Here is a 251,729-nt window from a genome sequence, read left to right as displayed (position 1 = left end):
TTCTGATTCCACTTGCAACAGAGATGATGCGACTTCCAGGAGTAGTTGCCAAACCTCTCTATGCATGTAAACCACCTGTGCAGCTTTGACACCGGGCCTCCGGTCAGCTTCATAAAGCAGAGGCTCTGGGGGAAGGATCCCCCTGACTCCCAAGGGAAAGAGGCGGGGGTAGTGACGGGGAGGTGGCACTTGGGGAACATCAGAAAGGCTGGTGGACGATATTCTGTTTCCTGAATTGAGGACTATCTGGTTTGTTCACTTTGTGAAAATTCATCAAACTACACACACATGTGCACTTCTCTGTACATTTATTACACTTCATTTTAAAAGGAAAAAAAAAAAAAGCTCACAGATCAATCCTGCTCCCCTACCAGGTTTCAGACCTGAGCTGGAGGTTCAGGATGAAGGGTTTAGGTTACACAAAAGAGAGAAGCTAGGGGGGGACTTCCTTTGTGGTCCAGTGGTTAAGAAGCCACCTTCCAATGCAGGGGATGTGGGTTCAATCCCTGGTTGGGGAACTAAGATCCCTCATGCCTCAGGGTAACTAGAAACTCACACACTGCAACTACTGAGCCCTTGCACTCTAGAGTCCGTGCTCTGCAACAAGAGAAAAAAAAGAGAGAGAGAGAGGCTGGATGCTTTCGAGTGTTGGCTGGAGTAGGTACAGGATCTGCCTCCCTTCTTAAGCAAGTCTGTGACCCTCAGCAGAGAAAAGCTACACAGAGGGCAGTTAAGAGGAGCTTTCCAGGTGGTACTAGTGGTGAACAACCCGCCTGCCAAGGCCGGAAACATAAGAGAGGCAGGTTCAATCCCTGGGTCGGCAAGATCCCCTGGAGGAGGAAATGGCAACCCGCTCTAGTATTCTAGCCTGCAGAATTCCATGGACAGAGGAGCTGGTGGGCTACAGTCCATAGAATCACAAAGAGCTGGATACGACTGAAGCAACTTAACACACAGCACATTCTTTCCTGTGACTTTGGTTTTCCCTCCCTGGTTAAAGAGGCTGCGCAGGCTACCAGTTTCTTGCCACCCTCCCAGGTCGCTTACCTGCGACTCCTACAGGATCTGGGGGACTCCAGCACATGCAATTTAACAACGTCCAGCACCAGTCACTCTTCTAAGTGCTGAGCACAGAGCAGTGAACAAGTCAATCTCCAATGCCCTTTGGATTACATTTGTTAACAATAAAACAGCCAAGTTATAGACTTGGACACGACTAAAGTGACTTAGCATTCATGCATGCGTTGGATGGAGAAGGAAATGGCAACCCACTCCAGTATTCTTGCCTGGAGAATCCCAGGGATGGGGGAGCCTGATGGGCTGCTGTCTATGGGGGTCACACAGAGTCAGACACGACTGAAGCGACTTGGCAGCAGCAGCACCAACCAAGTTATTTTTACCAGCAAAATGGATTAATCCAGGAGCAGCAAAAATCACACTTTGGGATGTGCAACCGTTGCAGGAGAATGGGAGACAGAGAATGGTCTCATTCCAGGTCTCAGGAAAGTCCCTGGGACCAGCCCCACGTGAGGGTCTTTGGCTTTGCATAGGAGAGAATTCAAGAGTTAGCCATAATAAAATGAGAGCAGGTTTATTTAGAGAGATACACATTCCATCGGAGAAGGCAATGGCACCCCACTCCAGTACTCTTGCCTGGAAAATCCCATGGACGGAGGAGCCTGGAAGGCTGCAGTCCATGGGATCGCTGAGGGTCGCACACAACTGAGCGCCTTCACTTTCACTTTTCACTTTCATGCACTGGAGAAGGAAATGGCAACCCACTCCAGTGTTCTTGCCTGGTGAATCCCAGGGACGGGGGAGCCCCGTGGGCTGCCGTCTATGGGGTCGCACAGAGTCGGACACGACTGAAGCGACTTAGCAGTAGCAGTACACATTCCATAGACAGGAAGTGAAGTGTCTCAAAAGGCACAGTTTTTTAAGAATAAGACAATGATGTAGGCTGCCGGCTCTTCCTTTCATGAACGATTTCTCTGTAGTATGCAATCCTATTTGATAGCACTCTTCCCACAGTGGAACATCTTTCAGAACTGGAGTCAATTCTCTCAAGCTCTCCCACTGCTTTCTCAACTAAATTTATATAATATCCTAAATCATTTATTGTCTGGTCAACAATCTTCATAGCACCTTTATCAAGAGCAGGTTCCCATCTCAAGAAACTATGTTTTTGGCTCATCCAGAAAAAGTACTTTTTTGTGCATTAAAGTTTTATATTGAGGTTGCAGCAACTCAGTCACATCTTCAGGCTCCACTTCTAATTCTAGTTCTCTTGCTCTTTCCACCACACCTGCGGCTACTTCCTCCACTGAAGTCTTGAACCCCTCAAACTTATCCATGAGGGTTGGAATCAATCAACAGTTTCCTCTAAACTGTTAATGTTGATATTTTAACCTCTTCCCTTGAACCACAAATATTCTTAATGGCATCTAGAATGTGAATTCTTTCCAGAGATTTTCAATTTCCCTTGCCCAGATCCATCAGAGGAATCACTATCTATGGCTGTTCTGGCTGTATTTCTTAAATCATAAGACTTGAAAGTCGAAATTACTCCTTGGCATGAAAACAATACATCAGTCTCATTGTCCATCTCCATCAGCACTCTTGGGTGACTTGGTGCAGTGTCAATAAGCAGTAATATTTAGAAGTGAATCCTTTTTTTCTGAGCAGTAGGTCTCAACAGTGGGCTTAAGATATTCAATATTGGTAAACATATGTGCTGTTATTCCAGGTTTTATGGTTTCATTTACTGAGCATAGGCAGAATAGATTTAGCATAATTCTCAAGGGCCCTAGGATTTTCAGAATGGTAAATGAGCATTGGCTTCAACTTCAAGTCACCAGCTGTGTTAACTCCTTAAAAGAGCAGATTTGAAGCCAGGCATTGACTTCTCCTCTCTAGCTATGAAAATCTCAGATAGTGTCTTCTTCCCTGAGAAGGCTGTTTTGTCTACATTGAAAAATCTCTTGTTCAGTGTACCAGCTTCATCAATTATCTCTGGTAGATCTGGATAACTTGCTGCTGCTTCTGCATCAGCCCTTACCCTTTACCTTGCACTTTTATGTTATGGAGCTGGCTTGTTTTTTAAGACTGCATGAGCCAACCTCATCAAAAGAGCCTCTTGATGAAAGTGAAAGAGGAGAGTGAAAAAGTTGGTTTAAAGCTCAACATTCAGAAAACTAAGATCATGGCACCTGGTCCCATCACTTCATGGCAAATAGATGGGGAAACAATGGAAACAGTGACAGACTTTTTCTTTCTGGGCTCCAAAATCACTACAGATGGGGACTGCAGCCATGAAATTAAGAGACACTTGCTGCTTGGAAGAAAAGTTATGACCAACTTAGACAGCATATTAAAAACCAGAGACATTACTTTGCCAACAAATGTCCATCTAGTAAAAAACTATGGTTTTTCCAGTAGTGGTGTATGCATGTTAGAGTTGGACTATAAAGAAAGCTGAGCGCCGAAGAATTGCTGCTTTTGAACTGTGGTGTTGGAGAAGACTCTTAAGAGTCCCTTGAACTGCAAGGAGATCCAACCAGTCCGTCCTAAAGGAAATCAGTCCTGAATATTCACTGGAAGGACTAATGTTGAAGCTGAAACTCCAATACTTTGGCCACCTGATGAGAAGAACTGACTCATTGGAAAAGACCCTAATGCTGGGAGAGATTGAAGGTGGGAGAAGGGGAAGACAGAGGATGAGATGGTTGGATGGCATCACCGACTTGATGGACATGAGTTTGAGTAAACTCCGGGAGTTGGTGATAGACAAAGAAGCCTGGAGTGCTGTAGTCCATGGGGTCGCAAAGAGTCGGATACCACTGAGTAATTGAACTGAACTGAACTGATCCAACCTCTGCTAGCTTCAAATTTTTCTTCTGCAGCTTCCTCACCTCTCAGCCTTGACAGAACTGAAGAGAGTTAGGGTCTTGCTCTGTGTTAGACTTTGGCTTAAGGCAATGTTGTGGTTGATGTGATTTTCTAACCAGACTAGTGAAACTTCTTCCATATCAGCAGTAAGGCTGTTTTGCTTCCTCATCATTTATGTATTCACTGGAGTAGCAATTTTTTCTTAATTTATTTAACTGAAGGATAACTACAATATTGTGTTGGTTTCTGCCATACATCAACATGAATCAGCCATAGGTATATATATATGTCCCCTCCCTCTTGAACCTCCCTCCCAACTCCTACCTCATCCTACCACCCTAGGGTATCATTGAGCATCCGATTTGAGCTCCATGCATCATACAGCAAATTCCCACTGGCTATCTGTTTTACATACAGTAATGTATATGTTTCAATGCTTGGAGAAGCAATTTTTAAAAATACTAATTTATTTGGCTGTGCCGGATCTTAGTTGTAACACACAGGACCTTTAAGTTGCGGGATGCAAACTCTCAGTCGCAGCAAATGGCATCTAGTTCCCTGAACAGGAATCGAGTCTGGGCCCCTGCATTGGGAGTGTGACATCTTAGCCACTAGACTACCAGGAAAGTCCCTGGAGTAGCCACTCTAATTTACTTCAAGAATTTTCCCTTTACGCTAACAACTTGGCTGTTTGGCTCAGAAGGCTTAGCTTGTAGCCTATCTCGGCTTTCAAAATGACTTCCTAAGTTTAATCATTTCTAGCTTTTTTTTTTCATTTCTAGCTTTTGATGTAAAGTGAGGGACATGTCCGTCTTCCTTTCACTTGAACACTAAAAGACCATGGCAGCGTTATCAGTTGGCCTAATTTCATTATTGCTGTGTCTCAGGGAGTAGGGAGTCCTGAGGAGAGGGAGAGAGATGGGGGAATGGCTGGTTGGTGGAGTAGTTAGAACACACACATTTATTAAGTACACCATGATACATGGGTGTGGTTTCTGGTGCCCAAAATGATTACAACAGTCATATCAAAGATATCAAAGATCACAGATTGCCATAAAAAACATAATAATGAGAAAGTTTGAAATATTTTAAAAATGAGCAACATGTGGCACAGAGACACAGAGTGAGCAAATGCCATTGGAGAAATGGCACCAGTAGACTTGCTCTTGCAGGATGGCCATGCCGTGCCACCTAAGTTGCTTCAGTCGTGTCCAGCTGTTTGTGATCCTATGGACTGTAGCCCACCAGGCTTCTCTGTCCATGGGATTCTCCGAGCAAGAACACTGGAGTGGGTTGCTATGGCCACCAGCCTTCAATTTGTAAAAAGCACAGTATCTGTGAAGTACAATAAAGCAAAGCACAAAAAACAGGGTATGCCTGTAATCTGTCTTCAGTTTTATTCTCAGGCTGCAGCCACTGAACCTAAGAGGAGCAGAAGACAAGCGTTGTTTTGCCTACCTGACTTCACAAGGCACTCAAGGTGAAGAAGGCTTGCTCATGGGACTTCCCTGGTGGTCCAGTGGTTAAGAATTCACCTTCCAATGCATGGGGCAGGGGTTTGCACCCTGGTAGGGGAAATAAGATGTTCCATGTGGAGGGGCAACTGAGCCCACACGACAAAACTACTGAGCCCACGCACCTCAATTAGAGAGAAGCCCTCATGCCACAACTAAAAACCAGCATGGCCAAAAACTAATTAATTAAAAAAAAAGACTTGCTTACCACTCAACGTGCCCTTGTCTCCACCCGGCTCCTGTGCTCATGCATAGCCTTCTACATGCGTGGTACTCCTCCACCCAGCCAGTGAAAAATCAGTGCAGCTCCACCAGGACCATCCTCACATTGCTCTGAAATGCCAACTCCGCTCGGAAGGGTCTCACCTCTGTGACTCTTGTGACCTCTGCCCTACTTTACACCTTTCTTAAGGCCCTTCTCCTGTTCCACTTCATATTCTTGTTCGTTATCTATTTGTCTAGTTCTCCCCTATCAGATAGGAAGCTGCTTAGCTGGCAGATGAACTTTTCCCTGAAACACCCAACACTGTTTCTGGGCCCTTAAGAGGCCTTAGAATGTTTGTTGGGATGGATTAAATGGAATGATGGGATGTTATCTCCCTGGAGAATAAATAGTTCACTTTGTTCTACATCTCTGTGATTCACAGACAAAAAATTTTTTTTTCTCTTTTTTAATTGGAGAATAATTGCTTTACAGTGTTGTGGTCTCCACTGTACATCAACGTGAATCAGTCATAATTATATATATTCCCCTCCCTGAAATTCTTTAAACTAGAAAAAATTGGTGAGAACAGTACAATCAACTTCAGTATACATATCCTTACCAAGTGTCTGTTGAGTCATCATTTTGCTAACATATGTTACATTTGCTTTAATCTCTCTCTCTAGCTAGCTAACTATAATTGTCACTATTTTTAGTTATTGAACCATTTGAGAATAAATTAGACATTGTGTCTTGCATCCCTTTACACCTATATACTTCACTGGTACCACTGAAAAGCAAGAACGTTTTCTTCTTATACAATGATCCAATGAAAGAAATTCAACATTGATAGGATACTATTATCCCCATGCTTAGTCGCTTCAGTTGTGTCCGACTCTTTGCAACTCCATGGACTGTAGCCTGCCAGGCTCCTCGGTCCATGGGATTCTCCAGGCAAGAACACTGGGGTTGGTTGCCATTTCCTACTCCATAATTATCTCCATGTACAGTACCTATTCAAATTTCCCCAGTTGTCCTAATTATGATCTCTAAGCTATTTTTTTTTTCATTCTCATTGTCTACTGAACAAAAATGTATAACCTAAAAGTTGAGAATTATGTTTTATTCCGAGGACTTTCTGAACACTCAAGCCCAGAAGGCAGCCTCTCAGATAGCTCCAAGGGACTGCTCTGAAGAGGGAAGCGCCAGGTTATATAGGAGTTTAGCAACAAAAACCAGGTAGTAATCAAAAGATTACTGTTGGCAGACCCTGTCTTGGTCTTGCCAGAAGCCCCCATGCAGTGTACTTAATACATTATCTCACTTTCTAACTTCAAAAAAAGATTACTGTTAATTAAAGCAGACATCTCAATTAATCTAGTGCTTGTGTATATATGGGAACAAGCAAGAGTCTGGGCTCACTGAATCCATCCTTTATCCGCACCTTAGCTGTCTAGGGCCAATATCCAGTTCTTTCCCATCCTGAATTCCCTCAGGGCTCGCCCTCAGGGGTAGCTGTAACGTGAAGGTTGCAGCCTCCTTTGTGACTGATATGGCAGGTGATGTTTTTCATTCACATCATCTATGCATTGCATTTAGTTATTGTATCATTTCATCTCATAATGTAGAACAGTTTCTCTCGCTTTCATTCTTGAGGCATACTAGTTATTTGTAAAATAGCCTTCGACTTGACTTTGTCTGCTGTCCCAGGTTATGCCTTTGGGGGACTGGAAGGCTCTGGGAATGAGGTTGTGCCTTTCTCGGAATATGGCAGCAGGAACCCACATGAGGTCAGTTTCTCCCCTCATCAGTCATGTTAATTTTTTGTGGGGGGCTGCAAGGCTTGCCTGTGCCCTGTGTCTCCACGCTCAGTCGTGTTCAACTCTTTGCAACTGCATGGACTGCAGACTCGTCTGTCCATGGGATTTTCCAGGCAAGAATATTGGAGTGAGTTGCCATTTCCTCTAGGGGATCTTCTCAGGTCAGGGATTGAACCCACGTCTCCTGAATCTCCTGTACTGGCAGATGGATTATCTACCCCTGCGCCACCTGGGAAGCCCAGCTGCAAGGCATGTGGTCTCTTAATTCCCCAACCAGGAATTGAAGATGGGCCCTCAGCAGTAGAAGTGCAAAGTCTTAACCACTGGTCCACCTGGGAAGTCTGGGTCAGGTTAACTTTGATGATCTGGTTAAGGTGGTAACTGCCAGGTTCCTCCACTGAGCACTTACAGTTTTTCCTTTTGTGCTTGTAAGAAATCTGTGGAGATGACCTGGTATTTTAGAGACTGTGGAAATACTCTGTTCCCAGTCTGATGATGATTCCTGCCTGATGTGCCTGCCAGTCATTCAAGGAAAGTGGAGTTGGCCGGCGGCCTGGAGCTGGGGCTCTGGAGCTCACAGAGCCGGGATGCGCAGAGAAGGAAGCACAGCAGGGACAAGAAAGTGCAGAGAGCAGGGCAGGCAGTCTGAGGGCTACACTGGGAGCAGATGCAGCTCACTGCGGTATAGGTGGTGGGCATCTCAGGGCAGTCCCGAGGGTACAGGCCCTTCACCAGAATCAGGATCGGGAGAGGGACCAGTTTGCTAGAAGCAGAAAGACCATTCCATTTGTCCTTATTCCCTGGTGGCCCCTGGTGCTCGGTGCAGGAAATGCCTCAGAGGCATTGTTTCCAGAATATTTCCAGGGGCTCCCAGTGAATGTGAAGGGATACAGACCTCTGGGCCTGGCCTGGCCCTTGCAGCCAGGCTCCCCCACACCCCTCCCCCGCCCCTACCTGTTTGCTCCACTCCTGACAAATATTTGCTCTGCTGGGTACACAGCCCTGGGCTGGCAGTCACGGTGGAATGCAGGCAGTGCATACCCACAGGACACACACAGCCCCAGACCAAGTGGCCCCGAGCTCCTGTGTGCTGGACAGTTCCTTTCCTGTGGCTGCTGTAACAAATGACCACAAATGCGGCAGCTTGACACAACAGGAATTTATTCTCTTCCAGTTCCGGAGGTCAGAAGTCTGAAATGGAGGGGTCAGCAGGGCTGGGCTGTTCCTGCAGACGGTAGGAGAGAATCTCTCGTTGCCTCTTCCAGCTTCTGGCAGGCCTTCGCTTCCTGGCTGCAAACTCCAGTTTCTGCCTCTGCGGTCACTCTGCCTCCTCTTCCTCTCTCTTCTAAGGAAACTTTTCTTGGTTTTGGGCGGGATCCTAGGGACCCCCAGATAATCCAGGATGATCTCCTAGTGAGACCCTTAACTTATTTACATCTGCAAAGATCCTTTTTCCACACAAGCTCCCACTCACGGGTTCTGGGAGTTAGTGCACATCTTTGGGGGGCCACCAGTCACCTCGCTATGAAAGGAATTCATGTCTGCTCTTCCACTCTGCACAAATATTAGTTTTCCATATGTTTCTCCAACAAATTCTGTACTTTGCTGATGGTCAGGCGTCATTAAAGTAGTCTCCAATGGCTGTTTCGGGCTTACCCAAATACTTTTGTCCTCCCCCCACCACATCCAAACACACACACACAAAATAACATATCTGCACACAGATGGTTACACACTGTCCCCAGGTCCTTGTACAGAAATGTGCGTGTGTGCCGCAGTCCTTCACTTGACACGTATTTGTTGAGTGCTCACCATGTGCTAGGCCCTGTGGAGGCACTGGAAACGCTGCAGTGAACGAGGCAGCAAGCCCACGCCTTGTTTACATTCTGCTGAAATATTTACACGCACACACGATGATGTATGTAGATGCAGAGCCCGCAAGGTTTTTCCATGCCTGGGGCTCCCAGAAGGACTGAAGTCAGCAATTCCAGGCCACAGGCAGCAAGGGGATGTGAAGGCCTTTAATGCAAATAAACCAAGTCACCAGGAAAGTCATTTTTAAAACAACAAATCCTTGATTAAGTGAAACCCTTGTGGGCAAGGGTGAACTCCCCACCCGTTTCTGAAAGCGCAAAGCACTGTTATGGAAGCGCTCGGAGTTCTTGGGTGAGAGAGGAGTCTGAGCAAAGGGACCAGCTGGGCCTTGAACAGCCAGCACATGCTGGATTTGAGGTCAGCCCCAAGGACAAGGCGTGCTGGGCCGCCTGGAGGGGAGACAGCGTGACCACAAGAGACAGCCAGGGCTCAGCCGTCAGCTATGATCTGCAGGGTAAGGTGAGACTAATGACTATATCCTGGCAGTATCTATCCAAACCGGCACACACGCTAGTGCAGTGGATGCGTGATGTGGCAAGTTGGCTAGGCGGTCTACAGACTCCCAAGTTCCCTTTCCAGCGGGACTCCGGTTAGGGCGGGCTACCAGCGAGACTCTCTCATGAGAGTCAGAGGACAGAAGGAAGACAGGAGCCATGGTGTAGCTCACACACAGTTCTTACCTGTAATTCACTCAACTCTCTTTTCCCCCGGATCTTCCTTCCTGAGTGCCTGTGCACAAGCTTGTACCCGGGGGGCTCTAGACTGCTTGTGACCTTCCCTTCCTTTATTGAGTGAAAACTGTGGGTAGTATTCTGCAGGGTTTTCTTTATTTCTGACATTTTTTAAAAGTCACATCTTCAGTGAATAAGAAGAGGGTCATTTCATACCCCAGAGCTTCCAGAACTGGCTGCTATCTTGACCCTTCTTGGCCCTTTATATTTTCATATAAATTTAGAATTAGCTTGTCAAGTTCTATTAAAAAAACATGTTGAGAGACAGACTTACAGACACAGAAAACAAACCAAAGGGTTTGTTACCAAAGGGGAAATGGAGAGGGAGAGGGATAAATTCGGACTTTGGGATTAACAGATACATACTATTATATATAAAATAGATAACCAAGGGGGACCTACTATATAGCACAGGGAGCTATATTCAATATCTTATAATAACCTATTTTTGAAAAGAATTGGAAAGATATATATACAGGCTTCCCAGGGGACGGTAAAGTGGTAAAGAACCTGCCCTGCCAAAACAGGAGACTTAAGAGATGCTAGTATGATCCCTGGGTCAGGAAGATCCTCTGGAGGAAGGCATGGAAACCCACTCCAGTATTCTTGCCTGGAGAATCCCCATGGACAGAGGAGCCTGGCAGGCCACAGTCCATGGGGTCGTAAAAATCAGACATGACTGAGCGACCATGTGCATGCATACACACACATACAAACACACATTTATAACAATCACTTTGCTATACACCTGAAACCAACACAACATTGTAAATCAAATACATTTCAATAAAAAGTTGTTTGTTTTGGGGAAAAAGAGAAATCAAAAACGGAAGAATATAATCATTAATAATTATAAATAAATAACCTTTACAAAATAAATAAAAATCAAAATATAAAAACAAAACAAATACCAAAAAAAAAAAGTTGAGATTTTGATAAGGATATATATAACCTAGAAATCAATCTGGGGAGGATAAATCCATGAGTTTTTCAATCCATGAACATGCTGTATTTCTCCAGACTCATACATAGATTTAATGAATACAAAAGAATACATCAAAATGGCGGGATAGCTGGCTCAGTGGATACCCCCACGGGAATGAATGGCTGGCACTATCCACTCTTGCTTCCTGCTTCCAGGCTGCCAGGTTTTCATGTGACCTTGTCCTCTGCCCACAGCTAATTGACTCAAGGGAGGGGAAGGCACCTGCCCCAAGCTGATCCAGTGAGTGCTTTCTCCCAGAATTTTTGGACCAAAGACTGAAAGAAAGTTGAAACAGACTGTTTTTGGTGTCTGAGGCTGTGAAAACATAAAACTTAGGTGCTGTCTACAATCATGTTTCAGATCACGTGAACTGGAGGATTGATTAGAGGCAGCTGCATTGCTGAGAAAAAAGAGTGACGCTCAGAGAGGCACAGAAACAAGACAGAGAGGCTGGTGGTGTTTGAATCTGTGATTTCATGTAGTTTCTGCATCCCAGTTGCAGTCTTGTTCTTGGGTTCCAATAGACCCATGTTCCGAGAGAGCCATTGATTCCAAGGGTCCATTGTTCCTTAAATCCATCTTCAGGTGTAAGCTATTTTGAGTTTCTACTGCTCACAACCAAGGTACCTACCTACTGCAGTTGAGTAGACTGAAAATGGGTGATCTCAAATAGATTCCAGATGAGCAAGCCTCAGCACCTGGACTTAACAGGCTCACATTTTGGACTGTAGTCTGGTGCCCCTTTCGAGCACAGGCCAGCATTCTTTATTCCCTTCTTCCGCAAGAATTTTGCTGCCTCTCTTGGGATAATTAATCAGAGGCGAATGCTCTCATCGTCTTTTTTTATGCAGGATTTATCTATTCTAAATACTTGTCTTATTTTTATATGTGGATGCCAAACTTTGGTTAGAATTAATTACCATATTTATTCACTAAGATCACCAGGATGATCACTCTTGGGCTGTTTTGGCCCGACTGGCAAGTGTTGCATAAGTCAAGATGTCAAGAGGAGCCCCCCCCCCAAATAAGAAGCAAGCACCAGATGGAACTTTAAAAGAAATACTAAATACCTTCACCACTTCTGCCTTTCTAGGTAAAGACTCTATTCACCACAAGGCAGGGGTTGTTATAATGACAGGAGAATAAGGTTCTGAGTTTTCAGGAGATTGAAGGGAAGAATTTTGAAGATACTGTGCTACAGGGAGAGAGTATGTCATATATATATATATATATCTGTCTGTCTATATAGACAGTCCACAATTTTGCTAATTTCAAGTGTTTAGTCTACACTTTTGTATGTTTCATATACTATATTCTGACAGACTGAATGCAACTTTCAAAGACTGAATTTGCACTTGTATCTCTCAGCTGACTCTGGATGATTTCAGGCTAAGTCCTGGGGTTGCTATATAGCTGCCAAGAGTTCCATTTCAGCATCACCAGTTGTCTTCAGTCTCAGAATAGCAACTGATGTCATTATTTAAATATTTAATTGAATAGAAAATACAATACAAATGACATTGTTGATCAGTGATAAGAAACAAAGATCTCATGAACTTGAGACAAAAGTGGGGATGATTAGCTAGCTAAAATTAGTGACTCTTTAGCTTCAAGTCAGGGGTTTATCACATTGAAACTAGTCAATTGCATGTTTATTTGTGAAGGAAAATAACAAACTTTTGTAGGACGATTTTTCCAGTTGACTAGGAAAAGTGTATTCTTTTGGACAGGGCCTGAAGTGTGGTATGGTCCACTTCTACGGCTCTGAGAAGCATAACAAAGATAGTTGAGGGACTTCCCTGGTGGCCCAGTGGTTAAGACTCTGTGTTTCCAATGCAGGCAGCACGGGTTCAATTCCTGGTGGGGAACTAGGATCCTATATCCTGCAACATGTAGGAAAATGCAACATGTAGGAAGTGCAACATGGCCAAAAAATTCAAAAAATAAAATGAGCCTTTAAAAAGAAAAAAGATAGTCAAGTTTTCTTATGTTCTAAAAGGCAGCCTATTCTTGGCCTTTTCAATGTAACTTTGACAGCTCCAAGAAGGTTCTGGCCACTACACTTTAATAAGTTTTTAAAAACTGTATCATGTTCCAAACTTTCTAAATCAAGATTATATTACTTTTGCTAAAAACAAGACAAGACAACAGATCCAAAATGAAGTCACTTAGGCTAAGCCCCATGTCACCTCATTGAGACTTAATTCTAGTTTTGGCCTCTCCTGGAAATGGAGTCTTAAATCAGTCAACGAGGAATTACCTGGTCAGCAGTAGTGAAGACTCTTACTCTCCCCTAAAGAAAGATGACCTCGCCACAACCAATCCACTCTTTGCTAGTTTAACTTCCCTACCCTGTTCCTTCTGCCGGGAAGTCTTCTATTTTATACAGCTCCTGGGAGCTCCTTTCTATCTACCAGGTGGGATGCTGCCCAATTCATGAATCATTAAATAAAGCCAATAAGATCTTTAACATTTCCTCAGTTGAATTTTTTTTACCACTTTGTAATATAAAAATCTCTACAACTATCGATCTATATCTAGATGATGATAAGAGATATATAGATAGATAGGTGATAGATAGGGAGATATTTAATCAGTCAGTCTTAAAGTAAATCAACCCTGAATATTCATTGGAAGGACTGAAGCTCCAATACCTTGGCCTCCTGATGCTAAGAGCTGACTCATTGGAAAAGACCCTGATGCTGGGAAAGACTGAAGGCCAAAGGAGAAGGGGGCAGCAGAGGATGAGATGGTTAGATAGCATCACCAACTCCACGGACACGAATTTGAGCAAACTCTGCAAGATAGTGAAGAACAAGGGAGCCTGGAGTGCTGCAGTCCATGGTGGTGCAAAGAGCTGGACGCAACTTAGTGACCAAACAACACGAAGGGAGATATTCTCTGAGACTAATCGAACCCTTTAGTCAATGATGTCTCGGCCTGATTCTCTAGGAGAAAAAGGATCCAGGACTGAAGACGGGGACTCTATTCTGAACCGATGAGTTAAAATAGCTTAGGAATGTGCTGTCTGTTGGGAAATAGCCACACAAGGACACATTTTACTCATTAATGCTGATGCAGGCCAGACTGCTTTCCAAGAAAGCCTGCCCTGTCACTTTTTCCAGCCATTCTTGTCTGAGGACACAGAAGAAATTGAGAAAGCCTGGGTATTCTTGGAAGGGACGCTGTGCCTCAGTTTGGTGGCCAGAGTTTCCTCACGGGTATGTGCAATGCAGGGTGTGATGACAGAACAAGCAGCTCCCTGGGTCCTCTGGGAAGGAGAAGGGGATTCAGCAACTGGCCACTTCCAGAGACCACACTCCCCAGGTCTGGAGGCCTGAGAAGAATCCACTCCAGAATCCAAGCATGATCCTATTTCCCCTCTGCTTCTGAAACGTGGCCAGGGCTCACTTGGCAGCCAATTATTCTATCTCAAGAGATTTTTTTTTGGCCATGCCGCACTGCACGTAGGATCTTAGTTCCTGGACCAGGGATCAAACCCACGCCCCTGCACTGGAAGCACAAGTCTTAACCATTGGACCACTAAGGAAGTCCCTATCTCAAAAGATTGCAGACAACTTGAATAACTGATTTGGAAGGAAGGAACTCAGCACCCAGTAAAGGTAGCCCAGGGGATCTTAACTGACAGCACGTCACCTGGAGAGGCGTTCCAAAATTCCTAGACCCTGGATGGCCGATCTGAACCCACAGAATCAGAAAATCTGGGGCTTGGGCCCATGCAGCTTGAGAAAGGTTGTGGAGATTCTAACACAAGCCACAAGTGAAGGACTACTGCAAGAGAACATGGTGCCAGGAAGGCCAGCCCATGGCCTTGGTACCTTTGTCTTTTTCAGGACTTCCCTGGTGGTCCAGTAGTTAGGACTCTGTGCTTCCACTGCAGTGGGTATGGGTTCAATCCCTCGTGGGGGAAGAAAGATCCCACATACCGCAGTGTACTAAACCGGGCTTCTCATTTTAATGAGTACACAAATCACACATCTTGTTCAAGTGTAGAGTCTGATTCAGCATGTCTAGGGTGGAACCTGTTAATTTACATTTCTAGCAAGTTCTCAGATGATGCTTATGCTAATGGTCCATGGTCCACACTTTGAGTGGCAAGGGGGCGGGGCCAGTGGTTCTTAACCTGGAGCGATTTTGCCATCAACACCCCCAGGGGACGTGTGGAAGTGAAAAATGTCCGGAGATGTTTTGGCTTGCCAACTGGGGAAGGGGAGGGTGTTAACCACCAAGCCAGTGCCAAGGATGCTGCTAAACATCATGCAGAGGGTAAGACAGAATCCACAGTGAAGAATCATCCAACCAAACTGTTTGTGATTCTGAGGTTGAAAAACCCTGGATTAGACCAAATGCAGAATTTATCAGGTCTCTGAAAAATAATCAGTCTTAACTCCTTGCCCCATCAAAGGTAGAAAAATGTTGGCAATTGGATTTAAGGAGGAAATTTTTTACAGAGAATTTTCTGGGAGAGGTGTGTTTGCTCCACACCTAGTGATTGAGAAAAAGGATGCCTCAGAGAACTCATTCAAGTACCCAAAGCTTCAAAGAAGGGACTTTAAACATCCAACAAATCCAAAACCTACGCACAGCAGAAATGTTCAAGTAAGAACTTGCCCATTTCCGTTTTCTCTCTTCCCAATGTTGGGAAGCACTCAGAAGTTAGCCACTTGGAGCTGCTCCCCCATTCCGGGCTTCCCACCTGGGTCTTTGACAGACATTTGGGTTGTTTCCACCTCTTGGCTGTTGTGGCTAGTGCTACTGTGACCATTTGTGTGCAAGTTTTTGTGTAGACATATGTTTTCGTTTCTCTTGGGGATGAACTTGGGTGTGGAACTGCTGGGTCATATGGTGACTCAGTGCTTAGTCATGTCAGGACCTGCCAGGCTGTTTTTGCTGTGGCTGCACCATTTCACACCGCCACCCACACCCTGAGGTTCCCACTTTCTCCACATCCTCAACGCTCACGGATATGAAGTGGTATCTATCTCACTATGCTTTCGATTTACAAATCTTTGATGGTTAGTGATGGTGAACATCTTTCCATGTGCCCTTTGACCATTTGTATTTCTTTCTTGGAGAAGTCTGTTCAGATCCTTTGTCTATTTTTTAATTGGATGACCATTTGTATTTCTTCCTTGGAGAAGTCTGTTCAGATCCTTTGCCTATTTTTTAATTGGATCGTTTGCTTTTACTAGGATTCCATGGCAAGAGTTCTTTACGTGTTCTGCAGACAAGTCACTTATCAGACATTCTGTGGGTTAGCCTTTCACTTTCTTGAGAGGGAGCAAAAACAGCCCATAGAGGAATCTTAGATTTGGCAAAAATACCCAGGCCTTAGTATCCCTGTCATACATGTCATGGTCTGGGGCTGCCCAGTCCGACACTGGACCCAGTGTGAAGGCTGAGGCAAATCATGAGATGCAAAGAGCTGAAGGCTGCCAGCTACCTGTACCCCTGGCAGCTAAAAGACGCACTTCTTTTTTTAATATTTATTTGACTGTACCAGTTCTTAGCTACAACACACAGGATCTTCGATTTCTGTTGCAACATGTGGAATCCTTAGTGTGGCACCTGGGGTCTAATTCCCTGGTCAGGGATCCAACCGGGGCCCCCTGCATTGGAAGCACATCTTAGCCACTGGACCACCAGGGAAGTCTCTAAGGGCACGTTCCTTCTTGAGGGAGATCCAACTGTCACATCACGGCTCTGTGTCTTTTGTTTCCAAAAGGATAATCCCATAAAATATATTTCCTTTTTCTTTTTTTCAGAAGCAAGATGAGGAGAGGCAGTGTTTCATCTTCAGCCTGGGTCGTGCAAGCCAAGGGTGTCTGTAATGTCCCTTGGTGGTGGTTCCAGGATGAAACAGCACACCCAAGAGAGTACCTTCAAGTGGAGGCCAGATGCAAGACAGACCTGCAGTCCCAAACATACCAAAGGCTCTTGAGCACAGGTGCCTCAGAACAGAACATTTAAGAAAACTGCAGGCCTGGACTGTGGGTGAAGACAGCAGAGAACAGAACTAATCCCCCCTAAACAAGACACTGTTTCCTGCCTTCTTTCCCACTGCTTCTTCTAGTAGCTTCTTATCCCATTGTTGCCAAACTTGATATGTGCATGCTAAGTAGCTTCATTTATGTCCAACTATTTGTGACCCCATGGACTGTAGTCCACCAGGCTCCTCTGTCCATGGGACTCTCCAGGCAAGAATACTGGAGTTGGTTACCACGCCCTTCTCCAGGGTATCCTCCTGACCCAGGGATCGAATCCATGTCTCTTATGTCTCCTGCAGGTTGACAGGTGGGTTCTTTACGACTAGCACTCTCTGGGAAGCCTGCCCAGCTCCATATCAACACACTATTCTGTAAATTCATGGTGGACGCTGGGATCCCCACAAGGAAATGAAGATCCCCATTCAGGAACGAAGCACATGTTACCTCAGAGTGACCCTCACTGAGGGTGAGGTAAGTGACCCTCACTTACCCTCACTGAGGGTAAGCCTCAGCCACACTGAGGATAAGCCTCAGCCACAGTCAAGAAGAGCCTCACTGAGGACAGCCACCCCGAGCAAGGTCACATCCTCACATCAGGCAGCCCACGTCTAAGGACTGATTGTCATAGGAGGATAAAGGGCAAGCCCTCTCACTCCCCCTCCCACTTCAAACCAGCTCTGGAGTTTGGTCCCAGCTGCAGCCAGAGGCAGCTCAAGGCTTCCACGGAAACATCAGCAGATCCTGCTACCCTTTCTCATTCCATCCTGCTCCACATCAAAGGACTCTCCCATCAGCATAATTCTCCAGTCTCAGAACTGGGATTGGAATAATCCATCCGAAGCTCTGGGTGAAGCCAAAACTGCAACACAGAAGCTTAGAGCAGAAGTCAGTTCAAGGGGATACCGAACACAAGAACTGGCCTGGATGCTGCTTGTGGAGCTCTGCAGATCCAAGAGCCCAGGAGGGGGTGAGGAGGAAGAGAGAGAGACGCCACTCAGAGTGTATTGCGCTGCTCAGACTGCTCTTCTGGAAAATTTAGCCCTACGAAAGCCACCAGCTTTGCAGCTGTAAATCAATTTCAGTTATTCCTCTCTTCCCTGCCTCAATTCCTCTCTCCTCCTCTCTCTCTTCTTCCCTCCCTCCCTTCTCACCTTTCTTATCTTTCTTCCCATTCTTCTAACTTAATTTTTTCCAATGATTAAAAAAGAAAACCTATTTATTATAAGCATTTTAGAATGCAAAGTATTAATATGGAAAGAAAACTATCACTCAGAGATAATCACTAGTAAGTAACATTCTTTAAAAAATTTTTTTTCACAGAGACCGTTTTTAAAACCTTTATTGAATTTGTCACAATGTTGCTTCTGTTCTATGATTTGTTTTTTTGGCCTCGAGGCATGTGGGATCTTAGCTCCGCGACCAGGGATTGAACCTATATCCCCTGCATTGGAAGACAAAGCCTTAACCACTAGGCTGTCGGGAAATTCCCATCACTAGTGACATTCTGATAGTTCCTTTTGGCCTTACTAATGTACAATTTTTAAAAATCATAGATGAGAACATACTTGAGGTAGACTCTTGCAGTGAAGACCTTCCATTGGTGCATGCTTCCTTCTATCCAAGCCCTTGACTGATGCCCTCCCAGGCTGACTTTGAGCTTGGTCATCCTGACTAGCTTTGGCTAACATTGATGTAAAGGCCTGGATCTAAGTCCTTTCCCCCAGTACACACACACACACACACACACACGTATGTAAATATGACAAGTATACCCCAAATATTTATCTATTCTCATTCTGATATCACACATTATCACAGTTTCACAGTGTATTTTCTACATCAGAGAGAATGTCTCTAGTATTACTCTTATTTTTTATAGATTTCTCAGCACTTACAATGTTGATTCTTTCAAGTAACCGTGTGTTGGACACTTGCCATGTTTTGGAGCTGCTTCTTTAGAGCATCTTTGCTTTACAAACTCTGCTTTTTCCTCATCTCCCAAGAGAGAAGCCAGGAAATGTGATTTCCCTGCCTCCCTTGCAGCTAAGGAATAGATATGTGACCAAGGCTCCAGCAATCCCACCCAATCGAATGAAATTTTAGAAATAAAACAACATGAGAAAGTGTGCTCTGTGTAGAATCTGTTTGTTTGAGAGGGTGACTACTGACATCTAGCTTTGACAGCCAATAGCAGCTGTGAGGCTGAGTTTCAGGCATCAGTGTGGCATTAGTGCTGGTGGCAGTACTAGTCACAACTGGTATGCATGCCTGGCATCAATGCTGATGGGCTCAGCGCCCAGCAGTGGGAAGGCTGGTTCCCTCATGAGGTCAGTTCTGCAACATGTCTGGGCACTGTTCCTGGGAGCTCAGTGCCAAGGGGTTCTGAGAGTTCCCCAATGCTGATTCATAAATACCCTTTCCATGCAGACAAGCTAGAGGGTGTTTTGATATTTGTAACTGAGAATCTTGACTGACACGCTTGGTAGAACTAAATTAGGGGGGAAAGGCACTATATCCGGAATGAACTGCAGGTGTTTTCTGAAGTCTAGACTAACCCTTGACATTTAACATGCGACCCATGTGGACTAGCAGCACCTGGAAATTTCTTAGAAATGCTAACTCTTACCTGTACTTCAGTTTAACTGAATCCAAACTTGCTTTATAACAAGATCTCCAGGGAAACTGTAAACACAGAATGAGAAGCACTGGTCTAGCAATTCCCAACACTGGTTACACTTTAATAAAATCACTTATTTTTTATATAAGGAGGAGGGCTTCCATGGTGGTTCACTCGTAAAGAATACCCCTGCCAGTGCAGGAGACAGGGGTTCGATCCCTGATCTAAGAGGAGCCCACATACTTCAGAACAACTAAGCCTGTGCACCACCAGTATTGAGCCTGTGCTGTAGAGCCCAGGAACTGCAACTCATGAAGCTCGCGTGCGCAAAAGCCTGTGTTCTCAACAAGAGAAGCCACCACAATGAGAAGCCCGCATATCACAGCTAGAGAGTAATCCCTGCTCACTGCAATTAGAGAAAAGCCCACCTAGCAACAAAGACCCAGTACAGCCAAAAACAAGTAAATAAATAAAATTATAAAATTGCTCAGGGACTGTTTTAAACACTGATGTCCGTTTACATTCTACATGATCACAATTGATTCAGAAAAGAATCATCAGTGGATCCAAAACCACAGGGCAAAAGCTTGTTGGTTTTTCTGCACAGATCAAAGAATTTCCCCACAGATTACTTATTAATTATAAAGTGGGGGAAATGACCTTTACAGCAGAGAAACCTGGCAGACACTATGTCAACAAGTGATAAAACATCCCAAATAGTCAAAATGACAGCATGAGCCTAATAAGAACATGACATCACCTATCCACAATTTCTGCCAAAAATGATTAACCTGAATCCCATACTGCAGTTGCAAAAACCAGACAAATCCAAATGGACAATCTGCAGAACAGCTGTCCAGGCTCCTCACAAAAAGTTTCATGAGAGTCTAAAAAGACTGGGAACTACTCTAAATTAAAGGCAACTGAAGAGAAATGATAAGTAAATGCACTGTATAATCTTTAATTACAAACTGAATTGGGGGGGCAGACTAAGAAGGACATTTTCAGGACAATTTTGGGGAAATGTGGATATTAGTAGAATTAGATCAATGTTAAATACTCTAGGTGTGATCATTATAATGTGATTTGTGTAATTAATTCTTAAAAACTCAGCTCCCAGACCCACTACATTTCACTACCCATCACCTCTCGCAAGGAGGGTCAAGAGCAACATGCCAGAGCCACACCCAGGAAAAGTGTAGTTCCAGCTTACAGCTTAACTGGCTGAGCTCAAGGCAGATTTTAAGGCTCAGACCACAAACTGGCTGCCTGCGAGCCAAATGTAGCCTGAGGATTCATTTGTTTGGCTTGTGTGGCATAATTAAGTTCTGAATTAGGTACTAATGTCTTAAAAGAAGAGGTTTCACATAAAAACATGTATGTCTGACTTAAAAAAAACCTAGCCTATCTGGCTAGGGGGTCTCCAACTGACCATCTTTTATAAAAAAAAAATGGTGTATCTCAAAACCTTTATTGAGGTATGGTATACATACCCAGGTGGTGCTAGTGGTAAAGAACCCATCTGCCAATGCAGGAGACATAAGATCCCTGGGTTGGGAAGATCCCCTGAAGGAGGGCACGACAACCCACTCCAGTATTCTTGCCTGGAGAATCCCAAGAACAGAGGAGGCTGGCAGGCTATAGTCCATAGGGTTACAAAGAGTCGGACACAACCGAAGTGACTTAGCACATACATACAATAAACTGCATATATTTTAAGTGTATATAGTTCAGTGTGACTTGATGAATGTACGCGTAGTCACTCAGTTGTGTCCGACTCATATGACAAATGTATATACCTGTAGAACCTCCACTACCATGAAGATAGAGAACATTCCTATCATTCCCCAAACTTCCTTGTGCCCGCCTCCCACTACTGGCCCAGGGAACCACTGATCTACTTTCTCAGTATAGTTTTGTCTTTTCCAGAATGTTATATGAATAGAATCACAAAACATGTACACTTTTGTGCTTAACTTCTGCTCAACATGTTTTTATCCATAATGTTGTGTGTACTGGTAGTCCATTTTATGGCTGTACAATATTCGATTGTATGGACATATTACAATTTGTTTATCCAAATTCCTGTTGATAGACTTGGCTTATTTTTATTTTTGTCTATTTATGCATAAAGCTGTTATGAATTTATAATAAAGCCTTTTTGTTAAAAAAAAAAAAAGGCAACAACAAACTCCTCTAAATTGAAACTGGGACAGGCCTGTAGGGTGAGCTATCATGACCACGATGCATCATCAGTTACACCAGACAGGAAGAGACCTCACCTAAATCTCTGACAGGAAGGTGCCTCTACATTACTATCCATCAGGGGGAGGAAAACATCTTTCCACTCCATGATGGCCCAGCTAATCAGACTGTAGAAGCCCAACCAATGAGAAGCCACCATACTTTGGATTCCCAGCTTCTTCCAATGGACTCTGGTTCACAGCGCCTCTCAACTCCCTCCTTTTCCCCATAAAAGCAAGTTCCTTTTCCTTGTGCTCTGGATTTGCCTATGGTGTGTTGTCATTCACTTTTACCAAATTGGAATTCCTCTGCTATCAGTAAATAAACTCACTTTTGCTGCTAAAGTAGCTGGCTATTATATTACTAAAGCTGACATACTTGGTGTCAGAAGTGGGATCCAAAGGAGGTGGATGCCAGAGATGATGGCTCCCAGAACTGAATGAGGTACCTGCAAAGTCCATTATGCTCATTGGTTCTGTGGTCAGCATCTGCTTTCAGTCTGGAGTCTCATTTTGGGTTCCAAGCTCCACTCTTTTTGCCCTTTGAGCTCCTGGACTTCATCTGGGATTTGGAAAGGTTTTGTTCTTTCTGGATCAAGGCTTCTTCATTATTGAGTATTAAGTTGTTTTCTGGAGCATGGTAGTGAGGTTCTCTTTTGAAGGCCAAGCTAAGTGGGATCTAAGAGTTTGTTTTATTCCTTTTGGAATCTGGGCCAGGACTGCAGCAACTTTCTTAGAATTCTAGGCTAACTTAAGAAAATAAGACCCTGGCCATCTAAATGTCCTGAGGGCAGCCCTCCTTTGGGGATTCCAGTTGGTTCCATGTTAAAAACTACAGGCTCCCCACATGTGCATTTTTAACAAAGTGGGCTGAAAAATCTAAAGGTTACTCAGAATTACCATGGCCATTATGAGGAATTTTCAATCTTCCTAAACTCATTTTTAAGATTACATTGGAGGACTCTGATTTTAAAATTAAAACAAATGGTATATTTATTTTTGTTAGTACCGATAAGCTTTCAAATACATTCAATACTCTAAAATTGCTTCTCGGCAAGGTACTGTTTCTAAATTGGCAGACACAACCAAAAAACTAGATTAAAAAAAAGAACAAAATGACTTCTGAAACCTCCTACTTCTTATGTTCCCCTCCCTCTAAATTCTTTGTCTTAGGGCCATCTTGTGTATCTTCTTTGGCTCTTCTGTCTCTGGACTCCACCTTGTACTCTGGCCCCACCCCCAATGCCATCTTCCATCTTTCTTCTGTGAAAACCAGCCCCTTTAAAACTGAACTATCATCTGAGGATCCAAATGTTAAACCCCTAGTTACTGTTTCTAAGTTAACTGGAGCAAATAAACAAGAAGGAAAGATTTAAATAGCAATTGCCTTAGATTTTTGGTATTTCTGTCTGTTGAAGGGTTTTGGGAATTCATCCATCCTGTTCAAAAGGGGGAATCTTTGTTTTAAAAAAGTTCACCTTAAGGAGCACTCCTAAAAGAGAGGAGTCCAAATCCTTAGGGATCCAATGTAATGCATTTTTTGATTTGCAGGAGCTTGTAAAAGGCAAATTGACTTCATAAAGAGCTCTAAAAGCATCTTTACAGTATGCCAGAAACACAATTTGGATCTAACTATTCTTTTGAGTTTGATCTGAGACACGGCTGAAATTTAAAACAAACCAATGGGTCCCTGTTTCCTTCTGTCTGTATTTTCATGTGTCTGTATGTGTGTGTGTGTATACATGTGTTATAGATGTGTTTTTTTCATTTCCTACCTGCTGATGGTATTGCTAAAATTGATCTGGAGAAGAGCTCTATTTAATTGGCTTAAAAACAAACAAGCAATGGGACTTCCCTGGTGGTCAACGGTTAAGACTTCAAGCTTTCACTGTGAGGGGTAGGGGTGGGCGGATGGGAGTTGATCCCTGGTCTGGGAACTAAGATCTCACATGTCACAAATCACAGCCAACAAAACAAAACAAAACCAAAACAACCCAAAGCATTTATACCAGTTGAAATATAACAGACTGGATCCAGCACTTTTCAGGTTTATATGATCTGAGATTAATTTTGGCATATTAAAGCAAGTTTGGAGTTTTTAAGTAAAACAAGCATATCTTTAGAGCTATCAACACTGAAAATAATGCAGGCATACAACTTTTATTCTCCTTGAGTTTACTGGTCAGGTAAGTTCATGTTATCTTTGTTACAAAACTTGTCGGCAAGAAAAGTAACTTGGTATGATAAAATTTTTGTGAGTGATCTAAACAAGTAAATTGGATGTGAATGAGATAGAGGTTAACAGGCATTGCTTTTAGGTAGCTTCCTCCAATCTTTTTGGGGAATGTTCTTATGTACTTTTTTTCCTACTTTTTTTTTCTTTTCAGTCCCTATAAGAAAAGAGAAGAATTTTCAGTAATGCTTTTCAAACTACAACTGGTAAATCAATGAATCATGAGATTAATTGAGTGGAGGCACAATATGCTATCTGTTTAAAAGGAACAGACTAGAAAATTATGAGACAACATTGCACATAATAAAGATAAAAATTGCACCATAAAACTTTTTTCCAGTTACATATATATGTCCATATGCTGTTATAAACTGTAGCTTTCACTGTTTTAGTAAAAAAAAAAAAAATTTAAGCTTTGACCCAGAGGACAGGATAGACTGAGGGACTGACTGCTCCCCATTCCCATTTGGACTCAAGAATGCTGACACCAATGATGAAGGGAAACTTGTTATACTGGGTTGATCAAAAAGTTCCTTTAGTTTTTAAGTAAAAATAAGATACATTTTTCACTTTCACCAAGAACTTTATTGAATAACATATTCACTGTTTTGTTCCATAACCTACTGCCATTTTCCAGGCAACTTCATAATTCCACCTTTCCCAAACTTATTATCTTTTTTAGCAAAGAACTGTTACAGGTGCCTTTTACTCTAGGAAGCTGAAATTTTTTTGCCATTAAGATAATTTTGAAAAGACTAAAATAAATGGAAATTCAAAGGTGCAATGTCTGGTGAACACTGCAGATGAATCAGAACTTCCTAGCCAACCTGATCAGTTTTTGCCTAGTCATCAAAGAAACACGTTTTACATTACCTTGATGCAAGATTGTGGGCTTTCTGTTGACTAATTTTGAACACTTTTTGTTGATTGCTGCTTTCAGTGGGTCTAATTGGGAGCAGTACTTGGTGGAAATAATTGTTTGGTTTTACAAAAGAAGTTCATAATAGAGGACTCCTTTCCAATCCCACCATCTTCCAATATCACTTCTTTGGATGAAGACTGGCCTCTGGTGAGGTTGGTGGTGGTTCATTTTGCTTGCCCATGATCTCTTCTGTTCCATGTTATTGTACGGTGTCTACTTTTCATTGCCCATCACAATTTATTTTAAAAATAGAAAGTTTTTGCTATGTTTCAGTAGAACCACATGTGGAAATATGGTCAAGGTTTTTTCCACTTCACTTATGTAGAACCCAAATTTATCAAAGCGATTAACACAAACAAGCTGGTGAAAGTGATTCTCAATGCTTGATTTGAGTATTTTGAGCATGTCAGCTATCTCTCAAGTGGTATAATGCTGACTGTTCTATTAATGTCTTGACTTGATCAGTATCAACTTCAACTGCTCTACCCAACTGTGGAGCATCACCCAGTGAGAGATCTCCAGCCTGAAACTTCACAAACCACTTTTGACACATTTGATCACTCATACCACCTTCTCCATATACTGCACAAATTTTTTTGTGTGTTTCAGCTGTGTTTTTCTCTCTTGAAATAATAAAGCACAATATGCTGAAAATCTTGCCTTTTTCTTCCACCTTCAATATTAAAACAGCTATACAAAAATTTACTACTTTTGATAAATTTTTAATGCATGCAAGTATGACAGGTGTAGTAATATAACCTAACAAAATTGTTTCAAATGAAGTTAAAAACAACTGTTACTAGAGCCATCATACAGAAAAAAAAATCAAAGGAACCTTTCAGCCAACTCACAGAATCTGATCACCAAAGCATGACAAGCATGACTGAATGGCGGGCTGTCCCACCGTCTTTCCTGTGCCCCATCTTCCATCTAGGCTGCAGAGTCAAGACATCCTAAAAACTCCATTTCCCTGACCCCACTGCAGCAGAGCACCAGATGGGAGTCAGCATCCACTCTTCAGGTGCTGTGGTAGACTCAAGATGGCTTGCATCCCTAACCCTAACTCTACTCCTCCCACTGAGAAAGTGAAAGTCGCTTATTCGTGTCCAACTCTTTGTGACCCCATGGACTATATGCTTCATGGAATTCTCCAGACCAGAATACTGGAGTGGGTAGCCTTTCCCTTCGCCAGGGGATCTTCCCAATCCAGGGATGGAACCCAGGTCTCCCTCATTGCAGGCGGATTCTTTACCAGCTGAGCTATCAGGGAAGACTCCCACTGAGCGGTGGAATCTAATTCCTCTTCCCTGGAATCTGATCTGGCCTTGGGTATTTGTTCAGCCAAAAGAATGCAGCAGCTATGACCTTCTCAAACTCTGAGTATAGTTCATAAGAGGCCTTGCAGCTTCCATCTAGGCCACCCTCTTGGAATGCTTGTTCTAGGGCCTTTGTCATGTGAGAAATCTGACTGCACTGGGACAACCATGCTGTCTGTGACCCAAACATTGTGAAGACCCTGGAGGATGAGAAAGTATGTGGAAGTGCTCATTACAGGCATGAAGAAGCTGTCCTGGAAAGAAATCTTTCAGCTGTAGCTGCTTCCAGCACAGATCCGAACCACCTAACCAAGCCCTCTCCTGACTCACAAAATTATGATCAAAATAAAAGTTATTTAGGCCACAAAGTTTTAGGGTACTTTGTTACATAACAACATTAACAGAAGAGATTTTTCTTCTCAAAACTTGCATTTAGAACTGGGTTAAGCAGAGAGACAGTGGCATGCTTTGCTCTTAGGGTGTCTTGAAGTAGATCTCTGATAAACAGGGTACTTTATTTCAGGCCTCCACCCTCACAGGTGTCAGAGTAGGGCAAGTTTTAGGACAGGACACAGGAATCAAGAGCCATCGCGCTGAGAGAATCCAAAGGCTAACACTAAGGACCACAGGAGAGCCAGGAAGAGCTTGGGGTACAAAGTCAGAAATGAAGCAAGACAGATAAACTCAGACAGCTAACATTTGCTGGACAGTGACTATGTCAGGAACGCATTAGCACTCTGTGAACATGATTTCATTTGATAGCTGCCCCCCCCCCCCCCACTATCCCAGGTTACTCTGATTACTCACATTTCATAAATGAAGAAATCAAGGCACAAGGAAGTTAAGTAATTTCACAAAGTCCTACAACGGGTAAATGGCAGAGCCTGGATTCATCTGGCCCAAAGCTGGTACTCCTGCTAGCCACTCACCAGCATGGCTCCCAAGAGCCAGGGCCAGGTCACTCAAAGGAGGGCAAAAACCAGTTCTTAAAGAATTCAGTTATAAGAGAGGGTCGGTAATCCTCCAGACGAGGAACTAGGCAAGGTGACCCCAGCTGACAGGACAAAGGGTGAATTCCCGGTGACGGAGGTGAGTATGGGCCTGTTGGAGACGCCCAGTTATAGCTGGAGAGGTGAATGTCCATCACGAAGCCTGAGCCAGGAGGGCACCCGGGTCTGAGGCACACACCTGCCTCATGCATCCCTGCGATCATCTACCAGGCTTAGGCCACTGTCAGCCCTGGACAGTCAGCCTCCCATGGTGGTGACCTGCAGACACAGGTTCAGTGCCTCCTCTACCAACCTCATGTGATCCTAACCCAGCAGAGCTTGTTCGTGGCTCCATTTCTGACCGAAATCCCTCCTGTGGACTCGCCTGCTTCTGGTGATTTCTCCCTCCTTCTGGCACTCAAACCATGGCTTCCCTCCAGGTTTTCTGGCTAAGCATGCCTTGTCCTGGCCCTGACTCCATGGTCTTCCCATGACTCAGGGCTCTGGCTCCCTGCCCAGGACCCCACCCTCCTTATGTTCTGCTCCTCCCAGCTAAGGCCCCAGGGGAGGAAAGAATAGGAATGTTTACCTCAGAGCTGCTGGCTTACTAAGACCCTCCACCCTTACCACTGAATCAACAACTTGGGCCTTCTGGTTCTGTGAACACAGCTACTGACCCAACCACACCTGCAGAACACTGAGGATACACAGTGACCCACGAAGCTGTAAGCAGGGGATCAGCCTGAGTGGCTGGTACTCCATCAGGGAACTGGCTCCTCACTACAGAACACACCCAGCGGCCCACAGCCCACAGCCCTGAAGTCTGCCTGTCCTACCCTGTCTCGAGGTTGCGGGTGTTCAAGCAAAAGGAAGGAACATCAGAAACAGGCTTGCTCAACAGACCTGATGCCTGGAGTCCCAAGTCTTTAGCTAACACTTGCTTCCCAAACTCCAGCACATGAGCTTTAGTTCAGTCCAGAGTCTGCTCCCATTTCTACTCTCACTAGGAACCCTTCCAGCGTTGTTTCGGCTCTTCAGCTTTAGTCCCCTCGTCTGTGACAAAGGGAATAATGCATGGTAAGCACCTAGGGCAGTATCAGGAGCACAGCTGATGAACAAAAACAGCGGCCATTGATTCAAGAAAGAATCATCAACAGATGCTTAAGTTAATGAGTTAAAGTTTGATGAAGAACAAGATAGCTATATAATCTTAAAGATGTCGCTGTTCTTGTTCAGTCAACTAAACCATGTCTGAATCTTTTACGACTCTGTGGACTGGAGCCCACCAGGTTCCTCTGTCCATGGAACTCTCCAGGCAAGAATACTGGAGTGGGTTGCCATTTCCTTCTCCAGGGGATCTTCCTGATTCAGGGATCAAACTCGCGTCTCCTACACTGGCAGACAGATTCTTTACCAGCGAGCCACTTAAGCTCAACTTTAAAGTAGCTCTACACAAATTACTTATAAAAGGGAAAATAATCAAAGGACACTATCAAGAGAGTAAAAAACCCACAAATGAGAGTAAATATTTGCAAAGCATACATACGACAAGGAGTTAATATTCAGAATACAGAACTAAACTTCTACAATTCAACAACAACAAATGTAATTCAAAGGACTCAAATAGATATATCTCCAAAGAAGAAATACAAGTGTTCAATAAGCTCATGAGAAGATACTCAACATCACTAATCACCAGGGAAATGCAAATCAGAACTATAATGAGATACCACTTAAAACCTATTAGGAGAGCTATCGTTAAAACAAAAGCAAAACAGAAAAACACATATGTTGGCCAAGGATGTGGAGAAACTGGAATCCAAGTGCACAGCTAGTGGGAATATAAAACGGTGCTGCCACTGTGGAAAGATGGAAAAGCCATTGTGACAGCTCTTCATAAAGTTAAAAACTGAACTGCCACATAAATCCAGCAAATCTACTCCTGCATTTATACTCAAAAGACTTGAAAGCAGGGATTCAGATACTTGTACACCAATGTTCAGAGGCAGAAACAACTGAAGTTGTCCACTAATAAATAAAATGGATCAACAAAATATGATGTATACATACAATGGAATCTTAGCCATAAAAGGAGATTCTGATACCTGCTACAGCATGGATGTAGTAAACACTATACTTGGTGGAAAAAAGCAGACACTGAAAGAAATATTTTATGATTCCACTTGCACTAAGTACTCAGAACAGGCAATTTCATAGAGACAGAAAGTAGAATAGAGGTCACCAGGGGCTGCAGAAAGAAGGGTAGTGGGCTGTATTGTTCAATGGTGAGTTTTAGTCTGAGGTAATAAAAAGTGTTCTCAAACTAAATGGTGATGATGGCTGCACAACACTGTGAATATACTGGGTTGTTAAACTTAAAATGATAAACTTTATATGTATATTTTACCATCATTTTTTAAACATAAAGGGTGCTGCAGTCGTGTCTGACTCTGTGCGACCCCATAGACGGCAGCCCACCAGGCTCCCCTGTCCCTGAGATTCTCCAGGCAAGAACACTGGAGTGGGTTGCCATTTCCTTCTCCAATGCATGAAAGTGAAAAGTGAAAGTGAAGTTGCTCAGTCGTGTCCGACTTTTCGCGATCCCATGGACCGCAGCCCACCAGGCTCCTCCGTCCATGGGATTTTCCAGGCAAGAGTACTGGAGTGGGGTGCCATGGCCTTCTCCAAACATACAGGGTACTCAGGTCTGAAGCAGTATGAAGTCCCTTTGAACTCTCTAAACTGACTGGTGAGGGCTTGCTTGACACTGGCCCACACTGAGAAGACACATGTGGGATAAAGTTAAAATTGAGCAGAACAGGAACAACAGACAATGAAAGAAGAGGTTTAAATCAGGGTCTTTCAGGGCTTGGCAGTAACATTTGGGGCTTGCAGGCTATGGGGTCCATGGTGCAACTTCTCAATTTTGCAGGTTTGGCCTGAGAGTAGCCATAAACATACATAAATGAATGAGAAGGGCTGTGTTTTAATGAAACCTTATTTATAAAAAATAGGAGGCTTCTGCCAATCCTTGGTCTAAATAAAAGTGTGGGAGGGGAAGAGGGTCAGCAAGGCATCGTATTTTTTAATATTATATGAACACAACAAAAGAGGGAGCCCTGTGAGATTAGGAAAACCATCCTGAACCACACAACTCCTTCTAAAAATTCCAGGAAACTAATTTCATATAAAAATAAACAGCAGAAAATTACTAAGGTCAAATCTCAAAGTTATTATTTAAAAAAAGACAGAAGTATAACATTTCTGTAAGATGAGACCACACCAGAAATACATGCATACAAAATAGCTCTAATTACAACCATTTTAAAACTAGCTAAATATTAATAAGAAAATTATATATGACACGAAAGAACCACAGTGAATGGAATTAGAAAAATTCGTTAAGAGTTTTACTTTACTCAAAGTAACACTTAGAAGTAAAAGGGGAAAAGATTAAGACTAAATTAGAAGAAACACAAGACCAAATAAATGCAATTTTAAAATGCCTTTGGGAAAACAGGAGGAAAATTTTTCAAGAAATCACAGAAGACAGTAAAATGATTTGAATGAAAATGACAATATGGCAGATAAGTGAACAAAATATTAAAAAATCAAGAAAATACACATTAAAAAATTAAGGTATACATGTCCTGGTATAAAATCAAGAAAATCTGTAAACACTTCCAGGAATGTTCTCAAATTGAGGAAAAAATATCTAAAACTACATATACACCATGTATCCATGTATTTAAGAATACTTAAACAACCAATACCAAGACATTCCAGTAAATTCACCAGACTTTCGGGAGAGAAAAAATCCTTTATGCATCTATGGGGGCAGAAAAAAAGCCAGTGGCTTATATGAGAAACAAAAGGAGGATATTGTCAGGCTTTTTAACACCAATGCTTGATGCCAGAAGAAAATAATAGAGTAACTGAGTATCTTAAATCCAAGGCAAATAAAATGTGACTCAAAAGACTTTGTATCCAGCAAAACTGACTTTCATATATAAAAAAGCACATACTATTATCAACATGCAAGAGCTCAGGAAGGGCCTTCTGGAAAATAGCAGATATAAGCCCAAATCTTGAGTTAGAATTTGGGTAGTGGAAGAAGGGGTATAGTATAAGCAGATGGCATAGTATAAACAAAAGCACAGAGATGGGGAAACAAAGAATATTTTCAAGGATTGTTATTTTTTTCACTAACTTATTCATCTTTCCGGAGAAGGCAATGGCAACCCACTCCAGTACTCTTGCCTGGAAAATCCCATGGACGGAGGAGCCTGGTGGGCTGCAGTCCATGGGGTCGCTAGGAGTCGGACACGACTGAGCAACTTCACTTTCACTTTTCACTTTCATGCATTGGAGAAGGAAATGGCAACCCACTCCAGTGTTCTTGCCTGGAGAATCCCAGGGACGGGGGAGCCTGGTGGGCTGCCGTCTATGGGGTCACATAGAGTCGGACACGACTGAAGAAACTTAGCAGCAGCAGCAGCAGCATTCATCCTTCAAATCTAAACATTACTTTCTCAGAGAACCTTCCCTGATCCTACCAGACTAGGTCAGGTTCTCTGTTACGTGCTCTCTTAGCTCATTCTTGTCTCTAATTTGAACCACTGTTGTTATAACAAAATAATGAATTGTGAAACTGGTCATTTACCATCTCCTCCCCTAGAACATAAAGCTTTCTGAAGCCAGGGACTCAGGATGACAGAGTCACATCATAATCCCACTGCCCAGCCCGAAGCCTTGCATCACAGTCACTCAAAAATGTGCTGAGTTAATGAATGGGTGGATCCACTTAGCTGGAATGGAGGGTTGTACACAAGACTACAAAAATTGGGAATTTTACTGGGAATCAGACTGTGAATGACCTAGAACGCTAGGGTTAAATGCTTAGATTTTTATTCTTCTTGCTTTTTAAATTTAAAAACAGTGATGATTTAGCAAAGAATATACTGGAGGATTAAGTCTCTCATCTCTCACTAGGGTATAAACTCTTGAGAGCTGGTGTGCTCACACAATGACTGATTAGGAAAACAATACCCATTATTTTATAAACGAGCCTTGAATAAATGTCAAGTTCTCTGAGGTGGTAGTGGGTACCTTTTAAGCAAAAAGAGGCAGGGCCAAAAAGTTCGTTCCATAATGTCTTATGGTAAACCCTGAATGAACTTTTTGGCCAAGCCAATATTTGGCTAAACACTCTGTGAATCAACTTCATCTTTCAAGGGCTCAGTAGCACTTTCTTAAAAGATCAACTTCCCTCAGTGCTGTGTCTCCCAGAGTGACTGGATTGGGTGTCAGTCTCTATGTTTTGGGACATAATTTAATTATGGACTATACCTTTAATAACTTTCAGAGGCCAAGGACAAAATGCAAATAAGCACAAACTTTTTTTCTTTTTAAAGAATAAAACAGCCACCCAGTCAAAAACTGAAGCACACAGAAGGATATAAAGTGAAAAGCAAGTCTCACAGACTCCCAGCTCTCCTTCCCAGATGATCCTGGTTAAGTTTCTTGTGTAAATTTTTATTTCTAAAATGTTGTTATTAATGCAACAGGAAAACTACACAGTCCATATTTCTTATGAAGGTTCAATCTTCTAGATCCTGTTTGACCTAATCAGAGGCTAAATTCAGGTCCCAAATAAAGAAACTTAAAATTTTCTTGAAATCCAACACAAAACTTAGATCTAAATAGACTCAAGGAAAAAAACAAAATTAATACGTATGTATTAGTTTTTAAGTCAGATTTCATTTTATTTCTTACTACCCATGGTAAAATAAACTCTTCTAAGATTTTTTAAAATAGTGTAAGTTGGTAGTCATCTGGAAACCATTTATTAACTAATTAAACCCTAAATCCATGCAGAAAAAGTATCAAATGCACTCAAGGTCAAAATGAAACAAGGACATAAGCACCTATATGCCTTGACAAAGCAACAGCTCCTGGTAAAATTCCTGATATTCAAGAGAGATTTAAAAATAAATGTCCTGTTAATTTCAATGTTGCCTGTAAGCAGATCTCAACTGATCCTTAGATGATGAGGTTAAGGTAAACATAACTGCCTACTGGGGGGGCTGAAATAACCTGGGACTTGTAAGAGGTGGGAAGTAATCCAATTAACAGAAGCATTGAAAATATGTGATCTTACAACAAAATGAGTACCAATTTGAAAAATGTCTATGGGCATGTTCTTCTCCAAATAGAGAGCAGAGTGAATACAGGGAATTAATTTTAAACAATACTCCTAGGATCTAAGGCAACCGTATGTCTGGGGCTACTAAACTCTCCAAAGCCTGAATATTAACAAGTTCCTTGCATGGTAATTATTCTAATTTTTCAATTAAAAAATCTAATGTAACAAACAGTCAACAAATTCAAACTCTTATTAAAATCAGCCTCTAGTTCTTCATACTCCATCCACAAAAAGAGCTACATAATTGTGCCCTCTTTATTTAGGGTTTCTTTTGTTTGGGGAAGGGGGTGGTGCCACAGCTTGCAGCACATGGGATCTTAGTCCTTACTACGGATGAAACCGACACCCCCTGCAATGAAAGCACTGAGTCTTAACCACTGGACCGCCAGAGAACTGCCCTTTCTCAAAGATGCAAACCATCTGCCCCCTGTGCAAATGAGGCTCACCTGGCTGCATCAGGCTGCACCTGTCACAAGGCAGAAACCTGAAGGTGTTCAGAAAGGCAGGTGACACGTGGTCATTCAGTCTGCTGCTGCTGCTGCTGCTGCTGCTGCGTCGCTTCAGTCGTGTCCGACTCTGTGCGACCCCATAGACAGCAGCCCACCAGGCTCCTCTGTCCCTGGGATTCTCCAGGCAAGAACACTGGAGTGCCTCTTTTCAACTGCAGTGAGCTGGTGTCCTAACATTGAAGACTAACTAGTGAAACTGCTAAACAAAGCCCATGCCAGTAGAGGAAAGGGGCCTTTAGACCTGATGAAGAGCTGTCCAGCCCGTTCTTTTAGTTAGTTATTTTTAAAATATTTATTTGGACACGGTATCTTCGATCTTCATTGTAGCATGCAGGAATCTTTTTTTTTTTTTTTTTTCTGAGTTGCAGCATGTGGGATCTAGTTCCCTGACCAGGGATGGAACCTGGGTCCCATACATTGGGAATGTGGAGTCTTAAGCCACTGGACCGCCAAGTTCCTAGGCCAGTCTTTTCTTATGTCTATTGTTATTAAGGAAAAGATTCCTCTAAGGTGAGCCAAGCTCAGTGGCTCACTTTAACTTAGAGCAACTATTTGCTGCTTCACGAGTTTCCAGCCATCTAACAGGATTCTCCTAAGTCAGCTCTCACTCCAGCAATGCTCTGCATCCCTGCTTGGGAAGGTCCGAGGGAAGCAGATGAAATTAATTAGGATACAGCCCATCAAAGCCAAGGCAAGTATTTTACCAGCTGTGTACAAAGACCTTCCCACAACCATGGCAAAGGCCGCAGAAGAAATATTTTTACCACTGAGAGTTCCACAGTCACTGTCCTTTTTGACTCGCTCCTCCTCTCTTCAGCTCTCTGCCCTGACAATCTCAGCCAGTCCACCATGTTTGTTCTCACAGAGGCACAAGGATTTCTTTTAAGATTATTTTTGTGGTTTACCCAACTAACCGGGAAATCAGGCCTGTTGGGATAGACGGTAAAATCAAATAAACAATCCTCTGAATGTCTGGGAAACGGCTGCTGGGCCTTCAACTTCAGGAGACACTCGGGCCAGCTGTGCTCTTCTACGCGGGGTCCTCCTCGTCCATCGCCACGTCGTCACTGGCATTCTGCTGCTGCTCGGCCTCTGGCCCCGCGGGGAGGATGCTTGTGACGGTGTGGAGCAGAGCTTCGATTTGCTCCTCTGTCAGCCGTTCCTCACTCTCCTCCACCATCTGCAGAAGGAAAGAAAACCCCCCAGGACTTATAAGGAGCCTCACAGACTGGGCCCACCCCCGCCCTCCCCTCCCCATGTTGTTCCTGGTCTCGGCCCAGCCCCTCAGCACAGAGCTCAGGGTCTGGCTCCTGAGCTGCCCTGGGTCTCCAGGCCCTTTCCGCTGTAACTCCCCAGGAGGCAGAAGCCTGCTCAAATTCCAGGGTAAGCCGATGTGGCTGCTCCACACGAGTCAGTGAAAAAAGCAAGCTGCAGGTTAGCATTTTTTCTTAAAGAAAAAGCAAACCCTAACAGTTCCCTACCCATCCACCTACACACAAAAATACACTACATAGACAGAGAAAACTCACCCGGGTAAAATGGCATTTTATATACACTTTGGTGCATCACAACCAGCACATCTGCTAACTTATGTCCTGTAGCAGCAGCTCAGTTGATGACTGCCCACTATGTGCCAAATGGTTTGTTTACTTTTTCTAATCCTTACTACTATCCCTACTGACAACAGCTCCTGGGCCTGGCACTGCGTCTTGCGCTTCACACCCATTTTTCCTTTTAAACCTCATGACAAGCTCAGCAAAGGGCAGATCTAGAATCCCAAGCCAGACCTGTCCATCTCTGACTCCTACAATCTAACACACACCATGGGCCATTGTCATCTCCTGGGGACGCAGGATGCCTGAGGAATGACGGCTGGGAAACAATCTCCCACCGCCCCATCAAAGATCCATTTATAGCCCAGTTTCTGAAATGGTCCTGGACATCTGAACGCACAGATGAGATCCACACTTGCAAGCCTAACCTCTAATCCTCAATGTTAATAAACACAAACACAATGTCATCAACCATCTTGTGAAAGCGTCACGCAAGCAGTCCAGTTATTTCACCACGCTCACGTGCAGGCACTAGCCATCTGTCAAAACAGCTTTCTCAACAAAGGTGTTCAGGGTCTGTCCTATGGCATTTCCCAGGAACAGTCTCTGGAATCTGGCAACTACAACCAAAAGGAGTTCCAGAAAGAAATCCTGGCAGATTTAAGTACAGCATGATGACAAGCGAGGCTTACAATCCTCAAAAGGACTTCAGTCTGACTGCCTGGCTGCACAAACAACAGTGCAGAAGTTAAAGAAGCCAGGTGACAGGCCCAAGATCAAAGTTCTGGCAAACCGCCAGCCTCTTCATTCACCTCAGTCCAAAAATGTTTCCACAACTAGAGAGTAACACTGGGTGTTCTAGAATAAAGATTCAGAGTGAGAAAAAAAAAAAAGATCCAGAGTGAACCAATGGAGCTACTTCCCATTATGCTGCAAAGTAAAACAACCACACGATAAAGATTCAAAGGCTCCATGTAACTTTTCTACTGAAAAAGAAAAAATCCTCAAAAGCCCACTTTTATTTATTTTTAATTTTATTTTTAAATTTTTTTATATTATAGTCTTTATTTTTTTCTATTTTAAGAATAATTTTTATTTTTTATTTATTTTTTTTACTTTACAATATTGTATTGGTTTTGCCATACATCAACATGCATCCGCCATGGGTGTACACGTGTTCCCCATCCTGAACCCCCCTCCCTCCTCCCTCCCCCCTCCCCATACCATCCCTCTGGGTCATCCCAGTGCACCAGCCCCAAGCTTCCTGTATCCTGCATCGAACCTGGACTGGCGATTCGTTTCTTATATGGTATTATAAAAGCCCACTTTTAAAATCAGCCATGTAAAATTACAGCCTGTAAAAGGAAATATTCTACCACACACTGCCTCCAAAGAATGAAGGGGGAGAAAGGAGAGATATACCTGATTTGATAATTTAATCTTGAGGGAAAAATGATCTCTATTCAGGAGAACAATGTCTCCCAGCTTATGAATAACCGGCACACACAGTTGCTGATGAACCGTCTCCTGCCGCAGGTGAAGAATGTGAAAGAGAGTGTTGTGAGACCAGTGACAACCTCCCATCATTATCAGCGCTCCTTCTCACAATCACTGCACCAGAGCTTCTCAAGGCCACTGTATGTAAAGCGAGGACAAGCAACAGACTAGTACAAGGAGGCTCAGCACTACAGGAAAACTGATCTGATCTCACAACAAACAGGGCAAGGTCTCTTGAGACTTCGAATCCAGCTCCTCCTAGAACTCCATGGCCTCCAGTAGGAGGTTTCTAACAGCTCCTCTCTTGGAGACACTGGATGGCACACCAGAGTCCACTGATTTCAAACAGTTTGGTTATATGAGCTCTGAGGGGTCTTCTTAGAAAACCAAACAGGGAGGATTTCCACAGGCCACCTTCCTGCATCCAGTCTCTGGGTCTGACAGATCTGGTTTCAGTTAGGTGTGTTCTTGGCAATAGGGCTGACAAGCTTTACTAACTTTTGGCCAAAGGTGCCAACAGCAGATGCTTTTATTAGCAAACAACCCTCAGGAACAATTATAGTCAGGAAAATTTCTTTCCCAGTCACAGAAGAAAATATGAACTGTATTAAGCAAGATGAAATATACACAAAAAAGAAACTTGCAGAAACAAAAACTTACCAACCCCTCTTGGATCGCTAGAGTCAAAAATAATAACACTACTCTTCAACTTTTCTCTCCAACACAGAAGTAACAGAGCTCAAATAAAGAAATGCAGAGTGGTGTCTCAACATTCCAAAATATCAAAGGGTTCAAGTTGTTCAGAATATAAGGGCAAATGAAACATAAAAAAAAAGTATTTGAGGGGAGTCAACATAAACGATAAATTTTTTATCATACGTGAAGATTATATTAGTTACCAGGGTCTGTCAGACTGGGCTGCTATACTCCAAAAATGTTTCTCACTTAGTTGAAGTTGCCAAGCCTAACCTCCTGCTCTGCTCAAAACAACTAAAAATCTAATAACAGGCACTTCTAGCTATTTGACCCAGAACAGTTCACTTTACCTCTATAAATTTCAATTTTCTCTAAAGTAAAATTAAAGTAATGCCTTTAATAAGGACCAAAAAGGACACACATTTCAGTGTTTTATAAAGCAGGAAACTATATGATTCCAGCCTTTTTATAATCACTAAATTACAACAGGCACTGATGGTAGCGCCTATTAGGACCGTGGCCTGTGAGGCCCGGGAGTTCACATTCTGTTGTCAGGCCAGAGGTCCCAAATGGTCCCAAATGAAGACACAAAAGGGCACGGCAGAAGTCTCAGAGCTGGTGGCCTCCCCACCTCCTCACATACAGCAGGCAGTCAGCTGTGGATCTGAGGATCACAACAAACCATGGCTGAAGGATTAACCAGGACAATCGAAAAAGAGAAGTTTTTCGGCCTCCAACACTGAATCCTGACAGATGCTGGATGTTGGGATTACTTCTGGACCTAGGGAGAACACACGGCTGTAAAGCTAACATGGGGAAATTCTCAAGTTCTCTGCACCTTCCTACCTAGGGAAAACCTCATTTCTTATCCCTTTCTGGTGAGAAGAGACCTTGCTACACACCTTGGTAAATGACTTGCTACCCTTTATGGCCAGATCCCTGGCTGGGAAAAATCTGGCCAAAAAATGCTGGGAAACAACACAGACAGCTTTTAACAAGGTCTATCTACCTGCGGAAAGGAGGAGAAGAGGATAAACACAGTCTGAGGAGACGTCAGAGAACTTTCTCCTCACCATGCAGCAGCTCAGGGCTTAGAGGAAGAACAGGGCTTCTGAATCACACAGACCACTCAGGCACTCACTAGCTGAGACTACGGTGAGGGCATTAAAGGTGATACACACAGTTTCTGGCCCTGAGTCTGGCATAGAGCAGGCCATCTTAATAGCAGCTAATCCTACCAAGTCCTGAGAGCCTTCCGCAGGCTCCAGGATGAGGTCACGCTAATCCTCCTCATCTCTTCTCTCCATCTGTCATTAAGCCATGAATAACATATGTTGCTGATTAAAGTTGGAGGAGACATGACATGTGATCTTTAACCCAGAGGGATGGGGATTATTTTCTTGCTGTTTTGTTTTTTTTTTCTTTTCTAAGCTGAATTTCCAATATAGTCAAAAGCATCAGAATAATTGACGGTATTAGAAAAAAAAAGTTTATTTAGCCTGAAGACCAGTTCCCCCTAAAAGACACCCTTTATGGAAGGAATTCTTCTAATTTAATTTTGGGTGCATTTTAAAGGGTAGAAACAAAATGCTGAGAGGACAATAAAACTTTTAGTCAAAAAGTAAATATCCCAGGACTCTCTTAAAAAGGGTTTGGTTTTGTTTTTTTTTTAAGCAACTCTTAAACATCAGAGGTATTTTCTGCCATTTTCTTCCACATTTTTCTAAAGGAAATTTGATAAAGAGCTAAATACTTCTAAAAGTGATTTTGAAAACTGCTTTATTTTCATTTTATTAATTCTCCAGCCAAAGTTTTTTACTCGCAATTGAATGGCCTGCCTAATATTTAAGAGCTTAACAGTGGTCTCCACCCGGGACACGGAAGGAAAGCGCACCACACAGAAGGGCCACAACCGCTCAGTCTGCAATCCGAGGCCACTTCACAGTCTCCTCACATCTCCTCTGCCGTCTGCCCTGGCACGCGCGCGCACGCGTACGCGTGTGTATGTGTGTGTGCGCATGCGCGTCCTCAGTCGCTCAGTGGCGTCTGATTCTTTGAGACCCCATGGACTGTAGCCCACCAGGATCCTCTTTCCATGGGATTTTTCAGGCAAGAATACTGGAGTGGGTTGCCATTTCCTCCTTCGGGGTATCTTCCCAACCCAGGGATCGAACCCACATCTCTTGTCTCCTGCACTGGCAGGCAGCTTTTTATCACTGAGCCACCTGGGAAGCCCTACTCTGGCTTTCCCAATCCTAAAACTTAATGCTGTGCTTGCAGTTTAGACTCTGTAAGTATTGAGTTTCCACTGAATGGTTACATGCAAAGGGAAACTAGATGATCAAATGTGTGGTTTGAGAAAGCAAACTATGATTGTGGTACGGAAGATGGGCAGGCAGGGGCTGGACTGGAGGTAGGAAAACAGTGAGAAGATGACTGTAAGAGCTGAGCAGAGAAATAACAACAGGAATTACTGCAGTGCAGCAAGGGGAGAAGAAAGAGCAAGAGGTAGGAGAAGGAAGAGAAGCCGCAACTGACCGACTAGGAGCTAAAGGGAAACGAATGACTTCCAGGAGTCTAGCCTGGGACACTGGGCCAGGAGGGTGACAGCGTGAGCCTGCGGCAAAGTGCACATATGCTCCATTCATCGAGAGAAGAAATACAAGAGGAGGTCAAAAGTGTGTGTGGGGCGGGGGCAGCGAGGGGGGAGGATAAACTCCACCAGAGCCATGCTGAATCTAACCCTACAGAGAAGCAGTGGCTAGAAGGGTGTAGGACATGGAGGAGACAAAGAGCTGCCAAGTCAGATCCCCAAATCCTACAGAAGGAGTGACATTTCTCCAGTCTTTCCTTTTCCCTAAGTCCATAGTAACTAGGATCAAATTGTTGAGGTTTCCTTTCACTTATAAAATGGATGGTCTAGCAGTCTTTTCAAATAATGACAGTTTCTGGCTTGTCTGAGGTCAGCCTTTAGAACCCATTTTACATCTCAGACCCAGAAACTAACCCATCCAAGTTCAACCCTCCTTCACTCACCAGCTGGATCTCAACAGCAGTCACAGGCCTGTGATTCAGCAGCTGAAGCTTTTCAGCTCTGTCAAAAGAAAAGTACAGAGCCTTCAAAACTCTTATACTCCTAAGGATTTGAGTCTTCACCAAGCAGTTTAGAGAACACTTTGTCAGATAACACATGGAAGAACAACTTGGAACATGGCCCTCAGTTTCTTCAACTGTAAAATGAAAGAATGAGAATAGGAGAGTCCTCGATCAGTGACTCTTACTCAAGGGCACAACCATGGATTAGAATCCTGAAGAGTCCAGAGGCTTGGGTTATAAGAAATGTAACAGACAGTACAGCTGCAGTTTTAATAAACTGTATTTGGGAAATCTTAATTCAAATTATAGAAAGTAAAGATTTACAAAATCATCTTGGTTGTTCATCACTTCCAAATGGTTGAAAATTCCTTTTTGAGGTTAAGACTAAATGTCACTCAGACTTGACCTGTTAGTAAACAAAACCAAAGACTCCAAGGAGGCAGGAGGTAATGCATGGCAGTATAAGACAGAGTTTTCTGCCCTCAAAGAGCTCAGAATCCAGTTGGGAAAAGAAGGCTAATAAAAGCGAATTTTAACAAAAGATTCACAATGAAGACACCAGTTATCTGCCACCAGACAAAATATAGCTCATGGCTGCAGGGGTGGTTGAAATGCACGTGCTCTCAAAGATGACAGAACTTGTGGGACGTAGGCTCAAGAGGGAGGGAGACGTGTATACCTATGGCTGATCCACGCTGATGCACTGCAGAAACCAACACAACACTGTAATTATCTGTTAACTAAAAACAGTTTTTTTTAAAAAAGGTAGGACTTGAAAAAAGTGGCTTCAATGTTTGCCACCCCTGTGCAGGTGACAATTTCTACATTTCTCTCTCTGACCCTGGAGCTCTACAGCTTCCTCTTTTGAATTCAATTCAATAAACATATTCTGGAATAAAGTGATGAATAAGCCACAATTCCCAGAGCCAGGTGTCTGGGGAAGCAGTAGTTACCCAGTTCTCCCTAAGCCTTGGTTTCATCACCTGTCAAACAGGAATGACTACAGTACTTACCTGTCTCATGAGAAGGTTACAAGGGACAAAAATTTTACCATTTAGAGCAAGAGTGGCAACCACTTATTGCTTACTTTCCATATGGCAAGCACATTTAACCCTCAGACTTGATGCTGAGACGGTAAAGAAATAATTTGTCCATGGCTACACAGCTAGTAAATGGCAGAGCTGAGACTCTGCTATCCAAGCTTATGTCCTGAACCATCTGCTTCTAAAAGTATTCAGTGTTCATAAAGACGACTCACACAGTCATTGCCCCATAAACGGCAGTCAGGATTAAGGCAGTGCAGTCAAGTTCTACCCCTCATAAGCCCCCAAACATGCACTCTAGCCTTGAAGGAGGGCATGGCAGCCCACTCCAGTATTCTTGTCCAGAGAATCCCATGGACAGAGGATCCTGGTGGGCTACAGTCCCTGGGATTGCAAGAGTCGAACATGACAATGCTCTTTCTTTCTTTTTCAGAGAGGAGAAGACTCTTGCACTGGGCCCTTAAGGATTTTCTAGGCGAAAAGGATGAGAGGAACGGGCAGTCAGGGCAGGAACAGCACATGTAAACATCCAGAAGAACGAACATTCACGGAGTTTTAGGAAATGGCTGCAAGAGAGGCTGTGGGACTCGAGGCTGAGAGTCAACTGGGACAAGACCACAAAGGCCTGCACTACCAAGGAGTTACTCTAGAGGCACTGGGGAGCAAGCGGGGACAGGAGGGGCTGGCTGGGTCTGGAGAGCCCGGGAAAATGGAGGCAGAGACGCTGTGTAACACTCCCGGGTGAGAGAAAGCAAAGCTGTGTACTTAGGTGGCGGCAGCGGCAACGAGAGTCCTGATCTGCTCCTGGTCGCCCTCAGGTACAGTCAACAGGCCCTGACGACCGCCGAGGCTGGGGGTGTGGGGGGCGAAAGACGGGGAGAGCTGAGGCTTGCTGTCGGGTATTTAGCCTATTTGGAAATACTGTATGAACTGAAATCTGAATTTGAGTTTGTGGTACTTTTGCAGCCACAATGAAGAACTCACCCAACAGCTTCTCTGGTCTTAGTTCGAGTTTGGTCTAGAACTAGAGAAAAAGATTAGAGCCGGCTTTATTATGAAGGAGTATGCAAAACCAGGATAGTGGATATCACAGTCCAGAGGCCAGCTGCAGAGGAAATGAAGACCCACGGCAGCCACCGTCAAGCACCTCTACTCACGGGGCTGGGGGAAGGCCGCAAAGGAGAAAGGAAAAGTCCAGGACAGAGGGTATCACCAATAGTGTCAAATGCTGAAGAGAGGACAGTAGGTTGACAGTAGAGAAGTCACTGGATTTGCCAAAAAGGAGGGCACTGTTGGCCTGGTCAGGCAGTTCAGCGGAATGATGGTGAAGGCGACAACTGGACTGTGAGGACTGGGGAGTAACTGGAGGAAGTTCCTTTTCCTTTGTAAAGCAATTCTCATCCCTTTATTCAAATCTTCCAGATAGTCTTTGGTCTACACTTTAGTATAAACCCCACAAGATGCGCACCACAGCACAGCTGGAGACATACGACACAAGCTCCACGACAGTCAAACGTAACATGCGGACAGCACAAAACTCAGGTGCGCTGGAGCTAGAAGGTAAAGCGAAATCCAATTTCGGAAAACAAAAATTAAGAGATTAAGGATCCCAAAATATTCTTAGCCCTAATGAGCTTTCACTGGACTCAAGTCATTTTGGAGGGAGGCATTCACAATATGACCCCATTAACCCAGCTTAGGAATTCTTGGGAGCCATGAGCGGCCGCACCAGGCACTCCGACAATAAATGGTAACCAGTTTGTGATTTGAAAATTCTAAAATTTTGGCTCTAAATTAATTTCGCTCTAAAGTCACCAGGCTTTTGAAAGGCACCTTCTGTGTCGCCCTCATATTTTAAACTGTTTTCAGTATGGTTTATGTTGATATGCTTTGATATCAGACAAAGCTCCATTTTTCTGGCACCAAAGCAAATCTGGGTTTGGTTCATGTATATGGAGAGTCTCTGAAGAGGGTCCAAAGGCACTCTCCACGTCTGTCTAAGGAGATCCAAAGTAGAAGTAGTGGAGTAGGTGCTAAGGGCACAGAGCGGGTCTCAGAGGATCCTTGTGAAAGACTAGGTAAAAGATGACAAAGGGAACTTCCCTAGCAGTCCAGTGGTTAAAAACCTGCCCAGTCAATGAGGGGTACACAGGTTCGAGCCCTGGTCAAGAAACATTCCACATGACGCAGGGCAACTAAGCCCATGCTCTGCAAAATGAGAAGCCCAAGCACCTAGAGAGGAGCCCCCACTCACCACAACCAGAGACAGCCCGTGTGCAGCAACGCAGACCCAGTGCAGCCAGAAATATATAAGTTTTAAGAAATGACCAGTAGGAGAAGTGCAAGGAGAGAAGGAAATGGGTCTGACTGCTTTCTGTCCTGCACCACAGAGTCAATGGAGACTGCTCGGAGGGAACATTAGACTCGGGTGAAGGGTGGGATTAGAGCAAAGGGTGGAAAGGAAAAGGCAGGCAACCAGTATGTTTCATTCATAACAAGCAACATAAATAAAAATAAATCAAAGACTTACAGGAGATTAAAGATAAATCAGAATAATCTGGCGACTTTAATTAGAAGATTGAAGTCCTCTGCAAACCTAATGTCATGTGTTATGACTAAAAGCAAACACCAGTATGGTACAGTATTACTCCAGAGGAACTAAAGGCAGATCCTGAGGGCTGCTTCAGCCACATTCATTTTATGAACAAGTACCTCCTTCACATCAACCTTCAGGGAGGTACTGCCACCACAACGCACACGGTTCCTTATTAAGTTTGAAAAGTGACTTAAAGTTTGGGCACCAGAAAGATATCGCATCAACACGTGTCTAAACCACAACTGCAGGTTAACACGACTAAAGAAGTTATATTATAAGAAGCTATGTGATGTCTTTGCTGGCACAGAGGTGGCCTTGGTTCCTCACCAGATGGTGGAACCACCCTCTGAGCCACCCATGGAGAAACTTCCCTTCTACTGAATTACAAGAACCCAGGCTCCCTTCAGGACTGCAAGCTGAGCAGCACGGGGCGGATGCCCTGGCAGTGGAGGAGGAACGTTGCCAGCAGTAGCCTCAGTATCGAATCTGGCACCTGAATGATACCCTCCTCTCACCGGCACTAAGCCATGGGACTCTGGAACCTAAAGGGCCAACAGTCACAGACTAGGCCACAGGCAGATACCATGAGGTGCCAGGAAAAGCAGCGGACACAGCAGGGACTGTGGCAGCCCCTGGTGTCCTGACCTGCTGCGAGGTCAGAGGACAGACCTCACAGCAGGCAGGTCAGGCAGTCAAACCCACCAAGCAAGTTCTCTGCTCTGCACCCCAGGAGCTGAGCCCAGCTGAAGTTAAGTCACAGGACCACATGTACTGCAGGACCATTTTGGGGGATGGAGGGTCCAAACATTCCCCCTGACTTCAGAGGCTCATTTTTATCGTCTACTTTCTCTCCTTCATTTAATTCACTGCACTTTAGCTCCTGCCCCAAATGATCACCAAAACTGTTCTCATTTAGGGGCCCAGAGTGCCCCACACTGATCACTCTAGAGGGCTTCTCTGCCCTGCCCTGTCTCTGGAACACTGCTGGTCACTCCCTCCTTAAAACGACCTGCCCTTGCAGCCTCCGCAGACCATTCTTCCCTGATTCACCTAGCTTTCTATTCCCTCATCTCTTTACAGGTTTCCTCTTCCGCTTGCCTCCGTGGCATTCCTGTGGTGCCATCTTTCATCCCTACAGAGTTCTTCATCCAAACCTCACAATCTCATCTGCCGTTACAGGTTAGAACTAAGAAATTCATGTCTTCATGTAGTGAGAGCCGATCTCCAGACCTCTGTAACCAACTGCCACCTAAACACCCCAGACACACCTCAAACTCAACCTATCCCAAAGCAATCTGACTACCTTTCCCATCAAATCAGTTCCTCTCTCCATACTTCTCATCTTGGTGAAGAGCCAAATACACAGGCCAGAATCATCCTCGACTCTTCCCTCTCACCCACTGCCCATATTAAGACACTAAGAATTAATTCTATTTCTTTCGAGGTATCTGTCCGCAGCCCCGCCCTCACCATTTCTACAAGCCACTTCAATTCTTCTTGGCTAAAGGGCAAAGGCCTGTCCTCAAGCGTCTGCCACTTTTTCAGTCTACCTTCATTCTTACAAATAAAGTACCTTTTAAAAGATGAAAATCTGGTCATCTCATTATCCTGCTTCTAATCTTCCCACTGTCCGCACAGTTTATAAACTTTCTTCGTTCAACCTTCAGAACCCACGGACATCTGCTGTTTGTCAGTCTCTCTAGGTTCAAATGCCTTCATGTCCCCCAAGCACTCATATTCCAATTAAATGACACTGCAAACATTACACAGGAACTACTTCCTGATTCCAGGCTCTAGCATATCATGTTCCCTCTGCTTAGAAAGCATGTGCTCACTTATATCTAGCTGACTATTACCTTATATGAAAACCCAGTGTCACCTCCCACAGGCAAAATGATACACTCAAATTCTGACACTTCAGTGTCTCTCTGCTATGTCCCCACTGCCCTAGCACTTACACTGTAGCTATTCATCTTTGTATCCCTACTAAGACAAACCTAGCATGAGATAAACATGAGTTGAAAAACAAAGAGCTAGAGTAGCAATGACTTGCAGGAGACGTTCCAGAGACAACTGTTCGCACAGTGGGGAAACAAGGGGCGAGACTCCAGGCTCTCTAAGCAGAGTAACCACATTCCAGATGTTAGTGAAACCTGCACCCATCTATCTACTCTGAGCTGTGCTGCCTCCAGATTACTCTTGGACTTTGACACCCAAAGTCAAATAAAACATGGTTCCTATCAAACCCTCAAGAACTTTAGCAGTGGAGGTTTTTAAGCAAATTAATGGAGCTCCAGTTTGTATTACTAGAACCGGGTCACTGAGGGGCTATTATCTTGAATCTCCTCTTCCTGAGAAAAGGATGAGAAAAACTCTAGCAGGGGATATTCAGAAAAAAGAATTAAAGAGCATTTCAGCAGTTTCTGTCACACACTTGATTCCTGTCTTAAAATGCACTGGCTAGCACAAGTGATCCAGGTCTTGATAGTACGTGGCAAGCAGCCCCCTGAGTCATAAGGCACTGAGGCCAGATGAATTCCAATGGGCTGCAAATAAAGTTTGCCTGCTTCCAGAGGAGCCAGACCCAGCTACAGTGAAAGGCCCTGCAGCCCCCTCTACTGGTTGTTTTCAGAACAACACTGCCTGGAGCAAGGCAGATACCTGCAAGGGTATCTGTTAGAGCCCTGGCATGTTCATGCGTCTCGGGAAACAACCTTTAATGAAAAGTAGGCACATATGTGGGGAAAATCAGAGACAGACTGTGCATGCCTAGGGAAAGAGGTACACTCAGAAAAGGTACACTGAGAAGACCTTGAGTTTATACCTCAAGCTGATTCTCAGCACAGAAACAGCCCACTATAATACAAAAATAGTAAACAATAAACAAAAGTCAGAAAGCCTAAGGAAAAGGAAGAAAATCTGATTTTGAGCTATGATTTTATTAGATCAAACATCCAGTTTTCAACAAAGAACTCACAAGGTAAACAAAGAAACAAGTATAGCCCATGCAAATACATAAACAAATTAACTGTCTCTGAAAAAAATTAATGGTCTCTGAAAAAAACCCGATAGAAAGTCTACTAGACAAAGGCTTTAAAACAACCATCTCAAAAATAAGTAAAACATTAAAGATGCTCCAAGAATTAAAAGATGTGGAGAAAGTCAAGAAAACAATGCATGAACAAAATGGAAATATCAATAAAGAGACAGAAAGAAACAAAAATAAATTCTGGAGCTGCAAAGCACATTGACTAACATGAAAATGACTAGAGGGATTCAAAGGCAGATCTGAACAGGCCAAACAAAGAATCAGTAAACTTGAACAGAAAAAAGGATTAAAGAGAAGTGAATAAAGCCTAAGGGGTTGGTGGAACACCATGTGATGAACCAACATATACATTTTGAGAGTCCCAAAAGGGACTACGTGACCATCAAGAGACGAATGGTTAAAGAAGATATGGCGTGTATACTGCTACTGCTAAGTCACTTCAGTCGTGTCAGACTCTGTGTGACCCCATAGACGGCAGCCCACCAGGATCCCCCATCCCTGGGATTCTCCAGGCAAGAACACTGGAGTGGGTTGCCATTTCCTTCTCCAATGCATGAAAGTGAAAAGTGAAAGTGAAGTCGCTCAGTCGTGTCTGACCCTCAGCGACCCTGTGGATTGCAGCCTACCAGGCTCCTCCATCCATGGGATTTTCCAGGCAGGAGTACTAGAGTGGGGTGCCATGGCGTGTATACACACACACAAACACACATATACAATATGGAATATTACTCAGCCATAAAAAAGAACACATACCATTTGCAACAACATGGATGGACCTACAGATTATCACACTGAGAGAGTCAGTTCCTAGGCAGGTTGATAGGGAGTCTAGGGGTCCCCAAGGAGAGAGGGGTCTGGAATTCTCAAGGAGGAAGAAAGGACAAACTTTTTTTCTTTCTCCACATTCCTTAGGATTATATAACAATAATGTATCCTGCCTAAGGACAGTCTTTGGATTCAACCTTCTGTTATCTTAAAATGTTAATTATGGGAGTAGACCTGGTCTTTACAAGGATGTATCCTGCCTGAGGACAGTGTTATCTTAAAATGTAAATTATGGGAGTAGGTCTGATGAGGTCTTTACAACCTCCAGACATTCTTTGGATTATATAACCTCATTGTTAACACTAGCAAGCAGGTATTCTTTCTGCCCCCTCTGATGCCTATGTCAGAAGCTTTCTCTATCTCCTTTATACTTTAATAAAACTTTATTACACAAAAGCTCTGAGCGATCAAGCCTCGTCTCTGGCCCCGGATTGAATTTTTCTCCTCCGGGAGCCAAGAATCCTGGTGCCTTCGCGTGATTCAACAACCCTTCAACACTAAGTGAAGTAAGTCAAAGACAAATGTATTATATCACATGTGGAATCTTAAAAAAAAAGGCCCCAAATAAACTTATTTACAAAACAGAAAAAGACTCAGACACAGAAGACAAACTTATAATTACCAAAGGAAGGGAAGGGTAAATTAGGAATTTGGGATTAAGAGATACACATTCACTATATATAAAACAAATAAACAACAAGGACCTCTAACACAGCACAGGGATCTATATTCAGTATCTTGCAATAACCTATAATGAAAAAGAATTAAAAAATATATATATATATGGATAACTCGATCAATATGCCATACGCCTGAAAGTAACACAACACTGTACATCAACCCTGCTGCTGCTGCTGAGTCGCTTCAGTCGTGTCCCACTCTGTGCGACCCCACAGACGCCAGAACACAAGGCTCCCCCGCCCCTGGGATTCTCCAGGCAAGAACACTGGAGTGGGTTGCCATTTCCTTCTCCAATGCATGAAAGTGAAAAGTGAAAGTGAAGTTGCTCAGTCGTGTCCGACTTTTCACAACCCCATGGACTGCAGCCCACCAGGCTCCTCCGTCCATGGGATTTTCTAGGCAAGAGTACTGGAGTGGGGTGCTATTGCCTTCTCCGCTACATCAACCATACTTCGGTGTAAAACTTACTTTGTCTTTAAAAAACAACAACAATAAAAACAAAGCCTTAGGAATATGCAGAAAAATTATCAGAGTTCTAACAGTTGCGTCTTTGGAGTTCTGGAATGAAAGGAGGAAGAGACTTGGGGCAGAAAAAAATGTTTAAAGAAATAGTGGTCCAAAACTTCACAAACTGGGGTAAGAAATACAAATTTACATAACCAAGAAGTTCAGCAGATAAACTTTAAAAAAAATCATAATCAAATCCTTCAAAGACCAAATATAAAGAAAAGTATTAAAAGCAGTCACAGGACTTCTTTTTTAAACTAACATCTTTCAAGAGCTGAAAGAAAAGATCACTCAACCCCTTGAAACTATCCTTTCAAAATGAAAGAATATATATAACACTCCCATTTGAACCAAAACTAAGAAAATTGTAGCCAGCAGGCCTGTTCTAAAAGAAGTGCTAGTAGAAGCTCTTTAGGCTGAAGTAAATGCTAAAAAGTAAACATGAACAGGAATGAATGATGAAAAGAAATAGTAAAATTCTAAGTAAACACGAAAGACTATTTTTGTCCTCTTAACATTCTTTAAAATATGTATTGGGTTGGCCAAAAAGTTCGCTCAGGGTCTCCCATAACATCTTACGAAAAACTGGAACTAACCTTCTGGCCTACCCAATAGTGTTGATGAGGATGTGAAGAAATAAGAACCCTGTGCATTGCCTGTGGGAATGTAAAATGGAGCAGCCACTAGGGAAAACAGTATGGTAGTTTCTCAAAAAACGAAAAATACAGTTATCCTAAGATCTAGCAATTTGGCTTCTGGGTATATACTCAAAATAACTGAATGCTGAATCTCCAAGAGGTATTTATACACTTGTGTTCACAGCAGTACCATTATGCATAACAGCCAAAAGGCAGACATCACCCAAATATATACACTAATGGATAAATGAATAAACAAAATGTCACACACACATAAGATGGGACAGTATGCAGCCTCCAAAAGGACACCCTGACACACTCTACAGCATTAATGAGCCCTGAAGACGTTATAAATGAAATAACCAGAAAGACGTTATAAATGAAATAACCAGAAGACGTTATAAATGAAATAACCAGAAAGAACAAATAACGTAGCCAAAGTCAGAGATACAAAGCAGACTGGTGGTTACCAGAGGGAGAAGGGAGGATGGGGACTCATTGTTTAATGGGTATATGGTTTTAGTTTGGCATGATGAAAACCTATCCTTTGGATGGATGGCAGAGATGATTGTACAACTGACTCTATCTAATGCCACTAAACTGCACACTTATAAATGGTTAGAAATAGGGCTTCCCTGGTGGTCCAGTGGTTAAGAATCCACCTGCCGATGCAGAGGACATGGGTTTGATCCATGGAGCAGAAAGATCCCACATGTCTCAGGGCAACTAAGCACGGGTGCCACGATTACTGAGCCGAGCCCATGAACCTAGAGCAACAAGAGAAGCCGCCGCGATGAGAAGCCCACACCCAACTAGAAAGCAGGCCCTGCTCACCGCAGCTCAAAAAAGCCCGTGCACAGCAACAAAGACCCCGCACAGCCAAAAACAAACAAATGTTTTTTAAAAATGGCTAAAATAAAAATACCACAATATTAAAAAATATTCAGATTTTGTAAAAAGACATATACTGTACGATTCTATTTATACGAGGTATTAAGTGTAGTCAAATTCATACAAACAGAACGGTGGTGTCAGGGGCTAGGTTAAGTAGGAAATGGGGAGTTGTTTAATTGGTATAGTTTGTTTTACAAGATTAAACAGTTCTGGATGTTGACTGCACAACAGTGTGAATACTATAAATGAACTTTAGACTTAAAAGTGGTTGAAATGGTACATTTTATGTTATGTTTATCACAAAAGTAAAACTATAAATAAACATACATAAACACATACAGGCACACATTTGAAAAGATTTGTCTTCATAGAGAAGAGAAGCAAGGGAGAAGGGCACTAGTTTACTGACAATGCACCAGCCGTGTGCCTGAAACAATGCCAAATGTTGCCTCCAAAAGAAGATTTCTGATTATTCTGAATGAATGACAAATGCCTTTTTTGGATTTATCAGCTGTGTTATTAATTCTAAAAGACCAGGGTTAGTTTTTTCTCATGGAAACTCTTGCTCTAATTCTTAATGACGCTTTTAATTTCTACAAACTTAACTTGAGGTTAAAGCGTCTGCCTGGAATTCAGGAGACCCAGGTTCAATCCCTGGGTCGGGAAGATCCCCTGGAGAAGGAAATGGCAACCCACTCCAGTACTCTTGCCTGGAGAATCCCATGGAGGGAGGAGCCTGGTAGGCTACAGTCCATGGGGTCGCAGAGAGTTGGACACGACTGAGCGACTTCACTCACTCACTCACTCAAACTGAACTTATTCAGGAAAGTCATCAAGAAAGTAACTGGGCACAAGAAGAGCAAACAGAGTATTATCAAGCCATTTTTGCCCCACAAATGTCAAATGACTTAATTCACCAACTTGATCAAAAGCTCGTAATTTATAAATCCTATTTTTCAACCAATTTAGTCTGAATGTTGAGAAGAGGTTAAGGGACAGATTTGGGGGAGATTTTTTGAGATTAAAAAGCCCACTGTGTTCTATTTCTGGCCCTAGAAGGATCCCAGGGTGGAAGTCTCAGTTGTCTCATATACAATCCTAGGATCCTACTGTAAAAGAGCACTGCGTATTGATTAAAACCCAACTAAATATAAACACACAGTTGCAAACGATGACTTTTGCAAGCTATCATTTTCATTGTGTGTCAGTCTTTCCCCACTTAAGATTATTTTTACTTACTTGGTCAACTTGTGGCTTTTCATTGCTGTCAGAAATTCTCTCACAATCTCAGGACTCTGGTGTTTACATGGTGTTTTTGATATGTATTTTAATGTCTACGGAAAAAAAAGAAAAAGCAAGCGTTAGACAAATAGCTCTGAATGAACTATAGACATTAAAGAGATGAACTATATAAAGTAAAAGAACATGACTGATAAATGATTCTAGGATTCTAAACACATAATTAAATGAACAAAATCAGATAGGAAGGAATGATGACAAAAGTGTTAAATCCCTTATTTTCCTTAAAAGAGATTATGATGATTTAAGGCAAGTTTTTTAATGTCTTTGAAAAGATAAATTAGAAGACAATTAAATCCAAATCTTTATAAAACAAAAAGAAAACTGAAAGCAAATAAATAACAAGAAAAAATAAATTAAAATGACAGATACAAAATCAAACATATAACAGCTTAAATGCTCTTTTTTAAGAACAAAGCATAAGAATGGGAGAGAATGCAACAAACTATCAATTAGATATTAAGATTATAAATTACTTTTAATACTTTCTTTATACATTTTGGTACTTTCTAAGTTTTCTACCATAAAAAAGTATCACTTCCGCTGTAATAAAGAATTTGTTTTTGCCAAAATAGATGATCTGGCCTTTGCCCTCTGCTTCCAGGCGGTAGTCTTCATACGCTTGGAACATTACACCTAATAGGAGTGTGTTTGTCTGGGAGCATGACGTCCTACTGGATAGTCTTAACAGTAAGACTGAGAGTAGGGGCTTTGGGTCATGCCATATCAACTGACCTGGAGGCTGACATGAACTACACAGGCAATCAATCAATCAATCATGCCTAGGTAACGGAGTCCCAGTAAAAACTGGACACCAAAACTTGGTGGAGCTTCCTTGGTTGAAAATGTTCTGAGTGTATTAACACACACTGACTTCGAGAGAAGCATGTTCTAACTCCACATTAGAGAACAAAGGAAGCTCTGCCTATGATATTTCTCCTGGCACCTGCCCCAACTGCTTCGTCCCTAGGCCAATTTTAATCTTTATCTTTTCCTTGTGATAACCTGTAACTGTGAATATAATAGCTTTTAGCAAGATCTATGAGTACTTTCAGTGAATTATTGAACCTGAGGGTTCTCTTGGGGCGCTCTGACTTGCAATTGGTATTAGAAGTGAGGGAAGGTTTTTTATTATTCCCTCCTGTAAACTTTGCAGTTGGCCAACACTTGCAATTGCCCAAACTCTTTCCACTTCTATAAACAGAATAAAAACGGAGTTACAGTAAAACTTCTCAAATCAGATAATGGATAGTCAAGATTCGGTGGCCAGTCAGCAGCAAGATACACCAAGCCCCTTTAACAGTAGTTTGGATAGACCCTCTGGAAACCTAGACTTACTTCATATGTGATAGTATTCAAGTTCTGTTGCCCAGAACTGTGTTTATTCTTTCCACTTTCTTTACGCTGCTCTTTCAAGTCAGTTAGTAACTGGAACACCTAGGAAGAGATATACAAAAAATTTTCATAGATAAGTTTGAGAAATGTATCTATTCCAAGGTCAATGATCTTGAAGGATAAATAGAACATCTCTTTCTTCTCATAAACCCTCCTCCAAACTCTTGCATTAGAGCAAATGAATCCAAAAAGCATTTGACTTTTTAAAGATGTTATTTTATCTAAGTCAAACAGTATAAATTCATTTGTTTACATAAGCTATTTCAAGTGTTTCCTATCAATATAAACCATAAAACTCTAAACAAAGTGGGTATAGTGCAAACGTACCTCAACACAGTAAAGGCCATACATGATAAGCCCAGAGCCAACACTGCACACAACAGTGCAAAGCAAAAAGCTTCTCCTCTTAAGATCAGGAATAAGACAAGGATGCCCACTCTTGCCTCTTTTATTCAACTTAGTACTGGAAGACCTAGACAGGGCAATCAGTCAAGATAAGAAATAAAAGGCATCCAAAGGGATGTAAAGAAAAATTAAAACTGTCACTATTTGCACATTACATGGTATTATTTACAGAAACTCCTAAAGACTCCACCAAAAAACTGTTAGAACTAAGAAATGAACTCAGTAAAGTTGCAAGATACAAGGCCAACATACAGAAATCTGCTGTGTTTCTATACACTAATTAAAAAAAAAAAAAAAAAATTCCAATCATTATAATTGTAACAAAAAAGACAAAACACCTTGGAAAAAATTTAACCAATGAGGCAAAAGACCTGTCCAGTGGAACCTATAAGACACTGATAAAAGAAAAAGTCAAGACACAAATAAATGCTCGTGGATTGGAAGAATATTGTTAAAGTGTTTGTACTACCCAAAGCAAACCAGATTCAGTATAATTCCTATCAAAATTCCAATTGCACATTTCACAGAAAAAGAACAACCCTAAAATTTGTATGGACCACTAAAGACCCAGAATAGAGCCATCTTGAAAAAGAACAACAAAGCTACAGGCATCACACTCCCCAATTTCAAACTATATTACAAAGCTATAGTAATCAAAACAGCACAGTACTGGCCTAAAAGAGATGCAGAGATTAATGGGACAGAATAGAGTCCAGATATAAACCCACACATACACAGCTAACAACTGATGAAAAAAGAGCCAAGAATATACAATGGGGAAAGGATAGTCTCAATAAACGGTGTTGGGAAAACTGGACAGCCATATGGAAAAGAATGGAACTAGATCACTACATAAACCATACACAAAAATTAACTCAAAATGGATTAAAGACTTGATGGAAGATCTGAAACCATAAAACTCCCAGAAAAAAACACAGGCAGCAAGCGCCTTGACACTGGTCTTGGCAATGAATTTTCGGATTCAACACCAAAAGCTAAGGCAACAAAGGCAACAATCAACGAGTGGGACGACATCAAACTAAAAAGCTGCTGCGCAGCAGAGGAGATCATCAACAGAGTGCAGCCTACTGAACGGGAGGAAATGTCTGCAAATTATTAGCTGATAAGGGGTTAATATCCAAAATATGTAAATTCCTACAACTCAAAAGCAAAAAACCAAATAATCCAATTTTAAAATGGGCATTTTCTCAAAGAATACATACAGATGGCCAACAGGTCCACAAAAAGATGTTCAACATCACTAATCATGAGGGAAATGCAAATCAAAACCACAATGAGATTATCACCTCACACCTGTTACAACGGCTATTATCAAAAAGTCAAGAAATAAGTACTGGTGAGGATATAAAGAAAAGGAAGCCATTGCATACGATGGCTGGGAATGTTAACTGGTGCATCCGCTACGGAAAACAGGGAAGGATTATCAAACAATTAAAAACAGAACTACCGTATGAGTCAGTAATTCCACTTCTGGATAATTATCCAAAGAAAACAAAAACACTAATTTGAAAGGATATATGAAGCATTATTTATAATACCCAAGGTAAGGAAATAACCTAAAGTGCCCATTTACAGATGAATGGATAAAGAAAATGTGGCATATGCGTGTGTGTGCACATGTGTATGTATATATATATACATATATATATATTTATACACACACATATACACACATACATGCACACAGAGGAATATTATTCAGTCATAAAAAATGGAATCTTGCCAACTGCAACATGAATGGAATTTGAGGGCATTATGCTCAGTAAAATAAAGCAGAGAAAGATAAATACTCTATGATCTTACTTACATGTGGAATCTTAAAAACAACACAAAACCAAAATCCAAGCTCACAGACATAAAGAATAGATGCATGCGAGAGACAGCAGGGAGGGTGACAGAACGGATGAAAGTGTTCAGATGTCACAAACTTCCAATTATAAAAGAAAACCATGGGGATATAACGTACAGCATGGCAACTCTAGTTAATACTGTACTGCATATCTGAAAGTTGCTAAGACAGTAAATCTTAAAAAGTTCTCATCACAAGAAAAAAAAAATTATGTGACTATGATGTTAATTAATTACTTATTGTGGAAATCATCTTGCAGTATACACAAATATCAAATCATTATGTCATACGCCTGAAACTAATATAACATATTTGATTATACCTGAATTAAAAAAATTTTTCCGACAACAAATTAAAAAAAAAAAAAAGATGTTGCTTCTTCTCCAATATGAAAATCTATTTTATTTCTGGAAAAGAAAAATTATGAGGCAAGTGATAAAAGTGGTTTACCAAAAAAAGGGGGGAGGAGGGACAGAAATGCTATAGAACTTTAGAAGTAAACTTTTCCCACAAGGAAGAAACATGTCTATTAGTGCTAAGAAGGGTCAGGAGGAAATCTCTCTCCTATTTTGGAGATTATACCAGAAAATTGTGAGAAGCACAGTATCACGACATAGTAACGACTAGATACAATGCAACCGTCCCCTGCCTGTCGGTCCTTTCAGATATAGTGGCTTGAGACCCCATTAATGCAACATTCACAAATGGATAAAACGCTAAACACCTTGTCCAGAGGCCTAACAGACAAGGAGATTTCTAAAAGCCAATGGCTTGACCATCTCCTTCCTGTTATGACTAGAACCCATTTAAGATGAACCTTTAGGAAGGAAAGAATACGGCCCACTGTGTTAATTCTACTACCTTCTACATATATCACACAATGAAGACTTAAATCTCCTCTAAGTCTTCCTGAGTTTAGACCCTGACCTAAGAAAAATTGACGAATATATGAATTGTTCTTGCTATACCCAGAATTAACCTATCAGATGGTTTTGCTATTACCAAACAACACCCAGGTATAATAGAAAGTAAGCAGAAATAATGGTCTATCTCCGCTCTCACCAACCTTTTTCCTTCCTTCCTTTCTTTCCCCAGCAACCCAACCCTCAAGCCCCCAAATTCCAAATCTGTTGCTGCTGCTAAGTTGCTTCAGTCTGGTGAGTCAACTAAACTCTCACTTCCAAAATGAAGGTGTTAATACCTATGAGACCATTATGAGGATCAAAATAATAACTTACAAAAGCATTTTACAGCTAAAGAGTGTTAATTTGGAAAAGGCACACATTTTTTAATAGAAAATTTTTACAAACAGAAACAGTTCCAAAATAGATACTTCCATCCTATGAAGGCATCCCAAATGAAGATCTAAAATCTCTAGCATTTGGAGATGGTTGCCTACATGAGCTAGAGCCTTCTCAGCTTTCCTGAATTACTGTGTGTGATTTACCAAGCTAAGAGCATTCCAAAGTCCACCAGATGGTGCCATCTCTCTTATTTTAAATGGGAAATCCAAATGAATTCAGTCATTTCTAACCAAAACTAATTCAGCAGCCTTCAGAAGCAGAGGGCAAACAATCAGAGAGGAAAACACAACAGTGCAAAGCAATTTACCTCATAGTTACTGAGCAGTGCAGCATTGGCATCCTTCCTGCAAAACAAAGCGAACTGTCATTAGTCTGGGTTCCTATCCCTCTGTGGGAACAAAATATATAAAATAATCCCTCTGTTAAGATTCAATAGTCCAGTTCAGAAACTTGGGGACTACAACCCCCAAATTGAGAAATGTCCTAAATCTCACTGGTTTAGCTGGCGATGCAAATTCAGAGCAAATTCTCCTCTTTAAAACTGAGGTATATCACAAACCCATTATCAGGTAGGTTACTAAGATACTCTACTTATCCATGGTCCAAGTAGGCAGAAGTTAAAGAGAAGTCAGACATCAAGAGGAAGTTAGCAGTAGGAAGAACCCGTGGGCCAAACCACAGGAGTAGGGGGATGGCAATAAACAGAGGGTGCTAGAATTAGCTGGAGAAACAGAGTGCCGCCTCATCCCACAGCTATGCCCCTCTCCAGCACCTCTGCCTTCCACCAGCTGTCGACATTTTGGGCAGCTAAGTTTTCCTGCTGGATCACCAGAAATGAGACCCTTAACACTAACATCACTCCTGGAAATCCCAGCAATGTCAGGAATCCTGCCAGATTGGCACAAAACTCCCAAGGTGTTTATCTTCACTGTCAACTCAACAGGCAGAGTTCACGTGTAGAGCAGTGGTCAAAACCCTGACCCCTGTGCAACAGTCAAGGCAAAATGTCACTTTCACATATGAATGAGCGCAGCAGTGTAACTTGCATTAAATGACCACTGATCCATTCTACAGTATCGCATCAAAAAGTACATACTGTTCTTAACGGTCTATAGTAAGAATGCAAATTAGTAACAATTAAGAATTCAGTTTTGACCTACTGTATAGCACAGGGAACTATATTCAATATCTTATAATAATCTATAATGGAAAAGAATCTGAAAAAGAATATATATGTATGTATCGCTGAATCACTTTGCTGTATACCTGAAACACTGTAAATCAACTCTACTTCAATTTCCAAAAAACACAGTTTTGAAATCAGACAAATCTGGGTTCATGTTCCAGCTCTGCCACTTACCTGAGTTTTAATGAGTTAATTACCACCCCCTAAGCATCCCCATATAAAACAAAAAGTGAAGATAAACTAGTACTCAGAAGTGTAGCCTGGATTCTAAATCCAGCTCCATCCTCCATTAGATATGTGAATTTGGGCAAGTTATCGAACCCTTCTGTGCTTACATTTCCTCATCTATAACATGGCAATTATAGTACCAACCTCCTAAGATTTTTATAGGATTGAGCTGAAACACGTGAAGTACCTGGAACACAGTAAGGACTCAATAAACACCATCTATTACCACTTCTGCCTGTGCTACCACCACCTCTTCCTACTTCAAAAAGCTGTTCTGAGGATGAAAGGAAAACACAAATTTTAAAAGTGTAACAGCCGGTCGTTTCCTAGGATCGCCCTAAAGGAAAGCTGTAAGACATCATTTCACTTTAATTCTCACTAAGAAGCCTGTGATGTACGAGCTATTATGATTCTTCCTCATAGATGATGAAACAGGTGCAAAGATTAAAAACTGTGCTCAAGGGCACACAGTAAAAAGAAAAAACTGAAGTGGACAATAACTATGGGATTGTAAAAAATAAAACTGGATGGATATCAGTAACACAGAATCAACTCACCGAGGAGTTTGTATTTGACATAATGTGCAACAGAAATTACTGTCTGTTCTTAAACTAGGAGAGGGGCTGTAAGGTGAAAACCAGGACACAAAGTTTCAAAAACATGGGCGGTTTCCCCAGTCAATAAATAAAGCAAAACAAGCAAGAAGTTGACACAGCATTCAGCCGAGACCTTAGGTCATCACACAGTGCTGTCAGCACCGTAATCAAAAAAGCACAAGGCTTACCAAAGGTTACCAGTCATTCAACAGAGAGCCAGGATTTCATCAAGTGAGGCTTTGCGCAAATGACAATGGCATTTAGGTCACAGAGAATATATTTAAAAGGAACCTGACACAGGAAGGATAATGCATAATTAGGGGCCATGACAAGGTTCATTTAAAACTGGAAATGACAAATCAAGCCACATGTCATCCTTGACTACTTAATCAGGAAGTCAGCTCAAGAGCCCTCTTATGATCTCTGCTTGAAATTGAATTACAATTCCCTGGGTGCCATAACATTCAGGGGTACCAAAACAGCCCTTCCTGGAACAGGGTGGTGAGGAATTACAAATGCTGTTCTTTCTCAAGGCCAGTGGATGCATCCCAGGTACCACTGTGACAAGTTCATCTCCAAGTCCCAGCCCCTCCTCAGTCATGCAGACTATTCTAGGCCCTGGGAAATCTGTCCTGGCTGTTCAAGTACTGCCCCACTGCCCAACCATGCTGTTAACTGAGAGAATCCTGGGAACGTCTCCTGCCTTTTCTAGAGTCAATATACAAAGGATAGGCGCTCCCTTCCAGGTATATTGTCATGAACCTGTGTTTTGGGGCCAGGAGAACAATGGATCTTACTGCATCTTGCACTCTGGTGGGCACAGCTAATTTATCCACTGATATTTTATTAGGAAGATATTAATATATATATATTTTTTTACCCAGCTAAATACTAATGGAGTAAATGCAAAAAATTCTAGGCATTCCTTCATTCAATAAAATATAGGGCTTCCCTGGTGGTCCATGGTTAAAATTCTGCAATTTCACTGCAGGAGGCACAAGTCTGATCCCTGGTCAGGGAAGTTTCACATGCTGATTGGTGTGGAAACACAACAACAAAAAAATCAATGAATACAGTGTGTTTTTACTAAGTCCTAAATTAGTAGTGTGTATTGCGGAAATTTTTTTTAATGCAGCTTTTATCCTGAAGAAGTTACTGTAACCACCACCAACTGGCAGGCTGCTGAGAACAGGATATGGTGAGATTTGAGAAACATCTTAATCGAGTTATCTAACTCAACAGCACCAATAATGATGATGTGATGCACTGAGAAGGAAACATGCCTTATAGCAATCCAGTCCAAAAATGGCTCATTTAAACCTAGTTAAGAGGATATAATCAGACAAACGCAACCTGAGGAACCTTCTTCAAATCCATTGGCCCAGATTCTTCAAATATCACTATCATTTGTCCTGATACCAATGTCACAAAAAGAGGCTAGGAAACTGTCTTAGAGTGAAGGAGGTTAAAGAACCCTGGCAACAAAGGCAATGTGTGATTCTTGACTGGATCCTAATACAGTGTTTCCTAAATCTAGCTAAAACATTATTAAGACAACTGATGAAATTTTAATATAGATTGCATTTTAATAATAGTGGTTATATAAGCACTAGGGATCCCTGATGGCCCAGACGGTAAAGCGTCTGCCTACAATGCTGGAGACCCAGGTTCGATCCCTGGGTTGGGAAGATCCCCTGGAGGAGGAAAGGGCAACCCACTCCAGTATTCTTGCCTGGGAAATCCCATGGACGGAGGAGCCTGGTTGGCTACTGTCCATGGGGTCACAAAGAGTCGGACACAACTGAGCGACTTCACTATCACTATATAAGCACTAAATTCCCCAAGTATGATGATGGTATTACAGATACATAGGAAAATGCCTTTTTAAGACTGATAACATGACACAGCTATAATTCTCAAATAGTTCAGTAGAGAGTGAGAGAGTGTGAGAGTGAGAAGTGTGTGTGTGTGTGTAGAGAAAATGCATGCATGCCTACATGGTGACTCTAGGTAAAGGACATACAGGTACTTGTGATGCTCTTTTTGCAACTGCTACATGGGTTTAACATTTCTCAAGGTAAAAACTTGAGAAAAATGGAGATGTAAAACTAAACAATTCCAGGTTTTTTAAAAAAGACATCAGTATAACTTGTAATTAAGGACCCTCTCTTCCAATTTTTTTTTCCTTCATACTCTCTTGTAGGACCTAGAATAGTACTGATATTACTTATATTTAAAGTAAATATTCCAAGTGAATTTTAAAGACTGTGTGAATCTATACTTACAAGAGGGCAGTCGTTTAAGCTCCTTAGCTGACTTGCTATTTGAAATTTAACCTGTAAAATCTGCTTAACTTGCTGAATCAATTTAATGGACACAAACAACTACTGGAAAACCAAATTCTGAATAAACAGGACAAAACGATCTACTGACAGACTTTCCTTCGAGGCACACATGCACAAAGAAGTCCAAGCAAACAGTGCCTAGTTATTGTCATGCAGTCAACTCTTACGAACACAATGACGAACGGAATTGCTCAAATCTATGTTACTGATTGAAGTCCTGTTGGGAAAAGCTAAACTCTGCTCCAAGAAAACTGAGCAACCTTCAAAGTCAATGAACAAGTTAAAGTGTAGCATGCACTTGGGAGCCAGCAAACAAAGTATCCTCTTTCCAGCCCTGTTCCTGACCTGCTGTAGGACCTCTTAGCTAATGTCTCTAAACATCAGTATTTCCAGTTGAAAGATGAAGGAAATTCTGACACTCTTTCAAAAAGATGATACAGAAGAAAGTCCATTTTTCCTAACTCTGTATCTTAACTTCAAGAATAACAGGATGAACACAAAGTCTTCCAGGCATATAAATAACCCAGAGGCATTAGACAAAGTCAGTCAAACAACAAATATCTCATGCATACAAATACTTAATCTTGCTATGAATATTTGGTATCCTTTCATCTGACGTGATGGTGAAAACGTTTTCATTTTTCAACTCTCCCTTTCAACCAAATAAAGCATAAATATTCCTTAACCTTAAAAAACTTCTAGTGTATATTATACGTATCATTCACATACACTAGGTAGTTAGGAAAAAAAGTAAAAACTCACGGGACTCTTCCATCCGTGCCTCCTCACTGCAGGTCCTAGGGCTGCCTGGCAGAGGTACAACACATTTGCCCTCTCAGAAACCCAGGGGTCTCCTGAAGATCCTGAGGACCACACTGTCCGAGATCACACCTCATGCTGGAGACCAGCCAAGATATGAAGTTAGGCGTCCAGACCATCCCATTCCAGGGGCCCTGCCATCCCCAAACCACACGCCTACCTCAGAAAACCTCATTTTCCCAAAACCGCTAGCCACAGAATTCTTGATTGATCAATGACTTCTTGGAAGAAGTGGGCAGGTTACTACCGGAGAAAAACTTCTTGACTGAAATCATTTCACTTTGGAAAATCAGAAAATTGATATGCTAAGCAATCAAGAAACTAGCTCATTAATTTATATTAATTTAACTTCTTAAACTACTAAAGTACTATTTATATTACTTCACTCAACAAGTACAGTTAGCCCTCTGTATCTGTGGATGTGAAACCCACAGACACAAAACTAGTAAATACAGAAGGCTGACTATATTTGTCAAGGCCTACTGTATGCCAGGTGCAGTGCTAAGCGCTAGGTGAACACACACTGGTCCCTGCCTTCATGGTACCTACACTGTCACGAGGAAGACAAAGCACCAGACAAACATACATCTATTATTGTAACTTGTAATTATTTAAGGGGAAAATAAACCAAGGTTCTATGAGAACCAAAAGCAGGACTGACTTCAGATTTACCAAAGAGGAAAAACACTGAAAAAGGATACTCAACCTGAGATGTCAAAGAGGTAAGAAAAGGGCAGAACAGGAGCAAAAGTATACCAGGAAGAAGGAACAGCAGTGCAAAGCCCTGGAAGTAGCAAAGGGCTTGGAGGGTTACCCTAATTACTTGCCTACCAGTGGAAAGTGTGTGTGTGCAGGGGAGGGTATATGACAAGAGACCACGCTGGTGAGTGCGTGAGGTTAAACAGGGTCTTGTGGTCCTACTAAGAAATGCAGATATCCTCTAAGCACAACAGAAAAGCAAGGAAGGATTTTTACACAGAGAGTGATTTGATCTAATATTTTAATTCACTTTGGCTGCTGTGTGGAAACAGAATGGAGGGGGCAGGGCAAGCGTGAAAACCAAAGGCTATTGTTTAATCCGAACCAGAGAAGACTGACAACAAAATTAGCAGCGGGGACAGTGAAAAGTTACTGCGATCAAAATTCATTCTTAAGTTGGAGATGACCGGAGTGGCTGATGGACTAGATTTAGCGGTGAGGAAACAGGGCTCAATTTCTGGTCAAGGCAAGTATATGGCAAAGAGAGAAGGGCTAGAAATACATTCTAGGGAATCATTTTCATATAGATGGGTAAAATGACCAGGGGAGACAGTATGGCGAGTAAGGGTCCCAGGACTGAGCCCTAAAATGCTTCAACATTTAGAAGCCAAGCAAGGAAGGGGGTTCCAGGAAAGCAGACAGAGAAGTAGTCCTTGAGGCAGGAAGAAATCCAGAAGAGCATGTCACAAAGCCAAGAGTTTCTGTATCAATTACTGCCAAGGGATGGAGAGAAAGCTGAGGTCAGAAAATCAACTTCTGGGCTTGACAAGATAGGTAAATCTACATAAGACCCATTTCTGCAGACCAGTGAGGACGGAAACTCAAAGAATGACGGAAAGAAATAAAGAGTAAATGACACTTCTAAGAAGTTTTCTGGTGAAAGGAAGCAGAAAAGGAGCCACAGGTAGACAGGATGTGGGGACGGACAAGGAATTTTTTTCTACTCAGCAATTTTTACCTTTATTCATATGCATACCAAGTGTTAAGTTGGAAAACTCAGTGGCCACAGGACTGGAAAAGGTCAGTTTTCATTCCAATCCCAAAGAAGGGCAATGCCAAAGAATGTTCAAACTACTGCACAATTACACTCATTTTACATGCTAGCAAAGTAATGCTCAAAATTCTCCAAGCTAGGCTTCAATAGTACATGAACCCAAAACTCCCAGATGTTCAAGCTCGATTTAGAAAAGATCAAATTGCCAACATCCGCTGGATCATAGAAAAAGCAAGAGAATTTAAAAAAAAATCTACTTCTGCTTCACTGACTATGCTAAAGCCTTTGTGTGGATCATAAACTGTGGAAAATTCTTTAAGAGGTGGGAATACCAGACCACCTTACCTGCCTCCTGAGAAACCTGTATGCAGGTCAAGAAGCAACCATTAGAACTGGGCATGGAACAACAGACTGGTTCAAACTTGGGAAAGGAGCACATCAAGGTTGTATATTGTCACCCTGCTTATTTAACTTATATGCAGAGTACATCCTGAGAAATGCCAGACTGGATGAAGCACAAGCTGGAATCAAGATTGCTAGGAGAAACATCAATAAACTCAGATATGCAGACACCACCCTTATGGCAGAAAGCAAACAAGAACTGAAGAGCCTCTTCATCTGGTCCCACCACTCCATGGCCATTTTTATGGCTCTTGATACAGGCGAGTCTTCAAAAGAACTGAATCAAGTTATATTATCATCAGTAGTGTGTGAGAATTACTACCCCCGCCCCCTGGTCTGGCCATACTTTTAGTATTTTTAAAAAAGTGTATGTGTGAAATGAAGTCTCAGTGTCGCTCACTCATAAATTACTCCAGGTCACCATCTAGCCCTTTTCACCTGTCGATGCCTGCCTTGGCTTCCCAACTGAGTCACAGCGAGGGGACCAGGACTGCCTCCATCCATTGGCAGAGTTTAGTAAGACAAGGGATCTTTTTTTAAGACAGATAAATTAAAACAGGTTTGTATGCTGACAGGAAATGCTTAGTGAAGAGGGAAAAACTGATAATGGGTTGGACTAGAGTAATATATGTCCATGTTTTTTCAAGTTTCATATGAAACCCCATTAGTGGATTGCACGGAGAAGGCAATGGCACCCCACTCCAGTACTCTTGCCTGGAAAATCCCATGGATGGAGGAGTCTGATAGGCTGCAATCCATGGGGTCGCTAAGAGTTGGACATGACTGACAGACTTCACTTTCACTTTTCATTTTTCACTTTCATGCATTGGAGAAGGAAATGGCAACCCACTCCAGTGTTCTTGCCTGGAGAATCCCAGGGACGGGGGAGCCTGGTGGGCTGCCGTCTATGGGATCACACAGAGTCGGACACGACTGAAGCGACTTAGCAGCAGCAGCAGTGGATTGCAAAATCAATTTAGTGGGTTAACATTCTATTTTAATAAAAGAGAAGAGAGTATCAGAGTGTATGGTATCGTCTTAGGAAACTTTCATTTACATATAGCTACTGTGCTTTTTTTTAAGCCTGAAAAACACTAGTACATGTAGACATTAAACACGAGGCACAAAAACATAAAGGAAAATATAAGTATTAATCAGTGCCAAAGAAAACACAATATGCGGATGACTATAAGTTAACGTAAAGGAAATCAACCCTGAATACTCATTGGAAGGACTGATGCTGAAGCTAACGCTCCAATACTTCGGCCACCTGATGTGAAGAACCGACTCTTTCAAAAAGACCTGGATACTGAAAAAGACTGAAGGCAGGAGAAGGGGACACAGAGGACGAAGTGGTAGGATAGCATCACCGACTCAATGGACATGAGTTTGAGCAAACGCCGGGAGATGGTGATGGGCAGGGAAACCTGGCGTGCTGCAGTCCACTGCGTTGCAAAGAGTCGGATACGACCGAGCGACTAAACAACAAAGTAAGTTGTCAACCATGGAAAAATTCATTACACAATAGGCGCAAAAACTTCCATTTGCACGAGGAACAATGAGCAGACACGGAAAAGGCTATGCGGAGTTAAAATTGTTAGAATGGCTTTTACCCTCGACACACACACACACGGCTAAATACACAAACTTCCCATCAAACTCGGAGAGCACTTCTTCTGACTAAGGCCTCCCCAGGAGCCCACGGCCCCTAAACAAAGCTCCACCCCAGGATTTACCCATCTTTCCTTCTGGTACCTCTAGGCTGGACCCAGGGCTTTCTACCTCAGTCCCGGTTCCGACACTGAGCCTAGCTCCCCACGGTGACCCCTGCAACAGGAGTGAGTGGATGAGGGAGGGAACAGGCACTTAAAGGCAGCTGGGCCAACTTGCACGCCGCCCCGCGACCTGGGCACGCGGTGGGAGTGGGCGCGAAGGTCAGCGGGCCAGAGCGGGAGCCCCTTCCTTCCAGCGCGCCGCGACGAGAGGTCGCCCCAGGCCCCCGTCTGCCGGCTCCCAGGGCCGAGACGTCCCGAGCTGTGAGCGTCGGCCCAAAGCCCGCTGCACGCCCGCGAACCACTTACACTTCCATGTCTTCTCCGCCTCTTCTCCTCGGGTCACCAGCACACGCCGAGCTCCAGGCCGAGAAGCTGCGGCTCCCGGCTCCGCGCCGCACGCCCCAGAGCCGGCTCCGCGCGCCGCGATGCACGCCGGGATCGCCGCGATGCACGCCGGGAGCCTGGAGGACGCCCGCGGGGCCGCGAGCGGGACGGGCCCCTCTGGCCATTTGAACGCCTATGCTCTTCGCCTGTCTCGGAATCAGAATGTTAAGCGTTTGCGAGAACATTAAGCTCACGTTTTCGTTGTCTAGGTTGTATAGAAGTAGTATTAACTTACATTAGTAAGTTTCCAAAGACATAATCGGATTAGCAGGTCTTTGCGGCGTTAAAGACCCCTCAGATATTAGCGATGGCTAGTGGCGAGGCGGCCCGGAGCTGTATTTCTGGACCTGGGTGCTGGGTACGCGGTGTGTTCCGTTCCGTTTCTGAAAATCCATTGAGCTCCATGCATAGGTGCACTTTTCTGTATGTGTGTTATACTTGAATAACACGTTCTAAAAGGTGGGGGGAAAAAAAAACAAAAAACCTCAGCCTCCTTCCATTTCCCATTCATCGGCGTTACTTAGTAGGGAAGTGTAAAGAACCTTAATGAGAAGCACAGTCTCTGACCTTTCGGCCTTTCTAGAAAGTTGCCCAAAGGGAATTATCAGATACTTGAAGAAAGATCGCTGTGTAATGATAATGTTGCTGAGATAGAGCGTAAATGCTCAGCAATGAGGAATTGATCAATCTTGTTTCATCCATACAGTATAATATATGTAACATGAGAAATCATGTAGCATAATTTATATGCTGGGGAAATGCTCAAGATAGGATTTTTAAAAGATGGAAAATGATGTGGTATGACTAGTAATTTAAGGAAAAATAAGCATGGGGAAAAAATATCTAAGAGTATTGGCGCTGCTGCTGCTGCTGCTAAGTCACGTCAGTCGTGTCCGACTCTGTGCGACCCCATAGACGGCAGCCCACCAGGCTCCCCTGTCCCTGGGATTCTCCAGGCAAGAACACTGGAGTGGGTTGCCATTTCCTTCTCCAGTGCAGCGAAGTGAAAAGTGAAAGTGAAGTCGCTCAGTCGTGTCCGACTTTTAGCGACCCCATGGACTGCAGCCTACCAGGCTCCTTCATCCATGGGATTTTCCAGGCAAGAGTACTGGAGTGGGGTGCCATTGCCTTCTCCGGTATTGGCGCTAGAACCACCTAATCTACTAAGTTTTGTGTTCTTACAAAAAGACATCAACAGAACCGTCAGTGTCTTATCTTCTGGATTTTTGGTATGTTTGAAATATTCCTTTAAGACTGGAAGGAAATATGCCAAAAATGAGAATGACAGGTGTCTTTTGTTTTTTTAAGATGCTATCTTTTAAAATTTTTATTTATTCATTCATTTGGCTTCTCTGGGTGTTTGTTGTGACATGCGGGATCTAGTTTCCAAACTAGGGATGGAACAAGAGCCCTCTGCACCGGGAACATGGAGTTTTAGCCACTGGACCACCAGGGAAGTTTGCGGTTGGTGTCTTTAGACAATGAGTCAATTGCTAATTTTTTCCCACTTTTTTTATAGCTATAGCAGTTATCATTTACTAAACATTCTCTTTGCAAGGTTCTTGATAAGTGCTTTACTATTCCATGATTTTAACAGTTAACAGTGCAGGCTTTGCAGGCAGCCTGTGATTCTATTTACCTCCATCACTTTCTTAGGGGCCATTTAACCTTGGGAGTTTACTTAACTTCTCCTAACCTTAATTCCCTAATGTATAAATTATGGATCTGTTAGATATCTAAAGTGCCTAGCACATACTAAGTGCTCAACAAATAATAATTACTGACAGTACAGTCATGACACTCTATTCGGTAGTTTCCTTTGTTATCCAAATTTTACTACTGAGGAAACTTGAGCCAAGCTTGGTGAGATTATAATTTACCCAGAGTCACTCATCTAGGCCTGTAGGGATTTAAACCCAGGCAAATCTGAACAAATACATGAAGTGTATTAAATTGTTAATAGTGATTAATGACTGGATAAATGCAACATGCAGTATTAATACAATGGAATACTATTTAGCAATAAAAAGGAATGGAGTACTTATACATGCTACAACATGGAAGACCCTCAAATACATGCTAAGTGAAAGAAGCCAGACACAAAAGACAGCATATTATATGATTCCATTTATACGATATGTCCAAGAATAGGCAAAAAGAAAAAAAAAACAACCTTTAGAGAGGAAGTGGATTAGTAGTTGCTGCTTAGGGTTGGGAGCGGGTAGAGGTGGTGATGGGAAGCTGATGGGTACTGAGTTACTTTGGAGAGATACAAAAATGTCCTAAAATTAGATTGTGATAATGGTTGCACATTCCTGTGAATTTACCAAAAAAACAATGAAGTGTACACCTTAAATAGGTGAATTGTAAGATATTTGGATTATATATCAATAAAGTTATTAAAATGGTTTTTACCGGTATTTGCCTGTGACACCTGCATTGGAAGGGAAGTGAGGGGAATTTTTAACATTTAACTTTACACATTTGCAATTTTTTAAATGTTTTTCAATATACATGTTATTTTATTTTATTTTTTTACATGTTATTTTAAAACTACAAAATAGAAAAAAAAAATTTTTGGCCAAGCCACATGGCTTGCAGAATCTTAGTTCCCTGACTGAAGGTTGAACCCAGGGCCACAGCAGTGAAAGCACCAAGTCCTAACCACTGGACCACCAGGGAACTCCCTACAAAAGTATTTTTAAAACAATTAATTTACTTTAAAAATCAACAAGTAAATCAACAAGTAAATAAAATGCCAACCCAAACCCAGATGGCCTAATTCATGTGGAGATTCCCCGTTGTGTTATTCACTCAACAAACATGTACTGATGGCTCACTGGGTGGTGATGATACATATATGAAGAATACACACCTCCTGCCCTGGCCGGCTGCCAGCCTAGTTGTGAACGAGCTCTGGACATCAATAACTACAATCCCCTGTGTTTAGACGCTATGGAACAGAGGAGGGGATGACTAATGAGGTGGAGAGGCGTCCCAAAGCCAGGGGTGTTTGAACTGGGCGCAGGGAAGAACACACAAGGCCAAGGCTTCAAGGATGGGCTGCCACAGAAGAGGTGAGTACTTCTGAGGGCCCCATGATAAGATGGCTACACTTGTTTCTCTGACAGATGCTCCCCTAAGACTTTTCAGGCCATATGCAGCCACCCAATCTATCCCATGGGGACAGCCAAGTAGTCAGGAGACAGGCCCAACCCCAAGGGAAGGCTGCCCGCAAGGAGCCTGCATAAAAAGGTAACCCAGGCCACATAGCTGAAATTCCTGCCTGGCCTGTCCCCACTCAGAGCCCCCCTGCAACTTTCCTAACTTGAGGCTGCCTGTGGAGTCTCTGTTGTTCCCCTCCAAAGCACATTATCCTAGAAAATAGTTTTGTTTTTTTTTTCTTAACAGCTAATTTTTTAGGCAGAGGTATTAAGTACTGGATATACAAAGGGCTAGAACAAGAGCAAAGATTCATGTATGTCCTCCAAGGAGAAATATCCTGTTGAACATTAAAGCATTCAGGTTTAGAGCTCAGAAAAAAATCACAGAGCTTTTGAAGGTTTAAGTAGAAATTGAAGCCTTTAAAGTGAAGTCACCCAGGGAGAGTCTAGAATACTAAGATTTGCTTGGTGCTTACAAGCTGCCAGAGAGCTGATCTGAGCCTTTCACAATTGTACACTCATCGAATCCTCACCAAATCTCCTTCAGGATATGTACCAGGCATGGTGTTAGCATGGTCTCATTCACTTCTCTCAGGAGTTCTCAGAATTAAGCACTATGATCAGCCCGAGTCACAGAGAGGACAGTGAAGCTCACAGAGTGGTCAAGAAGTGTCCAAGCCAGGGTTCTCACTCTTATCTGGTCAACTCCAACCTCGCCTGTCTTCTGCCAACATTAAGGATTTCTCCCTGTTCTACACTAAATTCTTCCTAGACCCTTTTGCTGTACCAATGTGGACATTTCAGGGGACAGAGACCAGACAAAGTTTCCAGTCTCCCAAGGAAGGTAAATTCCATACAGCACTCAGGTCTCAGCTGAAAATGGGTATGATTCATTGTCTGAACAGTCCTGGACCGCCAAGCTGGCAAAGAAAATGAACACAGATTTGCTTGGAGTCAAGGCTCCCCAGATGGATGTTCTTGCTGCCTGCACAGAACACTGGCTTTGTGGTCATACTCCTGAAGGTCATTCTCAGCTCTGCTACTTCCTAGCTGGGTGTTTTGGGACTCCCAGCCTCAGTATTCTCATCAGCAGAATGGGAATAATTATAGCATTGACCACAGAGGGTGGTTGTGAGGATATAAGTACATAATCGCTATATAATATGTTCAGCATAGATAGAGCCTGGCACACAATTAGAAGTCAAGAAGTATTAGTTATCATTGTCATTTTGTTTGTTGTTCTATTTATATACTGGAAATGCCTCCGGCTACCTCCAAATTTCTTCCTTAACCTTTTCTTCCCTCAGGCAGGAGCCAGAGCTTTGGATTTCTGAAGATGCTCAGGAGATGTGATGATGTAAGAATGTTTCCTTTCCCTCCCAGTCTCCCTCTTTTCCTGGGAGCATACAGGAGCCCAGAGCTAGACATCTGCATCAGTGGGGAGTCTTTCCAACACTGGCTCCAATATTGATGGATGAAAGGGAGTAGCAAGACAGGGAGGGAACGGTTTCCCAGGCATAGGGAAGAGCATTTAGGAAACCTTGCAACAGCTTTATGAATTCTAGGAACTCCAAGTAATCCCACACTTGAGTGAGGGCTAAAAATATTCAACCCCCGAGGTATTCCAGCTATTGGTCCAAACCTTCTCAGTTGACTTTCAAGGCCGTTTTACAAACTTGTCCCAACCTACTTCCTACTTCTCCTCCCCACCGCCATCCTCAAGCCCCTGACCCTTTGTTATAGCCACTCTAATGGTTTCCTATTCTCCAAGCAGGTCTTTCACTTTCCCGCCTCTGGCCTCCCGAACCTTGCCCAGGCTGCCCATCCCCTAAAGGGAATGTTCTAACCCCTCCCCTTTTCGCTGAGCTAACGACTCAAAGAACAGGAATTTGAGCAAACTCCGGAGATAGTGGAGGCAGAGGAGTGTTGCAGTCCATGGGGTCCCAAAGAGTCGGACTTGGCGACTGAACAACAAACCCTCATCTTCCAAGACCCAACTCAGGGGACATCTCCCCCAGAATGTAGAATTTCCAGAGCAGAAGTTCGAGACTCCTTAATCCCTAGAACCCGGGCTATCATTTCTGCTGAATAATTAATCATGTCAAGAAAATCTTTCCTGAATACTCCAAGATAAACGCCCCACTCTGCGCTGTCCTCTGTGTCCCGCTGCACACCTTGTCTATGCTTTGTTATGAACTTCTTGAGGCAAGCATCATTTCTTTTTCTTCAGTGTCTAATAAACTGTACCTATCACATAGGCGGTATCGAGTACGAGTTTGTTGAATGAATGAAGAATCGGGCGTGGCTTTTCACCTTTCATGTCCTGTGAGCCCGCCAGGTGCGGCCCAGAGTCTTTACCTCTACCCCTTTCCCGGGTCTCCAGGGCCCGGAACAGTCTGCAGCCTTGAGCACTGTCGCCCAGGCACCACCCTTCCAGTCCCTTACCCTCTCACTGGGGCCGCTCAAGCTCAAATCCGCTCCGGAGACGGCTCCGCCACAACCAGGATTGGAGGGGGGAGGCAACGCCCACCTGGAGAGGCCGCCTGGGATTGGTGTGTCCACCGACTGGAGGCGGGGACAGCGCCGAGCCGCTGCTGACGATTTCCCAGCCAGAAAAGCCCAGCCCAGCGGCTGGGCAAGAGACTCGCGGCGCGGTCAGGCGGCGTAAGTGTTCGGCTGCCGGACTGGCAGGACGGGCGGGAGCGGAGGACGCAGACGACCCGGGAGAGCGCGCTGGGCGCTGCCCACGTCCGCCTCCTCCACCGACTGCCCTCCGACAGGCGCGGTGCCCCAACCCGGTGTCGGACCCGCCCGGGGGACCCCGCCCGGTGGCCTAGGAGGTCGTCAGTCCCGCCTTGTTTTTTAGACCCGGAGGACCTAGGCTCCCGGAGGACAAGGAACCGCCCAACATGGCATCGGAGGTGAGAGGGACCTCGGGGACGCTCGTCCTCCAAGCCTCCAAATGGGGACGAGGGGCGCCCTGGGAGCCAGCCGGGGCGTGACCTGCGCCTGTCGCCCTGGGGTACTGTCCTCTTTGGCTCCAGGCAGGCTCCCTGGCGCACCTGCCAGAGCCCGGAAGATAATTTTGTCCCTTCTTTCCTGTGTCCCCACCACCATCTGCTCTCCCGCGTCCCTCACCCCTCCCCAGCCTGTGTGGCAAACCCACCAACCCGCACTCCTGGGAAAAGCAGCTCTGACCTCACCTGACCTGACAGCGCTCTCGGCCTGGCGGGGAAAGGTGCCTCCCACTCACTCAGCCTCCCAACCTGTTCATTCCTTTCTTCCCTCCCACTCACCCCCTACCCCCACCCCACCCCTCCCCATCCTGTGCCCCTCCCCTGCCTTAGCAGTTGTCCCTGTGATTCTTGTGTTTGTTAAGAGCCAGGAGGCAGGGAATCGTGCCTTGTGGCTCCAGGACCTGGTGGCTTCCTGTCCCACTGGCCCCTCCCCCTCAGAGCCAGAGGACTCCTGGGTTCTCTCCCTGACCGAGTGGCAGGAGTCTGAGGCACAGATCCCTTTTCTTGGGCCTCGATTTACCTGGCTGATGGGGAGAATATTAGCTGTCTGCCTCCTCTGTGAGGTACCGGATGGTGAGGTCATTGCTTTGAAACTTTCAGGTAAAAGGGCTGTTTGCTTGATGCCGAGAAGGGAACCCTGGGCCTGGGAATCACAAGGTGTGGGTTCCAGACCCCTCTGGCACCCATTAGCTGGCAAGTCACTTCCTCTTGGGCCTCAGTTTGTTTACTGAATAAATGGGTTAAGACTGTCTGCTCTGCTAGCTTCTGGGTCATGGCAGAGGGCCTGTGGCAGGGCCTGGGCTTTGCAGCCAAACAGACTTGGTTTCTGAAGCAGTCATTCTACCTCCCTGAGCATATTTCCTCATTTGTAAAATAGGGGTAACCTCATAGAGGGTATAACGGCATCTGGAAATGCCTAGCACAGGGCCAAGCAATAGTAGGTGTTAATAAATCATGGCTAATGACATTAAGAGGGATAACACTGGTGTTTCCTGTGTGTGTTCTAAATTGACTATTGCTGGGAAATCCCTAGCGGTCCAGTGGTTAGGACTCCTGGCTTTCACCACTGAGGGCTAGGGTTCAATCCCTGGTTGAGGGAAATAAGATCCCACTACCTGCATGCATGGCAAAATTAAAAAAAAAAAAAAAAAAGCTATTGCTCTTTTCTCTCAGCCAATCAATGTCCCTCTCCCCTCACCCCTCACATCTTTCTGGCCCAGTTATGCCCTGGTTCATAGCCGTGCCCTCTGCTGTCACCTCGCCCCTCCCTTGGTGTACATGTGGTAGCATCTCACTCTGACATCCCCCTGGAGTCCTTTTAAGCCTGCCAGCGGCGTAGGAGCTTGGACCCAAGCTCCACTGCAGAATGGACTGCCTTCAGGAGTCCAGGGCTCTGGGTGATCTCTGCTTGCCCCAGGCTGTCCTGTGGGTTGGCACTAATTGGTCTGGCTGCAGCCCCAGTTGTTAAATAGCTGTTATTACTAACAACCCATGAAGGGAGTCCAGGGGCCTGCTGGGGGAGGGGATGCCAGGTGACGCCTTGCTGAAGGCCTGGCTCTGCATCCTGACTAGCTGGCTGAGGCCCTCGGGCCCCAGTGGTCAGGACCAGGGCCCCACGTGGTGCTTTGCTGGAGATCTGGGCTTGGCGGGGCAGCATGAGGGCGAGGGGCGGGTCCAGCTCACAGGGAGGGCAGAGACTGCATCTGCAGGGCAGAGTCCACTGGCAGCTGAGGTTGCTGGGCACTGAAGTGTCAGCTCCCAGCCTGGGGTGGTGGTGGAGAGCCCAGGGGGACATGCAGAAAACAGGAGTGGAGCTAATGCACACCCTGACCCCTGGTAGTCCTCAGCCCCTCCCTGAATAATATCTAGAATTTACTGAGTACCAGGCACTGTGCTGTATACGCAATTAGCTTAATCTAACTGAATACTCACAACAACCCCACCAGATAAATACTATTCTTATTCCTTTTGTATAGAGGGGCAACCCTGAGATTAGAGAGGTTATATAAAGGCCTATGGTTAGGTGGCTAACAGAAGTCTGGGACATTGCAGGGGGACAGAGGAGAACTTATGTCCTCAGTGCCCCATGATGGGAAAGAACCCTAACTTCAGTGTCCAGTCAGGTTCCCACATTCACTCCCTGACCGACTCTGGGAAAGCTCCTGACCCTCTCTAAGCCTCAGTTTCCTTATCTGTCCAGTGAGAATAACCCTACCCACTGGCTCCCACTGCCATCAGACTGGGTAACTCTCCTGAGGGCTCTTTGTGGGAGGCATTGTTCTCAAGGGGGGAGGAGATTAATCGCTTCTGCCCTTCTGGCCAGAGCGGGAAGCTATGGGGTGGCCGGTTTGTGGGCACAGTGGACCCCATCATGGAAAAGTTCAACTCGTCCATCACGTACGACCGGCACCTCTGGGAGGCGGACGTGCAGGGCAGCAAAGCCTACAGCCGGGGCCTGGAGAAGGCGGGGCTCCTCACCAAAGCCGAGATGGACCAGATACTCCATGGCCTGGACAAGGTACTCTCCACACCCCCAGGCCCACCCCAGAGCATGCCCCTCACCCCTTGCTGTGGACGCAGGCTTTCACCAAATCCCCAAGTACAGGCTGCAGTAACATCCCCAGATGACAGGCTTGGGATCTCCCCTCGTAGTGATCAGATGCCTAGCGAGGTGCCCTTCAACCACGTGCAGCGCTGACCATCTCTCTTCATCCCTCAATGCCCCTGTGATCCTGTGGCTCCTGAGAAAGGTGCTCTGGACCTGAGATGCTCGCAAGGGCGGAATGCTGCCAGGACTCAGCTGCCAATGCCTGCCCTCCTGACCCCCTGTGTTGCTGCCATCTCTGCAGGTAGCTGAGGAGTGGGCTCAGGGCACCTTCAAACTAAACCCCAATGATGAGGACATCCATACGGCCAATGAGCGGCGTCTGAAGGTGTGACACCCACTGCCTCATCCCCTACCCCTCCCCTCTCTGCCTTGCCTGGGGCCACTTGAGCATAAGCACCACCATTCTGTTCACTTCATCACTGGGACTTCAGAGCAGGAGGCAGCAGCAGAGATGGCAGAGATTAGGCAGATCCAGGGGACCCCAGGGCAGGGAGGGAGAGTCACAGGCCAGGGAGGAAGTGGAACTGCCTGAGCTGACCCCACAGGGCTGTGAGCAGGCAGACCCCAACTGCATGCCTCTCTCCACCCCCAGGAGCTCATTGGTGAAACCGCGGGGAAGCTGCACACGGGACGAAGTCGGAACGACCAGGTGCCGCCACCTCCCTGCCCCGCACTGGGGGCCTTCCTAACCTTGGGGGGTCCAGGGAGCAGAGTTAGGGCTGAGTCCCTGAGTGCCAGCTCCTCCTCCCCCCAGGTGGTCACTGACCTCAGGCTGTGGATGCGGCAGAATTGCTCCATGCTCTCAGCCCTCCTCTGCGAACTCATCAGAACCATGGTGGATCGGGCAGAGGCGTGAGTCCCGGGGTCACCAGGTGGCAGAGAGGGCCAGGAGGGCAGCCAAGGTCTCTGCTCCCCTGAGACAGGTAGCCTGAATGCCAGACCTAAGTGGCAGGGTGAAGAGGGCAGGGGGGCCAGGCTCTGGGGTACTGGGAGCCCCAGAACTCCTGGGCCGAGTGAGGCAGAGCAGCCAGCAGTGGGCCATTTCTTTCAGCATCGCCTACCCACAGCTGGCCCAGCTTGACACGCAGGGGAGCTCACCCTTTGTGGATTCACAGGCTGGAGGCTAAGGCACCAGGCAGGTGCCCTGAAGCCTGAGGAAGGGGCTGGTTTGCTGGGGCTGCCAGAGAGTCCTTTCTCAGCTGCCTGCATCTCAGGTCGCCCATCGCTGCCCAGCACCACAGGCAAAGGAGAGAGCTGAGGGCTGCCTCCCACTGACCTCAGCCCAAAGCTCTGTGACATGACTGCTGAGAAGAGTCTACTTGTGTCAGAGACGGGGTTGAGCCTTCCTTGTCCCAACTCCCAGTAACCCCAGTTTCACTGACTTCACAACTAGGGGAAAACAAGGGCCCAGAAATGTCATCCTGTGGGAGACAGGTGTTGGGAGAATAGGGAGTGAGTGAGTGCTAATGAGTAAGGGTTTCTCTCTTGGGGTGATGGTACACTTTAAATGGGTGATTGGTATATTAATTATATATCAATAAAGTCATTAATATTAACAAACCAGAACCATCACCCACAGCATCTCTGCTACTGTGTAGCCTACGCTAAAATGTTCCCAGCTTTTCTGGGCTCCTCCAGGGCTCCTCTCATGCTCACAAACTCAGCCTCTCAGTGCCAGTGGTACCGGCCGTGCACCTTCCTCCCTGCCCTGGCTCCTGCCCAGATCTGCTGCCAAGGTGCAGAGGCGGGAGCTGAAGGTGTGATCTACATCAGGTCCTACACTCATCCCCTGAAGGCCCCACAGCCACGGCCCAGCACACTGCCTGCTTCCCAACCTTCGCTGACACCATGTATTGTCTTCAGGAGGTCACTTGGTCCCTCAAACAGGCAGATCCTTGGCAAGCCTGCCCTGCTGTTCCCAAGAGGGCCCCAGGCCTGCAGGGTCCCAAGTGTGACAGGCAGGCCTCACCTGAATCTTGAGAGCCCCTCACACACCCTGTCCTTGCTCTTCCCCTCAGGGAACGTGATGTCCTCTTCCCAGGGTACACACACCTGCAGAGGGCTCAGCCGATCCGCTGGAGCCACTGGATCCTGAGGTCAGAGGGGTCATGATGGAGACTCGCGATGGAGGATGTGATTGGGGGCGTGGCAGAGGGGAGGGGCCAGGCCAGGCTGCCCTGACGCTCTGGCCTCCTGGCCTTCCACAGCCATGCGGTGGCTCTGACCAGAGACTCTGAAAGGCTGCTGGAGGTGCGGAAGCGGATCAACGTCCTGCCCCTGGGGAGGTGAGCAGGGCCCAGTGCTCAGAGGGTGGAGTGGGGTTCTTGCCACCTAGTTAACGTGGTCCTAGGGGTTCAGCAGAAGAGGAGGAGCCAGGAAGGACAGAGGGGGACAGGAAGCCAGGCGATCAGCCTCCCTGTCCAGGGTGGGAAGGGGACCATACATGGGCCCTCAGCTCTAAGATGAGAACGAGTATGTCACAGCAAAGCCAGGGCTCCCTGGAGAGCCAGCCAGCTGTGTTTCCCCACCTGTGGGGACAGGTGTCTGGCTCCCAAGCTGACCAGGCTCTGGCCCTGGCAACCAGCACGCAGCATGCATGTGCATGTGTGTGCGGCCAGGGCCTGCCTGTGGGAGCCCTGGTCACTCAGAACCCCACCCCACTCTGCAGCGGGGCCATCGCAGGCAACCCCCTGGGTGTGGACCGGGAACTGCTCCGAGCAGGTGAGGCACCCTGCCCCTCCTTTCCTGGGAGACCATCCTCAGTACCTGCCAGGTCCCACAGACACACACCTAGAGACGGCAGGGGTCTGGGTGAAACTCTGGTTTGTTTCTGTGGACACGAGGCTAGAGTGGCCTGGGGAGGCCATGCTAGGGGTACATAGAGCCGGGGAGACTCAGGACTCCCACCTCCCTCCTGGGACCTGTACAAGAGACCTCAACTCCTGTCCCTCCCTACTCTGCCTCCCTGAAAAGGGGTCCAGGGGGAGGTGGCTGGGCAACCTGGTTCGGGGAAGGGAGAAGGCCCTTCCCAGCCCTCCAGCCCAGCCCTATTGCCTTCCCTTTCCCGCCTCACTCAGAACTGGACTTTGGGGCCATCACTCTCAACAGCATGGATGCCACCAGTGAGCGAGACTTTGTGGGTGAGTCCTGGGAGCCAAGCAGGAGATGCGGGTTTGATCCCTGGGTCGGGAAGACCCCCTGGAGTAGGAAATGGCAATCCATGCCAGGATTCTTGCCTGGGAAATCCCATGGACAGAGGAGCCTTTTGGGCTGCAGTCCATGGGGTCGCAAGAGAGTCAGACACGACTTAGCAACTAAACAATAACAACCTGGGAGCCAGCCCGCCTGTCCTCCAGGGCCAGTCCCCTGCAGTGTGTGCTGCCTCTGTTCCCCCCACCCTGGTTCCTCTCCAGCTTCCTGCCACCCCCGTATGGCCCACCTGGAGCCTCTCCAGGCTGGGTGAGCAGCAAGACAGGCCTGGTGAGCAGACAGTTTGCTCTCTCTTTTCTCCCACAAGCCGAGTTCCTATTCTGGGCTTCGCTGTGCATGACCCACCTCAGCAGGATGGCTGAGGATCTCATCCTCTATGGCACCAAGGAGTTCAGCTTCGTGCAGCTCTCAGATGCCTACAGGTGAGGCTGCGCCCACCCTCGCCTAGCCCTGCAGCCCCCGGAAGGGCTTGATTCCTCCCCACCCCCACCCTGGGCAGAGCTGCCCAGCAGACCAGCCAAGTGGCGCAGGAGCCCCTTCAGCCCCAACATCTGTGTCTCCAGCACCGGAAGCAGTCTGATGCCCCAGAAGAAAAACCCAGACAGCCTGGAGCTGATCCGGAGCAAGGCGGGGCGAGTGTTTGGGCGGGTGAGCCAGGCAGGGAAGGGGGCACAGCCTCAGGGCTGACCCAAGGGTCCAGAGGGAACATCCTGGACAAGCTCCGAAGTCCTCCCTTTCCCCGCAGTGTGCTGGGCTCCTGATGACACTCAAGGGACTTCCGAGCACCTACAACAAGGACTTACAGGTTCGGGACCCGCCTGTTCTACCTCACACACCAGTTCTTGGGGTCTTGGCTCATCTGGGCAGGGGCCCCACAGAATTGCCACCTCCCATCATGTACACCCAGCCCTTGACCACCCTGAGAGCTCTCTCCTCTTCCTCAATGTGGGGTGTATGAGGTGCTGTGTGTTCCCAGTGGGAGGCAGTGGGGGTGCCTCCGTGGGGACCCAGCTCCTGGGGCCTTACTTCCTGCCACGTGTCTCCCAGGAAGACAAGGAAGCCGTGTTTGAAGTGTCCGACACCATGAGCGCTGTCCTCCAAGTGGCCACTGGTGTCATCTCTACCCTGCAGGCAAGACACACCTCTTCTCCCCGAGGCTCTCAAACTTGGGGGTGGTGTGCCAGGAGGGTGATCTTGAAAGGAGACAGGTGTGGGTGGGTCCGGAAGACCTGGGGCAGAGGGAGGGGGTATGTGCTTGGTCCTGCCCTGGGAACAGTGAAGAGACACAGTTAAGCTGCTGCAGGAGAATGGAAGTGGGTTAGATCCAAGGAGCCCCCTCAACTGGCCTGACCAGATTTCTTTTTTAAACGCTTACTGTGGGAGAATTCAATATACAACAGTGGAGAGGATGTATGATGACCCCTGGGCTTCCCCAGTGGCACAGTGGTAAAAGAATCCGCCTGCCAATGCAGGAGACCTGGCTCCAATCCCTGGGTTGGGAAGATCCCCTGGAGGAGGAAATGGCAACCTGCTCCAGTATTCTTGCCTGGGAAATCCCATGGACAGAGGAGCCTCTAAAGTAGTGGTTCTCAAAGTGTGGTCCCGGGATCAGCAGTATCAGCATCACCTGAGAACTTGACAGACCTGCAATCCTAGGCCCCCCTGCAGACCCACTGAATCACAGGCTCTGGGATAGGCCACACGATCTATAGTCTAATCAACCCTGCAGGTGGTTCTGATGCATTCTAAAGATCAGGAGGCAGCCCTGGTAACACCGCTAACACTTGTCAATAGTTGGGAAATGGTAGCTCAAGCAGAAAGCAGGACAGGGTGGGTGAGAGGGGGTGTGTCCAAGGCAGGGGACATCCTGACTGAGCGGGGTGGGTCTGGGGCGGGCAGCTCCAGGACCCAGGGCCCCTGGATTCACTGCTGGCCTGGCCTGCTGTCCCCAGATTCACCGTGAGAACATGGGACGGGCTCTGAGTCCTGACATGCTAGCCACTGACCTCGCCTACTACCTGGTCCGAAAAGGGGTGAGTGTGGGGCAGCCAGGGTGGAGGGGCCAGGGGACAGGGATGTTCCCCAGGCCGGGGTTGGGGGGGCCATGGGGGCGCCAGCACCCCAACAGAACAAGAGGTGGAGAAAGCTGTGTCAGCACTGCCCTCCTCCCTGGCTCTCCCAGATGCCATTCCGCCAGGCCCACGAGGCCTCCGGGAAAGCCGTGTTCATGGCTGAGACCAAGGGGGTCGCCCTCAATCAGCTGTCACTGCAGGAGCTGCAGACCATCAGGTGCGTCCCCCTTCCTGTCCTCCCCCCATCTGCTGGGAGGCAAGCCCAGGCCCTCTGAGACTGGGCTGGCCAAGAGGTCCTGGCCCACCTCCGCCTTCCCCCTCAGCCCCCTGTTCTCGGGCGACGTGAGCCACGTGTGGGACTACGGACACAGCGTGGAGCAGTACGAGGCCCTGGGAGGCACCGCGCGCTCCAGCGTTGACTGGCAGATCGGCCAGCTGCGAGCTCTCCTCCGGGCACAGCAGACCGAGAGCCCTCCCCACGCCTCTCCCAAATAAAGCGGGCCCTGGAAGAGGCTGTGTGTGTTTCCTGCCCAACCTGTCTGCCTCAGTGGTGGGCTCTGACGGGTAGCGGGTCTGTTGAGCGGGCAGTAGAGGTCATCAGGGAGGTGGAAGAACCGGGTGACATAGCTCGAGTCACGGATGCTGACGGCCCAAGGGGGTCTCACCTGCACCTACCTCCTCCGCCCCCGGCGCAGGCCCCACCCCCATCACCGACCCCGCGCAGGCCCCGCCCCCGTCACAGCCGGGCCTCACAGTGATTTCCAGCCTTGGGTGTCTAGGCAGCACTGGCCTCCTTGGATCCGTGGTGGGACCTGACAGGCTTGGCTCACCCAGTCAGCCCCCGTCCAGCCCCCTTCCTTCTGGGGCCCTCCCTAGGCTCCCCTGCTCCCATTCTCCTCTGGGTTAACCCAACCCTTCCCTGGACCATCCGGCAGCACTGCACGGTGCCCCCTATCTTCTTAAAGGGAATGCTGTATCTGGTAGCAAAGTTGGTTATCCGGATAGTGAGTGATGCCTGGCACTAGGTGAGCTCCATGCATGGGTAAAGAACACTTTCTCCACCCTGAAGAGTAATGTACAAAATGGCAAGCACTGACCTTGAGGTGAGGCCCACAGACAGGTGGTGCCAGAGGGGTCTGCCCATGCTGTGGTCGAGGGAAAGGATGGTCACGTTGAGGCTGCAAAGAGCCTGAAGTGAGGTCTGGCACGTGGTCACTGTTCAGTAACAGCGGGTCCCCAGAGCCAGCAGAGATGCAGAGACCTCTTTTATTAATACACAAATCTCACCAAAATCCTGATAATAAAACATAAATTTCAGACATTTCTTAACAACAAAGATAAGCAAGCTAAACACAAAGTATGAATAAGTCCTCCAAGTGAGTCTGGGAGCAACGAAAAGATTTTGTAAATTAAAGAACAAAAACTCTGGCCTTGGGGGACAGTACACCAAATTCCCAAAAGGGTCAAAGCTATGGGTCACAGCATCTTCTAGAGCAGTGTTTCTCAAAGCCCGGGTTCCTGACTATTATCATCATCTTCAACCTTGTTAAAAATCAAATTTTCAGTCCCCACCAAGACCTGTTGTTCTTCAGTCGCTAAGTTGTGTCTCTTTTGTGACCCCATGGACTGCAGCCTGCCAGGCTTTTCTGTCCATGAGATTTCCCAGGCAAGAATACTGAAGTGGATTGCCATTTCCTTCTGCAGGGGATCTTCCTGACCCAGGGATTGAACTCACATCTCCTGCTTGGCAGAAAAGTCTTTACCACTGAGTCACCTGAGAAGTCCCTAGCAAGACCTACTGAATCATTTTGGGTGGGGTCCAGCAATCTGTTTTAACAAGTGCTTCAGGTGATCCTGATGTGTGCTCAGGTTTGAGAGGCACTGATCTTAATCTTGTTACACAAAGTTGGGGCAGACCAGCAACATCCACCTCACCTGAGGCCCGCCCTGATTTACTGATTCAGAATCTGCACTTTAACAAACTACTCAGGTGATTCCTGTACACTCTTAAGTAAGAGTCAGAAATGCTGATTTGTGGATAAACAAGAAGGGTTTATTTTATAGTACAGGAAACTATATATTTGGTAACTTGTCATATCCTTTAATGGGCTTCCCAGGTGGCTCAGTGGTAAAGAATCCACCTGCCAGTGTAGAAGATGTGGGTTTGATCCCTGGGTTGGGAAAATACTCTGTAAGAAGACATGGCAACTCACTCCAGAATTCTTGCCTGGAGAATCCCATGGATAGAGGATGCTGGTGGGCTACAGTCCATGGGGTCACAAAGAGTCTGACATGACTTAGCAACTAAACAAAAATAGTTGAATTACAGTGTTGTGTTAATTTTGTGTTAATAGTTGTGTACACTTTGTATATAGCAAAGTAACTGTACATCTATATATACAACATATATATACATTCCTTTTCATATTACTTTCCATTATGGTTTGTCTCTGGATATTGAATATAGTTTCCCATGCTGTACAGTAGGACTTTATTGTTTTATTGATTCTACATATACCAGTTTGCATCTGCTACTCCCAAAGTCTCAACCCAGACCTCTCCTACCCACTGTCCCCTTAGCAGCCATCAGTCTCTTCTCTATGTGCCTGATTCTGTTTCATAGATTCATCTGCATTGATGTATCTTTTGACTGATCTTTCTGCTTTTTTATAAGAACCCTTGTGATTACATTGGAACCACCTGAATAAACCAAGATAATCTTGTCGCAATGTCCTTAACTTAATCACATCTTCACTTTTTATCATGTTAAGTACCAGGGATTATTCAGTACCAGTTGCAAGTTCCAGGGATTATTAATCAGCTTACTACATTCTGTCTGGCTCTCAAAGATTTATGTCTGTCCCACATGCAATGTGCATTCACTCCATCCCAAGATCCCCCAAAGTCTCAACTCATTACAGCATCAGCTCAAGTTCAAACTTAAGTCCCATATCTCATCATTTAAAATGGGTATGAATGAGATTTTGAGTATGACCCATCCTGGGGCAAAATTCCTCGATATCCATGAACCTGTGATTGTGGTGAGGATTAAATGAGTTCATACATAAAAATTCAAGAAATAAGAGGACTTCTGTGGTGGTCAGTGGTTAAGAATCTGCCTTCCAATGAAGGGGATGTGGGTTTGATCTCTAGCCAGGGAAGTAAGATCCCACATGCCTCAGGGGAACTACTGAGCCACAACTACTGAGCCCACGTGCTCCAACAAAAGATCCCCACATGCTTCAGTGAAGATCACTCACGCCACAAGTAAGATCCAAGGCAATCAAATAAATATATATTGAAAAAAATAGCCTTTTAAAAAATTCCAGAAATAAATTATCTGCTACTAAAATATGCCGTTTCCTAAAACAGGAACAGGATAACAGTTATAGACATTTCAGTTAAAAAAGACAAAAGGGAAATTCCCTTGTGCTCCAGTGGCTAAGACTCCATGCTCCCAATGCAGGGGACCCAGGCTCAATCCCTGGTCAGGGAACTAGATCCTAAATGCTCCAACTAAAAGATCCTTCATGCTTCAATAAGATCTAAGATTCTGCATGTTGCAACTAAGACTTGGTACAGCCAAATAAGTAAATAAATATATAGTTTTTAAAAGTCTCTGGGCTTTTCTTCAGGAAGGGAGGACAAAATAAATTTATGGGTTTGCTAATCTAATGTTCTGCTAATCTTGAAAAATACTGATTCTGATGAATTTTTGTATGAAGCAGAATTACAGTTAAACACATTTAACTTAAAAACATTGAGAGGCAAAATATCATATATTGCATAATTTATATAAAACATCCGGATTAGCTAAATCTGGAGAAAAAAAATTAGTGGTGGCTTAGGGCCGACTGGGAGGGGCAGAAGGATAGATAACTAAAAGGCACACAGGGTTTCTTTTTGAGGTGATGAAAATAATGATGGTCGTACATATACATGAATATACTAAAGTTCATACTGAGAAATTTGTATATTTCCTATTAAATCATTTCTTATTAAAAAAAGTTATATACTTTAAATGGATGAATTATGTATGTGAATTATATCTCAATAAAGACATGTTTAAAGACATTATAAATCAACTATACCACAATAAAAATTTTTAACAAACTGTTTAAAAAACAAACCCTATGATGCTCTTGGCTGAATCTACCATGAGAAGACTATTTTCAGCAACCGAACTGTCAACACTCCAGAAAACATCAAATCCCTCTGGAAGGACACACTGTCATTGGGAAGGGCCCAGAGAGATCCTGCAGACCGACAACAGCAGGCTAGAACTCAGCCTCCTGGGAAGGAATGGGAAGGGACTCGGGTTAACAGTGCAACAGAGAGGAACCAGTTCCAGCTCACACAGTCTCTAGCCCAACACAGCACGTGATCAAGGGTGTTCCACTGGGCTTCCATCACAAGACAATGTCTGTGTGTGCTCACTTCCCCATTCGAGTCCTTATTCTGGAGAGCAGGTGTCATTGAAATCTGAAATTTCTTAGATGAAAAATCTGCAGGGCTCATATGAGGCCAGGGATTGTTTAATGGGTATCTCACGTCCTGAAAGTGATTTGCATTGACCTTAAATCAGATTCATCTGCTTTGATCCAATAAGCCACACAGTTAAAAAATCAGGATATCAGGGACTTTCCTGGTGGTCCAGGCTAAGACTCCATGCTCCCAATGCAGGGTCCCATGCTAAGACTCCAATGCTCCCATGCTCCCAATGCAGGTTCTATCCCTGGTCAGGGAACTAGATCCCACATGCCACAGCGAAGTTGAAAGATCCCATGTAGAATACTGACCTAAGACCTGGCACAGGCAAATAAATGAAAATAAATATTTAAAAAATAATAATAATATCAGAAAAATCTGGATGTTATCTATGAAAAAGAAACCAGTCTTCAGGCTGTCAATAAGATCTAAGACTTGTCTAGCTATGGAAACAAGAAGATGCCAAACGATTCCCAGGACCTGTTTGTGATATCTTTAAAATACAATGAAATTTGACCTTTTTTATTTATTAAAATGTTTCTTATTATTACAATTTTTTTTGGCCACACTGTGTGACATGTGGGATCTTAATTCCCAGACCAGTGATCAAACCCATGCACCATGCACGGGACGCACAGAGTCTTAATCACTGAACTGCCAGGGGAGTCCTGAAACTTATCTATTGGAAAAATAAAATAAAAGGGAAGTCTCACACATGTGCTCTGATCAGCTGAGTGTCTGGTTACTTGCTTGTTAGGCTCAAGGCTGTGACCCTCCCAACTTTAAAAAAAAAGAGCAAAATGGCTCTATGAGGCGGCCTTAAAATAGCTGTGAAAAGAAAAGAAGCAAAAAACAAAGGAGAAAAGGAAAGATATACCCCTTTGAATGGAGAGTTCCAAAGAATAGCAAGGAGAGATAAGGAAGCCTTCCTCAATGATCAGTGCAAAGAAATAGAAGAAAACAATATAATTGGAAAGACCAGAGATCTCTTCAAGAAAAGTAGAGATACCAAGGGAACATTTAAAATGCTAAAATAGACTAATACCAATAAACTTATATCATGCTTATAATATTTAAAATTAGAAAATTGTAGGCAAAATATATTTCATTAACCAAGCTAGAATTTAAGAGGGAAAAAAGCAAGAGTCCAATTGTCTTGAGTATATTTATAGGCAAAAAGTGTATTTTTAAGTGAAGTATATATGCAAGCATCTCAGTAAAGTCTTCCTCAGAATAAGGAAAATACTAGGGGAGCTCTTATATTCTTACATTCAATCATTTCCTCTCTTTACTACTTTTATATTCCTGAATGTTTTAGTCATGATCTTAGAGCTTTGGTAGATTTTCCATGATGAAAGAGATTGTTTCAGTAAAATTTATCATATGCTTTTTATGTATTGAGATTATGTGATTTTTTTTCTTTCATGCTATTAATGTGATGTATCACATTGACTGATGTGCATAAATTGAATCATCCCTGCATCCTGAATGTAAATTCCACTTGATTCATGTGAATGGTCCTTTTAATATGCTGCTGACTTTGGTTTGCTGGTCTTTTTTTTTTTTTGGTTGCACTGGGTCTTAGTTGCAGCATGCGAGATCTTTTTAGTTGCCTCATGTGGGATCTAGTTCCCTGACCAGGGATCAAACCCAGGCCCTCTGCATTAGGAGCTCAGTCTTACCCACTGGACCACCAGGGAAGTTCCGGTTTGCTAGTATTTTATTGACAGTTTTTGCATCGATATTGATCAGAGTATTGACCTGTAGTTTTCTGGTACTGTCTTTCTTTTTGCTTTGGTATCAGGGTCATGCTGGCTTCATAAGATGAGTCTGGCCTCGTCACATATTTTGGAAGACCTTGGGGAAGATTGGTACAAAGGTAACCATTTTAAAGAGTACACTCAGTGACATGTAGTGCACTTGCAGTGTTGCGCATCCGTCACCTCATCTAGTGGCAGAACATTTTGATTACCACAAAGGAGGTACTGTACTCATTAAGCAACTTATATGCAGAGTACATGATGAGAAACGCTGGGCTGGAAGAAGCACAAGCTGGAATCAAGATTGCCGGGAGAAATATCAATAAGCTCAGATATGCAGATGACACCACCCTTATGGCAGAAAGTGAAGAGGAACTAAAAAGCCTCTTGGTGAAAGTGAAAGAGGAGAGTGAAAAAGTTGGCGTAAAGCTCAACATTCAGAAAACGAAGATCATGGCATCTGGTCCCATCACTTCATAGGAAATAGATGGGGAAACAGTGGAAACAGTGGCAGACTTTATTTTTTTGGGCTCCAAAATCACTGCAGATGGTGACTGCAGCCATGAAATTAAAAGACGCTTGCTCCTTGGAAGGAAAGTTATGACCAACCTAGATAGCATATTCAAAAGCAGAGACATCACTTTGCCAACAAAGGTCCATCTAGTCAAGGCTATGGTTTTTCCAGTGGTCATGTATGGATGTGAGAGTTGGACTGTGAAGAAGGCTGAGCGCCGAAGAATTGATGCTTTTGAACTGTGGTGTTGGAGAAGACTCTTGAGAGTCCCTTGGACTGCAAGCAGATCCAACCAGTCCATTCTGAAGGAAATCAGTCCTGGGATTTCTTTGGAAGGACTGATGCTAAAGCTGAGACTCCAGTACTTTGGCCACCTCATGTGAAGTGTTGACTCATTGGAAAAGACTCTGATGCTGGGAGGGATTGGGGGCAGGAGGAGAAGGGGACGGCAGAGGATGAGATGGCTGGATGGCATCACTGACTCGATGGACATGAGTCTGAGTGAACTCCGAGAGTTGGTGATGGACAGGGAGGCCTGGCGTGCTGCAATTCATGGGGTCGCAAAGAGTCGGACATGACTGAGCCACTGAACTGAACTGAACTGAACTGAATGGGTTTATTATGTTTCAATGAATGAATGCATATTTAAATAATTTCTCAGTTTGTAACTTCTAATACAGTAAATACCAAAATATCAAATACAGATATAACCCACATAAACAAAGCCTTTTAGGGGTATTCAATAATTATTAAAAGTATAAAGGGGTTCTCCTATCAAAAAGTTTGAAAATCAGTGCTTTTGACCAGTTCCCCCCCCCCAAAAAAAAACCCAAATCACAAATCAGACAAAATTTTTTAAATGGGTGAGATAAAGTAGAAATAGAACAAACAATCCTAATGTCTTTGTGGAATCAGAAGAGACCCTGAATAGCCAAAGCAATCTTGAGAAAGAAGAACAAAGCTGGAGGCATCACAGTCTTTGACTTTAAACTATACAAAAAGCTACAGCAATCAAATCAGTATGGCAGTTGCATAAAAAGAGACACACAGACCAATGGAACAGAACAGAGGGCCCAGAAATAAACCCACATATGTATGGCCAATTAATTTATGATAAAAGAGCCAAGAATATACAATGGGGAAAGAATAGTCTCTTCAGTAAATGATGTTGGGAAAACTGGACAACCGCATCGAAAGAATGAAACTAGACCACTATATACACCACACATAAAAATTAACTCAAAATGCATTAAAGACGTGAATGTAAGAACCGAAGCCAGAAACTCTAGAAGAAAACATATGTAGTAAGTTCCCTGACATTAGTCCTGGCAATGATTTTTTGGATTTAACACCAAAAGCAAAGGCAATGAAAGCAAAAATAAACAAGTGGGACTCCGTTAAACTAAGCAGCTGCTTCTGGGCAAAAAAAAACATCAAAAAAATAAAATGAAAAGGCAACCTACTGAATGGGAGAAAATATTTCCAAATCATGTATCTGATGAGGACTTAATACCCAAAATACATAAAGAACTCATACAGTGCAATAGCAAAAAAATCAAACAATCTGATTGTTTCAATGGGCAGAGGAACTCTAAGTAGACGTTTTTCCAAAGAAGACACAGTTGGCCAATAGGTATTTGAAGGTGTTCAACATCACTAGTCATAGGGAAATGCAAATCAAAACCACAGTGAGATATCACCTCACACCTGTTAGAATGGCTACAAAAAGACAAGAAATGAGTGTTGGTAAAGATGTGGAGAAGAGAACACTTGCTGGTGGGAGTGCTTTTTGGTGTAGCCACTATGGAAAACAGTATGGAGCTTTCTTAAGCAACTAAAAATAGAACCACCACATGATCTGGCAGTTCTACGACTGGGTATTTATCTGAAGAAAACAAAAACACTAACTGAAAAGACAGTACCCTTATCCTCACTGTAGTGTTATTTACAACAGCCAAGACATGGAGACAAACTAAAACGTCCATCAGCAGGTGAATGGGTAAAGAAAACGTGGCATATAACAGGTTATTCAACCATAAAAAAGAAGGGAAGTTTGCTGTGTGTAACACCATGGATAGAATTTCAGGGCCTTATGCTAAATGAAACAAGTCAGAAAAAGATAGAGACTGTATGATCTCACTTATATGTGAGATCTAAAACAACAAATAACAAATGAACAAAAAAACTGAGTTCATGGATATAGAGAATAGATTGGTGGTTGCCTCAGGGAGGGAGTGAGCAAAATTGGTGAAGGGAGTCAAAAGGTACAAATTTCCAGTTATAAAATGAATAAACCCTGAGGGTGTAATGTACAGTATGCTGGCTACAGTTAAGAATATTGTATATTTAAAAGTAGCTAGGTAAGTGGCTCTTCAAAGTTCTCATCACAAGAAAAAAAATGTTGTGTACCTGTGTACGGTGATGGTTGTTAACTGGACTTATTATGGTGATCGTTTTGCAATATATGCAAATATCAAGTCAATGCATTGTACACCTAAAATGATATCTCAATTCTACCTCAATAAAAGAAATAATATACCTTTCAATAAATTATATTTTTAATTTATTTTAAAATAAATTATATTTTTTAAAGATTCCATGGCTGTAACTTTTTTTAAAATAAGAAATTAACACATGTTGGTGAGGATGTGGAGATTTGGGAACCCTTGTTTACTGCTGGTGGATAAAAAGGTGCAGTCACTGAGGAAAACAATTTGTTAGTTCCTCAAAAAGTGAAACATGTTACGATAGCCAGGACATGGAAGCAACCTAGTTGTCCATCAGCAGACGAATGGATCAGAAAGCTGTGGTACATATACACAATGGAATATTACTCAGCTATTAAAAAGAATGCATTTGAATCAGTTCTAATGAGGTGGATGAAACCAGAGCCTATTATACAGAGTGAAGTAAGTCAGAAAGAAAAACACCAATACAGTATATTAACACGTATATATAGAATTTAGAAAGATAGTAACGATGACCCTATATGTGAGGCAGCAAAAGAGACACAGATGTAAAGAACAGTTTTTTGGACTCTGTGGGAGAAGGCAAGGGTGGGATGATTTGAGAGAATAGCATTGAAACATGTATATTATCATATGTGAAACAGATCGCCAGTCCAGGTATGACGCATGAGACAGGGTGCTCAGGGCTGGTGCACTGGGATGACCCTGAGGGATGGGATGGGGAGGGAGGTGGGGGGAAGGGTTCAGGATGGGGAACATATGTACACCCATGGCTGATTCATGTGACTGTATGGCAAAAACCACCACAATATTGTAATTAGCCTCCAATTAAAATAAATTTTAAAAAAAGTTTAAAAATGTGAAACATGGAATTACCATATGATTCAGCAATTCCATTCCTAGGTATATACCCCAAATATTTGAAAACAGGTATTCAAGCAAGTACAAGTACTTGTTTACAACAGCACCATTCACAATAGCCAAAAGGTAAAAACAACTCAATACTCAAAACATGCTATATCCATACAAAGGAATGAAGTGCTAATACATGCTACAACACAGATGAGGCTTGAATAATTATGCTAAGTGAAAAATGCCAGACACAAAAGATCACATCCAAATGAGAATTTCAGGACAGACAGATCCATAGAGACAGAAAGTAGGCTAGTGGTTGCCAGAGGCTAGGGGAGGGGGGTAGTGAGGAGTGACTGCTTCAGTTCAGTTCAGTTCAGTCACTCAGTCGTGTCCCACTCTTTGCAACCCCATGAATCGCAGCACGCCAGGCCTCCCTGTCCATCACCAACTCCCGGAGTTCACTCAGACTCTCGTCCATCGAGTCAGTGATGCCATCCAGCCATCTCATCCTCTGTCGTCCCCTTCTCCTCCTGCCCCCAATCCCTCCCAGCATCAGAGTCTTTTCCAATGAGTCAGCACTTCACATGAAGTGGCCAAAGTACTGGAGTTTCAGCTTTAGCATCAGTCCTTCCAAAGAAATCCCAGGGCTGATCTCCTTCACAATGGACTGGTTGGATCTCCTTGCAGTCCAAGGGACTCTCAAGAGCCTTCTCCAACACCACAGTTCAAAAGCATCAATATGCTATCTAGGTTGGTCATAACTTTCCTTCCAAGGAGTAAGCGTCTTTTAATTTCATGGCTGCAGTCACCATCTGCAGTGATTTTGGACCCCCCAAAATAAAGTCTGACACTGTTTCCACTGTTTCCCCATCTATTTCCCATGAAGTGATGGGACCAGATGCCATGATCTTCCTTTTCTGAATGTTGAGCTTTAAGCCAACTTTTTCACTTTCCTCTTTCACCTTCATCAAGAGGCTTTTTAGTTCCTCTTCACTTTCTGCCATAAGGGTGGTGTCATCTGCATATCTGAGCTTATTGATATTTCTCCCGGCAATCTTGATTCCAGCTTGTGCTTCTTCCAGCCCAGCGTTTCTCATCATGTACTCTGCATATAAGTTAAATAAGCAGGCAATATACAGCCTTGACGTACTCCTTTTCCTATTTGGAACCAGTCTGTTGTTCCATGTCCAGTTCTAACCATTGCTTCCTGACCTGCATACAGATTTCTCAAGAGGCAGGTCAGGTGGTCTGGTATTCCCACCTCTTTCAGAATTTTCCACAGTTTATTGTGATCCACACAGTCAAAGGCATTGGCATATAAAGCAGAAATAGATGTTTTTCTGTAACTCTCTTGCTTTTTTGATGATCCAATGGATGTTGGCAATTTGATCTCTGGTTCCTCTGCTTTTTCTAAAACCAGCTTGAACAACTGGAAGTTCACGGTTCACGTATTGCTGACGCCTGGCTTGGAGAATTTTGAGCATTACTTTACTAGCATGTGAGATGAGTGACTGCTTCAGTTCAGTTCAATTCATAGTGAAGGCTTGTGTTCTCTTTCTTTTTCCTCTTTCACTCTTACCATTCTGATTTTCTTTCTTTTTTATCTTTTTTTGGCCATGCTGCGTGGCATGAGGAATCTTAGTTCTCTGACCAGTTCAAACCCATGCTCCCTGAATTGGGAGTGCAGTCTTAACCACTGGACCACCAGGAAGCACTCCCCCCCATTCTGATTTTTAACTGAACTTTAACCTTCCAAAAACTTGTCTTTGCCCAAAAGTAATAAAACGTAGTTCCCACTGTTATCAGTTCTTCCCTACCTTCCCCAGCTTGCTCTCCTCAATTTACAATATATCAAGAAGCTAGTAACCTACAGGGGTAAAAAGATACAGGAAACGTTCATTTGGAAGTTTCTCATTGTTCTCACTTGAGAAAGTACAGACCATGTTCACTCTGAAAGCTTTTAAACACTCCTACATTCAAAACCATTTGATGATACTTATCTGTATTTGGTGAACCTGTCTTTCATAAGCAAATCATATAAAACAGACTGAAATGTCTTAGGTTTCTCAGGCTTTGTACCTTACCCTAGAATCACGAGTGTATCCCAGTAAATCCAATTCAAGATCCACTTTTTCCTCACACTGTTGTGAAACACAGAGGAGAGCTGGCCACCTCTGCCTTGAGACGGATGCCTCTCCCATTTACTTCAGAAACTGATTTGCATTACTTGCAGCACACAAGTAATCAGCTGCTTGCTCAACACAACTGACTTTATCCTAGGAAATCCTCTGTGTAGCCTGCTTTGATGATATCAGCCTTCCCCTGCTTGTTTCCGGGGTTCTTAGAACCAAATGTCCTGAACTAACACACCCACCAGAAACAATGAGAAGGGATACATCCCATGCATCCAAATGCCACTTACACTGGTTAGTCATGAAATCGGCAAAATTCCAGATGAGCTCGCCAACCACATATTCTTTGCGTTTTTGGTCCAGAACCGCATGATACTGCTGGGGCAGGCCTTTCTGGTACTCTTCACTGAACATCAGTGGTGGATCCTGGAATTCAAGGCAGAGACAGAAGTTAGGAGTCACAACCAGTAAAACTGTAAACATTAGATAAAAATAAAGACCCATGTATTGACGACCCAAATATCTGTCCTTGTGGTGGGCTACAGTGCCTGCAGGACTTGCTGATACTGGTGGAGGGCCAAGCTAGTGTGTGATATAACCCAGGGTTAAAAAAAAAAAAAAGGATTAAAAAAAAACCCCTTAATTAGTAACTGCTTCATTAATAAACAGGATATATATATATATATATATATATATATATTTTTTTTTTTTTTGGCCATACTGAGCGGCTGGTGGAATCCTAGTTCCTCAACCAGGAATTGAACCTGGACCCTCAGCAGTGAAAGTGCAAGTTCTAGCCACTGGACAACTAGGGAATTCCCATTAAAGAGAATTTAATATTTGCTTTACTTTTTTCCACCTCTATTCCCCACTGCAGTCTTACAACTGAACTACACTAGGAATAAAAGTACGTCTCTGGATAATAAATTTAAAACCCAAGGCTGAAGTAGCTGCCAATGCATAATTTGAGCACTGGCGTGACTCAGCTTTAACTTCACACCAATTCCCCTGTATCTCATCTAGGTAAGGAGCTGCTGTTTAGCCCATTGACTATTCAACAAATCATTATTTAGCATCTGCTTATATGCCAGGCATTAGGGACAAAGTAACAAACTAGAAAGATAGGGTCCCTGTCCTCATGGGCTTTACAATCTGGCAAGACACAAGCTCGAAGTGTAACAAGGGTGAATTGGGAGCATGTAGTGTGTGGGGGGCGGGTAGGAGGAGGTTAGTAGGGGGCGCAGACGGAGGCGGGGGCCACAGAAAGCTTCACTGAAGCTGAGACCTGTCAGGCGAGGAGGGGAAAAGCAGAGGCCACATCTATGGACTCAGCCTCCGGAGAAGAGCTCACGTCTGTCATGTGCTAAGATATAATGATCTTTGAGGTGTTCTTAGAGCTTAAGGTCTGCGTTTTCATCTCATGGGAATTTGTGGGGGGTGCTGGGTCTTTGACGCATGAGGATGCAGCACTGCAGTCATCTTACAAGAGAACCAACCCCTGTTGGCTTTGGTCCTCCTTCCCAACGAGGATTAAAATGTTATTATACAAGACACACTGCAGATACCACTGTGGAGTGCTTAGGAAGCCAAGAGAAACACAATTTAATCTCCCTCCTGGAGCCCCCGGTCTGGTCAAGGAGAGAACGAAAGAGAGCATGACAGCTCACGGTGTTCCTCTGCCCAGCTAGGTGGGGTCCTCCTCCCCAAAGAGTGGACACCTGAGCTGAAGCATGACCGCTGAGTCAAGTTCCATCAGCTGGGGTTATGGAGCTAAGAAGGGCTTCCTGGGCAGAAGGAAGAGGCCAGGCCAGCACAGGAGCCACCAAACAGAACAGACTAGGATCTGGGACTGAAGGCCTGGGAGAGGGCAGAGGACGCGGACAGCCCTGAGCACAGATTACGGCTTCATCCTGTGGGGTCAGGGAAAGCCAGGGACAGGACAAGGCTTGGATTTGTTCCAGGGACCACTTGGGCAGCTTGTGGGAGGCTATCTGAGGACCACGCACATGGAACAGAGGCTGAGTCCGGGCCGGCCGTGTGGAGAGGCAGCTTAGGGAAAGCCTGGTTAGCTGTGGGAGGTGGCCAGGACAAGGGAGGGACGGGGAAAGAGGCAGATCTCTAGTCTGGGGCCGTGATGACTGACATCACTGTCCGAGAGAGGGAAAAAATAACTCCCATCTTCGATGCACTTACCTCATGAAACCCTTCAATGGCATCTGCTCCGTACTCACTCTGAATCATCAGCTTCTGATAGGCCTTATACAAGTTCTCGAACTGGGTTGCCAACTGCAGCTGAATCACCTCCATGTGCCCATAGTCGTGGTACCAGGAGTAGTAACTGTTCACACAGATGATGTCCACGTACGGCGCCTGCAAGAGCATGGGGAGAGGCCACCAACCAGGAGAGTGGAGGACTCACACTCGGAGTGCTTCTGGCAGAGGAAGTAAGGAGTGAGTGCGGAAAGTGCGTTAGATGCGCACGTGTAGGAAATAATAGTCAGAAGGGACCTGAATGGAGCGAGTGAAGGGAGCAAGCCTCTCGTTCTGGGCCGGCACCCCTGACCTGGCTGCAGCTGGGCTCTGGGGAGGGCGATGAGAGGCAGAGCTGGCCCCAGGGAGCCCATCCAGACTGGACTTCCTTCAACCCTAGGTGGTGCTCCTGTCACTAGTCATCCCCTTGGCCCAACTGAGGGCCGAAGGCAGTTTTCCCCTCACAGAGCCTCCCAAGTCCCCTTTATGAGCTACTGTCATGGGCCCTGAAGAGATTGGACAGTTCCCTCCTGGGAGGGCAGCCCGGGTTGGGGGCAGCACCGCCGGGAATCTGAGCAATATGCTGCTCGGTGGACCCCAAAGCTCACCTGAACGCACGCTCGCCTGCAGAGTCTGTACTGGGACCCACGCGGTCCATCTCTCCCAGGGGGCTGCAGCACCCTTCTGAGCTTGGGGCGGAAAGATGCCGCTGGGAAGCAGTACCTCTGTGTGGGCACGTGACCACACTCACACATCCCAGTGGGTGAGCCTGGCAACCTTCTGGGGGACCAGCACAGGCTCCCCTGCCCACTAGAGCAGGAAGGCATGCCACTGAGACTTTGAGACGCCCAGGTCGCCTGTGCCCTGCTGGTGTTCCACCACAGTCGTGTTCCTTTGAAGGGATGGCCCCGGATCACTAGGGCTGCAAACCGTCGGTTCCACGTGAAAACGACAGTGCTCACACTTACACGTGAACACAGTGCTTTCTTATCCGCTCTTTCTCGAGAGGATTTCGCTTTCTGGAGCACTTCTTAGTACTGGTCTCAGTTCCCTAGTGAGGCATCTTCTTGCTCCTGTTTTATAGCTTTTGCGCAACAACTCAACACAGTTTCTGAGGGGCTGCTGTGCCCAGGGACTACGAGAAGAGCCATGGGGTCCAACCGGCTGGGTGAGCCTCTCCCTTCAATTTTCAGTCCCCCTGACACTGGATCTCAGCAGTGGTTCCCAAAGCCGAATGATGCCTGGAATCACTGAGGAGTTTTTTAAAAACTCAGATTCCTATCCTGGACATTATAAATCAGAATCACAAAATCCGGACCTCTGTACTTTCAAAAAGCTTCCCTTTGTGGCTCCAATGATCAGCCAAGTTGGAGAAACACAAGTCAATGATGACTTTAAGCTCCCTTAAACCTCTGCCCCTTTCTGAGCATATTAAACTTGGGGGCATAAAATTAAATCAAAGTGCAGAGAAATCGATGAGTTGAGAATGAACTGAGAAGGAATTTGACCTCCCTATGCCTGACCTCCTTAGCGTCAAGAAGCTACACTGCCTGGCAAATCACTCCCTGGCAGCTCTCTTTAACCCAAAGAGCGTCTATGGAAATGGTCAGACTGGCTGCTCGTGGTCCCTCCCAGCAGCTCATGTCAGCAAGCATCAGGGCAGGACAAGAGGACAGGCAGAAGGAAGATGTGCAGAGACCCCCAGGCTCACCCCCAGGTCTGCTTCATAGTTGGTGTTGGTCACAAAGGTCACGGGCCGGGAGGGGTCCAGGGTTTTAGTGTGGGCAATCAGTGTCCTGTTCACGGAGGGCAGAAGACACGGTGCCGTCAGTCAGGGGAGGGCCTCAGGTTCCCCTCCTGAACCTCTCCTTCCCATCTTCCCAGACAGAACACCCCCAAGACAGGGCTCTCCTCCCTGCCTTCTAGGGCATTTCAGGTAAGCAAACGTGCTCCTCGAGACATCATGTTCCCTGACATCATTCTCTCTTCCTCCCTCCCCAGATCTTAGCCCCCTACCCGTCCACCAAAGGGGGCCATCCTCAAGAGAGGAGAGGCACAGCTGAGATCTTTGAGCTGGGCGCTGCCAAAAGCAAGTTTCCTCATCTCCGACAAAACTAGGATGTTGTGCAGGTTAGGATGAGTATTAATGTAACACATCACTAGGGAGTGTGTCCTGGGAGGCAAGCTGTGCACTGGGCACTCACTAGAGACTTAAATACATGTATTGGCTTGGCCAGAAAGTTCATTCGAGTTTTTGAACAATGTTATGAAAAAACCCAAATGAACTTTTTGCCCAACCCGACCTCCAGCTGTGTGTCCAGAGCTCGTCTTTGCCCAGGAAGGTCCACTACTCAGAGCCTCCATCCAGGACAGGGGGATGCAGGCAGTGTCTCCTAGGGAGTATTTCCATGGCCTCTGCTGCCTCCGCAGTAAGTGAAATCATTCCCCATGCCCAGCTATGCTAAAATTGCAGGATGGCAAGAAAGAGAAGAAACCAAGGACCACGCCAGGAGGCTGGCCCACTGTGGGGAGATGGCCCCTCTGTGAGGTTTCTGCCCAGGACAATGCCTGGGGTGTGGCGGAAGATACTGGTATGCAGTGAACGGACAATGAACTTCAGGTGACCTGGTCCTGTCTAACAACGTAACTTTAGAATAGTCAGAATATGCACGTCTTTGAAAATCTGTTTATAATTATATGCCTAGGTAAGTCGGCTTTATAAAGTTTAAATCCCCTTTACAGGTGAACTCAAAAGCATTGCAAAGTGGTTTTGTGCAGTTCTAACATGTACTAAATTTCCCAGGAATGGGGACAGCATAAATATCAAGGGAAGACACAGGTGGCTTAGTGGTAAAGAACCCGCCTGCTAAGTGGAAGACGCAGGTTGATCCCTGGGTCAGGAAGATCCCCTGGAGAAGGAAATGGCAACCCACTCCAGTATTCTTGCCTGGGAAATCCCAAGGACAGAGGAGCCTGGTGGGCTACAGCCCATGAGGTCGCAAAGAGTCGGACACGACTTAAGGACTAAACAATAACAGCAGGGCTTGGTTTTGACTGGAGCTCTGTCGGCCATTGCTCAGTGCCTCAGAAAAGGGCAGAACAGAGGGAAATGCTGCTCGCAGCACCACAGTTGCTGGCTATGCTTTCCAGCCCTATATCAGCTTCTGTAGCTCTGTTTTCAGGGAGTTTCCCAGAAGGTGCAAGCGCCTGACCCATTCAATGGCCCTTCTGGAGAGTCAGGTCACAGATTTATGTATTCTTTGACAACTGTCTCTTCCTTATGTCAGTCAGGCCACGTCACTATCTTTTTTCTTTAATTTGAAGTTTTATGTAGCAGCAGGTAGGCTCCCCACTCCAGTAGTCTTGCCTGGAAAATCCCATGGACGGAGCAGCCTGGTAGGCTGCAGTCCATGGGGTCGCAGGAGTCGGACACGACTGAGCGACTTCACTTTCACTTTTCACTTTCATGCATTGGAGAAGGAAATGGCAACCCACTCCATGTTCTTGCCTGAGGAATCCCAGGGACAGAGGAGCCTTGTGGGCTGCTGTCTATGGGGTCGCACAGAGTCGGACACGACTGAAGCGACTTAGCAGCAGCAGCAGCAGGTAGGTTAACTCTGCATTTCATTTCAGGTGTGACAAGGAGACACTCGTCTGAAATCATAATCTGGGTGGGTGAGTATCTTGTCCCCTGAATTGACCAGGGATGGATGCACCTGGGCTGGAAGCAGCCCACACCCACTGCCAGGCCCACTGACACTCTCCCATGGCTGCCAGGCAAGGCTGAGCTGGGCCAGCAGGCTGCGGTCTCAACGGGGACCCGGACCAGGCAAGGCAGGAGCACTCACTTGAAGTAGTAACCAGCCGGTTTCAGGAAGGAAGCGGGCTCATTGGCCAAGGACCACATTACAACGGCCGGGTGATTCTTGTCCCTGCGGATCATTTCCTCCATCACCTCCAGGTGGTGTTGCAGAGACACGTTGCTGAAGCTCTCGCTGCAGGCCAGGGGAGGAGAGGGAACAGGTCAGTCTGATTTTCTTTCCCTCTAGTAGAAACTCTGGGCTTCCCTGATGACTCAGTGGTAAACAACCCGCCTCCCAACGTAGGAAACACAAGTTCGATCCTTGGGTCGGGAAGATCCCCTGAAGAAGGAAAATGGCAACCCACTCTGGTATTCTGGCCTGGAGAATCCCAAGGACAGAGGAGTCTGATGGGCTACAGTCCATAGGGTCCCAGAGTCAGACATGACTGAGCGACAGCATGCACGCACAGGCTGTGGAACTGGGGGTGTCGCCCAGTGCAGGCAGCCGGCACTCACGCCAGCACGATGCCCACACCAGGGCTCTCGTCGATGACCACGACCCCGTAGCGGTCACAGGGCTGCAGCACCTCCTCCGCGTAGGGGTAGTGGCTAGTGCGGAAAGCGTTGACGCCCAGCCAGCGAAGCAGGTTGAAGTCCTTCACCAGCAGCGGCCAGTCAAAGCCCTTCCCTCGAATCTGGAGGACAGCAGAGACGGATGAGCCCCTGCCCTCGACTCCATCCCAGACACGTTTCGTCCAAGAGCCGGGACCGCCGGAGTCACCCCATCAGCCCGCTATCGAGGCCAAGCACAGGCAGTGGTTTGGGGCGCTTGGCTCTGAGCTGCCCTCAGCCACTCCAGGGGCTGCAGGGAAGGGGATGGTAAGAAACAGGGACCCAGGAGCCCCTACTCACGTCTGCATCCTCATGCTTGTTGACCCCTCGGAAATAGAACGGCTTCCCATTGATGAGGAACTGGCTCTCGGTGACGGCCACGGTGCGGATCCCCACCAGGAGGGTGTAGAAGTCAGACACGGGCCCCACGGCCATCTGCGCCGTCAGCTTCACCTGCGAAATCGAGCACTGGGCATGAGGCAGCCTGACCGGCCTGAGCCCCATGCAGCCTGAGCTTCACAGGACAGCCCCTGGCAAATCACCGCGGCCCACCTCTGGGTCTGCAGGTGGAGAGAGGCAGAAATTATATCTGCCGTGAGCAAGAAGAAACTTTTGCCCACACTGCCGCGGGGCTTCTCTTCCAACTCGGCCTCCCCACCAATGGCTGAAAAAATCAGGCTGGGGACTCTTCAATCCAATGGACCAGGAAGCTGAGGGGACCAGGCCTGCTGAAGCTAGGGCTGCTGGATGGGGGCAAAAGGCCTCCCCCAGCCCAATCCTCACCACCATTACCTCCAACGAGTACAGGTAGGCAGGGTGCTCGTGCATCAGGTACGGCCACCAGAGGTGGGCACTGGGCACCTGCAGCTGGCCCTCGGCCCTGCCCCCTTGGCCATAACTTTGCCTTCCTCATCCAGAAGAGACACGTCCACTTGGAAGTGGTCACTGCCCTGGACGATGATCTGGTAATTCACCAGACCTACAGGAGACGAGAGATCAGATGAGAGAGAAGAGGGGGGCATGTGGCCTGCGGTCCTACAGGTGAGAGCACCTTGAGGAGGTGGATGGGAGAGCCCGTCTCCAAGGGGATCTTTCCAAACAGGGAACCAAGCCACTCTGGGCCTGGCTGAGGGCAGATCCTGGCAGGAGCCTCACCAATGTCTTGGTCCACGTCAGTGGTGACAGTAATGTCATCCATGTAGGTGGTAGGCGTGGTGTAGAGGAGCATGGACCGATGCAGTCCCGCGTAGTTGAAGAAGTCAAACTTTGTGTTCTGGACAAAGTAACCCTTGGGGTACCTAGGACGGAGCAAGGGGACCGTGGCCTTGTCCTGAATCCTTCGATCTCAACTCACATGTCTCCCTGGCCTCCAAGAGCCAGGGCCTCACCTCTGCTGAAGCCACCCTGTCCCCTGGTAGGAAGACGTCTGGGCAGGGTAGGGAGTGGGGGTGGGAGCGGGGGCTGGGCAAGGTGCTGCTCACATGGAGGGGTCCGTCTTGTAGAGGATGGTCCCAGGCGGCAGGGTGTGGGGGGACAGCGTGTTGTTGATGGCGATGGTGATGCGGCAGGAGGACAGGGGCCTCCTGTCAGCCTCAAAGGGGAGATGGCCCCCCTCATGCTCGATCACATGGACCCCATTCACCCACTGCAGATACAGGGAGACAAGCGGAGGGGGTGGGGGCTTGGCCAATTCCGGCACACCCTCAAACACAAGTGCAGGATGAGGGAAGCGGACAGAGTGGGGCAGGCTGAGGGTTCTGCCAGCTGCCAGTGACCTCGGGAGCGGAAGAAAGGGGCTCCAGGGGAACAGAGGAGACCACCCTCCGCCACCCAGGGCACAAACCCAGTGTGGGGCCTTAAATGTGCCCCCGCCCCCACATGTACCCCAGAGGCAGGCTGTCAGGTGACGGCTGGGAGCAGGCACCCCAGGACAGCCCATGCCCCACCCTGCCCCACACCTGGCCACCGGCTCTGCCTGCCGCCCGCTGTACTGACCACAATGGCATAGTAGTGGGCGCTGCTGATCCTCAGAACCACTCTCATGCCCACGTCTTCGGTTCACCACTGGGGCAGGGTGATCTCCCGTTCATACCACACCCAGCCAACAAAACTCCGCAGCTGCCCATCCTGGCCCACGTTGTTGAAGCTGGAGGGCACCGGCATGTCCTGGGTAGGGCCGGACTGAGGAGACAAGGGCGGGAATCAGGTCCAGACCACCCGGGAAACTAAAGGGCCAGGTCCCCCAGCAATTCCGCCTGCAGGACAAAGCTGGACAAAATGACTTCTCCCCAGGGCCCTTCCTGGCGGCCCAGCAATAAGGAATCTGCTTTGCAATGCACGGGACACAGATTCGATCCTGGTCTGGGAAGATTCCACATGCTGCAGGGCAATTAAGCCCAAGCACCAAAACTAAGACTGGATGCAGCCAAATACTTATTAGGCTGCACGTTAAAATATTAAAAAAAAAAAAAAGATGTCTCCCAGACCCTCCCGGATTCCAGACCACCCTACCAGCAACTCACCAATGTCTTTCATGGACTCATTTAATTTTTACGACTCCATGAAGCAGACCCAGTGACTCACTCACTCACTCACTCACTCAAGGGTGCGCAGGGAACAGCGCATGGCGTTCTAGGCGCTGGGAATAGAGCACTGAGCACGGCCTCTGCTGTCACTGAGCAGCTCTGTGTAAAGTGTGGAGAGGCGCAGGGAGCTATCTTGGGGTCAGGGAAGGCCTCTGGGGGCCAGGGCCCATGAGATACAGCCTCTGGACATCCTGGCAGAACCTGAGCCCCACAAGGAACCCACTGAACCTCTTGACCCTGAACACCTCAGGAAGAAGGCAAGGCAGGAGCGGACAGATAGCTCAGTGAGTCTGGAAGCAGCTTGGGGAAGAGCTTCCTGAAGACACAGATGGGACACGGAGCTCGGAGGAAGCGGGATTCCCTGCCCCTCACAGCTGTACGCCCAGTGGCTGGCCCATGCCCTGCCACACAGTGAGGACCCAGTAAATTCTGACTGAATGAATGGATAACTTTCTGATGACACCAACAGCAAGGACGCTTGTGTCCCAGGTCTGGTGGGAGCAGAAGTTCTTTCTCAGGGCAGCGGGCACCGGAGTTTCCATGGAAAGGGGTGTGCCCAGGGCCACAGCCAGCCTGGGGCAAGAAGGATAGCCAGAAATGAGACCCTGACTAAGAGGAAGATGATCAACTGACTGCCACCGGGAGGAAGGCTGGCCGGGGAGCCGGGGCCGCTTTGCGGAGGAAACTGTGAGTGGGGCACGTGCCCGGCTCCCCCGCCCCTTTCTTCCTGTGATGAGGGCTGAGCGGCAAAGACTGAAAAAAGAGGAAAAGGTCAGTTTTCATTCCAATCCCAAAGAAAGGCAATGCCAAAGAATGCTCAAACTACTGCACAATTGCACTCTTCTCACATGCTAGTAAAGTAATGCTCAAAATTCTCCAAGCCAGGCTTCAGCAATATGTGAACCGTGAACTTCCAGATGTTCAAGGTGGGTTTAGAAAAGGCAGAGGAACCAGAGATCAAATTGCCAACATCCATTGGATCATCAAAAAAGCAAGAGAGTTCCAGAAAAACATCTATTTTTGCTTATTGACTATGCCAAAGCCTTTGACTGTGTGGATCACAATAAACTGTGGAAAATTCTGAAAGAGGTGGGAATACCAGACCACCTGACCTGCCTCTTGAGAAACTTATATGCAGGTCAGGAAGCAACAGTTAGAACTGGACATGGGACAACAGACTGGTTCCAAATAGGAAAAGGAGTACGTCAAGGCTGTATATTGTCACCCTGTTTATTTAACTTATATGCAGAGTACATCATGAGAAATGCTGGACTGGAAGAAACACAAGCTGGAATCAAGATTGCCGGAAGAAATATCATTAACCTCAGATATGCAAATGACACCACCCTTATGGCAGAAAGTGAAGAGAAACTCAAAAGCCTCTTGATGAAAGTGAAAGAGGAGAGTGAAAAAGTGGGCTTAAAGCTCAACATTCAGAAAACAAAGATCATGGCATCCAGTCCCATCACTTCATGGGAAATAGATGGGGAAACAGTGGAAACAGTGTCAGACTTTATTTTTCTGGGCTCCAAAATCACTGCAGATGGTGATTGCAGCCATGAAATTAAAAGACGCTTACTCCTTGGAAGGAAAGTTATGACCAACCTAGATAGCATATTCAAAAGCAGAGACATTACTTTGCCAGCAACGGTCCATCTAGTCAAGGCTATAGTTTTTCCTGTGGTCATGTATGGATGTGAGAGTTGGACTGTGAAGAAGGCTGAGCGCCGAAGAATTGATGCTTTTGAACTGTGGTGTTGGAGAAGACTCTTGAGAGTCCCTTGGACTGCAAGCAGATCCAACCAGTCCATTCTGAAGGAGATCAGCCCTGGGATTTCTTTGGAAGGCATAATGCTAAAGCTGAGACTCCAGTACTTTGGCCACCTCATGTGAAGAGTTGACTCATTGGAAAAGACTCTGATGCTGGGAGGGATTGGGGGCAAGAGGAGAAGGGGTCGACAGAGGATGAGATGGCTGGATGGCATCACTGACTTGATGGACGTGAGTCTGAGTGAACTCCGGGAGTTGGTGTTGGACAGGGAGGCCTGGCATGCTGCGATTCATGGGGTCGCAAAGAGTCGGACACGACTGAGCGACTGATCTGATCTGATCTGATCTGAACTTGTCTGTAAATGCAATCCTTCAATATTTTGGTTTTTTAAAAACAACTGGCACAAAAACCCAACCAAACAAAAAGAACAGGCACACATGCACTGTTCAACATTTTAAAAGTAACTATAAATACTGCTCAGGATATTGATCCTTTTAACATTTTAAATCAAACTGACACAAACTTTGAAGTATTTCATTATGATTTTGCATAAAGGATAATGTCAGATCTCTTCCAACTCTGTGAGTCATATTAATTCTAATAAGCTAGATGCAACCACCCCACTTGCAGCTGGAAGCTGAGCACTTACGTATCAAACAAGGTTGTGCCTAACCTCAAAGAGAGGTTGGATAATCTCCAGGGAATATCAGGTTGTCCAGGAAGTAACGATGAGACTGAAATAATAAGCAGCCTTTCTTTAGTTAACGTTTTACATGATGGCAACACTTGAATGCTGAAGGGTGCTCTTCATAATACTGATATAAAATTGCAGCTAACAATATGTAACTATTTTACAAAGGGAAACAAATTATTCTACTATTCGGGTCTAACCCAATAATCAAATATGGACAATGTATATACTGAAATATAAAGGTTTTATTCAGATACAATATTCTTTCCTATTTTTAAATGAGAATTTAACAGTCAGATACTCTAGAAGTGGTGTACTGGGGAGGTGATTTGAATTTAGGGGGTGGAGCACAAGGATTTATTTTTTTAATCTATACAAAGCTTTAAGATTTCATTTTTCCTTGGAGGAAGCCCAGCCAAAACCCATGATGCCTGGCTTCAGGACCTAATGAAGCTCAGGCTCTGGTAACTGATTGCAAAAATTCAGTTAGAGACACAGCAGTAGGTGAGAGGTGGATTTGTTAGGATTCAGAGAGAAGTACACCCTGCAGGGTGTGGGCCATTGCAGAGTGCAAGGGCTTAGGCCATGCAATGTGGCTGGGCTAGGTTTTGGGAGCTGGGTGAATTCATATGCTAATGAGTGGGAGAATCATTCCAACCATTGGGGAACCACCCACTCTTCTTCTGATGGTGTCTTGGAGCTGTCCTGCCACCTCTGGTTGTCATTTAGCTTACAGATTGGGGATTAAGGTTTAGTTCAATTTGACTTATCATCTTGGACCCAACTGATTTTAATCAGTTTATGTTTTGCCCTTGCACTATGTCATTCTTTCAAAAGTTGTGCCCTGCCCCCTTCCCTCCTGTTTCGTGCTCTTTTCCTGATCCCCATCCGGGCCCACAATGTTGCCTCTACAGTCTTCTGGAGGGACAACCAGAAAATAGCTGGCTCTTGGGAAGGAAATACTGTATAATATCCAGTCCCTCTAGATATTCAGGCCTTCATCTTCCAATAGGTGGGCTATTGGGCCAAGGAGTGTTTCCTACAACATGTGCAGCACCAGCATCTCTCAGTGAACCCAGCAGGGCAGGTGAAAGGCACACAGTGCCTGCTAGAAGTCCATCTGTTAGCCTCCCTTCAAAGGCAACTGGGCTTCCAGGGATAATGTTTGCCACTTTGGGAGTTAAGCCCTGCAGGCTGTTTGGGCCAAACCCTTACCACCCTTCTCCTAAAGTTACAAACATACCCCAGGATCAAATCTCCATTCCACTTTTATAGAACATCTGGTCTGTTGCCTCTTACCGATTTGTTCTTAAGCCAATTATTAACTCCTACAACCAGGACCCTGCCCCCTTGTAGGCAACATTGCTCCACCCAGCCTATTATTAAAATACTTTAATGCCCCTAACAGTGAAGAAGGAATTCATAGGGCCTGGACTCCATCTTAGGCCTGTTCATGCTGACCATGCTCGGCCACATTTCCAATGGACTCTGAACTCTGTGTTTAGTCCCTATGAAAACAACAACAGAAGGAAGGATAAGACCCCCTCCAGACAGGGGAACCTTGAAGATCGTATCTAGGTTACTCATCGCCTAAGAGAAAACATACACTAATCACCCCTTCCTCCAGACAGGCCATAAATTTTTCTGTATCTATCGGAGTGTAACCTTGGGTTTATTGATTATTGGCTAATTGTTTGACTGTTTGAGCACATGAGCACATAGCACGTGAATGATGGGGTTATTGGGATTGTATTTTCCTTGGTTTATGTAAGTCTCAAGGAATTTGGAGTGGTGGGTTCAGACACATACACATGGGGTATAAAAGATTTTCACAAATGCTGGTCGGAGTCCTTGGCTAAGAGGAGACTCTGCCTTGGGCCTGCCGGTGTAATAAACTGCACTCCACTATCTGCATTGTCCTTCTGAGTGAGTTTGTTTCCCGGAACGCATGGCTACAACAACAGGGCTAAATAACCCACTCCTTTGTCATTATTTCCGTTATTATCTCAAGTGGGTCTATGACAATGAAATGTTTACCATTGGAGACACCCTAACCTGCTCTTATGGGGGACTAGGGGAGGAAATCAGTGACTTACATTCCCTTAGAGCAGTAAGAAGATAAAGCTTATGACTGTTTCACCAGGTTCCGGGTCTCAGGGCACAGGCTTGGATTGCTTTACATCATGATATCTATTCCCATCTGTGATGAACAAACTGACAATGAGTTAAAATTACAACCCCTTAATCCTACTCAGCACTGGTCACGCTAGAGACCTTGGGGACACCCAACTCCAGTCTGGGAGTCTCAGGAGGTAGACATGCCTCGACCTGCCTAGGGATCTGGTACCTGAAAGGCTGTCAAGCCACAACCTGCTCAGGGACCCGCCAGTCCAGGGGTCCCAGGAGGTCATCATGCCTTGACCCGCCCAGGGACCCAATTCTCGGGAGTCCCACCTGCATCTCCAGGAGGCTGTCATGCCTCAGCTTGCCTGGGATCTGCACCCTAAACCTTGCCTGGCTCTCAGGTTGCAACAGTACTGGGTAGGTAGGATAAGTCTCAAAAAGACTTACCTCCAAGGAAGTCCACCCATGGAAATTGAAGGAGGCCTATTAGTTTTTTCTCTTTCTTTTCCTCTCTGTAATGACTGTCTTTCAGGTTGCAAATAACCAATCCACTTCCCAACAGACACCCTTGAGATGCATCCTTGATGACTGGAAGTTGTTAGAGTTTGTCCTCTAACTCTAAGGAGAAGTCGATTAAAATTCTTTTGTGCCACTGAGTGGCCACAGTATCCTCTGGGGGACAAGGAACACTGGCCAGAGGATGGGAGTTTAAATTACAATACCAAAGAGAAATTAAGGAAATAATTCCATTCACCATTGCAACGAAAAGAATAAAATACTTAGGAATATATCTACCTAAAGAAACTAAAGACCTATATATAGAAAACTATAAAAAGCTGGTGAAAGAAATCAAAGAGGACACTAATAGGTGGAGAAATGTACCATGTTCATGGATTGGAAGAATCAATATACTGAAAATGAGTATACTACCCAAAGCAATTTATAGATTCAATGTAATCCCTATCAAGCTACCAACGGTATTCTTCACAGAGCTAGAACAAACAATTTCACAATTTGTATGGAAATACAAAAAACCTCGAATAGCCGAAGCAATCTTGAGAAAGAACAATGGAACTGGAGGAATCAACCTGCCTGACTTCAGGCTCTACTACAAAGCCACAGTCATCAGACAGTATGGTACTGGCCCAAAGACAGAAATATAGATCAATGGAACAAAATAGAAAGCCCAGAGATAAATCCATGCACCTATGGACACCTTATCTTTGACAAAGGAGGCAAGAATATACAATGGATTAAAGACAATCTCTTTAACAAGTGGTGCTGGGAAAACTGGTCAACCACTTGTAAAAGAATGAAACTAGAACACTTTCTAACACCATACACAAAAATAAACTCAAAATGGATTAAAGATCTAAATGTAAGACCAGAAACTATAAAACTCCTAGAGGAGAACATAGGCAAAACACTCTGACATACATCACAACAGGATCCTCTATGACCCACCTCCCAGAATATTGGAAATAAAAGCAAAAATAAACAAATGGGACCTAATTAAACTTAAAAGCTTCTGCACAACAAAGGAAACTATAAGCGAGGTGAAAAGACAGCCTTCAGAATGGGAGAAAATAATAGCAAACGAAGCAACTGACAAACAACTAATCTCAAAAATATACAAGCAACTCCTACAGCTCAATTCCAGAAAAATAAATGACCCAATCAAAAAATGGGCCAAAGAACTAAATAGACATTTCTCCAAAGAAGACATACAGATGGCTAACAAACACATGAAAAGATGCTCAACATCACTCATTATCAGAGAAATGCAAATCAAAACCACTATGAGGTATCATTTCACGCCAGTCAGAATGGCTGCGATCCAAAAGCCTCTAAGCAATAAATGCTGGAGAGGATGTGGAGAAAAGGGAACCCTCTTACACTGTTGGTGGGGATGCAAACTAGTACAGCCACTATGGAGAACAGTGTGGAGATTCCTTAAAAAACTAGAAATAGAACTGCCTTATGATCCAGCAATCCCACTGCTGGGCATACACACTGAGGAAACCAGAATTGAAAGAGACACGTGTACCCCAATGTTCATCGCAGCACTGTTTATAATAGCCAGGACATGGAAGCAACCTAGATGTCCATCAGCAGATGAATGGATAAGAAAGCTGTGGTACATATACACAATGGAGTATTACTCAGCCATTAAAAAGAATACATTTGAATCAGTTCTAATGAGGTGGATGAAACTGGAGCCTATTATACAGAGTGAAGTAAGCCAGAAAGTAAAACACCAATACAGTATACTAACGCATATATATGGAATTTAGAAATATGGTAACAATAACCCTGTATATGAGACAGCAAAACAGACAGTGATGTATAGAACAGTCTTTTGGACTCTGTGGGAGAGGGAGAGGGTGGGATGATTTGGGAAAATGGCACTGAAACATGTATAATATCATATATGAAACAAGTCACCAGTCCAGGTTCGATGCACGATACTGGATGCTTAGGGCTGGTGCATTGGGACGACCCAGAGGTATGGTATGGGGAGGGAGGAGGGTTCAGGATGGGAAACACGTGTATACCTGTGGTGGATTCATGATGATATATGGCAAAACCAATACAATATTGTAAAGTTAAAAAATAAAATAAAATATATTAAAATAAATAAATAAATTACAATACTATCCTGCAGCTAGAATTATTATGCAAAAGACAAAGGAAATGGACAGAGATCCCCTATGTCCAAATTTTCTTCTGACTGAGAGATATGAAGGAACTCTGTCTTAAGTATGGGATTGTTGTATGCCCTAAAAGTGAGCCGACTAGGCAAATGATGTTAGGCACAGACAACCAAGCAAAGGAACCCCCCCATGAAGGGTCACCTCCCACAACTCCCGAGTTGCCTGGTGGTCTTTCCTTGTATCCAAACGTGCCTCTGTATCCAGGAGCACCACCTCCACAAAAGCCAGCGTGAGTATGTCCCTTAGTTGAAACTGGAGGAGAATTTGGACCAACCCGGGTCCATAAGCCCTTCTCCCTCTAAGAACTAAGACAGATCAAATAAGACCTGGGAAGCTATACAGATGATGCAGGCAAATATATAGGTCCATTCCAACACATTACCTTGGCCTTTGACTTGATGTGGAAGGACATCATGGTCATATTTAGTCAAACTTTATTTGCTCCTGAGCATACTTGGGTTTTAAAGGAAGCCCTAAGATATGCAACGGGGCTTCACATGTCAAGTGGTAAATACCCAATAGGGGAAACTGCAGTCCCCTCCTCAGATCCTAATTGGAATTATAATCACCCTGAGAACCTCTGGGAAAAGGATCATTTTCTAATCTATATGAAGGCAGGACTGAAAGCATCCCAGCAAAAAGTAATCAGCTATGCCCAGGTCTCAGCAATAACTCAGGAGCCCAATGAGAACCCCACTGCCTTTCTGGAAAGGCTAAAAGAGGCCCTGTAAAAGTTTACCAATGTGGACTTAGACTCTTATGAGAGATGGGTGATTTTAAAGGACAAATTCCTGTCCCAATGTGCATCAGATATCAGAATTAAGTTACAGCAGCTACAACAGCAGGACCCTGCTGCCTCTTTAGATGAGATGGTCCAGACGGCCACCAATACCTTTTATAACAGAGAACAGAAGGAGCCAAGGCCCAGAAGGAGAAAAGGAAAGAGACAAGGCATGCCCAGATGCTGGCCACCCTCCAGGGAGGCCCTATGGCAAACCCCGAGTCCTTGAAGGACAAGGCACGAGGCAAATGCCTAATATAGATAGGTGGGCTATTGGGCCAAAGAGTGTCCAAACCATGACAAGTCTCCTAAAATGGCTTGCTATAAATGCCATCAACTGGGACATTGGGTGGCACTCTGCCCTCAGGACGCAAGAGCCTCAAGGTCAAGCACCAAGCCTTCCCTCACGAGGGTTCAACAGGACTGAAGCAGCCCGCTTCAGCCAGCCCACTTGTCACAGATAACCATCACGGGGCTTAGCCAAGGGTGCAACTGGATGTGGTAGGTAGGTCCGAGAATTTCTTGGTTAACATGGGGGCTACCTACTCTGTCCTGACCTCCTACTCTGGAGCCTTCTCCTCCCAAATCTATACCATTTTGGATGCTACAGGAAAAACAACTACTAAAAGATTCACCTGAGCACTTTGTTACCGGGATGGACAAATATTTTTCCACCAGTTTCTAGTGGTCCCAGACTGTCTTCCTCCCTTATTGGGAAGAAATTTCTCCCTGCCTTCAAAATCTTGCAGCTACTGCAGTTGTGATAGAAGGTGCTTTAAAACTCTCTTTTGGGGGCAAACTAACTATTTTTACCAGCCACCGAGTGAAACAACTCCTAAATGGGGGAGGCCATTTATGGATGTCTGATTAAAGAATCCTCAGATATCAAGTACTGCTGATGGAAAATCCAGGCCTCACTATATCCCCTTGTGAGGTTCTTGACCCAGCCACCCTCCTACCTACCCCCGAGGGCTCTCTCCCCTTTCACTCTTGCCTAGAAACCTTGGCTCACTGGACAAAACCCCGAGAAGGATTGTTGGAAGATCCTCTGACCAATTCTGAGGAAATCTGGTACATTGATGGGAGCAGCTTTGTCTTGGATGGAAAAAGAAGAGCCGGATATGCAGTAGTCTCCAATTTTGACACGGTAGTGGCTAAACCTTTGCCACCAGGTACTTGAGCCCAATTAGCTGAGCTCATAGCCCTGACTCGAGCTTTAGAGCTGGGAAAAGGAAAAAGAGTAGCTATTTACACTGACTCCAAGTATGTCTTTCTGTTGCTACATGTGCATGCTGCTATTTGGAAAGAAAGAGGCCACCACTTTACCACCCGAGGGTCCCCAATCAAATATGGTGATCAAATCCTTAGACTTTCGGAGGCAGTCCATCTGCCCCCTGAGGTTTCAGTCTCCCACTGTAAAGGACACCAAAAAGGGAGCACAGAAGTGGCACGAGGGAACCAAGCAGTTGATCAGGCAGCTAAGAGAGCAGCATTACAGAACCATGACCTAATAGGGGCTGCCACCTTAGTTCACAGACTAATTTGCCAGAAACTCCTTCATATACTGAAGGTGAGACTCTTAAAGCTAAGAGTGAGGACTTTCAAGATCATATGGGGTGGTTCTAAAAGGAGGGGCTCCTTTTTCTGCCTGGGAACTTCCAGTGGAAGTTGGTTAACTCCTTACATGCCACCACTCATTTAGGGGAAAAGGCCCTTCAAAGATTACTAGAAAGGTCCTTCAGAGGAACAGGCCTCCAAACGACTGTAAGGCAGGTGGTCTCCTCTTGTCCCACTTGCCAATTAAACAACCCCCAAGGAGCTCGAAGACCCCAGCCGGCCCAGCCGGTCCAACGACGTGGGGCCTACCCAGGAGAGGACTGGCAGATGGACTTCACCCAGATGCCAGTTTCTCAAGGGTATAAATACCTATTAGTCATGATAGATACATTCACAGGATGGATTGAAGGCTTTCCCACCTGGACTGAGAGGGCTGAGGAGGTGATGAAAAAACTGCTCCGTGAAATTATTCCAGGATTTGGTCTGCCCAGGTCATTACAAAGTGACAACGGGACATCATTTACTTCTAAAGTCACCCAAGGGGTCTCAAAAGCATTGGGCATTACTTATTATCTCCATTGTGCCTGGAGGCCTTCAGGAAAAGTAGAAAGAGCCAACCAATTCTTAAAATCAGTGATAAAAAAGATAACCCAGGAGACCTCTCTGGGATGGAAGGAGGCTTTATCAATAGCTCTTCTCCACGCCCGAATTGCCCCTCAGGAAGAGATTGGTCTTAGTCCTTCTGAGATGCTATATGGGGGACCTTTTCTTTAAGTCAATGACCTCTTCCTAGTTCCAGAATCTCAGACCCTCCAGTCTTATACCATGGCCTTTGGTCAATTCCAACAGGATATACGCTTGTGGGGTGTCAACTAGGACACAAAAGATTCTAAGGAGTCACTGCCATATGCCCCAGGGACTCAAGTCCTAATTAAAGTCTGGAAAGATGGGTCCCCAAAGGCTCAACTCCAGCCCACATGGAAGGGTCCCTACCCTGTAATACTTTCTACCCCCACAGCAGTCAAGGTACCAGGACATGACTCCTGGATTCACTACTTACGAGTCAAGCCGTGGAAGAAAACAGAAGAGGATACTCAATACACCTGTGAGCCCCTGGGAGATCTTAGATGCCTATTCAGGACTACCAATGAGTGTCATTCTAATGAACACCCCCAAAATCTAGTTTCTGGGGATAAGGTTTCTCAGGACAGCTCTAAAGAACCAACACAGCTTGGCAGGGGTTGTATTGCAAAACAGACAGGAGATAGATCTTCTGATCCCTGAACAAGGAGGGACTTGAGCCATCCTGGTGATGGGAATTTGGAGTTGGCTAATGCCCCTAACTAGCCCTTGTTATGCCATATTGATGCTGCTTATGATTGCTCCATGTTTTATCAATTGTCTAACCCATTTTGTCTCTGCCCAGGTCAACAAGCTACAACATGCAGTGCCAGTTCAACAAGGATATATAAAGTTACAGCCGACCATGGAAAATATTGCTCACCCTTAGATGGACACCGCTATAAGGACTCTGAGGCCTGAGACTGGCAAGAGGGGGAGGCCCAATGCCCTTCGCCATACCAGTTCAGCAGGAAGTAGCCAGAAAGACCTCGACGCCCCTATTCCCAAAGAACTGGGCCTCCCATCTATTGAGGGGGAATGTTAGGTAGTTAGAATAGGAAAAAGGAGTCCAGAAGGGCAGTGGCTAAAAGACAAGGAAGGGAAAAGCCCACGAAAATAGAACAGAGGAAGGTCTGAGGACTGGAGTGAAGACTTCAGGTAGAGCAAACAGCATTCCTGGCTGGCCCAATTTACATAGGGCAGGCCCAGAGGGAGGAAAAAAGCATATAAAATGAGGAGCCAAAGCGCTGGGGGTCTCTCTCATCCGTTCATGTCCGTGCTCGCTCTCTCTTTCCTCTTTGCATCTTTTGGGTTGGCATGCCCTCACGCCACGAGGATGTATTTTCCTTTTATTTTCTAAATAAAACGGAGCTGTAACAGTGATCTGGCCGACAGCTGAGAGCTGTAACACGGTCTTTCGAGAGCTGAGACACGTTCTGTCCAAGGGCTTTAATATCTGTCGCTTCAAATTTTTGTTGTGACGAGACAGAACCAAGGAAATTACACACTGCCCTGACGTTTCATCACATCAGATCAGATCAGTTGCTCAGTCGTGTCCGACTCTTTGTGACATGAATCGCAGCACGCCAGGCCTCCTTGTCCATCACCAACTTTTGTTCATAAGTAGTCTCAATTCTACACTTTATTCAGATAAGAGCCTTTAAATCAATTTTATATGACCTGGAGTGGTGTCTATCCTCTGTTGTTATAGAAAGAGGAAATTCCTGAAAATTTTTTCTCTTGCAACATTCTCAAGACTCAATACCTGCTTTCCATTAGCACCTACATAAAAGGAAGGCCTTCTACGGAAAGGAAAAAGGCAGATGCTAGTTCTAAACCAGAGGAGTAAGGGACATGTAACTTCTTACTTGAAGCACCTGATAGAAGTTAGCACCCTTGGGACTTACCTGATGATCCAGTGGCCAATGGATCCCATGGTCCCAATGCCAGAGGCTGGGGCGGGGGCGTTCGATCCCTGGTCAGGGAACTAGATCCTGAATGCTGAAACTAAGACCCAGTGCAGTAAATAAATAAAAAGAAATATTTAATTATTATTATTTTTTTTAAGTTAGCACCTTCAGGTCATCTCACCTCTCCCTGATCTACCCCTGACACGTCTCACAATCCGGAACAACCCTGTCTATTTCCTCTCAGGAATGCCTGGGGTAGACTGAATAACAAAGCACTGCCATCAGCATCCCCAGGAGAGACATTCCCCGCTCCCAGCCCCAGCAAGCCAGGCACAGCTGGGTAGTGCTTTGCCAGATCCAGCCATGCTGACATGTATAGCTCTGCTCTGTCCATTTCAATGACTGGAGAGTATCCCATTGTATGAATTACACCACACAAAGGTCTTGATTTCACCCTTTCCTTTGAGCATTTAGGTGGTTTCCCGTTTTCACTTTACCATCAGCACATTCTTCACATGCCTGCTGACCTTTGGCTCACACATGATACTTTCCCCAGGTGTTTCCTCAAGATGGAGCTGCTGGGACTGGAGAGTCTGTTCATCTTCCCCTTTTCGACTTTCCTGTCCCTTTCCCTGTTCATCTTTCCCAGGCACTCTCCATGAGGCTGTGCACACTGGCGTTTTTAGTCCCAGCTACTCCATATGAACTGATTTATTTGAAAAGACCCTGATGCTGGGAAGGATTGAAGGTGGGAGGAGAAGGGGACAACAGAGGATGAGATGGTTGGATGGCATCACGGGCTCAATGGATGTGAGTTTGAGTGAACTCCGGGAGTTGGTGATGGACAGGGAGGCCTGGCGCGCTGCAGACCATGGGGTCGCAAAGAGTCGGACACAATTCAGTGACTGAAATGAACTGAACTGACTACATGAAAGCTAAAGAAAATCGCCCAGCCACCAGCCCCTCTCTGGGCCCAGCCCAGGCCCACGCCTCTCCCCTTTGACCGCCTCTGCTTGTGTCTGCTTCACAAAGATGTCTTGCTAATTTTCATCTTGACTAGATCTTTCTGAATCTTTTCTCTTTATATGTTTCATTCATCTTCATTGTATGTCTAAAGCATGGAGTCATGATGTTATTTGACTGTAAGTCTGCCCTAAGTCTGTGACTTTTCTATGCATCTCCCCCATCCCACAGCACCCTTCTGTTACTGAGTCCAAGCTCTCTCTACTCACCACACAATAGTCCACTTAACAGAGAGAGGTGTCAAGGCAAGGAATACAACTTTACCAGGAAAGCTGGCTGACTGACAAGATGACAGACTAATGTCTCAAGATAACCATCTTTATCAGGGTCTGGATGCCAGGTTCTTTTATAGACTATGGGGGGATGGGAGGATTAAAGTAAAAAGGCCATTAATCTTGCAGCTATCTTCTAGAATGGCCAATCTTGGGGAGGGTATGAGTTAATGTCTTCCCTCCTGTAGCCATCCACAGGTGAACATGGTCCTGAACAAAGGTGTTTTGGTTTAACCTTCTGGCAGAGGGGCTGGGTTCCCTGAGGCAGGCTATTTTGTATGGACAGTATCCTTTTACTGAACAAAAGCAATCAAAGGCAAAGGTTAAAGTAAAAGAAACAGATCTAACATGGAGTCAGTTCTTCCCTGTAACTTTTATACTGGTATTCTTGCTCCTGGGCCCCAGAAATACCTTCCCAGGCTTCTCTTGGAGGCTGCATAGTTCTTCCTCCTATTCTCTGGGTCATGTTTTTAAGCTTGGCTCAGATGTCAGCTCTTTTGTTTACTGATGGGACAAAATTTCCTCCTGGGATAGCTGCTGTTGACCACATTTGCAGTCAGGGCCCTGACCTGGAGGCCTGGCTGCCTGGCATGAGCCCAACTGTGAGTCTGGCAGCCAGTCCTCCTTTCATAACCACAGTGACATGGACCTCACCCCGTAAGTGAGAGAATACAGGTTATCATTTGAGTAAAGGTGATCTGGGACCTTTAGAGTGCTCCCTGGATTCCTACCGCTTGATCACATTAGTAACATCACACTCTCCCCGCTCCCCCCACTCCCAGCAGAATTTCTGCTCTGGAAGTCTGTAAAGTGGACTTATTTGTTCTCTGCTACAGATGAGGAAACTGAAGCTGAATGAGAGGCAAGGTGAAATTACTTGCTCAGGGAAACACACCCAAAACCACATTGTCCATTTTTATTTTTTTTTTTCCCCCGCACAGCTTGCAGGATCCTGTGGGCTTCACAGGTGCCTCTTAGTGGTAAAGAACCTGCCTGCCAATGCAGGAGGCATAAGACATGGGTTTGATCCCTGGGTCAGGAAGATCCGCTGGAGTAGGGCATGGAAACCCACTCCAGTATTCCTGCCTGAAGAATCCATGGATAGAAGAGCCTGGTGGGCCACAGTCCATAGGGTTGCAAAGAGTTGGATATGACTGAAACAACTTAGCATGTACACATGCACACAGGATCTTAGTTCCCTGACCAGGGATTGAAGCCCGGACCTGGCAGTGAAAGGGCCAAGTCCTATCAACTGGACCACCGGGGAGTTCCCTACATTTACCATTGTTGATGGCACATCATCCAGAAGACTTTTTAATGTTTAGAACAGAAAATAATAGAACAAGCTCCGCCTAGTGGTGAGGTGCATCACCACAAAGTTCCATTCGGTTCAGTTCAGTTCAGTTGCTCAGTCGCGTCCGACTCTTTGCGACCCCATGGACCGCAGCATTCCAGGCCTCTCTGTCCATCAACAAATCCTGGAGTTTATCCAAACTCACGAGTCGGTGATGTCATCCAACCATCTCATCCTCTGTCGTCCCCTTCTCCTCTCGCCTTCAATCCCTCCCAGCATCAGGGTCTTTTCAAATGAGTCAGCTCTTCCCATCAGGTGGCCAAAGTATTGGAGTTTCAGCTTCAGCATCAGTCCTTCCAATGAACACCCAGGACTGATCTCCTTTAGTATGGACTGGTTGGATCTCCTTGCAGTCCAAGGGACTCTCAAGAGTCTTTTCCAACACCACAGTTCAAAAGCATCAATTCTTCGATGCTCAGCTTTCCTTATAGTCCAACTCTCAAATCCATACATGACTACTGGAAAAACTAGATGGACCTTTGTTGGCAAAGTAATGTCTCTGCTTTTTCATATGCTGTCTAGGTTGGTCATAACCTTCCTTCCAAGGAGTCTTTTGATTTCATGGCTGCAGTCACCATCTGCAGTGATTTTGGAGACCCCAAAAATAAAGTCTGCCCCTGTTTCCACTGTTTCCCATCTATTTGCCATAAACTGATGGGACCAGATGCCATGATCTTAGTTTTCTGAATGTTGAGCTTTAAGCCAACTTTTTCACTCTCCTCTTTCACTTTCATCAAGAGGCTCTTTAGTTCTTCTTAGCTTCCTGCCATAAGGGTGGTGTCATCTGCATATCTGAGGTTAATGATATTTCTCTCAGCAATCTTGATTCCAGCTTGTGCTTCATCCAGCCCAGCATTTCTCATGATGTACTCTGCATATAAGTTAAATAAGCAGGGTGACAATATACGGCCTTGACGTACTCCTTTTCCTATTTGGAACCAGTCTGTTGTTCCATGTCCAGTTCTAACTGTTGCTTCCTGACCCGCATACAAATTTCTCAAGAGACAGGTCAGGTGGTCTGGTATGCCCATCTCTTGAAGAATTTTCCACAGTTTATTGTGATCCACACAGTCAAAGGCTTTGGCATAGTCAATAAAGCAGAAATAGATGTTTTTCTGGAACTCTTCTGCTTTTTCGATGATCCAGCAGATGTTGGCAATTTGATCTCTGGTTCCTCTGCCTTTTCTAAAACCAGCTTGAACATCAGAAGTTCACGGTTCATGTATTGCTGAAGCCTGGCTTGGAGAATTTTGAGCATTACTTTACTATCGTGTGAGATGAGTGCAATTGTGCAGTAGTTTGAGCATTCTTTGGCATTGCCTTTCTTTGGGACTGGAATGAAAACTGACCTTTTCCAGTCCTGTGGCCACCGCTGAGTTTTCCAAATTTGCTGGCATATTGAGTGCAGCATTTTCACAGTGTCATCTTTCAGGATTTGAAATAGCTCAACTGGAATTTCATCACCTCCACTAGCTTTGTTCACAGTGATGCTTCCTAACACCTACTTGACTTCACATTCCAGGATGTCTGGCTCTAGGTGAGTGATGACACCATCATGATCATTTGGGTCATGAAGATCTTTTTTGTACAGTTATTCTGTGTATTCTTGACACCTTAATATCTTCTGCTTCTGTTAGGTCCATATCATTTCTGTCCTTTATTGAGCTCATCTTTGCATGAAATGTTCCCTTGGTATCTCTCATTTTCTTGAAGAGAGCTCTAGTCTTTCCCATTCTATTGTTTTTCTCTATTTCTTTCCACTGATCACGGAGGAAGGCTTTCTTATCTTTCCTTGTTATTCTTTGGAACTCTGCATTCAAATGGGTATATCTTTCCTTTTCTCCTTTGCTTTTCACTTCCCTTCTTTTCACAGCTATTTGTAAGGCCTCCTCACATGGCCATTTTGCTTTTTTGCATTTCTTTTTCTTGGGGATGGTCTTGATCCCTGTCTCCTGTACAATGTCATGGACCTCTGTCCATAGTTCATCAGGCACTCTGTCTATTAGACCTAGTCCCTTAAATCTATTTCTCACTTTCTATAATTGTAAAGGATTTGATTTAGGTCATACCTGAATGGCCTAGTGGTTTTCCCTACTTTCTTCAACTGAAGTCTGATTTTGGCAATAAGGAGTTCATGATCTGAGCCAAAGTCAGCTCCCAGTCTTGTTTTTGCTGACTGTATAGAGCTTCTCCATCTTTGGCTGCAAATAATATAATCAGTCTGATTTCAGTGTTGGCCATCTGGAGATGTCCATGTGTAGACTCTTCTCTTGTGCTGTTGGAAGAGGGTATTTGCTATGACCAGTGTGTTCTCTTGGCAAAATTCTATTAGCCTTTGCCCTGCTTCATTCTGTACTCCAAAGCCAAATTTGCCTGTTACTCCAGGTGTTTCTTGACTTCCTATTTTTGCATTCCAGCCCCCTATAATGAAAAGGATATCTTTTTTGGGTGTTAATTCTAAAAGGTCTTGTAGGTCTTCATAGAACTGTTCAGCTTCTTCAGTGTTACTGGCCAGGGCAAAGACTTGGATTACCATGATATTGAATGGTTTGCTTTGGAAACGAACAGAGATCATTCTGTCATTTTTGAGATTGCATCCAAGTACTGCATTTCAGACTCTTATGTTGGCTATGATGGCTACTTCATTTCTTCTAAGAGATTCTTGCCCACAGTAGTAGATATAATGGTCATCTGAGTTAAATTCACCCATTCCAGTCCATTTTAGTTTGCTGATTCCTAAAATGTTGATGTTCACTCTTGCCATCTCCTGTTTGACTACATCCACTTTGCCTTGATTCATGGACCTGACATTCCAGGTTCCTATGTGAAAGGTTGTTGTTGAATCATGCGAATACACCAGGATTCTTGGCCCTGGAGAAGAATTCAATCCTGGGCCAGAGACGAGGCTTGATCGCTCAGAGCTTTTGCGTAATAAAGTTTTATTAAAGTATAAAGGAGATAGAGAAAGCTTCTGACATAGGCATCAGAAGGGGGCAGAAAGAGTACCCGCTTGCTAGTGTTAATGATGAGGTTATATAATCCAAAGAATGTCTGGAGGTTGTAAAGACCTCATCAGACCTACTCCCATAATTTACATTTTAAGATAACACTGTCCTCAGGCAGGATACATCCTTGTAAAGACCAGGTCTACTCTCATAATTTACATTTTAAGATAACAGAAGGTTGAATCCAAAGACTGTCCTTAGGCAGGATACATTATTGTTATATAATCCTAAGGAATGTGGAGAAAGAAAAAAAGTTTGTTCTTCCTCCTTGAGAATTCCAGACCCCTCTCTCCTTGGGGACCCCTAGACTCCCTATCAACCTGCCTAGGAAATGACTCTCTCATTCCCCCCTTTTCTTTTAGGAGAATTATGTTGCCTAGGGAAAAGGGGCGTCGTTCTCGTTCCATAACTGCTTCCGAGCTGACAGGGGGCATTGTCCCTAAATTGGTGAGGCAACATATTCTCCTAATCCTCATATTGAGGATATCTGATCCAGGGTCCCCAAATAGTAGTTGGAGGAAGCTACAGCAGTAGCAGGAGTTTGAGCAACCATTTGTAACTTAAAAGCTTTCATGCGGCTAGAAACAAATCCAGTTATACAATTACAGATGCAGGGAGCAAACAGCAAGAACAAAACAACCAGAATTATTGTAATTAAGATAGTTGTCCACCATGGGGAACTAGTTAACGTCTCCCAAAGTGAGGCAATTGAGGCTTCAGGAGTATCCATGGCCCTAATCATCTTGTTCATGTGGTTAGTAAAATGAGTAACATTCGTGCTCATATCAGGTATATATGTACAGCATTGGGTATGAATAATGGCACAAGTTCCTCCTTGTGCAGCTGTCAGAATATCTAGAGCCAATCTGTTTTGTAAAACCACCTTTCTAATTTGTGCTTGTTCAGCATTAAGAGCTGAAATAGCCTTTTGAGAATCTTGTAATGCCTGTTGAGTAAAATTAGTCAAAGCATCCACTCGTAACATAACATCTGTAGTTCCCAAAGAGGGAACAAACGCTGCAGCCAAATAATCATACCAATGAAATACAGAACTTGCCCACCGAGTTTTAAGGTAGGGTAAATTAGCAGGCTTTTCTGGAAGCTCTGAAAATATAAAGCCATGAGTAAAGGCTAGACCCAGGGTGCATCTCCCTATCCAACCAGGGGGGAGCCATGCCCATAGGTAAGAACCACATATCCAATAAGTTCCGTTTGGAGCAAGCCAGCGTGACTGAGATATCCAGTCCCAATTTGTGTCTGGCCAGACAAAGGGAGAACGTGAACTGGGATTGGAAAACACGGGAATGATTACATTGCATGTTTTCTGAGACAAAAATCCCAATTGTTTCCAATCACTGTAATTAAGTTGTTGGCTAACTTTTGGGGACGGCTCTGTTTGTTTCCAGCATATGGAGGCAGTAGATATTAAACGTCCTTTTTCAGGAGTTAGCCATATAACCTCATCCCATATTTGATAAACGTCAGGTAAAAAACCATTAGATCTAGACCTATTTACCTTATATGTAGCAAAATAGTCATTGAACTGAGACAATGTATAACCAAAATTAAAAGTCACATTATGTCCATAGTTAGAGTACAAAGTGTTGCACCAGTCCATTTTAGGGTTGGTAAATGTCATCAGATGAAGAAGAGGCATCGCATGTGATTGTTGTCGAAGGTATTCACAGACTTGGAGAAAGTCTTTTACTTGAAGTGGGGATGTCCACCACAGGAAGCCTTCCACTTGAAGAGGGGAGTGCTCCACAGACCCAGCAGTTAGACCAATTGTGGAATGCAGTATAGGAGTGAGCCCAGGACAGGAAGACATTGTCTTCGGGATCCAACGGCAGACTCAGGATTTTTGGAGTCAGCATGTCACACGTATGTTCCTCGGTTCTTTGTCTCATCACAACAAAGATTTGGAGCAACGGACATTAAAGCCCTCGGCACATCACAGCTCTCGGGTCTTGGACAAACCGTGTTACAGCTCTTAGGCAAATCAGTGTTACAGCTTCATTTTATTTAGAAGATAGCAGGAGAATCCAAGACTCGAAGAGAAGAGAGTGGAGGAGTGCGTGGGGAGGGGGAGAGAGAGAGAGAGAGAGAAACAGAGAGAGAGAAAGAGAGAGAGAGCGCGTGTGCATGCATGCGGGAGAGAGAGTCCGATAGAAAGCGCTTTGGCTCCTCCTTTTACATGTTTTTTCCTCCACTTGGGCCTGCCCTATGCATATTGGGCTTAGCCAGGAGTGCTGTTTGTTCTGTTTGTTCTGCCTGAAGTTTACACTCTGGTCCTCGGACCTTCCTTGTCTTTTAGCCACCGCCATTTTGGACTCTTTTTCCCTATTCTACCTACCTAACAAGCAGAAGTAGACTCACATAGATTATCAGGCCCATCCGCTGCCCTTTGCTTAACCCTAGAGCTCGGGTCAGAGCCACAAGCTCCGCTAACTGAGCACTGGTTCCCTGGGGGAGAGATTTTGCTTCCAAAACCTGTTCAGCAGTCACCACGGCGTAACCTGCTTTACGCTTTCCATCCCAAACAAAAGAACTGCCATCTGTAAATATTTCCATGTCAGGATTGTCTAATAGGGTATCCTTTAGATCCTCCTGAGCTGCATAGTTTAAAGTTAGGAATTGAGAACAATCGTGATCAGGTGTTTCATTTTCCTTCTCAGGAAGGAAAGTGGCAGGATTTAAATTTCCACAAACTTTAAGCTTAGTTACTGGTCCTTCTAACAACAATGACTGATACTTAAGAAGCCTACTGTCTGTCATCCAAATATTAACCTTAGAATTTAATATTCCACTCACATCATGAGAAGTCAGTACAGTAAGGTTTCGTCCATTAATTATTTTTAAAGCTTCAGGTGCTAATAAAGCCGCTGCCCCAATTACTCTTAGGCAGTGGGGCCACCCACGTGAAACTACATCTAATTCTCTGCTTAGATAAGCAATAGGTTGCTGGTGAGGCCCTCGGGGTTGTGTCAAAACTCCCAATGCCACACCTTTTCTTTCAGTGACAAACAAATTAAATTTGACCCTGTGGGCAAGCTCAGAGCTGGAGCTTGCAGGAGAGCAGTCTGAAGAATCTTAAAAGCCTTTTGAGTTTCTGGAGACCAAACCAGTTTGTCGGTTTGGGTCTGCTGAGTTTCAGCTATAAGTTTATATAAAGGCCGGGCAAGTTCCCCGTACCGGAATCCAAATGCAACAGTAACCTGTGATTCCCAAAAATCCTCTCAATTGTCTTAAAGTCATAGGTAGGGGGTGATTTAGTATAGGTTTAATTCTCTCAGGGCCTATGGCCCTAGTCCCTTCTGATATGATTAGGCCCAGATAGCTAACCGATTGTTGACAAAGCTGAGCCTTTTCTCTTGATGCCTTGTAACCACAGTCTGCCAGAAAGTTTAAGAAATCTTCTGAGGCTCGCGAACAAGCTTCCTCTGTCTCAGCACAGAGCAAAATATCATCTACATATTGTAACACCACTGCTTCAGAGCTATTAAAGTTTTGTAGATCCCGTGACAAACTTCGTCCGAATAAGTGAGGACTGTCACGAAATCCCTGGGGCAAAACTGTCCAGGTTAACTGAGAAGCTGGCTGCGTAGGGTCTTCAAAGGTAAATAGAAATTGACTTTCTTCCGCCAAAGGCACTGAATAGAAAGCATCCTTAAAATCAATTGCTGAGAAATATTTGGCCTGTTCAGGAATTTCAGACAATAGAGTATAAGGATTAGGCACCACGGGGTGTAAAGGAACTACAGCCTCATTTATTATTCATAAATCTTGAACTAGTCTTCATTTACCATTCGATTTCTTTATACCCAAAATAGGAGTGTTGCAAGGACTGTTACAGGGAATTAATAGTCCCTGCTCCTTTAAATTTTTGATGATGGGTTTTAACTCTTCCTTAACTTCAGGTTTCAGTGGATACTGCTTCTTATGTGGAAATACGTGCGGGTCTTTGAGCTTAACAACTACAGGAATAGCATTTTGTGCTCGACCCACAGATTTTCCATCAGCTCATACTCTAGGATTTACATTTTGTTCAACTAAAGGGAGAGAAAGGAAGGGCTCCATATTCATGAAAACAGAGGCATGGACCTTGCTCAGTATATCCCTTCCCAAAAAGGGTGAGGGAGATTCTGGCACGATCAGAAACTCGTGTGAAAACAGCACAGAATCCCAGTTGCAAGATAAAGAATAGCTGAAATAATACCTTTTGGCTCGTCCAGACAGTCCCATTACGGAAGCGGATCAGGAATAAAGTGGGCCAGGGGCTTCAGTAAGCACAGAATAAGTTGCCCCAGTATCTAAAAGGAAATCGACGGATTGGCCCCCCACAATTATTAATACCCAGGGTTCCTCAGGTGTAATTAGGACAGGAGCTTGTGTGGGGACCCCCGGGCACCTTCAGTCCTGATTGTCTTGAGAGTCCGACCCTGGAGACCTACGCCTCTGGAGGTGGTCTCTCTTCCAGTGTGGTCCTTTGCAGACCGGACATGGAGTCGGTGGGGGGTGGGGGGGGGGGGGGCGGCGCGGCGGCTTAGATGCCTGAGGGCAATCCCGCTTGAGGTGCCCCTCCTTTCCACAGTAATAGCAAGCCCATCCCTTTTCACCTGCGTCCCTCTGGGCATTTTTCTCAGGCTGTTTAAGAACATTTTTCATAGCCATGGCGAAGGCTTCCGCCTTTTCCTTTGTCTTTTTTTGCCTTTCTTTCTTTTCCTCATATTCCCTACCATAATAGACTGTCTGAGCCAGTTGTAACAGAGTATCTAAAGACTGATTTGGTCCATACGCCTGTTTTAATAGCTTACAGCAGATATCTGGAGCCGACTGAGTGAGAAATCTGTTCTTTAAGATCACTTTTCCCTCTTCACTTTCAGGATCAATCTCAGTGAATCTGCGAAGGCCTTCTCTCAGTCTATCTAGGAATTTACCAGGAGCTTCCTTCTCCTCCTGTTCTATGTCTGCCAATTTGCCATAGTTTAAAGGCTTAGAACGCGCCTGCCTAAGTCCTTCAAGAATACATTTAACAAAATGACTCTGATCCCATCTTCCTTTAGCTGTGTTGTAGTCCAAGTCTGGTTCTATAGTTGGGACCGCCTGATTCCCAGTGGGGAGGGCCGCTATCTCGTTCTCCCTCTTCCCTACTGATTCATTACCAAGCCATTCATCCCCATAAGCAACCGCTTTTCCCAAAACTCAAGTCTTTGACTCGGGAGTCAGCGTTTGTCCCAAGATATACATCACATCCTTCCAAGTGAGGTCATAAAGCAGAGTAACACCTTTAAAAGCTCTAATATATTTTTCTGGGTCCTCTAAATAGTCTCCCAGATCCTCCTTGATTCTTTGTATTTCTTGATATGAGAAAGGCTTATTAACTCTCACAGATTGATTATTTCTCCCTGTGGGTGTTTCATAAAGAGGCAACAGCTTGTGTGGCTGTTCCTCAGTCTCTTTGGCTGCTCTGTGCATATGATCCCAGGGATAGATTGGAGAAACCTGTTTTTCCTCTTCTCTTTGTCTCCTGTCCTCCATCTCATCTCTTACTTCGATGGTCTGAGTTTCTACTGAAACCAGAGTAGTCTGAGGTCGTACTGAGACAGGAGATGTAAAGGAGGGAGCTGAAGGTTTCAACGCCCAAATCTATACCCTTAGGACATACGTCTGGCATATTTCGTAGAGAGAAAAAGGGCAACACATATGCTACTTCTACCCATTTCCCTTGTTCCTTACAGAACTGGTCTAATTGTAGGACAGTATTATACTTAAGAGACCCTCCAACCGGCCACCATTCACCATCCTCCAGTGGATACCGTGGCCATGCAGTATCACATAGGAAGACCAGGTGTGTCTTCGTTAAGCCCTGGGGATCAAATCTATCCCAGTTTTTCAGGATACAGTTCAAAGGAGTGAGGCTGGAATTGTTAGCTCCCATCTGTAAGAGAGAAAAAAAGCGACCAGCACCATTTTTCTACCAGAGGTGTCCCTCCCTGCTCTAGATGGGGGTGTAGACAGACGTTACACCGAAAGCTTTTCCTTCCTGGTCGGACTTAGTCTGTCCCTTACCGACACAGGTGCAGTCCGGGTCCCTCCTGGTTCTACCACCGAAATGGGGTGGGGATGTACCAGGGGTAGACTTGATAGCATCCCTACTTGACGTCCAGCTCTTCACCTTTAATCTTGCTTGCCTCTGATGTCACCCAGGGTGAATCAGAGTAACCTTCCAGAATGCCTCCCAAGCTAAGACTACTAGGGGAAACATTCGTCACCTGAGTGCCTGTGCATGACCCTGAGTATTTCCTGACCACAATAAGACTGACACGAACATAAAACTGAGATGTTCTTTCCAAGCATCACCACACCAGTATAATAGCGTCCACTGATCCATTAAGAGCCGGCATTACCAAAGGAAAAAAAACCCATCGCAGTCCCAATCTGAGTAACCTTTAACCTCAGAGATGTTCTGGGAGCTAGAGCTCCATCTAGCTTCCGAACTTTCGATTCCTAGTGAGGCTAGGCGCTTTCTTGACTACCAATTCAAGTTTGGGACCTAAGCCACAGTACACAATAACAGTATAGATCACAAGTCCCTTGAAAGTCTATGATCCGATAGATTAGATTAGTACTTCTAATTCCCAAGGAGTTATGAAATGGTCAGAGAGTGGAAAGTTTGACGGAGAAAGGAGAGTTCGGTCCACACGCTTTGCCCATTTCTGGTCGGTTCCCAAAGGAGACATTGGGTGCCTCTTGGCATTGACAGGTCGGTATAACCCCTGACAGGTTTCTGCCATAAGCCGTATGAGATCACTGTGGAACCGCAGAGCAGGGCTCCTTACTTGCTTCACGCAGGGCATGCCATTCATTCACACAAGCACACGGTAGAGTTAGTAAAGTACAGCAGAAAACGTGTTCGCTAAGAGAACAAATAACTAAAGCTCCAAGCATCCTTACCTTGTCCTGAAGGATCCTGGATGAGCCCCCAAGATGAAAGGTTGTCGTTCAATCACGCGAATACACCGGGATTCTTGGCCCTGGAGAAGAATTCAATCCTGGGCCAGAGACAAGGCTTGATCGCTCAGAGCTTTTGTGTAATAAAGTTTTATTGAAGTATAAAGGAGATAGAGAAAGCTTCTGACATAGGCATCAGAAGGGGGCAGAAAGAGTACCTGCTTGCTAGTGTTAACGATGAGGTTATATAATCCAAAGAATGTCTGGAGGTTGTAAAGACCTCATCAGACCTACTCCCATTATTTACATTTTAAGATAACACTGTCCTCAGGCAGGATACATTCTTGTAACGACCAGGTCTACTCCCATAATTAACATTTTAAGATAACAGAAGGTTGAATCCAAAGACTGTCCTTAGGCAGGATACATTATTGTTATATAATCCTAAGGAATGTGGAGAAAGAAAAAAAGTTTGTCCTTTCTTCCTCCTTGAGAATTCCAGACCCCTCTCTCCTTGGGGACCCCTAGACTCCCTATCAACCTGCCTAGGAAATGACTCTCTCATATGCAATATTGCTCTTTACAGCATCGGACCCTGCTTCTATCACCAGTCACATCCACAACTGGGTGTTGTTTTTGCTTTGGCTCTGTATCTTCATTCTTTCTGGAGTTATTTCTCCACTGATCTCCAGTAGCATACTGGGCACCTACTGACCTGGGGAGTTCGTCTTTCAGTGTCCTATTTTTTTGCCTTTTCATACTGTCCATGGGGTTCCCAAGGCAAGAATACTGAAGTGGTTTGCCATTCCCTCCTCCAGTGGACCACATTTTGTCAGAACTCTCCACCATGACCCATCTGTCTTGGGTGGCCCCACACAGCATGGCTTCGTTTCATTGAGTTAGACAAGGCTTTGGTCTATGTGGTTAGATTGGTTAGTTTTCTGTGATTGTGGTTTCTATCTGTCCGCCCTCTGATGCCCTCTCTCAGTGCCTACCATCTTACTGGGGTTTCTCTTACCTTTGACGTATCCCTTTCATAGCCTGTCAGAAAATCTGCTAAATACCTGACCTGTGTCCACTGGAGGAGGGAATGGCAAACCACTTCAGTATTCTTGCCTTGGGAACCCCATGGATAGTATGAAAAGGCAAAAAAATAGGACACTGAAAGATGAACTCCCCAGGTTCATTCATTGGCACAAATAAGATTAAGGACAGAAGAACCCCCACCAGCTTGAATAACAGCTACTGGGGCCCTGCAGATAGTGTCTTTGGGACATACGGAGGAGTAGACTCCCCAGAGTTCCTCAATTGCACCTACTGCCCCTTGCCTGTTCACTGGAGGTTTGAGGAAAGAAGAAATGAGAGATTGTAAAGGAATTCAGATTTTGTTAGGCATATGTGCCTCCAGCCACAGGAGAGAGACCTACCTTAACTGGAGGTCTTCTGGAATCTGAGACTGAGCTACATGAACTTTCTGCTGAGTTTGTTATTAGCTGTCCCAGTTTCCAGCACATTGGGCTTGTCACTTCCCCCGCACTGGGTTTTCTTCGTGTTCAGCTCCCACCGTAGGAGCTTTCGCTGAGTTAGGCTCCTGCTGTGCTTGGCCTCCTCCTTGCGGGGGCTGTGCCAAGGCTGCTTCAGCCAGGTTAAATCTGAGCCACGGCATGAAAGATGTTAGGGGAGTGTGTAATTTCCTCGGTTCTGTCTCATCACAACAAAAATTTGAAGTGACGGATGTTAAAGCCCTCGGACAAAATGTGTCTCAGTCCTCAGACAGACCGTGTTACAGCTCTCAGCTCTCGGACAGATCAGTGTTACAGCTCCATGTTACACCTCAGTTTTATTTAGAAAATGAAAGGAAAATATATCCTCGAGGCGTGAGGGCATGCCGATGCAAAAGACACGGGGGCGGGGGAGAGAGAGAGAGAGAGCACCCGCGTGCGCATGAGCACGGGAGAGACTGGACCTTGGCCCTTTGGCTTCTCTTTTAAGTTTTTTTTTCCTCCCCTTGGGCCTGCCCTATGTAAATTGGGCCAGCCTAGAGTTCTGTTTGTTCTACCTGAGGTCCTCACTCTTGTCCTCGGACCTTCCTTTGCCCAATTTTTGCAGGCTTTTCCCTTCCTTGTCTTGTAGCCACTACCCTCCTGAACTCCTTTTTCCAATTATAACTACCTAACATGAAAGTTCTGCCCAGAGTTGAAGCTTATTCTATCTTCTGTTACTAAAAACTCTTCTTGGGGATGAGATACTGACACATGCAATAGCATGGAGTATCTCAAAAACATGATACTGAACAAAAGAAACGAGGCACAAAAAGCACATTGTCATTCTATTTATGTGGAACTCTAGAAAAGCCAGATCTACTCTATGGTGACACAGTGTTGATCAATGTTTGCCTGAGGCCGGGGGTGGAGGCAAGATAGACTGGGCAGAGCGGTGGAAAAGTTCTTTTTTCTTTGGTTGCGCCACATGGCTGGCTGGATCTTAAGTTTGCAGACCAGGGATCAAAACTGTGCCCCCTGCAGTGGAAAAGCCAGGGATGTCCAAAAGTTCTGTGTTTTGATGGTGCTGGCAGGTATTCAGGTACACACATTTGTCAAGCCTTATCAAACTGTACACTTAGAACAAGTGTGTACTTCATCATTTGTAAACTATACCTCAAGAGAATTTGTTTTAGACAATTGGGGGAAAAGTCCTTGAAACTATTTCTACAAGGGGAGGAAGGGTCTTTTCAGACACTCAGACTTGTCTTTAGATCTTGTAAAAATAATCTTTAACTTCTAAAATATTTGTTATTTTAATTGGTTGTTATATTTGATAATTCTTGTCCTGGTACTGACACTAAAATAGTAATTGCTATTTCTAGGGACATCCCTGTATTCCTAAAATACACACACACTCTAAGGACGAAAACTGGCAGTTCCTTCTTCTCTATATATGTATGAATGTGTAATGAAACCCATGACTCTGCAATTCCTTGTTTGAACATGAGTTTGAATGTCTTTGAGAGGTAGTATAGCAGAGTGACTAAGAGCATAAACCTCTTACCAGATTCAGATTCTACCTCTGTTCCTTACTTAACTTTTCTGTGCCTCAGTCACTCTAATTCTAACATGAGAATAATTACAGTTGTTGGAGAAGTGAATGAGTTAATTCATGTAAAACACCCAGGTAAGTACCTGGCATGATAGTCAGGCTAGTTATGCTGGAGTAACTAACAACAATCTCAGTTGTTTGAAATAGTAATAAGCATTTTTTTTGCTTTTTTATATATTCAATTAGAAATTGCCAGGTTTATGGTGCACATTTCTCAAATAAAATTAGATTATAATCATTAGCATGATTCTAAATATGCTAATTTATAGGTAAAGTAATGCCAAAGTTAAATTTGAGACATATCATGAGAAGAAACTGGAAAAAAGTTTGAATTTATAAAAACACAAAATTACTCCTTAATTTTGCTACAGGTTTTTCTCTGATCTTGGAGAGTCACTGCTTTCATTTGTCTTTGTGTTCCCATCTATAAAACTGTGGTCATTATACTTGACACTGCCTTTCTTAAGAGGGTGTTATGAGGATGAATACAGTAATACACTGTGGTAGGAACAATAAAGGTTTATATCTCACTCATGCCACACATCCATCAGAGGTTGGAAGAGAGGCATTTATCATCCTAAGTCACTCAGGAATTTAGGCCGATGGAAGTTCCATTTGGACACATGCTTCCAAGATCACAAGGCAGGAATAAGGGATGTGGCAGGTCAGGCACTGGCTCTTAAAATTTCTGTTATCTAAATCTCCTTGGGGGGAATTCCCTGGCAGCCTAATGGTTCAGACTCCATGCTTCCACTGCAGGGGGCATGGGTTCGCTCCTTGGTCTGGAAACTAAGATCCTACATGCCACAGCAAAAAAAAAAAAAAAAAAAATCAATCAATCAATCAATAAAGCTCATTTGGCAAAAAGAGTCATATGGTCACACCTAACTTCCAAGGGGCATGGATCAAGTGTCTAGAAAAGGGCAACACCAGAAAAATGTTTGGTGAAAAACACTAAAGATTACCAGGTTAACTATTACAATTCAACTTTAAAGTAAGTATAGGAGAACTCAATGAGGAGGTAACATTTAAGCCAAGACCTGGATCACTGAGAAGAAACTATGAGAACATTGCATGCAAAGTCCATAAAGCAGGAATGGGCTTGAAGCATTTGAGGAACAGGAAAATGACTCATGTTCAGAAAATGGTGAATAAGAGTGAGAGGTGGCAGGGCTGGGACACACAGGTTCTTGAGGGCCATGGTAAGGAGTCTGAATTTTACTCCAAGGTGTACTGGGAAGTCACTGGAGGATTTTTACCAGGTAACAAGGTGTAATTTTTATAAAGACCCTTCATTCTGCTTGCTCCGAGGGATGAGCAAGCATGGAGGAAGGGAAATCAGTTAAGAAGCAACAGTCCAAGTGAGAGATGGCTGTGGTCTGGACCAGCAAAGCAGCAATAGAGGTGGAAAGGAGCAAACAAGGTCAAGGTCAGTTTTGGAAGTAGAGCTGATGGTTGGGTTGTGGAGGGTGAAGGGAAGGAAGGAATCGAGAATGACTCCTAGGTTTCTGGCCTGAGAAGCTGAGTGGCTCTTGGGATGTAGATTTCTTCTGGAGTTGAAGCTGGTGGTAGTAAGTTTTCTGAATCAAGAGTTTTTATTTGTCCATATTAATAATGAGGTGCTTTTGATGTTTCAGGGTTGATACCACGTGGTTATGGTTGTTGTTCAGTTGCCAAGTCATGTCTCGTTGTTTTTAGATCCCATGAACTACAGCCCGCCAGGCTTCTGTCCGTGAGATTTGCCAGGCAAGAGTACTGGAGGGGGTTGCCATTCCCTTCTTCAGGGGATCTTTGTGACCCAGGGATTGAACCCAAGTCTCCTGCATTGGCAGGCGGGTTCCTTACCACTGAACCACCAGGGAAGCTGATCATGGAGGTAGTACTTCAGTATATGAATTTGGAGATCTGTGGAGTGCAAAACACTAGAGATATGAACTTGGGGACTGTATAAGTGTTCTACTGCTGCATAACAAGAAACCCACAAATCTAGCAGCTTACAACAACAAACATTTATTTTCTCATGGTTTCTGTTGGTTAGGAAATTGGGGGTGGCTTAGTTTGGTAATAATGGTTTGGGGTCTCATAAAGTTGTGGTCAAGATGTCAGCTGGAATGGAAGTCAACTGAAAGCTTAATGAGGGCTGGAGAATGGGCTGCCACACAGCTGTTGGCAGGAGGCTTCCATTTCTCACCCTGTGCCACTTCTATAGGCTTCTTGAGAACATGGCAGCTAGCTTCCCCTGAAGCATGCGATCCAAGAAACACCAATAGGCAGAAATTACACAATGACCTTGTCCTGGAAGCAACATACCATCAATTCTGCCATTGTTCATCTCACATAGACCAACCCTCATATGATATGAGAAGAGATTATAAAGAGATACAAGTTTCAAAAGATTCTCTTGGCATATACTGTACTAAGTCATGGAAATGGATGAGTTAATTTGGTGTGGTGAGGATATAGAACAGAGAACCCTGAGACACTCCCAACATCTGAAGATGGGACAAAAGAGAGGGAGCCAGAAGACAAGGCAGAGAAATGGCCAGTGAGATTGGAGGAAAATGAAGAGGATGTAGCTTCATGGAAGCGAAGGCACTTCTCCTTGAACACCCAAGCCAAAGGTTACCCAGAGTAAGATTGCAAGGGAATTTGGATCTAAGAACGCAGAATTGATGATGATGACAAGTACTGGGTTGGCCAAAAGCTTCATTCAAGCTTTTTGGAAAGATGTTACAGAAACGTTTTGGCCAGCCTCAATAGTTTCCATGGAGTGTTAATCCTGTTTGGAGTACAGTGGGAGTAAACGGGATGGAAGAATCTGGTGACCCAGAACATAGAAAATTCTGATAAACTGTACTGTGGAGGGGAACTTGGGATGAGAGACTATGCTTCATGACGGATGATTCTGGGATGTGTTGGAATACTTCACAATAGTGATTTAATGGACTTCCCTGGATGTCAGGCAGTAAAGAGTCTGTCTGCAATGAAGATTCCCTGGAGAAGGAAATGGCAACGCACTCAAGTAGTCTTGCCTGGGAAATTCCATGACAGAGGAGCCTGGCGGGCTACAGCCCATGGGGTCATAAGAGTTGGACACGACTAAGCGACAAATATTGGACACTGCATTTAGTGGTTCAATACTAGGGCAAATAGTGTCCATGCCAGAGGAGGGTTCACTGTGAGAACAAGTCCTTTCCTGATGGGAGTTTTGTCACTGTTTCTTCAGGCCATTCTACTTTATTGACAGCAATTTAACACACTATTTTGTTTGGAAGTACCAGACTTTCCAGAACAAGATGCACCAGCAATGCTAAGGTGTGAGCTGATACACTGGGGTATGAGTTCACAAAATAGATACAACCTCTGTTTAAGGTACTGGCACAGGTTGGTACCCTACAGACACAGGCATTGGAATAAATTCTATTACATATACCTTATGGAAAAGAAAACAGGGTGTGTGTATACATATGTATGTATAAAGTGAAGTGAAAGTTGCTCAGTCGTGTTCGACTCTTTGCGACCCCGTGGACTGTGCAGTCCATGGAATTCTCCAGGGTAAAATACTGCAGTGGGTAGCCTTTCCCTTCACCAGGGGATCTTCCCAACCCAAGGTTTGAACCCAGGTCTCCTGCATGGCAGGCGGATTCTTTACCAGCTGAGCCACAAGGGAAGCCCATGTATAATGATGAGAGCATATTCTCAATTACTGAGGTTATTTTGTGTAAGGAATGATCCTGCATTATCACCAGGTATTAAAAAGCATGAACTATCTGCTTGCAATTGTACTTATCTGTAACTTCTGGCCTCGTTTCTCCTCCACAACCCATATACACCCAGTGACAGTGTACCAAGCGGTCATCTCTGGCCCCGCACCTGGGCATCAGGGTAGCGGGTAAGCAGGCTGGCACACTGAGTAGCAGGCACACCCCTGGAAGCCTCCTGACATTGGACCGACTAGCAACAACTTTGCAGGGGCCATGGAGGTGCACTGGAGGGGGATACAGTGCTGACCAGCGCCCTGCATACCCTGTCTTGGAAGGTGGCTCCACTCCGCAGTTACAGGGGGCAGGGGATGAAGTGCTGCTTCTGATTTACTATCTAGGAGGGTGGGATGGGGGGCGGACTGGGGTGCTGTCAGGCCTTCCACTTGGCCTTTGTCAATACTCCAAGGCAGTTCCAATATCCCCCCTCATTTAGTTCACCATCATTGTGATCAAGATTGGAGGAACCTTCCCAGCAATGTCATAGGATTGAGTCCAGATCTCCTTTCCAGAACATTATGCCCTGATCCCAGACCAGTAGCCTCACTCTCTCTCAATAAACCCTCCCTATCTAGCTTTACCTCCACACTTTGGTCTCACAGACTTAACTCTGCTCTTTCACACGCTCACCCTTTCTGTCAGGACACATGCAGTGGCTCCTGCAACGCTCCACGATTGAGCTCTTCGCTCACAGCGGTGCTTGTACTTCCCTGCGCATCCTGTGCCGAGACCTGACCCAGTTATTGGTCTGGGGCCAGAGGGGAGGAGGCTTGCGATCTAGAGGACGTCCTGTGAGGCAGCCTCCTCAGGTGAGATCCTTTTTCTTAAACCAAGTTGTTTATGTATTTGTCTGCTCTGGGTCTTAGTTGTAGCATGTGGGATCTAGTTCCCTGACCAGGGATGGAACTCTGTTCTCCCACACTGGGAGCGTGGAGTCTTGGCCACTGGACCAGCAGGGAACTCCCCTCAGGTGAGATCATCATCTGTGGTTTCTGTCAAGAGGGGGCTACTCTCCAGGCAGGTAGGGCTTCTTTAACTGGTTAGAGGATTCAGGTAAAGCTGGGGTTCAAGAGGTTCAGGTTCAACCACCCAAAGGTCCACATCTCATGTCTCAGCTCTCAGTCCTTCTCTATGAGCCTCATAGGACTCACATCATAAGCTCTGGCGGCTTATGGTTCAATGCCGGGCCCAGTTTTCAGTGCAGTCTTCCTACAACTACAGGAGATGAAGGTCTCTGTCAACAGTGCCAAGTAGGCCTTGAGGCTTCACTGGGCCCTCAATTGCTACTTGGCTGGAGATAGCCTGTCATTCTTTTTCTTGAAGTGTCTCTGGGAACTTAGCAAACCCAGTCAGCTTAAAATTACAGTCCTTAAAATTAACCTTACTCACATTTCATTCCAGTTCTATGGCCTGGCCTATTATTTCCCCTTCCACCTGTAGCTTATCTCAATTCATAACAGGTAATCTTAGTGATTCCAGTGTTAGGGCACCTCAGGAGCTACGCCCTCCACTCACTGGAGTGACGGCAGGGCCCTTGTTGCTGAATGACTGCAAAGGTTGTCTTGTTCCAGAATCCTGTTCCAAGGGCTGACTTCCCAGAACCACTTCCAGTTGGGTTTTCTTGAAAGCAGAGCTGAAGACAAAGGCCTATTGTTACTATTATTATTTTGGCCACCCTATGAAGCATGTAGAATCTCAGTTCTTCAACTAGGGATGGAACCCACACCCTGTGTAGTGGAAGGGCTGAGTCTTCCCCACTGGACCAGCAGAGAAGCCCCAGGGCAAAAGCCGATTCCATGGAGGCACTGATTTGGAAAATGTGCCCTGAAGTATGGTAGCAGGAAGAGGAAAACAGAGAAGAACGAAAAGGTAATATCAAAGTGCATAAACAAGGTCACACCTTGATCGTACATAATGTCTCCCAGATTTCCATCCTATTGCAGGAAAGGCTGAAACACTTATGCAATGGTTCCTATCTCTCTTTGAATGGTGATGTCTCTAGATTATTAACAATGATTTCACTTCTACTTCTCAGCTTTACTAAAGAGGCAGAATTGAGCTATTCAGAGCCAGTAGGTGGTAAGCCTGTTTTCAGGGGTTTCAGTTCAGTTCAGTCGCTCAGTTGTGTCCGACTCTTTGTGACCCCATGGACCACAGCTTCCAGGCCTTCCTGTCCATCACCAACTGCTGGAGATTACCAAAACTCATGTCCATTGGGTTGGTGATACCATCCAACCATCTCATCCTCTGTCATCCCCTTCTCCTCCTGCCTTCAATCTTTCCCAGCATCAGGGTCTTTTCAAATGAGTCCACATCAGGTGGCCAAAGTATTGGAGTTTCAGCTTCAACATCAGTCCTTCCAATGAACACTCAGGACGGATCTCCTTTAAGATGGACTGGTTAGATCTCCTTGGAGTCCAAGGGACTATCAAGAGTCTTCTCCAACACCACAGTTCAAAAACATCAATTCTTCAGCGCTCAGCTTTCTTTATAGTCCAACTCTCACATCCATACACGATTACTGGAAGAACCATAGCCTTGACTAGACAGACCTTTGTTGGCAAAGTAATGTCTCTATTTTTTCATATGCTGTCTAGGTTCATCAATACATTCCTTCCAAGGAGTAAGCGTCTTTTAATTTTCATGGCTGCAGTCGCCATCTGCATCTCCAAGTCAGTTCTGATTTGGAGCCCAGAGAAATAAAGTCAGCCACTGTTTAGACTGTTTCCCCATCTGTTCACCATGAAGTGATGGGACTGGATGCCATGATATTAGTTTTCTGAACGTTAAGCTTTAAGCCAACTTTTTCACTCTCCTCTTTTACTTTCATTAAGAGGCTCTTTAGTTCTTCTTAGCTTCCTGCCATAAGGGTGGTGTCATCTGCATATCTGAGGTTACTGCTATTTCTCATGGCAGTCTTGATTCCAGCTCGTGCTTCATCCAGCCCAGCATTTCTCATGATGTACTCTGCATATAAGTTAAATAAGCAGGGTGACAACATGCAGCCTTGATGTACTCCTTTTCCTATTTGGAACCAGTCTGTTGTTCCATGTCCAGTTCTAACTGTTGCTTCCTGACCTGCATACAAGTTTCTCAAGAGGCAGGTCAGATGGTCTGATAGTCCCATCTCTTTCAGAGTTTTCCAGTTTGTTGTGATCCACACAGTCAAAGGCTTTGGCATAGTCAATAAAGCAGAAATAAGATGTTTTTCTGGAATCTCTTGCTTTTTCGATGATCCAGCGGATGTTGGCAATTCGATCTCTGGTCCTCTATGCCTTTTCTAAAACCTGGTTGAACATGTGGAAGTTCACAGTTCATGTATTTCTGAGGCATTGCTTGGAAAATTTTGAGCATTACTTTACTGGTGTGTGAGATGAGTGCAATTGTGCGGTAGTTTTAGCATTCTTTGGCATTGCCTTTCTTTGGGACTGGAATGAAAACTGACCTTTTCCAGTCCTGAGCCCACTGCTCAGTTTCTGAAAATTGCTGGCATACTGAGTGCAGCGCTTTCACAGCATCATCTTTTAGGATGTGAAATAGCTCAACTGGAATTTCATCACCTCCACTAGCTTTGTTCGTAGTGATGCTTCCTAAGGCCCACTTGACTTCATGTTCCAGGATGTCGGCTCTAGGTGAGTGATCACATGGATTGGTCACTGGTAATTGCGTTTTCAGGGAACTCAGCTTAGACTGAAATCAGAGGTTACCAAAGAGGGTGGGACATGGGCCACCAGAGGCATCTGCTATACCATGTGATCAACTGCTCACATGAGGACCTTAGAAGGGCTCTAGCTAGTGAGGTGCCCAACAGCGTAAGCTTTGAGCTTCAGGCTTTAATCTGCCTTTGTGGAGGAACTCACATTTGTCCTGGAGGGAATGGCTGAGGCAGTGAGCTCTCCACACAGGGTGTATCCTCCTTCCCTGGTTCCCCGCTACTTGGAGTTCCAGCGTCTCTCTCAGGCACATCCTGCCTGCTCCTCTGGCTCTCCAGTATTCTATGCGTGAACTGAAAGGCAACTGGGGAGCACCAGTCTTGCCGTGGGCTTCACTGGGATCTTGCTGAGATTTAAGGCTGGTTCTCTTGTCAGTTGTCTTGTTAGATAAACTAGAGTGAGGGAGAAAACCTGGAGTTAGCAATTTGTAGACAGGAAGCAATGCCGGGGAGAGGAGGTGGGGAGAGGCGGCCTTAGTTACCTGTCAAGGAAGAATCCCTCCCTCACGGCCATTTCAGATTTTTCAATAGTTCACCGGAGAGCCGATGAATTAGCCATCTGCTGGCCAATGCAGGCAAGTCCTCTGACAGATCTTTAAAGGAAAGGTTTGGGGACTTCCCTGGTGGTCTGGTGGCTAAGACTTCATGCTCCCAATGCAGGGGGTGTGGGTTTGATCCCCAGTAAAGGACGAAGATCCCACATGCCACAACTAAGGCCTGGCACAAAGAAACAAATAAATATGAAAATATAAGTAAGTAGAGGAAAGTTTCAGAAGAAAAGCAGGAATTACAGAGCAGTGCCCATGAGAGACAGAACTCAGCAATTTCCCTGCATTTGTTAGCTTGGTCTCCCTTTCTCCGTGTGTAGACGCATCCTTAGGATAGAAAGAGTCTGTGTGCCCACCTTCGCAAGCAGCAAAGAGGAAGCTGGTTTCATTCCCACCAGGGTTGGTGGCTGTGGGGGCGAAGATTCTCCCAAGGGGGAAGTGGGTGGTGGCAGCAACTGAGGAAGAGAAAAGGGGACACAGAAGTGGAGAGGTTCCAGAAGAAAAGCTACAGAATGGTGGGCGATCCCTGACAACAGTCAGGGTGTGGTTTTAGAATAGCTTTCAGGCTGAAAAACTGGGGGAGGAGAGCTCAATTCAGAAATATTGGGAGGATGGGGATTTCCCTGGCAGTTCCGTGGTTAAGACTCTGCAGGGGGGAGTCTTAATGCAGGGGGCACAGGTTCGATCCTAGGTTGGGGAACTAAGATACCACATGCAACCAGGTGCAACCTAAAAAAAAAAAAGGGGGGGGGTGGGGAAGATAGAGAAAAACAGAGCTTGAATCTGGTAAAAGAGCAAATTTAGAGTAAATGGGGACGATGAAAATTAGAGGAGATGGTAGGCTGGGAGGAATCTCAGAAGTCTTGGGGAAGAGAAAATGAAAAGAACCTAGAACATGATCCAGAAAATGAGTCACCACGGGTAATGGAAAGGTAGATAAAGTCAAGGTGGTCACAGAACAAAGGCCCAGGATGGGAAGGCCACTGATAGGGACAGGAGGTATGATGGAGAGGGGACCTGAGCCAAGGACCAAATTGCTCAGTGAATCTGAGGCCTGTGCATAGGCGGAGGGAATGAACCAGAGGCCAAGAAATGTGAAGATAAAGGTATCTGGGAAAAAAAGAGAATTCCTTCATGATCTCGTGGTTGAGACTCTGCCATTTCACTGTTGAGGGCCTCGGTTCCTTCCCTAGTTGGGGTTCTAAAATTCTACAAGCCACATGGTGTGGCTAAAAAACAGACAAAACTCTGAAATGATCCCTGAAGAATGAGAGTGATGGGGAAGAGGGAAGAGTTAACTAGTCAGGATGGAAGGGCTTCCAGACAGAGGGAAGGTCCTAAGCCAGGGCCCAGAAGCCAGCAGGAGCATGGTGTGTTCTAGAACTCAGAGCCAGGGATCAGGGGGACCAGTCAGACCACAACAGACTATACTAAGGGGTCTGCATTTATTCTCAAGGAGATGGTGACCTGCTCATTCATCCTCTTTGTCCCCTCTACTCATAACATAGGGTGTCTTAGGGCTAATCTTGAGATCTGTTATCCACCTACCCTCCATTCTTTGGTGACCTCATCCATTCTCACTGCTGGCAACTCCCAAAATTTAATCTCCAGATTCAGCTTATGCATGGCTGCAAAATGAAGGGGGAAGGAAACTGGCCAATGGACTTCACCCTTCAGGGTCTGGTTGTCAGAGTCACGTGTTCATAAACTAAGTTTCCTCTGACCATAACAAACATTAGAAAATCAACTTTCAATTAATTAAGTATATACAGGTTGACTCTGAAATGGAAAATCAATTAATTAATTTATAGAAACAGATCAACCTTTACTTATTTGTGCCCATTTGTGAGCTTCAAAACGGTTATTGGTTTCTTTCTTGGTAGTGCTAATGGGAAAGGATCTGCCTGCCAAAGCAGGAGATGCCAAGAGACGAGGGTTTGATCCCTGGGTGAGGAAAACAGGCTTGCATGAAAATGGCAACCCAGTCCAGTATTCTTGTCTGGGAAATCCCATGGATGAGGAGCCTGGTGGGCTACAGCCCATGGGGTCACAAGAGTCGGACATGACTGAGAGACAAACATTGGACATTGGATTTAGTGACTCAATAGCAAGGCAAAAATAGTCTCCATGCCAGAGGAGGGCTCACTGTGGGAACAAGTCCTTGCCTGATGGGGAGTTTTGTCACTGTTTTTTCAGGGCATTCTGCTTTATTGACAGCCTTTTAGCACACTATTTTGTTTGGAAGCACCAGACTTTCCAGAACAAGATGCACCAGCAATGCTAAGGTGGAGCTGATACACTGGGGTGTGAGTTCACAAAATGATGTAACCTCTGTTTAAGGTACTGGCACAGGTTTGTACCCTACAGACACAGGCATTGGAATAAATTCTATTACATATACCTTCCGGAAAAGAAAACAGGGTGTGTGTGTGTATACATATGTATGTATAATGATAAAGTGAAGTGAAAGTTGCTCAGTCGTGTCCGACTCTTTGCAACCCCATGGACTCTACAGTCCATGGAATTCTCCAGGGTAAAATACTGCAGTGGGTAGCCTTTCCCTTTGCAAGGGGATCTTCCCAACCCAGGGATTGATCCCAGGTCTCCTGCATTGCAGGCGGATTCTTTACTAGCTGAGCCACAAGGGAAGCCCATGTATAATGATGAGAGTGCATTCTCAATTACTGAGCTATTCTGTGTAAGAAATTATCCTACATTATGACTAGGGATCAACAAGCATGAATTATCTGCTTGCAATTGTACTTATCTGTAACTTCTGGCCTCGTTTCTCCTCCACAACCCATATACACCCAGTGACAATGTACCAAGCGGTCATCTCTGGCCCCACACCTGGGCATCAGGGTAGCAGGTAAGCAGGCTGGCACAGTGAGTAGCAGGCACACCCCTGGAAGGCTCCTGACACTGAACCCACTAACGTGAACTTTGCAGGGGCCGTGGAGGGGCACTGGAGGGGGATATAGTGCTGACCAGTGCCCTGCACACCCTGTCTCGGAAGGTGGCTCCACTCCGCAGTTCCAGTGGGGTGAAGTACTGCTTCTGGTTTCCTATCTAGGTGGGTAGGATGGGGGGTGGATTGGGAGCCTCCAGGGCTTCCACTTCGTCTTCGTTAATACTCCAAGGCAGGTCCAACACCCCTCATTTAGTTCACCGCCATTGTGATCAAGATTGGAAGAACCTTCCCAGCAATGTCATAGGATTGAGTCCAGATCTTTCCAGAATGTTATGTCCTGATCCCAGACCAGTAGCCTCACCCTCTCTCAATAAACCCTCCCTATCTAGCTTTACCTCCACACTTTGGTCTCATAGACTGAGCACTGCTCTTTTAGAGGCTCGCCCTTTCAGTCAGGACACATGCAGTGGCTCCTGCAACGCTCCACGATTGAGCTCTTTGCTCACAGTAGTGCTTGTACTTCCCTGCGCATCCTGTGCCGAGACCTGACCCAGTTATTGGTCTGGGCCAGAGGGGAGGAGGCTTGCGATCTAGAGGAGGACGTCCTGTGAGGCAGCCTCCTCAGGTGAGATCCTTTTTCTTAAACCAAGTTGTTTATGTATTTGTCTGCTCTGGGTCTTAGTTGTAGCATGTGGGATCTAGTTCCCTGACCAGGGATCGAACTCTGTTCTCCCACACTGGGAGCGTGGAGTCTTGGCCACTGGACCAGCAGGGAACTCCCCTCAGGTGGGATCTTCACCTGTGGTTTCTGTCAAGGGGAGGCCACTCTCCAGGCAGGTAGGGCTTCTTTAACTGGTTAGAGGATTCAGGTAAAGCTGGGGTTCAAGAGGTTCAGGTTCAACCACCCAAAGGTCCACATCCCACGTCTCAGCTCTCAGTCCTTCTCTATGAGCCTCATAGGACTCACATCATAAGCTCTGGCGGCTTATGGTTCAATGCCGGGCCCAGTTTTCAGTGCAGTCTTCCTACAACTACAGGAGATGAAGGTCTCTGTCAACAGTGCCAAGTAGGCCTTGAGGCTTCACTGGGCCCTCAATTGCTACTTGGCTGGAGATAGCCTGTCATTCTTTTTCTTGAAGTGTCTCTGGGAACTTAGCAAACCCAGTCAGCTTAAAATTACAGTCCTTAAAATTAACCTTACTCACATTTCATTCCAGTTCTATGGCCTGGCCTATTATTTCCCCTTCCACCTGTAGCTTATCTCAATTCATAACAGGTAATCTTAGTGATTCCAGTGTTAGGGCACCTCAGGAGCTACGCCCTCCACTCACTGGAGTGACGGCAGGGCCCTTGTTGCTGAATGACTGCACAGGTTGTCTTGTTCCAGAATCCTGTTCTAAGGGCTCACTTCCCAGAGCCACTTCCAAAGAGGAAAAGTTAAAATTTCACAAAACCTCCTTTGTGCCTCTAGAACTCAGCTTGCCCCTTGCAAAGTCTAGATCACACTGGTCACATAGTCTCAAAAATGGGGACTTGCAATACTAGGAACTGGACCTTATCTCACTCACCCTTGTCCTGCCATTTGCAATCACCCAGAAGGCGATGGCACCCCCATTCCAGTACTCTTGCCTCGAAAATCCCATGGATGGAGGAGCCTGGTGGGCTGCAGTCCATGGGGTCATGTACAGTCGGACATGACTGAGCGACTTCACTCACTTTTCACTTTCATGCATTTGAGAGGGAAATGACAACCCACCCCAGTGTTCTTGCCCGGAGAATCCCAGGGACGGCAGAGCCTGGTGGGCTGCCATCTATGGGGTCGAACAGAGTCGGACACGACTGAAGTGACTTAGCAGCAGCAGTAGCAGCAGCCCCTGTAAACCTGCTTAATCAAGCCTGTCCAGGTCAGGCATCCCTCTTCCCATCTGGACCACTGCTCCTGCGCACCGAAACCCCTTAGTTTAAACCAGCCTGTTAACATCTAGTGTTGCCCACTACAGTCTGTCTATAAACACCCTGTAATCCCTTTGTTCGGGGCTCAGAGCTTGGAGTGTTAACTACTCTGGGCCTGCTGACATAAAAAACCTGAGTTCTCCAAACCTCTGAGTGTGGTGCTTGGTTTCTTGAGTACTGGTTTCTGCAACATTTCTGGAGGCCCCAGCAAGACTCCAACCACGCCAGCCCGTTGAGCTGCCAGACTGGTGGCTCTGCCGCGCTGGAGCGAAGGAACCCCGAGATGAAGGAGGAGGCGTGCCACCTGATGGTATTCCGGGTTCTCTTTCAGACCGGCATTCCGATTCTTCATTTGGCCGAGCCCCAGCTGGACTCATTGGAGGGACGGATCAACTCGCCAGGAATGGCCACAGGATAAGGTAAGGCTCTGGGGTCAGTCCCCAGGCAGGAACCTATCCCAACGAGTAGAAGAGGAGACTGAGCACCTCTATGGGCTCCCAGGAAGGGAGCATCAACTAGGGAGATCTGGGGACTTGGGAGGAAGGGAGGCATCATGAATGATAAACTTCTCAGGGCTCCCAAGAAGGGAGCAACAGTAAAGGAACCCTGGGGACTCAGGAGAAGGGAGGAATCATGAATGATAACCTCCTTGGGGCTCCCAGGAAGGGAGCAAGGAAACCTAGGGGACTCAGGAGAAGGAAGGCATTGTGATAGCCTCTGAATGATTTTGAGTGTGTGATTGCTGATTGAATGGAGTGAGAGAAATTTTTTGGAAACTACAAAGCCAATTCTTTTTGCATATACAATAAAAACAACTAACTTGTTAAAAGGCCTGCCCAGGGAAAAGCTTGAAATTAACCCTTTCCGTGTCCTTGAAATACGCAGCCAGCTTTGTCTGAGACCTTAGCCTTGGGAAAATTAGAACTTCAAGCAAAGAAAAAAAAAAGGGGGGGGTGTCAAAGAGATATTTTAAATCTCAGACAGAAAACTATAAGATCTCTGTCAATCTGTCTGTCTGGATTTATGTATGTCTCAGTTTATGTCTTTTTTCTGATAATATTGTTGAAGTTGTAAATGAGTGCTAATTTAATTGGCTTAAAGAAAAGTAAGTGTTTATGAATCAAACAATACAATACAAACAATACAAGAAAAATTAACTAAATAAATTTCAGATTCATATGAATTGGAAAATATTCAATATTAAATACCTAGTATTAATGTTTGTTTAATTATCTAATAAGAAAGTAGGATGTATGTTTTTAATAAAGAAGATGTAAAAAATAAAATTGCATTTTATAAAGGGAAAAGAAAGTAGGTCTGACTTACAGGTGGCTGTTATAGAAAGTGATTAAAAAGTTTCTGGAAGATGGAACCTGAAAAAAAAGTTTTGTGCATGGTTAGGACTAAGTTTAAAATAAATTTAGTTAAGTTTACCTAAATGAGTTTGAAGTAAGCTAGTACAAAAATTTAAATTCGGCCTTTCTCTCTAAGAGGACATACTTTCTTCAGATGTTGAACTGCTTTTAAAAACAGATTTAAGGGTTTTTTTTAACCTCTTAATTGATCTGTTCTATATTTACCTTTGAAATCTTTTGTTAACTTTGCCTACAGTGTTAATGCCCTCACAATGAGTTCTCCAAAAAAGAAAAAATTACTTTAGTAAACAAAAATAAATATTATTTAAGATTATGGTACATGTAGACAAAGCTCATTCTGCTTCTACAAAAAATAATCCCTTATGGTTAGACTTTTGCTATCTTGATGTCCTTAAAACATGGTGATAGTCTGCTCTTAGTTCTCTAAAAAAGAAAACATTACGTTTCACTAAATATTAAGTTCTAGTTTTGTTAATTAAGGTCTGTGCTTACTAAGATTCACTTCTGAGATAGTTCCTTGTTATGTTATATTGCTAAAAGGTTTAATTATTAAAAAGGACACTCTTAAGATGGTTTCTAAAGCTTATCTCAGTAACCAGTCTTTGGATAAAGCTCAGATGCTCCATGAGGTACAGGAGATTAACACCTGGCTATAATCATTTAACTCAGACAGATGACCTGGGGAATACCAGGCTGTATACAATGAAAGTTCTTGACCTAAATTCTTGCTTGTGACCTTACTAATAACTGCTAGCTATATTATTTTCTATGTAGCTTGTTTCAGAAGATTATTTCTTACGTTACCAAAGGTGTGACTGAGCCTGTGATAAAATGCTGATATGCAATTCCATATGAGATCAATAATTGTAATAATGTAACTCTAGATGTGGGAAGAAGCAACAAGAGGAAATATTTTCCTGGACCAAGAGGCTAGTAAGACAGGTATGGTCCAGAGACTTTGCTACTTACAAGGCCTGGCCTAGTGACAACACATTGAGTGGCCTGTCAGTGGAATCTTTTGTTAGACCTGGGAGTGAGCCTTCCCAGCACCGTGGGACACAATGACCTTGAAATGCCCCAAAACATGGTCACATATGTAGCTATGAAGGGGCCCTGCTGACTGGAAGCTGGCCCTTGCCAGCTGCCTCTACAAAGAGTAAATCATGACTACTATAAGATGTTGACCGTCAATACCCCCTTGAAAGGCCTTCAGGGTGGAGACAAAAAATAAGGCACTCTGTGCTCTGGGAAAACCCAGAAAAACAGGCCTTCAGATAGATGTTTTCAGATAAAATTTTTATGAGTCCGAATTCTTGCATCTTCTCATACCTAGAGAAACACTAATGTCTTGAACCAATGTCTGGACCTGGTTCTCCTAGCTAGCGCCTCAGCAGCATTCCTACTTCTATTAATCTTCGAGCCGTGTATCTTTAAATTTCTTGTTAAGTTTGTTTCTCCAAGTAGTAGTAATACGACAAGAATATCCCCCGGCCAACGCCCAGACAATGCTAGAACAACCTGCCTTATTCTGTGGACTCTCTATGGCCTCTGTAAAGGCACCCCAAGGTCCTCAGGCTATTCTCCCTTTGAGATCTTATACGGGAGACCACCCCCAGTGATAAAAAAGCTCAAGGGAGATCACCAACAACTAGCTGACCTGGAGATGTCCCAACACCTCCAGGCCCTGGGAAAGTCTTCCGCCATATTGTCTGAGAAACCTGAGAAAGGACACCCATTCCACTGGGCAACTGGGTTCATCCCTATCAGCCAGGAAATGAGTTATAGGTGTCATCCCTTGGATCCACCACACCAGAGTCAAGAAGGCAGCGGCTTCCTGTAATGAGGACACCTGGAAAGCAGTTCGGGACCCCAAAAACCCCCTCAAGATCTGGTTCCAAAAACAGTGACCCTCACCCTCGAAGGACGCTGACCCCTGCTCTAGTCACTCCGGGAGCTGACTAGTCAATGCACGGCAGAAGCTTGAGGATTCTTCAGCCTTGCTCTAGCCACGCTCCAGCAGCTGGCAGCAGCTGGGAGGTCAATGCACAGCTGAAGCCTGAGGATCCAGCTATCAAAATATCAATGGATTTTCATTGTCAACCCTGGACTGTATCCCTGATTGCTATTATTTCTGTGTTCTTCACTAAAGGACTAGCTTTAGTTGCACCCCAGGACTGGGATTTGGGTCAGAAGCCACAGTTAGCTGTCTGTTATCTCACTGTAGTGGGAAGCCTCATTCTTATTAAAAGTCTCTTATGATCAATTCTCCCTACTAACTAAACTGCTCCACAGTATAGCTGACCCCCCCTTCACGATAGGCTCAGTTGCTATAGCTGTGACAACTCAAAGATGGGGAGAAAACCTTTTGCTAGTGTTCAGTTATCTGTTATGTGCAGGCTGCTTTGCAGCCTTTTGGTGTCCCTTGCTGTAACAGATGGTGCCGCCCCCATCAAGGCCTTTTCTCTGTTTGTGGGACAGATGCTTATGTCTACCTGTCAATTAGATGGGTATCTGCACCTTAGCTTTCCTCACTCCCCAGATGAACACTGTCCCTAACAGCCAGACTCTCACCGTACCTCTGGCAGCACATACATGGTCAAAAACAGCCATCCAGCTTATTGGTCTGGGAATCACGGCTGCGCTAGGTATGGGAATAGGAGGAATTGCTTCATCAACCACCTTTTACCATACACTATTCAAAGACTTCACAGACGACATTGAGAGAGTGGCCAAATCTTCAGTGGCATTCAGTTCAGTTCATCAGTGGCATTACAGAAGCAACTAGATTCCCTGGCTGAGGTGGTTTTACAAAACAGGAGAAGGCTAGACCTACCTAACTGACAGCTGAAAAGGGAAGACTCTGCCTCTTCTTGAATGAAGACTGCTGCTTTTATGTAAACCAATCAGAAATAGACGGGGACAAGGCCCAACAGCGAAGGGAACAAATCATAAAAAGGAGAGCAAAACTAGCTAATTCCTGGGGTAATTGGAGTAATGTCTGGAGCAGGGCGTCGTGACTTCTCCCTTGAACAGGTCCTCTCTTCATGCTCTTTGCGGCGCTCTTGTTTGGCCCTTGTATTCTCAGTGCTATTACCCAGTTCATAACCTCTCAGACTGAATCCATAAAGTTACAAATGGTAACAGTTCAATATAGCCCCCTAAACGATGGGGAGCTCTGAGTGTCCTACCAAAAATATGAGATGACGCTTTCTACAACGAGTGATAGAAAGAAGCATCAAGAGGGGGGAATGAAGAGGAAAAGTTAAAATTTTACATCACGTCCTTCTCCTTCTGCCTCTGTAACTCAGCTTACTCCTTGCAAAGTCTAGATCACGTAGGTCACATAGTCTCAGAAAGTGGGGACTTGCAATACTAGGAACTGGAGTTTATCTCACTCACTCTTGTCTTGATCTTTGCATTTGCCCAGGCCCTGCAAACCTGCTTAATCATGCCTGTCCAGGGCAGGCATCCCCCTTCCCATCTGGATCACTGTTTCTGCACACGCGAAACCCTTTACTTTTAACCAGTCTACTAAGAGTTAGTGTTGCCCACTACAGTCTGTCTCAAAAAACTCTGTAATCCTTTTGTTCAGGGCTCAGAGCTTGGAGTGTTACTCCTCTGGGCCTGCTGGCATAATAAACCTGAGTTCTCCAACTCTCCGGTGTGGTCCTTGGTTTCTCGAGTAATGGTTTCTGCAAGACTTCCAGTTGGTTTTTTGAAAGCAGAGCTGAAGACAAAGGCCTATTATTATTATTATTATGGCCACCGTGTGAAGCATGTAGAATCTTAGTTCTTCAACCAGGGATGGAACCCACACCCTGTGTAGTGGAAGGGCTGAGACTTCCTCACTGGACCAGCAGAGAAGCCCCAGGGCAAAGGTTTATTCCACACAGGCACTGATTTGGAAAATGTTCCCAGATATGGTAGCAGGAAGAGGAAGACAGAAAAGAATGAAAAGCTAATATCAAAGTGCATAATCAAGGTCACACCTTGATCGTACATAATGTCCCCATTGCAGGAAAGGCTGAAACACTTATGCAATGGTTCCTATCTCTCTTTGAATGATGATGTCTCTAGATTATTAACACTAATTTCACCTCCACTTCTCAGCTCTATTGAAGAAGCAGAATTGAGCCATTCAGAGCCTGCAGGCAGAGAGCCTTTGTTTTCAGGGGACTGGTCATTGCTAATTGCGTTTTCAGGGAACTCAGCTTGGACAGAAATTAGAGGCTGCCAAAGGGGATGGGAAACGGGGCTCCAGAGGCATCTGTTATAACGTGTGATCAACTGCTCCCATGCCCCTGAGGACCTTAGAAGGGGCTCTAGTTAGTCAGGTGCCCAATGGCTTAAGCTTTGAGCTTCAGGCTTTAATCTGCCTTTCTGAAGGAACTCACGTTTGTCCTGGAGGGAATGGCTGAGGCAGTAGCTCTCCACACAGGGTGTATCCTCCTTCCCTGGTCCCCCGTTACTTGGAGTTCCAGCGTCTCTCTCAGGCACATCCTGCCTGCTCCTCTGGCTCTCCAGTATTCCAAGCGTGAAGTGAAAGGCAACTGGGGAGCACCAGTCCTGCTGTGGGCTTCACTGGGATCTTGCTGAGATTGAAAGCGGTTCACACATCAGTTGTCTTGTTAGATAAACTAGAGTGAGGGGGAAAAGCCTGGAGTTAGCAATTTATAGATAGGAAGCAATGCCCTGGGAGGCGGGTGGGGAAGGGGCCTTAGTTACTGTCAAGGAAGAATCCCTCCTTCCCTCAAGACCATTTCAGATTTTTCAACAGTTCACCAGAGAAAAGATGAATTAGCCATCTGCTGGCCAATGCAGGCAAATCCTTTGACAGATCTTTAAAGGAAAGGTTTCAGGACTTCCTTGGTGGTCTGGTGGCTAAGACTTCATGCTCCCAATGCAGGGGGTGTGGGTTTGATCCCCAGTAAAGGACGAAGATCCCACATGCCACAACTAAGGCCTGGCACAAATAAACAAACAAATAAATATGAAAAAATAAGTAAGTAGAGGAAAGTTTCAGAAGAAAAGCAGCAACTACAGACCAGAGCCCATGAGAGATGGAACTCAGTAACTTCCCTGTGTTGTTAACTTGGTCTCCCCTTTCTCCGTGTGTAGACGCATCCTTAGGACAGAAAGAGTCTGTGTGCCCACCTTTGCAAGCAGCAAAGAGGAAGCTGGTTTCATTCCCGCCAGGGTTGGTGGCTGCGGGGGAGAAGATTCTCCCAAGGGGGAAGTGGGTGGTGGCAGCAACTGAGGAAGAGAAAAGGGGACACAGGAGTGGAGAGATTCCAGAAGAAAAGCTACAGAATGGTGGGCGACCCTTGCAAGAGTCAGGGTGTGCTTTTAGAATAGCTTTCAGCCTGAAAAACTGGGAGAGGAGAGCTAAATTCAGAAAAGTGGCAAGGACAGGGATTTCCCTGGTGGTTCAGTGGTTAAGACTCTCCTTCCAATGCAGGGGGCACAGGTTCGATCCCTGATTGGGGAACTAACATACCACATGCTGCGAGGTTGGACCAAACATTAAAAAAAAAAAAGGAGGATAGAGAAAAACAGAGTGTGGATCTGGTAAAAGAGCAAATTTAGAGTAAGTGGGGACAATGAAAATCAGAGGAGATGGTAGGCTAGGAGGAATCTCAGAAGTCTTGGGGAAGAGAAAATTAAAAGAACCTAGAACATGATCCAGTAAATGAGTCACCATGGGCAATGGAAAGGTAAATGAAGTCAGGGTGGTCACAGAACAAAGGCCCAGGATGGGAAGGCCACTGATAGGGACAGTAGTTACGATGGAGAGGGGACCCGAGCCAAGGACCAAATTGCTCAGTGAATATGGGGCCTGTGCATATGCGGAGGGAATGAACCAGAGGCCAAGAGATGTGAAGATAAAGGTATTTGGAAAAAAAGAGAATTCCTTCGTGATCTCACTGTTGAGGACCTCGGTTCCATCCTTGGTTGAGGAACTAAGATTCTACAAGCCACATGGTGTGGCTAAAAACAGACAAACATAAAAAACAAACAAACAAAATTCTGAAATGATCCCTGAAGAATGAGAGTGATGGGGAAGAGGGAAGAGTTAACCAGTCAGGGTGGAAGGGCTTCCAGACAGAGGGAAGATCCTAAGCCAGGGCCCAGAAGCCAGCAGGAGCATGGTGTGTTCTGGAACTCAGAGCCAGGGATCAGGGGGACCAGTCAGACCATAACAGACTATACTAAGGGGTCTGCATTTATCCTCAAGGAGATGGTGACCTGCTCATTCATCCTCTTTGTCCCCTCTACTCATAACATAGGGTGATTAGGGCTAATCTTGGGATCTGTTATCCACCTGCCCTCCGTTCTTTGGTGACCTCATCCATTCTCACTGCTGGCAACTCCCAAAATTTAATCTCCAGATTCAGTTTATGCACAGGTGCAAAATAAAGGGGTAAGGAAACTGGCCAAAGGACTTCACCCCTCAAGGTCTGGTTATTGGGGTCATGCGTACGGAAACCAAGTTTTCTGTGTTCTCTTATGAAACAGTGGAAAATCAACTTTCAACTAAGTATATACATGTTGACTCTCAAATGGAAAATCAATTTATTAATTTATAAAAGCAGATCAACCTTGACTTATTTGTGCCCATTTGTGAGCTTTAAAATGGTTATTGTTTTCTTTCTTGGTGGTGCTAATGGGAAAGAGTATGCCTGCCAAAGCAGGAGGCGCAAGAGACGAGAGTTGATCCCTGAGTCAGGAATATGCACTTGGATGAATATGGCAACCCACTCCAGTATTCTTGACTTGCAAGTCCCATAGAGAGAGGAGCCTGGCAGGCTATAGCCTGTGGGGTTGGAAAGAGGGGCACACGACTGAGCAACAGAGCGCCTGGACACACAGATATACAGAAGCAGATCAACTTATTTGTGCCCACATGCGAGTTTTAAGAAGATCATTGGTTTCTTTCTTTTTTTAATGTGGACCTTTTTTTTTAATTTTGAAGGATTTATTGAATTTGTTACATTATTGCTTCTGTTTTATGTTTTGGTTTTTGGCCTAGAGGCAGGTGGGATACTAGCTCCCTGACCAGGGATCAAACCCACACACCCTGCATTGCAGGGAAAGTCTTATCCATTGGAACTTCAGGCAAGTTCCCACTGTTTTCATTCTGATTATAAAACTAATGTATGTTCATGATAGAAATTTTCAAAAACTCAGAACATATGAAGAAGAAAATGGAAATCACCTGTAGCACTGATAATAACACTTCACATCTATCTACAGCTGTGTGGATTTAATTTTAGCACTACCAGGGTCATACAGTATAAACTTTTGCACCTTTTTCTTATTTTTATATTGTAAGCATTTGGGAGAAAAAAATCTTTAGGCCTTGCCAATTCTTTCAATTTATTTACTTGTACTATCGCGGGATCTACTTTGTTTAGTGTCAAGGTCCAAGCCAGAAGGCTGCTTTGGTGAACATGGAATCAGAGGAAAAATTAATAATTTAAAAATCAAGTAATTGTAGGAACAAATGTATCCAGGCCAGGGTCCTGGTACCATAGACTCCATCTCATTACGTGTACGTCCGTAATGCCAAGGAGCGCAGGGCCCCTGGGTAGGGTCTTGGGGACCAGGGGACTGCTGGTGGACGCCCAGGGTCAAGGCCAAGAGCCGGGGACTGTGGGCCGGAGGGCACTAGGCATACAGGCTTCGCTTGAGCTTACCGCTGTCCCGCAGGCATAAGCGAGTGGAGGTGTCCCCAGCCGGTCTCCTTGAAGAATCGGTGTGTGTGGAGGGGAACCCGGCAGTCTCTCAGGTCCGGTCTGGACGAGCCGCCTTGGGCGCCAGCAGCTGGGGACGCCAGGGAGGAGGAGGGCGGTGACCCCGCGGGTGCGGAGCCTGCGAGCTACGACCTCCGCCCTTCCGGGTCCGGGCTGGCGCTCCGGCTACCGGCGGGCCCTCCGCCGCGCCGCCCTCGGGCAGGAAGGAGGACCGGTCGCGGCGTGAGGGGCGCGGGCCTCGCGGGGAGGGGGTGCCCCGAATGGCCAAGATGGCGCGGGGGCGGGACACGTGACTCTAGGCCCCGCCCCGGCCCCGTTATCAGCGCGCTGCCCGGGACGCCCGGCAGCTGGCTGCCCGCAGCCACCCTGCAACCATGCTCCGGGGATCGGCGGGCGCCTGGGCCGTGCTCGGCCCTCTGCTCTGGGGCTGCGGGCTGTCGCTGCTGCAGGGCGGGATGCTCTATCCCCGGGAGAGCCGGTCGCGGGAGCGCAAGGAGCTGGACGGCCTCTGGAGCTTTCGCGCCGACTTCTCCGACAACCGGCGCCAGGGCTTCGAGCAGCAGTGGTACCGGGCGCCGCTGCGAGAGGTGCGTGCTCGGGAGACGGGACCTGGGCCAGGGCCGGGGAGCTCCTGGAAGCCCGGTGTGGGGGGCGTGGGGAGCCTTCCCCTTGTGGCCTCGGAACTGATGGACGGCCCTAAGGGGCCGTGGGGTCGACCCACCCGGAGTATGACCGGCAGGAGGAAATGGGCGGGCGGGACTTCGGTGGGGGAGGCGGAGCCGGAGCGGTGTCCCTGCCGCGAGCTAATGCCAGTGGCCGCCCCGTGGCTGGAGGGGAGTCTTTGGACATTTTGGGGCCGCACCTTTGCCCTGGCAGGAAGAACCCTGAGTTCCAAGGTTTAGGTAGAGAACGGGGCTTGGCATCCAGCCGAGCACCCCCTTCTAGGTCTTCCCTCTGATTTGGGTCGGGTGGGCAGAGAACTGGGTTGGGGGTCGGCCTTGAGCATCCAACGGTCACCTCCCTTACATCCTCTTTTTTCAGTCTTTGCCGCTCAGCCCTCATCACAGGAAGAAAGGGGCGGGGGAGCCGGGCACGTGCCCCACTCACAGTTTCCTCCGCAAAGCGGCCCCGGCTCCCCGGCCAGCCTTCCTCCCGGTGGCAGTCAGTTGATCATCTTCCTCTTAGTCAGGGTCTCATTTCTGGCTATCCTTCTTGCCCCAGGCTGGCTGTGGCCCTGGGCACACCCCTTTCCATGGAAACTCCGGTGCCCGCTGCCCTGAGAAAGAACTTCTGCTCCCACCAGACCTGGGACACAAGCGTCCTTGCTGTTGGTGTCATCAGAAAGTTATCCATTCATTCAGTCAGAATTTACTGGGTCCTCACTGTGTGGCAGGGCATGGGCCAGCCACTGGGCGTACAGCTGTGAGGGGCAGGGAATCCCGCTTCCTCCGAGCTCCGTGTCCCATCTGTGTCTTCAGGAAGCTCTTCCCCAAGCTGCTTCCAGACTCACTGAGCTATCTGTCCGCTCCTGCCTTGCCTTCTTCCTGAGGTGTTCAGGGTCAAGAGGTTCAGTGGGTTCCTTGTGGGGCTCAGGTTCTGCCAGGATGTCCAGAGGCTGTATCTCATGGGCCCTGGCCCCCAGAGGCCTTCCCTGACCCCAAGATAGCTCCCTGCGCCTCTCCACACTCTCTACACAGAGCTGCTCAGTGACAGCAGAGGCCGTGTTCAGTGTTCTATTCCCAGCGCCTAGAACGCCATGCGCTGTTCCCTGCGCACCCTTGAGTGAGTGAGTGAGTGAGTGAGTCACTGGGTCTGCTTCATGGAGTCGTAAAAATTAAATGAGTCCATGAAAGACATTGGTGAGTTGCTGGTAGGGTGGTCTGGAATCCGGGAGGGTCTGGGAGACGTCTTTTTTTTTTTTTTTAATATTTTAACGTGCAGCCTAATAAGTATTTGGCTGCATCCAGTCTTAGTTTTGGTGCTTGGGCTTAATTGCCCTGCAGCATGTGGAATCTTCCCAGACCAGGATCGAATCTGTGTCCCGTGCGTTGCAAAGCAGATTCCTTATTGCTGGGCCACCAGGAAGGGCCCTGGGGAGAAGTCATTTTGTCCAGCTTTGTCCTGCAGGCAGAATTGCTGGGGGACCTGGCCCTTTAGTTTCCTGGGTGATCTGGACCTAATTCCCACCCTTGTCTCCTCAGTCGGGCCCCACCCTGGACATGCCGGTGCCCTCCAGCTTCAACGACGTGGGCCAGGATGGGCAGCTGCGGAGTTTTGTCGGCTGGGTGTGGTATGAACGGGAGATCACCTTGCCCCAGCGGTGGACCGAAGACCTGGGCACAAGAGTGGTTCTGAGGATCGGCAGCGCCCACTACTATGCCATTGTGGTCAGTACAGCGGGCGGCAGGCAGAGCGGGTGGCCAGGCGTGGGGCAGGGTGGGGGATGGGCTGTCCTGGGGTGCCTGTTCCTAGCCGTCACCTGACAGCCTGCCTCTGGGGTACATGCGGGGGCGGGGGCTCATTTAAGGCCCCACACTGGGTTTGTGCCCTGGGTGGCGGAGAGTGGTCCCTTCTATTCCCCTGGAGCCCCTTTCTTCCACTCCCGAGGTCGGTGGCAACTGGCAGAACCCTCAGCCCGCCCCACTCTGCCCGCTTCCCTCATCCTGCACTTGTGTGTGAGGGTGTGCCGGAAACTGTCGGGCCCCCCATCCCCGCTTGTCTCCCTGTATCTGCAGTGGGTGAATGGGGTCCATGTGTTAGAGCACGAGGGGGGCCATCTCCCCTTCGAGGCTGACATCAGCAAGCTGGTCCAGAGCGGGCCCCTGTCCTCCTGCCGCATCACCATCGCCATCAACAACACGCTGTCCCCCCACACCCTGCCGCCTGGGACCATCCTCTACAAGACGGACCCCTCCATGTGAGCAGCACCTTGCCCAGCCCCCGCTCCCACCCTCACTCCCTACCCTGCCCAGACGTCTTCCTACCAGGGGACAGGGTGGCTTCAGCAGAGGTGAGGCCCTGGCTCTTGGAGGCCAGGGAGACATGTGAGTTGAGATCGAAGGATTCAGAACAAGGCCACTGTCCCCTTGCTCCGTCCTAGGTACCCCAAGGGTTACTTTGTCCAGAACACAAAGTTTGACTTCTTCAACTACGCGGGACTGCATCGGTCCGTGCTCCTCTACACCACGCCTACCACCTACATTGATGACATTACCGTCACCACCGACATGGACCAAGACATTGGTGAGGCTCCTGCCAGGATCTGCCCTCAGCCAGGCCCAGAGTGGCTTGGTTCCTTGTTTGGAAAGATCCCCTTGGAGACGGGCTCTCCCATCCACCTCCTCAAGGTGCTCTCACCTGTAGGACCGCAGGCCACATGCCCCCCTCTTCTCTCTCATCTGATCTCTCGTCTCCTGTAGGGCTGGTGAATTACCAGATCATCGTCCAGGGCAGTGACCACTTCCAAGTGGATGTGTCTCTTCTGGATGAGGAAGGCAAAGTTATGGCCAAAGGGGCAGGGGCCGAGGGCCAGCTGCAGGTGCCCAGTGCCCACCTCTGGTGGCCGTACCTGATGCACGAGCACCCTGCCTACCTGTACTCGTTGGAGGTAATGGTGGTGAGGATTGGGCTGGGGGAGGCCATTTGCCCCCATCCAGCAGCCCTAGCTTCAGCAGGCCTGGTCCCCTCAGCTTCCTGGTCCATTGGATTGAAGAGTCCCCAGCCTGATTTTTTTCAGCCATTGGTGGGGAGGCTGAGTTGGAAGAGAAGCCCCGCGGCAGTGTGGGCAAAAGTTTCTTCTTGCTCACGGCAGATATAATTTCTGCCTCTCTCCACCTGCAGACCCAGAGGTGGGCCGTGGTGATTTGCCAGGGGCTGTCCTGCGAAGCTCAGGCTGCGTGGGGCTCAGGCCGGTCAGGCTGCCTCATGCCCAGTGCTCGATTTCGCAGGTGAAGCTGACGGCGCAGACGGCCGTGGGGCCTGTGTCTGACTTCTACACCCTCCCGGTGGGGATCCGCACCGTGGCCGTCACCAAGAGCCAGTTCCTCATCAATGGGAAGCCATTCTATTTCCGAGGGGTCAACAAGCATGAGGATGCAGACGTGAGTAGGGGCTCCTGGGTCCCTGTTTCTTGCCATCCCCTTCCCCATCCCCTGGAGTGGCTGAGGACAGCTCAGAACAAACTGCCCCAAACCACTGCCTATGCTTGGCCTGGATAGCAGGCTGATAGGGTGACTCCGGCGGGCCCAGCTCTTGGCAGAAACGTGTCTGGGATGGGGTCAAGTGCAGGGGCTCACCTGTCTCTGCTGTCCTCCAGATCCGAGGGAAGGGCTTTGACTGGCCGCTGCTGGTGAAGGACTTCAACCTGCTTCGCTGGCTGGGCGCCAACGCTTTCCGCACCAGCCACTACCCCTATTCAGAGGAGGTGCTGCAGCTCTGTGACCGCTACGGGATCGTGGTCATCGACGAGAGCCCTGGTGTGGGCATCGTGCTGGTGTGAGTGCCCGCTGCCTGCACTGCGCGGCACCCCCAGTTCGGCAGCCTGTGCGTGCATGCTGTCGCTCAGTCATGTCTGACTCTGGGACCCTATGGACTGTAGCCCATCAGACTCCTCTATCTATGGGATTCTCCAGGCCAGAATACCAGAGTGGGTTGCCATTTTCCTTCTTCAGGGGATCTTCCCGACCCAAGGATCGAACTTGTGTTTCCTACGTTGGGAGGCGGGTTGTTTACCACTGAGTCATCAGGGAAGCCCAGAGTTTCTACTAGAGGGAAAGAAAATCAGACTGACCTGTTCCCTCTCCTCTCTTGGCCTGCAGCGAGAGCTTCAGCAACGTGTCTCTGCAACACCACCTGGAGGTGATGGAGGAAATGATCCGCAGGGACAAGAATCACCCGGCCGTTGTAATGTGGTCCTTGGCCAATGAGCCCGCTTCCTTCCTGAAACCGGCTGGTTACTACTTCAAGTGAGTGCTCCTGCCTTGCCTGGGCTGGTCCCCATTGAGACCACAGCCTGCTGGCCCAGCTCAGCCTTGCCTGGCAGCCACGGGAGAGTGGCGGTGGGCCCTGCAGTGGGTGTGGGCTGCTTCCAGCCCAGGTGCATCCATCCCTGGTCAATTTAGGGGACAAGATACTCACCCACCCAGATTATGATTTCAGCCAAGTGTCTCCTAGACACACCTGAAATGAAATGCAGAGGAGTTAACCCAAAACTTCAAATTAAAGAAAAAAGATAGTGACGTGGCCTGACTGACATAAGGAAGAGACATTTGTCAAAGAATACATAAATCTGTGACCTGACTTTCCAGAAGGGCCATTGAAAGAGTCAGGCGCTTGCACCTTCTGGGAAACTCCCTGAAAACAGAGCTACAGAAGCTGATGACAGAGCTGGAAAGCACAGCCAGCGACTGTGGTGCCGCGAGCAGCATTTCCCTCTGTTCTGCTCTTTTCTGAGGCACTGAGCCATGGCTGACAGAGCTCCAGTCAAAACCAAGCCCTGCTGTTATTGTTTAGTCGCTAAGTCGTGTCCGACTCTTTGCGACCTCATGGGCTGTAGCCCACCAGGCTCCTCTGTCCTTGGGATTTCCCAGGCAAGAATACTGGAGTGGGTTGCCATTTCCTTCTCCAGGGGATCTTCCTGACCCAGGGATCAACCTGCATCTTCCGCTTAGCAGGCGGGTTCTTTACCACTAAGCCACCTGTGTCTTCCCTTGATTTTTATGCTGTCCCTATTCCTGGGAAATTTAGTACATGTTAGAACTGCACAAAACCACTTTGCAATGCTTTTGAGTTCACCTGTAAAGGGGATTTAAACTTTATAAAGCTGACCTAGGCATATAATTATAAACAGATTTTCAAAGACGTGCATGTTCTGACTATCCTAAAGTTACGTTGTTAGACGGGACCAGGTCACCTGAATGAAGTTCATTGTCCGTTCACTGCATACCAGTAACTTCCGCCACCCCCCAGGCATTGTCCTGGGCAGAAACCTCCCAGAGGTGCCATCTCCCCACAGTGGGCCAGCCTCCTGGCGTGGTCCTTGGTTTCTTCTCTTTCTTGCCATCCTGCAGTTGTAGCGTAGCCGGGCGTGGGGAATGATTTCACTTACTGCGGAGGCAGCAGAGGCCATGGAAATACTCCCTAGGAGACACTGCCTGCATCCCCCTGTCCTGGATGGAGGCTCTGAGTAGTGGACCTTCTTGGGCAAAGATGATCTCTGGACACACAGCTGGAGGTCGGGTTGGGCAAAAAGTTCGTTTGGGTTTTTTCATAACATTGTTCAAAAACTCGAATGAACTTTCTAGCCAAGCCAATACATGTATTTAAGTCTCTAGTGAGTGCCCAGTGCACAGCTTGCCTCCCAGGACACGCTCCCTAGTGATGTGTTACATTAATACTCATCCTAACCCGCACAACATCTAGTTTCATCGGAGATGAGGAAACTTGCTTTTGGCAGCACTCAGCTCAAAGATCTCAGTTGCGCCTCTCCTCTCTTGAGGATGGCCCCCTTTGGGTGATGGGTGGGGTCTAAGATATGGGGAGGGAGGAAGAGAGAATGATGTCAGGGAACATGATGTCTCGAGGAGCACGTTTGCTTACCTGAAATGCCCTAGAAGGCAGGGAGGAGAGCCGTGTCTTGGGGGTGATCTGTCTGGGAAGATGGGAAGGAGAGGATTCAGGAGGGGAACCTGAGGCCCTCCCCATACTGACGGCACCGTGTCTTCTGCCCTCCGTGGACAGGACGCTGATTGCCCACACTAAAGCCCTGGACCCCTCCCGGCCCGTGACCTTTGTGACCAACACCAACTATGAAGCAGACCTGGGGGTGAGCCTGGGGGTCTCTGCACATCTTCCTTCTGCCTGTCCTCTTGTCCTGCCCTGATGCTTGCTGACATGAGCTGCTGGGAGGGACCACGAGCAGCCAGTCTGACCATTTCCACAGACGGTCTTTGGGTTAAAGAGAGCTGCCAGGGAGTGATTTGCCAGGCAGTGTAGCTTCTTGACGCTAAGGAGGTCAGGCATAGGGAGGTCAAATTCCTTCTCAGTTCATTCTCAATTCATCGATCTCTGCACTTTGATTTAATTTTATGCCCCCAAGTTTAATATGCTCAGAAAGGGGCAGAGGTTTAAGGGAGCTTAAAGTCATCATTGACTTGTGTTTCTCCAACTTGGCTGATCATTGGAGCCACAAAGGGAAGCTTTTTGAAAGTACAGAGGTCCGGATTTTGTGATTCTGATTTATAATGTCCAGGATAGGAATCTGAGTTTTTAAAAAACTCCTCAGTGATTCCAGGCATCAATCAGCTTTGGGAACCACTGCTGAGATCCAACGTCAGGGGGACTGAAAATTGAAGGGAGAGGCTCACCCAGCCGGTTGGACCCCATGGCTCCTCTCACGGTCCCTGGGCACAGCAGCCCCTCAGAAACTGTGTTGAGTTGTTGCACAAAAGCTGTAAAACAGGAGCAAGAAGATGCCTCACTAGGGAACTGAGGCCAGTACTAAGAAGCGCTCCAGAAAGCGAATGCTCTCGAGAAAGAGCGGATAAGAAAGCACTGTGTTCAAGTGTAAGTGTGAGCACTGTCGTTTTCACGTGGACCCGATGGTTTGCAGCCCTAGTGATCCGGGGCCATCCCTTCAAAGGAACACGACTGTGGTGGAACACCAGCGGGGCACAGGCGACCTGGGCGTCTCATAGTCTCAGTGGCATCCCTTCCTGCTCTAGTGGGCAGGGGAGCCTGTGCTGGTTCCCCCAGAAGGTTGCCAGGCTCACCCCCTGGGATGTGTGAGTGTGGTCACGTGCCCACACAGAGGTACCGCTTCCCCGCGGTATCTTTCCGCCCCAAGCTCAGAAGGGTGCTGCAGCCCCTTGGGAGAGATGGACCGCGTGGGTCCCAGTGCAGACTCTGCAGGCGAGCGTGGGTTTGGGTGAGCTTTGGGGTCCACCGAGCAGCACATTGCTCAGATTCGCGGCGGTGCTGCCCCCAACCCGGGCTGCCCTCCCAGGAGAGAAATGTCCAGTCTCTTCAGGGCCCATGACAGTAGCTCAGAAAGGGGACTCGGGAGGCTCTGTGAGGAGAAAACTGCCTTCGGCCCTCAGTTGGGCCAAGGGGATGACTAGTGACAGGAGCACCACCTAGAGATGAAGAAGTCCAGTCTGGATGGGCTCCCTGGGCCGGCGTGCCTGGGGCCAGCTCTCTCATCGCCCTCCCCGGAGCCCAGTTGCAGCCAGGTCAGGGGTGCCAGCCCAGAACGAGAGGCTTGCTCCGTTTACTCGCTCCATTCAGGTCCCTTCTGACTATTATTTCCTACACGTGCGCATCTAACGCACTTTCCGCACTCACTCCTTACTTCCTCTGCCAGAAGCACCCCGAGTGTGAGTCCTCCACTCTCCTGGTTGGTGGACTCTCCCCATGCTCTTGCAGGCGCCGTACGTGGACATCATCTGTGTGAACAGTTACTACTCCTGGTACCACGACTATGGGCACATGGAGGTGATTCAGCTGCAGTTGGCAACCCAGTTCGAGAACTGGTATAAGGCCTACCAGAAGCCGATGATTCAGAGCGAGTACGGAGCAGATGCCATTGAAGGGTTTCACGAGGTAAGTGCATCGAAGATGGGAGTTATTTTTTCCCTCTCTCGGACAGTGATGTCAGTCATCACGGCCCCAGACTAGAGATCTGCCTCTTTCCCTGTCCCTCCCTTGTCCTGGCCACCTCCCACAGCTAACCAGGCTTTCCCTAAGCCGCCTCTCCACACGGCCGGCCCGGACTCAGCCTCTGTTCCATGTGCATGGTCCTCAGATAGCCTCCCACAAGCTGCCCAAGTGGTCCCTGGAACAAATCCAAGCCTTGTCCTGTCCCTGGCTTTCCCTGACCCCACAGGACGAAGCCGTAATCTGTGCTCGGGGCTGTCCGCGTCCTCTGCCCTCTCCCAGGCCTTCAGTCCCAGATCCTAGTCTGTTCTGTTTGGTGGCTCCTGTGCTGGCCTGGCCTCTTCCTTCTGCCCAGGAAGCCCTTCTTAGCTCCATAACCCCAGCTAATGGAACTTGACTCAGCGGTCATGCTTCAGCTCAGGTGTCCACTCTTTGGGGAGGAGGACCCCACTTAGCTGGGCAGAGGAACACCGTGAGCTGTCATGCTCTCTTTGGTTCTCTCCTTGACCAGACCAGGGGCTCCAGGAGGGAGATTAAATTGTGTTTCCCTTGGCTTCCTTACAACTCCACAGTTGTATCTGCAGTGCATCCTGTATAATAGCGTTTTAATCCTCCTCGTTGGGAAGGAGGACCAAAGCCAACAGGGGTTGGTTCTCTTGTAAGATGACTGCAGTGCTGCATCCTCGTGCGTCAAAGACCCAGCACCCCCTACAAACTCCCATGAGATGAAAACGCAGACCTTAAGCTCTAAGAACAACTCAAAGATCATTATATCTTAGCACATGACAGACGTGAGCTCTTCTCCGGAGACTGAGTCCGTAGATGTGACCTCTGCTTTTCCCCTCCTCACCTGGCAGGTCTCAGCTTCATTGAAGCTTTCTGTGGCCCCCGCCTCTGTCTGCGCCCCCTACTAATTTCCTCCTACCCGCCCCCCACACACTACATGCTCCCAATTCACCCTTGTTACACTTCGAGCTTGTGTCTTGCCAGACTGTAAAGCCCATGAGGACAGGGACCCTATCTTTCTAGTTTCTTTGCCTCTAATGCCTGGCATATAAGCAGATGCTAAATAACGATTTGTTCAATAGTCAATGGGCTAAATAGCAGTTCCTTACCTAGATGAGATACAGGGGAATTGGAGTGAAGTTAAAGCTGAGTCACACCAGTGCTCAAATTATGCATTGGCAGCTACTTCAGCCTTGGGTTTTAAATTTATTATGCAGAGATGTATTTTTATTCCTAGTGTAGTTCAGTTGTAAGACTGCAGTGGGAAATAGAAGTGGAAAAAAGTAAAGCAAATATTAAATTCTGTTTAATGGGAATTCCCTGGTTGTCCAGTGGCTAGAACTTGTGCTTTCATTGCCGAAGGTCCAGGTTCAATTCCTGTTTGGGGAACTAAGATTCCACCAGCTGCTTGGTGTGGCCAAAAAAAAACCCCACAAATTCTGTTTATAAATAAAGAAGTTACTAATTAAGGTGGGGTTGTTGCTGTTTTTTAAACCTTTTTTTTTTTTAACCCTGGGCTACATCACACACTGGCTTGGCCCTCCACCAGTATCAGCAAGTCCTGCAGGCACTATAGCCCACCACAAGGACAGATATTTTGGTCATCATCAGATGGATCTTTGTCTAAGTTTGCAGTTTTGCTGGTTGTGACTCCTAACCTCTCTCTCTGCCTTGAATTCCAGGATCCACCACTGATGTTCAGTGAAGAGTACCAGAAAGGCCTGCTCCAGCAGTATCATGTGGTTCTGGACCAAAAACGCAAAGAATATGTGGTTGGCGAGCTTATCTGGAATTTTGCTGATTTCATGACTAACCAGTGTAAGTGGCAATTGGGTGCATGGGATGTATCCCTTCTCATTGTTTCTGGTGGGCGTGTTAGTTCAGGACATTTGGTTCTAAGAACCCTGGAAACAAGCAGGGGAAGGCTGATATCATCAAAGCAGGCTACACAGAGGATTTCCTAGGATAAAGTCAGTTGTGTTGAGCAAGCAGCTGATTACTTGTGTGCTGCAAGTAATGCAAATCATTTTCTGAAGTAAATGGGAGAGGCATCCGTCTCAAGGCAGAGGTGGCCAGCTCTCCTCTGTTTCACAATAGTGTGAGGAAAAAGTGGATCTTGCATTGGATTTACTGGGATACACTCGTGATTCTAGGGTAAGGTACAAAGCCTGAGAAACCTAAGACATTTCAGTCTGTTTTATATGATTTGCTTATGAAAGACAGGTTCACCAAATATACGTAAATATCAAACGGTTTTGAATGTAGGAGTGTTTAAAAGCCTTCAGAGTGAACATGGTCTGTACTTTCTCAAGTGAGAACAATGAGAAACTTCCAAATGAATGTTTCCTGTATCTTTTTACCCCTCTAGGTTACTAGCTTCTTGATATATTGTAAATTGAGGAGAGCAAGCTGGGGGAGGTAGGGAAGAACTGGTAACAGTGGGAATTACCTTTTATTACTTCTGGGGAAAGACAGGTTTTTGGAAGGTTAAAGTTTAACTAAAAATCAGAATTCAGGGGGGTGGGGTTGGGGGGTGCTTCCTGGTGGTCCAGTGGTTAAGACTGCACTCCCAATGTAGGGAGCGTGGATTTGAAACCTGGTCGGAGAACTAAGATTCCTCATGCCATGCAGCATGGCAAAAAAAACAAAATAAGAAAAAAAAGAAAATCAGAATGGCAAGAGTGAAAGAGGAAAAAGAAAGAGAACGTGAGCCTCCACTCTGCTTGGCAAATGAGATTAGTGGCTCCTGGAAATAAACTTGGATGGAAGCCTAGTTTTGTGAGTAGGGACACTGGCTTTGTGTAGTAAGGAATTAGCTGTGTGACCTTGGACAAGGTACCTACCTTTTCACAAGCCTATGAAGTGGGCATAACGACAACCACCTCGCAGGTTGACATAGGGATTCCACTTGAAGTGCTTGGCACAGTGCCTGGTGTTTGCTTTTCATGGGAGAAATGATTGTTGTCTTGAACTTTTCAGTGGGAGAGAGCTTTCCATTTCACAGAAGGGGTGGCTTCTCTTGGGGGTGGAGAGAAGACTCGCTGGGAGCATAGCTGCTCTTTCTACCTCCCTCTCTGGCAGACCTGCCTCCAGGGGTGGGGACCCAGCTGGAAGTCTGCCTGGGAGAACTTTAACATCTACTTTAACATCTACTTGGGCCCCTGTGAGTGGTCAAAACTCTGGCTCCTCCTAGGAGAGTAGTCCTTTCAGAGAGGGCTCCAGCCTTTCAAAGAGTAACTTTGTCTCAGCCCCACTCCAGTTACCAGGCAGCTGGGTACCCTAAATGTCTTAAACATTATCTTGCAAGGAAAAGATAAACAGTTTTGGATTCTTCCCCTAATGGATGAAAGCTGAAGTATTTGGGGGAGCACTGGTATTTAAGTCTTTACCCCATTAAGCGGCCACTTCCGAGTCCACAGCAAGCCAAGCAGCTCTAAAGCATGAAGACATTGCTGAGTGCCCAGCTTGGCTCCAGGCTGGTTCTGATTTTCCCCATCAGAAGTCATGTGAAACACCTTTTGTCTTGTTTTTAGCACCAGTTCGGATGATTGGGAACAGAAAAGGGATCTTCACTCGGCAGAGACAACCAAAGAGTGCAGCTTTCCTGTTGCGAGAGAGATACTGGAAACTTGCCAATGAAACCAGGTACCAGCGGTCAGCTGTGACGTCACAGTGTGTGGGAAGCGGCCTGTTTACTGTTTAAAGCGAGAACTACCTCTCTGCAGACACTGGCTCGGTCAACTCCTTCTCCCCAGGGAGGGGGGCTACTGTCATCGCACACAGAGCAAGTGTTTCCTGCACTGTGCATGGCAGACCTGGAAGCTTCTCACCTGGATTTTGTGGTCATTTGCTAGAAGGGAACATTAGAGGTGAAAATAAAGACTTGTAGGGCCTTCCCTGGCAGTCCAGTGGTTAAGACTCGGCATTTCCATTGTAGGGGGCCTGAGTTTGATCCCTGGTTGAGAAACTAAGACCCCACATGTTGCACAGCATGGCCAATAATAATAATAATAAAGAAAAGCTTTTGTCATATGAGAATAAAGAGTTGGCTTAAAAGTGACCATCCGTAAACTGAATGATCTATACTGCTGAAAAGCATCTGCATTTCTTTTTGGCGTCTCAGCCTGTTTTTGTAGCCTTAACCAAGCACAGAGTCTTGGGAAACCTCTGCTTCAGCACTCATGCCCCACTCAGAGTCGTGGCTTACAAACTGTGCTGCCACCAAACTAGCCCTGCTGTGTGCGCTGTGGGCCAACCTTGACTTGAGTGGGTGACGGTAGGAAACACCTGCTAGGAACTCCACAGAAGGGCTGAAGTTTCAGCAAATTCCCAGAAAGTAGTATCAGGCTGGAAGAAGAAGGCACGGGGTCTGTGAACCACAGCTAAGCTGACGCAGAAGCAGAAGAAAGGTAAGAATGGAGCAATGTCGGAGCTGGAAGGGAGCTCAGAGGTTTCCAATGCGGCTGGGATGTTCTTCCAACAGCAGCCGTCGTCTTGTCTGGACTGAAAGGGATAGACAGCTGTAGAAGCCCACTGGACCATTGCAGCCGACTCCACTGAAGGTGGAGATGCAGCCTCTGAACGCGCGGGCCGCAGACAGGACAGGCTTCCATACCTGGTGCCGCCACCTGCTCTGCTCCCGAGGACGGCCTTTCCTTAGGAATCTGTCCTCCTGCCCCTCTTCTGCAGGCTCCATTAAGTAAGGTACGTTATTTTTAAGATTTCAGTGTTCATCAACCCTGATTTAAAGCTGAAAGCTTTGGAAAAATACGGTCCAATCAAATTGAAGACCATAAATTAATGTAGTTCTTGATACAGAGTTTGATCCACTTGTAGGGGATTTCATGTCTCAACACATGCCCTTTTTTAACCTTTCTTTCCAAGCTCCGTGAAGAAATGAGAGTGTAGTCTGTTCCAGTAATAAGTTAGGAATTTTAGGGGCTGTATATTTCTTTTGTTACCCTAAAATTTCTAAGTTTCTTGAAGTAATCAAGTTTTATGTTCCAGTTTAATGTCAAGGAATAATATATAAAATTCTTTACCTGACAAACATTATAAAAAAAAATGAAACATGGCAGACACACTTAAATGTTTTACAAATTAGGGGTAAGATTCTTTTCTCAAGTCCTAAGGTCCTAACAAAGGACACATCTGTTCTATTCAATAAAATATGGCTAACTGCATTTCCAACGAAATTATCTTTCTTGCAGATATTAACTTTTTAGGAGATTATAAGAGTGGAGTATTCAAGGTGAGGTACAGTAAAGCAGTGAAAAAACAGCTGATTAATACAATCTATGTGCTCACAGAACTATAAGCAGTAACATCTTCATTAATTCTTGACAACCACATACATCATAAGCCCACAGGAATTCCAAGAACTAGAATCTCTAAGAATTCTGCTTCTGTCTTCTATAAGTTTACCTATAATTTAAGAGAAAAAGAGTCAACTCTATACCTGTAGAAATGAGGCTATGGTATTAATTGCAAGGATCATTTATAGGGACTTCTGATGGTCCAATGGTTAAGACTCTGCCTTCCAGTGCAAGGGACACAGGTTCGATCCCTGGTTGGGGAACTAAGGTCCTGACCTCAGGGTGTGACCAGAACTTAAAATCGTTTCTAAGACTGAATTCATTTCTACTGCTTTTTCGAAATATAACACTGCAGTATAAGAATGAGGGCAGCACAACTTCCACAGGTAACTTCTACATTTATTTTATACCAAAAAAGTTATGTGCAACAAATAAACATTCTTACATATTTACATTTGTTTTTTACCAGTTAGCAAAACTGTGTCCTAAACCTCTGATAAAGAATATTTCTATCTATATTAAAGGGGAAATCTGCCCAGTGAACTCCATTTTAAATGAATGTTTACTCTGGAGCTTAAAGCACTAGTAATAAATATTTTTTGATGGAACATACTATACAGATCATACACCTAATACTTAGGCCATGCTTAATACAGTTTTATAACAAAACATTTTACCTTTTCTGGGCTAATATGTTAAAAAAAAAAGTTTAACCAAGTCGCCTGGACTCCCACCCCCATCCCTTGATTTATTGAAGGGTAGTTCTCACAAATTAGGACTCGTAAGTGCTGCCTAAAATACATAAAGAGCAGTGTTTCACCAGAACTTGCCCGTTGGGGAAAAAATACAGAAAAATACACGAGGACGAAGGCTGAATATTAGGTATTCTTTCCCAAATAGGTTACCAAAAATGAGAGTGGGTTTCTTGCTGGCAGTTGTCCAGTACTGACGTTCAGGGTAAGATCTGTCAGCAGTTACTGGTCTCAAGCTTTGCTGGATACAACTTTGTACTTCTGCTGATAGTCTTAAATGAAGTCTAAGAAAACTAAAGCCAACTCACAGTTTTAATTTCATTGTAGTCTTGGTCCTGTATTCTACATAGGAGCTCCAAAGATCTCTTGTATCAAATGAGAGATCTTTGTCTCTCTGAATGAAAATAATCAATGCTATCAACATCTTTAAAAGTCATGGATTTAAGGAGGGGTGACATACACCCAGGGCACACAGCTAGTTAAATCTGACACTTCACCAGAAGTTGATCCTCAACTGATAGCAACTAGCTGCAATGAAAAAAAAAATGAAATGAAACCCTTCAAACCACTGAGCTTTCCTAAAATTTATCATGTAACCACGACTTCTCTTATTTCTTCAAATGATAGGACTGTCAAGTAAATAAGAGGCTTCATCTGTTACAAATCATTTTGAAAACTGAGTAGCAGAAATTCACATTTTCCCCCACCTGTTCTTCAACACTGGTAGCTAATAATGTTGCAATGTTTAAATATTCAGTCTGAAGTAATCTTACTAACCCTCAGACTTTTAACAGGGGGTTTTCCCCTTCTTCTAGGGTAGAACTGATGTAGAGGGAAGCCTAAATTCTTCCCAGGGAAAAATAACAAATCACATACACCAGCATTGGGGTTCTTTGCTTAGAGAGATGGGCATCACCATGTGGTTATTTCAGGCAGCACATGTTCATCCCTCAGTGAGAAGGACATGAATTCTGGGGTTGTAGGAATGTGGCAACAATTTTTCTACAACTGCAACAGTGGTGTCCCCAAGGCTTAGAAAAGCAAAGGAAAAACTTGAAGGGTCCGGCTGAACACCCTGATGTTTTCTCACAAAAGAACTGCAGGCGTTCGCAAGAACGCAACATTGAGACAAGCTTTAACTCTACTCCGCTGACAGAGGAGGGCAAAGAACAATTTTAAATGGGGACACAAGGAACTTGTTTAGCACAACCAGAGTTTATATATATATATACCATGATGTCATCACGGTGAAGCCGTCTCCAGACTAGTGGAGAAAAGAGAAGCAGTGAACTGCTGATCTGCTGGGTAGAGGGGAAGCTCTGCTGCCAGACGAGCTCATCGTGCAGTTCTCCAGAGAACTCATTTCTCCATAAATACCAGACATCTAATCAACACTTTCTAGAGTTCTTTAGAGAAACAAGAACAATACATACATAATAAAACAGACATTGAAATATTCACATTCATGGGAAAAAACATAAGCCTGGATGAAATCAGAACTAAGATATCTCTTACAAAACTAGTTTAAACTGGTTAAAAGTACATTACAATGCAATTTGATACCTGCCTTGGGCTAGAAGAGTACACTGCATCAATTATGACAGTTGGTTGGAAACTGCTGGACAGCTGATGACTCTACACGTTATGGTTTACAGAGCAGAGCCTGTCCCCTCCCTACAAAAGAAGGCAGAACACTCAGTAGTTACCAGTTTCTTCTTAACGTAATGATGAACAGAAATAGAAGCAAAAACATGGCGACTCCTTCTCAATCTAAGGAATGAAAAGACCACACAGAACCTTTCTATAGAATGCAAGTTTCCTACTTCATGCTGAGAAAGGAAGGAAGGACACTTCTGCCCAAGTTCAACACACAAAATATTTGGTTTGAGATTTAAGACAGAAGGCACTTTGAACATTCTGATAGAAGATGTTAACCAGAGAAACATACTGTCACTGTTTCATTTGGGTTTATTCAAATCTCTTTCAAAGACTCTGCATTGGGGTAGTTATTAGAAAGAGTACTATGTTCACCTTGAGATACTTCTCCCTTTAGTACTCCTCCCAGTTAAGCCAATTGAGCAGCATGTCAGCCCTAAAGTTTACGAATCTAATATCTGACTCTAAAACAAACTAGATGTCCGGTTAGTTAGTGAAGAAAGAAACAGGAGAAACATATGGAGCTACCCAAGAGTAATCCTACTCTGGAGTGACTGGGGCTTATACTGATGATTTTCCAAGCCAATACTGTTTGGTTGACTGGCACTAATGTGAAGGAAAATTATCTGCATGAAAATTCACCTGTTGTAAGACACTATGAAATGCCATAGTACTATTTCCAGCTTTTTGCCAGAGAAATCTACCCATTTGCCCACCTTTAGTGTCCTGAAGGCCTTGAAAGTCTGGTCACATGACTCACACTGTAAGTTTCTAATTGATCCAGTTCTATGACTAGGTACAAGATTGACTTGAATGTCCAAATTTAGTTTCTTCCTTTCAAAGGAAGGAGATGAAAGGGAACCAGTCACCCTATTATTTTTGCTGTCAGTGCTGGACCCACAGCTGCCAGTCCTTTCCACAAGATGCTCTGTGTGGACTTAGTATTTTCACTACATCTTCAGTCAGCATTGAGCTGATTGTTCCTCATTGCTACACTCCAACTAAGCTGTACAGCAAGTTTCTACAGGGCTGGATCCAATATCTCTACCTTTATTTACAAATATCACATAAATGGATTCTAGTTGAATCTACATGTTTAAATCCATCGGCTAAAAAACATATTACATATTGTAAACATGGCAATATTGAATACAGTATCTATTCTAAAATATTTTCATGTCATGATCACATTTGTTATACCTGAAATTGAATTTATACACATTAGAGAATTACTAGCAATGGTTGCTCACTTTACAACTGAGGGGAAGGGGCTAGGGCTACATTTTACCATTTCAGAAACATCTCCAAAGTAAAGTTAAAGCTTGTCTTTGATTGGCTTGGTATATCCTTTGTATCCATATTTAAAATGAAGATTGACACAGAAAATAGCTAGAGCCCCTTCTAATTTATAGGATTTTAAAAAATCAGTTTAAGATTCTTAGGGAAAGTGTCTGTTGTGAAGAATAATAATAATAATAATTAAAAAAAAAAAAAAAAAAAACCCAAACTGCTGCAAAATAAACTTAATGGAAAAAGGGACTTCAGACTGTCAGTTAAAGAGTTCATCAGGCGGTCAGTCCTGCTTGGGCTGCAGTTGCCGTTTCCAGGCTTCGTTCAAGTAAACTAGTCGTTTGTAGTTGATGATAAGAAGAATGAAGTTCAGCACATATGTGATGACGCAGATGATGCAAAACTCCTTCAGCACAAAGTACAGGATGTAGGCCAGGTACAAAGACCCCACTACGGACATGATGGAGGATGTCATGAGGATTAAAGCTGCAACCGCACTCGCTGTCAGGCCTGCAAGAGGAACGGACACTGGCTCAGTCAGACCTTGACACTGGAGAACAAGCTTCCCAGTTCAAAGGGAACATTTTGTGATTTGCTTCAGGGTTGGAACACTGATCTTAAGACAAAACACTGAAATTTGAGGACAAGACCTACAGGTCTATTTTCTTAAGTTTTCTAGCTGCAGTGTTGTTGTTTTTTTGTATTGGAGTATGGCTGATTAACAATGTTGTGATGTTGTGATAGTTTCCGGTGAACAGCGAAGGGACTCAGCCATACATATACACGTATCCATTCTCTCCCAAGGGCTTCCCTGGTGGCTCAGTGGTAAAGAATCCACCTGTCAATGCAGGAGACATGGGTTTGATCCCTGGATTAGGAAGATCCCCTGGAGCAGAAATGGCAACCTACTCCAGTATTCTTGCTTGGGAAATCCCGCAGACAGAGGAGCCTGGCGACCTACAGTCCATGGGGTTGCAAAAGAGTCAGATATGACTTAGTCACTAAACAACAACAATATTCTTCCCCAAACTCCCATCCTGTCCAGGCTGCCACATAACACTGAGCAGAGTTCCCTGTGCTATATAGTAGGTCTTTGTTGGTCATCCACTTAAAATATAGCAATGTGTACATGTCCATCCCATAGCTGCACTGTTTTTGACTGGTAAATATTCTGGATGAAATATTATATATTTCATAAACTAGCCTTAGCTAAGGCATGTAAAGAAAATATGCACTTTTGCAATCACATTATGCAATGAAGCAGATTTGTAAAACTGACAGCCCTACCTCCTGTAATGAATAAAGTAATGAGAGGAGGAGAAAAAAGTAATGTGAGGACCACAACCTTCTCTTCCAAGCAGGACACATTTGGTGAGACCATCCAGACAGACCCTTTTCACTATAGGCAGGCTCCCCACCTGTGGAAAGTAAAATTTGCTTTCCTGTGTTCAGATCAAATTTATCAAAAATCCCATAATGGGAGATGATTACATCAACATGCTGTTGAAGGGAAAAAAAAATCATGATAAACATTTCAGAAAGGGCTCACCCTGGGGCATAAGGAAAACCACATTTGGCCAGTTGGCCACATGTGGGTCAAACCAGATGGAGACAACCTGAGTTCTCAACACAAAGACTAGCCTGAACTCTTGATGCTATCATCTGACATCTTCACATGTTTGGTTTTGTAATTTCCTGTAGCCAACAGTATTGAGAACATGTGCACTTATTTTTAAGGACAAGAGAGCAGAGCATATTAAACTACCTACCCTCCTACCCAACAACTAATGGATAAGGATCACAGAAACAGATACAAATAAATAAGTGGTAGTGGTTTGAAGAGGTTAATTAAGGAGCTGAGATCACACTGCCAGTACAATGAGAAGTTGCATCTGGGCTGTAGCCTAGCCATGGGAACCGACTTGCCTAGAGACCACTTAAGAGAGTACATGTTTTTTGAAGAAATCATTTTTTTTTTTTAAAGCAGAGGAGTATTTATTAATTTATGTATTTGACCATACTGTGCGGCATGTGGGATCTTAGTTCCCTGACCAGGGACTGAACTTGCGTCCCCTGCATTGGGAATACAGAGTGTTAACTACTGGACAGCCAGAGACATCCCTGACGCTTTAACAAGGCTCTTTCCACACTAAGATACTGTTGGATTACTTATGCCACCTGCTTTTGTAAATAAGGATTTATCGTACCCCAGCCACACTCATTCATGTATGTAATGCCCGTGACTGCTTTGGCACTAGAGTGGCAGAGCTGAGTAGCTGTGATAGTCAGCAAAGCCTAAATGATTTCCTATCTGGCCCTTTACTAAAAAACAAAGTTGGCTGACCTCATTTATGCGAATATCTCAAACTTCAAAAATGAATGCTGGCACCTTAATTTTTATCTAAGAAAGTTAATTTCAAAATGATATAGGCAAGTTATTTGCACTCTCTGTACAACTCTTTTCCTTAACTGTAAAAGTGGGACAATAATCATGACTGCCTCTTAAGACTGTTGTGCAGATTTAAAGACCTAATAGGACGGGATTTCCCCGGCGGTCCAGTGGTTAGGACTCAGGACTTTCACTGTGGTGGCCTAGGTTCAATTCCTGGTTGGGGAACTAAGCTGCACAGCGCTGCCAAAAAAAAAAAAAGGCTCTATCTTGAACAACTTAGAAGGGAGTGAACCTGATATGCTCTGGAAAACCACGTTTGGGGAGTTCAAATGTGCCTCTAGTGGTAAAGACACAAACACTAAAAATGCATGTGAATGCCTAAAATGTGACTAGAAAAAATATATATGATACACATGATTTTAAATGAAATTAACAAATTAAATATTACAAAATTTGGGAGCTGTTCAAGCCCATCTCCCAAAATTAACATAGTCAGAAGCTTTTCTTAGGTTATTTTATTGTGAACTTATACTTTATATTCTTCTTTAGAAATCCAAACAAAACAATTAAATGAAATAAAAGGTGAAAGTCTCAACCCTGCACATATATAAACATATACTTATCCTCTATTTATTATACCACAATTTGCCTTTTTTTTTAATTGCTAAACTAGGTTTTGATCTTCCAGGGTTTGTAGACCTACTTTTCCCTTTAATGGCTACATAGTATTTTTTAGCATGCTTGTAACCTATTCAATCCTTACAAGCTACTTCTAATTTTTTGCTATTTTAAACTGAACTGCTATGAATATCCTTGTGTGTGTTTTTTTATTTCTGCAGGATATACAGATACGGAAGGGGGCAAACTTGATAAGGCTATTAAGAAAAATTTAGGTGCACAGCTTGCCTTGGAATAAATCTATTGTTGCTAGAAAGAAGACCTGCCAGATAACAGGATAAAATATTAACAATTGAAATGCAAGGACAAAGATGGATGAATTTAACTCTGAAACTATAAAACCTTCTATATAATCAAAATTCACAAAATCAATATTTCTAAAACAAGAATAAAGAATGAGTAAAATGTTTGTAACAAATATGAAATGTACTGTTATCAGGATCCCAATAACTGGCAATAAAAGGAAATTAAAATACTATAAAATTAAAAATAAAATTAATATGGCTATTAATATGTAACTACTGAATTAGAAATTTTATAGAAAAAAAAATGAGGATGGTTGAAGCTTTGGGAAAACCTGACAACTGAGGGAAAATCAGTTTGTTTCTACCTATTAAAATCCATACCCCACAAAAATCTATGTTTGTTGACTCATTCATCCTACATTTAGATATTTGTTTTGCAGAAATAATTCAAAGAGAAAAGGAAATATGAGAAGAGGACTTTAAACAAAGTTAATCACTGTAGTATTATTTAGAACATTAAAAAATCTGAAGCCTGATATCCACAACAGCAAAGCACTTAAGAGGATAGACAGTGTAAGAGAGCTCACATAAAATTAAGTAAAAAAAGTAAGGAACAATGGCAACAGTGGCTATACAAAGGTGATGGAATTATGACTGAATATCATTTAGCATTAATGTTTTCTCAATGCATAATATTTTAAAATAGCTACAGAGTATACAAAATAACAAGGAAACAAGGTTTCCAAGGCAAACTGTTTGGAGTAATAATTTCCCTGAATGGGACTCGTTTTTCTGAGCATCCTGGGATGCTCCTATCCCTGATTAAATACCAACAGATACCAAGTTCAGGCTGAGTGTCATCAAAATCTTAGTGAACCAAGTTTTCACAACACAAAAATGTGTTACAAACTAGTGGTTCTACCACCAACATCTGCTTTTTACTTACTGTAAAGACACATCAGGACAAAGAGACAAAGTACTAAATGAAATATAACAAAACAAACTTATTTATGTATTGCTGTATAAATACTTACCAAGTAATAACTGTAGTATATAAAATATAAGTCCAAAGATACTGTTTGGCTGGTTTAATACACCATCTTTTCCAAAAATGGAACCCAAAAGACCAAATCCTCGACCCCATCTGTAAAATAAAGAAAACCAGTAACCCTATATTTGAGTTTTCTTCTTTTTAAAAAAGGAGAACTATCTGAGCATTTCCTGCCCACATACTCATCTGAATCTCTAAATTGCCAGTTTCTATATAGTCTCTTTTCCAAAAGGTTGAACAAAGTGTTGTTTTTCTGATAGCATTAGTATTTGCAGAGGAAGGGCTCTTTGAATTTTAAGCCAGGGTCTCTTTGAAGCAGCACCACTGACATTCTGGGCTAAATAATTCTTTGTGGTGGAGAGCTGTTCAGTGGGGGGCATTACACGGTATTTGGAGGTCCCTGGCCTCTACACCCACCTCTCCACCAGCTGCGCCTACCAAAAATGTCTTCAGCCATTGCCAAATGTCCCTGGGGGCAAAATCACCCCCAGTTGAAAGTCACTGATGTAAGCTGTCCTATTTCTTCACTCAAAGTACGTAGAATGAAGTTTTTCCTGACCCAGGACATGCATGAGGAGACATATCCTGGGAACATTATCTTTAAATGTAGACTATCCAAAACTAAAGTTTTTCCTAGAATCTTACCTCACAAGTAAAAAGTTGATGCATTATTTGCCCCATCAGTTTTTATTTTAGTTTAACTGAAAATTTTACATTTGACTTTCCATTTTCAGAATTTTATTTTCTTATTAAAAATGTATTAAATTCTGATTTAATAAAATTTGATACAAATAGTAGACTAACACTTACTTTGGATAAAAACCTTTAATGACAACTTTAACCCTTGTCAACTCCAAATGGGCACTTGCCATCTACCTCTACAAGGATTAAATCATGTGCTGCTGCAGCTGTTGATTTTCAGTACCCCACAGGACAGGTTTTCAGATAGTCAGATATGTTCAGGAGCTGATTTCATGAGCCCAATTTTTCTACCTCCTCATATCCAGAAGAGCACTAAAATCTTTCGTAGTGACAACTGCTGCTCCTGACTAGAAGATACCTGCAAGAAAATACGTGCTTGACTGCATGTACTGCCCCCAACCAAGGTCATGTTCCCCTGCTGATCTGAAATGCTGTCTGCCGGGCTACAGTCCTCACTTTGCCCCAAGTAAAACTTAACTTGCAACTCTCACGTTGTGCATTTTTTAAAGTCAGCACTCTGAATGGAAGTGCTTTATAAAATACCAAAAAGAAAGTGTTTTCAGTCTGTAGCAAAGTGCTCAATAAAACCTAAACTTCAGTTCTGAAGACAAACTACCTGAAGATAAGGATAAATGAATGATTCTTTATTAGTTGCATGACTTCAGTAGTCCAAGAAATAGTGAATCTCTTCATAATGACGAGGGTGGGAGATAGTATGACCCCAATTTTACAAATAAGTGAACACCATGAAGATTGTTGTTGTACAGTTATTTCATTTAGGGAGAAGTAATGGACAGGTAAATGACCAGGTTATCTTCAGAAATGAGCTATTAACAGGAAAACTGAGAAGGGGGGTTATTTTAGATCAGAACTTTGGAAAAATTTACACTGCATACCAGAGGATTTTGTTAAAATGCAGATTTTATTTCAGCAGGTCTGTGATGCATTTCCAAACAAAACAAAGTGTTCCCACGTGATGCTTATGCTTCTGGTCTGAGGACCACTCTCAGCACCACTGCTTTACATGGAGAAGGGGTGGAAGGAGCTACTATATAACTAGATGGTCAGGGGAGGCCTTTTTCAGGAATTCCTGAATGAGGAGAAGCAGCCATTCTCAGGAGCAATGGCAAGTATGAGGGCCTGGAGGCAGGCAAGAGCTCAGAGTGTGTGAAAGGCCATCCAGCTGACTCTGAGGAGGGAGAGTGACAAGAAGATAAGGCACCATCCCATCACTTATGTAGCTTACAGCCTTGTCTGTGGGCCATGATGAAGACTTTCAATTCTAGTCTAACTGCCATGGGAAGCCACTCGGCGGCTTTTGAACAGGAGAGTAATAGAAACTTTATAATGATCACTCTTGACTATGGTGTCAAGAACAAACTGCAGGAGGGCAGGGACAAACTATGCAATCAAACTCTGGAGCCCTCTGCATCTGAAGTAGGAATTCAAATGTAAATCATCAACCTTGGCACTGGAAATAACTGCGCATACTGCCAAAATTATCATAAGTAAACAATTTTTATTCTAAGCATTGGTCTGTGCTTAGAATTAATACTAACTGTCCACATATGATCCTGTGGATATGTTCCTCGAAAACAATGCAGTAATTCACAGAATGAATATACTATTTCATCCAAGGAATATATGCATAAGGTTTAAAAATCAAATAACACTGGAATTCTTATAAAACAAAATCAAGGTATTTCCTACTCCAGCCCTCTCTACACTCAGCTCTGATCCCCAGAGGCAACCACTTTGATACCTTTTAATTATTTTCCCCTTTTATTTCCACATTTCTAAAGTATATCTTTACATTGCTATTTCTTGATTTATCAATTCTAAATGCTATCTTTTGACAGTCTAATATGGCAGAGCAGAAAGCTGCTTAAACAAAAACATTTAAACACGGACAGCTTCAAATGTACATACACAAAGTGAACAGAGCTGGGTAGTAACCTCACGTCCCTATCGTGTAGCTTTGAAAACTGTGCCTTTCTTGTTTTATTGCCACCTTTACCCACTAACCACTTGATTATTTTTAATTTTTTAAGGTAAAATATATATAAACGCACAAATCTTAACTGTACAATTTTGATCAATACGAATACCTGAGTAACCCTGGGATAAAAATTGTAATCATGGTATAGCAATTCTGCAGTGTGAAGTAATTCTAGTAGTGTGAAGCAAAAAAGGTTTTTTTTACCTTTCATTAAAAAAAACAAAAACCACCTCAACACTCTATAGAGTGCTTCCATCTCCCAAATTAAATTGTTAGCCCCTTTCCAGAAACCTGTTCTCCTCTCTGCCCACGAGCAAGAAAAAGTGACTGCCTAGGCTTGTAGGAATCCAGCCTCGGAACCTTAGTTAGATCTCTGGTCTCCTGGATTGCAGTGCTGTGCTCTTTCCTTTATCCTACATAACATTATAAAATGCGATTACCGGGACTTCCGTGGTGATCCAGTGACTAAGTCTCCATGCTCCCAATACAGGGGGCCCAGGTTCCATACCTGATCAGGGAACTAGATCTCACATGCTATAACTAAAGATCCCTGGAGAAAGAAATGACAACTCACTCCAGATTCTTTCCTGGAGAATCCCTCGGGCAGAGGAGCTTGGTGGGCTACAGTCCACGGGGTTGCAAAGAGTTGGACATGACTGAGCACACATACAAATACAATTAATAATGCTGAATATAGCTTAATACTGGAAAAGGAAATGGCAACCCACTCCAGTGTTCTTGCCTGGAGAATCCCAGGGACGGCGGGGCCTGGTGGGCTGCCGTCTATGGGGTCGCACAGAGTCGGACACGACTGAAGTGACTTAGCATAGCTTAATACATTTTGATAAAGCTGATGTAATAACTGTTAGCAAGTCAAGTAACTAGCAAAGTAGACTGGCAATATGTGAGATTATTTTCCTTGGAAAGGTAAGAACAGATTTTTATTAAAGACACTACGCTGCACAATTGCAAAGGATGGTGTGAGTCATTAAAAACCCTTAGTGAATCTTCTTCTCAAGTTGGAACATTTGAAAACACTATAGTTTTCTCCCACTTCTAAAAGTTATACAAAAGTGTATGTGCTACTTTACACTTGGCTTTGTCTTAGTTTCTAACCATCTTCTTCTTGTCCCATCTGTATTCAAAATTCTATTATACCACTTATCTGCAGAGTTGCCCCAAGTACCTTACGGAACAAGGTGGGATGCGATATTAACCGACTGAGCAAAAAAAATGTTTTCTGAAAGTACTAGTTATACAGCTGTTCATTTTGCTTCAGTAGATAACATAAAAGAAGAGATTATGCAATTGATAACTCCTCTTTAATCTCTGATTCTAAAAAAAGGTTCATCTTTGACCCAAATAGTAAGTTCCTTGAACATTTTGTATTTGGGTTCAAAACAACCAATACCATTCCCTAAGCTATGATAAGAAACTGCTGAAAGGTTTTTAAACACTCCTAGTTTTGCCAGAAACAACAACTCTTAAAACCAATTGCTCTCCAACCTGGGTATCCTCAGTCACTGAGGAGAAATCTAAGACATTATTTGCCTCCTTCATTATCATTCTCTCACAAGTGTATAGGGGAGTTTTCCAAAGGCTACATGCAGATCTCAGGACCTTATGTGAGAATCAACAGTCTTACCTTACAGCAGACATTAAAGAGACTTGCGATAAGAGAAACTATGCAAGTCTTTCCACTATCGTGTGTGCGCGTGTGTGGGGTAGGGGGGAGTTATTATTCACAATATTTTGTTAACATATAATGGGTTTATTATATTTCAATGAATGGATGCATATTTAAATAATTTCTCAGTTTGTAATTTCTCATACAGTAAATACCAAAATACCAAATACAGATATAACCCACATAAGGCCTTTTAGGGGTATTCAATAATTATTAAAAGTATAAAGGGGTTCTCCTATCAAAAAGTTTGAAAATCACTGCTTTTGACCAGTTCACCCCCCAAAAAAACCCCAAATCACAAGTCAGACAAAATTTTATAAACTGGGATGAGATAAAGTAGAATTAGAACAAACAATCCTAAAGTCTTTGTGGAATCAGAAAAGACTCTGAATAGCCAAAGCAATCTTTTTTTTTTTTTCTTTAGCCATGGACTTTATTGTTTGAATATTTGCAATTATTATTCTATACACAAATGTTAATTTCTTACAAAACTCTGTATTCCATATTGCTAGGTCACTTCACTCTTCATTTTATGTCACATTTCCATCAAGAACTATTTCCCCAAATCACATTTGCCTGATTGTGTGTTGTTGTTGTTCAGTTGCTAAGTTGTGTACGACTCTGCAATGCCAGACACTAGTCCACCAGGCTCATCTGTCCATGAGATTTTCCAGGCAAGAATACTGGAGTGGGTTGCCATTTCCTTCTCCACAAAGCAATCTTGAGAAAGAAGAACAAAGCTGGAGGCATCACAGTCTTTGATTTTAAACTATACAAAAAGCTACAGCAATCAAATCAGTATGGCTGCTGCTGCTCCTAAGTCACTTCAGTCGTGTCCAACTCTGTGCGACCCCATAGACGGCAGCCCACCAGGTTCGCCCGTCCCTGGGATTCTCCAGGCAAGAACACTGGAGTGGGTTGCCATTTCCTTCTCCAATGCAGGAAAGTGAAAAATGAAAGTGAAGTCCAACTCGCTCAGTCATGTCCAACTCTTCACAACCCCATGGAGTGCAGCCTACCAGGCTCCTCCGTCCATGGGATTTTCCAGGCAAGAGTACTGGAGTGGGGTGCCATCGCCTTCTCCAATTAGTATGGCAGTTGCATAAAAAGAGACACACAGACCAATGGAACAGAACAGAGGGCCCAGAAATAAACCCACATATGTATGGCCAATTAATTTATGATAAAAGAGCCAAGAATATACAATGGGGAAAGAATAGTCTCTTCAGTAAATGATGTTGGGAAAACTGGACAACCGCATCGAAAGAATGAAACTAGACCACTATAGACACCACACATAAAAATTAACTCAAAATGCATTAAAGACGTGAATGTAAGAACCGAAGCCAGAAACTCTAGAAGAAAACATATGTAGTAAGTTCCCTGACATTAGTCCTGGCAATTTTTCGGATTTAACACCAAAAGCAAAGGCAATGAAAGCAAAAATAAACAGGACTACATCAAACTAAGCAGCTGCTTCAGGGCAAAAAGAACCATCAAAAAAATAATAATAATAAAAGGCAACCTACTGAGTGGGAGAAGATATTTCCAAATCATGTATCTGATGAGGACTTAATACCCAAAATACATAAAGAACTCATACAGTGCAATAGCAAAAAATCAAACAATCTGATTTTTAAAATGGGCTGAGGAAGTAAATAGACATTTTTCTAAAGAAGACACAGTTGGTCAATAGGTATTTGAAGGTGTTCAACATCACTAGTCATAGGGAAATGCAAATCAAAACCACAGTGAGATATCACCTCACACCTGTTAGAATGGCTACAAAAAGACAAGAAATGAGTGTTGGTAAAGATGTGGAGAAGAGAACACTTGCTGGTGGGAGTGCTTTTTGGTGTAGCCACTATGGAAAACAGTATGGAGCTTTCTTAAGCAACTAAAAATAGAACCACCACATGATCCGGCAGTTCTACGACTGGGTATTTATCTGAAGAAAACAAAAACACTAACTGAAAAGACAGTACCCTTATCCTCACTGTAGCGTTATTTACAACAGCCAAGACATGGAGACAAACTAAAACGTCCATCAGCGGGTGAATGGTAAAGAAAACGTGGCATGTAACAGGTTATTCAACCATAAAAAAGAAGGGAAGTTTGCTGTGTGTAACACCATGGATAGAACTTCAGGGCCTTATGCTAAATGAAACAAGTCAGAAAAAGATAGAGACTGTATGATCTCACTTACATGTGAGATCTAAAACAACAAATAACAAATGAACAAAAAAACTGAGTTCATGGATATAGAGAATAGATTGGTGGTTGCCTCAGGGAGCAAGTGAGCAAAATTGGTGAAAGGAGTCAAAAGGTACAAATTTCCAGTTATAAAATGAATAAACCCTGAGGGTGTAATGTACAGTATGCTGGCTATCGTTAAGAATACTGTATTGTATATTTGAAAGTAGCTAGGTAAGTGGCTCTTCAAAGTTCTCATCACAAGAAAAAAAATGTTGTATACCTGTGTATGGTGATGGTTGTTAACTGGACTTCTTATGGTGATCGTTTTGCAATATATGCAAATATCAAGTCAATGCATTGTACACCTAAAATGATATGTCAATTATACCTCAATAAAATATTATACCTTTCAATAAGTATTTTCAATTTATTTTTAAATAAATTATATTTTTAAAAGATTCTATGGCTGTAACTTTTTTTTTTAAAGAAGAAACTAACACACGTTGACGAGGATGTGGAGATTTGGGAACCCCTGTGTACTGCTGGTGGATAAAAAGGTGCAGTCACAGAGGAAAACAATTTGTTTGTTCCTCAAAAAGTGAAACATGGAATTACCATATGATTCAGCAATTCCACTCCTAGGTATATACCCCGAATATCTGAAAACAGGTATTCAAGCAAGTACAAGTACTTGTTCACAACAGCACCATTCACAATAGCCAAAAGGTAAAAACAACTCAATACTCAAAACATGGTATATCCATACAAAGGAATGAAGTGCTGATACATGCTACAACATGGAAGAACCTTGAATAATTGTGCTAAGTGAAAAATGCCAGACACAAAAGACCACATCCATATGAGAGTTTCAGGACAGACAGATCCATAGAGACAGAAAGTAGGCTAGTGGTTGCCAGAGGCTAGGGGAGGGGGGCAGTGAGGAGTGACTGCTTAATGGGTACAATACCTCCTTTGTGGTAATGAAAATGTTCTGCCACTAGATGAGGTGATGGATGCGCAGCACTGCAAGTGCACTACATGTCACTGAGTGTACTCTTTAAAATGGTTACCTTTGCACCAATCTTCCCCGAGGTCTTCCAAAATATGTGACGAGGCCAGACTCATCTTATGAGGCCAGCCCTGATACCAAAGCAAAAAGAAAGACACTACCAGGTGCAAAAACTGTCAATATAATACTAGCAAACCAGGACTTCCCTGTTTGGTGGTCCAGTGGGTAAGACTCTGAGCTCCTAATGCAGAGGGCCTGGGTTTGATCCCTGGTCAGGGAACTAGATCCCACATGCGGCAACTAAAAAGATCTCGCATGCTGCAACTAAGACCCAGTGCAACCAAAAAAAAAAAAAACTAGCAAACCAAAGTCAGCAGCATATTAAAAGGACCATTCACCATGAATCAAGTGGAATTTACATTCAGGATGCAGGGATGATTCAATTTATGCAAATCAGTCAATGTGATACATCACATTAATAGCATGAAAGAAAAAAAATCACATAATCTCAATACATAAAAAGCATATGATAAATTTTACTGAAACAATCTCTTTCATCATGGAAAATCTACCAAAGCTCTAAGATCATGACTAAAACATTCAGGAATACAAAATTAGTAAAGAGAGGAAATGACTGAATACAAGAATATAAGAGCTCCCCTAATATTTTCCTTAGTCTGAGGAAGACTTTACTGAGATGCTTGCTTACATACCTCACTTAAAAATACACTTTTCGCTTATAAATATACCCAAGACAACTGGACTCTTGCTTTTTTTCCCTCTTAAATTCCAGCTTGGTTAATGAAATATATTTTGCCTACAATTTTCTAATTTTAGATCTTATAAGCATGATGTAAGCCTATTGGTATTAGTCTATTTTAGCATTTTAAACTGTATTTTTTGATGTTATACAACTCTGGGAAGTACACTTTACTGAAAAAAACCAACCAACCAATCTGTGTAAGCTGCAATCCACAGAAAAATCCAAGTGACTTCCAAAGTTGGCTGGGGGCATTATGACATTATGAAGTGATATGGCAAAAAGTTGGGGATCTTCAAGAAAAATAAGATTGTCTTACAGCAGCTTTAAAATAATCCTACAAATGTAATTTACACAAAGGAAAAGTCTACCCACTGCGGACCTGCTTCCTGCCAGGCATCCAGAGACAGCAGGGCCAAGAGCGAGAGTTTCAGAATCAGACAAACTTGGTTTTACTATCAACAGGTTTGATGACTTTTGGTGAGTCATTTAACCTTGAACTCTGAATTCCCTCATTTGTAGAATGGAGATGATTATGGCAGCCAATTCACAGGACTGTTGTGAGGAATAACTGTGTTGAGAATAATTATGTAGTGGTTTACCATTTAAAACAAAATTTATTGAAGCATGGTTGATTTACAATGTTGTATTTAATTTCTGCTTACAGCAATGTGACTGAGTTATACATAAGACATTCTGCTACCTGGCATTCTCTCTTCAAGGCAGTTGTTTTGAAATAGAATTTATATAAAGCTTTTTTCCATCCATAAATATATGCTTACTTTATTGACACTTTTAAATTTTGATCCTAAATATTGTAAAATATTCTATATTTTATAGGTATATTTGTATTACAATTAACTTAACTGAACATATCCTTTTTTGGTAAAAGTTGGTGGGTTGTTTCTACCTCTCATAGTTATAAAAACCATTAAATGAACATATTGTGCAAAACATCTGTCTGCATATTGCATTATTTCTATAAGATAAACTACAAAGAAAGAAATGACTTGATCTGGTGGTAGAAGCATCCTAAAAATTATTGTGTTATTGAGCAAAAAGTTGTGCATAAAAGTTACACCAATTTATACTTCAGTCCCTGAAATTTATACATCAGTCTCTGAAATATCTTCTTTGAAACAACTAGAACTGAATTAAGGATATACCTGCCTTTACATTTAAACAGAAAAATATACTCCCAAGTTTAAACTTCTGATTACCTTTATTTACTTGCTTTACTGATATTTTGGAAATTATTTGCTTTTTTCTTAGGTATTTAAATTTCTGTTACCAATAAATGTGTGATCATCTTGCTTTTTAATAATATCAATATTCTTTAAAAACAATTTAAAAATTCTCTCTATATGCAAACACATACACAGATATTTGAATCACTCCTGTTCTTCACATTTCCACATGGAGATGCCTCCATTTGGGTAACATTCGTGCCTTTTGTCCCAGTCCTTCTCTGAATAGTCCTTCCTCTGAGTTCTTTAATGGACGTCTATGTTTGTCTGTCTCCCATACTGAAAACTTTTCTCAAATGTCTCACTTGTAGACAGGCATTAAAAATATGAATGCCAATTTCAGTGCTGGGCAAAAGAGATTGTGCCCACCACAGCCTGTCTCCTTCACTGATTACAAGTGAAAATTGGAAAGAATACAAAAACCAGCTACCTGAGGACTCTAAAAAGTAAAAACCAGCAAGGGGACAGGTGGGAGAAGTTGAAACTTGAACAATCAGTACTGTGGAGTTTTCTGGGGTTTCTCTTCTCTTCTGCCATCTGCCTTTGAACCAAGAGTAGCTCAAGTTGCAGAACTGACCAGGGGTGGTAGACAGCCCCAGAGCCCCTCTTTCTGGCTAGAAGATGAAGAAAAAGGACCCATGTGAGCTGAATAGTGTGGGGGCAACCACAGTTTGCTTCCATATTTCTTTCTTTCTTTCCTGGCCTTGCTTAAAAGTGAGCAAGTGTTCTGAAACCGAATCTCAGGGATGACAGTCCACATACCTCAAACTGACAGAAAACTTGTCTCTGCTTGGAAGAAATGAGAAAAGGGGCCCCCGTGCTCTGAAGCATGGAAAGGGAATCCCTGTCATTTTTTTCCTCTTTGTTCTCATTACTTTACCCTGAGGGCGAAATCTGCCACATGGAACTCTAAGACAGCGAGGGACCTAAAATGCTCTGTGAGAAACCTGTCTTTCTAGCCAGAGGAACTAGACACGGAGTCGGGGGTGGGTGGTGGGGCGAGTGGGTGTTGGACCCAGAGGTTGGGAAGAACATCCCAGCAAGGGGTGAGTCGGAGAAAGGAGCTCCTGATGAGTAAACCCTGGGAGTTGGTGATGGACAGGGAGGCCTGGCGTGCCGTGATTCATGGGGTCGCAAAGAGTCGGACACGACTGAGTGAGTGAACTGAACTGATGCTGTGTAACAGCTACAAAAGTCCCAGCCTCACCCTTGAGTTGCACATGCGTGGAACAGAATCAGAGAAGCCCAGCCAAGTCTTTGAGACCAAAACTGCCTAAACTACCACTCAAGTGGCAGACTGACTACTGGGTGGGGTGTGTGAGGGCAAAGGTTTTAAAAATGGAAGTGAGATTGAAACCATCACCAACAGAGGAGACAAAATTTGTAGGTTTAATCTACAACTTGATTATCTGTTGAAACAAAACAAAAATCAGCATTCTCAGAAGATCTGAACAGAACCCAGAGTCTAAAAGCAAAATGTTCAAAATACAATGAGCTAAAGGTACCTTTCAAAATCATGTGGCGTACAATGAACAAAAAATCCAAAACAAAACAAAACCCCCCAAACTGATCAATTCTTAAGGGAAAAAAAGTGAATCCTAAAATGGCTTAGATACTGGAGTTATCAGAAAAAAAGATTTAGAACAGTTATATCTGTGTTCCACAGGTGAAGGTAATGAGAAATGACTAGAAAGATGGAAGTTCTTAGAAGAGAAAGAATAACTATAAAACAGAAGCTAAATTGAAATTATCTAAACAATGCACTCAGTTCAGTCGCTCAGTCGTGTCCGACTCTTTGCGATCCCATGAATCGCAGCACGCCAGACCTCCCTGTCCATTACCAACTCCCGGAGTTCACCCAGACCCACATCCATCGAGTCAGTGATGCCATCCAGCCATCTCATCCTCTGGCGTCCCCTTCTCCTCCTGCCCCCAATCCCTCCCAGCATCAGAGTCTTTTCCAATGAGTCAACTCTTCACATGAGGTGGCCAAAGTACTGGGGTTTCAGCTTTAGCATCATTCTCTCCAAAGAAATCCCAGGACTGATCTCCTTCAGAATGGACTGCTTGGATCTCCTTGCAGTCCAAGGGACTCTCAAGAGTCTTCTCCAACACCACAGTTCACAAGCATCAATTTTTTGGCGCTCAGCCTTCTTCACAGTCCAACTCTCACATCCATACATGACCACAGGAAAAACCATAGCCTTGACTAGATGGACCTTTGTTGGCAAAGTGATGTCTCTGCTTTTGAATATGCTATCTAGGTTGGACATAACTTTCCTTTCAAGGAGTAAGTGTCTTTTAATTTCATGGCTGCAGTCACCATCTGCAGTGATTTTGGAGCCCCCAAAAAATAAAAGTCTGACACTGTTTCCACTGTTTCCCCATCTATTTCCCATGAAGTGATGGGACTGGATGCCATGATCTTCGTTTTCTGAATGTTGAGCTTTAAGCCAACTTTTTCACTCTCCACTTTCACTTTCATCAAGAGGCTTTTGAGTTCCTCTTCATTTTCTGCCATAAGGGTGGTGTCATCTGCATATCTGAGGTTACTGATGTTTCTCCCAGCAATCTTGATTCCAGCTTGTGCTACTTCCAGCCCAGCGTTTCTCGTGACGTACTCTGCATAGAAGTTAAATAAGCAGGATGACAATATACAGCCTTGACGTACTCCTTTTCCTATATGGAACCAGTCTGTTCCACTAGAGGAGGTCAAAAGCAGAATGAAGATGGCAAAGGGGAAGATTCAGTGAGCTGAAAGATTAATAGAAATTATCCAATATTGGGGGATACAGTGGATGGGAATCCACCTGCCAGAGCAGCGGACATGGGTTCAATTCCTGGTCCAGGAAGATTCCACATGCCAAGGAGCAACTTAGCCTGAGTGCACAACTACTGAGCCCGTGCTCTAAAGCCCTTGAGCTACAACTACTGAGCCTACGTGCTGCAGCCCCTGTGCCTAGACCCTGTGCTCCACAACAAAAGAGGCCATGCAATAAGAAGCCCGTGGACTGCAACAAAGAGTAGCCCCTGCTCGTCATAACTCGAGAAAGACTATGCGCAGCAATGAAGACCCAGCAAAACCAAAACAAAATTTTAATTAAAAAAAAATGGTAAAGGGGATTTCCCGGGTGGTCCAGTGCTTAAGAATCCACCTTCCAATGCAGGGGACTCTGATTTGATCGCTGGTTCATTGGAAGGACTGATGCTAAAGCTGAAACTCCAGTACTTTGGCCACCTCATGCAAAGAGTTGACTCTTTGGAAAAGACCCTGATGCTGGGAGGGACTGGGGGCAGGAGGAGAAGGGGACGACAGAGGATGAGATGGCTGGATGGCATCACCGACTCGATGGACATGAGTTTGAGTAAGCTCCGGGAGTTGGTGATGGACAGGGAGGCCTGGCGTGCTGCGATTCATGGAGTCGCAAAGAGTCGGACACGACTGAGCGACTGAACTGAACTGAACTGAACTAGGGAACTAAGATCCCACATGCTATGGGGCAACTAAACATGCCAGCTGCAACTACAGAGCATGTGTGCTCTAGAGCCTGAGAGCTGCAATTAGAGAGAAGCCCATGGTCCACAACAAACAGCCTGGGCACCACAATCAAAGATCATGCACGCTGCAATGAACGGTGCTGTAACTCAGACCCAACGGAGCCATAAATAAACAAATAAAAATTAAAAGAGGAAGGGGAAAATGAGATTAGATCAGAAATCAATGAAATTGATACAGAAAAACAATAAATGGAATAAAAAGCTGGTAGCTCAGTTGGTAAAGAATCCACCTGCAATGCAGAAGACTCTGGTTTGATTCCTAGGTCAGGAAGATCCACTGGAGAAGGGATAGGCTACCCACTCCAGTATTCTTGGAATTCCCTTGTGGCTCAGCTGGTTCTTTGAAATGATCAATAAAATTGATAAATCTCTAGCTATACTTGACAAAGAGAAAAAGAAAGAGAGAGAAGATTAAAAATATCAATATCAAGGAATTCTCTGGCAGGTCAGTAGTTAGGACTCGGTGCTTTCACTGCCAAGGGCCTGGGTTTGATCCCTTGCTGGGGAATTAAGATCCCACAATTTGTGTGCTGTGGCCACACACACACACACACACAGAGCATCAAAATCAGAAATGAAAGAGAGTATATATCATTATAGGGGCTTCCCAGATGGCTCAGTGGTAAAGAATCTGCCTACCAATTCAGGAGATTCAAGAGATGCAGGTTTGATCCCTGCATTGGGAAGATCCCCTGGACGAGGAAATGGCAACCCACTTCAGTATTCTTGCCTAGAAAATTCCACGGACAGAAGCCTGGCAGGTTATAGTTCAGGGTGTTGCAAGAGCTGGACACAACTGTGTGACTGAGCACACACACACGTATCTACAAGGTACAGACACTAAAAGGATGCTACAAACTACTCTATGCCTATAAATTTGACAACTTAACTCTCCACATCTAGATGGCTGCACTATATATATATAGAAATTCTACCATATATAATACCAATATTATATCAGCACCAATTCTATACAATCTCTTCCAGAAAAGAGTAGAAGGTGCAACATTTCTCAACTCAATCATTTTATGAGACCAGAATTACTGTGATATCAAAGCCAGACAATAACATCACAACAAACAAACCAAAAAACCACTACACTCCTGAAAACAGACTCAAAGATCCTCAACAAAACACTGTAAATTCAATCCAGCAAAATACATGAAGGATAACACATCATGTCCAAAGGGGATGAATTGTGAGAATGGAAAGCTAGTTCAACATTCAAAAATCTATCAGTGTGATTCATCACATTAACAGACTAAAGGGAAAAACCACATGATGATCTCAGTAGATGCAGATAATGCACTTGACAAAACACAACATCCACTCATCATTTTTTAAACAATTATTTTATCATTCTTATTTTACGTATTTTTTGGCCATGCTGTGTGACATGAGGGGTCTTAGTTCCCCAACCAAGGATGGAACCCTTGTGCCCTACATTGGAAGTGCGGAGTCTTGAACACTGGACCACCAGGAAGTCTCCTGTTCGTGATTTTTAAAATGCCTAACAAACTAGGAAGAGAAGGGATTTTCGTTTATCTAATAAAAGTCACCTACATAAAACCTACAGCTAACATCACATTCAATGAGGAAAGACTAAATTTTTTCCCCTAAGACTAGGAACAAAATCAAAGACATCTGCTCTCAAAGGGAAAAAAAGAAAAAAAAGATGTCTGCTTGCACCACTCGTATTCAACACTGTACTGAAGTCCTAGCTGGTACAATTAGGGAAGAAAATAAAGGCATACCAATTAGAAAGGAAGAAATAAAACTCTATTTGCAAGACCACGTGATTGTCTCCATAGAAAATCCCAAGTGAGAGACTGAATATACAAAAGGACAACAGCTAGATCACATCCAAAAACAACCTTGACCCACACCCTCTGCAACAACCAGTCCAGGAAGGCAGACCGCAGCTTCTGTAGCAACTAATTCCAAACTGCCAGGCCTTGATCAATAACTGCCAGCTTCCCTAACTTTTGCCCCCACTTCCAATTTAGGACCAACCAAAGTCAAATAAGCTCCCCCCACCAACCACACAGGATGCCCTACTTCTAGTTAGGCCCGCTTCCAGCTTCCTCATGCCAACAACTTCCAATTAAGGCAACCTGAAGCTTTCCCTTCAGGTTCGTTATAAAAGTTTTCATACTCTCCTTTTAGATTTCCTTCTGATTCTGTGCCAAATGCAAGAAATGGTGGCTGATGCCCTACTTTTTTTTGGATGGTCTTCATTTATTTCCATATCAGGAGTCTACTAAAGGAAATTCCTAGAATTAACAGGTGAGTAAGTTTATGAGGTTATACAACACAAGATCAAAATAAAAAAAATCAACTGTATTTCTATACACCGTGCTGTGCTGTGCTCAGTCACTTCAGTCACGTCCGACTTTGCGACCTATGGATTGTAGCCCGCCAGGCTCCTCTGTCCATGGAGATTCCGTGATATCAAAGCCAGACAATAACATCAAAACAAACCAAAAAACCACTACACTCCTGAAAACAGACTCAAAGATCCTCAACAAAACACTGTAAATTCTATCCAGCAAAATACATGAAGGATAACACATCATGACCCACCAGGCTCCTCTGTCCATGGGGATTCCCCAGGTAGGAATACTGGAGTGAGTTGCTATGCCCTCCTCCAGGGGATCTTGCCGACCCAGGAACTGAAGTCTTATCTCCAGCATCTCCTGCATTGCAGGCAGGTTCTTTACTCATTAAGAAGAAGCCCGTATTTCTATATACTAGAAATTAATTATTGGAAATAAAACATTTAAAATGATCACCTACAATAGTACATACACAAAAATAAAGTACATAGGTACAAACCTACAATGTACATGTATTAATAGTACCTGTATGCTGAAAATTATGATAAAATAAAGAAGACCTTCCCTTGTGGCTCATCTGGTAAAGAATCCACCTGCAATGCAGGAAACCTGGGTTGGATCCCTGGGTTGGGAAGATCCCCTGGAGAAGGGAAAGGCTACCCACTCCAGTATTCTGGCGTGGAGAATTCCATGGACTATAGTCCATGGGGTCACAAAGAGTCAGACATGACTGAGCGACTTTCACATGCTGAAAAGTTATGATATAAAGAAGACCTACATAGACGGAGAAAGACTGGAAGACTCAAAACGGTTAGGATACTAATTCTGTTCAGACATTAATGCAGATTCAACTCAATTCTAATAAAAATAATAATAACAGTGAGATTTTTTTATAGATAGCGACAAAAATTTAGAACTAGAAAAAGTCAAAATATTTTTTAAAAATAATGCAACTGGAGAACACACACTAATTTCAAGATTGTTATTGTTTAGTTGCTCAGTCATGTCTGACTCTTTGTGACCCCCATGGACTGTAGCCCACCAGGCTCCTCTGTCCATGGGAATTCTCCAGTTAAGAATACAGGAGTGGTTGCCATTTCCTACTCCAGGGGATCTTCTTGACTCAGGGATCGAATCCAGGTCTCCTGACTTGCAGGCGGATTCTTTATCATCTGAGTCACCAGGGAAGCTCAAGAATACTGGAGTGGGTAGTCATTCCCTTCTCCAGGGGATTTTCCCTATCCAGGGATATAACCAGTGTCTCCTGTAAAAAGGGAAACTCTTTACCATCTGAGCCATCAGGGAAGCATGGAATTTCTATTATTGGGTATGATTTTATCAACATGAGATGTTACTATAGCTGGGTTATAAAATACAGAGTTAATCATATCATTGTTGTTCAGTCACAAAGTCGTGTCCGACTCTTTGCAACCTCATGGACTGCAGCATGCCAGGCTGCCCAGCATCTTCACCATATCCTTACAAGCAGTAGGAGACTGGAGGAATTTTTTTTTCTAAAGAAACATTTTTTTCCTAATATGTTTAGGAAACATTTTTTTTAAAATCCCCCCAGTTTCCTATTGCTAGTAAGGATATGGTGAAGCTGCCTGGCTGCTAGTGTTCTTACAGCTATGTCTACTATCCCATTCTTTCTGTCCTTGTGGTTTTATATAATTTCTTTTATTCCTTTACTCTCCTTTCCTTGGAATTCTCTGAGGGTATAGAGATAAACACGTGCATAAAATCCATTATGTTTATTTGGAAATCTAAAATTCACTAACTCAAATTTTATCAAATACATATATGCCAAGCAGCAGGTGTTTGAAGCAGCAGAGGGTGTGAAGTTAGACATATAAATGCATGAAGCACAGTCCATACCCTCAAGAAGTTTCATCTTAAAGAACAGAGAGACTTTCCTGGTGGTCCAGTGGCTAAGACTCCACGTTCCCAATACACGAAGCCTGGGTTTGATCCTTGGTCAGGGAACTAGACCCCACGTGCCACAAGTGGGAGTTCACATTCCGCAACTAAGACCTGGCACAGCTAAATAAATACATAAATACTCAAGAATAGAGAGAAAAATGACATCCAGAAACATAATGCAAAGTAATAAAACACTACAAAGTAACTATGTACCTAGATGAAGAGGGTTTAATTCTGTCTGGGAGGGTTAACAAGGGAGTATGGCATTGGTATACAGCACCAATCAAAGATCAAAGGGGTCAGAACTGAAGAGAGTAAGGCCAATTAGCAAACCACTATAATAATTTAGGGGAAATATGGTGTGAACTAGGACTCAGAGCACTGAAGATGGATCCAAAAGATAGTCAGGAAGTACAATGGAGAGGATTTGATAATGTACTGAATTATGGGGAAAGGATGACTGACTCCCAAGTTGCCAGGATGACTGGGTAGACAGTGAGGCTCTTTACAAGACAAACACAGGAGTGAGAACGACGGAGAACTGAGTTTAGTTCTGACATTCTGAGTTTTCACGTACCTCAGAGTTACACAGATAATTACAGTTAATAAGCAGCCAAAAGTAAAAATCTGAAGGTTTATAAACTGGTCTAAAATGTGGGTTTAGAAATATGGCTCTAAAAAACCACAGCCACAAGTAAGAGAGCTCAGGGAGAGCAGTCAGAAAAAAAAGAGCATAGAGAAGAAATCCATGAGGGAGACTAAAAATGGGCAAGAGTGGTAGGAGAACCAGGGGAGCACAGTTACAGGAAGACAGGATTTACAGAAAATACAATATTCAGTATCAAACCGTGAGGAAAAGATTAGCAAAATACAGAGTAAAAAATACTTCCTAGAGTTGGCAATTAAGCTAGTGATTAACAATGACTTAAGAATCATGGGTAGGTACAGCTGTCAATCACCACCCAGCAAATTCATATAAATAAAACTAAGCAGTTGAACATTTGTCTGTTACCACATTTGCAAAAATCACTAGATAGATTTTCACAAAATTTGAAGACCACATGGCACAAAAAATTTACTAAAGTGTACTGTCAAAGTGACAGTGGTTTCAATGAAAAATATCCTTAAGGGTTTCATTTGCCCAAAGGCTGGAAGACTACAACTCAAGGGCCAAATTCAGTCCCATTGCCTGTTTTTGTAAATAAAATTTAATTAGAACATGACCACTCTCATCTGTACTATCTCTTGCTACAGAGATCACGTGGCCCATAAAATCTAAAATAATTGCTATCTGGCCCTTAAAGAAAAAGTCAGCCACAGGAAAAGACAAATACTGTACTCTAAATATACATATATGTATACATACACTGTATACTAAATACATGTATATATATACATACATATACACATATACTATATATGTGTGTGTATATATACATATACTATATATGTATACATATACTATATATGTATACATATACTGCATACTAAATACTGTAAACTAAATATACATATACATACATATATAATATATGAACTTATTATATAATACAAATGAACTTATTTACAAGATAGGAACATACAGATTTAGAGAATGAAATTATGGTTACCAGGAGGAAGGGGGCTGTGGGATAAATTGTTTGGGACTGACGCATTCACACTGCTATATTTAAAACAGATAACCAACAAGGACCTACTGTAAAAAGAAGAAAAAGCCAATCTTTGCATTTAACTAGAATAACGTCACTACTGATAAAGATCATACAGTTATCAAATGTAAAGATAAATTGTCCAGCTTAACAGAGGGTAAAGACTAACCAAAAAAAGAAAAATACCAATCGTGAGGCTGCCAGACATCTCACAATTAGTATTTAGCTCGGTGCATTGGTCAAAGCCAAGGGTCTGGCTTTCACTGGTCATAGTCAAGGCCCTGGCTTTGGGTTTCAAAATCTCAAAACCCTGAAAACCCCTTCTCTGAGAAGCTACTATTTCCAGCCTCAGTGAGCCACATATGAAAATACTAGCACACTGACTACTGGGAAGCCTGCCCTGGCTAAGTCACCCTATCCAAAAAGCTCAGAGAAACTGATATACTAAGAACCATCTCACTTCTCCATACCTGAAGGGGAAGCCTTCATAATCAGGAGGAAAAATGTGATAGCCCATCTTTAGAAACTCTCAGGACCCTTCTCACTATGCCTCTTGTACCTGTCAGTGCCAGGTCAAACATCCTAAATCATCACATTAATCTCACACTGCTTTTACTTCCCATTAAAATCTAATTTCTCATTCTTCTCCCCTACCTCCCAAACCTCTCAAATTATGTCTTCTGAAATTCTGTTCATTAACTTTTAGAAGAGCCTTTTCTGCCTTCTTTAGCTATTCTCTGACAACACAAATTCCTTTACAGCCCATTCAAATGCTGACTTCGTTTTGTCTCATATTCATTTGTTAGAGCCAGGAAGGAAAATACGCTCCTTTCTTCTAATTTTTGCTTTCAGGGCTTTGCTTCTCTTTCCCTCTTCCAAAACTCCCTGCTCCTTGCAGTTGTGTTTCAATATACAAGCCCAGCCATTCCCACCCACCAACCTTATAATCATACGGATGGTTATACTCTCACAGCCTTATAATCAAGGGAGGCTTTGGCTCCTGGTTCATAGTCTTTCTCTCTTCCCCAACTCCTATCATCTTTTTAAGAGACTTGAACACCACATAGGTGAATCATCCCACCACATCAACTACCCATTCAGCAACCCCAAGTCAGTTGTCCGTCCCCATGATCAAAACTTCCACTTTGCTGTCACCAGAGACAGAGGAGAAAGTGGGACAGAAGCAATATTTGAAGTAATAGATAATTGTTAAGAATCTTCCAAAACTGAAGATGGATACCAAGCCAGAGTCAAGAGGTGCTGAATTCCAAGCAGGACATTTAAAGAAAAACACATGCAGGAATATTATAATAAAACTCCAGAAAATGAAAGAAGCAGCCACAGAAGAGGGAGAAACAGACACAGTACTCTTAAATCAGCAACAGTAAGACTGACTGCAACACCAACAGAAAGGGAAGCTAAAAGACAATGAACTGCCAACTTACAATTCTATATCTAGTCTAAATATTATTTGAAAATGAAGGGAAAATACTTTCTGAGATGAATAAAACCTAAACATGTTCACTAGAAGACCCACACTAAAATGAGTTCTTCAGGGAATTCCCTGGCGGTCCAGTGGTTAAGACTCCATATTGTCCCTGCCGAGGGTCCAGGTTCCAGCCCTGGTTGGGGAACTAAGATCCCACAAGCCATGCAGCATGACCTAAATGAATAAAGAGTTGGTTGGATGTGCAGTGTGCAATAAAAATGCTCTAAGGTGATACCAAGCTTTTGACTTGAGCTGCTAGAAAGCTCAAGGCTATTAGGAAAAATAACTTAGGCTATTTTCTGAGATGTGAAAGAGAAGGCTTTAGGGAAATAATCAGAGAGAGACTTCAGTTCTGGAAACATCAAGTTTGAATTGCCTTTTATATATCCAAGTGGAGACGTCAGGTAGGCAATTGGACTTATGCGTTTATAGTTTAAGGAATTTGGGAGATGTCAGCACATACATGGAGAAGGCAATGGCAACCCACTCCAGTACTCTTCCATGGGGTCGCGACTCCTTGTGATCCCATGGACTGTAGCCTACCAGGATCCTCTGTCCATGGGATTCTTCAGGCAAGACTACTGGAGTGGGTTGCCATGCCCTTCTCCAAGGGATCTTCCTGATCCAGGGATCAAACCGTGTCTCTTTGGTCACCTACATTGGCAGGTGGGTTATTTACCACTGAGCGACTTCACTTTCACTTTTCACTTTCATGCACTGGAGAAGGAAATGGCAACCCACTCCAGTATTCTTGCCTGGAGAATCCCAGGGACGGGAGCCTGGTGGGCTGCTCTCTATGGGGTTGCACAGAGTTGGACACGACTTAGCAGCAGCAGCAGCACATACATGACATTCAAATTCATGAGACAATGACATCACCAAGTGACTTCTGACATAAATGAATCAATTCATCAATCAGTGACTAATAAACATGACTGTTAGTCATCAGAGCCGCCAAGGATGAAAGTGGTAGTTAACTTGGAGATCTGAGCTTCTGTTAGAGTGGAACAACAGTGTTATTTGGGTTTTTAAACCTTTCTTTGCCTTCAGATATTCTCAAATACTACCTTCAAGGAAAATAATGTATAGGTAACATTAAATGTGAGGCAAGTTTCTTATTTGTTCTCCAAAGCTGGTAGATTTCCCCTTAACTGGCATCATGTTGTCTACACTGTGTATATACCTTGAAATGGATGCTGTACATGTCTTGTCAAATCCTGCTGAACAAAGTAGCCTTCATGGGGAGTATCTGAAGATCATCCCAAACATTCATCTAAGGGCTTTAATTTGAAATCAAACTGGACTATTAGAAACCTATGTCTTTGGGCAGTATTATCTCTATGTAAAGCTGCTTGCACTGAGTTTCACGTTGGCATTATGTCTGAAGGAACAGTCATGTGAACTCCTTTACAACTGACCCCTGAACAACATAGTTTTAAACTATGCAGGTTTATATGCAGACATTTTTTCAATAAATACATAGAGTACCACATGATCTGAGATTGGTTGAATCTTAGAATGTGGAAGCATGACTGCAAAGGGCTGACAGAGGGACTTGAGCATCTGTGGGTTTTACAGTCTATGGTAGGTCCTGGAGCCAATCCCCTCCGTATACTGAGGGAACACCTGTAATTTGTTTCTTACGGGCATGTTGCTGCGAATACTGTCTATATATTTCTGCATCCTTTATGTGAAATCCTACAAAAGATTTCTTTTATAGTTAATGGGGGAAAAAACTGCCTCCCTTGAGGCAGTTTTGTGTTATTATTTTAAGGCAAGACTGCTGTGAAGTATATAATGTTTGGTCCCATTTATATTGATATTCTAGAACAAGTAAAACTATAGTAAGGAAAAAAAAAACACCCACCCCAATGGTTATCTCTGGAATGTTGGGGGTGAGGGTAGGGGTTGACTGGCCAGAGACATGATGAAACTTTCCAGGGCTGGGGTAATGCTCTACATGATTTCTCAAACGGGGCACTCCTGACAAAGAATTGTGAGTGGACTCTACCCACTAGATGTCAGCACTACGCCACCCAGCTTGGACAACCAAAAATAACTCCAGAAACTGTCAAATCTCCCCTTGGAGGCAAAACCGCCGCTAAATGAACACAACTGCCGTATATCTTGACAGATTTGACTTACATAGACATATACATTTGTCAAAATTCAGAGAATATCCATTTGAAATCTGTGTGTTTCATTGTATGTGTATTTTAGCTCAAAAGAAAACAGACTGTAAACAAACAATGAATTCCAGTTAATGACGTGTATGTGGAAGTTTTTAGGAGAAAGGTTTTAGTGATGGCTGGATAGAAGTGTAGACATTTGTACAGGCATGTAATAAATACAAGTATAGTAAAATGTTAATGGAAGAATCTAAGTGGTGGGTATACAGGCACTCAAATTCTTTAACATTTTCTGAACGCTTGAAAATTCTTGTAATAAAATGGTGGGTTATTCTCCCCCATTTCATCACACATTCTTATCGATCACATAAATCAGAACACATCTGATGGCACCAGTTCAGAAACATGGGGGTTAAGTATGCACTAAAAAGGGTCAGCTGTAAGCACTGTGATCTTGGGAAGAGCCATAGGTTATACCACACAGTGGTTCTTGATGGCTTTTTGGGGAAGAAACAGTACCTGACAGCTCCACCAACATTAAGAAGTTACATCTGCACATTCATGCCTTATAAACAGCTCACAGGACTTCCCTGGTGGTCCAGTGGTTAAGAATCTGCCTGCTAATGAAGGGGACTTGGGTTTGATCCCTGGTCCAGAAAGATCCCACAGGCCACGGGGCAACTAAGCCCATGAGCCACAACTACTGAGCCTGTGCTCCGCATAAAGAGAAGCCACCGCAATGAGAGGCCCACACACCGCAGTTACAGAAAGCCCATGCGCAGCAAAGAAGACCCAGCACAGACAAGAAAACAGCTCATATCTACTTTTAAGTGTTCTGAAATTCCAGTTAAAACAACAGATGCCCGCACATTTTTTCATGAAAGCACTGCAAATATTTGAAAATTATAGTAACACTAAATATAAAGCACAGGGTTTCTTGCCTTAATATTACCTTATTATGGAATCATACCTCAACAGTGTGTGACAGGGCTTCCCTGGTGGCTCAGTTGGTAAAGAATCTGCATGCAATGCAGGGGACTCAGGCTTAGTCCCTGGGTCAGGAAAATCCCCTGAAGAAGGGTATGGCTACCTGTTCCAGTGTTCTTGTCTGGAGAATCCCATGGACAGAGGAGCCTGGCAGGCTAGTCCATACAATCACAAAGAGTCAGACACAGCCGAGCAACTAAGCACATTCAGTGCATAATAGGCTCTGTTGTGCCATGTAATGGGTATCAAGTAAATCTTTAAAAAGATGCAATGAAGCTGGTTATTTCCGACAGATTTAAGTATCAGTGCACATCAAGCCTACAACTCTACTAGAGGTCCACTGCTACTGAAAGCATGGGTCACACATCAGCGATGGTCTAGGAAGTATCTGCTGTGGATCTGTGATGAGACCAGTTTAGAAACTGAAAGTAAGCACTTAGAAATTTTTATAGACATTTGACATTGCCATGACATCAAAGTACATGATTAGTGGATTTGTCTTGATGAAGAAAATACAGACAGATCCAAGTGTTATCAGACTTAGGTGACGAACTGCATCTGGCATGATATGCACTAGTGAAGCACAGTATAACAAAGTTTCATACGACACTTTAAGGTTACTTTGTCAACTACCTAAAAGATTTATAAAAACCTGAGAAAATACACAAGTTTACTCATTTTTATAACTAGTTAATTTTATAGCCGTTTATTCTTAATCATGCTTTTTAAATTATAATATCACTAGCTAAATGAGAGAAGTGAAATTTATATGATTTTTGAACCGAATTTACATGTGGATGAACAAGCTTCAGTAGATTTTTCAGCAACGTTTTAGTGGAAAAGACACATCTTTTCTGAATGTGCCGTATCTGCAAAGCAAATGAGGGTAAAGGAAGTGATTCCAAACAGATGTAGATCAAAAGAGGCCTTCTTTCACTCAGGAGTATGATCCCTTATATACTGAGTTCAGTTCTGTAGCCTTTTTTTCAAGTCACTCAGTTGTGTTCAACTCTTAGTAACCCCACGGACTGTAGCCTGCTAGGCTTCTCTGTCCATGGAATTCTCCAGGCCAGAATACTGGAGTGGGTAGCCATTCCCTTCTCCAGGAGATACTCCCAACCCAGGGATTGAATCCAGGTCTTCTGCATTATAGATGGATTCTTTACCATCTGAGCCACCAGGGAAGCCCCATATCATCAATTTGTAGCCATAACTGATGGTTAAGTGTTATCATCATGTGTGTTAACTGCAGAGATATACTAGTTGATGGAGCAACAAAAATACCAAAATTTAAGGAGCACTCACAAAGTCGGTGAAGAGCCAGCTCATTAGAAAAGACCTTGATGCTGGGAAAGATTGAAGGCAAAAGGATAAGAGGGCAGCAGAGGATGAGATGGTTAGATAGCATCACCGACTCAATGGACGTGAACTTGAGCAAACTCTGGGAGATAGTGGAATGTTAACAGGGAAGCCTGACTTGCTCCAGCCCATGGGCTCTCAGAGAGTGCCATCTCAGAGAGTGACTTAGTGACTGAACAACACTTACAAAAATACACAAAAATAAGCTCAGAGCCAAAAGAATTTTCTGAAAGAAAGAGCACTTAATTAGGCTAACAAAAGCACAAATTCAATATTTTCTCGATAAATGTTGGTTTTAGAGGTTTCCTATTCTTGCACTTTGGATTGCAAGTCTAAAACGCTAAACACAATTGTTAAAAGACAAATGAACAATTACATCAAAGATATTTGCTTGGAAATATTGCCTCAATCCACACTTTCCAATGAAATTTTGTAATTTAATTTTCCAACCCAATAGCATCCATAGATAGTAAATGTAATAGAACTAAACCTATTTCTTTCATTTAAATACAATTTAACTGTTCACCTAAACTACTGGAATTGGCTACTCTTGAATGGTAAAGGATAAATTTGAGATTACAGCACTTGTTTTTGGATGAAATTCTAAATGAATATCCTGAGCTTGACGACATTGACTTCAGTATCTCTTCCAGTCCCATCAACATAACTCAGTAAAGATGGTTTCTCTACTTGAGTACTGTTAAACCAAAGCACAACAGATTAGCTATATGTTATTACCTGAAAGTAGTGCTGTCTTCAACCTAGATAAGTTAACAAGCAAGAAGTGAGCTTATCACATTAAAACTTTAAACACTGGACTTCTCTGGTGGTCCAGTGGTTAAGAATCCACCTGCCAATTTAAGAACATGGATCCAACCCCTGGCCTGGGAAGGGTTGATCCCACATGCCACGGGGCAACTAAGCCCGTGTGCCCCAACCACTGAGCCCGTTCACCCTAGAGTCTGTGCTCTGCAACAAGAGAAGCCACTGTAACGAGAAGCCCACGTACCACAGCTACAGAGTAGCCCCTGCTGGCCACAACTAGAGAAAACCCACATGCAGCAATGAAGACAGCTCAGCCAAAGACAATAAATAAAAATTTTTTAAAAAACTTTAAATATTGATAAAACAGTGTTTGTTCAAGATGTATGTTAGGTATTTAGAATACCTAATTGCTATTGCATAACTTTTTAAAGTTACAACTACAAAATTACATTAAGAACGTAACAGAGAAATTCACCACACTGACTACACAGGTATAGTTTGTTTTTTTTTTACTTTTTGTAAACTCTTTGTATTTTTTTTAACTTTTTGTAACTCTTTGTATTCTGTTATTTACTGCTTAATCATTAAAGTATAATTTTGTAAGATGATTAAACTACATGAGCTTGTATTTAGCATGTTTGTTGTTGTTTTCACCTATTTTTTAATAATTCACTTTGCACAAATATTGGTCCATAATTGACTGGAAATCTCACTCTTCCTTCACCACAGTTCGCAAAACATTGAGCTAACTTTGAATAGATACTTGTGTCCTGAGTGTCAACAGAGTAAATTCACGTAAATTCTGAACATACATTTATTGAGATTTTGCAAACACCTAAAGTAAACATAAATTTTTAAATATCTTGAAATCTGATGGGTAGAGGAAAATATTTTAACCAGCTGTGGGTATTTATGTGAAAAGTACTCATAGACCCCAGGTAGCAGAGGAGTTATTAGGCCTGACATATTGCTTGTTTTCACAATAAATAATGAAAGCATGGACTAGAGCACATTTCCATATTTAATCCAAAATCCATTGAAACTGATGTCTCTGATGGTGGGGTGGGGGGACAAGGAAGATTCTCCAAAGAACAAAACCTATCCAGTTTAGCGTAATAAGCTGAACAAAATTGTCTTCGGAAATATCGAAGTGTTCTGATTTTAATCTCAGACTCCCTGAAGTTTAAGTGAATTTGAATTTGAAAACTAACTAAACACCTGGTTCAGAGATTGGTAGATCATTAGCCTAGCTAACATTGATGAAAATATTAGACCTTTCCACCACGATTAAAATACAAAACACAAAACCAGTAGTGTTCACAGTGGTGTATGTTGCCAGTAATCAAAATGAAACACCAGGAAGTCTACTGAGGGTCATTCTGTAATGTGAAAGCAAAGCCATTCTTTCCAGACAGTTATCAGGATTGGGAAAGAGGATGCCTGAGATCATTAGAAATACTGCTACCAGGAATAGTTTTCAGGTATGAGGAAAAACATTTTAAACTTCCATTCTAACTTGAGGCTTTAGCAATTAATTTCACATTAAACATGCAAAGTAACGAGGATTCAAGTAGTTATATATACAAATCTGAGTTTGTCAAGCACCTGTTGCTTGACAAGTGCTTCAAATTCTCCTTCAAATTACCTTGAGTCAATTTTACTGTCATTTTCTACCCTTACGTGAGGACTCATACTAAGAAAAAAAATTTTTTTAATCTTAATTTGTAATTTTTTCACTCATCCCAGGTTAAAGTCTATTACTCCAAAATGCAATCTGAAACCTCTTTCACTCTGCATGTCTCCTGGCTTCTCTCAGAAGAAAACGGAGACCAAACTATGGAGCTCCTTCACCATCCAGTACATACCTCCACCACCACAATTCTGTCTAATTTAAGACACAGACGATGGACTCCTGGGGGACAGGAACTCTTATTTATTCATTTCTGAGTTCCCAAGGTCAAATTCCAAAGTGTATGTAATTAAGAAAGGAATAATTTCAACTCTTTCGAGTTCTGAATTTTTCTGAATTTGTGGTCTTCTTAAAAATAGGTAGTTTATGTTCAAACTTGCTTTGATTACCTGTTTCTTTGATTCAGCTCTCTACCTTTGGAAGTCTCAAAAAATAGCTCAAGAAGTTCTAGAATAGTCCCACATAGCACTATTTGCTAGTAACCCTTCAGCCTAAATTTCTACTACTAAGTATCTTGTGATACCACATTTAAATTGTGTGTTGAAGTGGTTGAGGTAAAGAAACAAATGACAAAACTAATCAACAAATGGATACTCCATTTTCTTTTATTTCCTACTGGTTTAAATTCCCTAGAGGTAATAAAAAGATATAAAAAGCTAAGAGTCTCAAAAGGCTGGTATAAATTGAGGTGAAAATTTAATGTTTTAAAAGAATTTAAAAGAATTCCACATATGTAAATAATCATGAAGTGAGAATAATCTAAGATGAGGAACAACTTCACAAAAATGAAAAGATTTTCTGAGATGAAAAACATGATCTGCCAAATTCGAAATAGCAATAGAAGCAGTGAACAGCAGATGAAGTATTACCAAATGAAAATTAGTGACATGATAACACAAATGGGCAAATTATCCCACAACTCTAATCAAAAGGACAAAACGATCAATGAAATTTAAAAGTTAGAAATATTATACAGATCAACTTTTACCAATAAGAGCTGTAGAAAGGAAGAGTTCATTATTCTACAAATTTATTGAGCATACGGTATAATATAGTCAGGCAGTGAGGAAACAATAGTGAACAAGATAGACATGGAAAAGTTCATCTTCTAGAACAAATGAGGCTGAAGCAATAACCAAAGAAATGAAAACAACATACTGCTGAAGAATGGAGAAAGGAAGAAAAGAAGGAAGAGGAGGAGGAAGGGGAAGGAAAAATAAATGTACAATTTTGTCTTCTGGCCAAATTTAATACAAAGACATTCTGGTAGAATTTTCGAACTTGAGAGAAACAGTATCCTTATAAGCCTTCAGAGTGGAAGTCAAGTTACCTACAATTTAAAAAACTGTTTTAATGCTTAATATTAAACATTTAGGCAATGTTTAACTACCATTACAGGTGGACAAGGATGACATTAATTCAGCATTCCTACATGCTATAGAGGGAACATAAATTGCTATAATTGTCTAGAAATAAATTTCACAATTCTACCTCCAGGAATATAGCCTGAAAATGGTTGGTTATAGAAAAATAACAAATGAGGTAAAGGTTTACATAAAAGTGTACAAGGGTGCTCATCACAGCATTTAAAACAGCAAATTGAAAAAACCTACATGGGAAACAGTCCAGGACAAAACAAATCACATTTTGGCCATTTAGTGGAATTCTACACACACATCAAAAGCTGCTGCTTTCAAATATTTTATTACAAGTCAAAATGCTTACAATTCAAAATTAAATGAAAACAAAGAGCACAGTCTCAATTTTGCTCTTAAAAAAAAAACAACACAGGGACTTCCCTGGTGGTCCAGTGGTTAAGAACCTGCCTTCCAATGCAGGGGACGTGGATCAATCCCCGGTTGGGGAACCAAGAACCCATATGTCATGGGACAACTAAACCCACGCATCGCAACTAGAGAAGCCCACAGTTTCTGGTTCTTTGCATGTCTGGTAACTTTTGATTCGATTGTGAATTTTATGCTTTGGGTGCTGGATTTTGCTATACTCCTTTAAATAGTGCTTGACTTTGTTCTGGTGTACAGTTAAGTTTCTTGAAATCAGTTGGATCCTCCAAGGCTTGCTTTTGTGCTCTGTTGGAATGGGTCCAGAACAACCTTTAATTTAAGGTTAATTGAGCCCTATTACCAGGGCATTACCTTTTTAATGCCCTGTGCATACTCTGGCAAGTGAGAACACAGACATTCCCAACCTGGATGAGTTCCAGCTCACCATTTTTCCAGCACGGTTCTTTCTCTGGCCTCAGGTGATTTCCTCTCATGCATGTGCAGATCAGTACTCAGCCAGACTCAAGGGGACCCCTCTGCAAATCTCCAGTGTTTTCTATGCCACTTCCTCCTGTAAGCCCCACAAATTATAGCTGCCTTGGCCCCTTCAAACTTCTCTGTCTTCTCAACTCAGTGAGATCACTGGGCTCTATTTGGGTTCCCCACTCCTGCTCTGCAGCCTGAAAACTACCTCCAGATAATAAAGTGGGGTGACCACAGGGGCTCCTTAGATTTGCTTCCCTTCTTTCAGTGATCACATTCCTGTGTTTGTCTGTTATTTCATATATTGCCTGGTATTCTAATTGCTTAAGGCAGCAACGGAGAAGGCGACGGCACCCCACTCCAGTACTCTTGCCTGGAATATCCCATGGATGGAGGAGCCTGGTAGGCTGCAATCCATGGGGTTGCTAAGAGTCGGACACGACTGAGCGACTTCCCTTTCACTTTTCACTTTCATGCATTGGAGAAGGAAATGGCAACCCACTCCAGTGTTCTTGCCTGGAGAATCCCAGGGACAGGGGAGCCTGGTGGGCTGCCGTCTATGGGGTCGCACAGAGTCGGACACGACTGAAGTGACTTAGCATAGCATAGCAAGGCAGCAAGGTAAATTCAGTCCTTGTTATTCCAAACAATGCTGGACAGAATAAATATGGTAAAAATATGGTATATCAACTGTTGATTTTACTATTTCCTAAAGCCTTTGTCTTAGTTTTCATCCAGCCCTCTTTTTTAAAAAAAAATCTATTTTTTCTTGGAATTTGCTCCACTCTCAATTTTTCACTACACTCTTTTAATTCTTCTTCTCTGATTATGATTTATTCTTGAATCCTCAAATACAGGCAAGTTTCCAAAGTCCTGTGCTTGCCACATTTCCTTCTCCATCTGTGCAGGATAGTACCATGTGTAATTTCAACAAGCCCCACAGTTTCATTCGTGACCTCTTTTGCTGCTGACTCTTAACACAAGAGAAGCACCATATGTAACTGGCCTTGGACTTCTTCATTCATGAATAGAACACACACACCAGAAAGCAGAATACAAAATGCAAAAGCTCAACTACATCTTGAAATTTGAGTTTATATATGTACATTTATATGTATGTAACCACACACACACACACAAAGTTAATTCAATGTTAAGAATAATTGTTTTATGAATATTTTTTATTCTACATATTTTCTGTATTTTCATTATACATCTACATACACAAACACTATATTTACAATGAGAAGTTTATTTTCTAAATTCCCATTTCTACATCACAGCTCCTGCTGTTTTACAGGCTAGCATCTCAAGCCAATATTTCCCCAAATCATATATCTTTCACCTAGGACCTGCCTGTCCCCCTCTGTTCTATTTAATGGGACAAGTCCTCCCATAAACTTCAAAGTCATTTCAACTTGTTCCTCTACCTCCACATCAATTCCCCCAGTCAAAGGTTCCAATGAAACAATATTACCACAGAAGGCTCTAGACTAATGATCTCAAGCAGTACTGAACACCTAGCAGAACGAAAACCCCCTTTAAGGTAAGTCAGAAATAGGGGAGAAAGCTGCCAAGAGAAAGCAATTCCCTTGGCACAGAACCAGACTGTGCCTGAGGTGAGGAGGTAGATTTTGAGAAGACCAAAGTTGGATAGTAAGCCCGGGGGGAAAAACTACTGAGCAGGCTGATGGTCAAGAGACAGAACTTCATAAGCCTGTAGTTTGACTGGCACCTACAGACGAAAACAGGAGAAACAAGAGGTGAGATAAAGCTTCAAATAGCACTTTGGCATAAAGTGCTTTTGCTGCCAAAACTGGTGTTAAATGTTGGTTAGGTGAGTAATACACAGGATCAACTTTTTACCATCTGATTAGCCATCTTTGAACAATATGGTTGTAACTTTTTATTTTAATGATCTCTTAAAACTAAGTAATAAATGAACAAGGTACAGAACTCTTAGGTCAAAAAATAGTTTAAATGAACTTTGAGGATGTTATGCCAAGTGAAATAAGCCAACTGCAGAAAGACAAATACTTTATGACTCTACTTTTATGAGGTATCCAAAGTAGTCAAAGTCATAGAAAAAACAAAAGTAGAATGGTAACAGCTAAGGATCAAGGTGAAGAGGAAATAGGAAATTTTAGAGTCATTTACTGGGTACGAAAGGCTCTGGAGGCTGGGCGCACAACAATGTACATATACCTAACAGTAAATCCTGAACTGCACGCTTAAAATGGTGAGGACGGCAACATTTATGCTTGTGTATTTTGCGGCAATTTTAATTTTTTTAAATTTAAAAGTCACAAAATAATAATGGGAGAGTGTTTCCCATTATGTCACTCACTCACTCTCAAAGAGGAAAAAAAAAATGTATACACACACACATATTTTTCTGTCCCTATATATATATATATATATGTATATTTTCTATTCTTCTAGAGATATCCTATATAAGTCTGTATGTACACGCCTTAAAAAATACACACATGGAAAGGACAGCAAACTACATATAGTGTTCATGCACCTTGGTCTCTGCATTTAATGTATCTTAGAGATATTTCTAAAGGAGTGCACATAGAACTTCTGAGAGCTACTACTAATTCATTGTGTGACTATAACCATTAGTTATTCTACCAGCTCCCCACTGATGGGTAAATAGGTTTTGTCCAAAATTTTGCTGTTATAAACACAGCAGTGAATATGTTCATACTATTTCATCCCCATATATACAAACGTGTATGTTTATGTATGTGTGTACTTACAAGCATAGAAGGGAATTGCTAAAACAAAGGTATGTGCTTAATGACTATACAGTTTTAAAAAATTATTATTAAAGTATAGCATACATTCAGAAAAATATACAAATCCTAGATCTATAGCTTGATGAATTTTCCCAATGTAAACACAACTGTGTAACCAGCACCCACATCAAGATACAGGACATTACAAGCCCTCAAAGCCCTTCTTGTGTCCTTTTCAGTGAGCTCCATCAAGGGTAACACTACCCTGATTTATAACACCATAGATTAATTGTGTCTGCTTTTGAACTTTTGTGTCTAACTCTTTCACTCAATCGGAGAAGGCAATGGCACCCCACTCCAGTACTCTTGCCTGGAAAACCCCATGGACGGAGGAGCCTGGTGGGCTGCAGTCCATGGGGTCGCTAAGAGCCGGACACGACTGAGCGACTTCACTTTCACTTTTCACATTCATGCATTGGAGGAAGAAATGGCAACCCACTCCAGTGTTCTTGCCTGGAGAATCCCAGGGATGGGGGAGCCTGGTGGGCTGCCATCTATGGGGTCACACAGAGTCAGACACGACTGAAGCAATTTAGCAGCAGCAGCAGCAGCAGCAGCTTCCACTCAATAATATGTTCGTGAGAATCATTTATATGATGTGTGAATCGTAACTCATTCACTCCTTTTTTTTTTTTTTGCTGGGCTACACGGCATGTGGGATCTTAATTCCCAGACCAGGGATCAAACCCATGCCACCTGCATTGGAAGCATGGAATCTTAACCACTGAACTGCCAAGAAAGTCCTATAATTCATTCATTCTTGCTCTCTGCAATATTTCATTGTTTAATGTATCACAACTTATCCATACTACTCTTGAGATATGTGCATTCTTAATTTTAATGGATACCATCTTCTCTCCATAGTTTAGAATCCTGTTACTATATGGAAGTAGCTATTCCCCTACATGTTAGCTAAATTAAACATTTTTCTCTTTGCCAATCATATTTATTAAAAATGCTTTCAATATACTTTGTTTGCTTTTCTCTTATCATGACTGAACCTGGAATTTATTTCCTGTTTAAAAACTGTTTTTACTTTCAATCATCTTTGAACCTCCTGTGCATGCATGCTCAGTTGCTAAGTCGTGTCTGACTCTGTGACTCTGTGCACTATAGTCCGCCAGGCTCCTCTGTCTATGGGATTTTCCAAGCAAGAATATTGGAGTGGGTTGCCATTTGCTTCTCCAGGGGACCTTCCTGATCCAGGGATAGAACCCACATCTCCTGCATCTTCTACATTGGCAGGCAGATACTTTACCACCTGGGAAGCCCCTGAATGTCCTGTGTCTACTTGTCTATTGAGTTGTTGGCCTTTTTTGTATTGATTTAAATAATGGACTCCCAGTTTTTTGAAAGAAAATTAGCTTCTTAAATCTCAACATTCAAAAAACTAAAATTATGGCATCTGGTTCTGTTACTTCATGGCAAATAGATGGTGTAACAATGGAAACAGTGACAGACGTTATTTTCTTGGGCTCCAAAATCAGTGCAGATGGTGACTGCAGCTATGAAATTAAAGGACACTTGCTCCTTGGAAGAAAAGCTATGACCAACCTAGACAGGGTATTAAAAAGCAGAGACATTACATGGCTGACAAAGGTCCATATAGTCAAAGTTATGTTTTTTTCCAATAGTCATGAGTAGATGTGAGAATTGGACCATAAAGAAGGCTGAGCACCGAAGAAATGATCCTTTCGCACTGTGGTGTTGGAAGAGACTCTTGAGAGTCCCTTGAACTGCAAGAAGATCAAACCAGTCAATTCTAAAGGAAATTAGTCCTGAATATTCATTGGAAGGACTGACGCTGAAGCGGAGGCTCTGATACTTTGGCCACCTGATGCGAAAAGCCGACTCACTGGAAAAAACCATGACACTGGGAAAGACAGAAGGCAGGACGACAAGGGGACAGAGGATGAGATGGTTGGATGGCATCACTGACTCAACGGACATGGGTCTGAGCAAACTCCAGGAGATGGTGAGGAACAGGAAAGCCTGGTGTGCTGCAGTCCATGGGATCACCAAGAGTCGGCACAACTAGGCAAATGAACGACAACAAGTTCCTTAAATATGATGAGTGGCAAGTTTTTTCCCAGCATGTCTTTGGAGTTCTAATTTTGTTTATGTTAGTTATTGCCATGCACAGGTTTTGTCTGTCTTTATGCAAACTCATCAACTTTTTATCTTTATAAACTTTCTTCTTTTTTTTCTTTCTGGTGTTTCACAACACTCAGGGCAAATGGAACTCATATTTTGCTGGTGGATATAAGCTGGTAGAGTCACTCTGGAAAACTGTTTGGCAATATATACTAAAATTAAACATACACATATCCTATGACCCAGCATTTCCTCTCAGTTCCAACGGAAAATGAGCACTTGTGCTCTCCCCACAAACATGCATAAGAATGTTCTCAGCAGTTTTACCCCCAAAAATATAAACAACCAAAATTTCTATCAACAGTAGAATAAAGTGTGACATATTAACACAAAATAATTCAACACAACATTAAAAAAGAACTATTACTAAAATGGAAGTAGCTATTCCCCTACATGTTAGCTAAATCAATCAAACTTTTTTCTCTTCACCAAGCATACATATTAAAAATGCTTTCATTATGTTGCTATGTGCAACATAAATAAATGCCATACATAATGTTAAGCAAGAGAAACTAGACCCAAAAGACTTACCATATGATTCAATTTATGTGAAGACCAAAACCAGGCAAAACTAATCTATGGACAAAGGTCAGAATAGTGGTTATCACTAGAGGAGGTCGTATTGACTAGGAAGAACATAAGAGAATTTCTAAGTGTTGGAGATAGCCTACATCTTGATCAAGGCAGTGAGTACTCTGTGTATACATACATAAAAATTTGTTGAGTTGATCCCTTAAATATGTGTACTTTCCTGTGAATTGCATTTCAATAAAAGTTTCTCTTTTTCATTAAATAAAAATAATGTTTATTTTCTGAGAGGCAGGAAGACCAAGTTGTTTGTGGTTTTGTTATTGTTGTTTAGTTGTTAAGTCATGTCTGACTCTTTTGCGATCCCATGGACAGTAGCCCACCAGGATCCCCTGTCCATGGGATTTCCCAGGCAAGAAACTGGAGTGGGTTACCATTTCCTTCTCCAAGGTTTTTCTCTTTTAAAGTGAGATCACAAGCTAGCTTTTTTTTTTTTTTCCCCAAATGGCTACTCAGTTTGAGTGAAGTCACTCAGTCGTGTCCGACTCTTTGCGACCTCGTGGACTAGCCCCCCAGGCTCCTCCGTCCATGGGATTCTCCAGGCAAGAATACTGGAGTGGGTTGCCATCTCCTTCTCCAGGGGATCTTCCCGACCCAGGGATCGAACCCAGGTCTCCCGCATTGCAGGCAGATGCTTTACCGTCTGAACTGAAGGGTTTAGAGGCCATCAAATGGACACAACCTATAAAGGCAATTTTGATGGTTTTACATAGAAATGACCTCTAATGGGAGAGAACACAAATGGGAACTATTTGAGATACATTTCTATGTAAAATGTAGTTTGCACATAATTCAACATTTTAACTGAGCACTCTGCAACCAAGACCAAATATCAATCGTCTCTTGAGGTTTTCTACTATGTACCAACATCAAATCTACATAGGAACAAATGTTACTCCTGCTTTTCTCTTCTGTATCAAATGTCCTGAAGCCTTTGTGTCTCTCTGGAGAGAGGCCAAGTTTCTGAAGGCACATTCCAGTATAAACATCATCGATGGGGTAGAGAAGGACCCGGTCAGTCACATTGTACAGTCTCAGGGCCAGGTGGCCGGAGTAGAGGAATCCGCCTCCTCCTGCATAAGGTGGGTAGACGCCAGTGTAAACAACTTCCGGGATGTGGTACACCCAATACGATTTATTGAAAATTTGTTTTCATCTTTATCACATTTGACATTTCTACAAATAAGGCTACTTCAGTCCTCTCAACTCTATCCAGTGTAATGTGTCTACTCTGGTGCTCTTAATTACTTCTGCTTTAACACAGACTCTAATAGCATTAATCCCTTCTTCATGAACACTGCCTTTTCCATAATTTTTATGAAAAATTCCACTTTTGTCCTTTCATATGAACTTTAGAATCAAGTTTTGAAAATCTTGTTTGAGATATTATTATTACATTGGGTTTACAGATTATATTTTATGAACTTCAAGATACCTTCAATATGAAACTAACACAACACTATAAATCAAGTATACTCCAATAAAAATTTTTCTAAAAAGATACATTTATTTTATGTAGCACTAAAAAAAGAAAGACATTGCCCAGCTATGGCATAATGCTGATGATTTTTATGTCTATTGTTAAATTACTTTTTTTTCTTCAAAAATTCTTTTAGGAAGATATGCAATACCTGTAGAAGTCTATAAAACATTATTGAGAAAAACAAAAAACAAAAGACGGTCAAAACACATGGAGAGATAATATTCATGAACTAGAAGACTCATTGGTATAAAGATTTCAGTTGCACCTAAACTTACCATTGTGGAATCTTACAAGCTGATTTTAAAAGGTATACGCAAATGCAAGGAGCCCAAAATAACCAAGAATTATCTATTGCATATCAAGATTTATCAAACTAGAGTAGTAATTCTCAAACTTTTTTTAGTCTTATACTCTTACAAGTTATTGAGACTCTAAAGAGCTTTAGTTTATGGGAGTTTATCTTTTACCTTTGAAACTAAACAGAAAATTCATTTTAAAATAAGCAGCTTATCACATGCTAACAGAAATAAATTTATGAAAAACAACTGTTTTCCAAAACATTTAGTGAGAAGAGTGGCACTGTTTTACATTTTCATAAATCTCTTCAACATCTAGCTTAACAGGAGATGGCTGGATTCTCAAATCTGCTCCTTTATTCATTCAACTTCAATATCACACGTCACATTCTCTGGAAAACCTACTGTGCACTCATGAGACAGTTGAGTGAATAAAGCAAATAACATCTTATTATTACTATGAAAACAGTTTTGACCTCAGAGACCCCTTAAAGGGTCTCAGGGACTCTACATGGTCCCAGGAGAGCTACTGAAATAGACTACTTAATGCAATGGCATTTTGGCATAAGGACAGACGAAAGAGAGAAATGGAATAGGAGGGCCCAGACAAATCCTTGTCTATACAACCAGCTGACTCACGACCAAAGTGACTCTACAGAGCAGGGGAGAGCGGACATTTTAAAAAGCAGTGCCACAATAATACTGGGTTGGCCAAAAACCTTGTTCGGGTTTTTCTGTACAATGTAATGGGAAAAGCCCAAACACTTTGGTCAACCCAACAGTAATTGGATATTTATATAGGAAAAGAACTAAATTGATCCCTATCTTACACCATTAAAAAAATCCCACATAGACTGTTGATCTGTGGATAGCAAAACCTAACGGAAAACAATAGCAAATATATCTTCATCATCTGGATACAAAAAGTTCTAATTATAAAGGAAAAGACTGACGTACTTAACTATATTAAAATTGAGAATTTGTTAATCCAAAAATACCTTTAAGAAAACGAAAAGGTAAGGCAAGCCACGAGTGGAAGATGATATCTGCAATAGGTATCCGAAAATACACACACACACACAAATAAGAAAAAGACAGAACAGCAGGTAGGAAAATGGGCAAATGATTTTAATGAGTCCTTCAAAAAGATGACGGTCAATAAATAAACGAAAGGCTCCTCAATCACAGTAGTAATCAGGGGAATGCAAATTAAAACCAACAAGGAGTGTTAAATAGTACAACCACTTTGGGAAACTATTCTGTAGTTTCTAATCAAATTAAATGCCTGCCTGGTGACCCAAAATCCACTCCTCAATATATACTCAAGAGAAATGAGTATGTATATATAGAAAGATGTGCATGAGAATGTTCATAGCAGCTTAATTCACAATAGCCAAACTTAGAAACAACAGTCAATAAAAAAAATGATAATCATAAAATGGGACTGCTGCTGCTGCTGCTAAGTCACTTCAGTTGTGTCCCACTCTGTGCGACCCCATAGACAGCAGCCCACCAGGTTCCCCCGTCCCTGGATTCTCCAGGCAAGAACACTGGAGTGGGTTGCCATTTCCTTCTCCAATGCATGAATGTGAAAAGTGAAAGTGAAGTCGCTCAGTCGTGTCCGGCTCTTAGCGACCCCAAGGACTGCAGCCTACCAGGCTCCTCCGTCCATGGGATTTTCCAGGCAAGAGTACTGGGGTGGGTTGCCATTGCCTTCTCCGAAAATGAGACTAAGCAATGAAAAATGGGACTAAGCAACTGATAAAACCAACAACTTGGATAAACTGCAATAAACATTATTATGCTGGGCAAAAGAAGTCTGACACAAAGGAGTGCATACTGTTATGAGCCCATTGACATGAAGTTCAAGAACAGGCAAAACAAATTTGTACCAGTAGAAGTCAAAACAGTTTTATCAAAATACAGATTCTGTATTTTGCAAAGGAGTATGAGAGAACTTTCTGGAGTGATGGAAATGCTCTATATTTGCATGTGAATATGGTACATGCATATGTAAAATATTCTTCAAGGTGTACATTTAAAATTTTTGCAACTTATTGGATATGACATATACCTCAGAGTACACACAAAAATCCATTATATATAAACCAGAATGGTTAACTGAACAGATTGACAATTCCAAGGCTTGGCAAAGACGTGGAATAATAGGAATTTTCATACACTGCTGATAGAAATCTAAACCGGTGCAACTCATCGAAAAAAAAGAGCAAAATAATCAACTGTGATGTATCTGTATAAGAGAACATTCCATAATAACGAACCAACTACAGCTCCATCACACACAGATGAATCTCACAAAATAATGTTAAATGAAAACAGCCAGAATAAAGTATACAAAATAAATGGTTCCATTTATATAAGGTTGAAAAAGCAGGCAAAACTAAACTACCAAATTTGGGTGCAATCTTAGGTAGAAAAGTAAGAAAGTGATTATGATATGATATCATAAGAGTCAGGGCAGAGGGCTTCCCTGATGGCTCAGTAGTAAAGAACCTGCCTACCAATGCAGGAGACACAGGTTCAATCCTTGGTCTAGGAAGACCCCACATGCCTTAGAGCAACTAAGCCCATGCATCACAACTACTGAGCCTGCACTCTAGAGCCCACAAGCTGCATCACTGAAGCCCACACACCCTAGAGCCAGTGCTCTGCAACAAGAAAAGCCACCACAATGAGAGGCCCACGGACCACAATGAAGAGTAACCCTGTTCTCTGCAACTAGAGAAAAGTCCATACAGCAATGAAGAGGCAGCACAGCTAAAAACAAATAAATAAAATTATATATATATATATATATATATATATATATATAGTCAGGACAGAAATCACTCTAGTGAAGGAGCAGAAGTATAGTTCATAAGCAGGAATTTTAAGGAGGGCTTTCTGTGATGCTGACAATTGTCTACTTAGTGACCTGAATGTTTGTTACAAGGCTTATGCTTTTTAATCACTACGTCAAAGAAAGATGCACAGACCAATGACTTTTCTGTATGTATCAGAACAAAACTGAAAAGGTTACAAATCAGAAAAAAAAAAAAGATTTCAAAAAGTCAGCTGGACTCGGTAACTGATGGGGTTTGCTGGGGGAAGAGAGGAATAAAGAGACAGCCAAGGGAAACTGCCAGATTTCTGACTTGCACACCAGTTTGGGTGGGGATGCTTTTCACTGAGATAAGGAAACAGCATTTTCAAGGGAAAGATATGAATTAAAGCTTGAACACAGTGAATTTATAGTACCTTTGAGACATCCAGGCAGAGATGTCCAGTGGGCAATTAGATATGCCGATCTCGAGCTCAAAGGAGAGGTCCAGGTGAGAAAGAAATTTTGGATTCACCTGTCAGGGAAATCATGGACAGGGAGATGACTGTCTAGGGAAAGAAGACTGACAAGAAGGTGTGGGGCTGATCCTGGGTATGCCAACATTTAACGGGCAGGTCCAGGAGGATAAGCCAGTAAAAAAGAACAAAAAAACTGAGAAGGACCCAAGTGGTGGGAGGACTATCAAGAGTGTGTGGTGAACCATTAAGCAAAGGAAGAGAACGCCTCCTGAGTACTCAGTCACTCACTGCAGGTTGGTGCACAGTGAAGAAAGCATATGGGTTATGTGCAAAACTCAGCGAGCCAGTTTTTACTCCACCTCTCTCTGGCTGATTGGGGAAAAGCAACAACCAAGAGAAAACCAATGCTTCTGAGAATGGTTCTAAGTTTTCATGTTGTCTTTAGAAGTGGGAAACGAAGGCCCCTCTCACTCTTCTCCTTGCTTCTCAGGAAGGAAGAAGATAAGATTGGAGAGCGTTAGGTCTGCACCACTGGGCAGAATCAGTATGAAAAGGTCAGCACACAGGTGCAAGCTCACTTTTACGTGTCTTCATGTGACTGAAATGGCATGAGACGCCTTCAAGAGAGGACTTCTGCTACTCCAAGGGAGAGCCAGGGCTAAACCTACTACTTGGGCAGAAAAGGCCAGAGGCAGGAGGCCAAGGCCAGATCAGCAGTCAGCCGGGGCAAATGGGCTCTCTCTGGTTACAAGGCCCTGAGCACTGATAGGAATGAGTCAGGCCAGCTTTGCCCACATCACAGGAGAAAGATCTAGCTGCGCTCAAAAACTGGGGAGATGGAGGGCATCCATCTCACAGCCTGGGTCAGTTTCAAACAAATGAAGCTAAACTAAATCGAGAAAAACAGCAACTCCACATAGAAGCAGTGGGGCTCATTGGAGTCTTCCATCTTGGGGTTTGGGGCTCAAGTCCTAGTCAAGGATAAGAGGCAAAGTTTGGGGGTTTTTATTGCCAGTACAAATCCTTAATATAAATCTCTGCCTTAGGAGCCCCATAATTTGAAAACTGTGGCTGTGGACTGGAGAGAATTCTAATATTCCTGGATCCCACCAGAATACCATCCTAAAATTTCTCAATTTCTAGTACCACATCAATCACATACAAAACAAAACACAATGGGCATCTAGGTTAAATGTGCATGAGATTAGCAACTCCAGAAGAAGCAGAAAGCCAAAATAGGTTTGTTCCTTGATAAAAAGATTTTAGTGGAGGCTCTCTCCTTCCCAAATTCACCTATAAAGTCAGTACAACTCTAATCAAAATTTCAATGCAATTTTTTTAGACCTTATCAAAATAAATTTTAAAATTCACCTGAAACAATAAATGCATGATAATAGCCAAGAAAAAACTGAAAATGAGCATATTTGCTCTGCTGCTGCTGCTAAGTCACTTCAGTCGTGTCCGACTCTGTGCGACCCCATAGACAGCAGCCCACCAGGCATCCCCGCTCTATCTAGTATCAAACTGTAGTATATAAAGCTGCAGGGGGAAGGAGGACTGTGTAATAGAATTCTGCAGAAACATACACAAACACACCACGGGGATCGACCAGCAAATCCAGAGGCCCTACGTATATAAAGAAATTCTTGCAGCATTTCAAACATGGACAAGTCAATAAGTGAAATTAGGAAAAGCTTGTCAATTTAGAAAAAAGATCTCTACTCCACATCAGACAAAAAGTAAATTCCACATAAACCAAAGGAGTAAATATGATATGAAAAAACAAATTTCAAACACATGAGAGTTAAAAAAAAAAATCTTGGGATGGTAGAGATTTTGTTAAACAAGATTAAAGGAAAAAAAAAACTCAAAAGCTACAAAGAAGTCAAAGATGGGACCACATAAAAAGTTTAAAGTTCTATATGAATAAAAACACCATAAATGAAATTAAAAGACAAGTGAGAAGAAACTAGTTGAAAAAATATGTGTAATGCATACAACAAAGGATTAACTACTGTATATCTGAAGAATTCCTGCTAATCAATAAGAAAAAAAAAAGACAACCCTGAAGGGAAAAAAATGGTCAAAGACATGAACAGGCAATATCCAGAAGGAATATGAATGCCCATTAACATGTCTGCACAAAAGTTAGGTTACAGACTCATCTAAAGTCTGATAAGCTACATTTTAGATGATTAAGAAATTAATTTTTTCAATACTAAGAGAAATTATAAATATACATTCCTCTGATGTCAGAATGAGAAATGCCCTTATAAACTTAAAACCTAACAAAAACTTAAAGAAAAATAAATTTTATATACTTTAAAAAAGCCCCCAGTACTGCAAAAATTAATGAAATAGAAAATGGCAAAAATATTAACAAATATAATAAATTATTCATATACTTTAAATATAGAAAGCATTATCTAAATCAATATAGAAATTCTTAGATCTATACAAGCAAGACTAGAGAATAAATGCAAACAGCTAAAACAATGTGAAAACCATGAAACCTTGCTTGTACTTGTGGGGGGAAAGGAAGTCAAAACAATGAGATGACATTTTTCACACATGAAATTGATAAAGGTGTAAAAAAATGAGAATGGCCAATACTGGCGGAGGTACAGGGCACCTGATGTTCTTCTATTTACCTTACAGGTGGAATTTTTAATGACATAAGAAACGAGTTGTGACTTGTTAAATGAGGAAAAAAGATATAAAATACATACAGTATGATCTCAACCATATTTTAAAATAACAGCTAAGTTTTATGGACACTTACTTCTCTGCCAGACACTGAGCTAAGACTGTCTACAGGTTATTGGTGCCCTGGTGCACTTCATATTTACAATAATCTTGAGTTAGACACTTTATTATCCTCATTTTATGGAGAGACTGTGACGAGAGAGATCAAATCACGGAGCCAAGGTTTCAACCCAGATACATCTGCTCTAGCCTGTGATTGTAACTACTAGTACAATGGACAGGAGGAAATAAATCAAACTCCTAAGAGTTGAATATACTCCTCTCACTTCCTATTTTGTCATGGATGTTCCATTACTTTACTTCTAAATATAATGCTGCTTTCAAAAGGTCAATAATCACACAACAGTAACAACAGCATCCTTGAAATGCTGACAGTTTCAGGTGCTAATGACAAAAGAAACTTTACAGATCATAATCCAGGGGATTTAAAACAATTTTTTAAAGCAAAGGAATGCTTTTCTAAGTGAAATTTTATATGGACCTACAATATGAGAAACAAAGCAGCATTTTATTCTATTAGTGTATTTGGAAAGTTCAAATTTATAATATTTACAGTGAAATTCTTCTGATGAACTCAAACTCTAAGTTCTGGAAGACCGGGACAAATCTGTTTTGTTTATTGCACAGTATTAAAAACAAAAACAAAAACAAAAAACCTGATTCACAGAGATTAGCAGTTACAAATAAGTCTTTGTCATTCTTTTAAAAACAGCACATTACTGCTATCTAAGGATTTATTACACCTGTCCAGAAGTCCAAGTAGAAAAATTCTAAGTTAAATCTCTAATAATATCAATAAGAATATGTGGTAACCACAAATATTTTGGTAGAAAGAAAAATATGAAGCTTAAAATATATACTAATCTGACATCAAGACATTATATATACAAAGCAGTTACTGCCCAATGCAATGAGAGCTATCTATAGGAGCAAATGTGCTCCTATAATCTTACATGAACAAATAAGCACTGGTCTGAATTTTTAAAAGAACAATATAAACAAAGCTACAATTCTTCCAATCAACAGAATTTTTAGAAATTCAAGGACATGCACAAGGAAAGCAAGAAATGTCATTATGAGAATTGTTACCTGGCTGTTGGCATTATGGATAATTTTAGTTTTTTTCTTTTTGTTTATTTTCCCTCAAACATCCTAAATACATTGCCTTTTCTTTTTTTTATGTTCCATCTAAAAATAGTTATAAATCATAGGAATTTGCAAAAAACTATATAGGAAGGTCCCAAGGACCCTTCACCTAACTTCCTTCAATGGTAATATCTTACAAACTTCTAGTGCAAGATCACAAGGAAACTGACTGTGGTACAATCCACAGAGTTTATTAATATTTTCACCACTTTCACATTCATGTGTGTTTTCTATGCAATTTCATCACATTTGACACCTGTAGCTTTGAGTAACAACAGTTGAGATACAGAACTGTTTCCTCCCTACAAAGCTCCCTCATACTGCCTCCTAACCCTAACCCTCCCCTATTCCTAACTCCTGGCAACAACTATTCTTCATCTCTAGAATTTTGTTATCTCAATAATGTTATATAAATGCAACTGTATAGAATGTAACCTTCAAAGACTGACTTTTTTTTTTAACCTAGATAATCTGGCAGTACAAATCAGCAGTCTTTAATTTGTTAAAATTTAGCATGATATAACATTTGAATGTGTATCAATGTTTCAAGTGAAGTGGAAATCCCTCAGTCGTGCCCAACTCTTTGCGACCCCATGGACTGTAGTCTGCCAGACTCTGTCCATGGAATTCTCAAGGCCAGAATACTGGAGTGGGAAACCGTTCCCTTCTCCAGGGGATTTTCCCAAAACAAGGATCGAACTCAGGTCTCCCGCATTGCAGGTGGAAATAGGTGGATTCTTTACTGTCTGAGCCACCAGGGAAGTCCAAGAATACTGGAGTGGGTAGCCTATCCCTTCTCAAGCAGATCCCCAACCCAGGCATAAAACGGGGGTCTCCTGCATTGCAGGAGATTCTTTAGCAGCTGAGCTACCAGGGAAGCCCTGGGTAACAATGTTTACAGTGTTTTAAAGTTTACAATGGTAAAAATGTGACTCAAATGCTTATGAAATCTATGTTGTACTACCATAAAACTAGGATTCTGGGGAATGAATTCTTTAAATTAATAATCTGGTAAAAATCTAGTGCAATCTAGTACAAACACATTACAGAAGAGAAGCCCATGGCACAGTGCTTCTAAGTCTTATCTATGTTTACAAGAACACGTGGATTACAAGAATGCCTGGCTGTGCATTTTTCTGGCCAGCCTCTAGATTCCAGTCCTTTCCTGACCCAGGTAAGTTTCTGTTACGTGAGAATATGACTGTTTGCTTCCCTCCACAGAATGGTCACCATTTTTGCCTTTCCGCATATTTAGAATTCTTTCAAATCAGCCAGGAAATGAATCTCTCTCAAATTCTTGGTTCTGGAGATTTACCTCCACCACACCCCAGGCCCAACTCTCTAGTCTCTAAGTCCTTATGAATCAACACCTCTCTCAGAAAGGACTATCCCACCCTAGTACAAATTCAAAATAACTCTTTTCCCCTCCCCTCTCTCTATACCTCCAGGTACCTAGATCCACCTGATGATTCTCCTCTCAGCTATTCTGTCAGGTCTTCCTGATCCTCACCCCACTAGAAATCTGTTCACTAACTAGGTGTGACAAAAGCCCTATCTTTACAAGTTTAGGCTTAGAAAGCAAACACTCCAAGGAGTTACTTCTTGAACATCATGCCTTCATAGTAATGTCCTTGCTTTTCCAAAAAGATCACTCTCAATAAGTAAAAGCTAAAACACGAAACTAGGCACAGATGAAAAACAAAGAAAAAAGCATAGATGTGTGTCTGTTTTGTAAAATTTGGCTCATATTGGTATTACTGTATCACTATCAGATCAAATGAAATTTAAAGTAGAGGTAAAGAGGGACTTCCTTGATAGTCCAGTTAAAACTGAGCTCCCACTGCAGGAGTACCAGTTTGATTCCTGAAAACTGGAATCAAAGTGTGAAACTAAGATCCCACAAGCTGCAGAGCAAAAAAATTAAAAATAAAGTAGTGGTAAAGAGCCAGATTGCCTGGGTAAAAATGTGATCTCTGCCACTGTATTTTCTAAAGCAAGTTTCATTTACCTTCTGTGTACTTCAATCTTCTCATCTGTAAAATGGTGATAAAAATGCCTCACAGGACAGTTTCAAGAATTAAATAACATATGTAAAGCATTCAGAACAGTGCCTAGCACACAGTAAACATTATCCAAGTATTAACAATTATCTCTAACACATGGCAATCCAGCTTCACCTCTTTGTGACATCTATTCCGCTTACACTCTGATGTTCATACTGCTCCTGAAACAATGGTCACATAAGAATCTGTGTTTTATTTATTAAATTCATCTTGATCAAAACTAACTAGCACAACAAATTTTCTCTTACATAGAAGCAGTTACTATTAACATTCCGCCAAACATGAATGTAAGCACTTAAAAGTATAGTGGTGATGGAAAGAATGCTAGCAAAGAGGAAAGTACAGATCACAACACAGAATATGGCAGCTTTATGTTTAAAAAACTGGGAGACTAATGTCATATTTATGCTTGTATACACATAAGATGGCTCTATAAAGTTTCATGTCTGATTAAGGAAAGGGAGAAGTACAAGCCTGGGAGAAGGATCATGAAAGGGGTGATTCATTGTATATACTTTAGTATCTTTCAAATTTGAAGCAGTGAATATATTATTTATGTGTGTGTTAGCTGCTCTGTCATGTTTGACTCTTTGCAACCCCACCGACTGTAGCCCACCAGGCTCCTCTGTCCATGGAATTCTTCAGGCAAGAATATTGGAGTGGATTGTCATTCCCTTCTCCACAGGATCTTCCCAACCCAGAGATCAAACCTGGGTCTCCTGCACTGCAGGCAGATTCTTTACCGTCTGGGCCACCAGGGAAGCCCGTATTATCTGTATAAGAATCTACTTTTTAAAATGGAGGTGGTAGGTGGTGGTCCCTCTAAACAAGTTCTCTGGAAGCTGGTCTTCTAGTCCCAAGCTGCACTAACTCTGTTACCCTGGGCAAGTCATTTAACCTGTGAGTATAGCTGGACCAAGCTAGGGGCAGCAAAGATTTCTAGGTTCTAATCTAATTTCAAAAATGTATCTCAAAGAGGAGGGTAGTAAATAGATGGTACTATCTTTAAGATATGAGGGGGTACTAGTTCAACATTTTGCAAAGTAAGGCAACTTTTTGAGAACATGAACTGTCAAGCTTATTAATCTTTCAAGATTATTTCTGTCTTAAATAAAAGCTCTTCTTAGAAGGGGTCTAATGCAACTTACAGGAAATACCTTCAAAGAATATTCTGCTCATTATTTTGTGTCTCTCGCCATACCTTTGGAGTTGTTTAAATGGATTTTATTAAGTTTTGTGTGTTTTTTTTAACATGGACCATTTTTAAAAATCTTAACTGAATCTGTTACAATACTGCTTCTGTTTTGTGCTTTGGTTTTTTGACCCCTAGGCATGTGGGACTTTGCTCCCTGATCAAGGGATTGAACCCATGTCCCCTGCACTGGAAGGCGAAGTCTTAACCACTAGACTACCAGGGAAATCTCTGGACTTTAAGTTTTTATACTAAAGTCTTTATACTATGCCATGGAGTGAGCAATAAAGTGCATGTGTGCATGCTCAGTTGCTAAGCTGTATCTAACACTTCATGACCTCATGGACTGCAGCCCACCAGGCTCCTCTGTCCATGAGATTTTCTAGGCAATAATACTGGGTTGCTATTTTCTTCTCCAAGGGATCTTCCCAACCCAGGGATCGAACCAGCATCTCCTGTCTCCTGCACTGGCAGGATTCTTTAAGACTGAGCCACCTGGGAAGCCCCAGCAATAAAGTACACTAGAACAATTTACACTTAAAATACCTAAATACTACACCTAAAACAAGAAACTTTTACTATTTAAAAGCATTTATGATGAGACACGGCAAAAAAATAATCATTCCACCTCCAGTCAATAACAGCTGTAACTAATTGAATACATACTTTATTCCAAGTATCATCCATTTATTCATTCCGTGTATCCTTTTTAATCCTACCGTTCATCTGGAAAAGTAGGTTTTAATATCCCCGTTTAACAGGAGAAGCAACTATGGCTCCATGAAGATGACAACTAACTTGATGTCACAGTCTAACAAGTGAAGAGCTAGGAGTCCACCAAAAATCTCTGGATCCGAGCTCAGTGCACTAGACAGGGATTAGCTGCCAGGCTGGTGCAGACTTGCAATGACGTTTTTTTAGTAATTTAAAAGTAAATGAGGAAAAGTAAAAAGAGAGTAAACTTTTCAACAAAGCTAACTGATTCAATTTAAAGGTCTTTCATGCTGAGATTTGGTTCTAATTATTTGAGTTAAAATATCCTTACTTAAAATGACAGTGACAGTCTTTTGTCTCCTGCATTAGCAGGTGGGTTCTTTACCACTAGGAAGAAGCCTGGCACCTCTCTTGCAGCCTCCCAATTTGGGGGGGGATACTTCTGAAATCCAAAAAAATGTGGTAACTACTTCCTTAGACAATGATGCCTCCCAAAATAACAGAGGACTTCACACACACACCTTAAGACTCTCTCATTAATCTCTATTTTACTTAGATTGGGACACTGAAGGATTGAGAAATGGGAATAAAGTGAGTTTCAGCAATCCAAAATCACATGAGTTAATGTTGGGCTGGGCAGAGAACTTTCCTCAAGATTTGTTTCACTGGTTGATTTTTCTCATTCTTATCTTCAATTCTACTCACTCAAACCTGGGCTCAAACTTTCTCTTCCTAAAATAGGAACAGAAAGTTTGTGACTACATTCTTTACTACTACTGCTAGGTGGCAATCAATACTTAAGTCAAATAAAAAGATCTACTACTTGAGGCCTCCAATAATTTGCTTTTATTTAAAGCCTTTTTCACTTTGACAAAATAAAAACTTTTAATTAGGTTTAGTGTACTACTTCCAAAAGAAAATTGGTCTATAAATCAGACTCAAGCAAATTTCCACATTTCTCTATCTCCACTGTATATATATATATATAATGTATATAAATAGATAAATATAGTGTATATATACATATATATACATATGGCTTTACAAGTAGTTTACAAACAAGTCGGTCAAACTAGATAAATTTCTTGAATTTTACTGTACACATGGCAAATTTACTGTATACATAGCTATTTACTTCTCTTATTAGCATACTTCTCTTATTTCTTACCTCCTTTGGTGAGCAAATTTAAAATAGTCTATGTACACAGCTACACAATTAAATATTAGTTTCAGTCACAACATATTAAATTCACATTTAAAATTATAAAGAGATCCAGATTTTTCAGTCTTACACATAAACTTTTAATCTCACTTGATGCTATTTATATTATTTTATGGTGCCTTATTAAAATGAAATCAGAGCACAAAAACCTATATCTCACAGGACACATAACGGAAAATATTTAAAATCTGTACTTACTACATGACTCAAACCCACTCTTTTTGAAGGAGAGCCAATTTTAAGAACTTAAATATACAGTCTGGATAACATAAATCACTCTTTCCATGCCCAAAACTTAACAGATCTAGTAAAATTTATTATAGACTATAATGTATCCAAAAGCTAAAACTGGCAATAATTCTGCTTAAATTTCACATTAATCTAATATCAAAACTTATTTTATTTCTTCTTTTTTCAAACACCTGGTATATACTGCTGCACGGTCTTTTCATTATATATTTATTCAGCTAACTTTGGGTGCAAGGTACTTGAAGTATAAAAGTCCTTCCCAATGGATAGTGAAAATAATATACAAATGTTTACATAAAATACACTCAGCAGTCCTCAAAAGGATATCTGAGAGTCTGTTAGGTCTATTAACTTGGTTCAAAATACCCAACAACAAATGTAAACTTTTTGTTACTTTGTTGTATTTTAACTGTTAACTGGTATCTACGTTTTAAACACATTGTGTCTAATGTAGCAATAATAACAACTATTTTCCCACTAAAAAGTTACAGATGAGAAAGAGTACTTGGCTCACTAAGAACATTAAGGGGAAAAGATCCTCAGCCTGGAGCTTGTAAATAGTAACAAGACAAACTCCAATGCTAGGTTGTTCATATAATCACCAATATGTAGGTCAAAATAACTAGTGAGCTGTATACATGACTGTCTGCCTAGCAATTTACAGATCAACAGGAGAACTGCTCAAACGTGACTACCGCTAACAAACTCAAAATATTAGGCATAGCATGTCTCTATTAACAGTGCAACCTGTGTAACCTAGCAATTGTAAAATAATTTCTTTTACTTTTGCTACTTTTTAAAAAGGAACCCTCCTCAAAAAAAAAAAAGAGCCGTCACTTTAAAGATGTAAATTCCTCTTTTTTTTTCAAAGTAATTTGCCTAGGAAAATCTAACGCAGAAAATAAAGTGTAACAGATAAATCAACTACAACATGCTTAAAAACCTAAGATTATCAGTAAAACAAACCAATCCTTTCAGTTTAGCAATCTATGCATTTTTAATCTTCGGTGGGTATTTCATTATAATAACCGACAACGTTTAAAAGTCACCCTTATTCCCCAAACATCGTCATCACACATGACATATTTTACTGAAATTAAGCTGAGACTAGACCCAAACTCAGGCTACCGGGCACCCTGAAATATACGAGGGGGAATCCAAGAAATCAGATATGTTGAGTGCCGGTATCTTCTTCCAGAGTAGGGTCAAATTCGTGTTTGCCCGCAAATGTCACTGTCTCAAGAAGTCTGCAAAATTCCCATCAGCGCTCCAGAGTACAAAGAGGCCTGACCACGGAAACACCTGTCCTAGCACCGGGAAGACATTGGGAAATGCAACCTCCGAGCCCACGCCGGCCGCACAGCCTAGGGCAGCAGCGGCGACCCCGGACGAGGGGTGGACACTGACCCCACGGCTACTTCGAGCAGGGTCCCGCACCCCCGACCCGCCTCCGGGGGCGAGAACCAAGAAATCTGTCAAGCCAGCCGGGACCCACCCTCCGTGAGCCCCACTCGCTCCTTCCCAGCCTCCCCAACTGCTCTCGGTCCGCTCTGGCCTCCCCGGCTGCACTCTGCCACCTCATCCCTCCCTCCTCGTCGCTCTCGCGGCCCCGCCACCTCAGCCCTGGAGGCCTGCACTCTGGCCGCCCCCCACCTCGGGCCGCCGCTCTCCCCTGGCCCCGGCCGCGGCCCCCTGCCCGGCTCGCGGCGCCGTCGGTCCCTTCGCGGCCCGGTCCCCGCCACCCCCCCAGGCCCGAGCTCCCGCCGCGCGCTCCCCACCCCCAGCCTCCGCCCTCGCCCCGCTCGGCCGCTCCCGGCCCGCTCCCCCCAGCCGGGCTACCTGGAGGCAAGGGCGGCGGAGCACTTCACCCAGGGCCCCAGGTCGCAGAGGGCCCGGTGCTCGGGGTCCCGCTCCTTCTCCCGCTCCACGTGGTAGGCGTAGATGGAGAGCAGGATCCCGGCGGCGCACACTGCATACCGGGCCACCCGCTCCCAACGCGGCACCGACACTCTCAGCAGGACGGGCGCCGCCATCTTCCCCCCTCCGCCGCCGCCGCCGCCTCCTTCACCGCCGCCGCCGCCGCCGCCTCCCTCCGCCTCCACCTCAGCCGCCGCCGCCCGTCGGGGCCCGACCCAGCCGCTGCCGCTACCGCCACCGCCGCCGCCGCCGCCGCCACCGCCGCCGCCGCCGCCTCGCCCCATTGGCTCGACCGCCTCCTCCGGGCCCCGCCCCCACAGGCGCGCGGCCCAACGGCCCCGAAAGGAGAGAGCCCTGCCGGGCTGTGAAGGCGCGCGCGGGCGCGGAGGGAGGGGGCGGAGCGCGCAACCGCCCGAGAGGCCGGCCGACGGGCGGAGCCAGAGGCGGCGCTGCGCGCGCAGTGGGCGGGGCCAAAGAATGGGCGTGGCCATAGAGTGAAGGGCGGGGCTTTGGGGCGGGAGGGGAGGGGCAAGCAGGGGTGGGGTGGGGCGAGCAGGGGTCGGGTGGGGCCAGTAGGGGTGGGGTGGCGCGGGCGGGTCCTATAGGACTGGGTGCGAGGAATAAATTTCAAAGATATCAACGTGTGTGACTGGATAAGCCCTTGGCCCCACCTCCTGGGGGGGCTAATCAATGGCCATACTTTCCGCTATTTTTTATCATCACTTGATATTTCCTCACCCAATCCAAATTAACCTTGGCCATTGGCCAGAATTCCAGAGCCAAGCTCTAGGGCCACGCTTACGTTCCCTGATGTTCTCCATCACCACCTCCACGCACTTCGTATTCAACAAGTGCAAGCTGAACTATTTTTAAAAATTATTTCTGAATGCCTTGCTTCCCTGTGAGCTGAATTTGAGATGGCTTAACTAAAGAAGTCTGAGAGCCAAGGAATTGATGCTTTTGAACTGTGGTGTTGGAGAAGACTTTTGAGGGTCCCTCAGACAGCAAAGAGATCAAACCAGTCAATCCTAAAGAAAATCAACCCTGAATATTCATTGGAAGGACTGATACTGAAGCTGAAGCTCCAATATTTGGCCTCCTGATTTGAAGAACTGACTCATTGGAAAAGACCCTGATGCTGGGAAAGACTGAAGGCAGGAGAAGAAGGGGATGACAGAGGATGAGATGGTTGGATTGCATCACTGACTCGATGGACACGATTTTGAGAAAGCTCTGGGAGTTTCTGATGGGAAGGGAAGCCTGTGTGCTGCAATCCATGGGGTCCCAGGGAGTCAGACAGGACTGAGCAACTGAACTGAACTGAAAACATAGGAAACAATAGTTCCTACATCAAATGTTGTTGTCAGAATTACATACAAGTTAAGAATTTGAGAACAAGATGGCAGGGGTGGGGGAAGTCGCCAGCATTCATGAGCCACTGAACAACAACAACATACTTCATGTAATACAGTAAAATATAAAAATGAACTAAAAAATTGGGATGACGAAAAAAGCCTATTCAAAACATAAGGAAAGACCAGGAGTAAGAACATAGACAAGTAGGCCATAGAGTATCATATAATAATTAAAACTGAGCCACAAATTTGGCTCTGAGCTTCCTGGTGGCCAAAACTAAAAGAAAAACACATGTATGTTATTCTCACTGTCTCTAAGAAACATATTGTTCTTAGATATTGCTAGCTTTTTCCTGGTTGTAACTGCAAGGAGATCCAACCAGTTTATCCTAAAGGAAATCAGTTCTGAATATTCATTGGGAGGACTGATGTTGAAGCTGAAGCTTCAATACTTTGGCCACCTGATGCAAAGAGCTGACTCATTTGAAAAGACCCTGATGCTGGGAGAGATTGAAGGTGGGAGTAGAAGGCTATGACAGAAGATGAGATGGTTGGATGGCATCACCGACTCAATGGACATGAGTTTGAGTGAACTCCGGGAGTTGGTGATAGACTGGGAGGCCTGGCATGCTGCAGTCCATGGGATCACAAAGAGTTGGACACGACTGAGTGACTGAACTGAATCGAACTGTCCAAGAGATTTGTTTCATGTAGTGATTTTGAGTAACTGATGTCCTTGTATTATGTATTGATCTGTAACAAACTTCGCCAAACTTAGTAACTTAAAGAAAGTGAAGTGAAAGTCACTCAGTCATGTCCTACTCTTTGCAACCCCATGGACTGTAGCCTGCCAGAGTCCTCTGTCCATGAAATTCTCCAGGCAAGAATACTGGAGTGGGTAGCCTTTCCCTTCTCCAGGGGTTTTTCCTGACCCAGGGATTGAACTCAGATCTCCTGCATTGCAGGCAGATTCTTTACCAGCTGAGCGACCAGGGAAGTCCAAAATAAAGGAAAATACATATTTCCTCATAGTTTCTGTGGGTCAGGAACTTTTTAGCTGGATTCCCTGGCTCAAGGTCTCTCACAAGGATGTCATCAGGATGTTCACTGGGGCTGCAGGCATCTCAAGGCAGGAGAATCTTCTTTCAAGCTCACTCACATGGCTGTAGACTGGATTCATGAGTTTCTGGCCACTTGCATTTCTCCATAAGAAGCTGCTAACTTCCCTGAGAGCAAGGGATAAGACAGAGAGAGAAATGGAAGTCACAGTCTTTTTTGTAACCTACTCTCAGAAGAGACAGCCCACCACTTTTACATATTCTATTACTTATATTGAACATCAGGAAGTTCACGGTTCACATATTGCTGAACCCTGGCTTGGAGAATTTTGAGCATTATTTTACTAGTGTGTGAGATGAGTGCAATTGTGCAGTAGTTTGAGCATTCTTTGGCATTGCCTTTCTTTGGGATTGGAATGAAAACTGACCTTTTCCAGTCCTGTGGCCACTGCTGAGTTTTCCAAATTTGCTGGCATATTGAGTGCAGCACTTTCACAGCATCATCTTTCAGGATTTGGAATAGCTCAACTGGAATTCCATCACCTCCACTAGCTTTGTTCGTAATGATGCTTTCTAAGGCCCACTTGACTTCACATTCCAGGATGTCTGGCTCTAGGTCAGTGATCACACCATCGTGATTATCCGGGTCATGAAGATCTTTTTTGTACAGTTCTTCTGTGTATTCTTGCCATCTCTTCTTAATATCTTCTGTTTCTGTTAGGTTCATACCACTTCTGTCCTTTATCGAGCCCATCTTTGCATGAAATGTTCCTTTGGTACCTCTGATTTTCTTGAAGAGATCTCTAGTCTTTCCCATTCTGTTGTTTTCCTCTATGTCTTTGCATTGATGGCTGAAGAAGGCTTTCTTATCTCTTCTTGCTATTCTTTGGAACTCTGCATTCAGATGTTTATATCTTTCCTTTTCTCCTTTGCTTTTCACTTCTCTTCTTTTCACAGCTATTTGTAAGGCCTCCCCAGACAGCCATTTTGTTTTTTGCTCAAAATTCTCCAAACCAGGCTTCAGAAATATGTGAACCGTGAACTTCCTGATGTTCAAGCTGGTTTTCAAAAAGGCAGAGGAACCAGAGATCAGATTGCCAACATCCGCTGGATCATGGAAAAAGCAAGAGAGTTCCAGAAAAACATCTATTTCTGCTTTATTGACTATGCCAAAGCCTTTGACTGTGTGGATTGCAATAAACTGTGGAAAATTCTTCAAGAGATGGGAATACCAGACCACCTGATCTGCCTCTTGAGAAATTTGTATGCGGGTCAGGAAGCAACAGTTAGAACTGGACATGGAACAACAGACTGGTTTCAAATAGGAAAAGGAGTACGTCAAAGCTGTATATTGTCACCCTGCTTATTTAACTTATATGCAGAGTACATCATGAGAAATGCTGGACTGGAAGAAACACAAGCTGGAATCAAGATTGCCGGGAGAAATATCAATAACCTCAGATATGCAGATGACACCACCATTATGGCAGAAAGTGAAGAGGAACTAAAAAGCCTCTTGATGAAAGTGAAAGTGGAGAGTGAAAAAGTTGGCTTAAAGCTCAACATTCAGAAAACGAAGATCATGTCAGCCGGTCCCATCACTTCATGGGAAATAGATGGGGAAACAGTGGAAACAGTGGCAGACTTTATTTTGGGGGGCTCCAAAATCACTGCAGATGGTGACTGCAGCCATGAAATTAAAAGATGCTTACTCCTTGGAAGGAAAGTTATGACCAACCTAGATAGCATATTGAAAAGCAGAGACATTACTTTGCCAACAAAGGTTCATCCAGTCAAGGCTATGGTTTTTCCTGTGGTCATGTATGGATGTGAGAGTTGGACTGTGAAGAAGGCTGAGCGCTGAAGAATTGATGCTTTTGAACTGTGGTGTTGGAGAAGACTCTTGAGAGTCCCTTGGACTGCAAGGAGATCCAACCAGTCCATTCTGAAGGAGATCAGCCCTGGGATTTCTTTGGAGGGAATGATGCTAAAGCTGAAACTCCAGTACTTTGGCCACGTCATGCGAAGAGTTGACTCATTGGAAAAGACTCTGATGCTGGGAGGGATTGAGGGCAGGAGGAGAAGGGGACGACAGAGGATGAGATGGCTGGATGGCATCACTGACTCGAGGGATGTGAGTCTGAGTGAACTCCGGGAGTTGGTGAAGGACAGGGAGGCCTGGTGTGCTGCGATTCATGGGGTTGCAAAGAGTTGGACATGACTGAGTCACTGATCTGATCTGATCTGATTACTTATATAACTTAAGTGTCCATGGATGAATGAATGGATAAAGGAAATGTGGTATGTATCCACAATGGAAAATTATTCAGCCACAAAAAAGGAAAGAAATCCTCCCATTTGAGACAACATGGAAAAACCTTGAGGGCATTATGCTAAGTGAAATAAATCAGAGAAAGTCAACTACAGTTGACCCTTGAACAAGGCAGGGTTTAGGGGCACTGACCTCACTGCGAAGTCAAAAATCCACATAACTTTACAGTTAGCCCTCCATATCTGAGGTTTCACTGCCACAGATGCAACCAACTGAGGATTGTGTAGTACTGTATATGTGTGTATTGAAAAAAATCCACGTACAAATGGACCTGTGTTGTTCAAACCTGTGTTGTTCAAGGGTCAACTGTACTATATAATCTCACACGTGGAAAATAAAAAAGCTGAAATCATAGAAACATTTATTGATGGTTGGCATGGGCTTGCAGGTAGAGAAAATGGGGAGATGTTGGTCAAAGGGCATAAACTTCCAATTATAAGATGAATTAGTTCTGGAGCTCTAATGTACCAAATGGAATCTGTAGTTAATAATATGTATTGTGTATGTGAAAGTTGCTTAGAGAGTTGCTAAATCTTAAATGTTCTCATTTCCTCTCTCCAGGCAAAGGTAATTAGATACGGTGATGGATGCATTAACTAATCTTATTGTGGTAATCATTTCACAATGTATCAGTTCAGTTCAGTTCAGTAGCTCAGTCATGTCCGACTCTTTGCGACCCCATGAATCACAGCACGCCAGGCCTCCCTGTCCATCACCAACTCCCGGAGTCCACTCAGACTCACATCCATCGAGTCAGTGATGCCATCCAGCCATCTCATCCTCTGGCGTCCCCTTCTCCTCCTGCCCCCAATCCCTCCCAGCATCAGAGTCTTTTCCAATGAGTCAACTCTTCGCATGAGGTGGCCAAAGTACTGGAGTTTCAGCTTTAGCATCATTCCCTCCAAAGAAATCCCAGGGCTGATCTCCTTCAGAATGGACTGGTTGGATCTCCTTGCAGTCCAAGGGACTCTCAAGAGTCTTCTCCAACACCACAGTTCAAAAGCATCAATTCTTCGGCGCTCAGCCTTCTTCACAGTCCAACTCTCACATCCATACATGGCCACAGGAAAAACCATAGCCTTGACTGGATGAACCTTTGTTGGCAAAGTAATGTCTCTGCTTTTGAATATGCTATCTAGGTTGGTCATAACTTTCCTTCCAAGGAGTAAGCATCTTTTAATTTCATGGCTGCAGTCACCATCTGCAGTGATTTTGGAGCCCCCCAAAATAAAGTCTGCCACTGTTTCCACTGTTTCCCCATCTATTTCCCATGAAGTGATGGGACCGGATGCCATGATCTTCGTTTTCTGAATGTTGAGCTTTAAGCCAACTTTTTCACTCTCCACTTTCACTTTCATCAAGAGGCTTTTTAGTTCCTCTTCACTTTCTGCCATAATGGTGGTGTCATCTGCATATCTGAGGTTATTGATATTTCTCCCGGCAATCTTGATTCCAGCTTGTGTTTCTTCCAGTCCAGCCTTTCTCATGATGTACTCTGCATATAAGTTAAATAAGCAGGGTGACAATATACAGCTTTGACGTACTCCTTTTCCTATTTGAAACCAGTCTGTTGTTCCATGTCCAGTTCTAACTGTTGCTTCCTGACCCGCATACAAATTTCTCAAGAGGCAGATCAGGTGGTCTGGTATTCCCATCTCTTGAAGAATTTTCCACAGTTTATTGCGATCCACATAGTCAAAGGCTTTGGCATAGTCAATAAAGCAGAAATAGATGTTTTTCTGGAACTCTCTTGCTTTTTCCATGATCCAGCGGATGTTGGCAATCTGATCTCTGGTTCCTCTGCCTTTTTGAAAACCAGCTTGAACATCAGGAAGTTCACAGTTCACATATTGCTGAAGCCTGGCTTGGAGAATTTTGAGCATTACTTTACTAGCGTGTGAGATGAGTGCAATTGTGCGGTAGTTTTAACATTTTTTGGCATTGCCTTTCTTTGGGATTGGAATGAAAACTGACCTTTTCCAGTCCTGTGGCCACTGCTGAGTTTTCCAAATTTGCTGGCATATTGAGTGCAGCACTTTCACAGCATGTATCAAATCATGTTGTATATCTTAAACTTAGCACAATGTTACATGTCAATTATATCTCAATAAAACTGGGGGAAAAAAGAAGTCCCTAGGTCCAGTCTATGCTGAATGGGAGGGCATTAGACAAAGGCATGAATACCGGCAGACAGATCACTGGGATCATCTTAAAGTCTGCCTACCGCAGTCCTCAAAAAGATCACCGCTCTAACTGTCTGGCGGTTTTCATATAACTGAATGCACTCATTCTCCTGGTAGCCCTCCTCCTTCAGGATTCCTCTACTCACTTAATGAGATCTATTGACTATCTGGCTTCTTTGACTCATCATTATGTCTGAGAGGTTTATTCATGTTATTGTACACAGCTGTGTAGTAGTCTATTATACGATTAACCACAATTTTATTTATCCAGTCTGTCCACTGTTGGTGGACATTTGGCCAGTTTTTAGCTATAATAAGTGAAGCTGCTACAAACATTTTGTAAATGTCTTTTGGTGGCTGTATGGTGTCTTGTCTATTGAGAATACATCCATGAGTGGAATTAGAGTCAGACAGTATTAGTAAATATTGCCTAGGTTAATTCATGTCCTCCAAAGAAGTGATGCCAAGATGAAATCAGATGTCTAAGAGATATTTACAGGAGGTGATGTCTCTGAAGAATAAAAGGGACAGGGAAGAAGAGCAGGTATGGAGAGCCTCCAGATCACAGGGCAGGTCTGACCACTGTGAAAGTTCTGCAGTCTTAGCCAGGCTGACAGGGACCAAGGCAGGAGTGACCCAGTTCTAGTGGTCCTGCCAGGCACTGGGAGCAGCCTGAGGAGAGCACGGGCTCACCATGAATGCTGTGATGGATCCAAAGGTGTGGAGCAAGGGAACCTGTTGCTTGTTCTCACTCCCCACTGCTGTAGCAAGGGCCCCAGTAAAGCATTGCTTGAGGACTTCCCTGATGCTACAGTGGATAAGAATCTGTGTGCCAATGCAGGGGACACAGGTTTAATCCCTCGTCGGGGAAGATTCCACAGGCCACAGAGCAACAAAGCCCCATGTGCCACAACCCCTGAGCCTGTGCTCTAGAACCTGAAAGCCGCCACTACTGAGCCCCTGTGCTGACACTACTGAAGCCCATGCACCAAGAGCCCATGCTCCACAACAAAAGAAGCCACCACCGTGAGAAACCTGTGCTCGAAAGCGAAGAAGAGCCCTCACTCTCCAAAACTAGAGAAAGCCCACGTGCAGCAACAAAGACCCAGCGCAACCAAAATAATAATAATAATTTTTTAAGACTTAAAAAAAAAAGCAAAACAAAAACCAAAGGGGTGTCAGCTGGAGGCTACTGGCCATCTAGCCTCTTTGCAGCAGATTCTCTTGAAGGGAGACTGACTGAATTGACCTAGGCAGTATTTACTAATACTGTATGACTCTAATTCCATTCCTGGATATATTCTCCATAGACATGAGTCCATATAGCCACCAAAAAACATTTACAGAATGTTCATAACAGCTTTACCAGGGCCACCACACTGTTAGGCAGTTTTCCAAAGTGGTTGTACCAATTTAAACTATTAGCAAAGAATGAGAGTTCTGGGTACTCCACATCCTCAGCAACCCTCAGCAAGTTCCGTGCTTTAAGTTTTAGAAAATGTGGTTCTCTAGAGGGATCGTGGTGGTTTTTAAATTGCCTGTCCCTGAAGAGCAATGAATCTGAGCACCTTTCATATGCTTATTGATTACCTAGATTTTTCTCTTTTTTGAAGTGCTTATTTAAGCCTTGTTCACTCTTTAAAAAACAAGTTGTCTTTTTCTTACTGGTTTATAGAAGGTCTTTATACTTTTTGGATACAAATCTTTGTCAATATGTGTATTGAAGATATTGTTTCCAATACTTTGGCTTGCCCCTTTTCCCTGTTAATGGTGGTTTTTTGCCAAACAATTGAAGAAACTTCTTTGAATTTCTCATACACATTCTACTACCTTCACCTTGGAGCTTTCATACTCTTAACTGAGGCACTACTTAGATTTTTATTTTCTCCTGGAAGACTTTCCCACTTCTATTGTCTTAACTGGGACTCTGGTGACACAAACCCAGCTCATCAGGCTGGGGATTCAAACCCCATCAAGACTCTCTCTGTCCACTTTCATCTCTATGTGTCAATTTTGTTTTCTCAAGCCAGTTTTCTGCCTGTAGAAGAAAAAATGGTCCCATTATTTCTCCATTTGCACCCTTTTTTTTCCCTCTACCAGGAAAGGACTGCCTTTCCTCCCTTAAATTCAACTTTGAAAATTCTGATGAGGGACTTCTCTGGTTAAGAATTAATCTTCCAATGCAGGGGACACAGGTTCGATCCCTGGTTAAGGAACTAAAATATCCCACATGTGGCAGGGCAACTAAGCCTGCTCGGTGCAAATGGAGAAGCCCACACACTGCAACGAAGACTCAGTGCAGACTAAATAAATACATAAAGTAAGATAAAATCCTGATGAAGAATTCAGACAGCTCGACCAGACTCAGATCACTCACGAGCCCTGTAGCTAGAAAGAGTGCTGGAGACCTTAGCCCCCAGTAGCCCTACAAGAGAGTGTATGAAAACCAGTTCTCCCAAAAACACAAGAAAGCACTGTTCCCAGAAGCAGAAAGGGGTGGCTGGGCAGACAGGAAGCTACTGTGGGAAGAAGTTGGATGAGGCTGTCACTGTTGGAGGCTCACCAGGAAGAGCCCTTGTCTCTGTTCGGAAGAAGCTCCTCTGTCTTGTAAGTGGTTCATCAACCTTTCTATAGTGCCGAGTGGTAACTGACCTTCTGTGCTTGATGGGCACAACTCCAGGAGGTCACTTTGCGCCAGTCCAAACATGTAAGCTTTAAAACTTGTATTCAGGGAATTCCATGGCAGTCCAGTGCTTAGGACTCTGTGCTTCCACTGCCAGTGCCCAGGTTCGATTCTTGGTTGAGGAACTAAGATCCTGCAAGCCACATAATGCAGCCAAAAAAAAAAAAAACCCACACTATACACAGATGGAAACCACATCAATACATTGCTGGGTGTAGACTCTCAGAAAACAGTTTGGCAATTTCTCAAAATGTTAAACATAGTTACTAGTTACTATATGACCCCAGAACTCCACTCCTGAGTATATTCCCAAGAGAACTGAAAACAAGTCCACACAAAAGCTTGTCCATGAGTGTTCATAGCAGCATTATTCATAATAGCCAAAAAAGCCCATCAACTGATAAATGAATAAACAAAATGTAGCATATGCATACAATAGTGTATTGGTATTCAATCATAAAAAGGAATGAAACACTGCTATATGCTACAATATGGATGAACTTTGAAAACATTATGCAAAGTGAAAGACCCAGACATAACAGCCTAGTATTGTATCACTCCTTTTATTTATTTTAAATTATAGTTGCTAATGGGCTTCCCAGGTGGCACAGTGGTAAAGAATCTGCCTGCAACGCAGGAGACACAGGAGATGCAGATTCAATCTCTGGGTCAGGAAGATCCCCTGGAGGAGGAAATGGCAATCCACTCCAGGATTCTTGCTTGGAAAATCCCATGGACAGAGGAGCCTGGCAGGCTACAGTCTCTGGGGTCACAGAGTCAGACACGGCTTAGCGACTGAGCATGAACGTACACATAGTTGCTAATACAGTATTATATGTTACAGGTGTGCAATATAGTGAGTGATCCACTTAAAATTATTATTAAATATTGGCTATAGTCCCTGTGTTGTGCAATATATTCTTGAAGCTTATTTTTGTATCATTCCTTTTATGTATTTTTAACATTTTAATTATGCATTTATTCATTGGCTTCACTGGGTCTTTGTTGTGGCACACACGATTAGTTGCCCTGTGGCACGTGGAACCTTCCTGGGTCAGGGACTGAAACTATGTCCCTTGCATTGGCAGGCAGATTTTTAACCACTGGACCACTAGAAAAGTCCTGTATCATTCCTTTTAAATGAAATGTCTAGAACAGGCAAATCCCTAGAGAGAGAAAATAGATTACTTGTGGCCAAGAGCTGGGGTGATGGAAAATGTGACGTGATTGCTAATGGGTACAGGTTTCTTTTGGGGGTAATCTAACATTCTGGAACTAGAATGGTGGAAGCACAACGCTATGAATAAAACCACTCTGAAAGGGTAAACTTTATGATATGTAAATTATATCTCAGTAAAACTTGTTTTTAAAAGGTGTACACAGAGCTTCTGTGTTATAATTGCTGACTTAATGTCTGCCTCTGCTGCTGCTACTGCTAAGTCACTTCAGTCGTGTTCGACTCTGTGCGACCCCGTAGATGGCAGCCCACCAGGCTCCCCCGTCCCTGGGATTCTCCAGGCAAGAACACTGGAGTGGGTTGCCATTTCCTTCTCCAGTGCATGAAAATGAAAAGTGAAAGGGAAGTCGCTCAGTCATGTCCGACTCTTAGCGACCCCATGGACTGCAGCCTACCAGGCTCCTCCGTCCATGGGATTTTCCAGGCAAGAGTACTGGAGTGGGGTGCCATTGCCTCCTCCAATGTCTGCCTGTACCAACTGTAAATTCTGTGGGAGGGTGCCTGGATCGTCTGTATTCCCAGCAGTAGGAGGTAGTACCTAGAACAACAATGGGCTTCCCAGGTGTCACCAGTGGTAAAGAATCCACATGTCAACGGAGGAGACGATGGAGACTTGAGTTCCATCCCGGGGTCAGAAAGATCCCCTGGAGAAGGAAACGGCAACCCACTCCAGTATTCTTGCCTGGAAAATCCCATGGACAAGAGGATCCTGGCGGGCTACAATCCATGGTATCGCAGAGAGTCAGACACAACTGACCACTCACGTGTTGTGTTGTGTTCTGGCACAATTGGCTCACAGGGTAAAGCATCTGCCTGCAAAGCAGGAAACCCGGGTTCAATTCCTGGGTTGGTAAGATCCCCTGGAGAAGGAAATAGCAACCCACTCCAGTACCCTTGCCTGGAAAATCCCATGGACCGAGAAGCCTGGTAAACCTACAGTCCATGGGGTCGCAAGGAGTCGAACACGACTGAGCGACTTGACTTTCACTTTCAAGAATTATTTGATGAATGGGTTACTGAATGAATGGGGCCAGCTTAAATACCACCTCATTTTGGAAACTTCTCCCCATCTGTGCTCCCAAAGAGCCACCTCCAATTCTTTTTCATGAAAGGACAGACTCAGGTTGGAAAGAGTCTCTAGTTTACCATCACAATTTCTGGAGCCAGCATCCCATGCCATATGCCCTTCGGCCACTGCAGCTACAGCCCTTCATTCTTAGGGCTGGTTTTAAGGTCTCTTTCATCCACACCTGGAAATCTGTCTTCCTACTGAGCTCGGCTATGTATTTAAGCTTTCTTTCTTTTTTTTTCTCCTAAGCTCTCCTATTTATTTTTTTGTTTTTGGCTTATGAGATTTTAGCTCCCCAACCAGGGATCAAACCCAGCCCCTGGGCAGAGTCCTAACCACTGGACCATCAGGGAATGCCCTCAGCTTTTTTTTCTTAGAAGGTTTTATCTTGTGTTTCTGTATTTTCTATGTTGGCTCAATCCATCATACCAGAACCAGAAATCCCAAAAGATTTCTACAAGCTTGTTCATGACCCCAAACTTGCTCTGCTGGGTTACAACACTGTATATTTTCTGTCCAAGTTTTGAGAAAGGTCACAGCAAGAATACCTGTCTATGTTGTTGTTTGTTTGTTTGTTTGTTAATTATTTTTAAAACAATTTTATTTATTTTTGGCTGCACGGGATCTTCATTTCTACACATGGGCTCTCTCTTAGTTGCAGCAGGCGGGGACCACTCTCTAGTTGCTGTGCATGGGCTTCTAAGTGCAGTGGCCTCTCCCACTGCAGAGTATGGGCTCCAGGCTCACAGGCTTCCGCAGCTGTGACACGTGGGCTCAGTAGCTGTGGTTCCTGGGCTCTAGAGCACAGGTTCAACAGTTGTGGTGCACGGGCTTAGCTGCTCCAGGGCATGTGGGATCATCCTGGATCAGGGATCAAACCCGTCTCTTTCACTACAGGTAGATCTTTCACCACTGAGCCACCAGGGAAGCCCTGGGACAGTTCTTAAACTGAAGACTCTCTCGGGAGGCAGGATCATCTCACAGGGTGCTGGCGCTGTGCTGAGACCCTTGTTAGGGCAGCCTGTCCAAGTTTTGAGAAAGGTCACAGCAAGGATACCGAGGGACCCTTTAGGTGTGGCAGTAGCTGGCTAGAAATCTTTTTTTTGGTTGTGCCCCACAGCTTCTGGGTCTTAGCTCCCTGACCAAAGATCCAGCCTGTGCCTTCATCAGTGAAAGCACAGAGTCCTAGCCACTGGACCACCACGGGATTCCCTAGGAATCTTTTTATAGCAGGGTCTGTGAAATCCCAGGCTTCCCAGTGTCCTTTGAGAAAATCCCACTCACAGCGAATATCCTACTGAGATCGGATGGATGTGCCATTTTTCTTTCAAGGGATAATGAATTCTGATATCATTTCATTATGGCTGGTACAGAGGAAATGCTTTCTTACACACTGGATAAAGGACTTCCCTGGTGGTCCAGTGGTTAAGACTTCATCTTCCAATGTAGGGGGCAGGATTCAAACCCTGGCTGGGAGCTAAAATACCGCATGCCTCATGGCCGAAAAACCAGAACACAAACAACAGAAACTATATTGTAATAAATTCAATAGAGACTTTAAAAATCACCCACATCAAAAAGTATATTAAAGAAAATAAATACTAGATGAGGAGTGGACTAGATATCATGCTATGTGCACAGATGACCTGCCGACCCACCAAAGATGCTGTCCACTAAGCACACATCTACACGCCCAGCACTGTGTTGGCTTCTTGATATGTTATATATTTTCATAAGCTCGATGCAAGGTAGGTATCATTAGCCGCAATTTCCATGAGAAAGAAGTAAGTCTCAGAGGGCTAAGTACCTGACCCAATAACTGTACGAGGTAAACCTTCAATTAGTACCTACGCCCATCTGGTTTACGCATTCCCACCTTTCCACCAGGCGATGTGGCTTCCTTCTGAGAAAACATCTCTCAATTTGACATGGAAGCTCTGTTTTTCCCCCCAGAATGGATGGATTATTCACCAACCCTCCTCTTCCATCTACCCTCTGCATGTAACCAAGTTTCAGGGTCCTTTCCTGCTCCCGCTTCACTGTAAAAAACAATATAGCCCTGTGATATGAGGCAGGCTGGAGTGCTGTGCTAAATTGCCTCAGTCGTGTCCGACTCTTTGCGACACTATGGACTGTAGCCCACCAGACTCCTCTGTCCATGGGATTCTCCAGGCAAGAATACTGAAATGGGTTGCCATGCTCTCCTCCAGGGGATCTTCCAACCCAGGATTGAACCCATGTCTCCTGTGTCTCCTGCATTGCAAGCTAATTCTTTACTGCTGAGCTACAGGGGTAACTGCTGAGCTACTGGGGAAGCCCTGTGGTAGGCAGGACCCAGGATTAAATGCTGAACTCTGATGAAATTCCATCTGCTCACTGCCATCCCAGACACCGCCCTACGGCACCCTGAGGCGCCCCTGATGAGATCCTTGCTTCCAAGATCCATGAACCCAGCATGGCCACCCTGACCACCCAGTCTAAGCATGGCCCCAGAGCTCCAGTAGGAACCCTGATGTTGGCAACTTGCTCCTCCCCTGCCATCTTCTTCTCAAGTTCTTAACCTGTATGTAATTCTGACGGCAACATTTGATGTAGGAACTATTGTTATCTATGTTTTACAGATAAGGAAACTGAGGCTCAGAGAGGCTAAATAAACTGCCAAAAATCACATAGCTAGTAAGTTGCCAAACTGGGATTCAAGCTCTAGCAGGCTAGCTCCCTGATCCATGCTCCTAGCTCCTGTGCTATGAGCTAATACACATACATAGAATTGAGACTTCTCTTTCCTTAGCATTTACCACTATATGACATAATATGTGGGCTTCCCAGGTGGCGCTAGTGGTAAAGAATCTGCCTGCCTGTGCAGGAGACCTAAAAGACTTGGGTTTGATCCCTGGGTCGGGAAAATCCCTCGGAGGAGGGCATGGCTACTCACTCCAATATTCTCACTTGGAGAATCCCATGGACAGAGAAGCATGGCAGGTTATAGCCCATAGGTTCACACAGAGTCAGACACGACTGAAGAGATTTAACATGCACACACACATGACATAATATGTATTATTTTTAAAAAATCTTTTTTTATGTCTATCTCTCCCACTAGAATATAAGGCCCCCAAAGGCAGATATCTTCTGCTTTGTTAGCTACTGCATCAGAATCTCAAACAGGACCTGACCACAGAGCAGGTATGCAGTAAGAATACATTTGGAATGAACAAATGAATGTATGAGCATGAAAAAATGTTGGCTATATTTGCACAAGCTACCAGCCTACAGCAAATATCTTTTTTCAAATAAAAGAGAAGTTCTCCCCACCAGAGATTACTTTTTTTCACCACCTGGGAACAAAAGGCAAAAACTCAAGAAAGCCTTTACCATAGCATCTGACCTTTCTGCCTTTGGCACACCTCTCTCAAGTCCCCTGTTTTCCCAAGGATGTCAGTGTCCTTTTAGACGGCCACGAAACTCCCCTGACTAGTTGTCCCATATCTTCCTCAACTGTGATGACCTTTGCTGCCATTCTACCTCAACAGCCGACAGGAGTGGTCCTTGTGGTCCTTTTGAATGCCCAGGTTTCTAACATCTTAAACACCTATATTCTGCCCTTTGTTCTTCCCTGTCACGTCAGATTGCATTTTCCAAGATGGCGGCAAACAGATCTCCCGAAATGCTCTTTTGCAACGTGATATTGGCCCTGCTCCCATCCAGAGTTTGGGGTGATGTTCCTTCCCCTTAAATCTGAGAGAGTCTAACTGTGGCAGAAATGATACTCTGTATCTTTTGAGACCAGACCATAAACAACTTCTCCGTGGTCTTCTTGAGGTGCTTGCTGGTTGAAGCCAGTCACCATGCTGTGAGGAAGCCCAGGCCACACAGAGATGCCAACAGCCTCAGGTCTCAACTGACCGCCAACATCAGTCACCAGACATGGGACTGAAGAAGCCTTTATGATAACTCCAGCCCCAGCCATAGCAACAGCATCAGAGACCCACATACGAACCACCTAACAGAATCCAGTTGTAAAAAAAAAAAAAAGAGAGATTATTGTGTTAAGCCTCTAAAGTTTTCAAGTGATATATTATGAAGTAAGAATAATTGAAACACCCTTCTCTCCTTCTAGCTCTTCGATTCTCTCACCCACCAAACCTAGTCTCTCCATAGAGACCTGCTGTGTCTTAATCAATGTTTTCCCCATAGTCCCAGCACGAGAAAGGTTGGGACATCTCCCTGATGTCCAACCAATGTTCATGCCAATTTCAAGATCACTTTTTCATCCTGCTGGGTTAACCTGTGTATCTGTGTGTTCTCCTACATTCTATCACCTTGAATACTCAATCTATGTGACTGTAGAAAGCCCTGGCTTTACAGGGTCTTTCTCTAAGAATTTCTGAGATTCTTTAAAGGGGATCATGTGCCACCCATAAAGAGATGAGTTAATTTCTCATAAGCTGCACTCCAGTCAGCAGTGAAGCCAAATACAAGTTGCACCTGACCCTCCTTACACACCACACCACACTTTCTCTTCTTTTTTATTTATTTTTTTTTTTCCTGCATCACGCCTCATGTGGGATCTTAGTTCCTTAACCGGGGATGGAACCCTCACCCCCTGCAGTGGAAGCACGGAGTCTCAACCACTGCACCACCAACAGGTTTCCACACACTTCTCTTCTTGCATTTGTTTTCTACACTATATGAGGATGAGAACACATTTGAGCTAATCAACATGCATGCTTTTGGTTTAAAGGAAAACATAATAAATAAACCCATACCAAGTTGCCAAATTCCTAGTAGGATTGAAACCTAGCCCCTCTAAAAGTGAGTTCCCTTAATGAGTCTATGACTAATCTGTCTCCAAAACTTTATTCCCTTTCTTGTCCCCTCTGACCTCAATCCTCTGCTAACTGAACACTCATCAGAGTCAGATGACAAGAATGAAAGTGTTAGTTGCTCAGTCATGTCTGACTCTTGGTGACCCATGGACTTTAGTCTGCCACGCTTCTCAGTCCATGGAATTCTCCAGGCAAGAATACTGGAGTGGGCAGCCATTCTCTTCTTCAGGGGGTCTTCCCAACCCAGGGATCAAACCCAGGTCTCACATGTTGAAGGCAGATTTCTTACCATCTGAGCCACCAGGGAAGCCCGATGACGAGAATGGCAATTGTCAATAACATCGTTAATGTGCTAAAATTGCTCTTATAGATATCATCTTAACATACAAACTCGGGTTGGTTCTGCAGAACAAGATAACCTAATGGGCCCCCCAAGTCACAGACCACTTGGCCAGAGAATCATAAATCAGAGATATCCTGACTTCCAAAAATACTATTAAGAAATGTCACAGAAAGCAACCAACTGAACCAGCTTTATTTGTGAAACAAGGAAATAAAGGCTTACTTTTCTTAAAAGAAAGGAAAGACAGAAAGAAAGAAAGCTCACAGAAAATTGCTGTAACCACTAAGGAAAGTAGTATGGAGGGTTCCTTTAAAAACTAAAAATAGAGTTACCATATGATCCAGCAATCCACTCCTGGGCATATTTCCAGAAATGATGAAAACTTTAATTCAAAAAGATACATGCACACCAATGTTCATTGCAGCACTGTTTACACTAGCCAAGACAAACAACCCAAGTGCCCATCAATAGATGATCGATGAAAAAAAAACAGATGATTGGTTTAAGAAGATGTCTCACACACACACACACACACACACACAGGAATATTACTCAGCCATAAAAATTAATGAAACACTGCCATTTTCAGCATGTGGATGGATTTAGAGAATATACTAAATGAAGTAAGTCAGACAGAGAGAGATACATATTATAAGATATCACTTAAATGTAGAATATAAAAAATAACACAAATACAAAATAGAAGCACATTCAGACATAGGAAACAAACATATGGTTACCAAAGGGGGAAAGATGGGAGAGGGATAAATTAGGAGAATGGGATTAAGAGATATAAACTATTACACATGAAATAGATAAGTAACAAGCATTTGCCATGTAGCACTGGGTCTGTATTCAGTATCTCATAATAACCTATAGTGGAAAATAACCTGATATATATATATAAAATAACCTGATATATGTAGGTAACTGAGTCATTTTGCTGTACACCTGAAACTAACACAATACTATAGATCAACTATACATCAGTTTTTTAAATGTCACAGAAATGTCACAAGATGATGATTAATTCCAGCCTCTTTGTTTTTCCCCTTTAAAAAATCCCCAGTCTCACAGCCCAGGATGGAGCGGATCTGAGGCTGTTCCCATCTCCTTGCCTGATGCCGTGTAACTGCAGTAATCCCTTACTTGACTGCAAACTTCCATGGGCAGTTTGGCTTTCTGCATAAGCCTTTTGCTTGGTTTCAGGATTGCTGCTGCTGCTAAGTCACTTCAGTCATGTCCAACTCTGTGTGACCCCATAGACGGCAGCCTACCAGGCTCCCCTGTCCCTGGGATTCTCCAGGCAAGAACACTGGAGTGGGTTGCCATTTCCTTCTCCAATGCAGGAAAGTGAAAAGTGTAAGTGAAGTCATTCAGTCGTGTCAGACCCTCAGCGATCCCATGGACTGCAGCCTTCCAGGCTCCTCTGTCCATGGGATTTTCCAGGCAAGAGTACTGGAGTGGGGTGCCTTAGGTGTTAAAAAACAGTTGCTTTCAATGATAACTCTATAAGTGTTCATCATTTTGTATATTTTAAAACTTCTTAATTAGAGGCTTTCCAAAATACTCTGTGACACTCAACAATTCAGAAGAAGCTCAAGAATAAATTATTCAAAAATAATTAACTAAAAGTGTTAATGTGTTAGTTGCTCAGTCATGTCCAACTCTTTGTGACCCCATGGACTATAGCCCACCAGGCTCCTCTGTCCACGGGGATTCTCCAGGCAAGAATACTGGAGTTGATTGCCATTCCTTTCTCCAGGGAGTCTTCCAGACCCAGGGATTGAGCCTGGGTCTCCCGCATTGCAGGCAGATTCTTTACCATCTTAGCCACCAGGGAAGTCCCACAAAAGGCTTTACCTTCTCTCATAATTTAAGTTGGCAAGCTTTTCTTGCTGGTATAGAAAATAATTTTTTAGAAGAAGCCTCTACGTGTTAGGAACAAGGCTTCTAGCAATCTTTTGGCCATGAGTCACACACAGCACAAGGTAAACCTTCTGTTTTATATAAGAAATACATTTCACAAAAGCATATTGAACAAAGACATATTAAAATTTTTTTTTTAGTTCAGATCAGATCAGTCACTCAGTTGTGTCCGACTCTTTGCAACCCCATGAATCACAACACACCAGGCCTCCCTGTCCATCACCAACTCCCGGAGTCCACTCAGACTCACATCCATCGAGTCAGTGATGCCATCCAGCCATCTCATCCTCTGTTGTCCCTTTCTCCTCCTGCCCTCAATCCCTCCCAGCATCAGAGTCTTTTCCAATGAGTCAACTCTTTGCATGAGGTGGCCAAAGTACTGGAGTTTCAGCTTTAGCATCATTCCCTCCAAAGAAATCCCAGGGCTGATCTTCAGAATGGACTGGTTGGATCTCCTTGCAGTCCAAGGGACTCTCAAGAGTCTTCTCCAACACCACAGTTCAAAAGCATCAATTCTTTGGTGCTCAGCCTTCTTCACAGTCCAACTCTCACATCCATACATGACCACAGGAAAAACCATAACCTTGACTAGATGAACCTTTGTTGGCAAAGTAATGTCTCTACTTTTGAATATGCTATCTAGGTTGGTCATAACTTTCCTTCCAAGGAGTAAGCATCTTTTAATTTCATGGCTGCAGTCACCATCTGCAGTGATTTTGGAGCCCCGAAAAATAAAGCCTAACACTGTTTCCACTGTTTCCCCATCTATTTCCCATGAAGTGATGGGACCAGATGCCACGATCTTCGTTTTCTGAATGTTGAGCTTTAAGCCAACTTTTTCACTCTCCACTTTCACTTTCATCAAGAGGCTTTTTAGTTCCTCTTCACTTTCTGCCATAAGGGTGGTGTCATCTGCATATCTGAGCTTGTTGATATTTCTCCCGGCAATCTTGATTCCATTTTGGTTTCTTCCAGTCCAGCGTTTCTCATGATGTACTCTGCATATAAGTTAAATAAGCAGGGTGACAATATACAGCCTTGATGTACTCCTTTTCCTATTTGAAACCAGTCTGTTGTTCCATGTCCAGTTTTAACTGTTGCTTCCTGACCTGCATACAGATTTCTCAAGACGCAGGTCAGGTGGTCTGGTATTCCCATCTCTTTCAGAATTTTCCACAGTGATCCACACAGTCAAAGGCTTTGGCATAGTCAATAAAGCAGAAATAGATGCTTTTCTGGAACTCTCTTGCTTTTTCCATGATCCAGCGGATGTTGGCAATTTGATCTCTGGTTCCTCTGCCTTTTCTAAAACCAGCTTGAACATCAGGAAGTTCATGGTTCACATATTGCTGAAGCCTGGCTTGGAGAATTTTGAGCATTACTTTACCAGTGTGTGAGATGAGTGCAATTGTGCAGTAGTTTGAGCATTCTTTGGCATTGCCTTTCTTTGGGATTGGAATGAAAACTGACCTTTTCCAGTCCTGTGGCCACTGCTGAGTTTTCCAAATTCGCTGACATATTGAGTGTAGCACTTTCACAGCATCATCTTTCAGGATTTGAAATAGCTCAACTGGAATTCTATCACCTCCACTAGCTTTGTTCGTAATGATGTTTTCTAAGGCCCACTTGACTTCACATTCCAGGATGTCTGGCTCTAGGTCAGTGATCACACCATTGTGATTATCTGGGTCATGAAGATCTTTTTTGTACAGTTCTTCTGTGTATTTTTGCCATCTCTTCTTAATATCTTCTGCTTCTGTTAGGTCCATACCACTTCTGTCCTTTATCGAGCCCATCTTTGCATGAAATGTTCCTTAGGTACCTCTGATTTTCTTGAAGAGATCTCTAGTCTTTCCCATTCTGTTATTTTCCTCTATGTCTTTGCATTGATGGCTGAAGAAGGCTTTCTTATCTCTTCTTGCTATTCTTTGGAACTCTGCATTCAGATGTTTATATCTTTCCTTTTCTCCTTTGCTTTTCACTTCTCTTCTTTTCACAGCTATTTGTAAGGCCTCCCCAGACAGCCATTTTGCTTTTTTGCATTTCTTTTCCATGGGGATGGTCTTGATCCCTGTCTCTTGTACAATGTCACGAACCTCATTCCATAGTTCATCAGGCAGTCTATCTATCAGATCTAGTCCCTTAAATCTATTTCTCACTTCCACTGTATAATCATAAGGGATTTGATTTAGGTCATACCTAAACGGTCTAGTGGTTTTCCCTACTTTCTTCAATTTAAGTCTGAATTTGGCAATAAGGAGTTCATGGTCTGAGCCACAGTCAGCTCCTGGTCTTGTTTTTGCTGACTGTATAGAGCTTGTCCATCTTTGGCTGCAAAGAATATAATCAATCTGATTTCGGTGTTGACCATCTGGTGATGTCCATGTATAGAGTCTTCTCTTGTGTTGTTGGAAGAGGGTGTTTGCTATGACCAGTGCATTTTCTTGGCAAAACTCTATTAGTCTTTGCCCTGCTTCATTCCATATTCCAAGGCCAAATTTGCCTGTTACTCCAGGTGTTTCTTGACTTCCTACTTTTGCATTCCAGTCCCCTATAATGAAAAGGACATCTTTTTTTGGGTGTTAGTTCTAAAAGGTCTTGTAGGTCTTCATAGAACCATTCAACTTCAGCTTCTTCAGCGTTACTGGTTGGGGCATAGACTTGGATTACTGTGATATTGAGTGGTTTGCCTTGGAAACGAACAGAGATCATTCTGTCGTTTTTGTGATTGCATCCAAGTACTGCATTTCAGACTCTTTTGTTGACCATGTTGGCTACTCCATTTCTTCTGAGGGATTCCTGCCCACAGTAGTAGATATAATGGTCATCTGAGTTAAATTCACCCATTCCAGTCCATTTCAGTTTGCTGATTCCTAGAATGTCGACATTCACTTTTGCCATCTCTTGTTTGACCACTTCCAATTTGCCTTGATTCATGGACCTGACGTTCCAGGTTCCTATGCAATATTGCTCTTTACAGCATCAGACCTTGCTTCTATCACCAGTCACATCCACAGCTGGGTATTCTTTTTGCTTTGGCTCATCCCTTCATTCTTTCTGGAGTTATTTCTCCACTGATCTCCAGTAGCATATTGGGCACCTACTGACCTGGGGAGTTCCTCATTCAGTATCCTATCATTTTGCCTTTTCATACTGTTCATGGGGTTCTCAAGGCAAGAATACTTAGTTTTGGCTTATTTGCTTTGTGGCATGTGAGATCTTAGTTCCCTGACCAGGGACTGAATCCATGTTCCCTGCATTAGTAGGCAGATTCTCAACCCTTGGATGACCAGGAAAGCCCCAAAGGCACATTCTGAACATCAGATGAATTGGTCTGGGATAAGGGCAGAAAGGCAGTATTGCATGGGTTGAACACATGGGTTGGAATCATAGCTCTAACTTATCAAGCTGGGTGTACCTGAGAAGGTACATAACCTCCCTCTGCCTCAGAATCTTCATCTATAAAACAGGGATAGTGGGACTTCTCTGGTAGTCCGGTGATTAAGACACCGTACTTCCACTGCAGGGGTGAGGTTCAATCCCTGGTGGGGGAATTAGGATCCCACAAGCTGTGCAGCTCAGCCAAGAAAATAAATTTGAAATATGGATAGCAATAGTACCTGCCTCAAAAGGTTTGGGGAGGATTAAACGTATGGTGCCTGGCACATAGTAGGTGCCTGGCACATAGTAATTGCCTAGCAAATACTAACCAGGTGTGCATGTGCTGGGTCGCTTCAGTTGTATCTGACTCTCTGGGCCCTGTGTACTGCAGCCTGCCAGGCTCCTCTGTCCATGGGATTCTCCAGGCAAGAATAATGCAGTATGTTGCCTGTGCCCGCCTCCAGGGGATCTTCCCGACCCACGGATCGAACCCACATCTCTTACGTCTACCTGCATTGGAAGATGGGTGTTTTTTTTTTTTTACCACTAGCACCGCCTGGGAAGTCCAAATGCTACCTATTGTCATCTTAATCCTCATCTCTATGGATAAAAGAAAAATAAAGCATTCGATGAAATTTAATTCTTCCAGAAGTGATGGCTTAAAATACACTGATATTTGAAAACTAAAATGATCATTTTGGGTAAATGCTATCCAAAATCTTGCTGATCTATATTTCAATAACTCCATGAAGCACATAAATTTGTGTAGTTACTTAGAAGAACATTGAACAACGATTTATTTATTTATTTTTTGGACCACACTGAAGGTCTTGTGAGATCTTAGCTCCCTGATCAGGGGTTGAACACGTGCCCCTGGCAGTGAAAGCTTGGAGTCCGAACCACTGGACCACCAGGGAATTCCCTTAACAACTAATATAAAGTTCAAATTCCTAGGCTTTGCTTCTTCTCAGATTCCCAGCAGAGACCTAGGAATGTATATCTTTGTCAAATCCCCTAGGTGATCCTTACAATCAGGCAAATTGAGGGAGTTACATTGATTGAAGGGTTAGTGATTGCATGATTTTCCTGGAGAGGCTCATTAGGAAGGCCTACCTTGAATGTTCTCCAAGTTAAATAATGTTGGACACAGAGTAGCTGTTTTCAAATTCTAATGTGCTTAGGAAGCACCTAGAGAGGGACTTCCCTGAGTGGTCCAGTGGCTAAGACTCTGTGCTCCCAATGCAGGGGGCCCAGGATCCATCCCTGATCAGGAAACTAGATCGCATGGGCTGCAACCAAAAGGTTCCATGTGTTGCCACTAAAGATCCTGTGTGCTGCAACTAAGACCTGGCACAGCCAAATTAAAAAAAAATTAAGAGAAAATAAAAACAGAACTTAAAAACAGAACCACCTGGAGAGTTGTTAAAAATTCAGATTCCTGATCCTATCACCAAAAGAATCAGATTCAGAGATCTGGGTGGCACTCAGGAATCTACATTTGTTTCAACCAGCCCTTCCCTTCCAGGGTTAGTCTTTGAGAAGAACTCTGGTCATTCACATGCTAGAGAGAAGTCAGACATGTTTTAAAAGAAAAAGTCTGACTTTGCTGTGTAATTTGAATCTCTCAGACCTCATCAACGTGTGCAAGCAAAGCTTTGCTAAATTATAACTTAGCCTTGTGGATTGTGAATGCAAGATGAGTGTGCAATAACCAGTTCTCCTCCTAGCTACACCTGAAGATAAAAAAATGTGTCTTCATGTATGCATGTGTTGTCTTTTTATTCACGGCACTGACAGCTCAAATCTCAGCTCTATGACTTAAAGAGGGGGGCGGGGGGGGGGGGCAGGGGGGCAAGTTACTGTTACTTATCTATTGCTACATCACAGTTCAGTTCAGTTTAGTTCAGTCACTCAGTCGTGTCCAACTCTTTGCGACCCCATGAATCACAGCACACCAGGCCTCCCTGTCCATCACCAACTCCCGGAGTTCACTCAGACTCACATCCATCGAGTCAGTGATGCCATCCAGCCGTCTCATCCTCTGTCGTCCCTTTCTCCTCCTGCCCCCAATCACTCCCAGCATCAGAGTCTTTACCAATGAGTCAACTCTTCGCATGACGTGGCCAAAGTACTGGAGTTTCAGCTTTAGCATCATTCCCTCCAAAGAAATCCCAGGGCTGATCTCCTTCAGAATGGACTGGTTGGATCTCCTTGCAGTCCAAGGGACTCTCAAGAGTCTTCTCCAACACCACAGTTCAAAAGCATCAATTCTTCAGCGCTCAGCCTTCTTCACAGTCCAACTCTCACATCCATACATGACCACAGGAAAAACCATAACCTTGACTAGATGAACCTTTGTTGGCAAAGTAATGTCTCTACTTTTGAATATGCTATCTAGGTTGGTCATAACTTTCCTTCCAAGGAGTAAGCATCTTTTAATTTCATGGCTGCAGTCACCATCTGCAGTGATTTTGGAGCCCAAAAAATAAAGTCTGACACTGTTTCCACTGTTTCCCCATCTATTTCCCATGAAGTGATGGGACCGGATGCCATGATCTTTGTTTTCTGAATGTTGAGGTTTAAGCCAACTTTTTCACTCTCCTCTTTCACTTTCATCAAAAGGCTTCTCTTCACTTTCTGCCATAAGGGTGGTGTCATCGGCATATCTGAGGTTATTGATATTTCTCCTGGAAATCTTGATTCCAGCTTGTGCTTCTTCCAGTCCAGCGTTTCTTATGATGTACTCTGCATATAAGTTAAATAAGCAGGGTGACAATATACAGCTTTGACGTACTCCTTTTCCTATTTGAAACCAGTCTGTTGTTCTATGTCCAGTTCTAACTGTTGCTTCCTGACCTGCATACAGGTTTCTCAAGACGCAGGTCAGGTGGTCTGGTATTCCCATCTCTTTCAGAATTTTCCACAGTTTATTGTGATCCACACAGTCAAAGGCTTTGGCATAGTCAATAAGGCAGAAATAGATGTTTTTCTGGAACTCTCATGCTTTTTCCATGATCCAGCGGATGTTGGCAATTTGATCTCTGGTTCATCTGCCTTTTCTAAACCAGCTTGAACATCTGGAAGTTCATGGTTCACATATTGCTGAAGCCTGGCTTGGAGAATTTTGAGCATTACTTTACTAGTGTGTGAGATGAGTGCAATTGTGCGGTAGTTTGAGCATTCTTTGGCATTGCCTTTCTTTGGGATTGGAATGAAAACTGACCTTTTCCAGTCCTGTGGCCACTGCTGGAATGGGTGAATTTAACTCAGATGACCATTATATCTACTACTGTGGGCAGGAATCCCTCAGAAGAAATGGAGTAGCCATCATG

General features: G+C 44.0%; 5 protein-coding genes across 14 annotated transcripts; 2 read left to right on the top strand and 3 right to left on the bottom strand.

The window, feature by feature from the left end:
- Positions 1-23,871: 23,871 nt before the first annotated feature.
- CRCP (CGRP receptor component) lies at positions 23,872-73,655 on the bottom strand. Of its 4 annotated transcripts, NM_001077870.1 has the most exon segments (8): positions 34,414-35,237; positions 40,840-40,897; positions 52,372-52,466; positions 53,770-53,868; positions 57,713-57,749; positions 66,816-67,039; positions 67,129-67,345; positions 73,595-73,655. In NM_001077870.1, coding segments are annotated over 6 exon segments (447 nt in total). In that variant the 5' UTR covers positions 66,824-67,039; positions 67,129-67,345; positions 73,595-73,655; the 3' UTR covers positions 34,414-35,087.
- On the top strand, positions 72,683-81,473 carry ASL (argininosuccinate lyase). Of its 6 annotated transcripts, none has more exons than XM_059881278.1 (17): positions 72,683-72,721; positions 72,924-72,978; positions 73,675-75,592; positions 75,924-76,007; positions 76,275-76,331; positions 76,437-76,534; positions 77,701-77,778; positions 77,890-77,967; positions 78,351-78,403; positions 78,760-78,822; positions 79,200-79,314; positions 79,456-79,540; positions 79,638-79,697; positions 79,940-80,023; positions 80,845-80,925; positions 81,075-81,181; positions 81,288-81,473. In XM_059881278.1, exons 3-17 carry the CDS (start codon positions 75,446-75,448, stop codon positions 81,457-81,459), a joined length of 1,362 nt encoding a protein of 453 aa, XP_059737261.1. In that variant the 5' UTR covers positions 72,683-72,721; positions 72,924-72,978; positions 73,675-75,445; the 3' UTR covers positions 81,460-81,473.
- A 36-nt stretch (positions 81,474-81,509) lies between these two features.
- Positions 81,510-152,577, bottom strand: LOC101904377 (beta-glucuronidase-like). Its single transcript, XM_059881690.1, is given in 19 exon segments — positions 81,510-82,258; positions 93,472-93,607; positions 95,375-95,551; positions 97,143-97,227; positions 99,280-99,426; positions 99,750-99,928; positions 100,146-100,298; positions 100,638-100,723; positions 100,726-100,824; positions 101,001-101,143; positions 101,327-101,490; positions 101,841-102,026; positions 114,597-114,696; positions 127,208-138,166; positions 138,256-138,490; positions 143,333-143,637; positions 144,512-144,558; positions 148,956-149,198; positions 152,259-152,577. Coding segments are annotated over 12 exon segments (1,539 nt in total). The 5' UTR covers positions 102,009-102,026; positions 114,597-114,696; positions 127,208-138,166; positions 138,256-138,490; positions 143,333-143,637; positions 144,512-144,558; positions 148,956-149,198; positions 152,259-152,577; the 3' UTR covers positions 81,510-82,256.
- Positions 152,578-152,645: 68 nt separating this feature from the next.
- On the top strand, positions 152,646-165,033 carry GUSB (glucuronidase beta). The gene is made up of 12 exons (NM_001083436.1): positions 152,646-152,902; positions 154,517-154,702; positions 155,051-155,232; positions 155,416-155,558; positions 155,735-155,922; positions 156,263-156,415; positions 156,631-156,809; positions 157,133-157,279; positions 159,054-159,138; positions 160,737-160,913; positions 162,656-162,791; positions 164,507-165,033. The coding sequence occupies exons 1-12, from the start codon at positions 152,690-152,692 to the stop codon at positions 164,674-164,676; spliced, it is 1,959 nt and encodes a 652-aa protein (NP_001076905.1). The 5' UTR covers positions 152,646-152,689; the 3' UTR covers positions 164,677-165,033.
- Positions 165,034-166,666: 1,633 nt separating this feature from the next.
- VKORC1L1 (vitamin K epoxide reductase complex subunit 1 like 1) lies at positions 166,667-226,210 on the bottom strand. Of its 2 annotated transcripts, XM_024985284.2 has the most exons (3): positions 225,921-226,210; positions 174,336-174,445; positions 166,667-170,496 (listed from the first exon to the last, which is right to left on the bottom strand). In XM_024985284.2, exons 1-3 carry the CDS (start codon positions 226,112-226,114, stop codon positions 170,270-170,272), a joined length of 531 nt encoding a protein of 176 aa, XP_024841052.1. In that variant the 5' UTR covers positions 226,115-226,210; the 3' UTR covers positions 166,667-170,269. The 2 variants fall into 2 exon arrangements, with proteins under 2 accessions (XP_024841052.1, XP_059737675.1); XM_059881692.1 differs by lacking the exon at positions 174,336-174,445.
- Positions 226,211-251,729: the final 25,519 nt, after the last annotated feature.

Source organism: Bos taurus, chromosome 25, assembly GCF_002263795.3.
Source record: "Bos taurus isolate L1 Dominette 01449 registration number 42190680 breed Hereford chromosome 25, ARS-UCD2.0, whole genome shotgun sequence".
Classification (NCBI taxonomy): Eukaryota; Metazoa; Chordata; class Mammalia; order Artiodactyla; family Bovidae; genus Bos; species Bos taurus.
The sequence above is the reverse complement of the archived record's forward strand: the minus strand, read 5'-3'. Positions and strand labels throughout refer to the sequence as shown.

Bases quoted from the DNA above. Each gene is read 5' to 3' on its own strand.
- CRCP (XM_059881215.1), bottom strand. From the start codon at position 67,018: ATGGCCAGAGGGGCCCGTCCCGCTCGCGGCCCCGCGGGCGTCCTCCAG. The intron at 57,750-66,815 runs GTAAGTGGTTCG...TTTGTTTTGCAG, and splicing joins GGCGGAGAAGACATGGAAGT to GAAGGATGCCAATGCTGCAC. The intron at 40,898-52,371 runs GTAAGTAAAAAT...TTCTTTTGACAG, and splicing joins AAAAGCCACAAGTTGACCAA to AGCTGAAAAGCTTCAGCTGC.
- VKORC1L1 (XM_024985284.2), bottom strand. From the start codon at position 226,114: ATGGCGGCGCCCGTCCTGCTGAGAGTGTCGGTGCCGCGTTGGGAGCGG. The intron at 174,446-225,920 runs GTAGCCCGGCTG...TTTATTTTACAG, and splicing joins TCCGCCGCCCTTGCCTCCAG to ATGGGGTCGAGGATTTGGTC. The intron at 170,497-174,335 runs GTAAGTATTTAT...TTCCTCTTGCAG, and splicing joins TATACTACAGTTATTACTTG to GCCTGACAGCGAGTGCGGTT.
- ASL (XM_059881278.1), top strand. From the start codon at position 75,446: ATGGAAAAGTTCAACTCGTCCATCACGTACGACCGGCACCTCTGGGAG. The intron at 77,779-77,889 runs GTCAGAGGGGTC...GGCCTTCCACAG, and splicing joins TGGAGCCACTGGATCCTGAG to CCATGCGGTGGCTCTGACCA. The intron at 80,926-81,074 runs GTGAGTGTGGGG...TGGCTCTCCCAG, and splicing joins ACTACCTGGTCCGAAAAGGG to ATGCCATTCCGCCAGGCCCA.
- GUSB (NM_001083436.1), top strand. From the start codon at position 152,690: ATGCTCCGGGGATCGGCGGGCGCCTGGGCCGTGCTCGGCCCTCTGCTC. The intron at 157,280-159,053 runs GTGAGTGCTCCT...CTCCGTGGACAG, and splicing joins CCGGCTGGTTACTACTTCAA to GACGCTGATTGCCCACACTA. The intron at 160,914-162,655 runs GTAAGTGCATCG...CTTGAATTCCAG, and splicing joins CCATTGAAGGGTTTCACGAG to GATCCACCACTGATGTTCAG.